General features: G+C 43.0%; 11 protein-coding genes and 1 long non-coding RNA gene across 38 annotated transcripts; 7 read left to right on the forward strand and 5 right to left on the reverse strand.

Annotated features, from left to right (window-relative positions):
• Positions 1–71,623: 71,623 nt before the first annotated feature.
• LOC122411494 (transcription factor hamlet-like) lies at positions 71,624–152,038 on the forward strand. Of its 2 annotated transcripts, none has more exons than XM_043420320.1 (8): positions 71,624–72,672; positions 118,172–118,615; positions 118,917–119,116; positions 134,719–134,850; positions 136,539–136,665; positions 145,346–145,436; positions 147,559–147,715; positions 147,806–152,038. In XM_043420320.1, exons 1-8 carry the CDS (start codon positions 72,636–72,638, stop codon positions 149,861–149,863), a joined length of 3,246 nt encoding a protein of 1,081 aa, XP_043276255.1. In that variant the 5' UTR covers positions 71,624–72,635; the 3' UTR covers positions 149,864–152,038. The 2 variants fall into 2 exon arrangements, with proteins under 2 accessions (XP_043276255.1, XP_043276256.1); XM_043420321.1 differs by having other exon boundaries at positions 147,821–152,038.
• Positions 119,840–136,938, reverse strand: LOC122411499 (uncharacterized). The gene is made up of 5 exons (XR_006261162.1): positions 136,844–136,938; positions 132,615–132,767; positions 126,294–126,514; positions 125,796–126,199; positions 119,840–120,218 (listed from the first exon to the last, which is right to left on the reverse strand). It is a non-coding gene; the product is annotated as an uncharacterized lncRNA (long non-coding RNA).
• Positions 152,039–152,595: 557 nt separating the features above from the next.
• Positions 152,596–158,755, forward strand: LOC122411495 (box C/D snoRNA protein 1). Of its 4 annotated transcripts, none has more exons than XM_043420324.1 (6): positions 152,596–152,633; positions 156,885–157,066; positions 157,326–157,417; positions 157,580–157,758; positions 157,833–158,155; positions 158,273–158,755. In XM_043420324.1, the coding sequence occupies exons 1-6, from the start codon at positions 152,611–152,613 to the stop codon at positions 158,509–158,511; spliced, it is 1,038 nt and encodes a 345-aa protein (XP_043276259.1). In that variant the 5' UTR covers positions 152,596–152,610; the 3' UTR covers positions 158,512–158,755. The 4 variants fall into 4 exon arrangements, with proteins under 4 accessions (XP_043276259.1, XP_043276258.1, XP_043276257.1 ...); XM_043420323.1 differs by having other exon boundaries at positions 152,622–152,695; XM_043420322.1 differs by lacking the exon at positions 152,596–152,633 and adding an exon at positions 153,630–153,801.
• LOC122411497 (uncharacterized) lies at positions 153,073–154,212 on the reverse strand. The gene is made up of 3 exons (XM_043420326.1): positions 153,936–154,212; positions 153,469–153,676; positions 153,073–153,340 (listed from the first exon to the last, which is right to left on the reverse strand). Exons 1-3 carry the CDS (start codon positions 154,008–154,010, stop codon positions 153,192–153,194), a joined length of 432 nt encoding a protein of 143 aa, XP_043276261.1. The 5' UTR covers positions 154,011–154,212; the 3' UTR covers positions 153,073–153,191.
• Positions 158,756–159,552: 797 nt separating the features above from the next.
• Positions 159,553–164,330, forward strand: LOC122411498 (box C/D snoRNA protein 1-like). 5 transcript variants are annotated; one of them, XR_006261157.1, is made up of 5 exons: positions 159,553–159,656; positions 159,733–160,238; positions 160,329–162,397; positions 163,183–163,966; positions 164,040–164,330. XR_006261157.1 is itself a non-coding variant. In XM_043420327.1 (3 exons), exons 1-3 carry the CDS (start codon positions 163,621–163,623, stop codon positions 164,221–164,223), a joined length of 408 nt encoding a protein of 135 aa, XP_043276262.1. In that variant the 5' UTR covers positions 163,032–163,620; the 3' UTR covers positions 164,224–164,330. The 5 variants fall into 5 exon arrangements, 1 of the variants encoding a protein (XP_043276262.1); XR_006261161.1 differs by lacking the exons at positions 159,553–159,656; positions 159,733–160,238 and having other exon boundaries at positions 162,303–162,350; XR_006261159.1 differs by lacking the exons at positions 159,553–159,656; positions 159,733–160,238; positions 160,329–162,397 and adding an exon at positions 162,826–163,003.
• A 31-nt stretch (positions 164,331–164,361) lies between these two features.
• Sec22 (vesicle-trafficking protein SEC22) lies at positions 164,362–166,741 on the reverse strand. The gene is made up of 4 exons (XM_043420348.1): positions 166,409–166,741; positions 165,958–166,067; positions 165,687–165,847; positions 164,362–165,460 (listed from the first exon to the last, which is right to left on the reverse strand). The coding sequence occupies exons 1-4, from the start codon at positions 166,481–166,483 to the stop codon at positions 165,165–165,167; spliced, it is 642 nt and encodes a 213-aa protein (XP_043276283.1). The 5' UTR covers positions 166,484–166,741; the 3' UTR covers positions 164,362–165,164.
• Positions 166,742–167,137: 396 nt separating this feature from the next.
• Positions 167,138–187,835, forward strand: Sec16 (Secretory 16). 13 transcript variants are annotated; one of them, XM_043420337.1, is made up of 21 exons: positions 167,143–167,462; positions 168,609–168,664; positions 168,756–169,099; positions 169,319–169,820; positions 169,981–171,844; positions 171,968–172,193; positions 172,278–172,724; positions 172,812–172,897; positions 173,125–173,338; positions 174,319–174,425; positions 174,571–174,727; positions 175,141–175,279; positions 175,391–175,634; positions 175,885–176,054; positions 176,397–177,446; positions 178,455–178,487; positions 180,362–180,604; positions 181,390–181,795; positions 181,948–182,036; positions 183,926–184,012; positions 185,093–187,835. In XM_043420337.1, exons 2-21 carry the CDS (start codon positions 168,659–168,661, stop codon positions 185,171–185,173), a joined length of 6,495 nt encoding a protein of 2,164 aa, XP_043276272.1. In that variant the 5' UTR covers positions 167,143–167,462; positions 168,609–168,658; the 3' UTR covers positions 185,174–187,835. The 13 variants fall into 13 exon arrangements, with proteins under 13 accessions (XP_043276275.1, XP_043276268.1, XP_043276273.1 ...); XM_043420330.1 differs by having other exon boundaries at positions 167,142–167,462; positions 168,756–169,820; positions 173,128–173,338; XM_043420335.1 differs by lacking the exon at positions 183,926–184,012 and adding an exon at positions 182,781–182,825 and having other exon boundaries at positions 168,756–169,820.
• A 670-nt stretch (positions 187,836–188,505) lies between these two features.
• Positions 188,506–192,311, reverse strand: LOC122411503 (uncharacterized). The gene is made up of 3 exons (XM_043420341.1): positions 191,839–192,311; positions 191,452–191,751; positions 188,506–191,326 (listed from the first exon to the last, which is right to left on the reverse strand). Exons 2-3 carry the CDS (start codon positions 191,630–191,632, stop codon positions 189,267–189,269), a joined length of 2,241 nt encoding a protein of 746 aa, XP_043276276.1. The 5' UTR covers positions 191,633–191,751; positions 191,839–192,311; the 3' UTR covers positions 188,506–189,266.
• On the forward strand, positions 190,663–201,476 carry LOC122411504 (putative gustatory receptor 28b). Of its 7 annotated transcripts, none has more exons than XM_043420343.1 (8): positions 190,663–190,694; positions 195,871–195,984; positions 198,117–198,451; positions 198,529–198,936; positions 199,024–199,296; positions 200,339–200,416; positions 200,568–200,657; positions 200,818–201,476. In XM_043420343.1, the coding sequence occupies exons 3-8, from the start codon at positions 198,128–198,130 to the stop codon at positions 200,869–200,871; spliced, it is 1,227 nt and encodes a 408-aa protein (XP_043276278.1). In that variant the 5' UTR covers positions 190,663–190,694; positions 195,871–195,984; positions 198,117–198,127; the 3' UTR covers positions 200,872–201,476. The 7 variants fall into 7 exon arrangements, 6 of the variants coding, with proteins under 6 accessions (XP_043276278.1, XP_043276279.1, XP_043276277.1 ...); XR_006261164.1 differs by lacking the exon at positions 190,663–190,694 and having other exon boundaries at positions 195,414–195,984; positions 200,818–201,187; positions 201,271–201,476; XM_043420344.1 differs by lacking the exon at positions 190,663–190,694 and adding an exon at positions 195,414–195,611.
• Positions 201,477–204,830: 3,354 nt separating this feature from the next.
• Positions 204,831–210,668, reverse strand: LOC122411124 (uncharacterized). Its single transcript, XM_043419675.1, has 3 exons — positions 210,466–210,668; positions 208,939–209,340; positions 204,831–208,202 (listed from the first exon to the last, which is right to left on the reverse strand). The coding sequence occupies exons 1-3, from the start codon at positions 210,526–210,528 to the stop codon at positions 206,580–206,582; spliced, it is 2,088 nt and encodes a 695-aa protein (XP_043275610.1). The 5' UTR covers positions 210,529–210,668; the 3' UTR covers positions 204,831–206,579.
• A 25,380-nt stretch (positions 210,669–236,048) lies between these two features.
• Positions 236,049–236,909, forward strand: LOC122411170 (uncharacterized). The gene is made up of 4 exons (XM_043419766.1): positions 236,049–236,127; positions 236,225–236,311; positions 236,513–236,629; positions 236,712–236,909. The coding sequence occupies exons 1-4, from the start codon at positions 236,059–236,061 to the stop codon at positions 236,796–236,798; spliced, it is 360 nt and encodes a 119-aa protein (XP_043275701.1). The 5' UTR covers positions 236,049–236,058; the 3' UTR covers positions 236,799–236,909.
• An 833-nt stretch (positions 236,910–237,742) lies between these two features.
• Positions 237,743–238,905, forward strand: LOC122411172 (uncharacterized). The gene is made up of 5 exons (XM_043419768.1): positions 237,743–237,834; positions 238,005–238,089; positions 238,187–238,273; positions 238,483–238,599; positions 238,689–238,905. Exons 2-5 carry the CDS (start codon positions 238,021–238,023, stop codon positions 238,773–238,775), a joined length of 360 nt encoding a protein of 119 aa, XP_043275703.1. The 5' UTR covers positions 237,743–237,834; positions 238,005–238,020; the 3' UTR covers positions 238,776–238,905.
• Positions 238,906–257,569: the final 18,664 nt, after the last annotated feature.

Raw genomic sequence — 257,569 nt, forward strand, 5'->3', positions numbered from 1 at the left:
GTAGAAGAAAATCTAGCGAGGATCGTGCGTTTTGTCGTGACGAGATTTTCATGCTTGAAAAATGGTAAATGTACGAGGAAATTTCAAAGTCGAAGGCAAAGAGAATTGCGCGCAATGAGTTGTTGAGAAGACGTTAAAGAATTGTTGAAAACGTTGAAGAAAGTAAAGGGCGTGGGAGCTGCTCGTGCGCGGTGTTATTCGCCGATCTGCAAGAGAGCCTTGACTGAAGTTGCAAAACGTTTTCACCTCGGGACGAGAGACACAGAAACAACAGAGGGCGAGGATGACGAAGACGACGGCGGGGACGACGACGCCGACGACGACGACGACGACGAAGGTACGAGAGAGTTGGGACGTTTGTGCCCAAGTACGTGAGAGGGCACAACGAAAGGATATTCAGCCTTGGAGCGAAAAAACGTAACGGTCATTCGCCCGCAAGGTGAAGAAAAGTTGGCCTGTACAAGCCCAGGCACTGACCGGAGCCAAGGAGACGACGCTTCGAGCGATCGGCGATTCCTGTCCGGTCCGACGAACCGGTCCCACTCTTTCTCTTTTCTTGCCTTTTTTTCTTTCTTTTTTCCATCTCTTTCCTCCCGTTCTCTTTCTCACTCGATGGCAGCTCCGAGTCTCGCTCACTCTTTCTCTTTGATGTGTTCTCTTCCATTCCTACTCATTGGGCCTCCTTTCTTCGCTCGCTCTTTCCTCCTCTCCCTCTCTCTCCGTCGTTTTTTCTTATTCCCTCTCTTTCCACCTTCCCCGCCCTTCCATCTTCGCACCAACATCCTTCGGGCCTTTCGAACCCGATCGCCGAGAGAAGACCGGTCCCGGAAAATTACTCTCCGCGAGCAACCGTGCTCTCTGGCCATGCGGGGCTCAACAGAAACCCGCAAACTCAACGCACACCTCGTTCCCGCAGAGATAGATATAACCAGCGACACAATACTCGTGCCGAAGCAGCGCCATTTATCAATGACAAATACATTTATTTACTATAAATCTGTGCAGCGTTAGGAGGCGAAAAATTTCGAAGAGCTGAGCACGAAAACTGTGAATTCGCGAGTTTAATTCTCGCTGGTTTTATCAGCGCCGAAAAAGCCTGCTGGATTGCGTATACGATCGATGAATTTTAATCCAATTAACTTGCTCTCTTTACTCCAATATTTATTCAGTCAATAAATCACGGAACTCAATTTTATTCTGTTTACCTTGCTGAATACATAACAATTAAATCGAGTCTTGCGCGTACTTTACGGAAAAACTATTTTTACTTTTAAATCTCAAGAGATTACCCAATATGGAGGCTCGCCGATGCTGAGAGGAGAGGAAAAAACGAAGGCGAATAACCGCCTCAACCTTTCCAACGAGATTATTCGAGAGATCTATAACACACGAGCGCACGGGCTCAATGCTCGTGCACATGCTTACACACACACTCGCATTCCTTCGTCTCTTCATTTGCTTGATGGAGATTGTCTCACCCTCAAGGGCACAATTTTGTAATTCTCTCATTGTGCTCTCTCCGTTGTTTCATCGAAGTTCGCGAAGACTCTCGGACACGAGCACGCGGAAACGTTTCTTGAATTGATGTACGAGTGAAAATAAAAGTTCCGATTCGAAGCAAATTATCGTCTGAACTTATGAAAATCTGACGAAAAAAAAGAGATTCCTGGCACACACAGCAACTTTATTTTCTCCCATTATTTTCCAATTCGCATGCCCGAGACATGCACGATTCAGCCTCAGCGCAATAAAGGTAAAGGGAAAATAATTAAGTTACACGCTCGCGACGAGATTTTAGAAAAAGCTCCGGGTTTCTGGGAGCGCGGAAAAAAAAGCTCCAATTAAGTTGCAGTTGCATGACGCGAGAAACCACTCGCTCACCGCCAGACTGTGAATTTTACGACGTGTTCTAATCCTTTCCCTCATTACCATTTCACCGTTTCTCGTCGCTCGCGCGCTCGCTGACACCGTAGACTGGTACGTGCACATGAATCCAAGTATATGGAGTATTTCATATCAAATGAAAATTCCTTTTCGCAGGTTGTTACATCTCTAAGAAACATCAACGAAGTCGACAAATTAATTAAGAATTTTATGAGCTCGTAAGGAGGCTCGGAGGGCTTCCAAAGTTGCACGATGTCGAAGTTCGCGTTATTAAATCGCACCGAGTTTTCCCTCCCATAATTCACGCTTCATCGAAACTATAAATGTGAGGATTCTCGGTCGATCCTTAATTTCGAACAATTTTACGGATAAACGTGTTAAAACTTCCGAGAAAAGCGAGTTGATGAAAAAACATCAGTAACTTGGCGGCACGAGAACAGAAACTTTGGTGCACCGCAATGGAATCGATCGAAAAGTTTCGTCACATCGTTGCCCACGAGCTTTGAGTTGCAGGAAAAATACTGAGGACCCTTCGTTCCCTAATTTGCACAGCTCTCAGCTGGAGCCCAAGGCACAACTTTTGGAACATCTTATACACGCTACGATTCTCGACGGAAGATTTCTCGTGAGTGCGTATAAGCTGAGGAAACGAACGTGTGGGTGCCATGTGGGCCGAGGGGACTTTTGTACCACAACGTATATCGCATATGGCACGTGAAGGCTATTTTTATTACCAAACGCGACGAGCCTTCGCGTGTGTGTGTGTGTGTGTATACACGTACAGGGGTGTGCAGAATGAAGAAAACGAGAGAAGCCCTTCCACAAAGCGTGTATAAATCTCGAGAAACCATCGGTTATTCTCTCTGGGAATTTTTCATTCGCAAGAATTGATGTACAAATCGAAAGTAAGACACATACGAGCTGCAGCGGATACGTCGTCGAGTTGGCAAATAAATTTTTCAACTACTGTGTGTGCGTGTGTGTTTGTGTGCAGAAGTCTGCGTCACCTTGAAAAATACGAACGTTTCCCAGCAACACAGATATAATTACTGTACAGCAGCCTCCCTGGGTATGCGATGCAGTTGTTATTATTTCATTATGATATAATCGTATGAGCCGTAGAGGTAAATAAAAAAGGATGCATGAAGAATATTCAATACGTCGAAGCCAATTATTTTCTTTCTGCACCGATTCTCAATAATTTCGAGTCGTGGATGATTTGGTCTCGAAAAAAATGAGATCCGACAAGATTTTTGGCTGGAGCGACGAGTCGTGCGGTGAACGAAACGAAATTTGTTGATCGCAGTCGATGCGTGTAGTGAGGAAAATTCGTTTGAGCCAGTGTTTGGAGCAGCGAAACTTTAGTTGACCAAACAAATTTCATTTGCTTCGTCACGATCTCTTGATCTAATAGAAATTAAGTTGAATCAACGAATGCTCTTTCTGGAATTGATGCTCGTCAAATGTGTAAATAAGTTTGACATTTTTTCGAGTTGGCATTAATCATTTCGCGAGTTTAATATAAGGAGGTATAGGTATGCGGGACGAAGCTTGGATTGCGAGATGTTGCAGAACGAAATCACGTAACTTTGGGTGAATACGTCGAGAGTGCCCGAAGTGAAACGGAGAAAGAGAGAGAGAGAGAGAGAGAGAGAGATTGTCCAGAGAGAAGTGAAACAATAGGTACAATGGGCACATTGAATTTTGCGTTTCTCTCCCGTGCAGTGGTGGACGCGACGATGTGAAGAACGAGAAGCGTCCACAAGGGCGGCGGAAAGGCTGATGAGGGCGAGGGGGGGGGGGGGGGGGGGGAGAGGGAGGAGAGAGAGAGCGAGGGTTGAGACGAGAGTTTCGCGATTCTCGTCCCTCACGGCTCGTTGGATCCAGGACGATTGTTCGTTTGTCTTTCCTCCACTGCTCGAGCTCGTCCATCTCTTTCTTTTTTCTTTCCTTCGTTGTTTTTTTCTGTCTTTTTCCATTCTCTCTTTTATTTTGCGCTTGCCTCCCCCGCATTCCCATTTGCGCTGATCTATCCTTTTTCTATTATCCTTGTCGTTTTCTCAAACTCTTTTATCTCGTCTTTCGTTTATTTATCGTTTTTTTTGTCCTCCTCCTCCTCCTCCTCCTCCTTTCGCCATTCTGGGCACATTAACTCGAACGAAAATCCTGTAAGAGGAAGGAACTTCTAACGTTCTTTTACTCGCGATAAATTCTTCTCAAATTCCGCACTTCTTCTCAAACCCACCCACAAAACTTCACGGCTGCGCGACAAAGAAACATTTCCATGGTGCTAATGCGCGGAATATCTCGAGAAACAATAGATGCCAACCCGTTCGGGTAATCCGGACTGAAAAGGACCTTGGGAGCTTCGATATTTCGTGAGAAAAGACATAGTTTTGTATTAGGAGCTGAAAACTGCACTTTCGTTGCAACAAACTCGACGTTTCTCTGGAAATGAATTCGTAAAGATGCTTGGAAAGTGAAAAAAGACGTTTTAAAAAATCAATGAACGCGATAATTTCGGGAAAATTCATTGCTCGGACCCACAAGCTCGAATCTTTATTTCTGAAATAAATTTGTAAAGTACGAATGTCTCATGAACGATCGTGGCTTTTGGAAATTTTCATCAATTAAATAAAAAATGAATATAATTAAAGTGCCTCATTTTCAACGTTCCCGTTCGAAACGATTTTCTAACGATGCTTTTTTTCGTCATTTTATCCTTTTGAAAGGCGGTATGACACAGATGCCGAGATGACTAAGAGGAGAGAAAAGCTTTAGGGGCCACGGAGGGTTGGCCAGATCTGTGGGGCACAGCGCTTAGATGCGCTTCGCTCGTCCCCCAGGGGGAAAGCCCCACAGCGAGAGGAAGAAGCTGGAGGAGAGATGGAAAAAGCGAGAGAGACTGGGAGAGGAATATCGAAGTTAGTGCTGGAAGCGCGTGTGATGCACGCACTCGTAGAACCCTCGCTTTTGTGCGATGCACGCAGTGGGGCCTGCTTCGAGTCTTTTTTCTGCCACCCCCTTAATCCGTCTCCCTCAGCCTCCCATAAACCCGGCGGGGTTATATTAATAATTGAATGCAGACGGGGCTGGCTTTTTTGTATCGAACATTTTTACGTAATCGAACATCGAAGCGTTGTAAAATTGACAATCGTACGAATTGGATTATCGCGATGAAGGACCGGTGAGTATAATTAATTAAGTTTAAATTGGGCAAAAAGTTTAATTAAATTGGGACCCGAGAGAGAGAGAGAGAGAGAGAGAGAGAGAGAGAGAGAGAGAGAGAGAGAGAGAGAGGGAGAGACGGGAAAAGGACGAAAAATGCGTCGCGTTAAATCTTTTCTTTCCTACTGATTTTAAAAGTATTTTTTTCCCTCTTTTACGACGCTTTTTTATCTCTATCTTGCGTACTCTTTTTCTTCCCATCTTTATTACGATTCGGACGGATTTTACGACGCTTGCGGATGGTCCCTTTTGTGCCGCCAAGTTATTACCCAGGACGCATTTATATACATATGTATACATAGAAATATATACACACACGTAATAAAACTACGTATCGTAATACAAAATGCAGATGACGTTTGCGAACAATGCAATTTCGCAAGTGCAGTTGCGTGTGACACGAAGTTCACGTCTCTGTACATCTATACGTATATATTTGTCTAAATACGTTATATAAATACAACGCGCCAGCACTTGAATACGAGAAATCTTTCGTTGGGGTTAAATGGACCACGAAAGAGGCGAAGCTTGTTTAGATTTGTTTGTACTTCAACATTGTAACCTCGAGATTAAGATCGATGTACATTTACTAATCCAATTTTCTTGAAATGGCTATTTTTATTTTTTTCAAATAAATCCTCGCTGTTTTAAGGTTGATTTTAGTATGCAACTGTAATGGAGATGCCTCAAGTTCTTATATTCAACTGAAATTGTTCTGTTCAGCATTGATCGAAGCGATAAAAGTAAAGTTCAAACAGTTCAATGGCCCATTTTTTCATGGACATTCATTCACTCGAGTCGAAGCTCGAATTCTGTGACACTTGAAAATCTTTTTTTATATTCGTATTATTCGAATTACCGTTAATTCAAGAGCTCATGACGTTCCGAGGCGGCTTTTGTAATGTTGACTTAACCTTCGAAGGATCTGAAATGATGCGAGAGTTTCGAGAAAAGTGTGAGTAAAGCGATGAAATTTTTTTTTTTTCTCAAATCGTTGCAAAAGTTCGTAAAAAAGTTCGTAAAAAATGTTTGCTGATGTCATAAAAGTGGTGACGAAACGTTGCCTAAAAAGTTGCACCGCCTGTAATTGCTTGCCAAACAAACCTAATAAAGCACGATAACCAAAAGTACAGTCAACAACGAACAAAAATGAAAGGGAAAAAATGAGAGGGAAAAAAGTGTGCGGATCGCTGAAAAGGGTCGTTGGCAAAGTAGCTGGTGAGCGTGGAGCTCTGCAGCTGTCCGGGGCTCTACTATCATGGAAGGTCGATAACACCTCGCTCAGCGTTGGCGACCAGTGGGATCCCCACGTGGGCTGGCGCCATCGAGCAGGTACGCGACGAATTTCGTTCTCCTCGATCTCCGTCATCTTCTCACCCAGCAGTCGGTAATGAATCATCCTCGAGATAGTTTCGTCGTGGGAAAAGACTCGAAAATGCTTCGCAGAAATGGGAAAAAATGTGTTCGAATAAAGCGAAACGTTATCGAGCGACTGCACTCACATAACTTTGTGCTCACGAAAGCAATTATTTTCTCAAAGTCACCGATCAGAACAAAGGCCTTTCACCCATTTTGTGGGATTCCTCAACAAAGTTATGCCGCGTTGAAAATAACACGAGAATCAAGCAAGCGAATGAACAACTTACAATTCCGAGGGATCAATTAACGTTACCTTTATCGTGCGCGGGCGAGGGAGGAAAGAGAGAGGCGCCACCGTCGCCATTAGTCGGAGCAACGTGCCCCATAGGTATTAATTTCTTGCTGGCTTTTAACCCTTACCTGCAACAAGAGAAAACTGTAATTAGCTCGCACACCCGCGGCACATGCGGGGGGCCATAAACGGAGGAGGATCGTACCGTTGTTACGTGGTTAATTGATCAAGAGGCTGAGAGGATACGAGCCAGCGCGATGTATGCTCGGCCTCGAGAGGGAAGTCTCGAGATCCTTCAATTCTCACGTTCGGAGAAAGTTGCGGGTGTGCAGAGCCGGCAAAGCAGAGCTCTCCGGAACGAGTTACGTGACGATACGTGCTCGCAGCTATTTTACCAACTCCGAAATTGATTTTTAGCGGATGAAAAAAAGGACAAGAATAAAACAACAACGCACACCTTCCCAACGGTCATTCACCTTACCAACGGAACAAGCTTCCAGTCGTCGTGCTTTTATCGACCGCTGTTGATCCACTAAAATCTTCAGTTACGATTGTCAAGCTAAAATTAGGTTGTCGAATTGAATCCGTGATTGGTAAACGTGCTTTCTGATGACGTTTAGCCAAATTTCGAGGTGATCGAAATCCAGCAACTTTCGGGGCTTTCAAATTATCGCCAACTCTACCAAATCGATGTTTTATTCACTGTAATCGTTCCTCAGCCAGCAATATCTTGTGTGCAAGATAATTAACGTACCCCAGACGAGACACTGAGCGAAGTGACATCGCCGCGACTTTATTTCGATGCCGGGGTTCAACGGGTTGGAGTATGGGAGCTAACGCTAAGCGAAAAAGCCCCGGAAGGCGAGTGACATTTAGATAAAATGAGCTGCTCTCGTACAGAGCAGTACGTGAGGTAGGAAATTATGGTTGGAGGTTCAACACGTCACTGCAATATTCAAAAGTCTCATGATTGCCTGACATTTCCACGAGGCTTCTGAATTCGTGGCAGCATCGCCTTATGAAGTCAGCTGAATTTTACGAGTCTGATCTTCACACTCGATGTTTACAGAACATATTCCAGAATCGTGCCATTTGATTTTCTACGCTCGAACAAATACGTGGACGTAAATTCTGGAAAAAAAAGTTATGAAAAGAATTGGGAAGATTCCTATTAATTCCATGACAAAAGGTCAAAATTCCAGAATCTCCATCGCCCATACAGCTCACTGGAGCTGCTTGTAAAGGAGACATAAAAACAGCTACTTTCGGCGACGATCCTAATTCGTATGCAGGGATTTTCGAGTGGAATTCTCACTCCCAACATTCAACGGAGACGCATCCAAAGATTTTCTCGTTAAACGTCCGCCGAGATTGAGAGCTTATCGTAAGAGTGTAATCCATGCGCGATTTAGCTCGAGTTATATCGAGCTACGGGCGCTGCTTCTATTCGCTTAATAGGTCGCTCTGAATAAAATAACGGCTCCTGGGCGCAACAACGCGAGCGAGCATCAAACGTCCTTCATTCGTCTTCTTTCAACGCAGAAATATTCCATGCCTTTAAAAAGTTCGGAAAATCTCACGGGGAGTACCGTCGGTCGGTAACGCAGGGTTTGCCGCCCCGCCGAGTTGACAAAGGCCAGTGAATCGTTGCCGAAAAGGATGTGCGGGCTCATTTTCGCAGGCACTTTAAGCGAGCTTAAGAGAGGTTAGGTGTGCTCGCGAGTGTGGAATAAAACGAATTGGGAAAGGGGAGAGACAAAGAGTGTTGGGAATACAAAAGAAAAAGGAAAAATAAAATAACAAATGCCAGGCAAACAGGATGTGGCGACAACGTGAGCCAACTTACGATGAATTCGTACGTCGCGCTAGCCTCTCCGCTGTGGATATAACTACGCTGTTACGATGTCGTTTTATAATAGTGCTCGCCTTTGTAGCTACAGTAAAATACGTGTGAGAGGGTCATTCTTCTAGGTTTGCCAATGGATAAAATAGGAGGAGTTTGAGGAAGAAGTTTGCCGGAGTAACTTAAAGCCGCACGGGTCATTAATCCCACGAGTATCCTTCCTCGAGGTCGCGTCCCGGGCGTGTATATTAATTAAGCCTGCAAAGAGGATAGCCAGGCGAGGAGCGAGTTCATTTTCACTGCGTGATTCGTAAACGGGACGTAAATCCTCAAAAGTTTACGTTTCCACCGGTAGTTGAGGGCAAGTGTTGGAAGTTTCTTCGCGTGTGACTGAAAGGACAGTTTTACTGATAGGAGACGAATCGAAGTTGGACGCAACGGGGAAGCGAGCTGAGAAGTCTGATAAGGAAATTAATTAGAAGAAAAACTCGTGAAGAAGCTTTGGTAACGTCGAGGAAAGTCCTGCAATGCCAATACGATTGCGAAACGAACGATAAGAAATAAAAATAGCGAGAAAGAATTGTCAGGAGGCCACACAGCGATACGAGCACTGGCGCTACAGTGAAAACAACAAGGCGCGAAACCTCGCTGCGTTTCACGTATCTCACCCCTTTGCATTCTTATCTTGATAACCACCTGGCACTTTTCCAGCCTCTCGGCGAGGCTGCGCTCTTCTTTACTCTACCAGGAGAAGGCGAACAAGTTGAGAAGAACAAGAGCGAGGAGAAGAGAAGATGAGAAGGAGGAAGAGAAGCAGCAGACGCTGCTGTCTCGAGTGTCTTGCCCCCGGCGGAATACAAGTTTTTCGTCTGGCTATCGCGCTTAGAAAGAGCCTTGCCGCGCGATATTCCCTCGTTGTATCACCAGACAGTTCGCATCGATGTCTCCAATTGATCAGACTAAGGACTCGCGTTAAAGTAGTTCGCCGGTTCGATAAAGTACGGTGAAGATCCACTTTTTGTGGCGGTAAATGATAGTTTAAGGTCCCCTGATAACGATAAGCACGGTTCCGGGGCCTCTTACGGGCCAAAATTTTCAATTATTCCATTCACAATTTTGAGTTTTCAACACGGTGCCAATAATATCAATTGTGAAAAAATTTTAGAGTGTTGGCGGCTTCGGAAAAGTTTATATCGTCAAGAAAGTTCTTCAGATTTCGTTCCTTTAAAAAAACATTATTTTACGGGACTTTTGAGAAAGAAAAGTTGAAAAAACTTTAATTTTTGACGCGTCGAAAGCGGATGTCAGTCGTTACGTTGCACTGCTGGTAACAGTTGAATGAAATTCGGGCTATTTTTCGGGAATCGCGAGAATTCCATCGAATTTATTTTTCAGACCGACTCACGTGCTTTCATCCAGCTTTGCTTTTTTTTCATGAATCAACCATTCCACAAATGGTCCGGGTTATGTGTATTTCAATTGTCACCGGTATCGACTCAATCATTAACTAGTCAAGTTGAATTAAAATAAATATTATCTTTTATGACATTGTTAAAGCGTTTTATTTAAAGCGAATGTTTTCTTATTTCAGGTCTCTTTTTCGAGACAAAAACCGCAAAAGTTTGTCAGCCAGCAGCTCAAACTGAGCGAAAATCCAGTGATGATTCGGGTCCGGAAACACCGTCGCGGAGATGTTCGGAGCATCACAATTGTCGTTCTTAGGATCTCTAATCTTGAAAACTAGATGTCGTCAGTAGGAATAAGTAAGAAAAAAATGGTGAATTCGTCCAAGTCGTAGGAGGTGGAGGAAATGTACGGATAGCGCGATTTCAAGGGGAGCCGTTGTCACGAATTGCGTCATTACCTCGCGCGCACGTTCATCTCGCCAACGTGAAATATGAGAGAAAGAGAAAAAAGCGATAAGCCCTGCTACTGAGGGACGGTAACCGCCCGCGGAATAACTCCGCGTGTGTCAGTAATTCATACGGAAACTCGTACACATGGCTGAAGCGTCTAGGTAGCGATAAATGTGACGGAGTAGGCCCTCGACAACGTCCGCGCGGTCGTTTGTCAATGGGAATCAAGTGCGGGACTCGACAGTTTCCTGACACTTTTTTCGTCTGTTTTCTCAAATTGATGTACTGCCAAACGTTATAGCAAGAGCCAATTCTCGCGAAATGAAAGAAACAGCTAGTGAAACAATCACGAAACGTCGAGGGAGTCGTTTTGTCTCTAATGTCTGGAGTAAATGGACAGAGCAAATTCAAAGGGCATCAAACCCTCCGTCCAGTATTTAGCGGATCAAAGCAATTCGTTTCCGTATCGGCGAAACTGTCTCCTGTCGACACTCTTCGAGGCTGCGTTCTCCTGCTCAGCAAACTTTGCAATCAGAAATTGGAGGAGCGATGAGTCGATTTAAAAAAAAAACAATTTTCAATCGTCGCCAGTCCCCAAGTGCACGCATACCGTTGGGTGACTCGAAAGACTCTTAAAAACAACGACGGATATGTAGTCGCTGAAAATATTCACGATGACAGTTTTAAAATGCAAATGCGCGCTTTAAATTGGGGTTATATTTTAACGCACGTACGACGCGCGCGTGCGTTTATAGAGAGTCAAGACAGGACGTATGAACGTACGTGTCCATCTCAAGGGAGAAACTTGCGCAATTATGAAAGCAAGGTTGACTCTCGGGAACGAGTGACTCAATGAAGCGCCTAATACTTCATCAATGACTATCCGCACCGAGGCAATGCATAAGCTCTCTTCTCCCCCGTGTGATCCTATTCGATATTTTCAAATGTCAGTAAGCGGACGGCTAAAGTAAGTAAGTGTAATAATGGCAAGAATCATTAAATGATAACGTGCATGTACATCGATGGAAGGAGTGTGAGATGGACAATACACGCCGACACCTTTCGTACGTTGGTAGCGAGACGGACTCGCTTAAGGAGAGCGAAAAGGTCCTTCACTCATTCTCGGAATCTCTATTCATCGCGCGGGGCGCACGTACATTTGCATTCAGTTTTTAACGCTATTTATCTACGCGTGTGATTATTTTCCCTCGCGTATCTCGGGCCGCGATACCGCGACGGGTGTTGGGAACGAGAAAAGAGATTTGAGAAATCGATATAATCGAGGAGAGTGGACGTCAAGATGCGTTTGATTATCGCCTTGTATAGGCGCAACGAGGTTATCGATTATTTATCGCTCTCCTGCTTTCCCCCCGACTTTTTCATATTATTTTCCAACTTTCCGAACGCTGCAGGCCACGAAAGAGAGGCTTTATTCTGTGATTTTGTCCTCCGAGAAAGCACTTCCAGCTTTTCACGAATTTACGCAAAAATATTTTTGCAGTCGATCTTCTTTTTGGGAACAGCCTCAATTTAATTAGTTTCAGGATTTCGGAACAACTGGCCTATATAAAAAATTCACGAATCCAGCGTCGTATCGAACTAGAGAGATCTTCGTACGTTCGCAAATACGCATTCAGATGGACGCCGGGATCAGGAAGAAACGGCTCCGTTTGTGTCGGTGGGATAACGCGATTATGGAGGATTGAGCGCGAATAATTAATGCGAGCTACGGTGTGTCGATCGTTACGATCCCGGGTTTGCTGCCGAACGTAAATGCGAAGTCCGCGGGAGAGAATGAGAGAGAAGGGAGTACGCAGAGAGAGAGAGAGAGGTGCGTATATAATTGCGTAGTGACATAATCGTTCGGACTGCCGCATGGGAACGGTAATTATTCGAGGCCATCACAGCCACGAGAGCTGAATTACATGGCTGGAGTTGAGAATCTGCTGCACGAGCGTTTAACATGAGCAGAGTCAATTCGCGCTCAATATGCACATGTTTCTATAAATTATTTTATAGTCTGTATACGATAAGGGTGATGGTGGGTCGCGGAGGTGCGGGAGAAGTCCTTGAAGCTTGTGAGATCATATTTGGAAAGTTATCGATATTGGCAACAGCGATAAAACGAGAAAATGCCGAAGGAACGTTGTCCTTCGCAGTGTGTGAAGTGCAGCAAGCTCATTTTATCCGAGGGAGAAAAAATCCTCATTTTCATCTGCGACTCGTGAGACAACGAGCCCTTTCATAGCCTCAGCGTCGATTCCTCCTGGCAGATGAGAGAAAACACGAAAACTTTACCGCATCGATTCACTCGGTCTTTCCATCAAGTTCTTCTCTTCGCAGGAGCGCACCTACGAGTTTCGCCGGCTCTCCAACGAGGTGGGAAACATAAAGGAATAAAGGGAAAGAAGAATAATGACGCTCGAAAAAGAAAAACGCTCGCGGTGCAGTGAGATTAAGTAGATTTGCATTATTCATCCGATGAAAAATCTTCTTCAACTAGACCGCACCGTGATAATTATGCGTGTATATATAGTGCGCCTCAATAGTTGCTGCGTCCAAGGCTATGCAATTTTTATACCACGAACTCCTCGAGTGAGAAATCATTGTGTCCTCCGAGCCCTGAGGCCCGAAAAATCGAGTATTCACTGATTCAGGAGCAATAAAATACTTGGAAAAGCAACTGAACAGGATGCTCGTCGATTGCTGCCAACGAGAGCAGTAGACGAGATATAAATCACCGCAGAAACGGTCGATCCCAGCATTGAAAATTCAAGGAGAACTTTTCTGCTCAAGATTTCGAACTTTCGAGCTGCTGGATTCAAATCCCCGAGAACCCTCTCTGTGTGCACACGAACATATGAAGAAAAACGGGAGAAAAAAACACGAGCAACATCTAAGACCACGCGAATTACGTTTTTTTTTCGTTGCTCGCGAATAAGTGCATGTCAGAGGTCGCGTTTCTTTGACCAAAGCAGAGAGCACTTCCTAGCGAATGCCTCTTTACTCTCGTTTATTTCAATCTTGGGTCAAAAGGTGAGGTCGCGAACGTCTGAAAGAGAAATGAACGAATGGGGGGGCTTGACCCCCCCCCCTTCTCTGCCCCTCTCTCTCTCTCTCTCTTCTCCTCCCTATCGTTCGTCTCTCTTCAAACGGACGGTGAGGAGGGAAACTCATCGAACGAGTTCTAACCACGCGAATTCATTTTTTATTCGAACTCGAGATTTTGTCTCTGCAGTCTCCTCATCTCGCTATAGAGAGCTCATATTTCCGTTATTCTGCTTCAGCGGGCCAAGAACTTCATTAATTGAGAGACAACTCCTCGAATATTAGGTTTTTTTATTTATTCATGCCAGTAATCACTGTGGAATTGACTGATCGATTCTAAAATTGATTTGCTACAGGGAGAGACTTTTATAGCAAAATTTACTATGTTTTTATAGTAACGTCGGACCACATCGATATTATAATAATAATCGATACAGAATGTGTCAAATAATGCAAAAGTTTGGGGAACCATTACCACCGTTCATAGTAAATAACGCGCTGTACTATATAAAAAATGAACACCGAGCGAATTTTCATCAAAAAACATAGTAAATAACGAAATGATTTGATGAAAATTTAGGAGATAACGTAGCAGTAGTTTCTCTGTGCTATACGAAAAATTGCATAGTTTTGTATTTTCTCTTTTACCGCATTGAATTTTGCTCAATAACATAGTAAAATTCATGCGCCCACCAATTATAGGAGGCGTTGCGAGTATAAACGAGAAAATTAACCAGTGGCACATAGTAAAATTTCACGAAGCTGAAGTTTCCAACGTTGGAGTCCAACGAAATGAACGAAAAAAACGTTTGAAATTCACCAATTTTTTATTTCACGAATCGTTGGGTGCAGCTTGAAAAACAACGAATCGCAAATTTGGCAGGGAACAAAATAGGAGAATTACTGGAATTATTGGAGAATTTTTTTCGATCATTTCGTTGGACTCCAACGTCGGAAACTTCAGCGTCATAAAATTTCGAGCAATTTGTCCACTCCAATTCACCAATAATTTTTAACATATTTCGCCAAAGACACGAGTGACATTCGGATATCGATACATCGTTCGATGTGAGAATGTCGCAGACCTAAATTTCGCATGTCGTAAATAGTAAAATCTGTGAGAACTGCTTTCGGCATCAAAATTACTATGCACTTTGGTGAAATGTAATAGAATGGCGATATAGAACAGCGCTGTTACAAAACATAGCAAATTTTTCAAGCAAATTCATTGGAAATATATTCGTACAAAAGTCTCTCCGTGTAATGTTTGGCTTTATAAAATTCAATAAAAATTGATGAAAAAATGTTTCTAGCATTTCAAGGATTCGTCGTACTCAACAAAACGATCAGATTTTTGAATAATCTTTATTTTCAGCGAACATTTATTTGTTGAAGACGCAGAGACTGTCACTGATGCTTAGGCCTCTCAGCACTTGGCCTGTGGGAAAAAATTCGTCTTGGGAGAATTTCCTCGCGTTATCCAACTGCCACGATATCGATGTGAACGAGCGAACGATATTTACAAAAGTGTAACTCATCAACTCAGAACTTTGGTCGAATGAAATAAAGTTAATACTTGACTGAATATTCACGACTTCAATCAAAGCAATCACGTAAATGCACTTATTATTCAATCGACGAATGCCGTATTACAGAAGCCATAATGACGCCGGTGCGGCGGGGGCACGTAAACACGTGCATATTTATACAGGCTCAACGAATTTTACCGAATAATCTCATACGCAGAGGCGGTTGTATTCGCGGCACACGATGTTGGGATCGGGCAAGATAATTGCAAATTCATCAGGAGCGTTAATCAAACGATCGCTCTGCTGCGTACGCAGCATCGCAGAGTGAGCTTTTAACCGTCCAATTTCCACACGCGTGTAAATGTGATCCATGCATGAATGAACAAAAGCTAGAAATATATTGGAATCCCTGCACCTATGTCACGTACATATTCGGCTCGCGTAATAGCTTCGTCGAGAGTACTAAAAACTCTCTCGGCCTCTTGTGTGTCAATAATTCCATGTGTGCGCGTGCGTTCAACGATGTATTAAAACTTTCGAGCCTCGCGCCGAGCGGAGGCCGAGGATAAGTAAACGAGTCCGAGGATTGCGGGCAGGGAGAAAAAAAAACTTGGAGGGACACCGAACATGGCTTGGGGAGGCAGTTGCAGCAGCCCAATAGAAGAATTTCCAAAAAATTCATTTCCGAAGGCGCTGTTACGAAATCGCCGCTCTCGACGTGTCAGGTGCATCGCCTCCGTTCGATTCTTGAGTATAGAAAACAAAAAGATATTTGGATGTCGCACATGCGTCTGTGGAATTAGCTTATTGTAAGAAGCAACTCTTAGATGGGCGGCAGTTTTTTTTAAACAGGAAAAAAACGTCCGCCAACCCAAATTGCCAGACTACCTGAAATACATTCTTTCTGCTCGGCGCACCGTGGAGTGGGGAGAAGCTTCTTCCAAGTTGAAGTCGCCGCGAGTCAAAAATGACTCTTTCACCTTTCTAGGAAGAGGCCAATCAGCCGTTCCATTTAGCGCGGTATGGCACAACCGTTGAAAGACAGGAGAGTAAAAAAACGCAGTGGAAGGTTCGTCGATTACGTCAAAGTGAAACCAGTAGCGAAAAACTGTATAGTTAAGCTTATGTCATCGCGTTACGATCGTGACGTGATCGTGGTAGTGTACCCTGCGTCCGAAGATGTTTCGTTAGCTCATTCAGATTTGATAAACTGCTGTAATTTAATGTTTCAATAACGAGTAACTCAATTCGTTTATGTATTAAAAGTCATTCCGTTTCATTCCGGAAAGTTACAAATTTTTTCCCACGTAACTGACTGCCAAGTGACTTGGACATTGAGAGTCAATGGAAAGAGTGATAAAGAGTCAACAGCACGCAAAACACGTGCTCTCTTGGGCTTTCACTATCCTTGGCAATTGCTATTGCCGTAACAGCAGCGCAGTAGCGCGAGGGAGCCTTGATAAACCATCGGGGAAACCTTGAATACGAATTTAGAGTGCGCCTCGAGCGAGCCGTATTCTCGCGTGATCCGAGGCTGCGACTTCCGATTAGGAAATATTCTTATCACAAAAATATATTCTCTCACCCCGGAGACACGTCATTTTTATACCGCTTTTATCAACATTCGTTTCTTTTTGAGCATGCAAAGCGTTGCTTTCCCATCGATCGATATGGGAATAAGCTCTCGACGATAATAACCCGACAACGGCCTTAAATACCGAAGAGTTCTCTCGACGCGCTTGCAAGAATTTCACGCGAGGCGTTGCCGCTTCGTTTTATAAGCCTCGTTCGAGGGCGCTGCTTTGTTAATATACGAGTGTGCATAAGAAAAATTCTATCAACAAAGATCCCCTCGAAAAACTCGTTTTGTCCCGACTTCATGCTCCTCTTTCGCGTCAGAATGTAAAAGAAAGAAAACAAATATAAAAAAAAAATAAATAAATAAATAAATAAATAACAAGTAATCGCGAAAGTTTCCTGCGGAATCTTCCTGCATCTAGCGCATAATAAGCAATCCACTCCGGGCAATTTTCGAGTCAGAATGCTTCGCAGCTTGTACGAGCAACGGTGCGAAAGGAGTCAACGACTCTCAAACTTTTCCTCCTTGCCATTCAGTGAGAAACGGACGGACATGCACGCTCGGGCTATCTCAACGACGAAAAGGGATAACAAAAACTTGCACGAATATACCAAGTGAAAATACACCGAGGACAAGAACGCTCCTCTCTCGAGGTCAAAGGACGAGAACGGATAAAAAACAAGTTCACTCGTTTCGTGAGCAAATACTGGAACGCAATATTTCCCTGAGTTTCATACGCGCCACGATTCATGAGACAATAAAACTGACAAATTAATCGCATAAACTTGCATTCAACCGATGCGAAACTCTTTCATCGCCCATAATTTGTTATCTCGTGATTTTTATCACTTTGCTCGCCAACAAAATTGAATTTGTACGATTCTTAAGAAGGAGTGTCTCGATTTTAGCGACGCGGGGATGACGCGTCATCGCGAGGACAGCCCCGCCGCTTCTACGAAGCGGGCGAGCAGAATCCTCTGGAGTTGTTGAAAGGATCGTGACTGTGCTGAGAGTTGTAACGCTTCGAGGGACCCCGTAAAGAGACTTTTCTACGCGGAGAACTGGGAGCAGCGGAGGAGCGAGAGTGAGAGAAATGCTGTGCAATAGACGTTCGTATTTCGTGGAAGGCCCTGCGCGATCATTTTCATAGGCCGACGATCCTCGTGCACGAAATAAGTACACGCGCGAGAGAATCACGTCTGTTTGAGGTTGGCTCACAAATCTTGGCGGCGCAGTAGGTTGCGAAGCACATGCAAAAGCTCAGAGAAAAAGATGCGAGGAGGGGGAGGCGAGCTTGGGACACAAGGAGGAAGTCCCCGGAGCTTAAAAACGGCGGGAGACGTGCATAAACAACGCCGTCTTAAAGGCATCACGGGAGGTCGCGCGCACAGAAAACGTACTTCCAACGAAGGGAAACTTCTCAAAGACCTTATTCTGACCCTTTCACCGTTACATCGAGTGACGCGAACCTTTTAGAAAATTTTATCCTTCTTCTTACCGTACAAAGAGGAAAATAAATAACTCGCTGGAGTTTACCGTGCATGGCAAATCACGCTCGGGCTCAAGAGAGCACGTGTAATCCATGAAACAGATCTGAATGTCGAGGAGAAATGTCGTCAAGCCTCTATCCACCTTAGTCAACCCAAAAGTGCATCAAATCCTCGTCGACTGCGCAACAAAGAACAGATCGAAGAATTGTGAGAGTCTGGACTTTTGTCAGACTCCTTTGGAACCGTTTTCACTGCAGCTCCAATCGATTTATCAACCGTGATTGGGAGAAAAATCCGGTGGACATTTTGTTACCAAGACTACACGAAAAATGAGGTTCGAGATTGTAAGACTGACTAAATCTCGCCTCGAATGTGAATTTTGAAAGATTTTCAGAGAATTTTCAAAATCTACCAACTTCAGCCCTATTTTTCCAGCAGGTCCCCAATTTTTCTAGGGTTTCCTCCGCGCGTCCGGGTACTGCACAAAGACAAATGCCACTCAATATTGGATCTCGAAGAGAATTGACGTCGATCCCGAATTACAGGGGCTGGAAACTTGGTAGGTAATCTCCATAACTCTGCAGAACACTCAGTGTCTCATTGGCCATGCCAGTCTGTATTTATCATTGAGGAAGTTCGACGTCGCGATTACAACCGTGGCCGTGGCGAGTGGCGAAGCGCTCGAGAGTTTCCCATACCAAAGAAGAAACTCCGTTCTTGCTTGCTTCAAAAGAGAATTTAGATCAATAGAAATTTTACCGTTGGCACATAATAGCAACGATAATTGAATGAGCATAATTCGCTGAGAATACGCGCTAGAATGTTACGGGTGAAAAAGCGAGAGCATGCGGTTGTTAAAAAAGAGAAGTTCAGTTTAATGCATTTCGAAGTATAAAATCCGCTCGCGAAGTCATTTCGTTCGCACGAGAGACTGTGACTCGAGCATCAAAAAGACTCGGAGCTGCGCTCGCTCGTACGAGACGTGTTTACGCGAGGAAAGCGCAATAAACGCAACGTATGCTCGAAGGGGTGTTACCCGGAAAAGAGACCCGGGAGAGAAGCCCGTGCGCCACACTTATCCGGCAAGTGCCCCCTCGCAGTATCGGCACCAGAAAGGAGATTGCACCGCGCAAGCCTCATGAAAATAACGATTCGCATAACTGTCTAATTCAAGAGGAATAAGCCCGAAGACCAAGAGAGGGAAGCATTTAACGAGTGTTTCCCCGTTAGCGGTAAGACGCGCGCAGTTAACGCCGGTCCAGTCTCGGAGCTCGGCGGCCGGTAACTTGCCTCGGAGATATCACAGTCGAGTTTCTCACGTTGATTGTAGTCCCCCTAAGTGTCCGATTCCATGCGAAGCTTTCATTAATGTATCGCCAGTTACTGAGAAAACGATTCTCATCAACATACAAAAAACGCTTTTTTTCTGATAAGCACTAATCGACGACGCTGAAGTTTCCAACGTTGGAGTCCAACGAAATGAATGAAAACAAAATGATACATCCGTCAGTTTTTTATTTCACGAATCGTAATTGTGTAGATTGAAAAAATACAAAGTACAAATTCGACTGGAGATAAATTGGAGAATTACTGAAATTATTGGACAGTTTTTTAGATCATTTCGTTGGACTCCAACGTTGGAAACTTCAGCATCGTACTAATCGCCTCTCGCGGAAACCACTTGCGGGATGGGAACCTGGCCTTACAATGGCTAATGTTACTCAAGCTACCGAAATCCCGAGCCAATGAGGCCTCGGATCGAGAATCGATTGCAGGCGACGTCAAGAGGATTCTATACGGAGTCTACGAAGTTTCTACTACACGCAAAATCGTCGAGCGATTCTGCATCGACTATCGAGCGAGATCGATCGAATGACAAGCTTTTCCGTCCGGAAGGCATTATCGGTTTTTTGGACTTTGGGACAGGCAGGAAAATGAGGGAGGTTGTTGAGAGGGATTTGCACATGCGGAGAGGCAGCCTCGCATTCTTTTTTCCATCGGCGATATCCTCGTTCATACTTGCTTGGGCGCGAATACACTGAGAAACACGTATTCAGATTTGTAGATACGGCGGGGAGGCTGGAAATCAAGTGTACATCTTGGAGATACATAAAAGAGAAAAATTGCTAGTGCGATGTACACAGCATGCGCGTACGATATGTGGACTTTGGTGTTCACGGAGTCGACGAGCAAGGGTTGCATTTGAGGGAGAAGGTTCAAGCGGGTTTCCAGGGATTTGGGACGAACCTACTGCTGCGTCAGATTTTCTGGCTCGGAGGAGAGCGCGCGAGGCCGAGGGAGCAGCGGGAGGTAAACCGGAGGTGATCTCCAAGTCAGCCGAAGCCCCGGAAGAGCTTCCAGGGTCGATGAAAATTTTCGGCTACAGGGATAGCAGCTCTCGCCAAAAGGGGCTGCTGTTGCCGGTAGAAAAGGACGAGAAGATCCTCCGATGCAATATCCCGCGCAGAGACGAAAAGCCCGAGTGAGATGGACCCCGGCCTCCGAGAGGATGTGGAATTCACTGCAGAGAGGATCTTCTTATACGACCCGGAAACGTACTTCGACCTACATGAGAGATATCTCGTATAGGCAAACACATAATTTCATGTGTGCTTCGAATTCTAAACGAAAGAGTGGATTCTCCTTAAAGTATGTGAATTAAACGAAAAACCGCTGTTCGACGAGATACTTGGAACTGCACAACACGTTATTTCTTTTTGTTTGTCCACTAAATTTATCAATGGCATAGTCACACTCGTCAAATGGCCGAAGGGCAACTTCTTATTTTCAGTCATTTCGTCTTTTTTTTATCGTCTTGAAATTCACAGTTTGGTTGGAATCCGAGGATCCGAGAATCCGAAGAAACACACGTTGTTGTATCATCTTTTCTGTTCGAATGTTGATTAAAGGTAAAAGATGTATTAAATATGATTTCGTCGTGTCCAATTTTTATCCTGACATATTCCTGCATGTAGAACAACCTTAAGCGACATCAGAGAATTGACTTTTCTGATGGATTTAATAAATCGAGATTCCTCGATTCGATGTTTTTGGAAAAATATTTGAGGGGCAACAAATTTACTGGCCCAGAGGGTTTGTTTCTATTCTGCTATGTTGCGAAGCTACTTTTCCCACAGTTTTCACCACATTTATATAAAATTTGAAAGAATCAACACATTTTTTTGCTTCGAAAATTTGACTATTGGTTGAAGGCCTCGTCATCCAAAATGAAAACTCAAAGCGTGGAAAATTGGTGCAAAATATTCTGCCAACAAATTGATCGTCACGATTTGTTGGTAGTCCATGAACGAGAAAATTTTTGATGAGGTTGTCTGTCGATTCAATAACTTTGTAGCTCCAAGGAGACCAAGAACGTAAATCCAAATGTTGAGAAAGCTTCTGCCATGAAAAATTCCATTCGGCAGATTTGTTTTCCCGAGCGATCCCCGTCCGTGCACCGAGCGTTTTCTGAGGACGCGAGAGTAAGATTGGCACCCAAGTAGGTTTACAACGAGGCCGCGGGCGATTTGGTACGTGCGACTTAACGAAAGCATTGTGAATACCAAGAGAGTTGGATGATACGAAATAGCAGTCGGATTGAGCAAAAGTGTGCCCGCGCCGTTTGTAGCGCAGTGTATAAAGTTTTAGATAGAACGGAAAAAAAAGAGAACGCGGTTGCGAGAGAGATAAAACGCGGCGGGTACAGAGAAATGAAGGGTAAAGAAGATGAAGAGAGGATAGAGAGCATGAATATATTCCAAGCGGGAATCGCAAAGAAACGCGAAAGGGAAAGATACATCGCGTATCATTTTAAAATGTGGCACACGCTCCACTCTGTCTCGTGTTCATAAAACTGGAGGAAAAAACAGAGCAGGATAAATCAAAAGAATCATTCTTAGCTACATTCTGAAGTTTGTAGCTTCCCACACATATTTCGTAACCAAATATATTCACTTTAACTTTTAAGAAGAATATCTCAAATTACTCAATCATTTGTCTCAACAATAACGATCGAATGCAGAACGAATAAAGTGAGGGTTTGCTCAACAAATCAATTTTGTGGGGAGCAGCCCAATATTCGATTGCAAAGCTAACAATAAAATGCGAGGGTTCAATTTCTATTGAAACTAAATCCACTTGAGAGTTCCATACTTTTTGCAGTGTCCAATGAAACTTTTGGACCCTCCAACAACTTTGTTCTGACAGAGCAAAAGTACGATGACAACTGAGGCAGAACTGAGGCAAAGGGGCCGAAGCAATAGCCGTTCCTTTGATAAACCAAATATCCATACATCGACACAGTTTCAAGAACACTCCAGCTTCACATTCTTGTGATGGAGATCGTGAATGAACGAACCGCAATAACGAATTCCTTTGTTTTGAAATTTGTTTCCTAAAGGCCTACTGCGAGGCCCGGTTGATGTTTCCGACACCAAATTTTGCATTAGCTCTCTTGTCTTTCATATTTTTTGAAAAGCTGAACCGTTGTTTGGTACAATCCAAAGTTTATGTAACTTGGAAGGCATTTGTAAAGAAGTTCATGGGGCCTGTTATTAGGCTCGTATAATCCTCAGCGAAGTGCCATAACGTTAATCGATTTTCTACTTGCAAGTTGACGTTCTCTCACCATCGCATTCGTTGGGCGGCAAAAGCTCCGACATCGCGTATGCATATATTCGTGAATAGCTGTGTATATACGTCTGTAACCACCTGGAGGGGTGGAATGAGAGAAGCAGCACAGAAGAGAGACCGTGTCGCTAATGGAACGCTTCGAAGCTTGTCGATAACTGAATTATTCCAAAGTGGATGGGAACGCATCAGACCGCCAAGGCAAACGATCGCTACCGTTGCCCTGGCTGGTGAAGACCAGTCTGGTAACGACCGTGAATTACCGCTCCTATAACTTTTATTATTCAATGTGTTCCAACGTGGAAAAGTCGATCAGAGAGACGCGGGAAAAAAGCCAATAAATCGGGGGAACAAGAGGCCAATATCCGGAACGTGACAGCACAATTTTCATCTGAGCTCCAAAATTATGACGGCTCAACCAAAAGCTTCGGAAATTCATTAGCCCCTGAATTTAATCGGTGCCATTCGAGGGTGCTTTGCACGCTCGTCGTTACAATGAAATTTGCAACTTTTTCGTTTTCACCTTCCTCGCATACCAAATAGAGCGGGAGCGCATCGGGTACATTATCAACATTGCGAAATGCGAAACCAACATTCCGCGCCCAGTTCGCAATAAATTCATACTCCACGCTGCTGCTCACAAACGTCCATGCTCAACGTGGAGTTCACTAATCTGAAGAGCCTTCGGTGTACAGTAAACGACAAATAACGCAATTACATACCCACGTACATAGCAGTGACCACGTTATAATTTAATCACGAAAGGTAGAAGCTCTGCATTCGTGCCAGTGAGAGAACCTCCCAGTACAATACTCGAATAATCGAAAAAGGCAACCAGCATTAAATGGATAATGCTGAAAGTAACGTTTCATCGTACTAATTCGCAGCAAATTAAATAGTTACTTTCCAGTTGGAACGAACGAGCAGAGCTTTACTGGATTCTGTCAATTTAATGTGCAATCGTTTTTGCTCGATACAAAAATCCTTAGTCCTGACCAACATGAAATTCGAATGCTTCTGAGCACACAATTCAATGAATCAACGATCATAAATTCCAGGTGAAAGCCTCGCGTGAAACTTTGCCAAATTCACGAGTCGACGGAGCCCAAAATCGTCGCAAAAAGTGGAGAGTTCGTTCGTATTGGAGCGAGTCCCCTGCAGAAGATTGCCAGGGCAACCTTATTATTAATCGGGGCCTTACAGGGCCTGGATGTGCATGCGAATTACCATAGCATTGCCGCATTAGGACCCGAATGGCGGCCTAAGGCATTTAGATATGATACTTTCAAGGTTTAGTTGGATTTTTCAGGAACCCAGAATTGCCCTGACCAAGTAACTAAATTCCTATTGATATTGAAAAAGAAAAAATTTGCATTAACGTTTGAATGAAAATGGTACATACATTAGAAACTTGAGCGTTTTTTCTTCATACTGATATCTTCCAGTAATTATTCTTCAATGAACCATAATAATTATTCACTCATAATATATTGAAGCATAACTTCAAAGAAATATCAGTATGAAGGATAAAAACGTTAAAATTTCTAGTGTGTCTACCAATTTATAGAAATGTCCGTACATTATTATTATTATTATCAGTATTATTAACCCTACACCTCATGTGCCTTTTTTCATACCCTCAACCTCATGACCGGGGTTTGAACGCACCCCACTATTCTTTTGTTTATAAATCCGGTCCTACGATGCTAAACTGACTTTATCCTACACCATTTTCTTCGTTTTTTCATAACGAAAAGAATGATGTACGATAAAACTAATTTCAATTGAATTTATATATCAAAAAATCCGTCGATAATCAGTCCATAATGTGACTTGTTAGGACGGGAGCGTAGTTTGAAGTTCGCGTCCTACGGTCCTAAATCCGGTCCTACGATGCTAAACTGACTTTATCCTACACCATTTTCTTCGTTTTTTCATAACGAAAAGAATGATGTACGATAAAACTAATTTCAATTGAATTTATATATCAAAAAATCCGTCGATAATCAGTCGATAATGTGACTTGTTAGGACGGGAGCGTAGTTTGAAGTTCGCGTGGGGTGTGCTCACACCCCAGTCATGCGTTCTAGGGTTAATATACTTTATTTTATAAAGGAATTTCTTTTTTTATGTACATGTTGTTCAATTTTTGTAACTTAATTCACCGTACAGGGATTACGATTTACTTGTATATGGAGACTCTAAAATGCTGAGTATATTGCTATTCTTGTAAAATTATTTAAATACAACGATAGCCTATAGTGGTAGTGTGCTCATGCAGGTAAGAAGATGAGAAGTTCGAATCCCGGTGAGGATCGAATTTTTCTGCATAAATTAATATTAGGAAGATCGGAAATCAATTTTTAATAAATAATTCAATATTTTTTAAATTATTGAAATCTTGACATGGCTCCAACGGGGCTACCCGAGGAGGCCCTGACTTATTTGTCCCACGAGGCCCTGGTAAAAAACAGTGTGACGTCCCTTTCGGAGGCCCGATCGGGGTCCAGAATAAGGCCCTAACCGTGTTAAAGAAAACTAATCAGGGCCTCATCGCAACTTCAATAAAATTTCCATACGAGCGTGTCGATAACAAGAAAAACGACGTTTGTCGTGTACATTTTTGAGTGTAAGGGAAATATTGAGACTCGATATCGAGGACAGTGACATGTAATTCGTCCAGACGTTGAAAGGAATTTTGGAGCGAGGATTTTGCGAAGAAAAGGGAAAATTATGAGCTCGAGTGAGGGATGCTGGAGACATTTTCTCCACTGCGATGGCAAGGGCCTAAAGAAACACTCTTCGATATAACTTCCGCTCGAGTTTAACGTCGAATACCGAAGTCTTACACTTGGAAATATAACGAAAGCAACCCCCTCTTCGCCATTCTATGCCCTCCCTCTTGCCCCCATTCTCACTTCGTCTATACTTATATCATAACACTTGAATTTCCGCTCTTATGACAGGATAGAAAAGACCCTCTCTCGCCTCACTGCCATTATACACAACCTGTACCACTTCGCAAACATCGCCAAGGCTATAACATATTTACAGTTCTCTTAAACTTTATTACCCTCGCTATTTTATCATAACGTTTTATCAAGAAAATTCAACAACACCAGCAACAAGAGTGACGACGTTCGTAGTTCCCGTGGAAATAAATTTCTCGTGAATTCAAAATGTTTCAATTTTTCGATTGAATTTCGGTTAAGGGAGAATATCAGCGTGCGGGACTGAAAAATAAGGTTTTTTTGGGAATTTCTTTTTTGAAAAAACGGCTCGAAAAAATTATCAGAAATGTTGTGTATGAAAAATTCAAAAACATTATTAAATTGCAATAGTGCAGCTATCACAGCATCGTAAGAAATTTGATTAGAAAAAAAATTGCGGCTATTTGAAGAAAAAAATCTAATTTTATACAAAAATTTTGCAGTAAATTGTTAATAAAAAAAAAGTAAACAATTTTTAAAGAAACTCAACGATGCGACGATAGCCAAAATTGACAGAGTCATGCGCCAAATTTGTCAGAGTTATGCTGCCGATGTAACTTAAATATTAATGTAAAACAAGTTCTTACCGATTAGCCTGCTATCTCTGGACCATAAAGAAGCTCTTTTTCGCCCAAGCTCTTTTTGCACACTGATATTCCCCCTTAATGCGTATCTTACTTTTCCAAATATATTTTTTTATATTTATTGCTTAAGAGGGTGCTTTTTGCAGGCGCTTTTGAATGCAACTCCGACCAGTGAAGCCTCAAAGTTTGTATGGCTTTTTCCACGAACGCACGTAAAACTTTTGGAGCCGTACGTCGACTCCCGTTGTGCTTCTACGGTGCATTATCCTGCGTAACGGAAAATTTGTCGAGAAAATATAAATTTCGGAGGAATTGAATCCTCCGGAGTCTTGCGGAGGCAGGCAAAGAGCATTGCAATGTGCACAAAGTTCTGTCAAGGAAAAGTCCCTTGGGAGTCGCGAGGAAGAAGCAATGTTTTCTGGATATTCTCATGGAAATGGACGCGACCGCGAAGAACAAAGAAGATTTGCGAAGTGAGACGTTGGCAGAAGAGAAATATCAGTGGCCGGATCAGTCGAACGGGATCATGATAAAATCCGCAGTAGAAAAATGAGTAACGAGTCGAGTGATTTTCAGGAATCTTCGAAAATGTCGAATCTTGAAATTTACGTAAAAAAAGAAACTTTCGAAAATCCTGGTATATCCATGCCAGCATGCGATTCTCAGTTGAAGGATAAAAAACAAAAACATTTGGCCAATTATGTTTGGAATGATGAGTTATTACGACCGCCTCGCAGGCCCATTATTTCTAATGACTCAATAATTATGTCCAATTGACTCGTCGCTAAATAACATTCGATTTATCTTTATCGTGCGTATTTTCCGTGACGGAAAAATTGTATTTCCACTGCGTTTAAAACCGTTCGAATGCGCTCTGAAGATGGAAAAATCGCTTTTCTGACGCCGCATTCATACCGCGCAAAAGAGCTCACGAATAACTCATTTTTCTGCCACTAATACAGGCGCGTGCCGCGCATTTACACGCGGAAGTTAACAGCACGACTCTCGCTTTATCTTTGCCTCGAGGGGATCTCTTTTAAAGCTTTACCAAATTGAGAGATAAAAGCACGACGGAGGAAAAGAAGCTGGAGAACTTCTTTGATCCAGCAATATCCCGCTCCTCGCGAACACGCAAATTAAGTATTCTCTCGCAGGCAATGAGAAGAAGCAGGAACAATGGCCATTGTCATTAAGTCAAACTTATACATGGAGTCTCAAAAGGTCTTATAATATACGAATGTAGCATGACCCATTTCGAAAAGCGTCGTGATCGTGCTGTGTCAAACATTCGAGTTTTCTCGATTAACCAGATAAACTCACGACGCTGAAGTTTCCAACGTTGGAGTCCAACGAAATGAATGAAGACAAAATGATACATCCATCAGTTTTTTATTTCACGAATCGTAATTGTGTAGATTGAAAAACTACGAAGTATTAATTCGGCAGGAAATAAATTAGAGAATTGCTGGAATTATTGAACAATTTTTTAGATAATTTCGTTGGACTCCAACGTTGGAAACTTCAGCATCATATAAACTCCATCAAAGTTATCCACGTTCATTGGCAAATCTTTTTGGTTTCTCAACCGAGACTTTTTTCAAGGCGTTTTCATTCGATTTGAATGATGCTGAAGCAGTTCGCAACGTTGGGGTCCGACGAAATTAAGGAAAATAATATTTGTAATTGAGCAATTTTTTATTTAACGAATCATTGATGCAGACTGAAAAACTACGAATTGCAAATTAGGCAGGTTACAGGATTGAAGAATTACTGGAATTGTTGGAGAGTTTTTTCAGATCATTTCGTTGGACCCCAACGTTGGAAACTTCACTGTCATTCGACTCGAAGGCATCATTCGATCACGTTCACTGACCAATAAACTGGAACTTGATACAAACTAAATTACTCATGTTTCGAATCTCGAACTCCGGGCACGTAACTTTCCGGGGAGAATCTCATTCGCAATCGTTCGAATCTCAGCTTAATTGGTGAAAATTCAAATTTCGTCGGGGTATCCAGGAACTCAATCGGAAGCGAAAGCCAGTGACTCGAAGTTTTTCGCGCTTCACGAATTGGCAGAGCCTCCGAAGGTGTTTGAAATTTAATTAAAATTACTTACCCTCGCAGCCAGATTTCCCGGAGCATTAAAAAATCCGAAAATGCACAGCAAGGATTTTGCGGCGCGCGCGCGCACCGTTCACTGAGCAGCAATTCAATTCGAATTGAGCCCCAAGCACCAAGTGTCGATTTTTCTGTGGGCAACGAGCTTCCAAGTTATGAACTTAAGGAACCGGTTGAGCGCACGTGCTCGTCGGTGAAGTTGTTGCTCACGCACGAACAAGAATCGCGATTGAAGCGGAGCGTTCCGCGATGTATGGACATTTTAACACGTGCACGAACGTACATAAATATTTGGAAGAAGCGAGCAGAAAAGAAAGATAAAAAGAGTGGACGAAAGCGATGTCAGAGTTGAGAACGAGCTAGACGAACTGAATTCTTGCGGAGGCTCGAAGAGCCGGGAGTTGTATCAACCCGCAAAATTCTGAGGCAAACCGTGCGCGTGGCATGGTACGCGTCTCTACAGGGCGTGCCAAATTGAATCTACAGTTTGAGGCACAAATTGGAAAGCGAATTCAACGAAAAAGGCGATTCCGATGGAATTTCGCTTCAATCCACTCCTACGAAATATTCAAAACCTTTAAATAGCTCATTTCGAGTGTTCTATACAAAGCGAGATCAATATATCGAGAAAACTCCTTCAATGACCCAGAACCCTCCAACATTTCAGTACGCCGAGGCAGCGAACAAAATGAAAAATTTCTCCCAGTTCTCCAACCTAAATGACCCCGCGGCTTCGCAACATTTTTAATTCCAGCCCCGAGGACACCAAAAACGAATGTTAATCCTGAAAATACCTTTTCAATTCGGTTAATCGATGTACATTTATCAATAATACTCCATTCGAAGTCAAACTCAGCAGCGATTGAAACACTGCTGGGAAATATTGCTCTGGGTGATGGTGCAACAGCTGTGCAACCGAGCACTCGATGCTACGCGCTTACACATAAATCTATGGGGTTCGTTAACCGCTAACAATGTACTCATTCATATGCCCATCGGACTTGACCAGGGAGGAGAGGCGAAACAGTCCCGGAGGATCGTCATTAATGATTTGATATTTAAATTAATGTACCGAATTCTATGCATAAGTAAATACAACTGTAATTGTTGGCTGTTGAGTATTCAGTTGTAACCTATAAAGTGGAACAATTCAAGATTTTTTAATAGACGGAGACGTGGGAGGAGGTCCGCTGGGGCCGGAAGCGAAAACTCGTAATTATTTTATTCGAATTTAATCTGAATGGAAATCACATTTGCTCTGCGCTTATGGAAATTCTTATAGAAACATTCTCGATTGTTGGAATATTATTTATAGCTCCTTCGATATCAGCAAATCCGAAGCAAATCGAGATGAAGGTTTTCCAGTGGGTGACGAGGGATTTGATAGGGAAACTTGGTCGATTGGAATACCGAAAAAAATGACGCTGAAGTTTGACCGGAAGTGGCACGAAGTGTGACGAAAAGGAAAGGTGAAGAAACCTCTAGAAAAGTCAAGTTTTTTGGGTACTCTCGAATTCTCGGTTCGAATTAGTCGTTAGCAGACTCGTAACAAAATTCCAAAGATGGAAATTTGGGCTCTAATCACTGAAGCAAACGATACAGCGAACGTGGATTTCATACTTTACGAACCTGAAGTAGTTTTAGGTCCGCAGGGACTGGAAAATTGAGTTGAAAAAATATTTATGAGATTTGGGGAATGCACGAGTTCGACGAACGTACGGAAAAGAGAATTATATAAAAATGATGATCAACTGCAGCTGAGAGTAGTAGCAGGAACAATGCACTCCGGATATTAACGTCCTTCACGTCCGAGCCAGGCCCTCGCAAACTATTCTGTTTTACTCCTATCTCCCTCTTATCTCTGATTTTCCATCGGTCATCTAGCTCTGCTTTTGGCACTGCGACTAAACTGATGGTCTGTTACATCGAGTTGGAAACTTGCTGTTTAAATTATCGACAATGTGACACGATATTTGACGTGTGAGGAAATCAAAAGTCTCGTGCAATGCGATTGTGGGAAAATTATGAAAAAATCAGTACTTAGAATAGCTCTAAATGAAATTTATGAGCGTTGAAAATTCAGCGATGGAAGAATGAAAATTTATTTTCAAATTTTTTTCATTTTCAATGAAAATTTATTTTCATTATTGACTCGAAATTCTTAGTAATTCTCGCTAAAAAAATCCCGTTTTTTTAACGATTTTGAGCAACTGATTCGAATCAATTGATTTTCATACGAAAAATATATGGATCAGGAAACATTTGTGGAGATTTTAGTGTTTGTGAACAATTCTGTTAGTATTTTAATGAAATCGGGAAATTAGTATCTGCAAACAAATCCGTGAATGATCTCGTCGGAACTCTTCTCATCCATTTGGAAACATTTTTCTACGTTTTTGTCGTTTATGATACTGCGATGATAACTTTTTTTTCAAGTTTCAAAGTTCGCTCTGACAAAAATACTTGCAGAACAGAGTTTTCGAGTTGGAAGCATCATAAAAATGAATGGGTACAGGAAAGATTTTCGGAAAAAACAGAAGGTCAAAAGACCTCATTATTTCTCTCGAGAATACATGAAATCACGAGTTCATAAAAGAACTTTTAAAAACAACGAAGCGAGTGAGAAAAGTCATCGAGAAAGGGAGTGATAGCTTAAGAAAAAGGGAAATAAACCTGTAAGAAGTTTTCGTACTTCGCAAGGAACGGGGACGCGCTCAAGGAAACCGGTTCACGCGAGCTTTATCGGATTATTCTTATTTTCATTGGATAAACCTGTTGAACGAACGGTAGATTTCACCAACTTTTGCAAATCTCGTTTGTCAAGCTTCCAAGCCCTAATTTCAACGAGGCCACGGCGTATTTGTCCGTTGGACGATTCGCTAGGTGAAATAAACGTTCGAACCTCGCGCGGTATGCCAAAAGATTCGAGCACTGCTAGGAAAAAATTTCCTCCCGAAAAATATCGAGCTACCAACGTACTTTTTTCCCCGCAAATTTACACGTCCGTTTAGCCAGCCCTTTAAAGAGAGCAAAGATCGATTCAACCACTCGAATCACTTAATTTGTAACCCGGAGGAAGCAAATATAAAATAATAGGAAGCGTGTCAGCAAAGGCAGTAAAAGGAGAGTGAGCAGGAGCGAGGGAATAGCGATGAACTCGAAGGTGTGGTCGATTGGATTTACAGAGCAGATTCCCAGTTTTCGTAAATCAAATCGAAACTCGACTGAGCTACGCAAATGCGATTTCCATCGTCGTCGCGCGGCACGGCCGCCTCCGATAGGACGAAAGTTATATCACCAGTTTCTAGGTCGCCTTCCGTGCGCTCCGCGGTGATAGAAAAAAGTATCGATACAATATAGTCACGAACTGACGTTAGTTCCAATTTCCTGTCCCGCACTACATCGCGCGCGCGCGCGCGCGCTCGATACCTAAAAAACACGGACTTTCATCTCTCGACTGGCCACACAAGCAAATGTCGAAACTTTCCTGGAGTTAAACTCTGATTTTGACCACGTTTTTCGAGCGGAATGGCCGCAGTAAAGATACAAAATTGCAGATCACGATGTGCAAACTATTTTCTGTTTCTACTTGACGTGCTTCCCATAAAAACAGCAAGATTTTGAGCTCGTTACTCGTGGACTGAGAGACGGAAAACTCGATAGAATCTCGATAGAAAACTCGATAGAAAACTTCAATAGAATCGAAGATCCACGACGCTGAAGTTTCCAAAGTTGGAGTCCAACGAAATGAAGGAAACAAACAATTGTGATTCGTCATTTTTTTATTTCACGAATCGTTGATGTGGGTTGAAAAATGTGCAAATTCGGCAGGGAACAAGTCACGACGCTGAAGTTTCCAACGTTGGGGTTCAACGAAATGAATGAAAACAAAATGATACATCCATCAGTTTATTATTTCACGAATCATAATTGTGTAGATTGAAAAACTACGAAGTATAAATTCGGCAGGAAATAAATTAGATAATTGCTGGAATTATTGAACAATTTTTTAGATCATTTCGTTGGACTCCAACGTTGGAAACTTCAGCATCATAACAAGTCGTAGTTTTCTTAGATCATTTTGTTGAACTCCAACGAGAGTCCAAGTGTGGAAGCGAAATTTAGTGCCTGAGAAAATTTTGAGTAGGCGCCACTGGAGCGTGTCCCCAATTTTCATTTATTTTTCATCTCGTCCCGATTCCCATATACGCAAGAATGTTTGTGCCATTGAGTTTTTCGCGAGATTCTTAAGCACGAGAGGCCTGGAATGAAAGAATCAAGGATGCGAGGAGTTCGAGGCTTTTCGTTGACGTCAAAATACGTGGGGAATTTGTATAAATTAATAGTTGATGTTATAACGAGGACTGCTGTGCGGAAGGTCACGTGACGAAATTGATACCGGCTTGTGGCTCTCGTTTCGAAATTCTTTCGCTGTATTAAATGTCTCCCAAGAGAATGTGCATTTTACCCTCCAGCGGAATGAATAAATGCGCGGAAAGCTCGTCGAATAATTCCCGAAGTAGGTTCAAGTATTCGAGCAAATATTTGTTACGAATCAACGAGTCCCTCGGTCGTTTTCATTCATTCAAAATCTTACGAATCAGTCTGCAAATAATCCTCGAAACTTAGCAGACCGCCAACGAGCTTGCAACAATGTGAATTCCTCAATAACCTGGCAGGTTGGATAAAACTATTATACGAAATAAAACAACCATCAAAAACGATTCGATCGAACAGTTGACGCTCGAGGTTCTGCACTCAGGTATGGCGAACAATTTCAATTTGTTTACGAGCCCTCTGTTTTTCATCTTCCGCCGCATTTGATAGCCAGCAAACTTGGAATAATCGTGGCAACTTTTACGTAAACTTAACCCAAACTCGCGTAACCTTTAGACCGAAGTTGGCGAAGTTTATTCTCCGCAGTGTTTACCGTGGATAACGATTTGTTCGTCGGTTGCGCAGTTTAACTCGGAAACGAGCGAGCACGAAACCCAATCTTGAGATTTATGATGTTAGAATGGGACTGAAATTGAGATAATCTGAAAGTTTGAAGAGAGAAAATGGGTGAAGCGGCAGCATTAAAAAGCGAAAGATTGTATATTTATAGATGTCGAGGAGGCTCGTACGAATGAAATCATTTGTATTTGGACGTGCAGCTGGAGACTGCGATCGGCTGCCTCTCAGATTGCAATATTAGCATTGCTCTGTCGCATGTCACGTCTGTACGGACTAAAAATGCTGCACGTAGTATCGCTTGCGTAAGTATATGTTGGTCAAGGCAATTGGGTTACGAGCAAGCAAATCTTACAACAAGAGCGGAGAACCCGGAGCCCGATCCTCGGTGGAAGCGAGCGAAGCTCTTTTTTTCTTCTCCTTTTCGGATGTGTTTCGTGTGTGCACGCAAACGTGTCGATCCCACGATGTTTTTCTGAGCTCTCTCGCTTTTAATTCCAATTTCACCGAAGAAGTTTTTCCAATCGTCGTTATCGGAGCGACGATCGATGCCCGATGAACGTGGAACGGGTGCGCGGGGAGGGAAAGAAGAAAAACAAAGAGACGAGACACACTCGGCAGCAACTAAAGTCGCATTCAAATATATAACTTTTTATCGAGCGAACGTGTTTCCAGGCGTAAAAACAAGCCTGCATTATTCGAAGCATATAAAAGTTCTGATTAGTCCGCTAATCGGAGTGCAGCCTTGGATCAATCTTAACAGCAGGTGTTTTGCAAAACAATCTCTGTCCGAGAGCGGCGAGTGTGATTTTGTTCGGAGAGTGCCCGACGACAATGAAATTTGTAAATAATAAAATTTGATCGAATCGGCCTTCGATTTCGCTCTTAAAACGAAACGGTCATCAGGGCTGCGAATCTCGCTGCATAAATTTTATTCGCGAGCATGCGGATCGATCGAAATTCAACGAATGGAGGAAAAGAGAGAAAAGGGGGGGAGGGGGGGTCAGGATTTTTCTTAGCAAGAGGCGATATAAACACGTGTTATCAGCAACGACGGAGAGAAACTACGAGAAAAGCTATGGAAACTGGGAGTCGAGTCGGAGACTCGTCGTAAAGCGAGAGATCCATTCTCCCAGCATCCACAGAACGGATCCAGAACGTACGAGCGAAGGAAGATACGAATGGATTGATAGGAAGTTGGTCGAGGTTGGCTCGGGACGAAGGATAGCGAGGGGCGAAAATACTATCCTGTCCGGTAAGCTTTATCGCTAAACGCTCCTATTCAAATTCCAGAAGAGGCGTTAAATCTTCTAGTTCTTGCGGTGGAGAGAATGGTCATCGAATTTCTCTTGCTACTTTTATCTCCTGCGAGGAAATCGATCAAGGAAACTCGGCTCCGCGGTGAACGCGAATTGATGCGAACGAAAACGTGAGAACGCAGCTGCGAAAAAGATGGGAAATACTGCAGGGATAAAAGATCGATGGGGATTGAAAAGAAAATGAATCGAAGGAGGAAGGAACGAGGGATTTCTAAAGACTTCGAATTCGTTCGTCGGGCCACGGACGATCCTGCATCCTCGGCGAACACAGCGAAGACGGTTTTGAATTTCCTTCATTTCCAGCTTCGAAAAAGTTGGTCCAACGATCGTGACTAAACGCCGGGGACTGGGTTCGCGAATCAATCGTTTTCCGGTAAGCCCTGAAGGAGAATCGGAAAGAAAATTCCGAACGATCTCACCAGGAAAAATATTGACCAGGGAATTGGAAAATCAGGAAATAAGAGACAAATTCGGAAAATTGCACGAAGCATCCATCACGAGAGAAGAAAACGTGGGAGGGGCGATGACGAGCGAAATATCTCATCACGAGACAAGTGTCTAAGCCACTGACCCGGGCTACCCCGCTGCACGGTCAACTATTCTCAGGATCGTGCATGACGACCCTCGCACACGTGTAGCGATGCCAGTCTTATGTTAATGGATTTCTATAATGCGTTAAATTTGAAGCAACGCCAAGACGCGAGGCCACAACTGTTTGACCCGAATCCCAAGCCATTGTCGCTTTTTCCCACCCAATTAATGCCAAGAATATTGGCAATGAATGGCTTTTTACGTGTAAACAATCTTCATTAGTTCGAAGCACGAATAAAATGGGGCGAATTAGTTTTTAAATCGGTCGATCCCGCTGTGATAACCGTTTGCTCAATGAATTGGATTTCGATCGTTTTTTGATCGTTCATTTAATCCATAATCGGGCATTTCTTTCAGGCTTCGATGAAACAAAGAAAAAATATGATGCGGTTCATAGAAATGAGATCGTCGGTTCTCAGAATGGAGTTAAATACGAGAGAGGATTGTGAAAACCGAGAATACGTCGGGAGGAAAAAGGACGCTCGTAAATTTCACACCTTAAGGAGAACTCCGACGGTCTGAGAAGCGCCGTGACGCAATTAGCGTGAAAACGAACGTAAAACCAAAAAATGACTAGTGACTTGAGGCGAAACAGTAACTTCGTATTCGTGACAAAATGGCCTTTCCTCACGCGGGTGCGAAACGCACGCTCGCGAGGCCGTTAATATTTGTTGACGGTGCACCTAAGTGCTGCACACATGAAAGGCAACACACCTGGCGATGTATTACAAATTGTGAGACCGACTGCGCCGCGCAAGAACCGCTCAACCGCACGACGTTATTTGACGTCATGTGCCTTCGTTGCAATCACTTGAAAGATTTTACACTCCGAAAACGCTCGAGCTCTGCTGCGGTTTTCTTGTTGTCATTTATTCAAGTTTTTATACCATGAAAATTTTCCACATTGACTTCAGAGCGAGCTATTTTTTTCTGTTATTTTCAGTCGATTCTCTCAGGATTGGATGTCATTGAAAAACAATCTTTTTCAATGTTTTACCTCCATCAGGGAAAATGATCGTGTCGAATTGACTTTGACGTTTTACAAATCGCTGAACGATCACCCAACCAAGTATTGGTTCCTCTCGGGTCTGCTTAACTCCGGAGAACCCCGACCGGCAGCCAGTCACTGATCACTGCCGTTATGTAAATTCCAGAATCATTTCGGTTGCAGCAAAAAAACTTCATTCGATGTCAGAAAAATTGATGAGAACGGACGAAAATTTTTTCTAGAATATTTCGATGGTTTGAGTGACTTGAAAAATTAAAAATTCCCGTTTTATCGCAATTTTAATTTGGCTTTAAGGTAATTCATACACGACACAATATTCTTAAGAAAGTCTTAAAATTTGTAGAGTTTAATTGCGTAGTCAACTCACACGCATATCAAATTTTAAAGGGTTCGTCTCGTTGGGTATTGAGTCAAACGTGTTTGAATATGAAGAAAAATACACATGGTTATAGGAACTATGCGTAAAATATCGTTTCTCTTTCCATACAACGAATGAACGCTGTTTACGAAGTTTATGAAAAAGTACACAATCAATGAGGTATAACGACGTTGAAGTTTGCAACGTTGGAGTTCAACGAAATGAACGAAAAAAAAGATTTATAATAAATTATTTTTTTATTTCACGAATTATTGATGTGGCTTAAAAAATAACGAATTGGAAATTCGGCAGGGAAGAAAATTTTGGAGATTTATTGGAATTATTGGAGAGTTTTTTTAGAATGACGCTGAAGTTTCCAACGTTGGAGTCCAACGAAATAATCGAAAAAAACTCTCCAATAATTCCAGTAATTCTCCTATTTTGTTCCCTGCCAAATTTGCGATTCGTAGTTTTTCAAGCTGCACCAACGATTCGTGAAATAAAAAATTGGTGAATTAATAACGTTTTTTTCGTTCATTTCGTTGGAGTCCAACGTTGGAAACTTCAGCGTCGTTTTTTAGATCATTTCGTTGGACTCCAACGTTGCAAACTTCAGCGTCGTGAAGCATATAATGAAGGTTTGGGAAAAACTTCGAGACGATTGTCTTACTAGTAACAAAGACATGATACGTTAAAGATTGAACTTTTTGATTGAATCAGTATTGATTTCTTTTTGCCTTGGCTCATTCCTCTCTTAGCCTTCTGTCTTTTTATCAATACTTTTTTCTTTATCCATTTCTCGTTGTGCTTTCCCTTTGCGCTCTCTAATGCGATTTTTAACATAAAAAACTGTAGTATTTTCGCTCGGGGCGAATGAAATTTCGGGTTCGGTCATTGATGGACCCCCGATTAGTTGATGGCTTGTAATTTTATTGGCCAAAAGATGAGTTGAAAAAATTCATTTACAATTTCGAATTAATAACTCTGACGTTAATTTAAAATGATTATATCTTCAATTAGGGAGTTAAAATAGATTCAATTTAGACATCGATAAAATACGATCCTTCGGGCCTTAAGCAGAATTTCCCTGGAGAAATATTGATTTATTGACGACAGAATATTAATGACTGACCATTAAAAAATGTCGTTTCAATCGAAATTTTCAAAATAATAATAAACAACGCTGTTTTGTCATAAATATCGTTCGAGGTAATCGAACATCAAGTAATAAACGAATTTCCTACCATAAATCATTTAACTTCGGGTAAAATACAGTCGAGTTATTACACGAAACTATGGAGGGCCCCATAAAGATTGAGCCGAATAATGAATGGAATAGAAACGTGAATATGTGGCTCCTGGGAGCAGCAAGAACGACCGAAACAGGAGGCGCAGCGAGTTCTTGAACAATGCGCTTAATTGAGAAATACTTCCGGTCGTGGTTGAGTCGCTTGGTCATATATTGTGGTGGCACGATCGCCGGGACTTTCGTTCCTCTGTTTTAACGTAAAAACACACAAATATCTACGAGCTTAAAAGAAAAATGAAAAAGAGCACAAAAATATTAACAGGGCAATGGTTCGATAAAATCTGCAATTTAAAAAATTCGATATTTCAATAAATCCCCCAAAATCCATTTTACAGGAGGTTTTATATCGCCGGAAGAAAAGTCTGTAGAATTTTGAGCAAATCGAAGGTAACAGCTTTCCGGAAATTTCGCTCTCAATTGCGCAATTTTTTTTTTTCAATTGTCTGCATTTAGTGGTCTCAAGTTTTCTGACGAAATTTCACGATGTAAAAGTTCTTCGCCATTTCTTTTTGCACGACCTTAAAATACGGGTAGAAAACGGTTCAATTTCAGGCCCGAAACTTTCAGGAAAATCTTAATTTTACCGAAATTTGGTTTTTTGTACTCTACAAAAACGATTATTTATTCAACAACAGTCCATTTAATAAATAAATGCCAATCTAACAATGCGAATATCAGTATTGTTCGTTGAGCCACAAAAATTCTTCCGATTTATTAAAAAATGCGGAAAACATTAATTTTTCTGAGCAAATGATTCCGAAGCTTTCTCTTACGTTGACGGTATTGAGCATCGAACCTGAAAATCTCGAGTGTGTCAAGATCTTTATCTTTCACCGAGTAATTTGATAAATGGCGAAGGCTGGTTCGAGTAGTGCGAAAAAAGATTGCGCCAGCAAACGGTAAATAGTGAATAGAGCGAGTGTGTGCGGAGCTCACACACGTGCGTATTACGTACGAAACTGTACAGACACCGTGGGGCCTTTTAAATTTATCCAACGTTCCGCTCTCGTCTCACCCACGCGGGTGAATACGTCTACGTTGCATAAAAAACACCGCGAGAGGCCGAGTGGGAGAAGATTAAATAAAGACCGAGCGAGGAAGTTGGAAGAGAGGGAGGAAGTGCATTTTCATTACGAGGCGGATTGAACGAGTGCGTGGAAGATGCGTTTTGTAAGGCTCTGTGCACGTGTGTCGATCGCTCACTCGACACGTTTTCCATCAAAATTACTTGTCCGCCGAAGTACGACAAACATTCGGTGAAGAAATCAAATAGTCATTGATTCGTTCCAAAAAGACTCGTTGAGATAAGCGCGATAATAGTTTTGTCAAAAATTCAGAGGATTTGGTTATCGGTCAATGAATTTTTCGGATTCATCGTTTTCTTACTTTGTCCTCAATATTTGTGGATAGTAAAAAAAAATGAACATTCGACGGTTTTTCAGGACTCGAAAGAATTTTGAGTCTCTTAAAATAATCCGTGGGGAGAGCGTCGGAGAATGCAGTTGAAAAGGAAAAAAAAAATTGTTAATTTGATATGAAAACTATGAAAAAATTGGCCCCATCGGAATGATGGAAACGTCAACAGTGCCATTTATCGTGGACAGTTATTCGAGGCAGTTGAGTATTAGCGAGAGATGAACTCATGCAGAATCAGCTGATTCGTGACAAGACGGGTCCGAGCCTGTCGAGAAAGATTCTTGTGGCATTGCGAATGTACGGTATTCGACAGAAGATTAATGAATTTCGTTGGAAGAAACGGGATGGATTGATACCAGTTCGACGAGCTTCCGTCTTTGCCGTTTACATTTACATTTACAAAAAATAATACAATGTCGAAGTTCTCTTCGCCGAACGCGTCGAATGTTTTCGTTGGACGAAAAAATTCTTGGATTTTCGCAGTGACGCAAACAGCTCGTTCGAACTCAAAATAATAATTGGAAATACTCTTGGATATTCTTCGGCGTTATAAATGATTTTGAAGAGAAAGGAATCGACGAATGAAGAAAAAACTTTACAACGTTGCAACGATTCGCGCACAATGGAATGGAAAAAATGAATAGAATTGTAATAAAAATAGAACAACACGCGATGTTGAATAGAGTGCGAAAATGTGAAGGTATCCGATAAAAAGCTGCATCAGTTATTGCATTGCGCAGCATACGTGCGAAGGCGAGTATCGACGTGCGAAGGGGAGAAAAAAAAGGACAGAAATAAGGAAGAGAATAAAAATGTTTCTAACCTTGTTCGGCGGTCCAGTTTCAAACGTGAGGTCCCGCGTCGTGCGAATTTTCCGGCAGGCACGATTCACGTTGTCCCAAGTCTTGTTTGACACTCGAACTCTCGTAGCAACGCGTTGTCTCGATACGAGCGATAGTCTCTCGCGGTAAACCCGATAAAAAGATGAAAACAATAACACTCGCGAGTCCGAGGAGTTGACGAATTTGCGAAATAAAACTTCTGCTTCGAATCTCCCCCAGCAGCAGCACCAACACAAACACGCTCGAATCACGCCTCGGTTCAACACGCACATACACACACAAAGAAGAAAACACGATTGTATAAAAAGAACTAAATAACAGCGCGCACACACGGTCACATGGGAGACGTACGAGAAGCTGGCACACTGGAAAATGGCAGCCGCAATGCACTTCGGGCCGCCAACGGTTGCCAACCCGCGCGCACTCGCTCGCAGTCTTTTTTTTCTCACTCACTCGGCTCTATCTCTCCCTTTTTTCCGTTGTCACTCGGAGCACTGAGACATTTTACTAACAGCTTAGAAAACTCAAGTTTCCTTATTCTCTTTATTTCCTCCTGTTTTAATTAAATATCTTTGATAAAAATTTATTTATTTTTTGTCCCCCACCCTCCGCCCGCACACCGCACGTAGATAGTTTCGTTATCGTCTTCAATGTCAAACGAAAAAAAAAATCCTTTGCAGTCATTTATACACGAGTGTCGATGAACATTGCTCTTAAAAATATCTCAAAATCCTTTTCATTCGGCCTGTTATATTTCTTTTTTTCGCGTATGCCAAACGTTCACTCCTCTGTCTATATGGGCTTTTCTAATTCCTTTTTGACGTCTTGTCACCGTTCAGAAACAGAAAAAGGGAAAGATAGAGAGGGAAGAATTAAAATAAACGACGATCCACGATTCTGTCCCCACGACTAAAATACACAAATTGTCGAACGACCAGGCACGATCGGGTTCGACTGACACACCGAGTGTGTTTACACGAAGCGGCCGCGATTAGCTGTTGCCCGGGCTGGTATCACTCTCGATGTGTTGTTGGCACCACTGCCGCTCTTCTGCGCTCTGACGTACACCAACACAACTATAGCATGTTTACATTCGCGCCACCTCTCCGCTACTAACCAAACCCCCGGAAATGATATTTTTTGTTGTTGTTCGTCGCCAAAGTAGAGAACACACCGTAACGTTAGAGATCGAAAATAATTCATCGTTTTTCAACAGTGGGTTGAACCAATAGCAATTTATCTCACGCCGAATTGATTCTGTAAAAAAGCCGATTGCAGGGTACTTTTTTTTTTAGAAATTTCTCAAACTTCTGATGATTGGAATAAAATTATTTCCCTTTTCGCTTTCGATTTATTTTCGATTTTCGTTCGTTGAATTCTTTATCAAGAGACGCGGTAGCGGCTCGACGCCAAGTATTAAAAAAAAAACGAAAGTGTAAAAGAAAAGTCAGCGCGAGCCCTGCCGCACTCTTATATACGCGAATATGTCGATTTTCTTATACGTACTCGGTAATGAAAAATGACATCAGAAAATTTTTTAATTTTTTCGTTTTACCTTTTTTCCTACCAGTTAATTGATAACTTTTCTCCCATTTTGTACCAATCGGGCGTCATGAAAAATCCGTTTCCCGAGATGCTTTTTTTTACTGACGGTCGGTAAGTAAGATTTTTCATTGCATTAGTTGATCAGAATGTCCGACCGATGATAACTCCATTGAAAATAAAGTAGAAAAATTCGGATGCCACGAATGGTAAGCCGTTGCAAGTCGCTCGCAGTCGTACGACGTCGTTTATCGACTCTGAATAAAGTTTATAAATTCGCGTCATAATTTCCAGTACTTAACCTCCAAAAGTGACTTTTCCAACAAAAAGAAAGTAAAAATCCAGCAAAAATTTTTCATCCGATTTAAATTTGAAAACTTTTCAAAAAAGAAGCACTTAAATTGTTTTTATTCATTGATTCCAAGGTTTTTAGTAATCGCGCATCCGAGCCACCGTTTTACTCAAAATACGAAAAATGTTGCCCATCATTTTCAATGATACTCGAATTCAAAGAATTTTGGCACTCGAGTCCAGAATTTTTTTCAAATATTTTTCTGTAAAAAAAATGTTTTTTTTCTCCACCAAAATTGCACAAATATTTACCAAAATGAACAAAACTACGATTCAAAGATTCGTCCCGTCACGAAAAGCAGTGTAATCGATCCCTCCCCACCGCGATATTGAGCAGCAAACAACCAACTGTAAACGAGAGACGATCGTGTCGCGTTAGCGTTATTTTATTCTTCTCGCACTCTCCCTAAATGCAATTCAATAGTTATTTTCGTTGTCTCGACACATCAAAATTCTGCCGAGGAGCGCGTGACCGAATTGGCTTCTGTGTATTATATCTACTGCACGTGAGTATATGCGAGAAGGATTTCTCGCGCTTGTTTATGCGATTTGATGCAAAATCGAACCGGAGAACCTCCGCGGAGCCCTTCACAGACAAAACAATATTCAGTTCGCTCGAGCGAGAGTCTCGAGACGTTGGCGCCCTCTCCAACAATTTTTCCCCATTTTCGCACTTTATTCTCCTTTTTTGACTTTGACGATCTCTCAAGATTTTTCTAATCACGGATTCCTCTAATTTTCTCAGACAATTTCGACAAGAAATTGAGCTCAGAAGTTCATTCGAGTTACGAATCTCGTGAGAATTAAATAATGAAGCTGAAGTAACTCGTGAAAATTAATTTGAACATGGGTCGTGACGATCGCTGGCAACATAAAACGAGAGGAGCCTGATACGACAATAAAGTTTCAACGCGCCGTTCCTATCGTCCTGACATTTCAGTGGTGTCGAATTTCTCACGAGGAAGCACGACGGTTAATTTCGGCCGGTCAATTATTTCGTTGTAATTTTTGTTTTATCGTCGAGGCGAGGAGTGTCGGGAGGCTTGTGTTTTCTCAGTAAGCAAACGCAGTACAATTACGTCATGTGTTTTCGAACGGGCGCGACGAAACGTCGGCGAGCGTATCAGCATTCAGCATCTCTGGCAATCATTATTTTGCGAGTCTGGAGCATTCGATCGGTTCGAATCGATCGGGGGGGTTCGTTTGTCCAAGAAACTGTTTTCGTGACAAAGCTTCGTCGAGGTTCAGCCGATCGTCCCTGCGAAATGAAACCCCCGGAGACGAGGCGATCGAAAAAATGGATTTTTTCAACGCTTTTCCCATTTTCATGGCCGATTTCAATATATTTTTAAAGGCATCTGATTCCGTAGCTACGAAACTCCGAATTAGGTCGAAATAAGATGTCCGGAGAGCAGCTCGCACACGAATCACTGCGTAGTCGCTTCGCAGCTCGGTCTGCGGTGCACACCGACACGCATCGGTGCACGAGCTCCGTATAAACTCGATACAAACTGCATCACAGCTTGATATCAATTGCGGGCAGGGAACTGATGTTGTTTAACCAAGTATCGCGTGCCAAGTGGCCAGAGTTCAAGGGGAGAAATTTCCTAATGGTCTGAAAAGCACGACATCTGAAATCCACTCGAGTTCCTTATTTTTTAAGCGCAGGGAATACAGTCGTGGGGCTTTGTCAGTCGTTGGATGTGGTTCCAGCAGGAAGTGTGAGCAGAATGAGCAGAAATGGCTAAAAGTTTGCAAAAATTGATGCTTATTGCGTCTGAACGTTTGGGAGGAAGGAAAAGAAACGTTGAAACTGCCCCGAGATTTTGTCAGATTAGAAACTTTAGTGGATTCATCGAGGAGTGGGAGGGTGCGATGATTATTGAACGAAATACTGTCGCGTTGCCGAGTCCGTCGTGTTATTTCGTTCTGTGTTTTTTGCTCCGAACATAGCAGAACCGTAAGTACAATAAATTCGTTTATCTTTTCATCTAAGGTGGCGTGGCGCTCCGTGGAAGATATGAAGTCGAGGCTATTGCGAAGTCCGTGTCCGAGGTTGAACGGGAAGCGGTGGGGTGAGAAAGAAAAGGGCTGGATTACGAAGCGGCGTGTGTCGGTGCGGTAAAACCGTGCGTTGCAGGGGCGGAGGGGATTGTCGATGGTCATTTGTGGGACCGAGTGACTCCTGGGGGACGAAATGTCTCCCGCGATCCCTGGACGAGATACCGGACACGCTACTCGTTCCAAGCCCCATTTCGTCCTCTTCCGCTCCTCCGTCTTCTTCTTCTCTTTAGAAGGAGAAAGCTCGCTTTTTCTTTATTCGTTTTTCTTCTCTGTTTTCTCTCTTTCACGCTGGCACTTCGAGTGATGTGCCTCGCAACATAAACGCGACACGCCAACATGACAAAACTCCCCCGCGAACGAATAAGCCACGTGATTGTCTTAGAGGGTCGTACAAATCCGAGCAGCGTTATTTTTTTTCGATCCCACGCTTCCACTCTCTCTCTCTCTCTCCTCCGCTTTCTTTCCGCCGAGCTTTGCACCCTCGAGCTCTGTTAACCGTAGAGAAAAATCACGTGCGCACGAACTCGAGCCACGAGCGGTGAAAGGCGCAGGGAAAGCCGGAGAACCGAGTCGCCCAGTATGCGCTTTTCTCGCTCTCCATCATTCATCATTTCACCCGTCATTAATTACTCCGAAGACTAGAATATCTTCATTTTTATCAGCCGAGGAAACGCGCCTCTCCATTCCAGTTGCCTCTCAGCTCGCGTGTGCGTGCTCGGTCTCTGACGGCACGCCAAGAAGCGTGAACGTTCGAATTTCTGTCGCTCGTTCCACTCGCCAATGGCAAATCTCCTCGACCCCAACTTTTTCATTTCTTAACAACAATTTGTCACGATTGTGGCCTGCCGAGCTTGACGTTCCGAGGATGCTGCGTTCCCTTTGACACAGAAAAACTCATTTTTATGAAAAACACGATCTCGAGGATCGACGCTTTTAGGCTAAATAAATTTTCCCCTCGACCAATTAATTTCGATAAAATCTCCTGTCCAATTAATTCCGTAACTCGAGACGCCTCGAGTCTTCTCAAAACAGTGTACGATCAAAGGCAACTCTCAACCCGATGATAACCCCGAATCCGTTTTATCCGCGGGATCTTCTGAACCGAGGGAAGACGCGAGGTTAATCGGCTCGTTGGTTCGCTCGCTCGTAGAGGGCGTGCCAGAGATCGAGAGCTTCGCGCGTAACTGCGATCTTTCACGAAGCTTGAAGTGCCTTCGTAGTGTTCGTCATATCGCGGGGCTCCTCGACTTTCAAGGGTTGTGTATCGCTGTGGGCATATTATACCTTTGCTACATCGTCGTATAGAAAACGCTCGCGCGTATAGATATGAGCCCGTACACCATTATTCGAAGCTACGAAATCAGAGCTCCGTCTACAGGCTGCCGCAAAAACTTTAAACGCGACTCCCTCAGCGTGCTGGGAATTATTTCGACAGGGAAAGCAGCTTCGCCTCGCTCCATCTGAAATCGTCAATAAGCCTGTTTGCTGGATCGTCACTGACCACGAAAAGTTTTCTCCTCGAAGCTCGTCGTTCTCTTCGTCTGATCGAGGCACCAGAGATCGACTTCCACCCATTTCTTAACTTTCCTCGAAGAAGTTATCAGAATTCAAAGTACTCGACGAGTCCTCTGCTCCGAAATGATGTTACGAATTCTAGTTCGTATAAGGCTCTGGACTCTCGACTGTTGGAACCCCCTGTAGACACATGTACATCGGGAATGATCGCATAAAGAGCAGGAAGACCATACACAGCTTCGAGGGGTGCAGTCGAGGCAACTATATGATAAGCTCCGGGCGCATACTTGACGTGCGAGTATACTTTGAGTGAGCAGAATCGTATGCATGTATATAAGAATGGCAAGTAACGGCTTGCGAACTCCGGCTTTACTTTATATAACGTGCTCTGCGGTATCACACGAGACACGACACAGCGAGCAGCAACGCAGCAAGCAGCCAGCGAACGACAACAGTGGACATGCCACCAGATCCTCAACGAGATATCCCACCGGCCCATATTTATGACCGTCGAGATTTCGCATTATTAGAGCCATTTACCGTTTTCGCCCTATAATATCATGCCCCCCGTCCTTCCCCTCGGCCTATCCTCTTCCTGCTCTCTTTCGTTTACACTCTACTTTACCCTCACCTTTTTTCCCCTCCCTCGCTCTTCTTATCCGGCTGACATTTTTGCTTTTCTCCTCAATCGAGGAATAACGATCCCCTCCGGTGAGCAACTCCGAGCCTTTTTTTGCCGCACCGATTCTACCTTTATCATTCGATGAGCACTGGGCTCGATGTCGCCGTCAGCGAGAAGCTTTGGGACTACACATTCCGACTGATTTCGACCAATAATATCTCCGGGGGCGGTATATACGTGCTGGATTGCAGCATTAATTCGAAGAGCAGTAATAAGAATTGTTTTAACCACCATGAAGAAAAGAATATCTTTTATTCAAAAGACTCGAGAGTCTTTTTCTCAATAAGCATCGTCAAAAATCTTTTCAGTCACTTCAAATGTTTATATTGTAAATAATGCTTCGGGCGGCAACCCTGAAAAAAACTGTAATTATGGCAAAATGTCACACGAATTCGGTTTATATTTACAATGCACTTCGACTCATCGGTAAATGCTAGTCTGACGCGACGAATAAGACTCGAAAACATAACGAAATATAGTTCTGACCTGCATCACTTTTTGCTATCCACATAAAGTTGTTTAGAATTCAAAGGACGATAAATAATAAAATTCAAAAAATACTATGCAGTTTGTAATCGGTGCCTAAACGCTTTGAAAATTCTTGAAAAATAATATATTCCTGACAATACACAAAACTAATCCGTTTTCTCCGTTCACCGTGCCCTCTGTGTCAACTTCTGATTTGGAGTAGCGAAGTTTATTCGTTGGAACGATGATTACATCGTTTTGTACTCGACGGGGTTGTTTTTAGGTTCCTCTTCCAAGTTGAGGCTCTTCATGGCCGGTTCAACGCGAAGCTGAGAATATCGAATCGTCTGGTGATGGACATTTAATCATAGGACCTTCGATCCTGCTTAAAATAACGTGTCAATACAGCCTTTGGAGACACGCGTCGGGAGGAAGACCGGAAAACAAAATAAAAGCCACGAACGATTGAGTTTCCGGTGCTTAGGGATGAGACTCGAAGAAGAAACGTATCATTAGAGGTTCGTCCACTCGTCCCAGGATCAACAGTCGTATATTAACGAGGCCAAACAGCAGTGGGCGTTCCTCGTTGTGGACTAGGTTCACTTGTACCATCTCTTGAGTATTATCACGAATGACTCACGACCAAGAGCTCCGTCGTAATTGTTGATTAGCACTTGAAAAAATGGAGGCAAACAGTTTTCCTAAAAGTTTCGAAATTGCCTGTTTTTGGAGGATTACTTCGAGAACGTAATGATACATTCTGAATTTGAATTTTTAACGTGCCTTCAGGGCCACTCTTCGGAACAATGTCAAGAAAATTCTTCCTGCTCTGAAAGCTGAATTGATTTTCCAAATGGTCTCGCAGTCGAAAAGAGGCTTTCGTTAAAAACTTGACGGGAAAGGATTCTGGATCGATTGTACACAGAATCGAGCATTTTTTTAACCTGACAGCCACCTCAGGCCTCTGTAGATAAGAGAATCCTTCCAAGGATCAATATATTCGCAGAGTTTTACAGGAGACCTCTCGAACCAAGTCCGTAAGAGCGGTTAACATTCGTCTTTCGTTGTCTCTCTCTCGCTCCTTCTCCACCGCATTGTCCGAGTATCCCAGTCAGAGCAAGTTCCTCATCCGTCTCCCATTCACAAAGTGGAGAACGACATTTCCGAGTCTTCGAAGCCGGCTCTATTGTTCAACCCTGTTGCGGCGTTGTCGTCAGCCTGCTCTCTCTCTCTCCCTCGTTCGTTCCTTCTCCTCCACCCTTTTCGGGAGGAGGCGAAGAATACTCCCGAGAGAGGCTGACGTCCTCGCTCGCCGCCTCGGTCCCCTCGCGTCGTCGACCGATTCCCGTGAAGTTCAACTCCCTGAAGGCTTTTTTCGGCCCGTTTCTATCCCCGTTGACTGGCTTACCGCTTCTGCTCACTTTTACTCGTAGTCGATGAAGCGCACTCACCTTCCAGAGTATTATTGTCAACTGCAACGTTACACGGAGTACGTGGGAAATAAATAATTCGAATTCGATCGGTGGGTGGAAGGACCCGGGTGCGAATAGTCAGCTAAAATGTCCATCGGGCTGTGAAAACCTCTGGAGAAAGTGATTTTCGAGCTACGCCACGACCATTCCGATCCAGTGCTCTCAACACTCGTTCCTCAATCGCCAAAGCGTTGTTTCAATCACCGTCTCAACTTTTCGAATCGATTAGGTTTTTTGTCCGGTGAATTGAAGCGTCAGGGACTTGGAAAATTGAGGACAACATTTCCGCCGACGAAGCCTGAAACAAAAAATGATTCCGAAGCGACAAACAGTCCGATGGAGCTGGGGCGCGTGCACAAGGCAGACATGCGTCTTATCAAATTTAATAAACGGTGGGCGCACCTCTCGTAAAGCGATTAATGAAAGTTCCACGAAGATTTGTCGGTTGCTGAGCCTCGCGAAGAAGGGGAAGCATGGCCACTCAGAGCTTCTGCGTGTCGTCGCACGAGTGACGATCGAATCCGTGCTGGCTTTCGCCAATCGAACTTAGGTCTCTCGATTTTCGAGGGAAAGAGCGAGGCGAGGAAGCAAAAGAGGAAAATAAGAGGGAGGGAGAGGAGTGCAAGATTGTGTAGCGTCACGTATCGAAATGGCCGAAAACCCACAAAGCGCAATAACCCGACAATAAATCCATCGTCGCGAGGAAAGAGAGGAGGGAGCAGGGAGCTGATCAGCGGACTCTCGGAATCCCATGCACGTACACACTTTTCTTACTGGTAAGAGTGAAGCGTCGAAGATCGAGTTTTTCGCCTCTCGCTCCTTCCTTGGTCCCCGGAGTCGACGGTGGAATCGCGGGGTGACCCGAGGACTCTCTCCTAGCATTTCGTAAGGGTCGCGGGGAGATTCTTTATTGTTTCAATAAGCACAGCACGGTCCGGTCTTATTAGCGAAATAAACCTCTTTAACGGTCTCTGCGTGTGAACATTTTCCTCGTCCGTTGTGCTCGCTCGAGTTTCTCGTGCGCGCGAGACTCTCGCACAGGGATGGTGAACGATCTTGGAGGTTCTTTTTCTTCGATGTGTTTCCCGCCGCGATCGAAGACAAGGAACAAAGTTCGTTGGAAAAATGGCCTGCTTGGGTGGCTCGAACTTTGTAGAGGAGTCGCTGCTTATCACTGAACAAGTAAACGAGCTAGAAATCTAAGTAAACAACAAAGTAGTGAATGCTTCTCGCAATCTCTTCGACAGAGGCCTGCTGCACCACGCGAACCGTACATATCGATGGAAGAATGAGGACCAAGGATAAAAAGGGCTTGCCGAGTGTTACGAGACTCCCGAACGAGTTCTCTCACTCGCTCTGTCCCTCTCCCATTTTCAGCTCACAGCTCCAAGTAAACGGGCCAATCTTTAAGAAGAGGAAAGAAAGAAAATGCCAGGGGCCAAAGGGAGAATCGATAGGTTTTTCCCCGAGGGTTACCATGGTGACCGCGAAGCGAATCGGACTACAAGCGAGATAAGTGACAGCGTTATATATGTATTTGTATATATGTATATGCACGCTCTCATATACACGTATGTATAATGCTCGACGGGCTGGGTAAGAGCATCGCGGAATCGACGAATGCCTCTTGCCAGTACGACACTCGCTATTTTTTCTTACTCTACTTTTGCCTCATCTCACCTGCTCATTCAAAACGTTGGGATTTTATCATTCGCCACGTTTGCTCAGCCCAACGGATGGGCCTTGAGGCCATGGAGCGATTCCACTGTTCAATAATTTCCTCGTTGTTCGAGGCTCTCTTGAAAATATCAGGAAACTATGGTCGATTTATTTGTTGAATTGATTTTCGCGTTTCTGTTGACTCACGTAATTTGGCGTCGTGCGGAAGGACTCCACTTTTTTCGTTATAAAGGTTTGTTAAACTGTGAGAAACTTGTGGGGAAAAATACTCAAAGTAAACGATGAGAAAAAGCATTTATGATGGTTTTTCCAGTGAAAATCACTGCTTTGGAAATATCCTGCACAATCATGGCTAAACATTACTTCGTCGAGGTTTCTCTTCAAGCTTGAAGTGATAAAAACTCATTAGCTTTGTGACAAAGTTTAAAGTAGTGTACAAAGGCGGAGTCTGATATTTCTGGTGAATTTCGTTGAGGTCAGAACTTTAGTGTGTGTTACTTGAGAAGTGCCAGCACCACAGAGCAGCCGGGTTCGGGGCTCAAAATGTTTTCATCGTGGCTTCGAGCGGGAAATGATCGATAAAATTTTTTCATATTCCACGAGACGCCAGCTTTGCGGTTTTATATTGGAGAGTAGCAGATCTATAACGCAGGATTGGGGAAGTGATCGCGGAACTGGGTTACTAATCTGGAAATCACAAGTCGATGCAATACTCCAGTTTCACAGCTGCAGCTCGAAAGTCTTCGAAATAGTGCAGGAGTCCCTCAGCCGTCGTACTGCACCAGACGGAACTTGGAGTTCTCTTCAAAATGGAGGCTTCCAGGTGGAATGGCAAGAATTTTTGTTTCTTGATATTTGTGTGTATGAAAAATAGAAACTTCCGAATTGTGTCGATTCTCTTAAAGGCGTTTTTGACCCTCGAGTAGCTCCAGTCAAAACAGAATAAAAAATTGATTTAAAACACCAGCGAATCTTGATTTCTTCAATCGAATTTTTACATTTGGAATTGGGCATTGGGCATGCAAATAATATTTGAAGAAAACGTGACATTTCTATGGCACAAATTTTGGTTCTTCTGAGCTTACGCCCTTGAGTTGCTGGACAGAAAATGGTTCTTCTCGAGGACTCGTCGTTGTGGGAGATCCAATGGGAGGAGTGGCTGAGAGAACGAAATGAGAAAAAAAGGGAGAAAAACAGTATCGAAAGCAAAAGAACCGGGAAGAAGAAAGACGAGAGGAGCCTGAGTGGCCCACGTATACCTGGACGTCCCTCCCACTCTATCCTGGCTGGTCAGTCAAAACTGTCTGCTCTTACACCGCCCGTATCTACTCGGTGGCTTTGTTTCGTCGACTCCTTCCTCCGTGCATCGATCTCCATTGTAACTTTTTGTTCCCTTCTCCTCTCGAGTGCGTTGTTCCTTCTCGAAATGTTTTCGTCTCTCTTTAAAATCGTTAAAATAACGAAGAATGGCGCCTCGACTTCTGCAGAAGTCTCGACCTAAAAAACACTTTTCTTTTGAGCTCTAAGGTTGTTTGAAAAGATTGTAATTGCTTTGTCTTTTAACCTCTGCATGGACTGACGTTTCAAAATGTAAAATATATCATTTATCGATTTGATGATTCGAAAATCAAGTGACCTGGATCGTTCCGATTCATCTGAATGTCCGCGAGCCCGATAAATCGATCGGCAATCGTAATTCATTTTAGAAGTGAATGTGATTTATCAAAAGGCAATCTAAAGTCGAACGTCTTTTAAATCTTAATTCCCATTGGATTCGCCACTCAAAATGATGGGCGATTGCGAGCGGTCTTTCGTGCACAAACGCGGCTTGTAAGCAGCGTAGCATCGATGCCTTCGAAGCGCTCCGGTCGACTCAATGATGCAGACGAGTGGGAGAGCAATGTTTTATCACACTGCTAGCACGAAACATATTCACTGTGGAGTGCTTCAACAAGTTTTATGTGAAAAAGTAAGCGGCTTTCATAAGCACTCAACCGAAATATTGTTCCTTGCAATTCGTCATATTGAAAGATTGCCGCGAGCGGATTGGATGCTGCGAGTTCAAGCCGCGAATTCGAACGTTCATCTTGCTGCAGAGTCGTTTCCATGATAGATATTTTACGAGCAGGCGGACTTGACTCTCGGAGGATTAACTTTGAGTTTAACCACAAGCGTGTCCGAGAGGAAGGTTCGCTCTTCCCGTCCCGGTCTCCGCGTCTCTCTCTCTCTCTCCACCTTCGAGAAAAGCATGGTTCGAGTTTCAAGTTTCTAATGCCCCCTCTCACTTTTGTCCGGTCTCCCGGTCCCGGGGTTTTCGCTCGTGTCCAACAATTTAATGTCGCACGTTTATTTTCGGAAGCCTTAATTTAATTCTCGTCGTTGCGGTGCGGTGCAGGAGCGTTGTCGCTGGAGGGACGAGCGAACAAGACGGACGGACGGGCGGGCGGATGGTCTGGTAACTATGCACAGGGAAAAGAAACACGGAGCGATAAAGAGGGCAGCGAAGTGGACGGGAGGAGAGCAGTCGGGAGGAAGAACGTGAGCTGAGAAGAGAGAAGAAAAATGAACGAGAAAAGCGAGTGACGGGGCAAGTTAAAGCGTTCGAAATCTTTTGTTTTGTCGAGCCGACACTCGCTCTGCGGCGACGTTCACATATGCGTGGCCCTCTCTCTCTCTCTCCCGCTCCGTGCCCGTTGCCTCTGTCTCCCTCCGCACGGGCAGCCTCGCGATGCTCTTTTTCCGTCACGAACTCGCTACTCTCGTCGTCCTCGCGATGAGGAACGCCGTATGTAGAGAGTGCGATAGATTTTTAATAATATTATACGAGTCCAGGTGCATGCGGCCTGCATGAACATATTAAACCATGATACACCGCGAGGTCCATTATAGTCTCAACAATAATCAGTCTAGCAGCCTTTCACAAGCGGCTATCGGCTCTCTCACGCGTTCAACAACCACCCAACGAGCACTCTCCGAGACTTATCTTATCACGGGTTAAAAATCCGAAGAGAGAGAGAGAGAGAGAGAGGCCGAGAGAGAGGAGGAGAAACTTGAGGTATGTACGAGTACGAGAACTCAAGATTACACTCGATCAAATGCTCGATTCTTACTCTTCTTACGTTCCTGCGAGACGTCACCTGCGTGCACGATAATTGCTTCTGCTGTTATTGTTCCTTCGCCCATTGTTATTATCAGAAACCTTGAACGCTCGATACGTTGGATTTGCTCGAAGGAATTTCTCATTTTCTTCTTCGAATCGTCTTAAACTTAACGTCAACGAGCTCATTTCTTCGTTGGCCGAGTGAATTTCAGGAGCTGGAAGAACCAGCGAGCGGATTTCCTCATTTCCAATGTTAAGATGAAACGCGAGTTCAGGAAAAACATTGGACGTAAGAAGAGTCTTTCTGGATCATCCCGAAGCGAGATTCGCAAGGGTTTGGAGGCATCCTAGATGACTCGATTGCAGTGTAAAAATGCTTGTACCAAAGGCGGAAAGAGTTGCACGCGCAGCTCAGGTCGCTTTCCATGTGCTTAATGGCATGCACGTAGGCTCGTGTTTCAAGGTGCAACTCTCGCACTGACTTTTTCCCTCTGTGCGCTTTTAGTTTTCTTGTTTTCTTTGGGCAATGTACACACAAGCGCACATGCAGCAGAGGGATTGCGAGGGTCTACAGTTTCTTCAGAGCTCTCTCCGAGGAGCACATACGTACAGAATATAATATGGGAGAGGCTGACAGCACACGGAGTTGCAGTTGGTAGAGAGCGAGAGCAAAAAGACTGCGCGATGTTCGGAGCGTGGTGAGGGCTCTGGTAGCGAGTATATATCCAGGAGTCAGTGACACCTCTCGCATCGTCGGCGTCGACGTCGGTCCAAAGCTTCGTGCTGGAGAGCAGAGAGGCTGCCTGCGGTTTCTCGTAACCATGGTAACCACGTTTCTGTCCGTCTCGCTCTCTCTCTCTCTCCTTCTTTCCCTCTTTTTCTCTCCCTCTCGCCTCTTCCTCGGTTTGCTCTCCGTCGCCATCTCCGCGCCTGCCACCCCTTTGCCCACTACAAGCATCCCGAGACCTCCACCTCCACACCGCCTACACAAGCGCTTCTACCCGCCGGCAGCACCTTCTCTCCTCCTTCCGCCTTCAATTATCATACCATCTCGCTCGAGCTCACCCACCCCTCTCGCTCCTCGAGGCAACTTTGCCGGTGGGCTGTGTGGTAGCTCTCTGCTGCTGGCTCTTGCTCCGGTGAACACTGCTCTGCACGAGGAACCCAGTCATCCAGAGAGAACCGTCAGTTAGAGACCAGCGAAGAGAGAAAAAGACAGAGGCCAGAGCAGAGATGAAGCTGGGGGAAAGAGTCCGCGGAGACGGGAAAGCAATGGGGAGCAGAGAGAGAGAGAGAGAGAGAGAGAGAAAGGGAAAGAAAAAAAAGAGGAAGAGAGACTATAAAGAGTCGAGAAGAGGCCACTGTTGCCAAGCTCAGAGTCTTGCAACTTCGCTCCTTCGCCATTTCGCCCTTTTATTTATTTATCCCCATAAATTCAATTCATTTCGTTAGTTTTTTTGCTCTTCCTCCAGCCCCCTGATGGGAGGCAAATCGATGGCAAGAGGGATCGACGCCGTTCGTTCGAAAGCGAATTATTTGTCGCGGCATTTCGGTGGGGGGGGGTCGGTTTTTATCTCTGGAAATGAACGAGCAAGGATTACAAAGCTCGTGGTCTGCAGGGGAACGCGATTTTTCCGGCTCTATTTTGTCTCCCTGCGCGTCCATTCCTCCTGCTCCGTTTTATTCGCTTGCTCCCTCTCCCGTTTGCTCTCCTGGCGCGGTCAAGCGTCGATTTTCTCATCTCAAGCGGCGTTCTCTCTCCTCCATCTGTCCTCCGCGGGGCAGCTTGAGGACCTCGTACGTGTACGAGCGAAGCCTCGGGTTACACTTTCTCGTTTCGCGTTATTCTCCGCTTCTTCATCGCAGCGACGTACGAGCACGTACTCCGCGGCTTTCACCGTCGCTCGCGCATTGTATTTTTCGTTCTCTCCCACTCGCCTTCGCCTTCGCCTTCGTCCGATCGCGCGTACGCGCGAGCCCCGAGACTATACATGAAATTTGTGAGGTACGCGTATATCTCGGAGCGCACAACAGAGTCGCCCCTCGTTCTTCAACTCTTTCCTCTCCTCTCTACGTGTCTCTGCTATAATGGAGTTTCTTGCGTGGCGTCGTAACCAGGAGTCCGCTTATAGCACGCGATGTACGACAGGATGTATGACTAACAGCGGTTCACGCTATTCTCGGAGACACAGACCGAGGAGAGGAACAAAAAGCGAGAGAGGGAGAGAAAAAAATGCAAACGGAGCAAAGAGCAAAGAGAGAGAGAGAGAGAGAATCACAAAAGTTATGCACGTCCGAGAGGATGTCGATGTTGCATTTTACTCTGGACGTTATACGAGAGCGCGATTCCGTAAACGCCAACACTCACCGGCCGATTTAATGCTCCGAAATATGACTTATTTTTGGCCCCTCGCACAAACGACTCTCCCTCATTGCCTCTGTCACTTTCCGCTCGTCAAGATGGAAGAAAATGTTCTAGCGAGCCTTCGAGCTCTTAAGAAATTGCAGGAAAGTACAGAGCCGGGTCTTTCGTCTTTTTCCCATTGGTTTTGATCACGCGGGACGGTCCGGCTCCGCATCATCGAGCTTCTGCACCCGCAGCTCCGAGCCCATGGCCCCTGCGCTGCATCGCCATTTTGGAGGACGCTTACAGCGAGCCGAAAGAGACTCTGTCGTTGAAATCATCGTTTGGTAAAAGCGCAGACGCCGTTCGCGAGGGGGGACGAGGAGGGATGAGCAGAGAGATTGTCGGCAGGTTGTTCAGCCAACGGGATCGCGATGATGCTCCCCCTCGGACCAATCACGAGTCGGGGATGCCACTCGACACGCACACCAGCCGAGAGGATCGCGCGCGGCGAGCTCCGTTCGAATAGAAACGAAGGGAGAGATACGGGCCACGCATTGGCAAGGATACACACGATTTTATGGCTGTGTAGGCATGCTCCACGCATGCATGAACCGTAGCGCTGTGTGCTACACGCGAGAGAGATCGTGCGACGGTTTCGATGCGGGATCCCAGGAGGGAGAAAGACGAGCCGATTTGCCTGGTGAGAAGATGATTCGACCAATGAAACGATCCCGTTCTCTGGCGGATGAGTGACAGGAGCGGTCAACTGGCGGGCGCGGAGGCCAGAACGAGAGATTCCGTGAGCGGAACGCTCAATTCTCGCTAAGATCCCAAGAGTAAATACTGAATTCATAATAATCGATCGAAGGAAATCACGAAGCTAAAGCAGCCCACCGATGCGAGCAGTTTAACTACCGAACACAATCGGTCGTTATTGAAGCCATAAAGTGCCGGCCGATGCTTGAATAAGAAAAAGAAAAAGGTGCTCGTAATTGATAACGCACTGAGATTGATATACGAGGCGAAACAGGCGGTGCTGGATTCGTTGCCTCCAAATGACACATACGCTGCGCGCCTGTATCGCTGCCAGAAAAACGACGCACAATTCTTCGTCATTCCGAGATCTTTTTCCGAGCCTGCTCGACGTAAGTAAATAAGTAATATTCGAACGGACCTGAGCAATTTTTCCATTGCATCGGCAGGTGGATTGTCGGCTGAGAAAACATTTGGCAGTCCAAAAGTCCTGTGACGATCTGCAGCTTTTGCTCCTTCATTTTCCGTATCCTGGAACAGCGGAGACTCGGTATCTAAAGCGGTTTCGAGAACGATGAGATTCTGAGGAAGAAGGTTCGGAGGAGGAGAAGGTGAGCTGCGTAATAGAGAACGTCGACGGCGTGGAATATGCTGGGAAAGAGTGTGGTTCAGCCAGGCGAAAGCTTTCGCATATACTCGCTGTTGGATGCTGCTGCGGGGAGGGAAAAGTACGTGTATATATACGGAGCTACGCAGACATTGAGTACAGTCATAGAACGGCGGTGAGAGAAGGAGACGAGGAGTGCGAGAGCCAAAAGTCGGAGATGGAGTCTCTCGTTCTCTTTGTCCCACTTGAAAGCTTCCCCCAACTTGCTCCTCATCGCGGAGCCATCCAGGGCCAAAGAAGAGAGGCAGAGAGAGCAAGCAAATGTTGGGTATGAGGATGAGGATATGGCAGTGATGGTGGATGCTGTGGACGCGCGGGATGGAAGACGGGCTGCGCGCGGCTCCTCCGGAGGAGAGGATCAATAGAGACACGGAGACGAGACCTCTTTCCCTCTCTTCCTCGCCTCTCGCTCTCTTTCTCTGTGCACCCTCCACCTCGTCTCATCTCGACGTTGGTAGCGTTTACTGCTTCGAGCCAGCCTCTCTTTTTATCTCTCTCTCTCTCTCTCTCTCCCTCTGCCTCTTCCTCTCTTCTCGTCTCCCTCACCCCCCGGGGGGATCGCTGGGAGGGCGAAGCTTCCACCCCCGCCAAGAGTTTCACTCGAGAACGGAGGTAACAGCAGCGCGAATCAACCCGCAGCAGCACCATCACAGACCCTCGACAGCAACCCTCCACTCTTCCTCCTACTCCTCATTCCAAACATCCCTTTTGCTTGCTCTCTTACTCTCTGCGGGCATCCCGACTCTCGCATCATCACTTGCCTGCCGCCACACGGATCCTCCTTCGACTTTTCCCTCCTCTCTTCACTCGCTCGCGCTCGCTCTCTCTCTCTCTCTCTCTCTCTGTAGGAGAAAGCACAATAATGGTTACGCTGCACAATGCAGCGCAGTATTGCAGCCCGTTTGAAATACTCCAGCAACGGCAACGATGCTGGAGAGAAATCGTTACAAAACTTCTTTGCAGTCATCTCGGCCCGCTTCGTTTGGGGAAGATTCCGAGGAGACGGAATTCATTACGGAGTAGTTTGTTGGCAGCTTCCAAGGCAATGGAACGCCCCGCTTGCGAGCTTCGAATTCCAAACTCTCGCCATATTCCTCTCCCGCTTTCTTTACACACGTAACGAACCTCCAGCATCCTGGTCCACTGTCAATGGAATTTTTATGGAGAACTCCCACTTTCAGTCCCTCCTTATATACAAAGCCCCGTGCTTACGAGTCACCAGAACTCCGCATGATGGAATATCCTCCAACGAGAATAAGGAGAGGAAAACATTCACCGAGTAGGCTTAATGTTGCGTGCAGCGGTGCGGAGCTGCGGAGACCATCATACCAGAAGATCCTAGAAAAAGGGGTGTGCTCCGGTGCCTGGGGTAGCTGACTGCTGGCCCTCGCCAGGCTCCGAGAGAATTTGCGGCTGGAAATATAGATGTTTACGCTTTCTTGTTCGAGATTCGTTCGAGGCTGTGGTCTCGCAAAACCACGAGCATTGGCGGCTTCGCCTTTTTTGTTGTGAGCTAAGAAGAAAAGAGAGAAAATGAGAGCGCGCGAGAGCAGCGCTGCTGGGGTAATGTTCCATGATGAGACGCCTCGCAGATTCGTGGAGGAGAGACGAATAGCGCTGGGTCGTCTGATGGCAAGAGGCCATCGCCGAAAGAACCACAGGGAGAGAAGCAGAAGTTTAAAGCTTTTGGAAGATCGAGAAAGAAAGGGGCGAACGAAAAAAATGGCTGAAGTTAAACGTTTGAGGAGGACGAAAATCAAGTTCTTCTTCTCGCGTTGCTCTAATTCTGAAGAGCACTTTTGCCGATTCCCTTACTTTTCTCCTTCTTTCCCTTCTACTTATTCGACTTTCGTCATTTCTGCCCACAAACCCACTGTGTCTCCACACTTTTTGCCAGTGGAACAAAGCTCTTCTCTCAACGAAAGTATTTTCGCTTGCCTCCGTCTCCCCAAAGCCCGACTCCGGCCGACGAGGGCGATGAAAAACGCATTTCATTTGGTTCCTCAGGGAGAATTTGCTCGAGCCTCGCATCCACACTTACTCGCAATCGCTGCGAATGAAACAAAGACTTCCTCCAATTTTCATACCCCGAAATATCGGTGGCAATAAACTGTCAAGTCCCACAGATTTTCTCAAAACGTTGCGAGCATAAACGCAGTTTCGTGTACTACGGAATGAAGATCGAACGAACCCCGAGTGACGATGAAACCTCCCAATTTTCCAACCCTCAATAAACCGCTCCGGAAAATCTTTCGTGTCAAAGAATTTTCAATTTTGTTCACTAAGCAGACCCAGAATACTGACTGTCAAAATGAATCACTAAAATTGAAAATAATATTTTCACACCTCAATGAACTCACCTTCGACTTTCAATGATCAAATAGAGCAATGGAGTCTACGCAATTTAGAGCAGTTTCCGTCTCTCTCCTTTATCTCGCCCCACGAAGTCAGCGAAGCCGATCCATCTGACGACACGATCCCTCGACGTCTCCTACGTGTAGCTGTGATTAATTTGATTCAGTGAATAGACCTTCGGAGGTTATACTGGCTGCGAATCTCTCAATCCACACAAACTTGTATTCCTCGAGTTCGCTCGCTTGCTTATTTCATTCTCACTCTGATTTTCCGTCCGCCATTGTGCACGTCCTTGCGTCACTCACCGGGTATTCACGTGAGATGTTGATATACGAACAGGATGTCGAGGGTTCGAAATATTCGGTGTTCGAGCTCATCTTCGCTTGAGATTTTCCAGGCCAAGTGCTCGCCGCGACGTTCCGTCAATCCGATCATCTGCGTATGCCCTGTGCACATAAAAATCCTCTGAAAAAAAAAGTCTCCGCATTTCTGTAAGAAAAATTTGCTTAAAAGCAAATGATCATCCCACATAAAGATGGAATCAAAGCTTCAATATAGAATCAACAATGCCAAGGTCAACGAGTCTGTGCGACGAAACGAAAGTGCCTCCCCCGCATCTGCACTTAATATAGTATAATAGAGCATGATTCTCGTGGTAAAGAAAAGGAGGGTTTTGCTACCACGACGATTACCGTGGAACCGGAAGGGGAGCAAAGTTGTGGGGTGTGCGAGGGACCCCATCTTAAATCACTTGGTTCTATCTACAACCCCCGCATCAAGTTCGCCCTCGCGCAGCTCTGCCGTCGTATGTGCGACTGCATCGCACTGCCTCCTGGCGAGAACGGAAACGAAGAAAATTTCTTCTCGACGTTTCAGTGTAGCGCACAAACACGATTGTGTGACTGACACAAATCGAACGCTAAGAATTTATGTGGACGCGATAAATTATCGGGAATAACGAGAAGTCACTTGTGTGTATTAATGCACAAAATATGTTCGATTTCTCGACGGGGGATGCGAATGAAAGGAAGTCGCGTGACAAGGGACCGCCACAATTAGTAGGAGAGAAAAAATGTTTAAAAAATTCGGTCCCGAGTCCAAGTTTTCTGGCATTTCTCAAAAACTAGTTTGCTCTCTCGAAGTGGTGGCGTGATAAGTCGACGGTTGAGCGAAGATTCTGGAGCGCGGTCAGATCATTCGAAGGGAGCGAGCTTTTACGATGCCTCGTTCAGCTTCGCCGTCGACGATCTTCGGGTCCATCGAATAACGAAACCGTCTCGACTCATAGTCGTTAAGTTCAGAAAACTCTTTTAGTTTTTAAGGCATAAGATTTCAGTGAAATGTGAGATTTTATGGTGAAACACATTCACATTTTTTTATTCGACTTTCCACTCCCCCCCGTGACGGAATAAAGCATCGAATAAATGAATTCGGTTGACACGGAGAGAGTTGTCGAGCGTCAATGAGCAGCAATAAAAATGTAAAATTTTGTTTTAAGCGCGTGAATATATATCCAGCAGGAAACGCGTCCCGCAGGATATTCATTGAGGCGAAATACCGCAACCGAGATTCGAGCAGAAAACGGAAAATTGGAAAGCAAAAACCGTGGAAAGCTTCGAAATTGCAGGCGCGTCGACGAGCGAAAATTGTTGATGAGTAATAAACCTGCAATTTGCTACTCCCACGCGTTGTCACACTTTCCATCGATTTGTCAAATGCCACCGAAAATGAGTGAATTCATCCCCGAGTTAAAATGCCGCACGTAAAGCGGATTACGCCCTTCCGCTTATGAGGTGACGTCAGGCACAAAAAGGAGGGCTGCGACGGGGGGGTGCGGGAGGGCGTAAAGTAGAGCGCGGGTGGCGAAGCGTGCGAGGAAACGAAACTTGCAATTTCGAATTCCCTCAGTCTCCTCGCTTCGCAAAATGTTCATTTTATTTACTCACTTTTCCTTCCTTTTTTAATCCCCATAATGAGAACCGAACGAGAAGAGTTTCTCGCGCTCTCTTTCCCCCTCGGCAGGGCAGCATCCAGGGTTCACTTGAAAATAGCAAAAAAGCGAGATTTGCAACGTGCTTAAAAATGACGAATTTCAGCGGCTGGAATGAAATAGTCCCAAGCGATATTCGTCCCTGTGTGATGTTTACACGAACCGTGGCCAGGGGTGGGCGGCTCGGTCGGGGGATGGCTCAGAATGCGGTCGCATATCGCGCGGATTGCTCTCTCTGTTGCTCTCCCGCGCCGGGAATTAGTGCGAGGTGAATGAGAGCCGAGTTTATCCCCCCGCCCCTTGCCTTCTTCCCTTTAGAGGCCATCCAATTACTCGCGTTTAGTTGCGTTTTTCCACCCGAATGCCCGCTGTATGATACACTCGCTCGGCGCACTCGAGCCGCGCGGGAGATTGCGGCTTTTAGTTACCCGCCAAACCCACTTAAAGGCGTACAATCGCATACGGCGATAACTGACATTCGGAGAGGCGCGATATCCCCGCTCTTTCACATGCAAAACTGTCCCGTCGGAGGCTTTTTCACACTGAGGCTTTGACACGTGAACACACACGGCGATATCGCTCGTCCGTGTGCACGCGTGTGCGAGCACCTGTGACCCAAACCCGCTCCCCACACTCGCGAACCTTCGTCCTCGTGTGCTTCAACTTGTTCGCGTATTTCCTCCACATATGAGCAGCATCATGAAACTCAACCGCTTCCGATGCCAAAAGAGAGAAAGAGAAGGAACGAGCGAGCGAGACAAAATTCAGAAGTGTACACTCCGCGGTGGCAAAGGGGTAGCGCGATTGACGGGGTGCCATGCCAAGGATTGCCAATCAAATTCTACCTTCAAAGCTCATTTCACTTACCACCTACATTCAACGCCCGACGACCCCGCACCCCCTCGCAAGTTAAACTCTCTTGATTAATGCGATTTACACCGATTACATCGATATCGTGCAGCTCACACGTCCCCAGGCGAAAGCTTTCCTAAAGTTTTCACTCAATCGACAGCAACCCGATGACAAATTCATTTTACCGCGTGAAGGATGGTCAGAGCACAAAGCCGAGAGTTCGAATGAGTTTTCTCAAGTACCAGGGTGTTTGTGTACGAAAGGTAGCTGAGCCTGTGGCTTCACTTTGAGCAGACTCGAAAATTTGATACTCTCGCGTCGTTCTAATCTTTTGACTCCCGAGTAGGCGAGGGCGCGGTTCAACGTTTTTTTCAAAATACATTTTCCATGAGATTCGACTACTTTTTGAGCTTCGAATAAATAATTGTGTACCAAGCTCCACAGGGTGGGGGATTTTTCAAATTTCGTTCGCCGTCACGCAAAGATATGCGACTTCCGTCGCGCAGGACTCTCGCGGGGCCTGCTGCACGTGGCGTTTCTTCCTGGTGACAGATGCGGGGTGAATCTCTGTAAAATCGATGTCTCGCTGACATACGTCGACTTTTTTGGATTCACGGGACTTTCCTCTCGCTGGAAAGGCGAGAGGATTTTTTGAGGGGGAGGTAAGAATTTTTCCGAACTAATATGAGCTCGACGGAGCATCGTATTTTGTGCATATTCATTTGCGACCCAGCGAGATTCTAGAATCTGGTGTGCCAGCTCGGTTAGAACGAACGTGCGTCTCAGCAGGGATAAAAAAAATTATACCACTTGTATTACTGTCGTAATAAGAAAATATATCGTTCTGACCTGAAACATTCGAGTCACGCTAAGCGAGACTTTCTGTCCCTTCAACTCTCACGAGACATGCATATCTTGTGGGAAGAAAAACGTATGAAATCCTCACACAAGTACGAGACTCTCTACCACGAACGATTGCAATTACTGGAGCATTTAAATATCAATTGGGGAGTGCGAAAAACTGATCGCGGACTTCACTCGCCTGCAGCCAATTGTTACTTTCTTAATTAGTAGTAATTGTTGTCGTTAATTGTATGCACGTTTTCTGTAAACGAGCAAACTCACATTTGTGCGAGGATTGAGAAATCGGTGTGCAAATTTTCATGTCGCCGATTACACGTTTTTAGTGCGACATTTGAATTTATTTTTATTATTATTTCGTCGTTTTCATGTTATTTTGGGTCTTCGTGCTTCAACGAATACAATAAAATTTGTATGAAATATTTGAAAGCTTTGATCGATGAGGCTTTCAATTATACGAACTCAAATTAATCGAATGACGAAAAAGTGACGAATTTTTCAAAAAAACACTCGAAAAAAGACTTTTTCTTTGGAACTACACAAAAAGCACACAGAAAATCTCTAATTTGTGAGAAATGCTCGTCAAACGCTCGTTCCTCAAGCCTCATCAGTGCGGAGTTTCGTTTCAGTAAAATATAAAAAAACAAACAGAAAGTAAAACCTTCGAAAAACGAAGAAAAGATTTTTATTGGCTCCCGAGTTCGAGGTCCGATCAATCCGAAATCATCCTCCGGTGGTTCGTGATCCAGGGAGAGAGAAAATATGAGGAGGGAGAAATGGAGTGCGAAAGAGAAAAATAAAGAGAGGGATGGAGGAGCAGGCCTCTTGGGCGATAATACTTGCGGTTGTAGTAGCTACTTGGTTCTCGCATGTTTCGACGAGGCGGTCTCCGTGGTCGCACATCAGTCTCAGCATGCGAGCCCGTGATGCTAAATCCCGCGAATGTACACACGCGGCTTTCTCGCATAACACACATGGACGGAGACTCGAGCCCAGGCACATAAAGAGGTTAATATAACAGGCACATTTATATCTGTACGTGCGGGTGGACGTGTGCGTTAATACAGAGAAAGTTGGCGTTGACTATCGGGGCAGAATAATACAGGCGGGGACATACCTATATCCATCGAGGACGATGATTGCTGATATGACATGCGACCGTCTTGAGCGATATAGAGCTGCACGACATACCCGCCTTATCATTTTCCTCTATGCCTGTATGTGGCCATTTCTGTAGTCGTCCTCGTGCGAGCAGCTCCTTCTTTTCCACGACAAACCATTTTCCTACACGTTGAGGAAAAAAAAAGGGAGCAAAAGAAAAAAATACGAGCGTTAACATCGTGCGAATGTCCATTTTGCCGCTTCGTATTTCTCGGCGCACAGACGCTGGGTTTTTTTCAACATGATTTTTACCTCGAGAAATAATGTAAGGAGACCCGTAAAATAAATAATGAGTTATTGAGCCACTGGGGCGAGTACGCTCGCTGTAATTGCGGGAATAATTCGCTTGTCTAATTACGCTCTGTGCCTCGCACCTGATCCTCGTACTCTCGTACTTTTCCAAGCGAATGTGCGTATTCGAGGGGGAAGAAAAAGCCTTGGCCAGCAGGTTGAGAAGACTTGAGAAAACTTAGTCACTCCACGGAGGTCTCGAGAAACGATTACTGCCGCCCTCGATGATCATTGGGGATTTGAGAACTTTGGAAATTTTAAAATAGCAGGGACAGCGAACCGCGAATGTGCGAAATGAGAGTTATCCAGAAAAACGAGGAGAACGAAACGAGGCTGTTCTCGTGGACTATCTCCATTATGCGAAAAGGTGAAGTCACGAGTGCTCTTTGCACTCCAGGAAACTCTTATCATTCGATCTCTAGTCATGGAGAAATAGTACGAGCAAAGACGAAGGAAAAGTCGTAACGAACTTCGTGTCTGAGAGATCGAACGTTCGCACGTACACGAGCATAGGTGAGCGCATGAAAAAGAAGCAGTCGGAGCGATGAGCAGTCGGTAATCACAGTGGCATGTGCCCCGCGAGCAGCCTCGTCGATTTGACGTTTCCTCGAAGTCGTTCAAGGCCGGAAAACCGAGGGATGTAGGGGGGACGAAAAATCATAAAAAAGAAAAACAGAGAGAGAGGCGATTGTAAAAGCATAGGCCGAGTAAAAAGCGAGCTGGGCAAGCTGTACTTAGAATTCAGTATGCATATGAGCTTAAAACGTTACATTCAGTTTCAGTCTTAACAGTTTACGAGAAAACCTCCTGAGCATTGCTACGTTTTTTTTCCAACATTTTTTTTTCGGTCTACATTTTTTAAGCTCTTTCTTCTCTCTCTCTCTCTTTCTCACATGCTTTGCTTTGACTCCCAAGATGATTGTCAGATCCATGTATGCAGTATCGTAATCGTTATCTGATGCTGACCACGCGCTTTTTCTCCACCATATTCCGAGGTCGTGCTCACAAGTGTAACAGCTAATTAATCACGACGCTGCCACGTAATGCACTCTTTTCTCCCTCGTATTAGCAACAAGACTTGGACCTTGAATTGTAACTCGCTGGAAATTTGCTTCGTGGGACTCGCGATACGACAGACGTTTTAATAACGATGCCGTCTTCGTACACGTCTACGAACTTTACACTTTTGCACTTTTTTTACACTTTCGCTAATTTTTGGTTACCTTTTAAGATTTTTTCGATGATTCAGAAGCTTTTGGTGCAAATTTTCAGGCTTCGAGTTCAATGAGCTCGTGTTTGTTACGTTTTCGGATAAGCTGTTGAATCTCGTTTGACACCCTCGTTCGGAGGTTTCGGGATCGATTGAAAAAATCGAGAAAATTTTTCCTCCAGGAATGATTTTCGCCAGAAAATAATTCGAGCAGATATCACGACGTTTGTCGGACTCGCGAGCAATAAAAAGGGGCTGTGAGATCGGAGTTCTTTGATTGTGCGATTTTCTTGCGGTGGTCGAAGCAAATGAAAATTCTTTTTTACCTCGGCCCAGCCTACTGCTCTCGCCGCAAGAAATATTTGAAATCCGTACGATCGCATCTGCGCACATGCAATCGTCTCGCTCTTTCTTTAAAAATTGCGAGCTTTCGTGCACTTTCAGTCCTTTATTCCAATTTGTAACATATTCCGAGGGCTTGTGTTTAGCTAAAAAAATTCATAGAAAAGCCCAAGTCCCTTGATCAAGATCCTTTCCTTCCGGATACTGCAAAATTGTACGATTAATTGCGTGCAGCTCGTCCGAGCCTTAATTAAGTAAAAAGCTCGAGCAGAAAAAACGCAAATTAGATTAAAAAGATAAAACATCGACAGAAATTTACTGCTCTGAGAATTTCATCAAATTTTTGCCCCCTTTTAAGCAAATTTTCCAAAAACAAAAATAGAACTCAAATTTCGATTTCATCAATCCACTCGCATTATCGAGTTTCAAAACTCAGTGAAGAAAGCGCTTTTTGCAGGCCAGGCTCAAAAAAATTGGATGAGACTATAATCGAGGCGAGAAATGTGTGAGTTTCGCTTGAGATAACGCGCAAGAATAATTGAACTGATTGTGGCACGTGATGGGAGGATAATATTCGCAGGGCGCTGCTCGGGCTGGAAAAAAGCTGATGAAATGTGGGCTCAAAGAAACGATCGTAATTAAAGGGGTTAAAAGTGAAAAAGCGAGAAAAGTTGTTTGAACGAAAGATGGGAACGACTGGCTTGGATTAGGTCAACCTCATGCATGCCTATATACGTAGAATTTGGCTCGATATAGACTCGCGACAAAATGCAATTGTATAACTATACGAAGCGAAGGAGAGTAAAAAAGTAACCGTTTCCATTTCACTCGTTTCCTGCCTCACTGGACGTGCTTCTTTTTTTCGGGATCGATATGACGGAGGGGCAGGGGGGCTTAAGGAGTGGGGACGATTGGCCTTTTGGCTAAGGGTCGAGGAGGAAAGCGAGTGGTTTTTATAGGCAGTAAAGGGACCGGGAGGGTCTCTCGTTCGGAGCCGCCTGCCCAACGCTATCGTCATTTCTAAGGTACCCTACTCGACCGGAGTATCCCTAATATACGTCATCGGTTAACGGAGCCCTCTCTCCCTCCTTTTTCTACACGATCGCACTCTTCCACGTAACCTTCTATCCCGAACCCGACAACTCTAAATTCTTCTGTCCCTTTCACCCACACTCTCGTACGTTTTCGAACTTTCGTTGATTCATCAGCATATATACAGACAGAGGAGCAGGAAGAGGAGGGGGAATGCGGGCCACCTCGATGGCAAGAATGAAAATAAATGTATCAACTTCAATTAAATCCAGCAAACAACCTGAAATTTGGTGCTCCAACATTTTTGTCGTTTCAACAATTCTTGGGGAGAACAAAATTAAATTGATGGAGCACAAAAATGTTGTGTTTCCAACATTCGATTTGTGGGCTGAAATGAATTTTTCTGACTGCGACAAAAACGTTGTTTGTACGACGAAACATTTTGTTAAGTTTCGAAATTTGTAAGTATTCGTTGAAATGATCGATTTCTCGGATTTGAATGTTTCACATTCTTCGTTGAAAAAAAAAACCAAGAATTATCAGTTGTCGATAAAATATGAATCGGATCGAAGGATGTTATTTCAGTTGTTCAACTCGTCGTTGTAACCGCAGGGAGATTGTTGATGGCAATAATAATGAAACGAGACTCGGAAAATAAGCTGTTTCGCAATTGAATCGGCAGAGCTCGATTTCGAGTTAGAAAACGATGAAATTTTGATGTACGATTTGGTAACGCGATCCCCGGGATTCTGACACGATATAATTTTCTCTCCGTTTATTTTCCATCGTAGTAATCGCAACGCATTGCGGAGAATGGACAAAATAATATTCGCGTGTTGGTCGGGCGGCGGGTGGCCGAGCGCGATCCGTCGCGAATCATTGATCGAAGATCTAAGACGAGAACAGTGAGTCCTCGAGAGAGACGAGGTGCAATAAATATCATTGGTTTCGCTCCTTGCTTTGGCACGCGGCTACAAAAGAGAGAGAGAGAGAGAGAGAAAAGGGAGAAGAGAACGACAATTCTCTGCTCATTCGCCTCGTTCGAGTGTCTCCAGGCCTTTTTTCAGATCGCAAATTCGAACGGTTTTCCAACATTTTTTCCGCGTTGAATATATCTTTGCGTACGATTTCTGTCAGAGTCGAAAATGATAAAGATTCGAAGACGATGAGCGAAAAACCTTCGGAGATCGTGGAAGCGTCACGGTTCGAAAATCCACGGACCGGGCGCCCCTCCCCGCGCCTTTTTCAACGCGCACAAACGAATGCGAATTTACGATTAACCTTACAGATGAAAATAAACGCGTGGCTGTTTGGGCCGCGAGTCAAGAACGAAGTCTCAAGTACAATTGCAATATTTCCGTGTGGTTACTCGCTCTCGTTTTGGCGCACACATAATCATCAACACATTCGCAGATTATATGGATTCCACGCGAGTGGAACGAGTGTATACCTGTAATACGCTCGCGTCGATGTGTGCAACGAGCTCTCGTTAAAATAACGGCTACTTAAGATTTGAGAGGCTCGTACACTCGTGAATGTGTATATCCTAATTATGGTCCCTGTAACGATAAAGCGAACTCGATCCACACTCATTTTACGGATTTCGGGCCTCTCGAAATAATTAACAAGCAAATCTTCGCGCCGCGTCCCTTTCGTTCGCGTCGAATCCTCTCGGATTGAAGATTGTTTTGGAAAACGGGCCATTTCGAGGGTGACACACTCACGGTTTGAATGGTGAAAAATTTACGAGCGTTATGGGCTCGGGAGCCCCGTGAATCGCGTGCTTAATTTCGTATTTATGAGGTTTTTGTAATTGCTGCGTTTCAGTGATTCGGCGTAGCCGTTTTTTGTTGAGCATTAAAAAAAGGCTTCTGAAAATACACTTTCGAAGAGCCACTGATTCGAAGGTAAATGGTTGCAATGTTTTTTCGCAAAAATTGATATATATTTTAAGTTTTCTCGTCCCATCCGGAACTGAAATAATGGCAGACGGGATGGGCGAGAATACTACTTGAGCGAATAACGACGAGTAGGCGGACTTTCCTCTCGTCTTTATTCTTCTCCCTCGTTCTCGGTTCGCCTTTGCCCAGGGTAAAGGATAAAAATAGCGAAACGTAGTCTCGTTGTCGCGGTGCTCGTAGCCGTATGCCGGTGCAAGCAGCACCTGCACCTCTGGCTGCGTCGCAGCATAACGCGATATTATTCTGGAGCTTTGGCCTCGCAATGCTGCCCTCCAGTCCCTTTCGAGGAGCGACTCGAGGGCGGGCTCGAGGGACGCTTGCGAAAAAATAATCAAAGAGAACATTTAACCTACCGTTAATGTTTACCGCGCTTGCATGATTCTTCGCTCATTTGAATTCGCAACAGCATGAAATGCGCGACTGCGCGCGCGCGCGCTGGCATCGCTAAAAGCATCGCGCGCCATTCTCAAACGGTCGTTTCATCGTATGACTTTTCGTTTGAAATTCATTTTCTTTCAACAATTTATTCGATTTTACAGCTTTTCGTTACGTTCTCTGATCACAGAGGGATCGAAATTGAAATGGGAGAGGAAAAAATCTTTCCATTATTGCTGCCTTCGTCGCCAACTTTGATCACGATTTTTTATAAATTCCTTTGCTCAACGATTCTTCCGGAAAAAGGGAATTTTATTCCACAAATATCTGCTCCAATTCACCATTGTCTGGAAAAAATTGCAGGTGAGCAGAGTGCACCCCGAGTCTCACTCCGAACGAAGAAAATGTCAAGCCATCCGAATTAATTGGACACTCGAGCGGAGGAATTGCTTCAATTTAAATACAATTGAAAGAGGCAGAGGGAAAAGCAATTGAGAAGTCGTCCGGATTTTCGGTATCCCTGAAAATGAAGAAACGCGCGGGAATGGGGGACGGAAACCGCAGGGGGGTTGGAGAGAAGCAGACAAGAGTCAGAAGAGCAGGGCGGAGCTGGAGCTGCGCTCGAAAGGGTGCGCGATTATGTACCGGGGAGAGAGAACAGCGTGAGCCGGGAAACGAGAGCGTGGTAGCCGATCGTGTGTACCTACGTCGTCCTCCCAGCACAGCTCGTTCTCGTTGTCGTCGAGGAAATCCAACGAGTTCAGGGGCCTCGATCAGGTGTGCTACGAACGAGGCTTTAAATACGAGGCTGCTCAGACGGTTGAATAAATTATGTTTTTAGATAACGAAACTCCCATTCCTACTACAAATTCGTTTCGTTGTGTCGATCCAACGACGTTTGTGAGCCAGAAGATAAATTTTCATCGACACATCGCATCGTTCCATGCATTTTGTCCGTTGAATTACTGTATTTTGTGACAGAAATTAAACGACTCTTGCACCTTCTTTCGATGGAGTTTCGAAAAAAATGTATTTTGCAACTAAACCTTGTCAAATTCTATGAATTTTTATCCCACGATTAATCATATCCGAGCAGTTCATTTTTATGAGGACGACGAATTCGTGGAAGAAATACCTCAAGCGCAGTTTCTTATGGAAAAACTCACGGGCGAGCGATCATTCGATTATTATAGAATGTAAAAATTTTAACGAAATTTTGGGAATTATAAAAATGCAGAAACTGTTATCGTGGAAATAATCACGTGATAAAAACCGTAGCTCGCAGTCGTAAAAGTAACGAACGAAAGTAAGCTGCTTGAGGGGAATTGCTTGAGAAAAATGTGAAAGGGATGAAGCACACGTGGGCTGCCGGACTGATTATATAGAGAATGGGCACGAGGAAAACACACTCAGTTTTCCGGTATTAAGAGTGGGGGAGTCTCGAGGTCGTGACCACCAAGTCAGGTAACGAAACCGAAGGAGGGTTGCTACGACGACGACCTACAATATCGCGAGAACTACGCAACTCACCTATATATCTATATGTGGACCAAACTCGCTTGAAAAGTGTATTAGGCCTTCGGGTAATCCATTCATGAGGCGTCGATTCGTACAACGATGCCAACGACTCTGTTTTGGAATCTCCAGAAACATTTAAGTCTGCACACTGCATTCGATTTATGCGCCCAATCGATTAAATCCTCCTGCAAGGAGGTGTGAGCAGCTCGAAAGTCTGGTCCGACCATGAAAATTGTAATCGAGGGTTCCCCTCTCGAGGACGAAGAAAAAGGAGTCGTAGCGAGAAAAGCTTCCCGAGGCGGCTCCATGGAGAAGAGTCGGAAAAAAGAGAGTTGCAGTGGGAAAAATTTCGAAAATGAGAAAAACCAGAAGGCGAGGACGAGCAGGAAGATTGCGCTCCGGAAATGGGGCAAGTAGATGAACAGAACTGGAGGAAAAGTGGAATAAGAACCCGGAGAAAAGAGGAGAACAACGAAGCAGCTCGAGAAGAATGAAGAATCTGCTAAAAAGGAGGAAAGCAAAGGGAGGAGGGAGAGAAGAGCGGAAGAGGGCGAAGACGAAGTACGCACGTAAAAAAGCGGCGTTGAATTGACGCGGAGAGGGGCGGGCGAGGAGGAGGCGAACGAGAGGAACGAAGAAGAGGTGGCGGTGGAAACACGTAGATTCGTACTATATAGAATGACAAGTGTGGAAGGGGCGGAAGGGGAGGTTAAGCAAAGCCGGCAGTGGTGGTGGTCGCTGATGGCGCTGGTGGTGGTGGAGGAGACGAGCGCGGCTACCACCGACGCCGTGCGTCGTTCCCGCGTCGTCGTCGTCGAGGCGAGACGACTCAGAACCTACAGAGTACATAACAGCAACTGACACACACTCGCACGCACACACACACACACACACTCGCTCACTCACACTCACGCCAGGTCAGCACTCACCGGGGTACACATGGGCAGGAGAGAAAAGTGAGATAGAGGGAGTTGCGAGTGTCGCGGCAGGCTCCCCGAGGGTGGCTAAGAATCGCCGCGAGAGCGAACGCAGCGCAAGAGAGAAAGAGAGAAAGAGGAGGGAACCGCGAGAAGGTGGAGAACGCGACGACGAGGTGGAGAAGAAGGTTATCTGGCTCTTGGCTGCTCCGACTCCGTCGACATTGTGACACAGGGTGGTGAAACAATTAACCGATGGAGCAGCGTCATCGCTCTTATCCTATTCGCCGACACCGCCAGGATTAATATCGACTAATCGCGGCCCCTTAAAATCGCATCGTACGCGTCGAAACGAAAATTTTCATCCCTCAAATATCCGGACAGTGACAGTGCGAGGTTTTGAGACGTCGGCTCAACTTTGCGGATTAGAATTACGAATTGGCGCGAAATCGATCGCTCGAGCTTCGAGCTCAATCGTACGAGGGAAAATGTGCTGAGGAAGATCCAAACTGACTGATTCTCCTGCACCGGAACACACGATTCTCGACGTGATCGTTTCTCGTGATTAACATTCGGCGACGATTACGTGCCTTCGATCACAGCTGTTTGACGTGCTCCTCATTTGTGTGATCCCAGTGTGCGACCGGCTCGGGTGACGTACCTTTAAAGAGACGAGCTAGAACGATTTTTCTCGGTAACAAGTTCCTTGCCAACGCCGCGCGTCCAACCTAAAGTCGACGAATTATCTTGGAAATATCTACTTGAAATTAACATAAATCAAATCATCTACGATTCAGTGCAGATGCAGAGATAAATCGGCGGTCGCATGGCTCCAAGTTTCCCCACTCGGATTGTTAGTGTTGCACTGTCAACGAACCGATCGGCCAGCGGCGTGCAGCGATGAGATCGAAACCGGTTGCGAGGAGATTGGCACAGGGTGAGTGGGCTTTTTTTCCAACATTCTTTTGTCCTTCCCCAAAATCTCTTTGCTTCCGTTTATAAGAATCTTTAAAAATTCCTCAATTGTCCGTTCAATCTTTCGATTCGAACACTTTTCTCAACGCCCCCGCTCGTTTTATGTGGCGCGACGGATATTTTCGCGAATCCATGTCGCTCAAAATGAGCCGATAAAATCGATTAACGACTCGGGTTAGACGCGATAATTAATCGATATAAATTAATGACCTTCCTTGGAGAAAAAATAAAAATGATGCTCGACCCGGGGGCACGACATACGTGCAATATCGATCCGTCGAAACGAATGAAGAAACTAAAATTGATCTGTGCTCGTACGCGCCCGTGTGTCCCCGTGTGCGTGGCTCTCAACTCCGCTCTGTATCGCCTCCTACACGCTCGATAAAACGATCTGTGACACACGAGAGTTTTATAACGATATGAAAACGGGGTGCGCGCGCGTATAAGATTTTTGATGGGGCGACAAATGGATTATGCCAAACGCTCGCCGCCCGAGACTCGACGCCTTCTCGATCTTTATATTCTTATCTATTTCAATTTCATTGTTTCGACGTTTCGCTTCTCTTTGAAGACTAAGACTTATTGCTCTAACGTACTCCTCGATACGATACGACACTCTTTGTAATTGATCATTACGAGTCGGTGCGAACCCCTCTTGCCCGTTATCCGAGCACATTTTTCTTTGCTCCGATACCACTTCGGGCTCGTTTCTTCATTTATTTTTTCGTTTCCTATCAGCCTCGGTGCTTTCGCGACGTTTGATTCGCGAGCGATTAGAAAAACACGATCACTTTCGTTTTTGAGTCGGTTTCGTTAGGCTTCGATGCGCCGAAGGTTCTTTTGTACTGGAACATCTGATCGAATCATTTCCGAACTTTGCTGATTGGGAGGGTCGAGGTCAAACGTTGTCAAATAAGGTAAGAAAACGGAATCTCTAATCCGGGATACGCCATTTGTATTTTCAATTTCATTTTATTTTTTCAATTTCGAAAAAAATATCACATAAACGAATGATTGCACGAGTGACAAATTGTGGAAGCAAGAACTAGTAAACGGCGGAGATAACGTTTCGCGTTAGCGAATAATGAGAAAAGATACGAATTCTGAGCGTCAATATTCAACGTTTTCTATTGTTTATAACAAAGGTAAAAAGGATATTTTAGAAGACAATACAATCCTGCGGGGTGATGAAAAGATCGCACGTGTCAGTTCGCCGGGAAGTCTCGCAAAGATGATAGAAAACAAAGTATGGACGCTCACGGTCCCGAGTGATCAGCACGTTTTCCAGAAGGTCGTTCAGCAGGTTTTTATCATTCTCGGAGCTTCTCTCGTGTGATAAGCGGCTATAAATAATAGATGACTAGCTTCACCTGTCGCTGAGTTAAAAAAACCATGTAGAAATACAAAATTACATTTACAGTCGGAACGAAGACTGTTGAAAATTGAACAATGCGCTCTGGGAATTCTCGTCGCTCCGTGTTCGAATTAATCGTGAATAAATGAAAGTCATTATTCAATCATTTCTCGACGTTCCCCCGCACAGAATTTCGTTCGCATTTCATTTTCAGTGAAATCAAAAAGATTACAAAATACAAAATCTTCGTGAATAATTAAGTGGTACATTGTCCATAAATAAAAATCCGTTGAAAATGCGAAATTTTTAAACGCGCTCATCGAAGCCCTTAATAAATTGACGGCCTTCCAATTCCATTTTCCGTCGATGAATTCCGCACAGAATTTTAAGTCTTCCTCGCCCATGTGAACGTGCACGCGTCCCGGGGGCACGAGATAATTTGATCGAGGCGACAAAAAGTAGGCGGAGCATCGCAACGCGCACATATCCGATGAGCCACGCATCCGCATACGTTCGTACGTAGATATCCACAAATGTACGTCTTGTCTAGTCATTCGAGTGCGCATCCGTCGCGGTTTGTATCGTTTTACGAGGCCAAGTCCCGCCTCCGCGCATGGAATCCGCGGATAGCACGAAGCAGCGTGGGTTATCACGCAAAGAGGATCGTGAAAAGTGGGATATGACAGAGACTCGGAACCCCCACCTCGGGGGGGGGGGGGGGGGGATGATTCAAAGCTATTTTTCTAGCGTCCATTGTCGCGCCATCCTGGGTAATAAAAGCCTTAATTAAAAAACGAAAGGAAGTTTCGTGAGGGGAATGGGGATCGGATTTTCGCTGCATTTCGATTTTAAGATTAGCGTCAATTTATTTATCGCTTATCGTAAGCTGAATCGAGGCGAGACTGCGCGTGAGAAAGGAGTAAGAAACTTAAACACACGTGCGCGTGCGAATGGAGAAACAACGAGAATCTCGTTCAATGCACTCCGTTGGCTGGGTTCTCGCAATACTACAAAATTTCAATGGCAACAAAAAGCTCGGAAGACTGTTGAGCGCAGGTTTTGTGGCTCACTCTTCTTCTGACAAAACCCTCGAGACTCGAGTCGACAACCCTCGCTCGCTCGTATATATGCGTCTCGGTAACAACGGGCCTCGTAACACACGTAAGACAAAATCCGTTAATGCTTGACTCTCTATCGCTCGGCTCGCGAAATACAATAAAATTCTTACGCATTGAGTACGCATGTTAAGTAGAGCGATATATCCGCATGGCGATCTCATCGCTCTCTCTCTCTCCTCGAGCACGTCTGAAAGGGTCTCGTCGAAGCCGAAAGAGTTAACTGGAAAGAGCGAACCATCGGGGCAGGGCGAGGGCGCGTGTGAGTTGGACAAAACGAGTGACAGACTCGAGGCTGACGATTCGTACTCAAAGTTATTCCGAGTAATAAACTAATAACTCTGTTCAAGTTCGAGATCAGGCGAAACTCGAACTCGTTGTTTCCTAGGACAGATAGAGCAGGAAGCAGAATCGACGGAGGGCGAAGCGCATCATTTGGGAAGAACCGCGAGAAACAATAGTTCGAAAAGATGCTTCGTGTGTGTGTGTGTGTGAAGACAGAAAAATTGGAGCCTCTTCCGAAGCTCGTAGCGATCAAGCGCAGAAACATAATCGCCTCCTAAACACACGTTTTTGTATATCAATTTGAACACAAGAAAAAATTTCACATGGATCTCTGTGTGTGTATATAATTCTTGAGGTTATCCGCTCCGTTGCTTTCAATGGGGCATATCATCCCATTGAGATCGCACGGACGTCTAGCTCGGTACCGGAAGTCGGATCTGTCGAGAGGAGACAAAAGCCAGTGAAACAACGCACGAGTACATGCTCGTATGCGTATAAATACATGGATTTTTTTACGTCCAGGACTAAACGAGGGGAACGAAGCGGGGGAGGTCCTGTTTCATCGTGGCTTTTGTCTCGCATCCTGAGGGACGCATATATCTCTGTATAATGGACCAACTGAGGAGAGCCAGCAACGTGAATAGATCTCGGATGATCCTTCGCAAAGGTGTAGCTCGCGGAGAGCACTCCTCGCACGCGTTTTATTCCTCGTACGTTTTCGTATTTTACTCGCTATTTATCGAGAATCACGCCACTGAGAAACCCAACGAACATCTTCGATCGCAGCTTCCTTGACATTCACCAAAGTTTCTTTACCGATTCGTCTGGTTTCTTGTGCTTCGGCCAACAGCATCCGTTTATTCAATTTATCATTTTTGAACGAGAATCTCGCGAATTCGACGATTTTTTTCTTTTGAAATGAATCATTCGGTATTGCAAAAAAATGCACTTGAATTCGTCACATTCTTGTCTAATTAAACGAGATTTTGTTGGTTGATCAAAATCTTTTTTTTATTGCGGATTCTGGGACGTTGAAATGCAATAAATTTGCTTTCATTCTTTTCTTAATTTGATACTTTAAATTGCTGATTTTTTTATGTCACAATTCTTCGTTTTAGCCAAAATAAAATTAGACTCTGCGAGTAAAAATAAATTTTCCTCCGTTGTCCGATTCGATATTCAAAACAGTTTTAAAGTGAGTTTTATTTTTCGTGTGGAGAACTGGAATTCGGTATGGAAAATTTGTCTATTCGAGCTGTGTCTTTAAGATCGTAAACGAAGCTCGATTTGGTGACGATGAAAAATAACAAAACAGATAAATAATGGGTTTGTAATAGAAATTGGAAGAAAAAAGGGAATGGAATTTTCGGAACGTGCGAATACTTAATGAGGAGATAGTTCGTGGGGTTGGAATCGATCGGCCATCGATGAATTGGTAGTGTCGTTGAATGCGAGCGGAAGGCGAGGTAGACTTGATCGATTTGAGCTCGGTGCGGTGAATTAATAAATAAAAGCGTACCGACAATTGCACAATACATTTTGCCGAATAGCTGCAAGCCCGGCCATGCAAATTCACTAACAAAACAGCGAAACAATCGTTCGTGCTTCTCTTTCTGTGAGGGGTCGGGCATTTTATTGTCTGGCTCTTCATTTGAAGGTTTTGTACGTCAGTGCAGCCAAAAACACAGGAAAACGCGATAGTACGCGACCATCTCAAACCCCCTCGTTTACCTTTTCGCTCTTTGTACAATTTTGGAATAATAATTCCGCGTTATTCTTCTCTTCCACGTTCCTCCCTTAACTATACTCTTTTCTCATTCCTTCAGACCTCTGGGAAGGGAGAATAAGAAACGACGCTCGAAAAGTTGGAGCTGGCCATGATTCTTTTTCACCCCGATTATCATTTGTTTGCTCGTAAATCGGCTCTCGCGAGAGAGAGCAAAAAATCGTTCCTTTTCGTAGCCGAATTCAGCGGCGTTCCTCGCTCCTCTGTCCGCGTTTACAAACATTTTTAGCGGTTCAGCCATATCGGCGCTTGTTCGAAGCCACACGAGCCCTTTATTTCTTCACAATCTTTAGCAAAACGATTGAAACGATCGAGGCTCCAAAACTCTACGAAAAATCCTGTTTTCTGGCATATTCGCTAATGACAGAAATAAAATCTTCGACAAAAAAACCGAAAACGATGAATCAAAAATAACTTGGTTCGCATTTTTTTCAAAAAATATTTCCAAACTCTCGAACTGGGTCCCACATAGACCAAAGTCTTTTCGGTCCCATGATCCTCAGCAAAAGCCACGAGTATTTTTTGTTGCACGGATCGAACAGCCGTGAAACACAAGAGAAAATGTTTCCATTGAGGTTTAGGAGTGGTGCACGAGACGAGTTTTGTTTCGGTTTGAGCGCAAGGCGTAATCGATAAGCCTAAAAACTCCATCGTTCGCTGTTACCTCCGGCGAGAGTCTCTAATCAATTACACAATTAATCATCTAATTAAGGCTCTTGGTTCGATCGTTTTGTTCTCGTCTCTTTCGCCTGCACACTCTGTACGATCGGTGCGCACGCGGCGCAGCATCGCATTCGATAACTCAAGGCCCACTAGCAACGATTTATTTACCAAATAATCTCGCGAGTGCTCTGATTTCTCGAGATCGAGATTCCAGTACCAGGCTCGATCGAACCTTCCAACATCGCCCGCCACGAACTTTGCTTTTCAAATCTATTGTATCAGAGAGGCAAAAGCATTTGAAAAAGCCATGCTGTTGTTCATCGATAACGAGAGAGAGAGAGAGAGAGAGTTGACTAGAAGTGCTAATTCAGGGACTATAATCGTTCAGCACAACACACTTGAGTCTCGCTGTGTGATCGTAATCTTTGTGTCTTTTATACAAAGAGTGGAGCACAGACATTTTCCTTTTCTCCCCGATAAATACATTAACTGATTTTTCAATGAGGTTAATGAATAGATTAGCCTTAGTAATTGCCTTTTCGCATGAATGTGTGTATGTACACGCTCGTATTATAGTAATTCCTCGAGCAATTTATCACTGTAATCTGCGCGGATTTTTATGCTAAACGTTGCCGGGACTCGCAGCAGGAAACACCATTTTTATCGACTTCAAAGTAGCTTGAATTTTCAACAAATTCAATTATAACGACAAAACTGAAAACATGTTTCCATGTTGAGGGTGCTCATCGTACGAGAGTCTTTAAACTTATCGATCGTAAATAAATCGACGTGCAGTAAGTAAAAGTGGGTCGTTGTTGAACAATTTTTACACACTTTTTCTACCGTTCATGAGTCAGGAAGGAGGAAATTTCCAAATTGACAGTGAATCGATGAAAAGACATTGTGAGAGAGTTTTGCGAATATTTCTGACACATTCGGAGCTTCTTCGAGGCTTCCATTAGACGTGTACACCCATCACGGAGGTCTGTCAGGAATGCAGTATGGAGAGAGAAAGGGACATAGATGCATGTGCACAGAGAGACGTACATCCTAAAGTCGTCAGGATTATGACAGCCACGTGCGTTGAGCAAGTACAGAGAATTGGTGTTTCTCGTGCATAAGTATCGTCGGCGACGGTGGTCGCTAAAGTTATAGCCGTGGCTTATTAAATCTTGGAATCCCTCTTTATCTCCGTGGTGTCGAGGTTTCTCGGTATGCGGCAGCGCGAAAAGGGCTCATTGCAGGTCTGTTGCAACGACAGGTCGCCGGCTGAGCGCGTTGAACGTCGAGCGTCTGCTCGTCGTCTGCAGGGGGAGAACGGAGATGGTAAATCGAGAGGAAGAGGAAGGGAGGGACGGGAGAGGGAGGTGAAAAGATGCTGCGAAGACGATTGAGACTCCGTGGAGAAAGAGCACCGAAGAATCTGCGTGACGGATGAGTACGCGTGTCCATGCATGATTCCACCTTTTAAGTACTCTCTCCTCGCATTTTTTTCTCCCATCCCTCTGTGCGGAGTGTGCGAAGAATCTTTTTGTAAGGGATGTTGGATCGGATGCTTCGTATCGGCGGTGCCGCACGAAGGGACTTGGACGCAAAATCTTGGCAGTCGACGAAAGCTTGTTCCCTCGAGAAATAGAGAAATTGTGATATTCAAATGTTCAGTTTGCATAATTCATGGTACTAATGTGACGAGAAATCGATGTAATTGGTAGCACTAACGACGATTCATTCTCGATGATAAATCATGCCAAGTTTTTATTCCGATATGCAAATTCAATCGGCATGATTGTGCGAAGATGACACGTCAAATCCAACGATGACGGGTGCGCGTGCACGTGCCGAGAAAGTGTGCTGCACTCGCTGCGTCTCGTATGCGGTGTGCTGCTGCTGCTTTTGGAAAGGAGTGGAAAGGAGAGAGAAAGAGTTTGTCTCCGGCAAGGAAAACCCTTGACACGGCTCGAGCCAAGAACACACCGAAAGACACGTTCGCGCAGGGAAACACGACGAGGAATCGGAGCGTTGTGCACGTGTGTGTGTGTGCCGCCTGCTCTTTCTAAGCCGCCTCACAGTCGTGTACGAAATTCTAGCTCGAGCTTGCGTGCCCGGCATTGTGCTTTACGATTCTCATTTCCCGCAACGTCATTCCGCGAGGCAGCGACGTCCCACTGCTTTCCTCATGCGCTCTTTGCCACTCGGGCTTTCTATCTTTCTTTCTTTCCTGTGTCGTGTCCTCTCGACGTTCAACCCCTTTAGTCCTTTCCCGCTCCCCGCCGCTCGGCCGGGCTGGAGTCAAACTCTGCGGAAATTTCAAAGTGCCCTTCTTTCTCCTCCTCCTGCAATATTCCAATCGAAGTGCAACAGTCCGCGGCTCCGAGGCCGAACAAACTCGACGCGAGCTCTTTCCTGCTCGCTCTTCCTCCCCCGGAATCAACGTATTGGGACAGATTTAAAAAACTCACGAAGCTCCATCCTCTAAAGTAAAAACGACGAATGAGCATCGAAATCGAAATTCTTATCAAGATCGGTGCGACGCGAAGCGACCGATGAAAATCCAACGAACGTGTTCGAGGATGAAAAACATTTGAATATCATTTCATGCAATCGTTGCTGCGAGAATTTTTTCCACTGATTCTCCATCCGACTTTATCGCTGCGGGGAGAAAATATCAATGCGGCCATAAAAAAATGTATTGTTTCCTCCTCACGTGAGGAGCAATTATCATGCAGGACGAATATACCAGCGAAAAAAGACCGAGTCGAAAGGAAACAGAAGAAAAAGAAGAAGAAGAAGGAGAGAGAGCGAAGCAGAGAAAGTGGCTACTCGAGGGGCTCGAGCCAGCTCGTCGCAGAGAAGTGCCCTGTAGATGTAGGAATGACACGAGTGGTTATCTCAGTGGCCACGCGATATTGTCATCAGAGAGGCGAGAGACGTGAGGCGAGGAGGTCGTATACACACTTATTGTTAAGCAGTGAACGTTACGTTGGGGGATCTTACGAGAGAGGGAGAAAGCCAGCAGAGGGACAGGGCGGCTTCGTATATAGGGAATAACCTGGTCCCAGATAAGATCTCCTTGGACGCTCGAGGACGTGTTTCCACAGTGCGCGGGAGCTTTCGCATGCTCGAGAGAAGCGACGAAGCAAAACGGGACAGAGAAGCAGCGCAAGTCCGACAGAGTGTGGCCTTTCCCTGCCTGATATCACCTGCCCGCGGTCGACCTCTCGCCACGACTGCTTCAACCCCCTGCTTGTCCACCGCGTGACTCGACGTTGCTGCGCACCCTGCGACCATTTCCAGTGATAAACACACCCCCGCCGTACAGAAGCCTTGCCGGTCTTCCTCCCGCCCCCGCGCGAGCCGAGGAGGGTTAGCACCGTCGCCCGTTATCTCGCACGCGAATTAGTTCTACAGATTTTTCTTCTCTCTTTTCCTTTTCTTTGACGCTGTTCTTATTATTATGGGCTCGCTGTGATTATTTTCGTGTGACGTTCTCGGATCTTTTTTTCCTATTGCTTCGATTTTGGCTGCGAAGTCGCAGGATCGAGGCGTTTGGAAGTCGCTCGGGATCTTTCGCTGATCCGAGCCTTTTGGGCGATTTTCAGCCATTTCGCTACTCATCCGAACGCTTATTGGACCACTAAACGAGCGAATCCTACGAACTAGCGTCGGCGTTGACGTGAAATTGTTTTTTTTTTTGGAACCGCAACGATTGCACGCTCACCGGACGTCGATCGGTTGGGATGTTAGAAATTTTTGAACGAACGAACCCAAGAACGGGAACTACTCTCGGAAAGTGCGGGTGATGCAACTGCTCGTTGTGTTATTAGAATGGAGATTGGTGTTTGGACAGGACGTCGGAAGATTTATCGATACGATGGCGAACTGCTGCAACTGGCCGTCTCCGCTACTTTACGATCGGTTATTCCCTCCCCCTTCGTCGCTACTCTCTCTCTCTCACTCCCCCTCCCTTTTGCACTCTTTCTCTCATTCTTGTTCTCCCTGTAATGCAGTCACTGGCAGACGTGACAGCGCTCGAACCGGGCAACTTGAAATGATTATTCTCGCACGATATTTCCAATCTTCTCATCGTACGGGCGGCAGAATCAAGCTCGATATCTTGCTCCGTTGTGCAATGCTCGGCGAAGAAAATTTATACGGAGTTGAAAATATGGAGGAGAATCGAGCACGGCGAACGGAGACCTCGCGAGAAATTATGTTTTCGTCTTGAGGCACGTACATTCTACGCTGTTGCGTCTATGTTTTGTCCAACTGCGAGCGGGGAAGAAGAACGCGAAGGTTTGAGTGGACAAGGGACGAGGGCCGAGCCTTAAAAGTCGTTCAAAAAGGTCGTTAACATCCGACATTACGTCACTGAAAGAATCCTTAAAATCTCAAAATATTTTAACTCCCGATACTTTTCTACCGTGGTGATTCAACTTTTTACGTTATTTTCAAATTTGCGGCTCGATTTTCTGTGTCCGAAGACGCTCTCCTGGCACGGAATCACGAGAGAGCAATCAAAATAGTCTCGAACTTATGCACACATGAACATACACACGCGAGAAATAACTATCGTCGCACGTGCTAGTTCTGCTTCTTGCCGGCCATAAAGATACTCGATATGCTGTCTCGGTTTTATAGTTCAGGGCCCCACCAACCTCTCAATACTTAAACGCCATTCAATTGTCTCGATTCATAAAACAAATGACTCCAACGCGAGTGCACCTGTTTCATCTCGCTCTCTCCTTTTTCCCTTTTGTTTTCTGTGGAATATCGTGGACTGGAAATTATGGCAGGACCGACGCTGCGGATTAGTGACGAACTCAATCGGTACGATCGAAGGTTCAATCCAATAAATATCTCAGGAGCTTGTCCCAGATTCCCAAGACTGCGAGGCCCCTTAATAGAATTTTTCGATCGACCAATCAGCGATTTCGAGGGTTGACAGCTCCATTGAATCTTAACACTATAATGAGGATCAATGCCGATTTCGAGTTGCTTCTTCAAGACACTAATTTTCATTCTTATTTGATGAAAATTTCATGAGAATCGTCCAACATGGATTTATCTCCAACAGCAAAAATTGCTTAATTTCCTCGAGAAAGTTTCGTTTCGACCACGACGTGGGTCAATGGGTCCTTATGGCGTAGTGACGAAAAAGAAGAGAAAAGATAATCTTTTGGCGAATTGGTCGTTGGCTAATTCGCGTCTCGGATGTCTTTTGCTTTGAGTGAATCGAGGTCCGGGCCTTCTCTCGATTCGAGCCTGTACGTTTTGCGTTTTTTCTCATTCCCAGTGCACGGCTTCTTTCCCGGTTTGGTTCCCAGCCACGCTGCTGTTCTGGGTTGGTGTAAGTGTACACTGAGGAACCGCCACCGCGAGACACTCGGGGCACAATGGCTTATCTGCTCGAGAGATTCGCGGCGCACACATTCAGGCTCCTCGTCCTCGCCTGGGAAACGTTCGGCTGCGCTCCCTCTACACGTCTGAACAAACGATATAGATGTGCGCGTAAAAAACAAAGGTAGTGGGGGTGGTGGCCGCGGATTCGTGCGGACAGTTCTCGCACAATATTCGTTTCCTTTGCGTCCCTCTTCTCTTCTTTTATCTCTATCCGTAGCTCGCCCCCCGTTTGTTCTTGGCTTGGGAACGAGAGACGAGACAAAAAGCCAAGGGAGGACATACGAGGCTAAATAAGGAATGAAAGAAAGAAGGAAAAAGAAATATAAAATAAGACGAAAACGGGAAGAAAGATGTAGAAGAATTAAAGGCCTGGACGATGAGCATATGGGGATGCTGCGTGTATGTGCGTGACGCGAATTGGGTTTAGGACTGTGTCAAATGACAGTGAAGAGCGGGGGGAGGGGCGAGGGGGAAAGCGAAGAGAACTCTCGACTCGACTCTCGAAGCTTCTCTTCTTCTTATTTTTCTTGTTCTGCCTCTTTTAGTGTTTTATCCTTCTTGACGAGCGTTGAAAACCGCTCCTCTCGAGTCTTCGGCTCTCACATCACTAAATAGATAAATATATTTATATATATTTGAAAGCTAGTTGGTGTCGTGAAAGGATAAAGCGAAGGAGGTCGTAGGTCGCTCGTGAGAACATCTCTCCTCCCCCCCTTCGTAGGAGCAGGCTGAAAGAGGATCCTGAACCCGAAGGAAGAAGATACGCTTAAGCATGTCATCATCAACGTCATTTTTCGATGAGCTCGACATTTTTACATTCTTCTTATTTTTACGACTCTCCCTTCCACGAGCTCCAATGTGGAGGAGCGAATGAACGTGAAATTCGTGAGTTACGACCAGAATACTCGCTACAAAAATCTCGTAAAATCTCCGACGAGAAACAAACCTCGCCGAGCCAACTTTTTGGAAATAGCCATCAATCCTATTTTTCCTTCTCACTCAATCAACGAAAATCAGCCGAATGAAAGAGGAAATATCGTGGCCCAGGGCCAGATTCACTTCGTCACTCTTGTAATATTCGCCGCATGATTTCCCCAGCATTCGTTGAATCATCCCAGCAATACTTTTCTCTTTTTTGGCCCAATATTGACTCTCTTGACTTTTCATAAACGCTGGAATAATTCTTCAGCCTCACTAAAAACTTAGGCGTCCAAATCAGCGGTACGAAACAATTGAAAATAATTTTTTTTTTTACAAGAAACAATGTTTTCAGCTTTTGCTTACAAAATCGTCGACTCCGCGTCTATTCAAACGAATATTAAAATGCTTACGTTTTAGTTACGTGACGAATATTTGAAAGGGAACAGCAACGTACCTCCCACATTGTTCTCGGAAAAGAATTCGACAAAGTTTGCACGCCTTTGCTCCACTGTCTTTATAATGCATCTGCGACATAAAAACTCGCATGCTAACTATACATGCTCGAGGATGGGAGTAGGGTAACTCTCGGAGCGAGCGTGTTGGTCGCAGGGGGGTTGAAAACCGCTCGGACCAAGGACATGTGCGCGTTCATCTTTTCTCGCGGCTTCTCTCTCTCTCTCGAAGTATTTCGTCCGTGACACATGCGGAACATTGCGTAATTGTAAACCTCGAAGGATGTGGGCGGGTTCTCGAGCCAGGAGAGCAGCGAAAGTACAGAAACTTTGGTATACGCGTATGTAAGCACAGCGGAGGAGCACCCTCGACCGAAATCGACTAATCGAGCGGTACGCGTACGAGCAGATGTTATCTCGAAGCTTGACAAACGAAAGGGCGTAATTTCACGTCGCTAAGGAACTCGGAAGACTCGAAGTCTGACCTTTTGTTTTCCCGAGATACGCATCGCTCCGGCTCGCTCGCTCTTCTCCCTCCTTTTGCGAAGACCCGGACTCGTCGGTTTTTCAGATCCCCGCTTCGCGCTCCAGTTTCTCTTCTTTTCGCTCTCTTTATGTCCGCGCGTTATCTCGCAGCTACAGATCGTTACTAGCTTCCGGAAAAAAAATTGTCTCCACGCCCTCTCGTAAAAAGACACCTTTCCTTCGGAACAAACGTTTGTGTCTGAAAATCGAAACGCTCAGTTGTACTTCGAAGTCAATATTTTTCTACGATCTGGAAAAAAGTTGTTTTCTCCCACGTCGTTGAAGCGCACATCAAAATACGTGAATAAAAACAACAATTAAATAAACAAACTTTTGCTAAACTTCTAAGAATATGACGAAAGTTTTCGTGGCTACGAAATTAGTTTTTACGAAAATTTGCAATTTTTACTCCAATAAAAACTATGCACGCGCAGCGTCATCGCGAGCCTTTGAAAAAGTCTACTAAACTCTGTCATTTTTCATGAAACATCGATCCTCCGAAACAAAAATCCCCTGCGAACAGAAGAAATCGTGCGATGTCAGAATCGATAAAACGTGAACGAGTTTCGAGTGAACCAGTTAAGTAGTTTACTAGTCACAGATCAGAATTTGGGCCTAACGGGTTTAAGGCCTCTGTAATAGTCCCTCGAGCGATCCCCCACCCCCCAGCTCTAAAATCTCCAGTCCGGAGATAATCTGTTCGGTATCGTGCGTACCTGAAATCCCTGTATTCTGCTCGAATGAATAGAGAAAAATGGTGGATGTAAAAAGTTATGATGAATTTGAGACCGTGCTGTCACAGTTTCGTGTGTCAATGCACGTGGCAACTAAGGCGCACACCAGAGATCCCGCGTTATAACCGAGTTCGTGTAAATATGTCGATGCGGTGTATGTGTTTCGTGACGGTGAAGTGGGAATGGGTGAATGGGCCGAGAAGCGTGAGGACATGTGTGAAATTAGCTTAATCTTACGGGCTCGGATGACAATGGGTGATACAACGGTAGTTCGTGTACGACACGCATCGCATGTAGGTTCGTTCCCGGGCGTGTATGTACACTAATATAACACGAGTGACAAATCTCACCCCGAGTAATATGTGCAGCGGACGCGCCACCTCCCCCAGCCGAGCACCCTCCCTAGAGCGCGTCTCTCGCTGTCTCCCGACCCCCTCGTGTAAATACATTAGAGGATGATCTCTCCATTGGCCCGGGAAACAAACCTGGACTGACGGGATTCATCATATTCCACAAGGCACGACGATAGATTCATATGCCACCCTTCGAAAATCCCCCGCCGGGTATTAACAACAACAATAATCTCGTGCCTTAACCTCTCGTCGAGTAGGAACACGATCGAGGAGACGCACGAGGCTTCTGAAAAATCACGCGGAAAAGTTATTGCTGTTGCTTGGGAGGGGGCGACGGGTTGAATCGCCTCAGGGGCCCTGGCTGGGGTTATCGGTGCTGTGGAGCAGCGATGGGTTGGACATCGCGCAGGGAAGATTCGTCGAGTTTTCGAGCAACGAGGTCAATTGGACCTGAGGAATCTACGGAATCACCGTCGGCCTTAAAATATTCGCGAATTCTCTCAAGACGATGGGAGAGCAAAGGAAAGAGATGTCGGTTGTGGAGTTATTTAACAATGAGCCAGCTGGCGCGTGCTGCGATCAGGGAAGCAACCCTCGACGTAGATTTACACAGGGAGATAAACTCACGTACGCAGGCAGCAACGCAAAGGTTTCCTTATTTTCAAGCAAGGAAAGTTTCAATTATTCTAGTCATGTCTAGGGCTAATATTCAGGCTTTTTTGTTTGTTAGAAAAATCGTGAATTGGCTCGAGGCATGAGGAACGTTCGTGGAGGTTTTTGGCTTCTTTTTACGACTTTTTATCTTGGACGCGTCCGTGAATAATTGTAGTTTGAAAAAACACGCAAACATGCACCACTTACAAGCTGATTTGTCCTAAACTTCGTGAACGCGTCGGCTACGAAACGTGCATCATATGCACAGCCTCGTGGCTCCCTAAAATGTTCATTTACCCCTGGATGTAGTAGCCAAAAACGTAACCCCCCTGTCAACAATAAACGGGGATGCCTCAGCCCTTTTGTTACGGTGGTTCTCGCGTCAATGCGCCCGGAATCTCTTCCGTGCCTACTATTTTTTCCCTGCGCCATTGACGCACACAATTTTATGCGCGCAGACGTCTCTCCCTGTGCGCTTTCAAACAACCCTCACGGATCCTCGCAGTGTCTCTCCATTTTCAGCGACGCGTATACAGAGCTAACTAACCGCACCATCCGGACGATTCACACCCTCGATCCCCCATTCATCTTCCCTCGGGTCCATCCGATCGGCTAATTGAGTCACTGCCGCTTTACGCGCGGCAACTTTACACGTGATTTTTAACACTTTGACTCTTGATGCACGAAAAAAAGCAAGGAAACTGAATCTATCTAGCGATCCGTTAATTACGAAGGCTCCACAAATGAAAACGTCTCAAGAGCAGGCAGAACTTCCGAGAGCTTCGCTGAACTTCCGGTTTAGTGTTATCGACATTTTTTTCCAACTGCGCTCGTCGACCGAGGTTTTCGTCTGCACTTTCGATCACCTTCCTTCCTAACTCGTCGCAATCTCACACACCAGAACCGATCCGTCGTTCGATTCACGTGCAAGATCATCGCTTATGAATAATTTGAATCTCCCGAGTAAATAAATTACGTTGAAGGCTATTCGGACAGAGGGACGCCCATTTTGGGACAGTCGCAAAGTTATTTCGTCTGTATTCGCTCCTGGTCCCATATGTGCAGTTGATATCTATACGCATTGGTACACGTGTAGTGAGCGAGGGTGCGGTTATGATTAAGTAATAAAACATTTAGGTCCCAGCAGGAGCCCCAATGAAAAAAATCTTGTCCCTCGAGCAGCGAGCGCTCTTTTCGTCCGTGTTAAAAAAGCTCGAATGTGCTTGTGTTCGCGCCTGCGTTTGTCTGCGGATCTCACTCGTATGTGACTTTGACTCGGCGCGCACGGACTTCAAACTCGTGCCCACTGTCGCTGTATTTCTGTGTGTGACGTACCGCTCGTATTTATGTGTGTATTCCGACACAAAAGGGCGTGAGGACAGATGCAACGTATCTACCCTCACAGTCGATCGATCCTGGGCGTTTCGGAAAGATTTCACTGATTTTTTTCCTCCCTGTTATTTCCGATCGGAGATAGAGCGAGCCTCAAGCGCCTATTCGTTTACGGTTTCTCGACGCTCGTATAATAGTGCCAAAGCTTTGTTCATGCCACACAAATAGCGTATCCACGTATCGATCGCTTTACGCGATTTATTATACGGCTACTTCGCTTCTGTCGTACACAACGCGCCATCGAATCCACCCTTCGAAATATCTAACAGCGAAATTAAAACTTTGTTTTCTCGTAATTACACGTTCCATTGTTCCTTGAGAGCAATCGTGTCTGTTTCCCCTTTCCTCGGTTTTCTGAACGTTCTCCTCGGGCTTGATGCGAACGTTCGATTGCAGTGAGGCGCACAAAAACGAATGGAGTTCGATGGAATTTTTGCGTCCTCGGTGAAGATGTCTTCACCAAGGAAAATCGAGTTAATTGACTGGAAATTTATTGGAAAACGATAGCTCATAAATGGGGTTGAGCAAATTTGAAATTTTTCTGGTACGTCTCTTACTGTAATTCTGCTTTCTTTGGGAAGGAAAACATTTATTGAAGTATGTTATTTAGCCTCGAAAGCTCTCGTATGCAAGTATAACGTGCAGGTTAAATGGATCGTACGAACGCGAGACTCGCGTGACAATTTCGCTATACCGAAGCCCGATTGTTTTGATATTTTTTTTCTCTCTTCCTCTTTTTTCCCTCGAGCTGTTCAATTAGAAGGGACAATTTAATCTTGTCTCGGAGCCCGATCTCTTGGCTCTCGACAAGAAAAGTTCGGAGTTGCGTGCATCGGAGTCGGTGGCCAAGAAAAGTAACACACACGGCGGTGGAAATGTTCCTGGCACATCAATCGACCACGACACCATCCTCACGGAGGCTCACGTGTGCTTTCTTTCGAGGCTTTGATTTATCGTCTTTCGTTTCGAAGCTCGCGGATTGTTCCTAATTCTAGTTATTTCGTGATCGTTAATGCCATCGCCACAGTCTTCGTGCCCAACGATCCTGTCTTTTATCCAAGATATGTAAGAATCGCCTGATATTAGGAAAAAGCTCCTCGATGACAAGCTTTTTTCTGCAACAACTCAATCACTTTCGTATCGACGTTCTCGTAAAGAAAGAATTCCGGCGTTGCTAACTCGACTAATATTTTTGTCAGCGTTTTTCTGAACGTTGTTCCCAGTCCAAGTGACCAAGTGAAGTTTCATAAAAGTGCTAGAAACGAGGTCGAGATCTGATGAACTTCGAAGTAAGCTGATGAAGGAACTTTCGTGTCGTTACAAATTTCCCTGCTCCTCGAACCTCCGGTTCGTTTTGTATTTGAATTAATGGATCGATACGCCGTTGTAAATAAAATAAATTGCCATCGTGAATGCATAATCGTTAACCAGGGGAAAAGGGAAAAGGACAGAAGAAACGGAAGGGAGAGAAGAGGCGAGCGTATGTTTTGGCATACAGTCGTCCAACGTCTGACACGTGCCAGCTATAGACATACGCGATCATAGACAAACCCGCAGGACTCCCCTCGATGGGAAAAATGTAATGAGAAGTTTTCGGTGCACAGAATCTAACACGCTCGTAGCGCAGTGGAAAAGATTTTCCTATTAAAATGCCATCACCGAAAACTGCACTTTGCTCTAACGAGCATTTCGTGAAAAAAATTCGTGCATTCAAACGTTATTAAAAAAACATCACGAAACGTTACCGAATTCTCAACATTTTTCGATCTCCCAAAACCGGAATTATTCCAATCAACGCGGCAATAAGAAACTCGGAGAGCTTCGACAAAAACAGACGAAAAAATCGATCAGGTTGCAGGTACGAAAAAATCGTATTTTCTCCATCGCGATCCCTCGTCACTGGAATTCCTCGTTCTTAATTCATCCCCTGCCATAAAATCGAGTCTCGAAAATGTGAAAAATAAATAATTGACAAAACGATTGAAAAAGCAGGTGACTCCGTGAACGACTTCAAGAAAGTCGTCGAGCTTCTGTCGCATCGTTCTTGAAGTTGTAACGGAGCAGGGAGCGAGTGAAATCGTTTAGAATACAGACTTTCTTTGAACGAGAGTACCGCAGTGGGTAGCAGTTCAATCTGATTTTAAGAGATGATCTTTCGGGGGCGTATCCTCAGACTCGCACCCCCGATATTTCTTACCGTTACGCGTTTCAGCCCCCGTACAGTTACAATACGTCTTTCAATGTGTGTGTGTGTGTATAAAGTTGATATAATGCGCTGTAAGTACAACGGATGGCTACGCGAAGCACAATGGAGTACGGTTACCGTGGCATCTGACCTCGTCTAGAATGTCGCATTATAATACGAATGCACGAACGCGCGATGCTGCACTTCGTTATACTCTCTCATATTATTAACTGTGGGTGTATGCATAGGAAACGTGATATGTGGCACGCGACGAAAGTGCAGCGCTTATAAATGCAACCAGTGAAAAGTCGATTCCCGATTTCTTAATCCATTTAAAGAACAACTGGAAATAATCGCTCGACTTGAAATCTTCGAGTCATTTTTCGTTCGTCCGTGTACTCGCCCCGTTCGCTAAAATTATGCAAATTATTGGATCGCTGATAGGTCGATTCTTCAGAGGAATTCGATGAAAATCGACGAGTGGGTTCTCGTGATCGTTGAACGAATCCTTGGGGTCGATAACTATTTCGGCTTCGAGTAAGCAATATTTGGGAAAACATTTGAGCTTTTTGGAATCTTGCTTTTCCGGTGGTTCTTTGCTTTCTGGTTCTTCTGCTCCTTTCCTCTTTTCTTTCATCCGCCTTCTGCTGGCCCTATGAAGTGTGCGAGGGGTACGAGGATCACGCGAGCTTCCGCAGAGGGCGACCAAACACGCGTAATTGCCAAGCCATAGGGTCGTTGCTGCCAACGTTTTTCCCTGCGAATGGACTAGTTGCTAATTTTTTTCTCACGATTGTGCGTTTTATTAAGGCTTTTTATTTATTTATTTTTTTAACTACTGTGGGGAGAAAATTCGGAATCCGAATAACCGAAAAGTTCCATTCGCATTTGAATTATTGTCAAGAAAAAAAATTAATTTTCGTTCAAATTCCGAATCTCCATTTAAAAATACAACCAAAAAAGTTGACTTAAATATTAAGATTCGAATCTGGGAAGCGATGAAGCATTTTTTCACTTCCAGTTCGTTAGCACAAACATTGAATGAAATTGATTTTCAATTACTTCTGACGTGCCTCGTTTCGAGTTCGAATTCAGCTAATTGGGGGGGAGGGGTGAAGAAGGTTTGAGGATCACGACATATTGGTGAAACAAGAGCAGTGCAGTCGTCAAATTCACAAATTGGTACTACTCGCGACCAGTGTATTTATAGATACTTACAAAAGAGATAATGGCGTGATCAGACGAGTAGAGGCGCCATGGCTCGTCATTTCCGGCACGGAGATAGGCTGACGCATAATTTCCGGTTGTACGAAATAAGGAGAGGATCTCCGCATCGATCAAACACTCTCTTGTCTTAGCCGAAGAGGCTCCAAAACAGACAGATAGAAAGCGTGCCCCGAGGTACTTTTCAGCTCGAGTTCGTGCCATTTAAAAAGCACTCGAGACCAAAAGAAAGACTGTCAATAATTTGCATCCTTCGCCAAACCTGTGTGGAAGCCGGTGGTAATCGTTGGGTCGTAAAAAAAGATGTTCCTTCAGCCTCGAATTCCTCGTCCTGTGAATCATCAGTATGAGGAAAAATTACGCAATCACGAAATTGTAAAAATCGATCATGGACGAGCCCAAAAAATTCGTTTTTAAGCGAACCACAAACAAAAATCAAGACTCAAAACGAAACGGTGATATATTAAAATTTAAAATATTTTGTTGCGTTTTTAGAAAGGATTTTCATTCAGTCGAAAAATGTCAAATATTACAAGAAAGTTTTTTGTACAAAACAACAATTTTTTCAATGGATCACCCATGAGAAAAGCGATTGTTTTAAAACTTTTCGACGCCGTTTACAGCAACTCACCCTCCGAAGTGCGGTATTTATTGGGAACCCTTTGATGGCCGTCCTTCGAAAGTGGACGTTCGTCTTACCAGGATCGTGTTGCCCCATAAAGAATCGTCGGGGAAGACGCTCGTATATACACGTATAGAAAGCTGCGGTGCAGGGGACTCGAGGCCGAGCAATTTCACGCCTCTGCCAGAGCTCCACACAATCATACATCAAAAATTTATGAGATTCCCTTGCATCTTTGGACAACCGCAGTTCCGACCTAGTTTGAGACCGATCGCTCCTCGCAGTCTAAATCACAAACGAGATGCAAACCGAGGCTCTGAAAAGCTCAAAACACCTAGGAAAACGGAAAATTGAAATTCTACTTTGAAAATATCATTTCGTCGAAGAGCGAAAATTTCAAAAATTTCCATAACTATTTGGCACAGTTGAACACAATTTTGGTAAAACGATCGAAATTTCGTTACATTTTTCTTCAAAATATTCAGCAAAATGTACATTTTACTAATAAATTCAACGATAATTAACTTCCAAACAATCTCGAATGAGAGGCTTCCTGAAAAATACACACTTTTTCACGTGAAACTTTGAAAAACACGATCAGCCTGGTGTTTATAATTAGCTTCTGAGCAGGAGATTTTGACAGCGTGAGAAAGTAATGATTGTGCCGACTGTTTACATGTTTTATCACAATATCCGAAGCCTAATTAGCGTCTTTCTATCGCTGCCCGCAAAACATATTCAAACCTCATCCACAACTGGCAAAGATAAAAAGTGTTCTCTCCATCTCCGTCCCTTTCTGTCGTTCTTTCCATCTCTTTTTCGCTCGAGGGACTCGGGATTCCCACTCGAAATTATATTCTCATCAAATTCGGCTCCGTTTATCGGACTGAGCATCGCGTATTTATTTGTCTTCGCGTCCTGTCTCGTGTGTACAGTGTGAAACTACGAACTAAGTATCTTGCGAGTATCACTGATAGCTGCTCTGCCCAAAATTCCGATAACCTGACTCGGCGAATCTCACCGGATATTGATTTCGTTCGAAAGCTCAAGAGCTCTCATTACACAATACAAAGTATATACGATGACACATGATTTACAAGAAGGCTCATCATTTTCGGTGCTGTGACGAGAGCTGATAGCGCGGAGTTCGCTGGCTCGCATCGACTTGACTGAGTCAATCATATTTCGTTGGAAAGTTTACAGCGACTCGGTTCTCGATGACTTTTTATCTGAGCTGTAAAAATTACTAAAATTCGTTTGTAAAAATGTTTTTAAATCTGTAAAAGTTTTGTTGCGGAGCGAACTTTGGTGTGTGAGAAAAATGTGAGTGTGCAGAGCCCTTCGTTGAGTTTCGCTCTACAAACAACTTTTCTGCTCGCGTGGTTCATCCCATTAAATCACTAATTCGAGGGCCTCTTGGACACCGCATTTCCGAAACAGTGGCAGCGCTTTGCCGCGGCTCCCAAGAAAAATGAAAATGAAGAAGCAGCCGAGAAGTAAGTACGCACGCTCCAAAGACGTGGCGTGTTTAGCCCGCGTTTATCTAACAAGTGCTCCGAATTTTGATAAGCCACAGGGAAAAAGCTCGTCGTAAAATCCCAACATTGCCAGCTCTCATCGCTGCTCATAATTTCTCACAGTAATCGGTGACGAACAGTACAAAAAAAAAAACATTCAAAGTACATTGTCATGAGAAGAGAAAACGCCTTTTAATGACTAAAAATAGAGTGCGCTCTTTACCACTTTATCGATGAGTTGATTCAACTCTAATGCTAAATTTCAATTAGTTTCTCTAACCTCCAATCAAAGTTTTAACATCCCAGAAAATAAATGCACCGCGTTATTTCATTTTATAATCGAAACAATCCGAGTTGAAAAATCCTGTTTTTTATTATTTCTAAAAGCCTCAAACTTTTGTAACTGTTTTCACAATCGTGGATGAGAGTGCAAAATTTCGTCGACTGATTAGGAAGACGTACAAATTGGAAATAAGCTTGAAAATTGGAGTAGGGAAAACAGGGGATCCCCGAAATAACGCGATCGCCAATCGCTGAGGTCTTCCCCAGTTATCTAGTGCCACGACTCGTCGTTGATACGATTCTTTGATCATTGGTGATTAAACGAGTGAGTCTGGAGTGAGAGGGGGCGCGGGAGAGCGAATGGAAGACAACGACACGGAAATGAATAGGCTCGAAATGCCTGAAGTTCGATAGGGGCGTATCTCTCGAAGCTGCCAACGGTGAAGAGGCTTTTTTCATTCCGAAGACAAAATACGTAACACGTCGTTGGTTTATTTCGTTATCTCTATCGATCCCGGTGATCGCGACACATCCGACAGGAGAGTCATTAAGATACGGTCCGCACACGTACACACTTTTCGGACGAAAGTCGCGTCAAAGATAAGAAATTTGATGCCACCATATACACAAACTGCTTACTCGATCTGTCACTGAGACAAGCGGAAGTGTATTATCTCACATAAATTGATTACAATGTAATGCTGATTTCGAAAACAAGCGATTGCGCGTATTTATCGAAAATTCAAGACACGGAGCATCACCACTGTTGGACTCAAAATCACAGACTCTCAAAAAAGTGACAGAAAAGAGTAAAATCGTTTTCTATTCCTTATAAAAACAGAATTTTCCTGAGGGGTGACAATTCAATTTCAATAACAAATTTTCCATCAGAATTCGAACTTGAACGAACGAGAAATTGGACACAAAAAATAGAACATTTTCTCTTTTTTAATATTATAATTGAATACTAAAAAAAATACCCCAAATACACTTTTTCTGAGTGACGACAATTTTCATATCATCAATTTCCTCATCCGGACATAGACTCGATAGAATGAAAAATTGGGGACCGTGGCTATGTTTCTCGAATCTCAAAACATTCGTTCGCACCCTGATCGTGTATTCTGCATGCCAATACGAACATTTGTCCCATCCGAGTGATTTGCTGTCGATTATTATAAAATATGTTTTTTTTCCACCGAGTTTCTTGTGCACGGCTCCCAAGGATTCCTGTTTTTTAGGACGTTGCTTCGACGTGTAGGCTCGCATATACATGCACGGGCGCGAAAGATGTGGAGGCACATTGGGGTGTCGGTCGCGGGATGTCAGAGGGAGAAAAATGAGTGAAATCCATTAGGGGGATGCAGTAGCCGCCACACTTCTCGATGCTGCTTTGACCTGCGTCGATCTACGATTTTCTGTATGGGCTTTTCCAGTCTGACGCGTCCCTGGTAGCGAACGGACTGCTCGTAATTTTGAAGCAACGTTAATGATCAGCGAATTGGAAACGGGATACGAGAGCTCCAAAGTCTCTGTAATCAGAGACGAAAAAGAACGAAAGTTTTCAGTAAACAACCAAGAAAATCATATTTTTTGAAAATTTGTTGCTTTCGCATTGAAAGTTGCCGACGCTGAGGCTCTCGGCGAGTTTCGTGCACCCCGCCAGGCCTCGAGGAGGGCAAGAGCACTCGCGTCCTCGACTACACACGTGCTGCACTCGCGATACGACACTTTATCCACACGAACCAGCGGATATTAATGTGAAATGCACAAGTGAATGAGAGTAATAACAAACTTGGAAAAGCATGGGGCGATGTGTTTTCGGACTTCAGTCATCGACTGCGAGTTTCATCGTTAAAATTCTAAATGAAATAAACCATCGTTGAGCCTGGAACGTGATTATCCTTCGGGTTTGTGGCAAGGGGAAAGCCGTCTGTCTCCAGGGACGTAAACACTGAAGAACAACTTTTCAAACTAAACAATTAAAGAAGCGAATGAAGCGTGAGCCGGCCACGCGTCAATGAGCTAGATCTCTTCGCATTATTTGAAGACTCACACGCAACTATGAGTGTTCGAATGAAGCAGAGACCGACTATTCAGACTCCTAGGAAAGCTCGTAAAAGCGAGGAACAAAGAGACTGTCTGTTCGCTCCTCGAACCCTCAGTCGATGAGTTTACGGAGTAGAATTCCGAAGGAGTATTCGTGGCCCTCTTTGCTCGCGAGACATCGGCCCCGTCGCGTTCAACGCCCAAGCATTTGCGCCCTTTTGTGCGGTGACTCTCAAAAATAGTAAGAACGTGACGAATCGCTCGAGCTGTAACGCTGCGCTCACGAAAGCTCCGCGGTCGCGTGAAAAAAGTACTTTTACTTTTTTCGAGTTGTCGCATCCCAGGATTGCTCGAAACCGTCTAATTACTGGGCGCTTCGATGTTCCGATGGACTCAAAGGCCTCCACAAGCGCTGCCAAGAGGGAGGATGTTTCTGGGACAATGTAAAACAATTTTACAATTACAAATAATCCGGAAGGACCGAAAGGACTGTTCGCTGGGAACGCGGGCTGGAAGTAACCCCCCGAGCGTACACACGCATGCATAAAAATACCCTCGATCGTTGGTCACGGTGCCTCGATCGAAGCTTCATAGAAAAAAAAAAAAAATACACGAATTCAGCCCAACATATGCGTTTCTAGCGTGCGCCGTGGACACTGAAACAATCGGTTGCGATTACGCGCTCGCTCCGCAAAGACAATTGGCTCTCAATTTTTATTCCGGGAGAGGTTCCTAGCCTCGCTTTTTTCGTGCCCCTCTCGCGAGCCTGATTTTGTTTTATTTGACGCTCGGAATGGGTCAGCTATTAAATCGAGATTTACTTGCAACAATCGTTCACATTCATAGCGCGTTTCTCCGCTTGTATACAATCACAATCGTCCGATTGTTTCGAGCCTTGCTCTCTCTCACTCGGTTCAAACGATCCTGGTGGTTCACGCGCTCGTTGTGAAGGGAAGAATGCGCCAAGGATCGGTACGAAATCGCTGGTGTTTGGACATGTGGCCACGCTCGTACATACATGAATATTTCGACGTATAGATATACGAATAAACGCACATAAACCGCAATTCTCGAGTGTCGATTGTCGATTCGTTTGTTCTCGTTAATGCGACGATTGCGTGGCTCGAGTCTCGAAACAAAAACTCGCTCTCGCTTCACGAGGCCATCTGCTCTCACTCTCAATGCACTCCTCCGCGTACGTATGTCCTCGCGGGCACATTATATGTCCGAGGGTCTCTGTAACCTGCACAAAGTTGTAGCAGCGCGCTCTCTCCGGATGAGAGGATAAAAAAGAGAGAGAGAGTGAGAGAGTGAGAGAGAGTGAAACGGGGAGAATGAAAAAGAGCATCCGCGGTACGAAAATGAAAAAAGGGGATGATTTTTTCCAGTGGCTGGGTCATTTAACCCCTTCAACGCGCCCTCCGACCCACCTCAACTTACTTATACATACGCAAAGGGTGCGTTTCGTACGAGGGTAGATGAGCTATCGCAACGGGGGTGGCCTTACGAGATTCCGCTACGATTCACTTTTTCACCCCGTTAACACCGATTCTCTTATTGAAATAAAGCTTTTAGGAGCATTAGGAACTTTTAAGACCGAACAGGAGAGAGCGAGTCATTGATTTTTTCAGAGTCGAGTCAGTTTCGAAGGAGATTTTCGAGCGAGCGCCCATCTATTTTGGTTCACTACGGGCCCTTGATCGTTAAAAACTATAACAAAGTAGCGTCGAAACGCTTTTTTTTTTGAAAATCAATTTTTACACTCGCGACGAAGCAATCCTCCGATTTCAGTCCTTTTGTTTCGACGTTCGGCCTCGTCCCCCTCCACGCATTCTCCGACTGGCAAAATAATGCGTAAACCATGAAGCAGCCTGTATCGGTAAATTTGCCTCATATATGTATGCTCATGATGCCCGCACGCACCCTGAATAACACACGCGTTTGTGGTACAGTACAGCAGGCTCGTTCGCAGAGATCCTAGCAATTACACACCCTCAAGTGCCCTCTTTTAGGGGCGGAGAGAGAGAAGGAGAGTGAGCGAGAGCGAGAGCGAGCGCACGAGACGAGTCCCCATTAGGATGAGAGCTCCGAGGGATCTTTCGGCTTCGTAATGGTGAATGAAGAGGGTAGTTTGATTTTCGGAATTGCGGTCTTTGTCTTTATCGTATTACAGCACACGAGGATACACGTAAACGTGAGCGAGGAAACGGGCCTTTGTGTGCTGTCATTCCCCCGTGAAATCATCACCGAGGACAGGACGTGGGCCTGACCTTCCAGTCCGCGATCACCGCGCACTCTTTTTACGAAGTAAACAAAAACGTAGCTATGGATGAGCGTCGCTGCATTTCTCGAATATTTTTATCGCAAATCTTGCCCTGGCTTCTCCCCGCCGAAACTATTAATCCACTTCGCGAAAACGTCACCTCCACTCCTCCTCGAGTCTGCTCGAGACAAACGATTTCTCGGGAGATGAGAAAAAGATGAAACTCCCCGCAGTCGAGCCATTCGTACGGAAGTATCGAATCCGGGCACGAACGACGCGATCTGACGTCACTTCTTTCTGCGGAGATACAAAAAATTGTTTATTTTTCACAAACTTGTGAGCTGCAACTCATCTCGAGTGCTTCTATCCATGAACGTTGATAGAGTCGAGTTATGACTCCGCTCCAGGCCAGAGTATACGTCCAGCATAAGATGCGTTTATGTTTCGAGATAAAAGACTCAAAAAATAGCTCACGTGTCACGTAATCGTTCCGAACACTCGCTTCAAACGTCTCTCACTGCGCAGCAAGCGGTAAACTGGACTCTCGCTCGGTGGTCTGCACTATCTTGCTCGCTGCGGACTCGAACTACGAAGTTCCAAGACGCTCGGGCATTCTGTTGACCTCCAATTTTAGCACGGCGAGATCTCATTCGACACAGACTGGTTCATGAGAGCTGAAAAACTCGGGTTTCGAACTCTCTTTCGGCAGCAACGAATTTTGGCGACTTTGCTGATCATTGTTGACGCCTCATGCCCGCGAAGGTTCGTGTGCGGAAAGAATAAAGTGAGTTTGAGCAGGCCAAAATACAGTGTTTAGGACATTTGTACCGCGAAGTAGAAGCAAAAAAATACTCGCTGGGCTTTGAGGTCTCTGAGCAATAGCAAACGCCTGGTTGACAGAATCTATTCAATGTTAACACGACTATTTAGTCCTGATATTAACCAAAAACGTGATTTGCATTCGTGCACGGATTCGAGGATCGAAACGCGATCAAACTAGCCTGCGCAGGATGTCACAGAGGTTCAGAGTCGCTCTTCCGACGTTAACCCCCCGCACGAACCACACTGCCATCACCAAACACCCCCGATGCATGAATCGTTCGCTCCTGGTGCGACAAGAGTCATCTGAATGACATAACTTGATCAAAGGCCCTCGACGACCGTTTGATGTCTGATGCATGCGGTAAACGCTTGCACGTTTCCCGCCAAAGTCAGAGAATTCAATCCACACATGTTCCAATCCCGTGCGCAGGATTCAAGGCTTCCATCGGATCGTCAATTGCGAGTTCGATTCTCTAATTCTCCGCTTTCGAATAACCATTCTTTTCACTCTAAATTCGTTGAGAGCGAGTTTGTACTTTAGTTGCTGAGTTCAGGGCTCAATTTCAGCATATGAGATTCTCCAAAAATCAATAATTTTCTCGCAATCACATTTTTTTGGAGATAATAACGATTTGTGACAAACGAGCGCTTCCAGACGTTCGATGGATTCGCAGACTGCGATTTTTCAAACTTACAAACGTCCTGAATAAATTTCGTCTCATTATTTGCTCGTCGGGCGAAAAATGTCTGTCGCGGGACCGTCCCTCGACGTGCTGGCATCGTCATTTTTTTATTTACATTTCCCCTCGAAGTAGCTGGCATTTTTAGCTCGGAGGTGCCGAAATTATTGTTCGTCTTTTTGCGACCCTCTTTCGTCTCGTGCTGCTCCAAGAATCCACATTTGATACGCACTCGTATTGAATCGTCGTCGATATTGAAATGCCGTGTTGTTTCGCGTTCGATGAAACGAAATTGTGACCTTCGTTTTTCCTACTTTATTCAAGGCCTGAGAATGATTCATTTGTAGAATCCCAAAAAAAACTTTCAACGCCTCTGATTCATGCAAATATTTTCTAGAATCGAATGAAAAAAATATCAATTTGAGCAGCCCCGGGCTGTTAAAAAATTGGCAATTTTTGAAGAGCTGAAAAAGTGCGTGAATTTCTCCGGATATTTATTCGAGCCAATTGAGTTTCCATCAGTTATTTATGGCTTTCATTATTCTTCTAGCAATATGCTGTCGCGAGTGTCTCTGCCGAGGGTTGTTCTTCTTCCTGGCGATATCGGGGAGCGTGTCAGGCTTATCAAAGGCGAATTATAAGAGGAGCAACAGAGAGCAGGGTCGTAATATCGAAAGCAGGAATAAAAAAAACTCGACAAACTCGCAGCCAGTTTTGAAGCGACTTTCTCCTTTCTACCCTCGCTTCTTAACTTTTCGCCTTGTCGTAGTTCTCATCATTCTTTTCTCGCGTACGACCCTTGCAATTACGATAGTGAATTATAGATCCTCGGGGTTATTGACGATTCGCCATCCTCGTATCCATTCTTCTTGAGAAAGCTGCTGCGAGGACGTGCGAGTGTTGTTCGTTCGATCGTTTTGTTCCTCTTTCATAGGTGCGGCGTGTCTGTTTTACCAGGATTTCTCACGCCTCTAGAATCCAACATCGAAGCATAATTCGACGATTGTCCCTTAATTTTGGATGGTCGAGGGAAAGAAAGCGGCGACGGGTTAACCGCAGACAATGGCTCGCTTTTTCTCGTTCCATCGCTCGCTCTCTTTCTCCGCACGCTTAAATTCCCCGGGCGAACCCTTGCCGGGTAACACGTCGTCGGGAGTCAGACCAGACCAGGGCGGATGACCTTCTCAATCCGTCGAGCAATCGAATAGAAACTACCCTTCTCACCTCTTCTTACCGTCTAGTTATTCCTCCCTTAGGTAGCCCGTTTTTTTCCCATTTTTTCGTTCATCCGAAAATAGAAAAGGGTGCGATTTTTATTTCCTCTTGTACTCGTACATCGGAGAGCTCGCCCCAGCGAAATCGCTGTCTTCCGAGCACGCTCCTCCGCAGCCTGTTTTCACAAGAGTGATGATACATTCGCTCGCTTTATTTTCATTTTTCCTCCACTTTCGTTATTTTCTTTCATCAATCGAAAAGTCTCTCGATCACGCGCGTATCGGTTGACTTCTCCGATCTCGGAATCGAGAACGTCTCCATCGAAAACTCATCGAGACACCCTTTCGCACCCTTCCCAAACCTTCCTCTCTCTTTCTTCTCTGCACGCTTTTATCCAAAGCCGTCTAACGTCCGTCGTGCCCGCGTGTAACAGCTCGAAGATCACAACTTCAAAGGGTGCACAAATTCCGGTTAGTTTTCGATCCAACCTTCCTTTCGACGTCCCCTTCGCTCCACTGTCCATCAATTACACCGAACGATTCCACTATTTCGGATGTATGAGGCGACTCCGCACATTCCAATCAACGAATCAATCTTTGATCCAACTCTCATGCACAGGCCGAAAAGCGTTCATTCTCTCATTGCGATCTTCGAAAATACTTTGCTCCCAAGTATCGTTCTCGTCGAATCGATTTCCGAGTTAAAATAACGCGAGTCGTTCGTGTTAACAAACCGAGTTCATGAAAAATCGATATTTTTGTCTTCTCGAAAAAAAAACAGCGAAAAAAGCTCCTCGGAAACCTCTAAAACCACGCAAATAATTTCACGAAAGCATCCAATGACGAAACTGCGTTAAAATCATTCGAGTTTTGTGAAGTGCGAGAATTGAAATTGTCATCGACGAGGATCTCGGAATACAATAAAATTTATAAACTCCCGTGACTTTCTTACCCCACACAGTTCTTCCATTAACTCTGAACAGGCATGTGCGATAGATCGAAGATCTTATTTTTCATTTTCCAGATGCCACGATTTACGTCGTGATCGTTGTGCCGACTGTTTTTTTTCCTCTTTCCCAAGGCAGCAGCGCTGTACGTTCGCGTCACGAATTCACCCCCTCTCACGAGTCCATGCAGAGAATGCCTACCCCTGTGCTCACTGATTCTTTCTGTGACTCGCCAATGCCCAAATTCGCGTCTCTAGTTCATATACACACACGTGTTTTGCTTTTCTGAATAGAATCACGAGGTCTATTCTTCGGGGAGTATATTCTCTCCCTCGAATCACTCGAGGACGCGTCTCTAGACTCGCGTCCATATAACTGGATATGCGCGTCTCCGCACACGCAAGTGTTGTGTTTGGAGTTCGGATATCGGAGTTCTTATCTCGAGGCTTCGACTCTCGATCGCATCGGACGATTATTGTCGATTGTCCGAATGAGGGACGTTCGCGACGATTCACACTCTCCCTGTCACAGCTTTTCTTTCCCTGTCCTCGCTGCGATTGAAAAGAAATGGAAATTTCTACTGTTTGGTCATTTCCCTCGACGGAATCGCCTCGGAGATTCTCGTGTGAGCATTCGAATGATTCATTGCGTCCGGGAGACATTGCGGATCGTCACTGCTGACGAAAATCTCCTTATTTCCACAACGAAAATGTGCTGCTCCCTGAAATTGCAAGAAGATTCTTGGGATATGGTTTCGTTTGGGCGAAGATTTACAACGTTTGGATTTCCAGCTGAAGTAGCTTTCGAAAGCGAATGTTCTATCGACTTGTTTTTTATAAATCTCCTCCTTTTTTACCATAAAAATCCTTCTGAGTTTCGATTCTTCGTTCGCCCCCTCGCCCCCCCCCCCCCCCCCCCCGCTGGGGGAGAAGAGGAAACGGGCAGATCGTATCGCGTCGTTGAGAGAACCATCTATAGCGGAAAAGTACAGTGGTCGCCCCGAAAAAAAGGAAGAAAAAAACGAGAAACATTGCCTCGAATAAGAGAGCGAGAGAGGGAGCAACCCCTTTTGGCCTCGATTTAAACTTTAAATTCTCTTTATCTCGCGGTGAAAGCTTCGATCCTGAGAAGTAGCCCGAAGGGATAACCCCGGAGAGAAGGTTAGCCCCGAGTAAGGTTAGAGAGGTGCCCTCCGCAGGACGGTCAGTCCTGCTAGTCAACCCTCTTTTGTTGCCACTTGTTTACGAGCCAAGCGTGAGATTCGAGAACTTTGATTTCATTCTTTCTTCTCCCGCGCGCGTATATAAACTCTCGCAGATAAACTTGGCACATTTATATAAATGCACGCCGGGACCCACCCTTTTATTCATGGATATCTATCGACGCGGGAGAATCCATCTGGATGATCGCTCCGATTAAGGAGCCTGTGTGAATCGAATACGTAAGGAGGTTCGCGCAAGCCGGGTTCGCGGTAGCTCGGAATCTTACTCCCAATAATAAACGATCGTAAAATGATATTAAAACGTTTGTAAAACGCCTAGAAAATACGTTTTTCGATGATCGACCACTGCGCGAGAAAGTGGATGAAAATCCAATCTGGTGCTGCTGACTCCGGGAAATTTTCTCTTCGTATCTCCATCGTATGAACGTCGTTCCATATCCGGAGACGGTTCTTCGCCCCTCGATCGTTCTCACACGTTTCTAATACCGTTGACTCGAATCCGCGAGCAAGAAGCCGGAAGCTCGGGCCTGAAAGACACGTGAAACTCTCGATTAATAATCCAAGTACTTGCAACCAGGGATCTTTCAGTTGCAGGCAATAAAACGATGAAAAAGTAGATTCGATGACAAATTGATGTAGCGACGAGGAGAGTTCACGAGAGATCGGAGAATCTCGCGATCGCTCCGCGGCCAAAGGGGTGCCTTTCGACGTGTACATTTATACATGGAAGTATATACACCCACCACTGCGAGGGAGTAAGCTCAGAGAAGTTCCATTTTTTCTTAATTACGATGTTACGGAACATAGATTACGATGTTGGCTGTTCGCGCGTTCAAAAACATCTGTTCCCCTTCTTTCCTCCGATGAGTTTCTCGCGCCGTGCCGCCTCACTTTTGCGATCTCACTTTCGCTCCCGCGCGCGATCCGGAGCAGAGTATACGCTGCTCCCGCATCGAGGTGACGGCGCATCGAGGGGTGTGAGCTCCGCATGGGGTTTTGCACCCTCTTATACCCTCGTTCCTATACAGATATATACGCACGAATGTACACATGCGAATGACTTTCGCATAGGCGCGTATTCTCCGCACGGTAACGCGAGGATCCATACATAGCTCATGTAACCCGGCGGCTGGAGCTCGTCCGCCGAGAGATCGAGAGGGTGGTGAATGAGAAGCTCTCTTTACTCTTCGATACAAACAGCCTCGGGGACTGGCGTAATGAAAATCAAATTTGACTGTGTATGTTCTCCTGTACATAAGTGACGACGCGCCCAACGATCCCGCGTTGTCTGCCGTCCCTTGACCTTTTTTCAGGCCCGTGCCTCAGGAAAACCCCTCGCTTCCGAGTCTTTACAGACCGCGGTTGTGCTCGGGTTTGAGCAAAATTAGGAAACGCTGCGGTGAATCTCGGCTGGACTAAAAAATAACAAAAAAAAAAAAAAAATGTATTTATTCAACAGCAATTGATGTTGTTCGGAGAGTTTTCTTCGTTCGACTGCAATATTTTCGGAGATAATGAATCTGCGGTTTTATCTAAAACTATTTCATTCGTTCAATCATGTTTAACCTTGAGATCGATGATATCCGGTGAATGCCACATTCCGTTGTTCCAATGTTTTTTTTCCCATTGCGCGATTCGAACTCCGCAAGACCTGCGAACACAACTCGCGCGAAGATTTGTGACGTAGGAGTCACGATCCCGTTTACAGCACGAAAGTTGGCAGAAAACAATTCAATTTGGTGCTTCGTGCAGCATCAACGAGAGCGCATTTCCCAAAAGTTTTTTCCCAACGCAGTCGCAACGGATCGAAAAAAGTAATACGACTCTCCTGGCTGCATTTAACGATCGCTTCTCCGAGCGATACGCTACGGAAAGCGAGCTCGGAGTGGCCGTGGCCAGTGGATCGTGAATATTCGAGCAGTTTCCTCGCGACTGTGGAGCAGGCAGCTTGCTGAGGAAAAGGGTGTAACCGAGAAGATTTAGACCGTTAATCAACATTGGTTACATAGTTTTGTAGGCTCATAGGGCCTCCACATTTATGTATACGTTTTGCGGTCCGGAGGGCGGCCGCACGGAGAGCGTAAGCAGCAGCATGGCGGCCGGCGCCGTGAGATATTCAAAATTAATGGGAGCACGAGATAAAATTAATTTAACGGCGAGTGCGCGCCCGGGGCCCGGAGGGCTGTGTACCAAAGCCCCAAATCACAATGGCGCTCTCCGACTCTCTCTCTCTCTCTCTCTATCATTCGTTTCCCCGGCTCTCTTGTACTCGCGGTTCTCCCTCCCTCTCGGCTGGCCCTTCTGTGATTTCCGCGTGCCCTTCTACCTACATTTGTACACATGGATATATGTATCTCGATGTACATGACTATAGAGATATTGGTGTTTAGGGAAGCCACGCGCGTATACGTAACAAAACATAATTAGCCTCAATTGTTAATGCACCAATATTTGTACGCTGTCCTACCAACCAGGAGCTCGCTGCACACGTACAATCGGCGGAGTTCGTCCGATCCCACTCGTTCGTTCGCCTCAGCCCCCCGCACAATTTCCAATAACGGCGCGGGACGCACTTTGTTCTCCAAACGATAGCCGCAGCGCTGCAACTTGGATTTCTCTATCCTCGCGCAGCACGTTGTTGATTTTCGAGCGAGATTTTAGCATCGCTCTCTCGTTATTATTTTCCGCGTGTTTTTTTCTCTCAACTTCCGTATACTCTCGACTTCGTAAACACGCATGTGCGATGCGTTGCCATTTCGCCGACCTGAATGTTGAATGATTACACAGCTATCAAAATCAAACGGGGCAATGCTCTGTTCGGAGGCGGCGGCTCTGCCGAGCGTCATTGTAACGGTTTTTATGAAAAGCGCTCGCGCGCGAAACATCGGAATGAAACCAGCCCCGTTTCATTCTCTCGACTCTATTTTCTTAGTGGATTCAGCTCGAGGTTAAATCCTGGACGAATTTTTCGTTTCGTGGATTTTTTCTGATGAAAATATTTTCGAATTTTGAGGTCTCGATGCGCTCGATCGTGCAACGTCGAGTCGGAATCCTCGACGGTATTCGTGACTGAGCTTTGCGATCGCGGACGCGTCAGCGAGGACCGAAGGTGGAGTGTCGCCAGGGGAGCAGACACCCCCGGCGACCTAAATAGAGATAGGGTGAGAGAGAGGAGAGAAAAATGGAAATGGAGAGTTGTTGAACACGCGACATCCAGCCGCCTGGAAGCAGGATCGGCTCGAGGAACGAGACACCGCGCGTGGAGGATCGTTATAAAAGTCGGGAGTAGAAAACGAAAGGCAAAAAATCGTACACTCGGAGCGCGTACGCGGAGCCGCATAAAACACGGACGCGAGGATTAATAGAGGAATTTTCGTATGTGTGAGGATGGAAACGGAGCGAAAGACAAGCTGCTGGGTACCGCTGCCGTTGTCTCGGTGAGTCTTCTGACATGAGGGCGTGTTTCAATCGAGCACAGAGAGGTGTACAAGGCCCCCAGGCTCCTCCGTTAGTTCATCGTCTTCCGGTGACTTCCGGTGGGCACGACGCTGGAATCCGGCACAATGCCAACAACTCTCTCTCTCTCTCTCTCTCGCTCGCTGTCACTCTCGCTCTCTTTCTCTTCATCCCGACGAGAGAAGAACGCACGCGGTGCGCACAACAATCGCGTCTCAAGTTCCTCTAGGCGGGGTGCGCGAAACGTCGTCGGTTCCTCTCACTCTATTAAACGCAGGCATGCTGCGTGATGTGCGCGCGCGCATGAAATCTCATTCGTCCTCCATACATCCCTGTCCTGCAATCTCTTCTTATCCCCTTTTGTGGTACACGTATTTCTCACCCCCTCCTGCCCGCCGCGCGCAGATATACATGCGTGCGAGCGCACCTATGTGTGCGTTACGTGACTGAATGAATGCGCGATACGTGCGTACCGCATTAGCGAAGCACTTTCGAATCACTGCGGTATGAAGTGTGTATGCGCGTAGAATGATGAAAATGCCCTTATTTTCGTCCCTCTCCCTCTCCCCCTCTTTTTACTATCTCCCTCTCTCTCCCCCTTTCTTCGTGGCTCGAAGTGACTGGTGAACAAATTATAGACTCCGCTCAGCCGTTAACGGCAGTCATCTGCTTACAAATGAGAGCAGCAGTCTCGAGGGATGAGAAAAAACGAAGCTGTGAGAAGGTGGGCTGTGCACGAGCAAGAGAAAAAGGAGGAGGAAGAGAGAACGAAGAATAAGGAGCACACGTCAACGTGTGTGTGTGTGTGTGTGTGTGTGTGTGTGTGTGTGTGTGTGTTTTCACGGACCAAGAATTGTTCGTTAAGGGCAATACGAGCTATTGAAAAGTACATTGAATTTTTAATGTCTCGTGAATCTGCGCGCACGTATACCGGGCCCTGCAGCCAAGGCTGAAAGTACTTTCCATACTCTCCTTCAGCTTCGGTCCATCTGACACTCGACTTCTTCGCCTTCGTGCCTCGGATATGCACAAAAGGCAATATATCGTAATCGCTCGAAACCGAGGGGACGGCGCTCTTAAGCCCTTCTTACTATTAGCCGCTAGACGCCGCAAACGTGTATTACTCGGGAAGGCACACACTCATCCGCCAATCGCTTAGGGCAGATCAAGGAGTCGGGGGCACTCGACACCGAGAGCACGGAGATTTGTTTAGTGCCTTCGAGTGATATTGTTTTCTCTTTTTTCTCGTCTTTTATTGTTCAACGAAAGAGAAAAGAGAGAGAAGCAACGATTATTTTGTACTTATTTTGTGTCTTGGTCCTCGCTCTTTTTCTCCCTTTCTCTCTCGTTCGCGCACCCTCGTAAGCGATGTTCTGAATAAACCGGTGAGAGAGTGAGAGCGAGCGAGAGACCGGGGAATATAAGGATTCGATCGAACGAACGAGAAGAGGTTAACGGTCGAACGAATTGTCAGGCCTGCACTAGAAAAAAAACATTCGATGAACGCATACACACCCTCGAAGCTTCTGCTCTACGAGAGCACCCAAATTTTCAGCGGAATCTCGATACCGATCGTTGTTTTTTCATTTCTTTTATATCCTCGTTGTACACGGCAGAGTTGAGCTAGCTCGAGAACAAAATTTGCCTGTATCGCGATACTCGACAAACTCTCCAGACGAGATTTTTGTTCGCGCTGTGATTATACACCGATTGGGCCATTCAGGACTTCAGATACAATCTTGATTTTATGTTTTATGATGTTTCACGAGAGTTTTTCAACTGTAAGTGTCCCGGATCCTAATTTCAGGTGATTTGCCTAAAATTTATTTCTTTCGACGCATTTTCATCAGCCAATGAATTCACTATTTTTTCATAATTTGGTACGAATGTTTGAAATTTTGTCGAATATTTGACAATTCTTCGGAAACCTTCGACTGGCCATTTTTCAAGCTCGAAAATTCTGCCCGCCGGAGATGCTTTCACGTCGTTTATATCCTCCGACCACGACGGTCGGGAGCACGCCTTTGAAATTGCTTCGCATTCCCGCACATGGGGAGATCCACACGAAGCGAGACTTTCCTAGCTTGGAAAAAAATCTCCAAAGTACGAGTATTTTTCATGATTCTGATCACAGCGTGCCATCGAAATCGGCCCGAGCGAATGAAGAATCAAATCCAAACAAAAAATGTTTACTCCAACATTTTCAGTGGAGTCGAATAACTCCGGAATAAAATCGATCCTATATCCGGTCTGATAAATTTTCATTGACAATCAGAAATGCGACGTAAAACAGTGCAACCTTCGCCCCGAAGGTTCCTCAGCGTCTCAGAACTTTGGTTCGACTCCACGTGGCATATATTTTCAACCCAATCTTCACAGAATGATGAGCCCCGCAGAGATATTTACTTCACAACAGATGAGTCGATGCAGAGAGCTGCACGTTGGGATCGCGAGAGAGCGCGCGGGAGACAATTTGGGGTGTGAAAAATATATTAATAACGGTGTTGGCAGTAAGGGAAAGCAAAGGGGCTGCTGAACGGGTGGCGGAGGAAGAGCGTTCGGGGGGAGTCCCGGTGTTAAGGGACGGCGATGAGAAGCGCTCGAAACGGCGTTTGCGAAAAGTGGAGAACGCTCGAATGGGACGCTTGGCCTCGATGGAGGGGCGGCAGGATTGCGGGGGTGGCAAGTGTTTCTGTCAGTTTAATAGCTTCGCGCGAGCTCACCCCCTCAGCCCACTCTTTCCTTTCTCTCTTCCTTCCTCTCCCTCCCGCCTCTCTTCTCTCTTCTCTCTTATCGTTCGTTCCTTCCACCTTCGCAACAGTAGTACTTCTCACCCTCTGACGTTACGACATCGTCACTTTACGTGTCAGAAGTTGAAGCCAGCTTTTATCCTCGTATATCTATATCCACAGCACGTTGGAATCACTCGAGGGTGGACCTCGAACGCGCGACCCCCGCCGCAACAATCTCCTCGTCCTTCCTTGCTTACGTGTGATAACCCTTTGATATTTCCATGGGTCATTGTTGATCACGTGCTGCACAAACACATTCATATTTCAGCTTCAAACCATACATGTACGTGAATCCTGACCAAGCTGCGCGAGCTCTTCCGGCCTTTCGAACTTTCTCCTTCGTCCGTGCAGGGAGTTTCCAAATTCTCTTGACACCGATCGATTCCTTTCGGAGATTTGACGTTCGCATCGAATTCTTCGAATCAAGTTTGGCCGCTCGTGAGACGACAGTCGAACGAATCCGTCTCCGAAACGATCATTATTTATTGGGAGATCGAACATTCGTCGGCTGAGAATCATTCCCGGGTCATCGGTGCCGTTTCCAGTGGCCGGAAGTAAGATTCAGTTCCAAATCGACGTTGACGAAGCGTATGAAAACGGGGCAGAAATTTCGATCCCCCTTGTTACGACTCCGAAAAATGTACCGCCATCGAAACAATGTTTTCTGCAAATAATTCTCCTGCGACAAACCGCGTCTGGGAATGTCGAGTAAAGAAAACCGTGAAGAGTGCTCCAAGGGGTGGCCGAAGGCCGAAAAATCTCGTGCTCGTGCTCAAAATTGACATATTTATGTCCGTAGTTAAAAGCCCTGCGCGTCGTCCATAAACTTAATAAATATTTCCCTTATTGAAAAAAAAAACGCGTGTGAATTGTGCGAGCAATATAATAGACGTCGTAATGTGATATGAGAGACACCAGGGCCAGACTCCACCTTCCGAAACGGTCACCCTTTTTACGAGTCCGTTGTAAATCAAATAAAAAAAAAACAAGCTCCGAAAAAATATCATCGTGTGTATACACAAGAATCAGAGACGAATCCAATGTTATAACGGAGAAAAACGAGAAAGAGGATTACACACACGCGCGTCTCTCGCTTGGGTTTGACTCGTCATAAAAAGTGATATAAGTGTTCACACCGCGACACATGTCTTCGGCGTGTAAAATACACCCTCGCACAACCACCAACCCTCTTCCCCAACCAGCACGAGCCCTTTCTTCTTTCCTTTTTCTTACTTCCATTAAATATGTGCGATATGAAGATTTGTACGAATAAGCCGCCATGCATATGAAATGCTGGTATCGCTCGTATGAGAAATATCCTGAAGCCTTTAAGGGATTCGTGGAGAAAAACACCTCGCGTCACCGCGCCACCCTTATTTATTCCGGATGACGAAGATAAATCTTTAAACTGTTGGAATTCAAATGGAAACAAGTACAATATCGCTGTTCGTTTTTAGCATTCGCTCCGAACGATCAGTGCCGATGTTGCTTGCTGACTGTTTTTACAATATTCTGAAAAAGTTAAATTGTTCAAATTCTCCAAAGTGTGAACGTGAATCGGATGAGAGTGTGACTCGAAACGTGTGCAGACAAGCGAAGGATCGTTCTGAGATTATTCTCGATGAATTTTCCGCTCGACGAACGAGCTTGGAATGCTCGAGAATATTTCGACTCCTACAAATTGGAGAATCGATCGTGAAAAACCGAATTTCAATATTTCCTTTGGGTTTTAGTTGCACGAGAAACTTTTGTGGAACCGCATTTGACCGCGTTTCCATTAAATTATGAAATTTCGTAGTTTCCGTCACAGAGTGTGTTGTCTGCAAAAATGTAGGTTTTGTGGTTACGTTTGAAATACTTTTCGCGGGATAAAATAAAATCTCAAGGTGCGAGCAAGCGGCGTTATGATCGCTGCTAACACTCGCTTTTACTTATGACTTCCGAGCGTTTGCGCATATCGCGAAGCAGCGAGGACAAGGGAAGTGTTCAGAGGTCCGCTCGTTGTCGCTGATTCTGAAATATAACATAGTGGCGTGAGCGTTCTCTTGCGCTCTTTTCCGCTCTCCTTCTCCCTCGTTCTTTTCATTTTTTCTTTTCTCACACAACTCGCACGATTGAAAGCACAATGCACGCGTGAGAGGTCGAGACGTCGCTGCACAGGACAACGGGCATTTCGTGTGATAAAAACGCTCCGTTTTTCTTCGACTCTTCGGTCGCACTCGACGGCACATCAACATCAGCGAATCATTGTACCAACATTCGTATATACTCGTTGATGCCAGAGTGACGTTGATTTTGGGAAGGATGCTTGACGGATCACGCGGAAATTCGATGCCGAGCGAGGCGAAATTGCGGCTATTTTTATTCAATTTTTCTGGACATGCTCGTCAAGTCGCCCGCGAACAAAAAAGTCTCGATACTCCGGCGGCGGTGCTCTTGACATGGATTTCAAAGAAGTTGAGCTAAAAAAGAAGAAGAAGAAGAAAAAAAAACAAAGTAGGAGCGAGGCTTTTTTTGGCTACTCGTCCAATAAAGTTAGCCGAGAGTGCAAAAGTCCCGGGTTCGCCATATCGACTGACCGAGAGAGTCTCCTCAGCCTCCCTTCTCGACGTGGGGTCCCTCAGCACGTTTTCAACTTCCAAATCTCGTTGAAAAGCCACTTTTCCCTCGAGGGGTCGACACACAATCGTATAGCTTTCTTCGAGCCACGATGGCGAATGAGCGAGATCCCGCGATGAAGATGGAAAAAAACGTGTCTGTGTGCGAGCGTGTATTTCGGTTACCGCTGATTTCTGACCGCAGCACGTCCGCATTGACTCGTCGAGCGAGCGATACTTTTTTTCATCAGCCAAGAGATTTTTTTTCACTCCGCACAACGGCTGGCCTGCAACGTTGAGAGAATTTGATGCAGCATTTTTAAAAAACTAGTCCCCCGAGAGTCGACGACAGTTTCGAGAATCACCAAAGAATCGCGCCGCCTTTGCATCTCTCATTTGTAATGATCGCTTCACCGCAACACTCTCACTTCCTCCTCCCTCTGTTTACTGCTCCGATCCATTCAAACTCTTTCTCTTTCTGTCCATTAAAACTCTCTGCGCGATCCATCATTCGAACCTGACTTCCCTACAATGAAACGCGTTTCTCCCGAGACAACAAGTGTGCCAGCGCCGTAACGTTCTCCCCGCGTATGCAAGTGCGTCTCCGAGGCTTGAATGAGCTGTGAAAACGTCGATGCAAAACGCCGCAACCCCACGGCATACCTGGGGGATTATTACGGCGGCCGAAAGCCTCCCTTTTTCGTCTCTCGATCTATATTCCCGGCACGATTATCGTAAATTGATCTCATCGCGAGTTGGTCACTGCGAGCACGAAAGGCTGCGTCGTGAAAAGTCAATTTTGATTGGCGGCAACTGTTGAATTTTGTCGGAAAATCGATCGTGATCGCAGGACTTTTTGATCATTGCGGCGCCGACGCGAGCCTGATAAAAAGTCTAAAAAAGCAAAGAAACGGGACGGGGCTGGAGGAAAACAGCGGAAAAGTAAAAGAGCGAGGAAAATTATTGCAATTTCCTCGGACTCTTGCTCCGAGCGCGATTTTCCCTTTTCCGGGGAACGCGACCGGGAGCGCTGTGACGTCGAAGGGTCGTCGGAGGATGCTGTGTGCGAGATGTCAGAGATCTCGGTGTGCGTGAGATAGCGCGAGAGGAGAGAGGAGCAGGCGAGAAAGGGAGAAGAGGGGGCTCAGTCCGGCTGTTGCGATAGGGGTTGCTCCGCCTGCGAGCCAACCAGCGTCAGGGAACAAACGCTCTCGCCACACCCCGGCTATAGAGCGTGTACCACGGGGGTTTCCCATCCGCGTTGTAACCACCGCATGTCCCGCATCCTCTTCTCCGAAGATTTCGAGCGATCCTCTAGTCCGCCAAGAGCCAGCTGACACGGCGCAGCTCTTGCCAAACCGGCGCATATGCATAGATGGGTACAGTAACACATACGGGCGGCGATAATTACGCGGGCGTTTGAGGAAAAGAAAAGAAAAAGGGAAGGCCTCGACGTCGGCGCGAGTGGGTGATAATTACTAAAAATCAAGGTGTCGTGACTCCCGCAAATTATCGCGAGCCTCCCGCCTCCTGCACTCGCCCTTTCGCGCCCTCTTTTCCGCCTTATGTTTGTTTTGAGTGTAAAGAAATAAAAAACGAACTCGGAGTCCAACGGGAAAACCGGTCGCGTGCCGTTTTTTCCTGGGTTTTCTCGAACGAGGAAAATCTCGAATCTTTTCCAGTTCAGTTAAACCCTTCGCGTAACCGTTCGATCGTTTCGATGAGGGCTGGCTCTTCCTCCTGTCATCGGGTTTTCTCGCTCCCCCAAGGAGCCTCGCCTCGGACAAGTTGCTTCGGAACTGTGATAATGTGTGCTTGAACGTGTTGGTTTTCCTCGTCGACGATTTAAGTGCGATTCTCTTGCGTCCTCGCATTATCTTCATTTCTCATTTATGAGTCCCGTCGTTCCAGCCGAGTTTCAACAATGGACTGCCTTGATCTGACGAAAGCGAACGTCGACTACGAAAGTAGTGGTGAGTCTATCAACGAAAACGACCAATTATTTCGAGCACTCGCTATTGAGACTTGAAAAAGCGGGGAAGACGACGATTCATCGATCAACCGGGTCGTCGAAAACGTTGCATGTTAAAGCAGGGAGCGTGAGAAACATCGTGACGAACAATTACGAATGAAAATTTGTTTACAACTATCGCGAAAGCCGAGCTCGATCGAAGGATGCCATTGCGATAAGATTATTGTCGCAGAATTTGAATACGATTCATGCGCGAATGGTAGTGACATTTTTATTTTTAACGCATGGTACAGAGCCGTCAAATTGCTTCCTTGCACAGGATCTCTCAACCGCACATTTATCTTTTTGCAAGAACCAGCAATTAAGGCATCCAGGATGACGCGGTCAGACTAAAGACGCCGAGCTTTATCGATATAAATAACAATGCAACGTGCCAGATACACGAAGCTGATATTTCGAGGCGATCGTTATTTTAAGGAACTCGCAGTGATGCATCCTGGTCCGATAAAAATGCGGGAAAAAACGCTAAACCCTCGGGGAACTCAAGCTTCATTTCTTCTCTGGATGCTTTAAAAACGAATGAAAATATTTACGATTACTTATTGAGCGCGTTCAATAATTTCTTGAATTTATTTTGTTTTCGAAATTCTACAAATTTGTCTCCGCTCGTGCTCAAAGTATCGCTTCTTCTGATTTCGTAGGACAGTTTTTCCATGCAAACGCGACAAATTACAGGAATGTCAATACTGCAATAATCGTGGTCTTACTAAATTACTGAGAAAGTTTGATCACGAGGTCATATCTGTAGGAACATTTAATAGAAACTCGGTATCGTCCAGGACGTCCTGTGTGCGGTCAGCAGAGTGCGGTCTCGTTTTTGGCATGCGAGCGCACACAGAGACGTGATCATTAACGTGGAAAGACCCTTGCAATCATCGCAGTCTCCCGACAGTTTCGTCCTTCGCTGATTTCTCCATTTTGTCTCCATTTTTTTCTCCCCTTTTCTCTCTCTCTCCCTCGATTTTTTTATTGGACAGATAATCAGCGAATAACGAAGCATTTTTCTTGTTAACTTTTGTTTACTAAAATAATACCTCGAAAGCGAGTGAGAGCGACGACTCGGAACGATTTCCCATTCACACGAAAAGCACGCGGTGACGCATGCTCCACATACTATAACGCGCTCCATATTTTTTTGTCTCTATTAATCTTTCAAGCAGACGCGACGAGCAGAGAGATAAAGCCCGGAGAATATCGTGTTTCAGATACTTTCGAGTGTTGTTATGTGCCATGGAGCTATTTGTGTGTATATCTGTACACATCCCCTTAAAGGCATCCTTTTCAACTCGTCCGCGTGAAATCGTTTGTTTTATATACACCGAAACTTATCGAGAAAAATTTCACTCGTACGTTTACGCATGAACATTAGTCAGAGTTTGTTTCAATTAACGGAAGGGATTTTACGATCCTACGTCGACGCGATGGAGAATCGTTTTTTGTCTTTAGCCCAATCAATAAGCTCGATTCTTCGTCGCCATTTTCTTACACTTTCAATCATTTTTTACATTTTTACGACTAGCGAAAAATATCTCAAAGTCCAATGACACTTTGATGTACTTGCGGACATGGAAACGTGATTTTGGACGTTCCGCGGCTTTCATAATTTGTATAATAAGTTTTTATTTATATTTCAATGCATTATTGAGCACTAAAGTTCGAGTAGTTTCAGCACCGAGGTTCTGTGCCGAATACGAATACAAATGCGAAGCTTCCCACGCACGAAAAAAGAACATAGTTCTCACACACGGGCAGCAACTCTTTCAGAGCCACTTCAAGGTATCTAATCATGAACCGAATCATTTTGGAGGCTCTCGACTGCCTCGCATCGCCTCGCATTTATGAACACGTGTGAAAAGATGCTCTCCTAATTTTTCTAACGACACTCATCGAATTTCCCCGATTACATCATCGCGGTATTTTGTCTTCGGGGACCAATGACACTCGACTCGTTTAAAGAGAAAGGAGCTCAGCAACGTTCTACATATCGCGTGCCTTAAAATTTTCTTCTTTTTCTTGCCAAGTTCTGCGACTTATTAGCAAGAAAAATGTGTATCGTTACTGTAAATATTGGTGCTCGAGTTCATGTCCAATGACACGATCGCGCGGATCAGCTCCTCTTCTTTACGATCATCCCTTAATACTGCCGGGACCCCATCTCCGCGAGGAAGGGATCCGAGCGCAGATTTATTTGTTTAATCGATTAACGATCGACTCTTCACGAGCGATGGGTTCGAGGGTTTGGAGTGGTGAAAAAAAAACTACTCTTTCAGCACAAGTAACCTCGAGGCTCCTGAGCGGAAGTTCGTTTGCGCGATTCGAGAACAGAGATCCCGAAAATCCAGGTTTGATGCTTCCCAAGCCCCGCATCGACCGTGGAAGATTTGTCTTCGAAATTGTGTTTGACGGAAAGTGGAATCTCACGAAAGCTCGACAGCGTTGGCGCACGATTTTTTCAAGGTGCGTACAAACTAGGAAAACAGACGGAGAAAGGAAGACATTTGTACATAGATTTATTTTGATATCTATAAATACGGATGCATGAGGAGGTAAAAAACCGACAAACGTGTCCAATAAAAGTCGGTCGCGCGAGCGCTCTCTTATCGCTCTAAACATTCTTCCCCGGTGCTCAACGGGACTAACTCTCGTCGTCGTTTTTATATTGCCGGCGTGACGAGAGGGCTCGAGAGAGGCTCTCGTGATGCACCGACAACCGGAGGAGAGCCCTGCGCAACACCGTAAGCACGTGAGAAAACTTCATAGAAAATTTCGTGATAGCGGCGCAGCAACGATTTCCTTCCTTCTTCTCGATCTTCTTTGGATTGCACTCCGTGTGTACCTAGGATCTTGCCTCGAGTCGTAAAGGCGCGGAGAGCCGGCGAAACCCAAACACAAACCCGGTGCCCCGAGATAAAGGGACTATCCGCGATTTTCTTGCTTTTTCAGACCTTTCCGCTAACGAAATCTTTATCACGAAATCTTTCATCGAGCGGTGTCCCTTTCGGGGGGTCGCAATCGTGACAGCACGATTACAGTCGAAATGATAAAGTCGTGGAAACGCTGTTTCGCGCATTTGAAACTCTGCCGAAGCGTTGCGGGCCGGATAATTGTGAGAAAATTTTGAATTTCAATGAGGAAACTCGTCCCGTGCAGAATCGACGATTTAAGGAAGTTGAGGCTGTACAGTCACTTTTTTTACCCAAAAGTGATGACCTGTACCTTTCAAAAGTTAGGCCAGTTTACAGTTTGGCAATGTTGCATACACTTTAAAGAAAAGTTGGGGAAAAAAAGACGAAAAACTGATGAAAGCTCAGTCGAAAACACGAACGGTGACGATCCTAGCCTCAAAAAACTGCACGGAAAACAGATTATTATTAATATAATCTCAGCAAATCTCCTAATAAATCTGAAAAAAATTGACATTATTCGGCAAGCCTTGCTCATGTTGCCCAAAAAATTTCATATTTTTAGCATCATTTTTAACGGAGATATCACCGAATGTGTCTTGACTTCCACAAGATTACATGTTATTTGGCCCAAATTGTTATTGATTTTTCTCAGCAACGACGCTCCTAAACTGTCTGAAAATTCAACTGATTTTTTTTTACCCTTCACTTTATAAGATGCAATCGGTTTAAAAGCGGTGACATCATTTTCATTCTAATGCCTCAACTTCCTTAACGAAAATATATTTGCCGATGAAACGTCTCGAATTCTCGTTTTTATCGAACTTGGAACGAACGTGTGCTTTCCCTGCTGTTCATTATAATTTCCAAAGCTCCATTTCTTACTGACACGAACGAGGGGGAATGACAACGTCTTAAAAAAATGATATTTCACCGTTCATACTCGCTCCGCGCCCGTTACAATTATTCGCCGAAGCATTTTGTAACGAACAGTTTGAACATTGGATCTCGCTGTTTCAGGAAGTAGCGACGAAGCTGAAGCGACAAGCGTTATGGGAGGTGGGGAAGAAACGGGAGAAGGAGGCAGCAACGTCGGCGGAGGCACGGCTGAGAATGACAGCGCCTCTGGCGGTGGCGTCTTGAACGAAAGTGCGGAAATGGAGGACAATTCAAGCCGTTCGTTCAGCACAAATAATGCGACTTATAGAGACGTCAATCCACTCTTACATGGTGGCTCGCTCCACGAGGCGAGCTTACAACGCCAAGAATTTCAACGTAGAACCAATGAACCCGGTGTTTTTCTCGATCTTACACCATCCACCGAACGACAAGCCAGTCACGAGACTGTCAGACTTACTCCTTCTGGCTCGGTCGTCAGTCACACCAGAGAACGAGACGATGAAAAAAGAGCGTGGGACTTTAGCGAAAATCAAATATGCACACCCTCGTACAGAATCGATTATCGTAAGTTTTTCCATTTCAGTGACAAGTTCTCTATTTTTTCGTGGGATTATCGAAAAAAAAATTTTCAGGAATGGCGGTCAGAAACGGTGGAAAATTTGGTTGTCAATTTTTCAGACATTTTTCTCCAAAATTGTATTCGACGAGTCAAAAATGAATTTCGCATTCCATTGGTTCTCTGACCACGTTCCGAAACACCCTGAAATGCCAGTTGAAAGTTCCGCACCCCCTCGGTGCGAAATTGGCAAAAATGTTGAAACCCCTCGTCAATAATTGTGTTCGCGATGCGCATAATTGATTGCAGAAGAATCGTTGAAACCGAGGGAAACGAAAGAGCATTCGAGCCGCGAGTGGATATCGCCCGTGCCGGAAGTCGAGGTCGGTGATTTATCGCCAGGAGGCCCTCAGGTTCGAGCCAGGAAGGACATACCGCGAGGTGCTAGGCTGGGATCTTTCGTCGGCAAATGGGCGAGCGAGCCGTTCAACCCTCGATATGCGTGGGAGGTAAGTGCAGCTCGGACGATGAAAATTGTCTGGTTTTATTCCCTCGTTACTTCTAATTACCGTTCGACGAGTTGATCGATTTTCCCCGACCGATTGCCATTGAACGCTCGTGAGATCGAAGCCAAACGGAAACTCGTCGCGCATGCGCAGAGGCACTCACTTTTTTGGGAGTCTACTCGGTGGATTCACACGCGAATCTTATCCGATATCATCTCCGTGTGCGCGCGGTTACTTGTCGAACCGTTTGAAAAATGATCGATCTGTTTATAACGAGGGAGATGCCAGGAAGGGCGCAGGTTAATACTTCGGAAATCCTCGGTCCGTATCGTTTTTTCATGCTGCCTCTTCCTCTCTCGATTCCGTTTCTCCCGATCTCTTGGTCGATGGAAAAGCGTACGTATCTCGTGTCCTGCATTGTCGCTCTGCCATCCCGGCGGTAGCTTTTAATCCTGCGGTATTATCCGGCAGATGCCAACCTCGGCGACGACAGACTCGTCTCGCAGCCTCCGATTCGACATCATGCCAATATTGCAGACAGCCAAACAGAAAGATTCACAGAATGATGAGGACACGAGGAGAGAAATAAAGAGAGAGAGCAAAATCAGCGAGCACCTGGCCACGAGTTTCGGCCCGGCGAGGTGTCATCCGCACTGACAGATCCGTCATTTCGCTCTCTCCTCACTTTTTCGCCTCTCGGACAATTTTCCTCACCCGTCCATTCGCCCGTACCTAAACGTAACAAAAAAATACTTTCTCTACAAAAACTACCGACGCTCGCACCACCGTATCTCACGCGTCAGCGATCCGGATGAGTTTCGAATAAACCCGAACATTTTTCGACTCTTCCGCTTTCGGCTTTGTACTTCTCCACACACTCACGTGCCGCTGGTCTCATTTTCCAAGGTGTCCAAAGCATCCCCCGATACGTGACTCCACTCGGCACTCGGAACTTTTTCGTTGTTTTATTTAATCAGCTTTTCTTTCTACGGTAGTTTCAACCATTTTATTTCTCCGATTTCCTCGGAAATTCACATTCCGCACCAAAGCGTCATCCACGTTCCATAAAAATAGCGAGACGAAACTGAGGCAAACGAAGAAATTTCTAGAACAGAAAGAAAATGAAATTTTCATTATTTCAAATTATTTCGGGTGCGCCGTACAAAGCAGAAAAAACACATCGCAATGCCACTGTACCATGAAAACTTGGAGGTAAAAAAACTGAATTCCACACTAAATTTCATCAATTTTTGTCAATCCAATAATTGACTAATCAAATTAAAAAAACAATTTAATCAAAAAAAAATCAAAGTTCTTCATCAACTTTTCTTGATCCGCGAGAATTTTGATTTTTACCTTTTTTACCTCGATCTCGTTCTCTCAAATTAAGAGCAAAATAAACTTAAAATTTTCAATAATAAATTAGATCATTAGGCAAATAACCCCAATTTGGGACATGGGCCTGTTAGAAGCCCGAAAATGATTGTGCCCCGGCGACTTTTACGGAACGACGCGTGAGCGTATAAAAGAGAGAAAATTGGAAGCGAGTGGATAAATATTCGCGAAGATTGGAGCGCGCGCGCGGTACGGAAAGAGAAGGAAAGTTCTGGGTTCGGTCAGCGCGCGGGGCTTGATAGATATGATAGCGCGGGTGAGCGAAGTAGCTCCGCACGTGGGCGCATGTCGCACTGACAAAATGTAAATGGCACCATCCATCTAAGCCCGGACAAAAAGGCCCGTCGGACCAACTGTCGACCGGCGATTACAGGATCGATTAAAGCAAACTACCCCCTTCGTTTCGTCGACCGATCTATCAAAGCTTGTATAGTAGCCGAGTGGACGAACGAGAAACGAGTTCGAACGTTGCCCACCGGCTCGAGCCGAGCAGAGAAAGAGAGAAAGAGAAAGGAAAACGCTAACACAATTCGCGTCATGATTTCCGCTCCTGTCGGAACGCTCACGCGAGATACAAAGCGTGGGATAGAGATGTTCAGTGTGCTGGAATTCTCTTAATCGCTGGTAAATCGGCGCAACAAAATCGCATCGTTTCGAATCCCATAAAACTATTTTTATAAACTATTCTCAATATTTCGTTCATTTTTTCACAAAAAAGCACAGAAAACGGTGGGAAGGGAAAAAAGAAAGAATTACTCAACATTTTTACTGCGTTTGAAGCGATTTTTCTTTCCTTCTGATCCTCGAATGCGGAACATATTCATCTGAGAACTGAATAAACACTTTGAAAGTTTTCAACTCGTTCGATTGTGTTTCCTCTTTTATTGTTCACTCTCATTATTTATTGTTGAGCTATTCGAATGCAGCTTAAACTTTACTCGTCGATTGACGTTTTTCAAGGAACGAAGGATCGAGAATTCGATAAAAAATGCTCCTTACAATCACTCGTTTGGAGGTGATACTCGATTATTCAATCGGATAGTTGAAAAAAAAAAATAGAAAAACACAATTTCTTGTGAAATTCCAGGTATAAAAATGTTCACAAGAGAGTTATCTGAAGATGCCGGATTTCTATTGGACTCGATTCATTTCTCACGACGCCGTTAATTTAGGGTGATTGAAAAAAAAACGCCCGATTTCGAGTATCAAGATATCTCGGAAAGGGCAGAGGCCCAAATTGGCTGGTATTGAATCGAAGGGGTGAAGGATTCGGGGTTCGTTCGCGGTGGATCTTGGCAGTTTAATCCTTTTCTCGAATTTCATGGAAAAAAAAATTTCCCCAAACAGGAAAGAAGCGACCCGGTAACGGGGCATAAAAAATGATCGAACCCTTGGATCCAGCAAGAATTCCATCACCCTTTGCTCCTTCTAATCCTTTTCTCGCATTGCGAAAAAAATGTCGAGCCTCCCGGTTAGTTATGGAAAAAAAACGTCTCGCTTCGTCCGCCAGCATCCCTCGCCCCGGAATCGCATCGTTGTTTATTCATAGATCGTACGATCGTGGCAAAAAAAGAGTGAAAATGAAGGGCAGAAAGTTGGGGAAATGTCGAGAACCGAAATCGGGGGAAAATGATGATTTTCCCTTGGAATGAAGATCGCGAACTCGTCTAGCCGCCCGTGTATCGATGTTACACCCCACCTGCCGTGATTCTAACTCTCATTTTTTGGATACTATCTCGTGGGGTTAGCGATGAGAGACATAAATGCTCGAGGAAGGGAGAGCTTTATGTTATGCGAGAGGGACGATGAGAAGGGTCTGAAGGACGTGCGGGCATGTTTTTCCGGATATCGCTCGTATATACATTTATACGGACGTATAAATCCACATAAATATATCTATAGACCTATAAACGTCGATCTTTTGATGGTGCAGTCTCTGCGGCTCGGTGACGCGTAATGGAACTATGTGGCGTGCCTTCGTGGCAACTAAACCAATCTTTGGCTTAGCCAGCTCGTCCGTAAATTTGCTGTTCCCTTCACCGTAACCGGCCTGTTTTCTCTCTCTCTCTCTCTCTCTCTCTCTCTCTCTCTCTCTCTCTCGCCCATTTCTTTTCCTCCAGCCCTCGAATCGTCATTTCTCTGATGTTTTGCTCGCGAGCATTTAACGCCAATTTTTGGCTGCCTAATTGACCGAATAATTTAAATACGGTGTAATAAAAAAATGATCAAAAGGGAGCGTGGCTTTTCTAACCCTGGAAATTGCTAGCAATTTTCTTACCCTCATCGAGAAACACTTGGAATTGGATCTCCCTAAGAACGGCACGATATTAATTTCGATTAATTTGACACGAAGTTATTCAGATTTGAAAGAATCGACAAAATATGATTGAAACACGATATGCTCGATAAAAATGTGTCGAAGCTGAAACTTTGGTTGACGAGTACAATTTTCCTTCGAAAACGATGTGCTCACCCGAAAATCGTCTTTCGTCATCGTTCTATTTAGGGCACTAAAGAAGACACGAAGCTTCAGAGATTTTGACCTGCTCCGGATGGTTTTTATGGTCCCCGTGTATTCCCATGCACCCCCGCATAATTTGGCCAAGTCGTGGGGCTTTGTTCATTTTTTTTCCAACTGACATATTGGAAACCGCCGTTTTTTCCAATCGAATTGCCGCTCGCCCCCCCTCCCTACCTTGACCAACGTTACATGTAAAAGTGATCCGCGCACGTTTGAAGGAGAAAAAAAACGAATGAAAGAACCGCTTCACCGCGTGTGCCCACTCATGTTTGCTGCCTTTTTTCTACTGCTCGAAAAGAAAGTAGTAAAAAGAAGAGAGAGAGAAAAAAATAAGCGGGAGGATGCTTGTTTTTCATCTCTGAAACCGACGATCGCACGCGCGTCGGTAGTACTTTTTTGTCAAATCGTGTGGAAAACCGCGGAGGGTATTATTGGCGGCGCGCATGCCACTGACAAATTATATTAATGGCGAAATCTGACAAAGCGTTATACGAAACTCCACATATGTGGCGGTGCCGACCCAACTTATGTTGGATTATGTAACTATGACGAAATTCATGCTCAACCACCGCATACTACTTTCCAGTATTTCTTTTCACCCCCGAAAAGGAGCACGGACCTTATACGTTGCATCCTGATTTTTCCGGTTGACAGATCGCGCGATGTCTCGGTCGAAAATTCTTGCTCGTTATCCTCGAAAGAAAATCCATCAACAATCGGATTGTTTTCAATTCTTCAATCCTCACAAACGAAATTTTGAATGAAAGTTACGACAGTTATCCAGAGTTTGTTTCCTGGACGAAAGCAACGTCGATCTGAATGAATCAAGATTTTTTCCTGAATTTTTTTGAAAAATTAACTGAAATTCCGGAGTTCCTCTATCGAATCGTAGGAGCTCCGATGTCTGACTTGAGCTTGTATTGCGAGGGGACGTTGCGTCGTGGTTCGGTCGAAACGTGTCGCCTCACTGACGTTACGTATCCGGGGATTTTCTTGGAAAAATAGCCAAACTGAAAGTTCCTGACAGCGAGATTGCTGAGAGATGATTTTGCTAACGGGATCGTCGTTTCTGGGGAGAAAATATTGAAGGAGGAGTTTTTGGGCGATCGAGCTCCGGAAGCGATTGTACAATGCCGCAAGGTAATCGTAGCTGAGGCTGGTGGTTGTGAAAAGTGAAAAAATTCCGGGCGAATTGGAGCCTCGCGGTTTGTCAATGAATTGGTCATTCTCATCGACACATCGGAGGCCAGAAGCCGGAGGTTCTCAAGGAGTAGGGTTACGAACGGCCTCGACGACCTTCCGGCGATTCGGCCCATAACAATACTGCAAAAGGAGGCACCACGAGGATGGAAGAGGTTGGCGAGAATTAAGGCAGGAAACAAGTGACAATCAGAGTCGTGGCGAGTGGGAATAGTGGCACGTTATTGTCGACTCGTCATACGTCGACGAGAGCACCATTTTGCATTGAGGATTGAAGGGCTTGTCAAAGAGGAAGCCTGTTGAACGGTATGTTGAAGAATCAACCGGTCAAGACTGACCTGTCGGTGTGTGACGGGGGGAATAAAGCGGCGTTGGGAGAGAAAAAGCTCTCTGGGTACTTCCAACGATGCAGCTCATATTTCTCTTCGCCTCGCTGGAAAAATAATTCTCCAAGCGAAATTTACAAGTTGAGATATTCGTTGGAACGTTTTTTTCCGATCGACAGCGGAGCCTCGGCTCGCGAGTATCCTCGGAAGAGACAAAGATGAAAAACTCGTCCTTCGGCATTGTCAGTACGGGGCGAACGGAAGTTCTATCGAAAGACCTGCATACAAGATCGTGTTTTCAATTCATTAGTAAGCCAAAAATTCATAGGTACATAATAATGCTCATAAATATCTTTGTGCCTCGAAGAGGATCCGAATATCGACCTGGCTCTCACCTTAATACAATAACACATGTTTCGAGCGTGCAGGCGAGTGTGTTCGCGACAAAACGTTACATGCACCGGCACGCATATCATTTGATCCGAGGAGCTCGCAGGCCTCCGGTTGAACGCAAAGGAAACGAGAATCGATACGCGACCGGCCCGACCTCCCTAACTAACCCTTTCTTGGGATCAAGTTTTTTCGCACTTTCTCTCGCTCTGTATGATTGACAGTTATTCGGGACACTCCGTATCTATGTCTCATGAACTCCTCGCTCTCCTCGCTTTATGCTAATAATTACATGATACGACTTTTGTGCAATACCGAGCGGAGATCTATTTTGACATTTAAATTTATCTCTGTCTCCATTCCAGTTCTGGGTGTCGAAGAATCACTCGGGGCAACCCTTTCTCCGTCGGGAAGTCGCGCGAGAATATGACGAACCGACAGACAACCCCTCAAATCTTCGCTCGCGATGAATAATAAATCGCTTTTGGATTCGATAATAACAGAGTATCCCTCGATCCGTTTTCATCGTCTCTCGATTCTCAGCTGTCACTCTCCGAATTGCTCCCATTATATTCCCAATCGAATTTGCATCAGCAATAAATTGGAGATTCATCGATGTACTGGATCTCTTGTGAGAGGCCAAATGGAGTTCGATTTCTGTACGAAAATGCTATAAATTTCGAGATTCAGATCCGTTAACGCGCCGCGTCTAATTAGCGAATGTTTAAAGCCCTTAACGCTCGGCCAGGCGGTGAAGAAGATTCGACGATAACGATTCACTATTTAAGGGCTCAAAGAAATTTGTACAAAGTGGCAATTCTTTGATAACCAAGAGGGCGATAAATCTTACGGATTCTCTCATTATTTTGCCCTTTCTGACGACCCAGTCGTAATAGACACGTGTTACACAATCTGTGCAGGGGTCGTATGGCTTCGCTGGTTATGTTCACGTGGGTCGTCCCCGAAGCTCTGCGTTTGAGGCTGTCTTCATCCTCATTGTCATCGCCATAGTTCTCTTGATCGGTCAGCTGTGGATCCTCGTTTTCAAATCCACCCTTATGCTGGCCTCTGCTTGCACATAGATTTATCCTCAGTCCTGACTCTCGTGTTCGTTTTCCTTTGCATGTGCTCTTCTGCGCTTTCCCCATTCGGATCCGAGCTCGTCTGATCCGAGGACCTGGGTCTTTTCTATTTCTTTCACATCGTCATTCACGAGGCCCCTGACGATTTTATGCCACGATACTTCGATTGGAGCTGCAAAAGTAAGTTTGGAAGCAAATTGAGTTTTTTTTTATGGTTTTTGACTGGTTCAAAGTCAATTTAAATGCAAATTGAGTTTTTTTCTTACTTTTTTTAAATAAAAATTTCGTTAAATGTGGCCCTAAAAGTTGGTTGAGGTTCAGCTCACTCGCAGTTATGAACAAACCCTGGAACATCCTCAGAAATCCAATGAATCTCGATCGAGAAACGCGTGCCTGGTGCTTTCGTTGGAGAATTTCATAATCCACGGAGTTTCTGAGAGTTCTGCGTTGATTGTTGGACAGCTTGTGCAATGAATGGGGACATCACCTGGACGTATTCGCACGGACTCAACATTAGTGAGATATATTGAAAACATATAAAGGGGGGAGCGTGTGGAGGAAGCCGTTTGTGGCTGGGAGTGAAACGTTTGTGTGACGGGCGCGGGTTTTCTCGCTTTGGCGCTGGCCCTTCGTAGACTTAATTGAACTTTGTTGGCAACTCATAACGAGAAGTCGAGTAAGTGCCGAGGCGTCTTTTCCCTCCGATTTCTCTTTATGCGCTCTCCCGGTCATAATTTATAGAAAACAATGGTAGCCTTTGATGTTGCGGAACGATTGTCTGACGATTGAACGACGTTGCTGGGCGACCGTTTTCACTTGTCGCAGCAGAGTCTTTTTCCCGGAGTTTCATCCCCGTGACGAAAGATCGACAAGATTCTACCAGCCTCGGAGCTCAGCAACGTGGAATGTGATGGAACGTCAAATCCCTCGGAGTTTCCCATTGGAGAATCTGGCCAATTGTCTTGTCAACACTGTGTGTACGTGCGCATGTGTGCGCGTCGAGAATTTACTCAGGATCGTATGCACAATCGTATATGGCTTATGACCGAGGGAGCGAGAGAAAGGGACAATGGCCGAACTAATCTTGTTGTGTTGTACAGTTAACGGGCAAGTTCAATATAGGAGAGGAATACACGCGCAGCCCGAGGCGGGCTGCCCGGACGCTGGTGTACATTTGAGAACGTTCTAGCCTCGCTCCATATCTGTGTGTACACGCTTTCGAGTATTGCTTTGCATTAATCAGAGAGCGAGTTTGGAGCGAGAGGAGAGTACCTGCGATTGGGCTTCCTTCTCTATATATACAGATACATTATGAATATGAACCAAGTTAATCGTCGTCGTCGTCGTGGAGTTCCTGGGAGATTTCAGGCCCTTTGGGGCTGACGCGCAACGATTCGGCTCATTTAAAATGGTGCTGGATTAACACAACATCTTGAATGATTTAAATCCGTCATTACATATTGCTGCCTATGCTCGAGAGCCAGTTGCCAATCTTTTGCGGAGAGACTCTTGCGCTCTATTCCACAAAGGGTACAAACCGGTGGAGTCGAACAATCGAATATTTCTGGTAAATAGGCCTCTAATGATGGATCATATCACATCGTAGGAAGTTGGCCTTGCGTATGACGCCCCCGTTTCGTCGAATATAATTTATACCGTCGAAGATAGGATCTCGAGGGTGCCTCCCCCCACTAGTCTCTCCATGCTCGGGACTAATACGTTGTACAGTAGAAAAATATAGTTAGTAGCGTGAATACGAGTCGGGAATAGGCGTCAGAAGCGAAAAGTTTTCCGGACAAGCGTCATTCCAGCCAAAAGCGGAGGGAGCCGGGCAGAGGGCAGGCGTAGCATCTGCTACGCGTTAGACACGGGTCGAAGGGCATCACGCCGTTATGATTCTTCGTCATATTTTTCCATGCCAGAGTCAAGTGCGGGTCAAGAGTGGCTCGCGCGCGCGCGCGCGCGCGTATCAACGTCGTTTGGGGTAAGCTCAGGGGCTGCGCTTACGCGAACGGTTTTCCCGATGGGACTAGACACTCGATAACTCTTAACGATTCATCATCCTCTCTCGAGGACGATCTCTCACAGGCTCAGGAAACTCGTCGACTCCTTCACGGAGCAGGGGCCCGGGCAACGGCTCGAGAATCGTAATTGAATGCGGGGACGTCGATGAATTTAATATTCCACTCGCACTGAGTAAACGATCTTCTAAACTCCATTTAATAAAGGAGAAACAGGAGGAATCACATAAATTTAGTAAATCGACGTACGTGCTCGCTGCCACATTCTCATGGCTGCACGTTAAGTGCTCATAAACACGGTCACACACACTCCGATGTAGAGAGTGTATAAAGCATCACAACCGCCGGGTGCGAATCACCATCGTCATCCCTCGCTGCCTGCCTGCTGCGGCAACTATGATTTCGCTGGGATTAATTAAGCATCAATTAAGACGGTTCGCGAGAATGAAAGCATCCCTCGCGCCAACATCGTCTCTCGTGCTTAGACCAACACCCAAGAGAAGGGGCGCGATAGAAACTCGAGAATTAAGCAAAGATGTCGCCAGTCCCGATGCAGCCGCGACTACAATCGCGAATATACGTATATACACGTAAGAAAACGTTACGAGAAAGTACACGACGACGACCCCTCGTCTTGCAGTGCCACACTGCCATGCCTCGCTGATCATCCAGTTTGCAATGGCTCCCGCCGATTGGAGCCTGTCCCGTAATCGAAGTTGGCGAATGAACGAGTAGTGCCAGCGACTCGAGAGGGCATCGTAAACTCCCCGCGTTATTTAGGGGATGATAATTGACGTCCCTTCTCTCTGCTTGTGTAATTTCAATTCGTTTCTTGTTCTCGCCTCGCCTCGTTCGATCTCTCACTCTTTATTTGGGTCTTGCGGTTTGTGCGTGAAAAAATTCTGATGCGTTGTTAAGGTGCGGGGTCAAGCGACTAACTGCAATGGCCAATGGGAGACGAGCTTCAATTTTTTTCCTCGAATGAAAGATCGAAGGTGATTTTTTAGTTTGAATTCACGAGAGTTTTACAAGAACCTCAAAGATCCTACGGGCAAACTTCTCATCGGGAGGGCAGCTCGTCGCCTGCGCGATCGGCGCGATCACAGTCCCCGGAAGCTCAATCGAATCCGTTCTTTTTCAATAAAATAAAAATGTAACTTATTCGATGCTCAGGGTGTGGCTGGAGGAAAAGCAACGTCCCGGGTCTCCACGAGTTCGCAAAGAATCGCGAAGCAGACACGAAATCGCTTGGCAATCTGGGCGAGAAGGAAAAAATGGAAAATTCGAGCAAGAGGGATCGAATAAAAAATGGGAGATGAAAAAATACGACGAATGGGATGACTGGAAATTTTGCGGCGAAGAGAAACCAGAGACGAGCCATTTCCGAGGGCGTGGGTCCCCCTCGAACTCTATCACTGTACATTTGTCCGTACACGACTTGGATGCACGTATGCTTTCCAGCACGGGGACACGCTGGGCTGGCTAAAAGCATTTTTGCGTCGAGCATCAGCCCAGCTATCATTCCCCATCGATCGTTTTTATTCATAACTTCCTCTCCCGGTCTCGCTCCCATGAGCCAACCTCCCGTTTCGTATTTTCGGTGCGCCGAGTCCAGCGCGCCCACCCCGATTTATACGAGATTCGGCCGACGCCAAGCCTGTGTATCCAAAAACATTAATACGCACACTGGTGAACGAAAACACTTGAAAATACTAAAAAAGGACTGAACATTTTTGGCTTTCGTTCTCTCGTTTTCTCTCGTCGCGGATCGCCCGACGCCGGCTTTTTCTTGTCACGCAACGACTGGGGAGCTTTGCGATTTCGGATCAACGCGAAGTGGCCAGATTTTTTTTTTTTAAGGACTTGGAAAATCGTGACCGAAATTCGAAGCTCTTCAGGCCTCTATTAACGGCCGGAGCGTCTCCGGCTCGTAGAGATGCATTTTTTTATATTTCCGTTGGAAGAATCGCCGGTGACGAGGACACGTCCAATGCTGCAGCATTAGACAATGTTATTCCGTGACTAGACAAGACGATCGCAGGATTTTCATCGTTATGAGAAACACGCTTTGTCGGAGTTTCGGTAAATCGATGCTTTTTAAGGAGCATTTACCAGTGCGAAATACTCCCTCCGGGGAGGGGGGCAGATGAGAAACGTTTCGAAGAGATGAATGAAGAAGTTGTGAAGCAGCAGCATTATTCATGCTCGTGTTAGATCGAGAGCATTTTTGTAAATTCCTCAGCTCGTTCCACGCATTGGACAATGCTGATGCGCCGTGAAACGTTTTGACGATTATGAGGGACCATTCCGGTCTCTCTCTCTCTCTCTCTCTCTCTCGTTCGTGCCCCTGCCTCTCGGCTTTTTCCGAAGAAGTGCAACTCTGAGCCCCCGGCTCGGACACGGAAAACCTTTCGAAGATCATCTCGGATCACTACGGGCTTTGTTGGAGGTGTGAGGTTACAAAGGAAGCGATCATGTGTTTTGTCCTCTGGCTTTGGATAAAGCTACTGCTGCAGCTCCTCCCCAAACTCGCACGCGTTTCGATCTCCCTTCTCCGTCTCTCTCTCTCTCTCTCTGCCGTTCTTCTTCGCCAAGACGTCATGCCGGGACGACCAGAATCGCTCAACCGCATGTCCTCGTTTCTCTGATGGCCATCTCAAAATCTTTCCTCCTCCCTAAAAATCAACGATTTCCGAACTCCATTTTTCTCCCATCTTGTCTCTCTGGTTATCCACAGATTTCAACATTTTTTCGCTTCCTGATCATTCCCTAACGGAGTTAAGTTCATTGGAACAAATTTGCGATCCCAAAGTCCTTTTTTTTGGAGGGTTAAATATTTTCCGACTACTTTTAACTGCCAAGTGCGTTAAAACTGAGTCACAATTTAGTAACCCACTTTTTTTGAGGTTCGCAACATTATTTGACATAATTTTACGATTTTCCATAGTTTTTCCCAAGTTCTCACTTCATCGGACTCGTTTGTCAGTGTTCGAAGCAACAATTCTGCTTTCTCGTTGATCGATGATCTATTTTCTTACGACTTAGAATCAAGATCGTCGCCTGTGCATCTGAATCTGTGGAGGGATGTTTTTGAAAGCATTTTTCCTGTTGTCCAGCAAAGCTTCGAGTCCCATTGTCCATTGCACTGTTGCTACTCAAAACGGGCCGTAGATCGTAAGAACATCTCGGGGGCTCAGCTCCGAAAAATGGTCGAGAATGAGCGATTTTTCATTGGTGAAGTACTCCGTGTATTTGCCAACAATAGAGGCGTTAGGGTGCAGATAACACGCTTTATTTCTCGGTCTCCTCGCTCCTCGGAGATTCTTCGAGGCTTTTCTTCGTTGCTGCGGAAGCCCCCGGACGGGATATTTCGTAAGATTTTTGCCCGCACGAAGGAAATTTTTCTCGTAAGCGCGTCAATCGGCTGGGAGCTCGATTGGAACATCGATTTGCATAAACATCGACGCGCAGCTCGGATGAGAACGGGGGAAGGAAAAACTTTACAGTTTACTTTGGAGTGCGCGCGAACGTAATTAAAGTTGTCGCAGTTTATGGCAATTTTAGCAATTCCGCACTCACCTCTCGCCCTCGGAATCCAGTAGCGGAAATAGTTGTTTTTTAAATATAATTTAGTTTTACGGGACGCCTGAAGGCAACGAAGTAATTATAATTTATCCAACCGTGAAAGCTTAGCCTCGTTTCCACTCCCGTTTCAATTAGTCTCCATTTTTTTCCCGTATCACCACGATTTTTTGCGACCTCTTCGTACTCGCGTAATTTGTCTTTCGACATTTTTTTTCACCCATGTTTTCCCCCGGAGCAACCAGACAGCTTTGTTCTCTCGAAAGCCCGTGTCCTTTATAATCATTGAAAACCGTCGATTTCTTCGTTGTGTCGTTCATTCTTTCGTGAGAAAAACTCGAGGAGCGTCCTCTGAAATGATTTATTGGGCGGTGCCGACGACCGCGAGAAAATGGGAAGAAATGATTTCTTCAGTTTCGTAGTTTCGCTCATCAAGACACGTGCTTCTCAGTGAATCCCTCGCCCCGCAGGTTCCTTTTCCTCTTCTGTGTTAAAGCTCGCGCCCTATAATCGTGCGCATGTATGACACCAGTCGTTTTGGTCGTTTTGAGGCATAGAAAAATATGAGGAAGAATAGTGGGCGCGCGTTTATAGGAAGACGAGAGTGAGAGATCATGCCCGTAGACAAATCTGTCCCACGAATTGTCCGCACATGCCCGCGCGCTCCCTTTTTGCCGACAAAGCGGAAAAAAGGGAGAAAAGAAATGTCCCGCTGCGTTCTCGAGACCTTCTTCTTCTACTTTTTCGTCCTCTTCGCACCGATGCTCCGATATTTGTGTCCTTTCGACGCGAAAGTCCTCGAGAAAATCGTGCAGAGTTTCCCGAGCGAGATGCCCGATCGGAAGATTTGGGACACGAAAAATTCTTCGTGGCTTCGAAGTTATGCCGAGCCAATGAGCCCCGAGTTAACGCATCATTGTCGAAAGGTGTGACAGACCTGCGGATCCTAATCTCCCGCTCAACATTCGTTGAGCTCTCACTTACTCGTGCTCTCTTTCTCTCTCATCCTCTTCCCGCGCGTCCCATTGTCCAGTGCCTGGAGGCTCAATTCGTGACCATTTTTTCAAAAGACTCCTCAAATCCTGCATTCTCCGTTATTGTACACGACGAACATCCAATTTCAGTGTTTTACGACTCCTGCGAACAATCAATTTCGAAATGTCAATCGATACCAAATAAATTGTCGTGGAACATTCATCGATAGGAATCTCGATCGAATAGTATCGTTACAAACATTTATTTGCAACAATTATTATTCTAAAAATTCAGTTCGTTGTAAACATTATTGGAATGGGGAAAAAATTGCAATTTGGATGGATTTCAATTTTTCAATCATTTCACTCAATCTTTCAATAAAAATTGAGTCAGCATTGAGATCAATTTACATTCCAACTCCTTTCGAAGTTGGCGAAAATTGCGTATTTATTAACATTACAGCTGCTTTCTCAGTGAACACTTTTCGAACAAACAAAGCGGAAAAACCTATTGGGGACGAAGTGTCGAAGCGTTGTTAAGCAGGAAAGGCTCATCCGATGATTTTACCAAGTTTACACACTTTTGGTCTACCACTGGTTTCAAAACGCTTGGATTATCCTGAGCTTCTGCTTTTGGTCACAGCCGCGAGTGGGATTGAGTAAAAAAGGATGCGGAAAAATGGTTTTTTCGAAAGGTTTCGAAAATGTAAAAACTGGCAAAAAAATTATGATTTTCAACCAGGTTTTGTTCGCTTCATTAATTTCCTGTTTTTCGTAACGATTGCAAATCGTCTGAATTTTTGGTTCTCGGAAATAGTTCATAAACTCCTCGTCAGGTAAACGAAAATATTACTTTACCCGCTGCCTAAAACGAGTGAGTTACTTAGCCACTTGCCCGGCAGTTTTATTGATTTTTGTACCGGCTCGTTCTGTTGCGCGCCATGTCCGACAGGTGGGGCTTCCGGAAAACCACAAATTTAAATGCACCAACGAACATTGAAGTATCCCAAAAAGTAAGCGTATGTTGGAACTTAAATTTCGTTACAATTGCTCCCTGACCTGAGAGGTTTTCTTCTATTTTTATACTCGCCTGAAAGTATCATTTTAAATTGCTAAAAACACTTAAAAATAGCATTTTTATACTCGTATAAAAACAGCACCTTAACAATGATCGATAAACTTCTCAAAATTGTCCTAATTAGTGTCTAAAAATCGTGTTTTTTTAAACGTTTCATCCAGTTTTTGAATGCATTGAAAATCAATTTTAAATAGTTTAGTTATGCTTGTATTAACGAATTAAAAAATTGGCAGAATCAACTCGTCTTCGAGTCGTTTCAATGATGAACCAGGAAGGAAATTTCGATTCAAATAATGACAAAACGAAAGCGTACTTGGAGAGCAATCCTCTAAGACTGCGCCACGTTTCTAATGATCATCGTCTTCTTCGTTGGTTCATCGTAAAAGTTGAATGACGTGAATGAAGCTTTTGCTCAACGGTAACATCTCTCAAGGGGGTCGAAGTCGAGGGTAATTTTCATGACGCAACATCGAATGGTCCGGCGAAGAAAAATAGGAAGGGATTTTCTCACGCAAAGTGTCGTACGCAATAGCGTGTTTTTCGGGGGCTCCAGCACATGACTGTGAAAATCGTGGATACGGTAATGTGAGCGGGGAAGAAATGAGGGAACGACAAGTGCGCGGGAAAACGCGTAATCTATAGATGAGGTGCGTGGCTGACGATAAAATTTCGACGATGTCGAACTTCAGAGCTCTCGGAGTATCCGGGGATGTTGGCCGTGCGCCTTCGTACCCTCTCCGTGTCGCCTCTCTTCGGGGTGAGACGCTTGGCCAGCCAAGCGCGAAGCGTGCGAGAGCCCACGAGGACCGCAACGGGAGACAATTGAAAAAGAAAAAAAATCACTTGTCTCGCCCTAAAAGCACTGTGACGTCTCGAGAGGGTGGAAGCTGCGACTTTCGCGGCACGGAAACGCAGCTTTATGGGGCCATCAAAACAGAGCGAAGATCGAGCGCCACTTTGCCCATGCGAGTGCTGAATTTATAGAAAAATTGAAATCATTTGCAAGCAACCAATTCCAATGCTTTTGCTGTTCCAGGTCCGCATAGCCGGAAGTGGCGTCAGAGGATGGCTGGACGCTTCGCACGAGGCCGGCAATTGGCTGAAGTTCATCAGGAGCACGGCGAATCCACATGCCATCAATATTCGCCACGTGCTCATCAATGGACAGGTAATTTATGCGCTGAATTATCGAAATTCGGAAACGGCGTTTCGGCAGACTGGCAATCATCGAGCAACTGGCTTCTCGCTCCGTGTTGCCTTTTTTTTATCGTTTTTCGGGAAAGTCACGATGCATCCTGTAATGAGAACAACTGACAGCAAAAGTCGAAGCTGTCCACGAGCAGCTCCATTTTTTCATGCTCCTTCTATGAACCATCGAACAGCTGTCAATTTTCTAATAACTCAATGAGCAGGCACGTGCTCGTGGTGCGAATAAAAACCCAATTTTTTTATTATTTGTCGCTTAGCAACAAACACTCGGGTACAAACTGACTCCACCACATATGGCTCGACACGAGCATCGAGGAACAATTATCTGCTGCTTGTAACCGGCGATGACCGTGAATTATCGACTCTCGAAAACTCACGAGCCAATCTGAACTCGAACGGATTGAAGTCCTGACATTTTTTTAATCGATTAAAGTATTTTTTGCTTTCGAATCTTCCATTGGAATTTATTCTTTCTCACTCAAAACGCTTTCGCGTCGAAGGGAGATTCACTTGTGTTGTCTCTCATGAGATTCCCTGACAATGGCTCTTGGGATCGTGATTGATGATCAACCAATGAAACGGACTCGAATAAACGTGTTTGGAAAGAAAGAAACGACCATTAAATTCACCAAATTTGCAGTAATCGTGTGAAGAATCAAGTGTTCATAAGCAACGTCAAAAAGGGGGTTTTCAGGATGTTCAATAGAGTGCATCATTCTTGCGAAGGTCGGGGGTGAAGCTAGGGGTTGACTGGAGAAACGACCTCGAGCATATCAAACGTGACAAAAGGAATACGCGAGAAAGAAGAATGGAAAAGAGAGAGAGAAAGAGAAACGGAAAGATCAACGATGGGAATTTAGTGTGAATCAGGCCATACGCTCTATATATGTCGAGCTGGGAGACGTACACATCAAATTCGAAGCGTGTTATTCGTGGGGGCGAGTGGCTCAGGGTAGGGGGTGACTCCCTAAGCTTTAGCTAACGTGTATACAGGCTGTTTAGTTATTAAGTCACCCCGGGGGTCTCCAGGGGTTGTTGCGAAGCTCGCTCTCTCTCCCTCTCTCTCTCTCGCTTTCTGTTCCTGCCCGGATTTCCTTTTGCACCCCATGCCACAAAGTCTGCCGACAAACATTACATCAGAGGTCCAAAAATATGCAATTATATAGACCGTTTGTGCACGCCTTACTAACTTTCATCATTGACATCGTGTGATCGAGACAATGGTTTTGCACCTCGTTTTTCGATTCAACAAACTTTCTGAATTTTTTTCTCAAAAGAGGAATTATCGTAACTCGCGATATCGTATGTAAAAAATCATTTTTATTGAAGAACGTTGAAGGTTTTTGCGACCTGGTTCCACTCTGTAAATAAACTTTTCAAGTTTCACTTGAGCCCTTAAAAACTGCCCACAAAAGTTCTTTCCCGATGCACAATCGTAGCGGTAAATTGAAACGTGGTGGATTCAGTATTGTTTGAAAAAGTATTTTCGTTGAGTTAAAAACTCGAACCGTGATTCCAGTGAAAAAGAACCATAAATCCTAACACATTGAGATCCCGAGATGCCGCTCGGCAACATCAGAACTCAGAGGGCATAAAAACAATAAAAAATCAAAAGAATTTCGTACTGAAAGAAAAAAAACGTTGCAGGTCGTGTACGAGTCGATCAGAGACATAGCCGTGGGTGAAGAATTGCTTCTGGGCCTCCGGGAGCCTCTCCAGCTCCAAGACATGTTAGGAGAGAACACGACCGAGGACAGGAGTGATCGAGAGACCGGTAAGTGTTTGAAACAGCTTGAAGAAAAGGCTTGGCCGGGTGCTCGCGCGGTAGCGTTGGAAGGACACACGAGTGGAAATACATTAGCACGTGCGGGGCCCGGCAACCCTTGTACCGCTACCCTCCTCTTCATCATCTTTCTCCCTCTTTCCCTTTTGCCATCGCGTATGTGACTTACCTCAGGATGCGATACGCATCGAATCCGTACGTTCGAGTGTGTGCGTCGTGCGGTGGCTCGTGTGCATACGATTAGCAATTGGGGTGAAACGGGCAGGTGACTCTCGGCGTTGCCCCTTCTCCGCACGGCTCCGATCTATAAATACACAAATATATGAATATACGTATACGTAAAGCATGCATAGATGAGATGGGGAACAGCGATGAACGTGGTCGTCGGAGGGTTAATCGTAGGAATCGTGAAAGTTGAATTATCCACCCCGTGGCCACGCTGCTACGGGCTTCTCTATATCTATGTACACGGACTTTACGCATTACCGAGTGCAAGCAGAGCTCACGGACTCGTGATTCCGGCGTGATTCACCTGGCCCCGTCCGTTGACTATTTTTTTTCACCCCACGACGTTAACTCCCAGCGGGTGGAACGCGTGCTCGCACTGATTATCTATCGAAGTTAACGTACGAGACTGCGGACTAGATCCGTGCGCTCTGGACGCCTTCCGACTCGAAGACTCGCATCGACTCGAGGCTACGCGTCATTCAAAATGGCCGTGTGCCCGTTGTTCCATCGAAGCTTCTCGCGACACCAGTCATCAACGCGTCGAGGATTATCTTCCGGTCACCCCACATTATTAGCCGAACTCGAAACGTATTTTAAAATGCTCCGCAACCCGGAACCATCAGATATGCGGGGCTATTAATGCCGACGAGGAAACCCGGCTCACAACGATCCGAGGGCCGCTTCCAGATTGCTTTCGAATCGGTCGGGAAATCGCTTGGCCTCTCTTGCACAGACAATCGAACTCTTGACCTCGGCTTGGGGTCGCGTTTACTCGGGAATCGCCGATCGCAAGTCGCGTGGATCGCGACGCCACGAACTCTGCAGATGAATACGTGCGGTTTTTCGCTCAACTCGCCATTTTATTGGGAGAGAAAAACTTTTCGACCTGCGAATCGGTTGAAAACGTGAATAAAAATTATTGTCAAAAAGGAAACATAAAATTCGAATAATTACAATGAATTTATTCGATCAATTTGGATTCAATTGCGTTTGATTTGCGATTTTTGTAGAAAAGAAATTAAAGTCGGTGGGAAAAATGTCGGAGATATGCGAACTGAAAGATGTTTTACGACGCTTTTTCACCGAGTCAACTTGCCTTGACAGTTGTCTCGCAATTCCCGAATATCTGTATCCATGTAAGGTGTACTTTAGTTGAAGAAACTTTGCGAATTGTCCGCGACGTTAAATAGAATAGGTTTGAGTGGAGGGGGGCGTTGTATAAACGCGACGGCCAGATGACGCGGTAATTAAAACGGAGATTATCGTCGAAGTTGCGAATCTCGCCTCGAGCCAGTTTCGTCCTTCTCGGCGTCATCGTTTCGAGCCTCTTTCGGCACGAGCAGCGTGTCCGATTGGGATTTTTAATCTGTTCCTCTCTCAACGTTATTACAACGTTCGAGTACCAATCTCGACAAACTGCTGCGATCCGTTTTTTTTCTACGCCTCTGAAAAAGGGCCTGAGCGAAGCGAGTCGTTGCAAAAGGAAGTAAAATCTTCCTGGTTTTTCCATCCGGTTCATTTGATTTCAAAGCGATCGACCAACGTCATTCCTCCGCACCGCACCGTTTCGTTCTGCAAATAAAAAGAATTTTGAGGAGATTCATCGAAAAATTGTCTTTTCGAGTTTGATGGCATCGAGAATTTGTGAAAAAAGGACGGAAAACAATCGCAGCGTTTCTCCGACTGCCACAAAAATTTATAATCGTCCTTGTTCCCTTATTCAGTGAAGTTCGATGTTCAAATACGCAGCACATGCGCGACACTCGTAGCAGCCATGGAAGGAAACCATCGAAACTATCTGGCGAACGGTGTCCCCGCACATATATAGTTCGTATCGTATGTTCGAGTCAACTTATACGCGCGACGTTCCAGTCACGTGAGAGAGAAAACGAGAGGGAGTCAAGCTGTTCCGGAAATGCTGTGCCCGAGCAGTTCCGGTTAAATGTTTACGCGTAATTATACGTCGAAGGCCCTTCTGATGGTCCCCGCGTACACATACTCTGGATTTTATTCACTCGAAAATTCTCAAACTTCGACTCTTCTGTCTGAGCAAACGAATATTTAATCGAACATCAAAAGAAAAACGGAAACTTGAAATTTTTTTAATTGCTGTTCCAACGAACGGTGATCGAAGTCTTTGATGCACTCGCTGCATCGTTTTTCAAAGTCGTTTGAATATTTGAAAAAAAAACGAACGTAATTTGCTTCCAAAATCTCAAATTTCGCTCTTTCGAACACAATATAATGGAAAAAAACTTTGAAAATTCGTTTTTTTTTTTGTTTAATAAATGAAACTTTAAAATGAAAACTCAATTGAATATTTCATTGAACGGTCTTCCGCTGGTGGGTTTCGCGGAAGTTGAGTTTTTCAATATTTTCTTGAATTATTTGATAAAGGGCTGAAAAAAACGCCCTGGAGGATTCTTCAGTAAATCCGCGACGACGACGACGAGGCTGGAAGCCCTTTCGACCTCGATTATAAGGGCTGAGCACACGGATATAGTGGGAGACTCGTGCTCGGCATACTTTCTCGTCGTCGGGTCGAGAGAAGCCTGAGAGTTCGTGATTCTCACAGGGCAACGGGGCCAAAATGAAGTAGCACTTTTATGGGGCACTTTTAGTGGCGAAACTTACCGTAGCAATTAAGTCGGTCCTATACTATTTATTATGTATACGCTATGACCGAGGGTAATGTTAATTTCTCAAAATTAATTAAGAGAGCAAGTTCCCGGTGAAAATCGCGTTGCGGCTATATTCACGAATGGCAAAGAGGAAAGAGGCTTTTCGACCTGGCGTTATACGATGGAGCAGTGGAGTTGAGCTACTGAAAGACCGCTCCGCGTTTGAAATTTTAAGCGTTTCATATTTTTCATTTATTTTATTATATCAAGTCCATTGAAAACTGATACTTTATCCTTGCTTCTGCCTTTGTGTGCCTTCTCATTCACCTTTTCAGAGGTTTTAAGTCCTTCATGAGCGTCTTGTAAACAATTATTCTGTTTTTGTCTTCATACATGAATATCAATTTTGTATTGAACTAGGAAATCAATCTCTGCCGCATGAACCATGGAGACTGAGGGGAAAGGATTCGAAGGATAAATTTTTAGTCATTAGAAACGGGAACTCCCTTTGTTGGACACATTTTTAGGTAATCTGCAGGAAATCACCGAAAGTCGTAAAATTTGAATGTAATTGAAGACAAAAAGGAACGTTCAGCTGTTAGAAATTTCCCATCGATATCCCACGAATTTTAATCTTTAAAAACTTTAAGCTTCGCCAAGATTTTTCGAGAACCTTTCGAACGTTGATTGCAAATCAAAGTTTTTTAAAGTAACAGCAAATTGGATCGAAGTAGATGCGAGACACGTTTCCGACTTCCATTGGATTGTTATATGAATTTTGACGAGGTGAAACGTTTTTAGAAATTTTAACAAAGATCGACGGAAAGGAGATTGGACCGGAGAGGGTGCGAGGCAGACTCGATTTAAAATTCTTCATATTTGCATTATTTGGACGTGACATATGAAGATGTCAAAGCAGAACGCAAAGCGAGAGCGAGCGGGATGCTGAAAGAATCATATCACGCCTGTGGATTTTTTCTAACCCTTTGCAATGCAGGGGCGGCGCATCTGCGCCTCTCCCGTCGTTCGTCCGATCATTTTTTTAACCGGACGCCCGTTGCAGTGCGAAGCGAGGGAGAGGAGAGAAAGATGTACTTAATAAAGTACACGCCTACGTGGGGTGTACGAAAAACGCGGTCGGCTCCGCACCAGCGACATTAAAATGCTGTGACACAGCTATTTCAATCGTACATAAATGCACGTTGTATCGCGAATAATACATTCGAACAATGCTGTCGAAGATTCGAACGAACGATTGCGATACAAAAGAAATAATTCACATCAATCCTCTCGACCAGCCAATCCGATGCAGCTCGAGCCTGAAAACCGAGAAAAATTTTGAATAGAAAACCAAAAATTTATCAGATTACGAATTCAAAATGAAAATATTTCAAAGGATTACGATTCGCTCGTCAAAAAGTCGTGGGAATTTCAAACAATTCGTGAAAATCGATATTCCAAGTGAACGCTTCGAAGGCAATAAAAATTTTGCATTCGCTGCGTCAATTTTCTTCAATCGAGCTTTCATGTCCGACAAAAAGCGTCAACTCATAAATAAAGCGAATACGAGTGGATGCAAATGAAAACCAAACTTTCGGAGCGTCTCGATCCCGTGCTTCGCCACCGCGAAACTGCTGCGATTCCCGATATTGTCAATTTTTCGAAACGTCGTCGAACACTGGGTCAGAAAAACTGAGATAAATTGGGATCCCAGTGCGGTGAATATCGGGCAAACCGCACGCGACAATTGTTGTAAAAAAGGAAGGGCGTACGTGCAACTGGCAGGAGGGTAGTTAGTGTGAATTATGACCGTGATTTTCCGCAGTGTCACATTTTTTTCGACTTTTCTTTTAACTCCTTTTTTTATCTATTCGAGCCCTTTCCCCGCCGACACATCTCTATTAGGGTTTCGATAATTTATGGCTCGCATTGTCGATTAACACGCGCGTAACACGGGCTCAAATTGAGGGAAAAGAAAACTTATGTATATGCGTACAGGACGAAAAGGGGTACAGCACAAAAGGGCACGCGACACTTTTTCTGGGGGGAGGAGCACCGCTCGCTCGTGCTTACGTACGCGTTTTACTAGCTCGGTGTATTAGTCCGATCGGACGACCCTAGACCTTCGACTATACTCATGTATATGCGAGCACAACCCTATCTGATTTATCGCGTATCTCGAGCTAATGATCCGTTCGTGTATATGCGCGCTTTGGGTAGGATCGCAAACGCGATCCTCCAGCGTCAGGCCTCGGGTTCTATTAATATTGCCATAAATATATCTATTTATACAGTCTGCGCTCGGAGACCGAGAAGAACGCTTCTACTTGTGGGAGTGTCGGGAACGAGGCCTTGGAACGATGATGCAGCATGGGAACTAAAATCGAATAAAAATCGTTTTGCAAAGAAAAAAAAATCATTTGAATGGAACTTTTGTGAATTTTGTTTCGTTCGATTATTTGAATTTATGGAAAAGTGATGAAGCTGCTGTTGCTGAAATGTGAATGAAAAGTATCTGAAAAAAGGGTCGATATAAAGAAAATGAAACGAAAAATTTGAGCAATTTAGCAGGATTCAAATCGATGGGGGGAAAAATCTTTTCTTTATTTTTTGTCATTGATGATTTTTCTCTCGAATTTGTGTTTGCCATTTATTTCGATTAGTGAAACAGCGTTCGATAATTTGATTTTTTTTATGGGTTTTTGGTGGTTTTTCAGTGGGAGCAAACGAATTTTGAAAGTAAAATGATCAAAGTATTTGAAAATCGAGTTTTGGGGATAAAAAATCGACACTTTGGAATTCGATTCACGAAAAGTTCAACCGTAAAAATGTTTCAAGTGAAATAAAACGAGCGGCGATACTTCTCAGACGCAAAGCTTAACACACGTCACGGAAACATTGATTTCCGTTACTTTTTCCCATGCCAACCGCCAACTGACTTGGCAGGGGGTGTCGAGAGTCGACGGTGTGGATCCCACCTGTTGACTTTCCGCAACGTGACTCCGCGGCGGACGTATGTGTGTGCGTCAAAAGAAGGGGGGATCTCACTTTTGGACCTCTTATTAGGAGCTCGATTAGCATAATACCACCAGCAGACTTTCTACGACTGTTATAAATGCATTCTCCTTCGGAGAAACCTATTCATCGCATTTACATCCAACAACATTCAGTTCTCCGTCATATTTATTCATAACTTGAATGTTTACTTTCGGTTTGTTCTCATGAACGCTTTTCACTCGACGAATGGCCTGACTAACGAATATCCGGTATAAAAGTAACGGAATTTCAACAATTTTTCAGTAAAATCGTCGAAAATTTAAACTTTGAACTAATAAATTTGTCTCATCGAAGATTACAAATTCATTGGAATACGAAAAAACGTTTTTTTTTCTTCAAAATCGGCCGAAATTTGTTTAGAAAAAGAAAAAAAATGTTTGTATTAATCGATAAAATCACAATTTCAAGGCGTTCGCAGCCGTAAAATGATCATTTCGAACCAACCGTTAAAAAATAGGCATTTTTCAACGAGTGAGAAATTTCGACGAATATAATCATTGATGGGAAAACGAATCGAATGAATTCAGTGGTTCAAAGTCTTGTAAAAATGTTTAACGTATTTTCACACGCTCCTGGAGGAGGGATGGAAGAGTTTGATGAATCGCGGAAGTAGTTGGAACAGAATGTGGAGGTATGCGAGCCAAGAGCGAAGAACTCGACCGCATCCTTATTGTCTAAATGTCAGACGTACGGTCACGAATTAGTCGTGGAGCAACCCTTAACGGATGCATAGCTGCTACGCAGGGGGTTACGAAGAGAGTCAAAGAGTGAACGGAGCGACGAGGTTACGGAGAGGGGGCGTCGCTGGTGGTAGCGCGGAGCGTCCGAGGGAGTACTTCGTGCCCGGTTCCCATGAAGCTTCGTTGGGGGTGCACATCGTACGGGACCAAGCCATATGGCTCCGACAAGTGTACAGCACACACAAGATTTAAATAACCGTTGAAAGATCTACCCCGTTTTAAATGCTCCGTTCAAATCCCCTCCACAAGCCCTCAGCTTGCTGCCTGGAAATTTATAGAAATTTTTATAAACAACGAACTCGCAATTTTGCTGCGATTCTACCAAAACTCATAACGAAATTCATAATTTCCCATTAATTTGATCAAAGGACTGAACGCCTTACAATCAGCTCAAATCAATTTCTCTGTGCAATGAAAATTTGTAAATAGAATCGATAAAAATCCGAATTTTGAGCCTTTTGCTATTTGCTACCACGAATTTTTATCAATAAACGAGTGACTGATGGAAAAAAATGTTTGAACCAAAGATAATATTCAATCCATTCTAAAAATGTTATTCAACATGACACTGAATTTCGGATACAGATTCAAGACTCACTCAAACCTGCTTTCTTTGCTCTCCTTTGATGAATTCGCATCCAAAGTTAACCGAGGCCCTGTGATCGAAGTAGTGATTCAATGGAGTCACGATACTTTGTAACTTTTGTTGCATTTCTCCCGAATAAACTCGAAAAAGTATGCGCATCTGATTTCGAGAATGCGATCATCCTCGGTATTGCTCAGACTGGCTTACAGTTATTCCGTTATCTGAAAAACAAATTCGTGAACGACGGTGATTATGAAAACGGTCGCGAATTCACTGGTACTAAGGGGAGGATCGCTGCGAAAATCATCAGACAGAATTGAGAATAAATAAAGTGTTATTCTGGTGTTATTAACCCATTTGGCAAAATATCGGGCACTCGGGCGTGAACTCGTAAATATTCGTGACAAACTTGAGAAACACACAGTTGGTATAAACGTTTGCAAGGCGTCAAGGCTAAATGATGTATAGTTAGCGAAGTGAGTGCGATAGGCTGGTAAAACGGCGAGTGCTGTCATCGTTTCGGCCTGGATATGAAGAGGGTTGAAGTGGGAGGAGAGGGTGGTTCGGGATGCATGTACAATAAATCGCGTTTTGCTGCTTCAAGCCCCTTCGTCCTGGCCCCCTCCCCGTTCCCCGTTCGTAGTATCTCCGAGGGTAGGGGTTTCCCGCTGATTTTACCTGCAACAACGCGGTCTCTCGTGACATTTCGGATGACTATCCCTCTGCGGGGGTGAATCGGTAAGCCGAGAAGGGGCTCGCTCGCTCACCCGCCATTGGCCGAGTCAACATCGCGCTTTTACCAATAGCAAGCACTTCCGGTCACTCGCTACGTTTCTCTGATGCACTCTTTGTCCCGTTAAACAACTAACTGGATCATCACTTTCGTTACCATTGTTCCACCGGATCTCTTCTCTGTCGGGTCGTCCTCTTTCTAGTGATAAACATTACGAAACTCGGCTCGATTCGATTCTAGTGGTGCTTCGTATCGTGATCGCTCAGTGTCATCAAGTTCACGCCCTCGATTGACGGTCGTTCAGGTACTTCAATCCCGATCATATTTTTTTATACTCCCGATCATTCGTTTTTACCAAAATTCCTTCAATTTTGGAGGCGAATGGCAATTTAGCTGTGAAAACAAAATAAAGGGTGCGGGTCATAAATAAAGATCATCAACGGCGAGTCGATTATCCTCTGGCCAGGGATGTCGAATAGAAACAACATTTTTTCACGGCGGTTAACTAGAGAAGGGTTGAAAATGTGCAAAACTTTTTTTCAACGGCATTGTCTTACCTGAAAATAAGACAGCAAAATCATTGCTTAGATTTGGTCAAACTTCACGTACAATAAATCAGAAGTTGATGACTCAGCTCGTTGTACGTTCGATCGAATTCCAAGTTTTGTCCCCCATTTGTGACGTTTTCGGTTCCTTTTTGTTGCAGCTTCCCAACACAGCGGTACAGTCGAAGAAGAAGAAACCGAGACAGAAATCCGATGCACCGTCTGCGACAGGCCCTTCAAGGACATTGAATTGTGAGTACACATTTTGAAATGAACTTTTCAACCACCCAAAAAGCAATCAAAAGCAGATTTCAGTAAATATTCGACCACTCGACGAAATCTGCAAAAAAAAAATGTTGACAATTGAATTAAACTGGAACGTTCTCAAAATAAAATTAAACGAATAAATAAAAACTCGACAACGATTCGCATTCATCGCTCGTTCTCGTAAGGCTATAAATGATTCATGCAGGCGTACTGTCCATGCATTTTGCAATCTGATAGTTGAACGATTACGTGCACTCGAGTGGAGTTGATTGCGCTTTAGCTCGATGCAACATTTCCCCCTTTCGGACTTGATACGGCGTTGACGAGTCATAATTTTTTTCCTCCTTCCCTATACACATATAAGCATCAACATGTATAATCCAGGAGGCGTATTATGGGGCAAGATGAGGAAGATATTAGGGCTCGCGATTCTCCGAGCTCGATTATTATTAATTCACTCGCTTTTGAATCCATCAAAGCAATATCGTTTTGCCTGCACCGTGCGCATATTTGTGAATATAAAATCTTTCCGCATATTCCACACATTCGTGCACCAGTTTCATTCTCAAACGGATCGAACTCGATTTTCTGATCGCTTCCTAACGATTGCCAGAGCATTCCCTTGAAACTGGAACACTCGCCAGTGACATTGTTCCGGGGTTTCGTGACTTTGGTAAATCCCGCGGACGAACGGAGACCAAGAATTTTTTGGAACTCCGTGCGATTAATCGGATGAATTCGCGCATCGATCGAGCCTCCGGAGCCTAAAAATAGCGTCTAATTCGACGGTAGAGACAAAGGAAAAAGTTGGTTTTAGCGCCGAGGGCAGTTCGAGTGAGCGCGTATGTATTCGTTGATAGGTAAACGAGACTCGAGCCACTTGAAAACAGTGAATGGTAGGCGAAACGGACGACGGGGGTGCGACGAGGACTCGGGCGCGCGCGAGCCCAGCGCGTCGATCACGCAATCTCTTTAGCCAGTTGCTTATTTTTTGCTCCTTTCCACCCAAGTCGAGTACGTTGCGTGGCACGTGTTTCGGCTCGATTTTGAGTGGTCACGTGCAATTTGTTCGAATTGGAGTGCGCAAGAGATTGATTTGAACGATGCTCACTCTTGGCGCGGTAAGTGAAAGCAGATTCGCCGCGCAGATGATTGGAGCCTTCTCCGCGCGAGCTCTTTTCCGGCCCCCACTATTTTTGTGTATCTTGGCTGTCGCACGAAATCGAGCGTAATAACTCGAATTATTGAATGGAGAGCTGCTATTAAGCGTCGAAACGCTCGGATGAAACGTGATCATCGAACCGTTGACGATTCCGCTGGTGCTTTCAACTCTTCCGAGAATAATAGATTCGCTTCGAAAAAGCTTTCCGGTGCAGCGAGCCAGATCGTTTTTGGCACCGGTCCGCGCCTCCGAAATACCGATCTTCCGAGAAACTCACTCAGCGATTATTTGCTCCGGAATCCTATTATTTTTCAACAAATAACACAAAGTCACAGTGTCGTTCGAAGCTTCAAGCATCGATGGGATTGAGGGCAAAAGAATTGAGCGGTCCCCCGAAGCGCGCGAGGTCACTTCGCTCCATATAATTCTTCCCCTAATCAATTTTCCTGGGAGATTCTGAAAAAAGCGACAAAACTCGTGAGCTCAAAGAAATCGGTAAATGGTCGATCGCCAATAATTGCAATTTAGTCGAATCACCTGTTGTCGTCAAGGGTGAGGATAGGACAGAGGACTAATGCCGAAAAAGTGTAGGGAAGCGGCGAGGTTTTCGCACACGAGCCATTAAGGCTGCCTCTCCCTTTACATGACAGAGGAAGTCGCGTGCTCGAAGCTCATCTGGCGCGAAAACCCGTCACAGCGGCGGCAGTATATCAGCTCGAATAGCGGCTTTCACGCGACACGTTAAAGGGATGCAAAATCAATGCTGGCCACACCGTATCATATCCTGTAGGCATATTAGCCGTGGCTGGGAGCCACAAAATAGCAGCCCTTGGAGAGAGCGCGACTGAAACCTGTTCCTTTGGTGTTCCCTTCGAGGGGCAATAGGCTGAGGAATAACCCGCATCGTCCCGAGGCGTTTCAAGCAATTTTCCGTACTTTTTTCAGGCTGGACAATCACCTGGTAACGAGTCATCGTTATCCATCGAATCAGCATCGCTGTGAGACTTGTCCGAGCGGTTATTCTTGGCGTCCATTATTAGTCCGTCATCGGGCAGTGAAGCACGGGGACCTGCGAAAATATTCGTGTGAGAATTGTCCAAAGGTAAGAACACAATCGATTTGTTCGGGTGATCCGGGGGGGGAAAAAATATCATTTCAAAAAACAATGACCATTTCGAAGTATCGCTAATAGTCGGACCCTCCGCAGGTCTTTACGGACCCGTCGAATCTCCAGCGTCACATAAGAGACCGTCACGTCGGTGCTCGCAGTCACGCCTGCACCGAATGCGGTAAAACATTTGGCACGAGCTCCGGGCTGAAGCAGCACACGCACATCCACAGCAGCGTGAAGCCATTCCAGTGCGAGGTTTGCTTCAAGTCGTACACCCAATTTTCAAACTTGTGTCGTCACAAGCGCATGCATTCGGACTGTCGTATGCAAATAAAGTGCGTAAAATGTAGCCAATTGTTTAGCACCGTAACATCGTTGACGAAGCACAAAAGATTCTGCGACTCTTCGAGCGGTGCGCGACCCTCGGCCGGAGCGATGCCGCAGCTACCAGCTTCGGGGCCGAGCCCCTTCCTCGTGTTCCAGCGACCGCCGGTCTCCTTGCCCGGTTGCTTGCCCTTCTACCCACCTTACCCTGGCATCTTTCCCAACGGTCCGAGTTTCCTCAACGCCCCTTTGCTCTTCCCTCCCAAAGTCCAGCACCACCAGCCGCAGCAGCAATCCCAACAGACGAAGCAGCAGTCCCAGCACCAGCATTCCGAGCATCCGGAGAAGAGGAGCGAAAGTCCCAAGAAGGAGCGATTCACGCCCCCGAGGTCGCTCTCTCAGCACAACAAAGTGTCGCCCTCGACCGGGGAGGAGGCAACCTCGACCTTCCGACCGTCGCCAGCGAGGCCGGCGATCCCAACGCTCGTGGAAACGGAGGACGAATCGTCGAGGCGACGGGACCAGCAGCCGCCCCGGGACGCCAAGAGGAAGCGAATCTCCTCGACGGAGTGCGCGACCTCCTCGTCGAACGAGGAGACCGAGCAGCCCCTCGATCTCCGAGTTGAGACCAAGAGATTCAAGCAGGATTCGGAGGTCCTCGAGCCCAGGAACCCGGAGCCCAGTCCAAGCAACTCGCCGGCGACTCCCCTCATGGAAGAATCGACGGTAGAGACTTCGAAGCACTCGGAGGAGGAGGACAACGGGATGCGGCTCAGCGAGGCCAAAGAGATCTCGAGTCCCCACCTCCGGACCGCGTCACAGGAGCAAAACCCCCCGGGGACGCCCCCGTACATGGCCTACCCGAGGCCCATTCATCCCCAAACGCCGGCGATGTTTCTCGAAGCCATGTACCGCAACAGCAGTCCGGGGTTTCCAGGTTTCCCCGGTGGGCCGACGCCGCCCGGTTGTTCCCCGGAGTCCCGACTGCTCCCTCCTCTGCCGCCCTTCGGACCGCCCCGCGGGCTCCCTTTTTTAGGCAACATCATGAACGGCCTCAGCGGCGCCAGGCCCGGTGGTAGCTTCGACCTTCTCACGAGACCTCCGATGAGCTCGTTTCCTGGTGTCAAGCCCTTCCAGGACGCCGTAATGTCCCACCACCATCACCATCAGCACCACCATCACCCTGGAAAAATGAAAGATCGTTACACCTGCAAATATTGCGGCAAAATATTTCCCCGCTCGGCAAACCTGACTCGGCATCTTCGTACGCACACCGGCGAGCAGCCCTACAAATGCAAATACTGCGATCGCTCCTTCAGCATATCCAGCAACCTCCAGCGACACGTCAGAAACATCCACGACAAGCAAAGGCCCTTCAAGTGTCCACTTTGCGAGCGCTGCTTCGGCCAGCAAACCAACCTCGACCGACACCTTAAGAAACACGAGGCCGACGACGGCAGCGGCGTCGTCGCCGTCGCCGACTCGCCCGGCAGCAGCAACGAGAACGAACGCGAAGACGCTTATTTCGATGAAATCAGATCTTTCATGGGCAAAGTCACCTACACCGGGGACCCCGTCTACGCTCTCGACCGCCACACTCGACCCACCTACTGCACCATCCCCGAGCGCCTCAGAATCGGCGAAGAATCCGACGTCAGCGAGGAGGACATTTCCCCTCTCGAAGAAACCGACCCGATGTCTCCTCTCGGGACCAAAGAATCCCCGCCACCCTCTCAGTACGAACTCGAATTCAGGGACAAACCCGAGTTACTCAACAACAATACCGCCTCACCGGTCATCGAGATCTCAACATAGTCCCCGCGACTCAAAACACTTTTCGACGATTATTCACTCCCCTTCGAGCCGCCTCAATTTTGTTCGTCGATTAGCTCGAAACATTTTCTTTCGATAATCCAAAAGGAATGACCGTCGGAATTACTACAAGCATGTCAACGGTACTGAGAAAAAAAAACGACTTTTCGTCGAGTAGTTTTCTTTGTTTGGGGTCGCGGGCAACTTTTGCCATTACACGAAAAAAATGTGTGTTCGGTTATCGGGAATCCGAAACAAAATTCGTCGTTCCTCATTGCAGTTTTTTCGAGTTTTTCTTTAAAAAAGAAAAAAGTCCAATGCTACATTTGAAAATTGCATGTTTCGGGTGTTCTTTTTGGGGTAATCAAATTTTCCGTGTAACGAGACAAAGTTGCAACGATCGAAAATGCCTGGCACATTGATATAGTTTTCTGAAGTTCCATTTGAAGGGATAACAGTTCTGTAAAGTAAAAAAAAAAAACACATTCGAAAGGTCCGATCGTACGTTTATTAAAAGGGAGCTCGAAACTTTGCTGGACACGACGGCGATCCGAGGCGAATCTCTGTTCGTTAGTTTTCGTTAAGTTAATAATAAATCGAAGCGTGATAAACGGTAAAACCGAAAAAAAATATGAAAACAAAAAAAACGAAGAAAAAAAGCCAACAGAAGTCGAGAACGATAGAATCGAACATTCTGAAAAAAAAGTCGTGAGTTTTCAGGCTCATGACAATAACGTAAGGAAAAAAAAATATCTCGAGGCACGTCGAAGTGTGGACACGAGCGATTGAACCCCCCCTCCACGTAAGAAAGACTCTTTTATGCTATAGCTAGTTCCTAAATACAACGTTGAGACACTCGTGCACGTAAACAAAAAGAAATTCCCCCCCCCCCCCCCCCCCCGACCGTCGCGTCTTTCCAGGAAGCTTCGCGTGGCCTCGAAATAAAGTAAACACACAAAAAATCGTGATCGTTTCGTGCTGCGTCGATGACAAGTGCGTGCGACAGCATTATTTATTGTATCTTTGGTATTTTCATTGTTATATGGTTGTTACGAAACGGTGAGAATTTGAGAGGATGAAAAAAAAAGATATAAAAACCAAAAAAAAAAGTAGCCTCGGTCAGTGAGAGGAATAAATCGAATGTTATCGCACATGCTGTACAGCGAAGCCCGGCATCGTTCGATAATACAAAAATTATATATATATATATATATATATAAATTAAATCAATTGAAAAACGAAGAATGAGGAAAAAATGGGAAGAAGTAGAAAAAAAATGAGAGTGTATGTGTTTGCACAACGAAGAAAGTAAAGTTTTTTTTTCGGAATAAATGGCACTTGGAAGCGTCAAAATTTCTATAGTCGAGAAGCCAAAGCGTGCGGATGATAAACGATATAAAAGTGTAAAACGTAACGAGTCGATGAAACGATCTTAATTATTAAGATAAACAAATTATATCAAGCTGTGTACAAATTTTCACTAGCTCATAGTGTTTGTAAAAAAGAAGAAAAAAAAAGTACGACGAAAAACATAAGGCGAAGATAAAACGACGAAAGCAGGAGACAATGGTATAGAAGGTAGAGAAAAAAAAACAATTGCGATAGAGTGAAAAAGAGGAGTAAGACCCCGAAAATATCAGCCATTTTTATCGATATGCCAGCAAGCAAACGAAAAAGTGGATGGAACATCAAATAATTCAAAAATAAAGCCACACCCTGTAGAAAATTATCGTAGCACATGAGACGCTATTCGCATCTTATTACATGGGATATTATAATCATTATTTACGGTCTCACTGTACTCGATAGAGAATTATAACGAATTAACGAAGTATATATACATCGATATATACACAGTTATAATTGTATATATACACATACCATGTCACAACACCGATATAAAGTTGGGGGCTTCACTTCTTTTTTCATATAAAAACGATATAAATGTTCTACATATCTGTAACTATCTCTCCCTCTCTCTTTCTCTTTCTCTTCGCAACTACTGCTCCGTAGGCGATAATAACATTATGAATTGATTTAGCATAAGTATATTGATCAAATATTAAGGAAAATTGAAAAAAAATCACTATATTACGACCATGTCTATCTATACATACTGTATAAAAGCATCTGTACTTCATTATTATTACTATTAAAATATTACACTTCAATTCGTTATACATACGTATTCGCTCAATTCCCTTCGAAATTCGAGTGGATTTTTTTTCAACAATAAAACACTTCTATATATGTTGCTGGAAATGCTTCAGAGTGCGACAGCCGTGTATACAGAGTATCGGACACAAAAATCGAGTAAAAATTCGGATTGTCAACTTGAACTGATGTTAGAAAAAAGCGAAAGTGTGTTAAATTACAAATTTTTATTTCAATTTTTCACCGATAATACTTCATAAGAGATTCGAGATCAGTTATCTGGTTATCTTATGCAGCCGTTGAGGAATTACAAATTATTCGTAAAAAACGTGCGCCATCTACTTTGGAATTTAGTGCATGGAAATATCAAACTCTGTCGGTAAGAGAACCACACAATCGTTATTTTTCTTATCGATTGTTGGTAACGTTCTGTTACAGATTTCGTCTACAGTAGCTAGGTTATTATTTTTCATTCAATTTCACTCGTTACTCGGGCAAAGGTTCCGAGCTTCGAGTTCCGATCCCACTCACAGCAGAACGATTGGAAATAGTCGACAGCCTTGGCATATGATTCCCTCCATTTTCTATAAAGGCGAATGGCGAAATTGGCACCTAATACGTAATGTTGTTACAAAGGAAAAAGGACAAAAAATATCGAACGCTCTCTCTATACAAGGGCAGGTAGGAAGAAGTTTCGTCGCCTGCCTGGCCTGGCAGGACAACCCCGTGGTCGGAAGGAGCGAGGTTAGCTTTAGCTCCACTCTGCCACAATTTTCCATCGTCGAAGAGGTTCCACGCGTTAAATTTTTTCTCGTGTTCGAATGCAGCAAATAAAGTGATTTTGTCCAAACCTTCATCGTGGTTGCTGTTGATTTTACGACTTACGAATAATGGTCCTTTGAATTCGCGAATATTAAACGTATTTTTGTTATAATTCGAGAAGTGAAAATTTCGGTGAAACTATTATTGATGATACTTGCGGGATCATTGTGGTTATTAGTGCGAGTTTCATGAGTGATCTCCAGGTATGAGGGAGACTGACAATAAACAGGCCGAAATCGATATAAAACTTAGTTATTCTTTAATTCAGCGAAAAGGTCGCAGTCCAGAGAACAAATTTTTTCCATTCATATTTTCTCGTCATGAAAACAATGAACATTCGAAGAAATACATTTTTTTAATGTTTCACATCAGCAACAGTTTCTCCTGTTTCCTTATTGCGGTTAATAACTAAGAGCATTGTGGGAGTATCAGCTATATAACCGTTGCCCAGGAAGCCTGGGTAGATGGGGTTGGTCTCCCGTTCGGCATACCCTCCATAAAATTCTACATGCAAAAAAAAAAATACAAAAATTAAAAATTTACTCATTCTGATGCGGTGAGTGGCATTTTTTGACAGTGACAATTTGCTGAGATCGAATAAATTTCTGTAATTTATTCATAACGTTTTCTACCTGGGCATTCGGCAATGAGGTACTTGCGACCGCAGTACTTGTGACGTAGGTCAAATCCTGTACCCGGAGCACAGTCTCTTATCCATACACGTCCAGAGACACCGTCACATTCTATGAACTTAGTGCAATCCCTAGGAAACGCCACTAGTCCGGTATACCCGGGAGGACATTGGGAATGGAACCCTGCCTCGCGTGATGGTAGAGACATCTAGTGACAAAGGGAAATAAAAAATTGTGCTTTTTTCGACCGATTATGTTCGGTGTTAGTGACTCGTTCGCGTATCATTTCAACTGGAATCTAATGCAACGATTACATCGAAATAACGTCGCTAAGTATGAAAATTTATTCGTTTAATAAAAAGAGACTCAAAAATGGTGTTTGTCAAAAGCCATTCGCTGTTGGAATACATTTTTTCAGGGTGTTTGTCATTTTTAGAGAAAAGAATAAAAAAATCGACCAAACTTACCGCATTAGCAACCGCAACGAATAAAAGGCACGCGAAGATGCACAATGGAACTTTGCTTCCGGTGGAGAGTTTCATTTTTGATACTCGGTATAATTGGTTTTCGACAACCACGCTTCAAGTCAATTCGATGAATGTACTGTAGATCCGAGAGCAAAGAGCTTGCATATTTATAGTCCAAAGAAACGCGTTATTCCCGGCCCAAAAAGTGTGTGCGTAAGCAATTTTTTTATCACTGTTTTATCTCAAATTCAGTAGCAGAATCCAAAAAAGAGATGCTCAATTATCGCATTGAATTGAGGTCTGAGATGAGAAACTGAAATTTCTTTATCGTTCAGCTGATCTCCAAACTGTATTTTTATTTTGAAAAATTTAAGGAGTTTCGGTACAGGCGATACAATGTTGCCATGCTAAACCATGCTAAAAACATAAAAAATTTCAAAAAGTTTAGAGTTTTATAAAATTTGGTGAACATATTCTTTAGTGCCAAATTTGACAATACAAATTTTTCTTCTACACAGTTATCGAGTAATTGATCACTAAAGTTTACGTGTATAAGCATAGCGTTTCCATATATATAGGTATACATTCCGGGCATAAGAAATCTGCTTTAATGCGTAATTACTCGATAACTAAGTAGAAGAAAATTTTGAAAAAATTTGTGTTTTCGCACTTGACGTTGAAGAACATTATCACCAAATTTGATCAATTTCTTAATATTTTGACTTCTGTACCGAAACTCCTTAATTTACCATGCTAACCCTCGGAATGAATTTGCGATTTATTACAATACACGTTCTCACTTTTAAGATTGAGTCAACAAATCCGTTTTTCTAGCTTTTACCGTTTAAGCAGAATCCGTTCGATGTGTCCGTCAAAGATTTATTTAAGAATTTGAATACTTTGGAATAGAGGCGTTTTGGAATAATTTGGATTACTGTTATTCTGTCAAGCCTTGGATGTTTATCCCGCGTGTGTGTATAACGAAACATTCAAAAGTCGAAAAAATGTATTTTTTTCTGATTTTTCGTTTATTCCGCGATTTTTAATAACATTTCAAATAGTAACCTCCAAGCGACAATAGTAATCACGCTTCAGTGCAACAATGTAAATTTTGACACTTTAGATCAAAACAAAGTCCATTCTTTTCGTTCCTGCAAAATTGTAGAAATTGTTGACGTTTTTAGGACATTTCTTTTTCATCCATTATCGCAGTAAATTCGCGGCATTCATGAATAGATGGCAAAAATTGTAATGAAATTTCAAGGAATCGCTAAACGGAGCTTTAACAAGAACGCTGATGAACATATCTGTTTTATGTGAATCTTCGAATTTTTCCTCCAGATCAATAAATGGAATATTTTTTGAGGTAATAAAAGACAACAAACTTTTTGCTCGCATCTACGTCACTTATCATTATCATATATTATCATAATCATGGAATTCCCGAATTCCGAATAATTAATGAGTTGATCACTTATATAATTCGTAATCACTTGAGTGTCAAAATTTGAGCGATAGCGAAAGTGGGACATTCCGCCAGTTATGGGGTGAAACAGAGTTCATAAGTAGGGTTATATCGCCTAACAATCCCGAAGACAGTGATGGGTACGCTGTCTGCGTTGTCTCTGCCATTGCGAATCATTTTTCAAATTTTTGAGGTTAAGACACTAACGTGTTTTTCCATATTCGGTATGTGACGGATCGCAATTTTATGTTATTAAAAGTTTTATCACGGAGCAAATGATGAAACAGATTTATCTAAATAATAAAGTTTTATCATAGTTTTCGGCGTTTTATGGATGAAGCGCCTCTTCCGGGAGATTAAGGATATATTGTACAGGCGATACAATGTTGCCATGCTAAACCATGCTAAAAACATAAAAAAATTCAAAATGATCAGAATTTTATAAAATTTGGTGAACATATTCTTTAGTGCCAAATTTGACAATACAAATTTTTTAAGATTTTTCTTCTGTACAGTTATCGAGTAATTGATCACTAAAGTTCACGTGTATAAGCATATAGCGTTTCCATATATATATAGGTATACATTCCGGGCATAAGAAATCTGCTTTAATGCGTAATTACTCGATAACTAAACAGAAGAAAATTTTGAAAAAATTTGTGTTTTTGCACTTGATGTTGAAGAACATTATCACCAAATTTGATCAATTTCTAATTATTTCGACTTTTGTATCATTCACCCTTAAACTATCATGGTTGTTTCGACTGCTCTAATATAAACATGAAAATGTTTGAATATTATTTCATACGCAAATGTTTTACACAATATTCTGACTATCTTTTATTTCGAATAATTTAACGCTGCTTTATAGTGAATTGTCATTTGACTGATAATGCAACGACTGTAAGAATCTGCAATAGTCGGTTGCATGTGATGGACTAATTAATTTGTAACGAAAAATATTTATGTTGCGATTTGCGATACCGTATTCTCTTTGAGAACAGATCGATTTGTAGGATTTTTTGCATTGGCATAGAAATTTTTCTTCCCGATCCCCAAAATTATTTGAGAGCTTTCCAAATGAGCTAACACTGCGACTACGCGGTAGATTTCTTCTTTTATATATAACAGTATCCGACTCGGCAGAGTTTCAGTAGGATATCTGGCGATTCTCCATCGTGTCATTTGCCCCTAATATATAAATATACCGTTGACGACTAAACAACGGCGGGTATATCTATATTTTAGGGGCAAATGACATGATGGAGAATCGTCGGTTCCTACTGAAACCCTGCCGCTATCCGCTGTTCTGAATGCGTTGAGTTTGAAAAGTCGAGTTTTTTAAGATGGCGACATCCAGTGTAAAGTATGGGAGAAGCACATTGTTTCGTGAATAATTTTGCTTTTGAAGACAAGCTTCGACAATGAAGCATTTCATTCCAACATAAATGAGAAATCGCTCACGGAGGTTATCATTATTTCAGATTAGAAGAATGCGAGGTGTGTGCGGCACAAAAAGCCAAATATACTTGTCCAAAATGTGAGGTTAGAACGTGCAGTCTCACATGTGTAAACATACATAAAAAAGAACTTAAGTGCGATGGGATCAGGGACAAGACGAAATTTATACCTCTCAATAATTTCTCTGACCTCGACCTCCTCAGTGGTGAGTACTAATTAACAATTGTTTATTGCTAATAACAACAGTCCACTAGATCTTAGAAATCATAGAATCAGAGATTCACGTAGAATTTTTTTTACCAAAAGTTGCAAAATCGTGGCTAAAATAAAGTCATCTATGTTCTCACTATTTATATTCTATAAAACTATTATAGTAAAAATGAACTTGAGAGTATTGAGTGGATATTCATTCCAACATTCATTGATTATGATTATGAACAAATGAAAATAATTGTTCCTTATAGATTACAGGTTACTGGAAGAAGTTGGTCGATCCGTTGACCAACTTCAAAGGGATCCTTCCAAAAAATGCACTCGAACGAACAATCTCTCAGTGGTATGAATATAAAAATTGCTAATTGTATCGCAATATGAACATATTTGTCACAGTACTGTTAACATTTCAATGAGTCTATGCGACTTTAGTTTACGGGTGTTTCCTCCTGAAAACATTAACAATTGTTTTTCGAGGCATTCAAAAACTTTTATTTCCTTCAAGCCCTTACAAAAGTTAAGAGGAGCTGCACATCGAAGTGGAGTCAGATTAGAGTTTATGCCACAAAACTTCAGCAGACACAAAGACAACACAACGTTTTTCAACTGGAAGACAAATGAATTATTTTGGAGAATAGAATGGATATTTCCACAAGCAGAAAATGCAAAATGGATCACCAAAAGGTACTGAGCAATTCTTACTGTGATTTCGACCAAATGAAACTTTTATCTTAATCATTTATTTGCTGTTTTTTCAGAGTTCACGAATCAACCAGACTCTCCGACGTCATTCAGACTATCTTAGATCCTGTTAATTCAGACCATGAGAGTTTTAAAGACGAAGATCTAAACACTCGAGAAATCCTCCAAAACCGACTGCAATTTTATCGCGCTGCCGAATTAACGGGTATAAAAGTTTTGATGAAAGCTGAAAAAGTTAAAAAATCTGGTTCGAGATTCTACGAGCTCGACTTGACGCTTTCTCTGAAAGAAAATTTCGCAAAGAAAACAATAATCGAATTTCCTGTTATTCACGTTATCCTGAAGGATCATTTTGACATGTACGAAATTATCGATTCTGGTAAGTTTCTTTTCATTTTAATTCAAAGATATTCATCAAAATTGAATTTGAGTATTCAATTTGAAATGGACGTAGATCATGGACGTTGATAAATCAATTTGGAAACTGTATTAACAGATGAAGAAGAGACAATGCCTGAGGAACGGTTCAGAAACGGTGACAGAAGAAAACGCAGAGAGAATCATATGAATCGAAGAGAAAAACAAAGTGTCAAGAAAGAGCCTCTGAATTATTTCTTCAATGGCGAATGTACCGATTCAGAAGACGAAGAGAGCAAAGACAGAAAACTAGTTAAATCAAAATTTCCGGAAACCGGAATACCTCAGTATGACGAACTCGTGAGAATGGAACTTTAAACGAATGCTGTTTTTTACAAACGTGTACATAAATCTTTGGTTATCGAAGATAAGTGAAAAATCTAGTAAACAATTGAAAATTGTTATATATTTCTAGGTTTGAAATTGTACTTTTTATCATCGACGTACAGTTATTTATATACGACGAAAAGTGAACTATTCTTTCGATCTTTTTACACAAAATTGATTATCCCATTCAATGAGCGCAATAAATATACTAATATTCTTTTATCTCCATCCAAAATTACGCGTCACCATCTCTGACGATTTCCCATTTTTCTGAAAATGCAACTCGCGAGTAAAAAACCATGATCAGTGGAAAAACATTACAGACTCAACCTTTTTTTTTCACTATCTTTGAAGGTCCACAGTTACATTTTAGTGTTGAAACTCGGGGGAAAAAACTGCTCACTTGACAATAAATACATATTTATTTTGTCTTTAAAACTGTTTACAAAGAGCAGATTGGCACAGCAGTTCGGATCCGGAAAAACTTTGGTCACAAGCTCCGTCGCTCCACCTCGTATCACCTTCCATTTTTATAAAGATGGCCGGCATAATAGTTTTGAGCTTGAGCTCCTGGACCTTTCTGTGACGCACGGATCTAAAATTTCGGCACCCACGCAATGTTGATATAGAGGAGCGGGAAAACGACGAACGCTCTACAAGACCCGGGAGCAAGAAGTATCGTAGCCTGCCAGGGCAACCTCGTGGTCGTGTCGAGAGAAATTAGCTAATCAGTTCCACTCTCTTTACAAACTTTGTTGAAAAAGTTGCACTTAATTTTTTCTCGTTTTCCAATGTTGCGAATAGAGTAATTTTCTTCAAGTTTTCATCGTGGTTGCTGTTGGTCTTAATTCTTACAAATAGTGAATTCTCCAAATTCACGAATATTGAAGAATAAACGTAATATTGTTCTGATTCAAGAAATTTGGTGAAACAAATTTGTTACTAGTATTTGAGAAATGAAGATTGAAGAGTCCTTGCAATCATCCGTAGAAGCAAAATTTACTGTTCTATATTTATTCCTTCTCTGGATAACGCGAGTGTGTGCGAGGTTTACAACTCGGTGAATAACTCGAAAAAATGTCATTTTATTTCAGCGAAAGATTCGCAGGCCAGAATACAACGTTTTTTAATCTCTAGTATGAAAAAAATATTGATTATTACATATTATTCATAATCAAAGTCATGCAAATTTTGAGATGAATATTTTTTTAGTGCTTTTCAGCAGCAGAGCTCGGTGCATTGGTTTCGCTATTGTGCCCACTGCGAGTGTAAATATCCACGCTAATCGGGCCATGGGAATGGTGCTCGTGTTCGTGTCCAAAGTGGTGATGATGACTGTGCTGTTGTCCGCCGACAATCATCATATTTATACCATTCCATATTAGACGCATTCCTCCGTCAACAAGATGTACTCCGCCGCTTGAACCACCAGTCAATCGGGCGATCATGTCTGCACCCAAAGAATACAAAAGTCGTGCATTTACTCGTTGGAATATCGTGAGCGGGATTACTTGACAATTTGAGTTTTCTGACAACGCGTACGTACCTTGGCATCCAGGAATGAGGTGCAGGAAACCACACGCGTTTATTCTCGAATCCCAACCGGTTCCAGGACCACAGTCTCTTACCCATAAGCGTCCATGGTCACATTGGACGTACTTTCTGCAATCCAAATAATACGGCCCCAATCCGGTATGACCAGCAGGACATCGGGGCATGTAAGTTTCCGGATGATACCACATTGTCGCCATTGGTATAGTGATCGTCTAGTAACAGAAGCAGGAAATGAAAATAGTTTTTTCTCCCAGGTATTAGTCGCTGCTCGATGCTTACTCCTTCGCATTTCGTTGTGACTAAAATCTAAGAGAATCGTCACACATCGAAATACATTGTGGAGTACATGAACATTCATTCGTTCTATTCCATTTGATAAAGAGACACAAAAAGAGTTTATTGCAAACGGGAATTTTTCAGTACCCGAGGCTTCTTGACATTAAAAAATTGAGTAACCCCACCCCTATTTGGAGCATTAAGTGTCAGTATGACTCTCAACGTTTATAAGTTCTTAACAAAACCGTCAAAGAATAAATTAAGTATGAAAAAAAAATTTTTTTCTCAAGTTTCGTTTCAATGTATAAAAAGAAAGAAAATAAAATAGAAAATCGAGGCAACTTACCGCGTCAGTAACCGCGACGAATAAGAGGCATGCGAAGATGCATAGTGGAAGTCTGCTTCCGTCGGAAATTTTCATTTTTAATGCTCGGTGTACGAGGGAACAGGAAAAACGAAAGCAAATTGAAGCTTTGAAAAATTGTACTCGTCGATCAACTTCAGTAGCTTTCGGACAATCTCTTTACAGCTCGATGCTGGATGTACTGCAGATCCGACATTGAGCTCGCGTATTTATAGTCCGGAGGAGCGTTGTTTTCGATCGTAGGCAAATTTTATCAGCATTTTATCTCCAATTCGATTCCGTCTCCGTGTACCAAAGATGGATTTAAGAATGAAAAGAGGGGGGACCGGAGCAAAACGGAATATCTGAAAAATTCGTGATATTTTTTTCAACCTGTATATTCATCCGAAAATGAACGGAAAAACATATTTTTTCCAAACCTCGTGTTTTCTTTTTAATTTTGGATAAAAAATAAATATATTCGTTTTTTCAATATTTTTTTTTTTCAAAAATTCTCTTTTTTATGTCATTTTCAAAGTGAAAAATTATTTGTACCGAAATTTATGTATTTTCATTACTGTCACTGAAAGTTAAATATTTGCTTCCGTTTTGCCCCGGCCTCCCCTAATTTAGTCAATATATGAAACAATCATTTTTTCCCGTATTTCTAACTATTCTTCGGTTTTTATTAACAATAGACTAATACTTTTGCCGGAGCTGGAATTTTTCTGATTTTTTGAATAAAAGCATTGAAAAAATCTGAAAACTGGACTGGTCTCCAAAAGGACGAGAGTTCACAGTCTGTGTAATTCGGTAAACTCATTTCCCCACAATACATCGATGTAAATTTGAGCATTTTTTATTCCTTCAAAATTTCTTGAGATATTGTTGACGTGATTTTAGTTTTTTTGTCATCCATTATACATCACAAAGAAATTCGTCATCTTGTCAACTCTGTCGTCCATGATTTCACGTAAAAATTGCGATGAAATTTCAAGAAATGGGCTAAACGGAGCTTCAGCAAAGAATATTTTATGAGAAAATAAAAAATCACGGAACTCTTTGCTCGCACGTAATTTCGAAGTTGCGTAATCATGGTATTCTCGAATTCCGCATAATTCATGTGTTGATAATTCAATTCGTAATCATTTTTGTGCCATAATTTGAGAGATAGCGAAAAAGAAGAACGTTCCGCCAACTGGGGTGAAACAATGTTCACAAGTAAGGTTATCGCCTAATAATATCGGGGATAATGAAGGGTTTTTTGTCTATGTTGACTTCGCCATTTCGAAGCGTTTTCAAATATTTGGGGTCAAGAAACTGCTAGGTCTCTAGATATTCGGTTTGTAGCTGAGCGCAATTTTTAATCGTCATCAGCGTTATCAAAACTTGTATAATAGCGCCAGATAAAACGGATTTTTAATGTGCTTTTATTTCAAGTTTTCGTCACAATCCACGGTATGGGTGAAGTGCCTCTTCCGGGAGATTAAATTTTAGTACCCTCGCTTGAGCCAGTGTTGCCAAAAAATGTTTAACACTAGAAAAAAAATTGCGCTGATGAGCGCTGTTTCCGCGCTAGCGATTCTTTTCATTCGTTCGTCAGAGTTCTGCCGTTACTTACGTTACAGCATTTGAGATGCGGAGGAACTATTCTCAGGTTGTATTTTGCACCCCTTTTTCGCCATCAAATTGTAACTATTCGAGGTCAGTTACGACAGTCGTAAGGAGTTTTTCAACTCTAATACACATGAAAATTTTTGAGCATTTCACACGTGAACGTAAAATGTTTTACGCCACACTCTGACTATCTTTTGTTTATTTCGAATGATTCAATAACTGCTTTAGCGAATTGTCAATTATCTGATAAAATATATGCAACGATTGTAAGACTGCAATATAGTTGTTGAATCTTGCCCAACCAGCTTTTCTCCTGATCAAATCCCTATTATTATATATTATATAGTTATAACATGTTCACGTTTAGCTACAACTATACGCTACATATGTAGCGTATTAATTAATTTGTAACGAAAATATTTATGTTGCGATCGATATCTATTGTTTTTGCGAAGCAGTCGCGCTCTATATTTTTTTATATTGATATAGAAACTTTTCTTGCCGACCTCCGAATTACTGAGCCTTTAATTCTAAGGGCGGGTTGTTCCAACGTCTTAGGTAAAAGCCTACAAGTCAATGCTTTTACCCGCCTGATAAGCTACCTAGAAGTTGGAACAACCTGCCCTAAATTAGCTATAATATAATAACACAGTGATTACGCGGACGGCAATGCACCGACTCAGGGCTCAGACGGTTATTCTCAATGTTTGCGTTTAAAAACTTCAAGTTTGAATATGGCGACGTCCAGTGTCAAGTTTGAGAGAAGCTCATTCTTTCGTGATTAGTTTTGCTTTTGAAGACAAGTTTCAGAAATTAAGCATTTCACTCCAACATAAATGAGAAATCACTCACAGAGGTTATCATTATTTCAGGTTAGAAGAATGTGAGGTGTGTGCGGCACAAAAAGCCAAATATGCTTGTCCAAAATGTGAGGTTAGAACGTGCATAGTCTCACGTGTGTAAACATAGATGAAAAAGAACTTGAGTGCGATGGGATTAGTGACAAGGCAAGACGAAATTTACGTAGCATTTTTTTACCAAAAGTAGCAAAATCAATGACTCAAATACAGCCAACTATATCTTCACTATATTCCAAGAATAACGAATGATTGTAAACTACTGTAGAAATAATGAACTTGAGAACAGATAATATTAATGGAAAATTGGATGAATATTCAATTTAATATGAACTGAGGATTGTAATTCGGAAATTATTGTTTCTCTCAGATTACATTGTTGAAAGATTGTTGAAAGAAGTTGGTCGATTCGTTGACTGATTTCAAAGGGATCTTTCCAAAAAATGCACTAGAATGAACAATCTCTCAGTGGTATGAATAAAACAAATTGAATATGAACATATTTGTCACAGTACTGTTAATATTTCAATGAGTCTATGCGACTTTGGTTTACGAGTGTTTCCTCCTGAAAACATTAACAATTGTTTTTCGAGGCATACAAAAACTTTTATTTCCTTCGAGCCCTACAAAAGTTAAGAGGAGCTGCACATCGAAGTGGAGTCAGATTAGAGTTTATGCCACAAAACTTCAGCAGACACAAAGACAACACAACGTTTTTCAACTGGAAGACAAATGAATTATTTTGGAAAATAGAATGGATATTTCCACAAGCAGAAAATGCAAAATGGATCACAAAAAGGTACTGAGCAATTCTTACTGTGATTCGACCAAATGAAACTTTTATCTTAATCATTTATTTACTGTTTTTTTAGAGTTCACGAATCAACCAGACTCTTCGACGTCATTCAGACTATCTTAGATCCTGTTAATTCAGACCATGAGAGTTTTAAAGACGAAGATCTAAACACTCGAGAAATCCTCCAAGACCGACTGCAATTTTATCATACCGCCGAATTAACGGGTATAAAAGTTAATGATGAAATCTGGAAAAGTTAAATAATCCAGTTTGAGATTTTGTGCTTGGTGTAGGATATACTAAACCTTAATTGATTTTTCACGATCTTTGAAGATTCATAGCGACATTGTAGTATTGAAACTCGGGCGGGGAGGGGGGGGGGGGGGAATAACTGTTCCTTTGACAATAAATATATATTTATTTTGTCCTTAAAACTGTTTACAAAGAGCAGACTGGAACGAACGGTCGTTCGGATCCGGAAAAAACTTCGGTTACAAACTCCGCTGTTCCACCTCGTATCGCCTTAGACCCATAGTTCTCGAAATCAGACGAACAAAATCTCGGAACATTGAAAGAGGTAACAAAAAAAAACAAAACAAAACGAAACAAAAAAGTGTACACGACAAAAAGAAATTTGCCAGTGAAAAATATCTTTCGTAGGTAATATTATCTCAGGAATGGACGAAGGAAGTGTCCCACGAAAACTTTCGCATTATTATCATGCAACCTTGCATTTTTATAAACTTGATCTACCTTTCACCATGTTTATTTTGTCGACGCGACATAAAAGTCCCATTTTCACATAATTCTATTCAAATTTACATCGTTGAAATTCCACGAATTAACTCGATCCCCATTGTGTTACTAATTTTACTCCGAGTAACATAAATTCTGCTCGAGAATTCTGAGAGATATTCCGGAAGCGACATTCCTTGAATTCCACCGACGCAACCTCCCAAATTCATCCCATATATCATTTCTGGAATCTAAATAACGACAATTCTTCCTTATCACGTGCTTATTGAATTTTTCTCCCTCGCCAAAAGGATCTGATACTCGCAAGTAACTTTGCAAAGAACGGGTGGGGAAAAAGTGAATGATGTACGAAGCTCGATCGAAATGACACAATATATACGCTGCGCGAATAAAACACACGCAATTATTGCCCTTTTATCGGCCTGTGGTGAAGTTCTTCGTGAGACTAGAGGATGAAGAAATAAAGGAGGAAGACGAGAAACGCGACGAGACCGGCGACTGCTTTGACGTACATCGATTTGCTGTTCAAATGACTCGCATCTTTGCGATATTTCTGTGATAACATCGACAAATTTTGCGTTTTCGTGTCGAGCTCTGAAAGTACCGTTCCTCTTTGAAGTACGTCATCAATATTCTGGACCATTATTCTTTGGACATCTTGCAATTGATTGTTTAGAGCATTCATGTTTCTTCTCGATCGTCCATCCGAAAAGGCTTTCTTTGCTTTCTGAATGTATGTGTCTAGAAAGAAAAGTTTATTCACTTGAATTCGTTAGGTTTTTAATCCATTTATTCACTTCAAGTTCTCATATTTTTCATTGTTTATACAGTCACTGTATTTCTTGCCAATTTAATAATTGGAACTTAAATATTATGGCATTTTGAAAATGTATTGTTAGCTGTTTATTCTTAGTTTGGTTATTTCAATCTAAAAACATTTTTTGTTTAAAGAAATTAGATGACTCACCGAATTCGATAAAAGTGTATGGTCTTGTGACTGTGTTGACGCGTCTTCCATATTGTGCATGAAATTCCTGTGCTATGTCCTCCAGATAACTATAGGCAAGTCGTTTGCTCCAGTTCCTTTCACAAAGTACTAGGTAGCAGACTTCATTTTCGATCAAATAACTGAACAAAAAGTATTTGCGATATAAGTAAAATGATGAGTTGTACAAGAAATCATATGATCACATATTTATGGAATATGTATGAATTTTTTTCTTAAAAGCTTAACTTACTGAAAGAGAAATGGACCAGTTTCTATGGTACACCTTGCAGGAGACTCTGGTCTGAGCTTTTTGAATAACATCTTGGCTTGATTCTGATACTCAAGAATATTTTTACCAGTCTGTGTGAATAAGAAAAACAAATGAGCATAAAACATCGGAGTAATAAACGATCCTTGTGATATTGCATCATCGATCGTTGTTATCCGTTAGAATAAGAAAAAATATTGAAATATCAAAGTTCGGAGGTCCAAACTGTCAATTATATGAGAGGAAAATTTCGAATCTGTCAATTAGGATCCAACTGTCATTTCTTCTGATAGATTCGAACGTGTCGTTAGAAAACCTGATTTACCGCATTTTTAACGGTATAGAACCAATTGTTCTATATCGTGTGTCAAAATCATGAAATGTGGAAATGAAGTTCACGGCGACGTTTAGTATAAAAAGACGAAAAATTAACCTGCTCATCTTCCTGCATTGTGGCCGCGAGTGGCAACCCATCAGGGATCCTCGCGATCATCGTGAACAATACCATTGTCACAAATTATTTTGTTGGGAACAGTAAAAACACAACGATCGATGTATATTTGTGGAAAGAATAAAGAAATTTTGAGGATTTCGCTAGACGAAGCTCGTGTTGAGCTTATACACTTAATTTCACCAAAATTTCATTTATGCACTGACAAAAAGTTCAGGTGATTCGCGGTCAATCGCCACTGTGGGCTAACCACGTCAGTCAATTTGAGACACTCTTGTTATTCCTTTGCGAGCTTCCAACTCATCGCAATGGGGCGCGCGGCTTATGGTTGCGTGCGCATCCGAGCGCGCCTGGGGCGCTGCAGCCCCAGTTTTGTAACGTATGTGTAATTCATTGGACTTATACACTTTTTGATATTACACCAATTACACTGATTAATAAATCAAGAAAAATCGATGCATGCAGATTTTCCTGTTCGAAGCGTTCGAGTTTCAAAATTTTTTTTAAATTACTTAGTCAATAAGGACAGTTTCTTCTATCCTGACCTCCGAGCGTCCCATTTCTTTGATACCGGACGTCGATAAAAACTCAAATTTTCTCTGTATTGCACTTTTTTTTAAATCGTAGTGGCGTACAAGTGGAATTCCAATACTGTCAGTACCGCGTTTCAGACACCGACGTATACACGAGTAAAAAAACGTCTCCGGAGGAAAATTCGTGACGTGCTTATAACCCACATCTACCTCCTTTCTCTCTTCTCTCTCTTTCTTCTCAATCTCTCCCTCTCTTCGTCGCAAATATGTCCGCGTTCTTGTGAAAATCTTTCGTTCGACAGGCCAGTTCGTCGCGATTTCCTCACTAAATTAATCTTTTTGTGAAATTCAAAGCGGTGAAAAGTTTCGACCGGGAAGTAACCTTTTCGGATTGTGAGTTCAACGGCGTGATTTTTTTTTCACGCAGAACATTATTGAGTAGTGCCCTGAGAATATAATGCGATATCGCGCGTATGGACGCGTACACCGGACACGATAGCTGGGTGAGTGGAAAGTCATTTCGATCGCGTAGACAAGTGCGTACATGTGTGGGTGAGGGAGCGAGAAAGAAAAGAGGTAAAAGGTCTGGTTATTGCCAGACGAAGTATACGTCTCGATAGAACGTCTTTGCCAGCTGGTACAAAAAAACCGAGACATTTTTCAGTCGTGCGACAAGTCCGGCCTCGTTAACTCACTTTTACGACAATCTATCAGTGTTTTTCTTGAAAATTGCTTTATCACCTTTTTTCATCAGTTATATAACATTTAAATGTGGTTTTCCACGGATTTTATCACAAAAACCAAATGCTAATTTCCACGTAGCACCGTAAGCATGTGTGTTACTGCCTATAGACGTTTTATCGTGTTATTTAGTTTGGTGCATATATCTATGTATTTTCTTGCTACTCTTCACCCCTCGTCATCATTTACCGTGACTTTTTAATGAGTTTTTCGGAACTCTAAACTACGATAAGCAATTTGGCACACTCGATTTTTCATGTCCATCAATCGTCAAGATTTTATAATCAAATCTGTATCATTGCAATAAATCAATGTGACTTGCAAATTTTCTGTTATTCCATGTTCAACATATTCTTTTCTTCATTGATTTTTCACTGACATATGTTATTGTTTGTGGATCTTGTGGTTCATCAATTTCAGTATTCTCATAGTTCAATAGGTTGTATTTTACTATTGAATTATTTTTTGATAATGTAAACAATTTTTTGTTTTATCATGAATTTCACTCACCGCAATATTTCCCAAAAATATTGCTTAAAGAATTCACTACTTTGGATTCAAAATATTTCCTATCGAATAATCCACAGTTTCATCCAACCGTCTTGGAAGAAGTGTTTGGAAACTTAGTACAGTTTGCATTAGTGTTAAAATTCTGTTCCAGAATTTCCATTCCCACATCCTTAATCATGAAGAATGAATAATATGTCACAAAATGTGGCAAAAAGAAACTGAGATTTCAACTATACAAGTTGAGTCTCAAAGATGCAGTTATACAAAGTAGAAAATCAGAAAAAAACTATTGGACGTATCTGTAGCGAAACAAATAGGTCAAACTATTGAACTATTATAAATAAACAAGAATTACTTGGGAATGATGTTTATTATCCTTTTTTTATGAATTATTTCAGGTTGAAGATACACACTAGTACAAGCGAATAAGTTCAGCTGCTGTTTTAGTATGAATGTGAGTTTACCATTCATGAGTTTGGATTCTTTATAAGGTATGCAAATATCAAGAATTAGAAATAAATTTCAATGATTGTGCCTGTTTGTAGAATCCGTACAGAGCACGTCCAAGCAGATCAAGACCAGATCCGGCCGCAGTACTGAATTATGGAGTACAGAATCAAAATTCATGGGGTTCAGTGCCGGTCACAGGGCCACAATCGATCCCAGCGCAGGGTGGTTTTCAAGGACAGCATCAGATAGGGAATCAGCCAAAGCAAAGCGCAGGCGATCCTTGGGACTGGGGGACAGATAATGCGGACAATGGAAACGATTCGTGGAATTGGAGCGTCGATCAGCAGGCTGAGACACAGCAGCAGTTACCGCAGCAACAACAATTGCCGCAACAACAGCAACTGTCCCAACAACAACCATTGCAGCAACATTCGCAGCAGTTTGTGCCTTCCTATTCCAGCAACATGCAAACTCCACCAAAACCTACGCAAGATAATTATTATCAGAATTTAAATGGGAATAACAGGCAAATGCCTATGAGTCAAACTCACCAAATTGATGGAAACATTGCACAAAATATTCCCAGTCGAGAGCCAACACCCCAACAGCAACAGCAGCCTAAACAGCCAGATAATTATTCGATTTATTCGAATTACAGTGCGAATCAGCAACAACCGATTCCAGGACGTCTCGGTGCAACCAAAGTGAGCAATCCTCCGAGCGGAAATGAGCATTCCCAATGGTTAACAACTCAACAGCCTCAAAACCAGGTCACCGATAATTCCGACCGTCAAATTCCGCCTTTCAATCCCTACTTCCAAACAAACCCACCGAATTTCGATTCGAAACAGCTGGCAACCTCTGTTCCACCGCAACAGCCAATTCCCAACAATTACAACTGGAATCCTGAGCCCACCCGCACTCCTCAACCATCGACCAATTGGCAAAATCATACTGAAGTCCCTAACACCGGATACTGGAACGAGAATCCGAGCAACGAACCGGACAATCGTTTTAAAAGTCCACCAGACACGCAGTGGCAGCCTCGTAACTCGCAAAATTCACAACCCTATGCTCCTAACCCACCGACTAATCAATGGCCACAGCAGAACGTGAACCACGACCCCGAACCGATTAACCAGAGACAACTGTCCAGAGATGTAAGTCACGACATAAAAGTTGGAGTTATAACATAATTGGTGATACGATGATAGAATGATTCAGTGCAGTGTTTTATCGTTTGACTTTATTTTATAATAGAAAGATTGAATTCTTTTCTCATTTAAAAAAATAGTTGACAATTTTTTTAATTGGTTGCAGTCATCGATAAATAACACGCCTCCTGGACCAAACATGTGGAATCAAGCCAAAGGTTTGACGAGCTCACAATCTTGGCAGCAAATGCCTGTTCAGTCGGAGGTTTCGTCAGGACAATGGTCGCAGCAGCACAGCGTTGATTCAACCGGGAATACGACGGACGCAGTATCGGAGGAGGACATGATACCCGGTCGAATGTCTTCGAAAGAATGGTCGCAGGTGAAGCCGCCGCTTGCGCATTTTGCATCGTCGACAGCGTCGACGACTTCCGGTTCGATACCGAATTTGTCAAGCAGCGCCGATCCGACGGACGAGCGAAAAAAATCTTTAGCCACTTCGGTGGCGAGTTCGACCTCGTTGAACGACTCGCCGACCGAGGGCAAAGCACCGATTTCTTATCAGTCACCGAGTACCAATTGGATCAGGGCCTCTGAGACTAATTCGACGTCTGACAACTCTGAGAACGTGCTTTCTCGAAACAAGAATCATCATGAGAACGTGGATTGGAACACGGATTCCGATTGGGGAAATTCAAGACCAATTACCGATTTGTCTGCGAGCGTCAGCCAATTGAGTCTCGGAAGTGATAAATCTTCTCAGCAACAACATGAAATTCTTCATCCAGATACCACCCCGAGTCAATCCTTGGCCCCAGAAGAAATGGGACCGAGTGCTCAAGCAATGGGAAGGACTGGTCAAGATAATGTGCCAGCTCAAACACCTTTCGAAACAACGCCGTCAGAGATCCCGGCACATCCGCCCTATCCAAGCAACCCTAGTGCTAGTATGCCGGAAAGTGCAATTCCGCAGACAAGTTACGATCAATGGTACAATCAAAATGCATCGCAGTCTCAGCAACAAATGGGGAGCAGTTGGTACGTCAACGATCGTTCCCGGCTACCGGTACAAGCTCAACCCCAACAACAATGGAATCCTGATCAGAACGTCGAGAACTACGAAAACATTCAACAATCCACGGAGTTTGTTAATCTCGAAGTCGTAACGCCGGTTACGCAAGAGCGTGATATTTACGGTTCGAGGGATTCGATAAATCGGGAAACCCTAGAAAACGATCAGAAACCCGTGGTGAATATGCCGAAAGACAATTCGACGAGCTTACGCGACACACGACAGGAAGCTAACAACGTTGAAATTCCACTGATTATTCAACAGAGCGAACAGCAGCCACCGGAAAATTATGAATTCGCCTCCAACGATAGAAACACTTTTCTCGAGACCGGCGAACTCACCGATTCCCATAAGGAACACGAGTCAACTCCGCCGAGTCAGGACGACGAGAACGATGAAGTGCCCAGTGATATACCATTCTTACGGGAAGTTCCTGGCCAATCGAGCTCCGGAGATGCTCGTAGAAATCGCGACGATCCCACTGGACAGGAACAGCAAATTCAATCCAGTCCGCGAGTCGCTCCCGATCCAAGAAGGAATGATCCCACCGGACAAGCCCAAATCTTGCCCCCGAGAAATATCCCCGAACGCACCGAACGCCGCGACGTTCCACCTGGGCAGGAAAGAAACTCCAGCGGTCTGCCTAGATCCGACAACGACACCCTCGAACGTCGCAACGATCCTTCTGGCCGCGAACGATCTTTGCCTCCTTCCCAATCTCGCAACGATCCCTCCGGCGAAGAACGCGTCCAATCGACACAATCCGTCGCACTCGAAACTAGCGAACTCCGAGAAGTCCCAGGAAGCGGTACCGCCCCCGAAGAATCATCCATTCCTATCGATAGCACCGTCAGACAAATTCCTGGTGGCGCATCCCCTAATGATACTACCCAAATCTCCGACGAAAGAAACAACGCCCGAGTCGTCACTGGCTCCACCGAAGTTGGGTTGCCCGTTCGTGAGTATTCTTTCTCAAATCGCTGAGTCATTTTCGATCATTTGAAATTTATAATCATGAAATTTTCATTTTCAATTAACATTTTTCCAATTTTGTGAGAATGTTGTGTTTTTTGTGCACCAGTTTCGACGAGCCATCAAGAGCAATCTACCGAGTCGAGAAGCAAACGCGAGGAGGCTGTGGGTGCCTCGGTTGGGGAAACTCCGGTTGGGCAACCGAATCGTCGCGATTCTTATGAGGATGGCGATGACGAGGGCTCGGGAAACAGTAGAGACGGAAGTCGAGAACGACGACGCGACGCTAGCCCGACCGAGCGACGACGTTACGATTATGATAGGAAAGGACCTTAGTGAGTTATCGCAAAAATAAATAACCATGGAAAAAAATTGTATCGATTCCAATTGTAATGAAAATTTTATCGAATGTTTTACAGTTACGATCGAGATCGTGAATACGACGATGATTACTACTACGATCGTCGTCGTGGTGCGGATTACGATCGTGCGTACAATTCCCGTGAAGATTTAGATCGCCGGGATGCTTCGTACAGGGAAGGCGATCGTAGACAAAACAGTAGAGACGATCTTGATCGTCACGCACGAGACGAGCCTGAGAGACGTGGCAGGTCGAAGGAAGATTTGGACGAAAGTGACGGAAGGCGAAGAGCCGATGATCGAAGACGAGGCGATCGACTAGACGATCCACGGAGGCGGGATCGCGAACCTCGTGATTTTGATTCCCGCTACTCGAGAATGGATCCACGCGATCGCGAGTACTCCGAGCGTAGGAGAGATGAACGTCGACCGCGACGATACGACGATTATGATCCGCGAGACCCTCCATCGCGAAGAGATTATTACGAAGATCCTTACGCACGAAGGTAAGTTTGCTTGAAAAAAGCTCATCTTGTCAGTCTAATATTTATCTTAAGGTCCAGAATTTTAATGATTACTCCTCATTTTGTTAGTTCCAGACCTTCGAGTAGATCGTCTTACAACGATCGAGATCGAGATTATTATATGCGAGCACGAGATCCTTATTACGGTTATCCTGGTTAGTACAAGGAAATTAAATTTAATTTAAAATTGAGGGATACATGAACGGTTATTTCTTATAAAGAAAATTGGCTTCTCAATGTCAAATTCTCGAAAGAGGAAAGTAAATTTTTTTTATTACATTAAAATATTTGTCTGCTTTTGGATTAAATGCTACAAGAACGTAAGTGGAGACTGGAAGTTAATTTCGGTGTTAACTCATTGATTTTCATTTTTAATATCCAGCAGGATACAATGGATACGATTACGGAGCGAATTACAACGCAAATTACTTTTCGTACCTCGAAAATTTACGACGCACCAATCCCGCGGCGTATTCGGAATGGTATCACAAGTACTATGCAAATCAACACCAGCCACCGGTTGCCAGAACAGTTGGATCGACATATCAGGAAGACCGTGCGAGTGTCCATTCGGGACGGAGTTCCTGCGAAGATAGGTGAGCAGTCCCTCGGCCATCGATACGAAATATTCGCTTCTTTCTTTATTTTCTTCAACAAAATGTACTTTCTCTTCTCTAACAGAATTCACTTTCTCTCTTTGTATTTTTTCTAACTTCAATTGCACTTCAAATCATCTTGTCAATTGCATGACCAGATTGTTCGCGAATCCAAGCTTTTGCTTCCACACACCGAACAAGTCACTGTACGTCTCGTATTTCGGATATCCCGGATACCTCGGGAGTCCCCTGCGTCGAAGACGCTCGAGTTGTCGATGCTTGGATAGGTGAGAGCCCGAGATATGCTTGTAGCTCGGCTCGACCAATAAATATTTTAAAATGTGACGTCAAACATATGAATTTTAATTGGTAGACGAGAATTAGTTTTTACTCACTTTTGATATGTCAAACCGCTTCGAAATTTTGACCAAAAATATTTTTTTTATTATCCATTTGTAAAACTAAATATTCTGACTTGAGATCTGAGCGCTTGTAAGCGCAACGACGATAAATCCTCGAATAAATTGAAACTTTTGACTTTTGAAATGTGGAAGTACTCGAGGTTACTGCTTTGGGGTCGCGAATATTCCTCGAAAATATTTAATGAAACGTTCGATGAAACGTCACAAGCACAGCTTTTAAGTAAAATCAAAATTGGCTCTTGCTTCAATATAGTGTCATTTTTCCTAATGGGTAGCGTGTAGCATATGTTCGTAGATTGAAAACACTACCTTGCTAAAAGCTCCAGAGTGGTAAGCATAGATCCAAAAAAACAGTAGCGTAGATATGAGCGATTTACTCTTTCGTCTTGAATCAATAGAATGGTATTGATCACTTCGCTGAATTTCTTATATTCTGGGATTTTTATTTTCGTTACTGGAAATCACCAACCCCTAATGAAAATTTATCTGCTTTATGAATGTTCGCTATCGTATATTGCATTGAAGTATAAAGGAATATTTTGAATTTGATTGATCCAGGACAACGACAAGCGAGAAAAGGACTCTTGGCGATTTGTCCATCCTGGAAGACTCGAGAATCGCGTCTCGGCTGACGCCTACGAAGTTCTCGACCTCTCACGTTATAGGTGAGAAAAAATCCATGTTTTTCAAGAATCAATCTTAAAAAAGATCATATTTCTAAAAAATGTTCAACGAAGCAGAAAAAACATGAAAATTCTGGTTCAAACGAAAGTTTCAAAATCAATGAAAAATAATAAATCTTTCGTGCAGGTTCTCTTTCGATTGGATCGTTGCTTCACGTACATGCCTGCTATCCGGCTGACGGGGACCGGGCCAAAGTGGACGTTCTGCGATTGGATTACCATCTCATGCACGATCCGATCGCACGCGAGCTTCGAGCGTACCCAGGACCTCTTATCAAGCAAGTGTAATTGAGAGAACACTGATTTTAAGCATGGTAGTTCGAAATATCTAGACTTTGGATTAGAATTTCTCAGAAGTATTCTGATCGAGTGAAATTACGTACAAATATTAAAAATCATATTGTTTTATTTATTTATCGATTTCATTCTAATGTTGATAGATAATTTTTGCTGTAGTAGTTTAGTCCGTAATCATCCTGTTGTAAGATAAAAGAGATTTTAGGTGAAATGAATCGATCGTTTTAAAAAGTGACACAAAAAATGTCCACACGATACTATTGAAAAATAGGTTAAAGGGAAACATCTCACATTTTTTTATTTGAACTCTTTGAACCATGCCATACTAGTAGAAATCTTAGATAAATACGAATACAGATAATTTCACAATTCAATAACATAACAAATTTTCACTTCACAGGGGTGTTACTCACAAGAAAACAATCATCGATTATTGCGAATCGAAGATCAAGAAAGCAGCCATTAGTGACGAGCCCTTCGACAAAGCATCGTACATTCTTCTCTATGAGCTCATGATCATGTTGATTCAACAAAATGGGGTATTGAACAAGTTTTTTTAACAAACTCTTATTTTTTTCTAAACACGAATTTTGTTTTGAAAAAAAAATTTGAAATCTCAAATCATGAACAAGTTACAATTTTTTGTGCAGAACGTCGTCGGAGTCGATATCGCTGAGCTTTTGCTCCAAAACAAAAAGGAATATCCGTATAGCGTAACCAAGGAATCAGTGCGACGAGAGTCGACTATATCGCAAAGGTCAGGAGGCACTGGTGGTGATGAAGGATCGCCGGGACAGGAAATCGTGGAAACTGTTAAACAACGAAAAACAGTTGAGCAAACAACTGAAGAATTTAGAGATACGCTTTTGTATGGATTGGTTCAAGAAGCTTTGGGTACGTATTTCGATGCACCTTTTTTCGTTAACACTATTACCATCAATTTTGATGGTAGTCTAAAATAGATAGAAACAATTTGAAAATCAATTTTTTTTCACCTGCCTATTTTGAATCTCAATAAAAATATCGAAAATTGAATAAGAATCGAAATATGTTATGGAATAGTTTGTGGTAGTTCAACATTTCACTATTTTTTCATCATTTGTTTTGTTCTCGTTTACTCATACAAACGGTCTCTTATCCACAGAATACGCAATGGCCGAAGGTCTCTGGGGTCACGCATTGTTCCTCGCGAGTAAATTGGACAAACGTACTCACGCTTTGGTAATGACACGTTTTGCAAATAGTCTTCCAGCTCAAGATCCTCTGCAAACGCTTTACCAGCTCCATTCGGGTCGTGTACCGGCCAGTGTTACAGTAAGTTGAGCTACATTCACCTCATCAGTGAGGTGTTCAATATTTACTCATTTTCATTGCTCATTAAAAATGGCTCGGTGCCAGAGTTTTTGTTCTTGTGAGTAAAAAGTCTTCAAATTGCCTCATACAAATACGACGCAAAACTTATTAGTTGCGAATTGAACAAAACAGTTGCGTGTTGAAAATAGAAAAAAATTCTGCAAAGTTGAATTATACAAAAACCAAATTTAATAGCGCAATCCCCTTTTCACAGTAAAATTCAAGTAAACCATAGCAAAACAAATAAATAATTTCTTTTGCTATTATAAGTCACAACTAAATGAAAATTCTCTAAAATTTCAGTGCGTTTCCGATCCAAAGTGGGACGATTGGCGGCCACATTTGGCAATGATAATATCAAACACATCAGTGAATCCGGAAATAAATCGTCGTTCGATAACGACTTTGGGTGACACACTTGCGGCTCGTGGCGACATTCATGCTGCCCACTTTTGTTACATATTAGCACAATTAGATTTTGGTCCTTACGGTTCACCAGGTGTGAAGCTGGTATTGATAGGTTCGAATCACCAACGACCGTACGAGGAATTTGTAACGCCTGAAGCGATAATGTTGACAGAGATTTACGAGTACGCGCGTAATTTGAGCGAGGCAGGATTCACCATTGTGGATCTCCAGACGTTCAAATTCGAATCAGCCCGAAAGATGGTCGACTATGGTTTAATGGAAAAAGCGTTGTTGTATCTCGAGCAAATAGCTGTTAACATCGTCAACGATCCTTCCAAATACAAAGCGTCGTTCATAAGCGACGTTTACACGCTCGGAGACCGAATCAAATATCACGATCCCGTGTTCAAAGATTCTCTCGACGATGCTGCCAATCTCGTGTGGTTGAACAATCTCGCTGAAGTTTTGGATCGTTACCAAACCGGAGAGATTGTTCAGCAGGATTACAAAAATCTTCGCGTTCCCGATACTCTTGAAAATTATTCTTCTGTCGAGCAAGAATTCCGCGAAACTGTTGCACAGCCACGGGGTATCGGACGCATCGATACCAACAATTACAACGAAGGACCAACGTCTTTGATGGAAGTGCCGAATTCTGAGGATCAACAAGCCATTTGGCAGCCTCTTTCCTTACCCTCAAACGTTCAAGACCAGTACACTACGGTTGACCAAACATCTAATTATCCTCTCAGCAACGTTGACACTCGCTACAATCAACCCCAACAGTCAGATTATTGGAATCAACAAAATTATGGGCATCAGGATTATCAAGCCCAGGATTACAACACCGATTGGCAACAACAACCCACCAATCAGTCGCAATTTCAGAACGAACAAACGGACATTGACTCGTCTCAACAACAACAACCAACTTGGAATTACGAGGTGAGATAACGACGATATTTTATTCACTTACTAATACTACAGTCAAATGTTAATCCTCATTTCAGCTTTTTTGGGCAGAGTCCAAATTCGACAGTTTCCAAATACCTGGTGTCTACCCACTGTGCACAAATATTCTGCGCCATCGTACGATGGCAAATGAAATCTCGAAGTATTGGTGGACAGTTGAGAGACCCTGGGCATATGGCTGGTGTCGAATCAGGACCCTGCATTTTTTGTGTTTTTATCTTCATTCCCCAAAAATGTATGTGATTCTGTTGGTTCATTTTTGACTGTTTCTCACTTATATTTTTCCTGTTTCTAATTTTGTGCCATCAACCCCACGTTTTTTCATCGAAATTGACAACTAATCATTTCCATATCCTTTTGACAGTTTTTATAAACCGCAGTTTATATTTTCGTTCAGCATGATCCTGTAGGTTTTACCTTCAAAGGCAATAAAATTCTACAGCTTAGGTTCATCCAACTTTTCCTTACGCTTCAGCTCTTGATTAAAATTTATCTGAGGTCAAACTTTTTGTGGGCATTCGTTAGAGACTGAATATACATTTTTAAAGGAATGAATAACAATTTTAATACCTGTAACATTGGATATTGAAAATAAAAAAAATTCATTGCATTCCAGCGATTTCGCGATGTTGAAATTTTACACGCGCGCATCACAAACAGGCTTTTTATTGCACGTTGAGTATACACCGCGATTTTATTTTTTATGTAAAACTTTTCCGTCGAAATTACGGTCAAGGAAGATTCGGTCTCACAGGCACGGGAATTGAGCGTTGCATTTTAATTTGAAATACCTTTTGAATGAAAAAGTTGAATAGAAATTTAATTGTTGAGATTAAAATGAAAGCATGTGAGAGTTGGAGGGAGGAAAGACTCAATTACCGTGACCCGAATTTTCTCGAGGAAGAGACGACGTTTTAGGGTCTTTCTGAAATAAAATTAACGACTTTCGCTTATTTATTCATGCTCGCAAATCCGTGGCAGTCGGAAAAGGAGGAAAGCCCGACAACGCCCGAAGTAAGTAATCCAAAAGGCGAAACGATGGTTGAGAAAGAGCCGGTGTTGAGCGAGGATGAGAGGGGCGTAGGGACATTGCGTCGTCGAAAGCTTCGTCAATGCCAGGAAAATTTGGAGCACACGAAAGCGATTTCGACGAGTACAAATTCGAATTGTCCGAGCACGGAATCCTCGGTCTCGGAGACGTCGAGATTGTTGGAAAAATCAGAACAGTCGTCGAAAGCAATGAGATACCCAAAAATCGCAGGAGCTTATCCAAAAATCGTAGCTCGTACGAAAGACAAATCACCGACGATTCCGAGATCGAGGAAAATCGATGCCAAGTTTACGAAACCACCATCATCCAAACCGCCGATTTTCCTAAAGTGTAAACCAAAGTCCAAGCGCAGTTCGAGCGACGATACCGACGAGGAAATCGCACAAATCCCAAAAAATCTTGAAAACCCAACCACCGATTTGGACATTCAATTCAGAAACATGAGTTTCGATTCAATCGCTTCATCCTCAATCTCCACTTTCGTTAATCCTCACAAAGATCCTAAAACAATTAACGATACGAGAGATAGCAAGAGTTTCAAACAATATTGCAATTTTGATGAAAAAAAAGTTGTCAGAGTCGCACCGCACATGCGACGGAAGGACGTCATTTGTGATACCGTTGATGCTTGGTCCTCCGTCAACGACGCAAAATCGAATTCTGAAACCTCTTATTACAAGCCTCTCATTTTTGGAGGAACTTTTCCCATTGACGCTCCTTATGGCTCCAAAGCAGCGATTAAATCGATTACGATGCATCAAAACCACACGATTAAAAAGCACATATCCAAAACCTTCGACATCGATTGTCCCATCGACAACGAGTAAAAGACTATCGATCTTGGTTGAATTTTAAATTCCTCTCGATCCTTCCGCTTGTTATTCAAATGATTAATGAAATTAATCGAGTTTATCTTCGATATACGATCAGAAGAGATTCCATTTTTATTATCAAATCCGAAAACGTTGAAGAATTATACAATATTGAAGCGCAGTTTTAAAGTTATTACCGTTTTACATGTTAAATCGTGTTTTTTACCAAACCCTTGAACAGAGTCATTTCTTAATTCCCACCGATGGGATTCAGTCAAAAGAAATGCAATCCTGCAATAAACCTGTGAATAGTCGGTCTCGAAAATAGAGAAAATTACGAATGCTCATTAATCTAGCAATATTATTACAATACGAATGATTAAAAGCTTTTATTTTGTATAGAACCCGAACTGAAATCAACATCATCGTGTTTTCTCTTAATTTCTACTGTTGTTATTGAAACTACTTTAATTTGTGTTGTGATTTTATTGATCAAATCGTCGATAATGTACATAATATGTTACTTATCACAAGTTCAAATGAAAACGTTTGAAATAAACCATGAAAGTGTTCCACAGCGAGTTTACAATGTTTGAAATAGAAATGTTAATGCTGCGATAAAGCATCGTTGTAAAATGTTTGCTCCCATGCTTTGTGTGGGAACAGTATTTCAATATTTGGGTGAATAAAAATCATTTATTCGTACATAAAAAATGAGGGCTCAAAACAAACTTCATTTTTTTATTGCTTTCCATCACTCATTCGAAACTGCTAAAGACGGTGCACATCTATGGATTGCATAATTTCGATCATTTTATTTGTATGATGAATTTACTCAATATTTTATTTTCTTTAAACGTTAGTAACAAGGAAAGAGCAAAGTTTGTCATTGCTCACTGTAATTGATTGTGAAATAAACGCGAAGTACGAATGCGTAAAATAAAGACTCGTCAGTACGTTACAGTGGTCATTGACGAACTTTGCCTGAACAAATTTGCGATGATGAATTGTATTTTTAATTTTAGCCAGCTCCGACTATCTCGATGATTCCGTCGTCCGGAAAGCAGTACGATCCTTTGAAGGAGCTTGAGGCATTGGACGGGCCGATAGAACCGGCGAAAACTAGTTCGGACAACAATCAAACTGTGAACAAATCGAGTGAGAAGAAAAATACGAACGCTGGTGGTTCGTGGTTTGGTGGACTCTTCAGCAAGCTCACGCCTAAACCAAAAAATCAAATGATCTTGCCGGACGACAACAATCCAACGGTAAGCCCGTTTGTACGGACCCAATGATGAATATCGCGATTTTGGAAATATTGATTGGGAAAATTGATTTCTTACATCCCTCGCGAAAGCTGTTTTTGTTATCGATGAAAATACTACTAAGATTTTTCGGAAATTCATTTTTTATGTCACTAAGGCAACGTCGTGGTTCTCTTGGTAATTGCGATCGACTATGTTCTTTAAGAAGCAGCGAATCGGCAGGCCAGTATTTTTCCTAATTTTTCGTTTCGAATCCGATCAGTAACGAACTCCGGCTTACGTTTACTAACTACGATTTCATTCTTCTCCATTTTCTCATACGAGGAAGCATCAGCGGTTCTTCCGAGGTTTCAAAAAAATCTACACACTGTTTCTCCAATTCATAGTTACCAATGAAATTTCAAAATTCAATTGCCCAAATATTCTCAACTGAATCCCTTTCTGAAGATTCCAAAAAGCCCATTAAGACTTGAATATCCGTTACTGTGTGCTCACAAAAAATAAATTTTACTTTTTCTTCTTTATTCTTTCATTAGTTCTCAAGACATCCTGATAACCGAACTCACTGAAAATTCCCTCTGTCCTGGCAGCATCGCTGAAGCCTCCTTAATGAACGGTCGACCGCTTTTTTATTTCGAATTTTAATTAGCGAGTCCATTGGAAAAAGTGTTTTGGTGTTGCATATTTTGGGCGAATTTTTCAAAATCATTGAATTTTCCTTAGTACCATTAGCACGAAGACACGTAGTTTTTTCAAACTGTTCTTAATAATTTCTGTCCAAAATGCAGATCGTTTGGGATCCGGTAGCCAAAAAATGGACGAACAAGAATGAGAATGGTAACGACGCCGGCTCGACGAGTCTCGCACCGCCACCCAAAGCGACCGACATGGGTTTTAGACCATCACAGCCCGAGGCCCAAATTGCACCACCGCAACAACAGCCACAGGAGCAACAGCAAATGCCACATCTCAATACCACCCTCGATCAGACAACTCCGAATACCACGAAAATGGTAACTGGAAGTAACATGTTCAAACTACCGAAAGGGCGAAACATGCGAGCTAATTATATCGACGTAATGAACCCTGGGGGTACGAAACCAACCGTGACGAACGCCAGTATGCCTACGCCTGCTACTTCCCCGATTGTACCTATGGCCACTTCATCACCGCAACTATTTATTCCAGCTCCAGGTAAATCCTACTACGATTATTTTATTGAAATGAAATACTTTATTTAATCGAAACCGATGTCGAGCCGAATGTCGAAATTCATTACTCGAATCACCGAATCATGACATGGTAAAAACGTTTTTTAAAATTCGTTATTCTCTTCTGCTCCACAGTTAACGATCCGGCTGCACCAGTGGATTTCCTGACGCCAGCCCCAGTCCCTGGAGTTCCTGGAAACCAGGGCGAAAACAACTCTCAAGGGGTGAGTTGATCGTCACTCTTTCAAAAACACACAATCCGATTGTAAATTTACAAGGAAACAAAAGAAAAAAGACACAACAGACACAATATTATACTGCAGTTGTAAAAATATGTTTTATAGATTGTTATATTTATGAGCAATCTTTCAACTATTATTCACAATATTTTTATAGTTTCTTTCAAATGGCCGTTCTTCTCACTTTGATTATCTTGGCTCTGTAGCTGAAGAATGTTATCTAGAGCTTCATTTATTTTCAATTCTCGTTCCCCTTTCCTCGTCTACTACTTTGTAAATCTGGAAGGTCGTTACTGAATTTCCTACTTCCAATTCTGTGTCTAAAATTACGTTCTCGTTCCGTCTCGCGACTTCCTGAATCTCTTTGTCATTAACAATCCATTCTCATGCAAATTAACTGAAAATATCGTAACCGCCAATATTCCATGTTTGATTGATTTGGGTCTGATTTACACCATCCCAGGACTTTCTGTATTCGAAATGAATTCTTAAGCAGGGAACTTCAAGCGAAACGCTCCAAAAGTGTAACTTTTTTCAATTTTTTCTGGTTTGTCATTTTTCATGTTCAAATATATCGGAATATGAAAATTCTCAGATTAGTAATTCAGAGCCAATTTGTGTTTAGATATGTGTCGTAAAAATAATCATTTTTTTTTTCATATTCACGATATTCCTCATTAACTCAAAGTTTTATTCATTTTTCTCTGTTTCCTTTTTTCCTGCAAGCAGTCGGAGATGCAGAATGACGTAGCCAAATAACAATTGTTGCCGATAGTAAGAAGATTTATTTATTCACTCTATTACGTGTTTGAATATAATTTTATTTTGTTTTATTATGCACAATATGCACTTTCTTTGCGTACATGCGAAATCGTCAATTTCGCTTCGTTTTAGCTTTTTTGTATTTTTTTTTCTCATTCGGTCATGTTTGATGCTTAGGCAATATTTAGCCTTCTGGTGTAGGGAATTCGGTCGCTCTGTTTAGTAGCCTTACGGCGACGTCCCTTTAGGAATTGTACAGCCATAAAATTACACCAACGGGGCACATCCGTGGGCGTCTGTTTACTTTTGATATTAATTTTTCATCTCACAATGCTTAACGACGCTGTTTATTTCGTTTTATATTTAGGCTTGTTTCCTCTGGATCGTAGTGGTTTGTACGATTTTTTTAATTCCTGAAGGCTATAAAATAATTCCTCCAACTCCATCCTCAATTTTTTTTATTCAACTTTCCATTCATTGTGCAGTGAAATTCATGAAGGAAAAATTCAATGAATTTATAATTTTATGTTATTTCTTATCCGCTACTTCTGTAGATTTATGAGATTTGTATTACAATATGTAAATGAAAAATCAGGCGGGGTCATATATTTTTTGTATGTCATTAACGAGTAATATTGTGGTGGCAATTTGGTTCGCGTTTGGTGATAAGAGAAATGCTGTTTCATTTACAAGCTTTGAAAAATGGTTTTGTGCATGAAAAACTGTTGCGCAAGGTTGTTGCTTTTTTCTTTTGTAGCTTGTATTTTTCGATTTCTTTATTCCTCTACGCTGTATGGCATCAATACAAATTTTACACGCTTCATTATCGAACAGTCTTAATTTAGAACCTTTTCTTTTCATTATGAAATTTATCCCGAGCTTCGCAATACTGATTTTATCGTCACCTCGGAGAAAATGCCCACGAAGTGGATTTTTTTTCTTACCAAAAGACTCTCGAGTCAAGAAAATTGAGCGAAATCAAATTTTTCTCAATTTTCTTTATAATGCTAAAAATGTCCTACATTATGAAGCGGTTTTGCGAAGTTCGAGCTTAGCTTCGGTCCTTGTATCAGTCTTTGAGACCACAATATTGTGTTATATATGCGGTTTAGCTCTCTCGTTGGAGCTCGACCAGCTCACTTTCGCGAGAGGTACAAAGTTACACAATGAGGGATCCGCGACTCCTCCAACGTACGAAGGTAACGAAATTTCCAGTCTCTCCTATGTATACTATTCTCGTATAAAGCAAAAATTATAACGTTCGAAATCGTAACTCGTTCAACTCTTCAAATGGTAAAATAACGAATAATATAATTTTATAACTTTCAGTGTTTGCGAAGACTAAAAAAGACTAAATGTCAATAGAAAACGAATTATGAATTTGTCACAAAAATTCTTAATCGCTATTTTCATGAGGAATACACAAACAAGTTTTTTTTAGTGAAAATTGAAGGTTCCATTAAGCCATTACAATCTCTGCAAGCCGCCTTTTCATAAAAGTTTCATTACAATCCATTTCATTCATAGCTTACACAACTGCGATGGCTGAAATAGTGATTTAAGATTTGAATTATGAAAAAAAAAATCAAGTTCGATGAAGCTCCCATCGCACACTTCGATTTTATTCATATTTAATTGAAAAAGAATTAAATTGATTTGCAGTTATAAGAACACCTGTAAGGGCTTGAAAAATTAATCTCGTTTATATAACTTAATTGGAAAAAGAAATATCTGCTAAAATGTACTTTTTATTGTTGCTAATTCGTTATTCGTCGAATTTTTTTATGATCAAATAATGCTTAAAGTTCAATGTCTATTAATACGACAAATTATCGTCATTTTTGCTTTGAACAACTATCAATGCAAAAATTGTATAAAATGAAGTTGATTTGTCATGACTTTTGGAATTATTCCATAAACTGATAAAATCCAGAATCAGCTCGTGATTGGATCATTTGTATTTCATAATTCGCCAGTGTAAATCTAATTTTCGACTGTGATGCAACGACGTCAATGATTCAACGATACGAATCTACGAATGAGCTTTTTTCACCACAGCAACGCGTCTTTGGTTATGGGCTTTTGTTTGCTTTTATATCATTTTATACTTTGCTTCTATAAATACTGATTAGGTCCATCTCGTAATTTTTATATTTCCAAAGAAGTTCCTGTACAACATAGCAATTGACTGAACTATGAAAAAAGAACTTTGCTACCGATCGTTCTCGCTCGACTCGACTGATGACTTAATCGTGTGTTTTTTTTTCCAATTTCTTCAGGGACCAATGATGTACAACCCGACGGATGTCAAGGATGGATCATTGAAAAACGCTGCTAGGAGTAGATACCCACCACGATAATCGATGATCTAAACGCGCTCTTTAAGTTCTCGATCTTAAAAAGAAAAAAAAAAGGAGGAAAAACCGCTTCTCAGCGGCTTACGTAATAGTGTGGATATTCATTCTTATCCGCGAATGATATTTCTGGAATAATCAATCGTGCAATTTCGGTGCGCTTTTGTGATGTGGAATGGAGGATATCGAAAGGAAAAACGACTTTCTATGTTTGAACCGATTTCTCTTGATCTTCGAGAAATTTTTTTCTCCAAGTGTTAAGCAAGTCGAGAAACGATAGAAAAATGCTGCTCGTTAAATTGAGCAGATCTTTAAAACTTTCGTACGAAAATTGTCGAGGCCCTATCGAGACGAGTCTATAGTCATAGATAAAAATTTCTAAATACATAAGGGTTCGTAAGTAGTTGCATACGACGAAAAGCCCCTTTTGGGGGTAGCTTACTCGTGTCATTATTTATACGGATGGAAAAAGAGGGAAAAAATGTGTGTCGACAATGTGGCCTCGCGATTATACGTTCAAGAACTGAAAAAGTCTGATTTTATAAAGTGACCGAACTACCGTTTACGATAAACCCTTGGGCCGGTGCGATAAAAATGTGGAATATTCCCGTTTTACTATGCGGTGACGGTACGTTTCGGTTGAATTCAAGTTCTCTTTTCTTTTTCGCTAGTTATTTATCAGTGATAATATGAAGTAGTGAAAAATGAGCGAAGAGAAATGGGAATGAATAACGTTTTGTACAGCGACGAATAAGGTCGCTCGCGTTGCCTACGTTTTTTTTACAATTCCAAATCGAATCTGTTAAATCAACGTTTTCAGTCTTTACGAGGGAGGAATGGATTTCCAAATATCAAAATATCACAAATGGAAAACATTGCTCAGTTTGTTTTTCGTTTCGTTTTCCGTCTACCGAAACGATGCATCGACAAAAATGTTTTAAACGCGAAGAATAAGAATATGCGGACACACCCGACTTGTGTCGTGCGAGATAGGGTGCTGCAAGGGATCGCAATAATTTTCGAACGAATGATAATTATCGTGAGGCAAAATAGAACGGACTACGTGCGTATGCCAAAGGGCGAGCATTACGATTTCGAGTCGTTCGCAAAAGCTTTGCTGAAAAAAAACGTTACATTCCGTTAGAGATATTGGGAAAATAAAATCGACCATTCTGTTTCGTCTTTTTTTTTTATTGTTATCAATCCGTGAACGACAATGCCCAAACGATTTATAATTTGTAAATAAATATAAAGCCTCATCATTTTCCTGAATTTCAGACAAATCTGTGGTGATAACCGTTTGAGAGGAATATTTAGCGTCAACTTTTTTGTCCAGTCTATATCAGTCTTGTGCAGTCCACTTATTTCTATTATTACTTGTATTAAATTATCACTGGTGAATCGGAAATTGTTACTTTGACTCTTTCTGTCTTTATGTCTTGAAAATCTTCCCTTTTTTCTTTACAATTACGAATCTGTTAATTCACATGGTACACCGAACGTGATATAACGAAACAACCGAAAGATGACAAGTGTCATAGGACAGCAATGAAATATGTATGAGCAATCATCGTCCGTTTATACATACATCTATATTTATGACTACATCAATGAGGCACTCCACGGTGATCGAATTGATTTCTTGAAACCGATCACAATTTTCTCCATTATTTTGACCCAAAATTTTCGCTCCATCCTGTGAAAAATGAAATTTTATGCCGAATCTTTCCTGTGCAACCTTTGAAATTGACCGTTTATCGAACGTTTCCAAAATTTCGTGGAAATTTCCGAATCGTTTTTGAAAGGATTTGAATCCGTAACGTGAAACTCGTTTCCGTTGCGTACACATGTACCAATAGCTGTTATTTACCAACGAAAATTTCGGTCTTTTCATGATTTGATGAAATAAATGTTGCAGTACCCTCGGGTGATTGATAATCGAAAAATTCCAAAAGTCCTTCGATTTATTTGTTGTGTGGCAATAGCTTCAGGTAAAGGTTAAATCGAACCTTTTCGGGAATTTATCGATCGCTTCGCCCGTTATTTCAATTACTTCCTTCCTGGAAATGCTTTCGGTTTCAATTTACTTTCCAGATTCATCGACACTGTTGTAATTTCAAAAAATTAATCAGAAACGGTTAAATGAAACAATACGAGAACAATTCCTATTGTAGATGCTAAAATGACATAAAAATCACGAAAAAATTCGAAAAACGCGGTCTCGTCCAATCCCGGTTGACCGGGAGTGCCTCACACATGTATATAACGAAATAAATGTATATTCAAGTGCGATGAAAAGCAATGGAAAAAGCGTGAAGCGTGCTGAACGTTTGAAGAGCGTAACAAGAGTCGGGCTAGTGTTAAAGTTGAACAGAAGTATTAATTGAGCTGTATGTTATGTATGTATAGAATGGTTTATATGAACGATGTGATTGAGCTTGAAGACGATGTAAAAATATTATAAACAAGCGAACAACTAAATGAAGGTAAAAATTGAAATATTCACGCAATTTCACGTTTTGGAGTTGATGTACGCGCGTTAAATGGGAATCATGGATAACGAATATATCGAGTAATGTATATTATTACTATTACGATACGATTGCTACACTAATAAAGGAACAATTGAATAAAGAAAAATAAAATATATGTTGATGAACTGATATAATTATTCGTTTTTCTCTACGGTTTTTATTTCCGTAAGATTTGTACCCAACAAAGTTTCGACGAGTTCCATTTTTTGAGTGGTTCGTTCAAGAGTTAATAGGAAATTTGTGAGCTGTTTTGAAATCCAATTTTGGAAATTTCATTGGTGCGAGTTCACAACATTTCCTATGAATGCTTTGCGGTTTCGCATGAGTTTCTTACGGAGAGGACACGAAACTTTTTTGCATCTCATCATAGATTTGAAACTTGGGAACAAATTTTTTTTTTTCACACACTTCCCAATCGTGAAACTCGATCCTGGAAAACGGTGGAAAGAAACTGACCAAACTTTCTTCGTAAATCGAAATAACGATATTTCCCATTTTTTTATCCTTGCTCTTCAACGGTTTCGACTCAGAGCATTGAAATTCTCATTTACATGAAACTTTTTTTCTAGTTGAAAGCGAATAAGTGGAAAAAAATGTGGATATAAAATGAAGTTTTAAGCTGAGGGATCGAACGGTAGCTGTTGGCGACGAAGGTTCGTGCTGAATTGACAGGCAAGATTAATCACTCGTCGGAGCCAAAGTGCTCAAGTTTCTATGATAAATTTACGATGGATGGTAAAAGACGATCTTGAGGAAATTGCATCGGCCTGGGCCGAGTCAAAGATTGCTATAGATGTATATTAAATCTCGACTTTTCGAGGAACAGTGGAATCTTCCTTTGCTGTGAAATTTCTTACGGATATTGGCGCTCTGACGATAAGTTACTCTCGTTCGAGAGCACGCCACGAGCCAAACGATAAATTAGATTGTGATGAATCGAGGAAAACTATAAAACCTTGAACATTCAGAAAGAAACTTGACAAAATGTTGCAACTGTTTCCGGAAAACCCACCGGTTTCTGGAGTACCGGATGACAAAAATTATTCGAAATTAACGACTTTCCTGAGAGTTAACAGAGAAATAAAAATTGGCTGCAACTGAATCAGAGAAATCGATGTTTTTTGAAAAACTCAAGTGACAAATTTACTGTTGAACGATACAGAACCAGGCTCAGTGTGTCTCTTGATCCTTCGAAGCGATGAAAATTCTTTTTCTTTCGTTAGCAAGACCAGCGAGTCGATATTATAAAATCCGCCTGAAGCTCCGTTCACAGAAAAAAGTATAAAAAATCTATGATCGGATTGCCAAACGTCTTTTCATTCCGGTATCAATGAATCTTCAATAAAAGAATGTACAAACGCAGCAATCTTGTTTTTTTTGACAATTTAGTTTTGTTTGGTTGGGGGAAAAACATCGGCATGACAGTTGGCCGACGATCGTCGAAGATTGAAGTCCACCGGGCAGGTCGTAGGTCCCCATGGTGGAAGATTGTTCTCGGTCCGCATTGATCGGTGTGAAACTTGTTCGAGAGCTTAACTATTTGCAAAGTTTCGAAACGAGGAGAATTAATCTTTCGTGTTTGAATAAGGTTCGTTGGCCAAACTCGTGCAATCGTCCACCGTGAACCTGCACCTTTTGTCCACTTCTTCACTTCCGGTTTGATTGATCAACGATTTATTAGTCGTGGATGATTCCTGGTTACTAGGATTCTCGTTCGGTGGCGATCGAGCTAAATTTTCGTCGAGATTCACGCGGATTTCTGGCCCGAATGCAAAATTGGTCTCGTACCGTTTGGACCAATGGGCATCTGTTCTGGCCACTTTGTTCGGCGGCTCGTCGTCATCCTCTAAATTGTCTTCATACACACTGGAAGAGACTCTCGATCGTTTGGACCTTCCGGAAATGGGGTCGCTCGTTTCCTCTTGCCTGCTGCGCCCTTCCAGCTCTTCGCAGATTTGTATGGCGGTCAAGATCTTCAGTCTCAACTCTCCATCGTCCCGAGCTCCTGCCTCGTCGCCCCGAGCCTCTTCCTCGTCCTCCGATTCCAAAGGACCCTCAACATTCGCATCTCCCAAGAGCAGCCCGGACTCCCGACACTCTTTTCCACTCGGTCCAGCCTCCCCTGGCAAATTTTCTGCCTTTTTTTTCTGCAGACTCACGCCCTCGCCTAAATCGTCTCCCGGGGCTAAATTTCCCTCGAATTGATCAAATTTCTCGACAGCTTTCGGAATCACCTCGCTCCGCAAATCCGAACTCGCCAAGTTCACTCCCCGCAAACAACGATCCATGAGAATTTTTCTCTTTTCAGGATTTTCGTAAATTTTTCTCCCCGACGAATTCGCGGTTTCTGGATACTCGCACGAGTCCGTCGTCGCTCCCGCGCCGACCGTTTCGATGCCGAGTGCATCGTTCGGAACCCCGGGGATCTTGTTCGCGCCAGGAAATCCCGAAAACTGTACGATCCTCGAGTTGGTAAACTGATTTTTGCCCCGAGGTTCTGGAGTTTTCCTCGTTCTCGTAGAGAGTTGATCGTCGGAGGGTGCTTCATCGGGACGAGCATTCCTGACCATCTCCGCATCGCGTTTCTTCCCATCTCGAGCTTTCTTGCTTTCCTCAATTGGAGTTTCATCGGAGTCGTCGCTGAGCTCAACCGTTTCTCGACAACTTTTACGAAGATTGTATCCGTGCTCGTTGTTATTAAAATTCGGGAGAGTCGATTGCTCGTTTCCCCGGTGATCGGGCGTGTCGCACAGCCCATCGTCGAATGTGACGTACTCGCGGAAGCTCATGCCGGTCTCGCAGCTGTCCCATTCGGGGCATTGAATCTTCAGGAAAGATTGGTCCTCGCGAAACTTGGTTCGCTGGAAGCTCGCGACGATGAGATTTTCGGAGACTTCTTGCCACGCTTGAAATACGCTCTGGACGATCTCCTTGGTGCTCCAGTCTTTCGTCAGCGGTTCTCGACGGCGCATCGATTCAACGTAACGACGACGGTACGTCATTTTAACGGAGTGAAATACGTCCCCGCGGAGGGGGCGCAGTTGCGCGGGAAAATCTTTCGGAAGGAAGAGCAATTTGACGTTGCTCAAGCTCTGGAAATTGTGCAGGGAACGAATTCTCTCGCGGCTGAGCAGCAGGAGAACATTCCGTTGTGAATTTGACATTTGCGTGTTCAACTTGTCGAGCCAAGCGGCGAAATTATTGTCGCTGATGCCGGAAACGTGGCGACGCTTCTGACGCGCTCCGTCCGCCCCTTTTTTCAATATGTAAGGATTGCTTATGAGCGGCTCGAGCTTTTCCGTGCCGGAGGAATTGCAGCACAATAGAATCGCGATTCTTTTCGACTCCGACGAGGTGTGAAACCTCTCGTGGTTCTCTAGAACATTCTCATCATCCTTCTGTAATGGTACATTCATTCCTTTTCTCGATGGCAAGTAATTCGAGTACATTATCAACTCGTCCACGTTGAAAAGGTCCTTGTACCTGTACTGGGTTATCAACGATCTCAAAAGATCTATCCACGTTCTGTAGTCGGTGAACGTCGGCCCATTGCAGTTTGTCAGAGTCGGTGAAAAACCGTATTTCTTCAAAAACACCGTGAGAAAGGCCCCCGGACATTTGTAGCCTTGGAGACGAAAGGAAAATTCGATGTTCGGTTTCATTAGTATTTCGAATGAAAAAAAATGGAAAAATTAAGCTAATTTATACCTCGTCGAGCTGGGAAATGACATTAACACTTTCGGTACTAACCAATGAGGCCGAAAGAATCCGCAATTTCCATAGCTTTTTCCCGAAGAAGTTTTCTGTCGAGTGGTCCGTTAGTCGCGTGTCTCTCACAAATCCATTTGAGCAGTTCAGTCTTGAGTTCCAACTTGGACGTCCTGCTCGTTTTAGTCCCGAGTGCTTTCGTTGAAACTTTTTTCACAGACATTGTTATCCTTTCTCTCGCATCGAGCTTAATTTTGAGACTTCTAAGAGCTGCTTGATTATCGAGTTACGAATTTCGCGAGTTTTGACGTTTCCTCATTCCTCTCCCGATAGCATTTGTCACTAGAAAACAAAACAAAAAGACTGAAGAGATTTCGCTGAGCAGAAATCAGAAATGGAACGAGTGAGGAAGTCGATCGATTTTTCCACCTTCTCCCGACGAGTCCATCAACTAATTTTGCAGTCCAATAAGTTCCCTGACACATTTTCATCCTTCAAATCCTCGATTACGTTTTTGTCCTATTCGAAATATTCTCTGACGGAAGTAACTCGCGAGGAAAACGTGGGCGTAGTTCTCCAAAGTTCGTTCAACCTTCCGTAGGAGTTTGGAGTTAAATATTCCAAAGAATTCGCGTATTGTTGGCCCGAGGAAAAGAGGGCAGTTCGAAGACACGTGGACGGTTATCTCCAAAGTGATTTAGTCATTCCTCGGATTGGCGTCAAAGACCTGCTTCGAGTCAGAAGCCCGATGTCTGCCCTCGAAGTCTCGTCACGTAAAAGTTATATTAAAAAATACCAGAACGCTAAATGGTCCATAAGCACACAAACTTATAGCTTCATATTTGCGTTAAATGAAGAGGAAATAAGTAAACCGTCTGAAAGTCCCATTTTCGAGTCCTCCATTTATTCATTTACTCGCATTCGCTGTTCATTCATTTTCTCGAAAATGTATTCTTTCGCTTCAGTTTGCTTTTTTATGAAAAATGTGAAAATACATCATTCACGGTGTTCGCATGCGTTGAGCGAAACCGCTTCGAATTTCCACTTCATGGATTTTTAAGGACACGTACGTACGTTTATTTACTCCATTTTTTCCATCGAGTATTTACAAGCGTTTCCAAACATTGAAAAATCGCTTAATCGAGAAATACATTTTTCAAAACCGTTTACAAAGAGAGAATTAAACGGCAATATTTAACGCGAAATTCACTGTTGAATTCACCGGATATATTTGACTGCGGGGACAAGCACGGTAAAATTTCAAAGATTTTGCCGAATTTTCAGTTTTGTAACAGTAAATATTGCGGATAGGACGTCAAAATTGACTAAATATTTCGGTAAAAGTTCCTACTTGGAACAATAAATATTATTTAATTTATAGGAAAATTCAATTTTTCTCCCATAATGATATCACGAACTGCAGCTCGTCATGACACTATCGTTACTCACCGTAATTTTTTAAACTTATTTCTCTCGATGTGCTATCTCTGTAAATAAAAGAAAGGTTTTGTCAGTACACAACAGTTTTATTGTTGCAATAGAGCTATGAAAGCTCCTCTTTCCTGACATATTTCCCAAACGGGGCGGAGTTATGCGTATTTTTCCGTGTCACAGCCCCAACACCCTGCTAGTGACGCTAACCATCCCACAGTTCCAATATGCATGTCCTCATTTAGCTTGCACTGCCTTCATGCATATATATCGAAGCATTGCTGGGAACATCCACGGCTCTGGTAAACTGCCTGGATTTTTATATCGATTTGAAATTTTTAAGTTGAAGATAAAACGTCGATAACAGCGGTGAGTTCATTCGACGTATAAACCCGATTCTAGAAAAAAAAATTTCTCGTTTGTTCTAAAATAAATTTAATTTATTCATGCAAAGTTTGCTTTTGTGATAGTTATAATAATAATACTCATTATCATGGTTTCATAAGAATTTTAATAAACTTTAATACATTCAAAAATACCCCGGGACAAAAGTGGGGTTCTTACATTCACACAGCGTCTCAAGATGGCACTCGAGTGATGAACAACGATCAGGCGTTTTGTACAAACAGAGAACATAGATTTACATGGAACAACAGGTCCGAGGTCATTTTTGAATGATTTTCTACTTTTTTGTGAGCTAGTTCGATAGTTAAAATAAATCAAAATAATATGCATTTATATTTGTATGGTTTTATTCGATGCTGATGTTTGCAACGTTGGAGTCCAACGAAATTAACGAAAATAACATTCGTAATTAACCAGTTTTTTTATTTCACGAATCATTGAATTGCAAATTAGGCAGGTACAACAGAATTGGACAATTACTGTAATTGGAGAGTTTTTTCAGATCATTTCGTTGGACTCTGCCACGAAATCACTGATTTTCAAAAATATCGTAAACCTTCGCCTGGATACAAGAGCAAACTGTTTCATGCCATGTCATTTTTTTCGTTCAAATATCATCCAATCTACCAAAACTTCATACTCGAATGTCAATGTCAAATTTTGTGTTGATCCGCGTAATTCAGCGGGTCTTAAAATGCAGATTCGAATCAGCCTTCAAATGTTTCCTCGAATTTTCACAATCACCAATGTTCGCCGGAGCTGACAATATTTTTCTTCGTAACTCCAAAATTTACCTCCAACGTTTTCCACCCATTTCACGTCCCGATGCCGCAATTTCTCTTCATTTCTCCCCTGGAATAACGAGAGAAGAATCAACAAAGACAAAGTTAAAAAAATGTTGTCATTTTCGTCAAACGCGACGCGTTCTGCTGGAAATTACACAAATACTGGCGAGTTTCCGTCCGCGTCCAAACATATTCGTAATTTCAAGAGTTCCACTTAATCCCAGCGTTCCCTTCTTGGAACGCTCGACACATATTTATGCAAAGAGAGAAATGTGTACTCGCGTATTTATCCACGTTCCGCTTAATATTGGACAAAACTACCCTTCGGATAATGCGCAGTTGATATTCATACCTGCTGGAGGGATGAGCGAATAACCGGTTTTTGCAGCGTCACAGAAACCTTCGATCGATTTGTAAGCTGTTGGGACTTGCACGCAACGATCGTCATCGGAACTCGATCGTTCCTCGTATGCAGAAGGATAATAGACGAAAGCAGCGCCGCAGGCTGCTATTATCTTAGTGAGAATGGCTTGATACACGTGTTGATGCAACTACGTAATAAGTTTACTGCGTGTAAATACAGCAATGTTGATTTTGCACCCTGCTCTCGAAACTCACGATTGCACGAATTATCGAAAGCTAGAATTTCCCGGAATTGAGAGCTTTTCGAATGGAAACTTGATGTATTGGAAGAAAAATGATTGATGAGTGTTCGCAATCTGTTTTGAGATTTCTACGAAACGTAGAAATCCTCAAAAAATATATTTTCAAAATGTGCGTTCTCTGACTCAAACCACAATCTTGAAATACAGTTTGGATTAAAACTTTTGGGGCAAACTCTAGCCTGTGATCGTGTCGAAGAATTTGATCCAGCATTTACTTTGAACTTGAAAAAAATATAATCTTCGAATCAACACTCAAAAACTTAGTGGCTTTGTTTCGATTCTGAATAAACTAGCAAGTGAGACGAAAATAGATTCTTGTTTCGTTAAATCTTTTGAGGAAGGAAATAAAACCGTTTTGAGGGATTCAGCGACTTTTTTCGTTCTTTCTGAAACTGCCCAAATTTTTTCTCATCTTTGCCGACTCCGTAGGTCAAAAAAACGTTATAAATCACTGCGTTTTTCTGCTTAAATAAAGTTTCGAATCAACAATAACAAGCCATAATAGACTGCGCAAACAGTGAATCAGTTGCTCGTTGATTTTTCCCCTTTTATCAGTCCAACCCCTGCGTTTCCGTACGCCTCGCATCAAAGGCTTCGTGATACGTTATCAAGCGTTCGTACGAGCATAACAACACTCCGTATGTAAAACGTTGCCTCCCTCCGTGCAGCTCAATCGTGTTTACATCAGTGTATTTTGCTTGTCGCTTTGAAGCAGCAACATCGCGGCAGTAGTGACGCTCTGTTTATGGACGGGCCCATCAAAGAATGTTCGCATTTTCCACTTTGCGGTGTTCGCCTCGTTCCATAATTCACTGCTTTGCTAACATGGAATAATATTTAGTGAGAGGTTTTCCGCGTGGATCGAGGGAGTGAAAGGAGTGGAGAAGCATCCGAGGGAAAGTAACACACAGCTCAGGTTTGCCTCGCTTTTTTTATCTCGCTCGATCTTTCCTTAAAATTTTATCTACGCGCGAAGACGTTCATGCGGTGCTCCACGGAAATAAGTGTTGCGAGGAGATCTGTAAGCGAGAGAGAGGATAAAGAAACCCAGGAAAAAAGGATGAAAGCGAAAGAGAACTCCGCAGGAAAGTTACACGAGGAAAAGAACTTGCGACAAAAAGTCTTGGGTACGCTGCTGCTCCATCCACTTACGTTTTTCCTCCTTTTGTGATCAGGAATAAAGATACTGACGCTTTCTTCTTGAGGCACTACGAGTGTATCGACTGGAATACTTTCCGCATCGCAGGCTGTAAACGAGAAAAAGTTTTCGCGTCTGGAAGAACGAGCAGGTGAGTCTTGTTCAGCTCATAGTCCTAATCCGTTCCTCTCACTTTTCTGTTTGTCATTACAATTTGTTCGATGTAATTCGTCGGTTCGTTCGCAGTCTACTTTGCCATTTTTCTTCTACAAATTCGTCCTCGGTCTTCACTCCCGACGCTTTTCGAGCGCCGTCGATTTGCGGGCTCATTTATTCCCGAAAAAAGCTCAGTAACAGCGACGCACCACAATCGCACGAAAACCTCTCATTTTATCCATTAAAATCCACTCAATGGTCCTGTTTCGAGGGAAACAAGAGTCCATCCTTCAACGAGGCGATTCGACAATTATCACGTCACTTTTCATACTTTTTGCTGAATCAAGGGGAGAAAGCCTGCGGCATCGTGCTGGCGAGATGACTAACGACCCTTCGAGAACGGCCCTCGGCACTCGCTCTGCTCCCTCGGACGTGGGGGAACGGGGCGAGTCGCCTCACTCCATTTCCCTCGAGCGATTCAAACGCATCCCCTGCAACTCATCGTACGACGAGTACAATCGCCGCGGAGTTCCTTTATCTTTTTCGCTGTGGTAGCCGGCAGCACGTACGGGTCATTTCGCGCCGCAGTCGCCTGACAATTTTCCTTCGTTTATCGTCAAGCTCTTCGGACGCTCGGCGAAACGATGCGACGACAAAATCTTACGCGAACGTTTTGAAAGTCCGTGGCGCACATTTCAGCTACGAAAATCGCGCTTGAAACAAGAAAAAAACCTTCGAAACTTCCAAACGCGAATCTCCCCTCGATGAAACCAATTCGTGCTCACATCGAACGTCACGTGCACCGATGTTACGAGAGGTTTTTAAATTACCCGAGCTCCTCTCGGTTAGACTCCGCATCTTCAGAGAACGACCCCGCTCCGTTACTCCTCAGAGATACCGTGGAAACGATTCATCTTCGACTTCTTTATCCGCGTGTATATGCAGCTATATAATGCTGTTGAAACTCCTGAAAAGGCGGGACGACGCTTTCGCGATAAATTCATACAAAAGCATAGTGAATGCATTTTTATCTAGTGGACAGCGTACAATAGACAGTTGCGGTATTGAAAAATCGTTTGCACACACCGCGCATACAACTTCGAATGAAATCGAGTGGTTTTAGTGTGGAAGTCACTTAAAAAATAAGAAATCTATGGATTTTAGCTTGAGGCTTTATATACACTTGGAGCAAACGGTAAAACGTGATTTTCTTGATTTTTTTTCTACAAGAACATGAATGTTTATTGAAAAACTGTGAACGGTGTTCGTTAGTACTTATGTTCATGTACTTGTATAATTTTTTTTATCAAAAAATTTCTCGAAATGGCGCAACTCCAGCTGTATTTTTTTGAGCATCAGTTGCGGTGGGCGTGATAACTAAAAAACTATTAATCCGATGCATGCCAAATTTATACCACTTATTTATTGTATTGATAGCTTGAGCCTGGAGGAGGGGTTTGTAAAAATTTGGATTTAAAAACAATAGTGACAGTTTTAACAAAAAAATCGTTTTTTGAGGTGCTACATTTTCGGTTTTTTTGTTACAATTTTTTCCAACAAAATGTGAAATCCTTCGTCCAGGCCCTAGCTACTATTACAACAAATAAATTTTGGTATAAATTTGGTATGGATCGGTTTAATAGTTTTTCAGTCCACCATAAAGGTATATTTTTCATAAAAGACGATTCTGAGATGATCGCGTTCAAATACCCATAGCTACGAATCTAATGCTCCGATCTTTATCAAATTTCGTGAGAATATTCTTCAGACACTGACTTAAAGAATATTTAAAAAAAAATTTCGATTTTTCCGCCCACAACAAGTGTATATAAGGTCTCCGCAGTTTCAGCGTACTCGATTGAACCGTATCCGATTGTAAAAAGCATTTTTTGTGAGTCATCTCTTCCCTTTGGAAGAATTGAGAGAAAAAATCGTCGATTTACTTCGAAAAATCCAAAAACCATTTCCGATTCCTTGATCCCAGTTCTTTAGTAGAAAATCATCGTACTTTCGACTTTTTTCCCCCTCCCTGACGCTATACGTGAAGTTTGATGGCAAAAGTGACTTCATCCAAACACAGTTCATTGGAATATCATGCTCTCGTTCTGATTATCGTTGTTTTTCAAGGTCAGATCACAATGGACATTGAATTGAGTCGCCTCCGAGTTTATCCGAGAGGATCGGAGGAGCTTCCTGTCGGAAGGAAAGTGATAGATACGAAAAAAGTGAAGGGGCCTGATTCGCAGCTGTACACGTCGATATGCCCGATGGTTTATGCGATAAGAGTGTTCGGTCTCGCGCCTTACGAGTTCCACAACGATATGCTTGTACCGTCGAACATAAATTGCATTTTTTCCTACGTGTGTGCTTGCATCTACACGTACATAATATATACGATCCTGGCGCGTTTCACAGGGATAACGCGAGAGCAGCCGCTTCTCGATTACACCGAAACTGGAAAGGTTTGTTGACAAAATAGGGCGTAAAAGTTTATACAAGCAGCGACAAGCGAGTCTGTAACGTTGACGAAACTTTGCAGACGATCTGCAACTACTGCATGGCAATGTGCAACATCATCGTGACGTTATTCTCGAGAGAAAAATTCGCAAAGGTCTGGAACACGATCCAGGACTACGACGAGACCGTGAAAAACTTTGGCTACACAAGGAACGAGAACAGAGCATTTTTATGGTCGTGGATCATACTGATCGGCAGTGTTATCTTATGGAGCACCATAAGCCTGTCTGGTATCGATGCATTCGCACAGCCTTGGACTGAAAACGTCGCTTACATGAGCATTTACGCTGGTACTTCACTCTCGGTAATAAAGTTCTCCGGGATCACGATGCTGCTCGGTCAACGCTTCAAGCATCTCAATGAAATCGCTAAAAAAAGCAACCCTGCTGGAACTCGACGGTGGCTGGGTAATCCCGTGGTTGCTACGAAGGTAAACGACGGTTCAGAAAACTCTTGGCAAAGCGTGTGTCCACATATCTTTTCGTAATCGTAATCTAAAGTGGAAAATTCTTGAAAGGACGTCGAGCAACTTCACAACACTCTGATGAACGCGAGCGAATCCTTAAACACCCTGTACTCGGGCTCGCTCCTACTCTGGCTGGGAACCCTCACTTACTACGTCATCAGCGCAATTTTCTTCCTGCTTCAACGAGCGCTGTACTTCAAATGGGAGCATTTCACTTGGGAACACGCGGAAAGGAAAATATTGACTTGTCTGATATTGTGGACGTTGGCCTACCTCGCTCAGATAATTTTCCTCCTCTACGCCTGCCATTTCACATCTGATGAGGCAAGTTTATAGTTTTTGGATTCACTGGTGTAAACACTCGTCACGAGCACCCTTTCCGTCAAGTCATTGCGTTTATTAACTGAGAAAAGAAATTTTCTGGTTGAACAAACTTCCTCGGTGGCTCAACGAAACTGTTGTTCATTCAACGATGTTTTAGTCGCGGTAAAAGAGCAATCATTTGAGCCAAACATTGACAAGTTTCGTTTCCTTCCCAACGGTTTGCTGATCCATCTTGCTTGGATTGGAAACCTTCTTTGCTCAATTGTATCGATTCAGATAGAAACAAGGACAAAAAATCCATCTCCGAAGCGTCAAACGAGGGCGCTGAAAGAATTGAAAAATTGAAGAATTTCAAGGGTCCGATGTGTCGATGGATCTTTGCTAAAAAGAAACATCGCGGATGGCCAAAACTTTTATTTCGTTTCTATAACAAAGCAATGTTCCCTCATCGAGTAATTTACCTTCCCTCCCCCCACGAGTCTGCATTCGTACATTATTTTTGTGCCGACGCGTATATTCGTACGTTTTATTTCCATCGGGGTGCCATCAGAGCATTCCGCATCTTTTGTCCCTTTATATACGGTCTTAATGATTGCGTCGAGTGTTTCTCTCGCCCGAATATCGCACGATTCAGAGGCCCCTGAAATCTTTTCACAGTGAAAAGAAAGAGGAATAAGTGGGCGAGAGAAAAACTGAAAACCCACTTCTTCAATCCAGCCGCGAGTTAATGTCAGCCTTGGATGGATCGAGCCCGACCCAGATTTTAACTCGTTTGCAAACAGAGACAGTTCACCTTTTATTCAAATTTTCCATCACCTCGTGCCGCGCTTCTTACCCCATGGGGGTGCACATTTTTCTCTCGAAAAAGTGCTGTATTCTGCTCCAGGCTTTTTCCGACCTAAGTAAATCGATTAACCTGCAGAGAAAGGAGGAGGAAAAACAGAAAAAATTATCGTCCCTCGCAGCTTCGGGAACGAAATTTCGAACCGCGCTCTTGCTCGATAAACAATCATCCTTTTATTTTTTTAAATTTTTTACACAGGCAAATAGCACCGCTTATATTTTGATGGCCTGGAAACGGTGGTTCAACACTTCAGGGTTCTCACGAGGTCGATACGAGGCGAGTTGTAATGTTGAATTTACTTTTTTTTTGCTCGCTCGTTTTCTTCGCAACGAAGTCAAAATTTCGTTGCAAGAATCGATTTTGTATCGGTGATTCGGTGCTCGTTGAATATAATTATTGCAAAAATTCATTTCATTTAATTCTCAAGCGTGTGGAAACGTCGATGCACCTGATGAATCGAAGACTAAACTTCGCTGCCGGAGGCTGTTTCTACGTGAATTTACCGCTGTTGAGATCGGTGAGGATAAAATAGGTTAAGGTTTGAAAAATCTCCTGTGTCGAATCTACCTTCAGAAAATCCACCTCAAAATTAGTTGTGGAAACAAATTAGCTGCACTATACGTTTCACGATCGTCTACTGGGAAAAACTCATTTTTCTTGCCATTTTTTAATTTCAGATCACAACTCTGCTGGCAACGTATTTGGTGATACTCCTCCAATTCCCAGATTGAGCCACGAGCCCGATAAAAGAGAGTTTGAAATAAATATTTGTACACAAAATTTTCAGGTCACTCAATAAATCGTGAAAAATTGACGAATGAAACGGAGGAACGTTGATAAATATTTCACTGCTATTTTTTCATAATTATTTCGCTTTCACAATATTTTTCAAAAAAAAAAACAAAATTTCGTTGTATTCAATTAAAATCTTGCAAATTCGCTTTGTCCTTGAGGAAGTAAATTATCGGATCGCGATGATGGAACTTTTGCGCTATCAAAGGGAACACGAGTTTCTTCAGTATCCAAATGAGTGATTATGATAAACACGTAAATATATATGCCCTGTAGCGTTCCCTCATGATCCCACGTAATTCCTTCCTGATTGGTATTGCGCTCTGCATGGTCTCCAGGTTTAACGGCAAGGTAATATAGTTCGGAGTGAAAGGGAGTGAGGGCTGCGCGTGCACGAGACGTCTAGGATCAAGACTGGATTTACGATCTTTGTGGAGATGAAGGAGAAAAAGCTGCAACGACCCAGAGAGATACGGAGAATTTCGCTTCAACTCGTGGCGGCTCTACGCGTTTTCAAATTAATCTGAAAAATACACGTGCATAATCACTGTTCTTACGATATGCTATCGAATAAACTAGGAAAACGGAACGAAGGAAAGTTGCGTGAAACCCTCATTTGGGATAAAATCTCATCAATCTTTTTTCGTAGCTTTGCTCACATCGATTTGAGATCGTTTTAAGTCGGAATCAGAATTTTCGTCAAAAAATTGCTTCTCCGCACTCGTGGATCGAAATTTATAAAAGAACGATGAAAAACGGTTGTTAAAAATCGAATATTCGTTGAGAAACGAAGAAGTAAATAATTTTGTATCAATTCGACGGTTACTAACGGTGTTTGAAGCCAGATTTTTGCATGTGGGAAATATTCTGACGTGGAAAACGGCAAGGGAGTTGGAATTGCATATAAATCTTTTCGCTCCAACGTCTTTTTTTCTCTATCTTTTTCGAGGGTCAATTTTTTTGATCTCATATTTATTTCTCATCGTCACATATGTATACTATATCGTAGAAATCTTGGTGCTCTGACGCAGCGAGGCTGGGAGAAGGAATTTTTATTTGAAGATAGAGAGACGAAGAGAGTACAAGTAGTACGAAAGAAAAATAACTGAAATTTAAGTCTCATGGGAAATTATTGATATTGCTGGCTCGGTCTGAAGCTCTGCAGTGTAAAAAAAAATCTCAGCAGGTTCGTTTCACTCGAGTGCGTCTTTTGATATTGGAAAAGTGTTGTTTTCAGGGGCTTCGCATCCGGTGAAGATGACTCGTAATCATTCGATGATTTTCAAAAGCAAAATTAAGGCATTTCTATCGCTCCAGTGTAATCATACTACTGCTTGAGACTCGTAGTGATCAATATTATTGACATATGTCAATAATATTGTCACTGTTTAACCTCTTTTCCGTCGATCTGTCAAATTGAGGTTAGGACTACACTCAGCGTAGTCCTAGGGTCGTAGGAAATTCAATGCCGGAAGTTCAAATTAAGCTTGATATTCCATAAAAATTAGACCGATAAGTGCAACTTTTTTTGGGAGTATTAGATTTTTTGGGATTATTACTGCAAGTGTTGAGTTATGAATTGCAGATTTTTTCTAGGATTTCATGGATTTCTATGCAACCCCTTTTACAGCAACCGGAAGTTGGGTTTTTGTATGCCGTTTTGAAGTTCCTTCACGAAAACCACCCAGTTTTAATAATTAATTTCTCTGAAATCAGGTCGATAACCGACCCTGAAATTTTACACAGCCCTTTATTAAAACAGTCGAAGTACAGCATGCAAAATTTTTGTTCAAATCGATAGAATTACCTCAATGCTGCATGAGCTCGAAACGTTGGAGAAAATACGAAAAGTTTCATGGGCAGAGAATGGACGTACAAAAAAGCAGAAATTCGACGTTGAACAAGGTGAAAATAACGCCCATTTACTCACGAAAAGGACGAGCAACCATCAACCCAAAGCAACCGTTCGAAAGAGCTTTCCTCGGAAAGTCCGAATTTTGGTAGACTTGCTTTATGGAAGTGGTTTCGGAGGACCTCAGGTCTTGTAAAATTGTCACGCGAGGTAGGCTCGTTTCCTGGCACAATGATCAAGGACATTCGTTTGGTCGAAGCCATTTCCTAGTTGAATTGTTCTCCGGAGAGCTGCTTCCGAGAGAGTTGTAAATGTGCCTCACATTTAACAGAGAGCTCAAGTCCTGTAGCTCGCATCTGAAAAGACAAACAGCCCCATTCGACGACGTGGTTTGTACTGGAAACCGCAGCAAAGTAAAGAGCCAGTGTCTGTGTGCACCGAGTGTCCCCCCCGCTCGAAAGATAAATAGGGTGAAATTAATTTGAGAATAACATTAAATGCCGAAGAGGATGTCAAAGATTTCCTTTGCCAGGGAGGATCTTTGATGAACTTTCAAACATTCGAGTACAAAATTGCTCCTGCAAGTCGAGTGAATTCGATGTTAATTGAGGCAAAGCGCTTCAGTTCTGCATTATTCTAAACAATTTGGATTTCGTGTTTGCGCAGACGCAGTCTTCGAAATAAAAAAAAACGATGCCAACACTCGGCAAAGCGAAGATCGTGCGAATCGCTGTGAAATGAAGATAGAAAAAGTGAGGGAGAGTGAAGAAAAAGAATAAAGCGAAACGAAAGAGACGACGAAATCGTCGACGTCGTCGCCGTCGTTTTGCGGCCACGGCCGATGGACCAACCACATCAATTTTCTACGCCATCGCCCTGGAAAATTGCCTTCTCTCGTGGAAAACACTCCTTTTTTCTACCAACTAACATCATCTCGAGTTGCATACGAATCCGTCCCTGAACCCAGCCTCTCAACGACGAGCCACGAAACCATAAGTTCCACCTGAGAGCGAAAAAAGTTTCTCAGGTACTCGAAACCATCCAATCTACACGAGCTATTCCATTTCCATTCACCGACATTATCATTTTCAACGTTCCTGTTTCCTTCCATTTCAGATAATCTCAAATGCTCTAACTGCTGATGATTTAAACAAATCTTTATCCGTTTATCGTGAAAAAATTTTTCCCTCCTGCATCGTAACTTGTCATCAAAAGTAAGGAAAGTGCCTGTCGAATTTTGTCGAACCATCCTAAAAAACTGAAGCCTCAAAAAAAGAATTTCTCATCGTGATTGACTGACGTAGAAAAAAAAACATTTTTTGTTACAAAATAAACAAAAACTTGCTATTCACTTCATCTTCGAAATGTCTCCCCCGAATCGCAAACAAACTAAGTGCTTAAATGAGCATCCGTTTCAAGTACGTAGGTTACGACGCAAGAGGGCAATTCAAATTCTCCTCCTCGCTTCATATCAAGCAGTTTTTAACGCGTTATCTCTGATCTCCCCCCGGCGTCACGAGCCTCGATTGAACGCCGATTTTATCGATTTCTTCCTCCCTTATTTCGCATTTCTTTTTGAAAGTTTTTTGGCGAGATGCATCACTGTCAACAACACCGGATCGGTCGCAGGAGCTTCTTTGGAGTTCCACTTTCATTCGGTTTGAATGAACGACGAACGTACATCGACGGAACAAAATCCGTTGTTGTTGCTTGAGCGAATCGCTGAGCGACCCTTCACAGCACTTTCAAATTTGCCTTTTATTGGGTCACCGGCTCGCGATGAATATATACAGCAAGGAGACTCCACTATTAACTGATATTAACGACTGCGGGAACCGTTATAATCTCATAAACGAGGATATTGAAGTTTATTGCGACTCAAGTACGACGCAAGATATTCGAAAGTCAATTTGAATCTCGAGGGGCGATCGTCGCCGCGTATACGTAGGCCAATCTTACCTTTTGTTCACAGCCAAAATGCTGATTCGGATCAAATACTGGGGATGGAAAAACGGACCGAATAATTTAAGGGGAAAATCAACAGGATTTATAAAAAAAGGGGCGATTTATTATTAATTTTTCTTCTTTTTACAACGTTACATAAGTATTATAAATTCTAGTCAATATCACATGCTGTAAAAAAAACTACTGCGCACTTTTCCCACACACATGCCATCACGACTAACGATCGAATAGATAAATCGATTGTACGACTTTATTTACAATCCGGAACACATCGCATTATCATAAATTTTCTATCTTTTCCTTGTGCTTTATTTAACCGAGTAAATTTTTAAGGCGCAACGAATATCTCGTTGTATCGTTTCTTTTGTAATAACAAAAGTTTGCAGCTTCGGCTTAAGGCACCGTTCGGACTTTGAACCAGCCTGGAAATCTAGAGACATGTAAATATATGGCGAATGTAATCGTGCTTGAATCATTTAAATCACACGATTAACGAACTTTCCAGGAGAAGTCACACTGGTTTGCCAACATCTTCGATTATTTTCGAAATGAACTTACTCAATTCGGTATTTCTCAACTTATTGATCACAATCTTTTTCTTGATTCGGTCATCAATAAAATGTGTGCCTCGTGTGCGATACGAATTAATTTCATTTGCGTTTTTCGTCGACTGCAAACTTGCATCCGCATATATGTACATGCTGAAGATTCGAGGCAGATTGTGAGTCGCGCACGGTTCTTAGTTTTTTCTTCTCAAAGATATCAAGCTTATTCTCCTTTGAACAATTCATTTTTCATCTCTGATTCCCTGAACACACGTCTCGTGCTCAATATTTCTTCACGAAACATACGAGAGTTTTCTTGCATCCTGCTTCAACGCATTTTCCAAATAACCCATTTTCTCGATCTTTTTTCCCCCTCTTCAAGAAAATCCTCGTTCGAGCTCTTGCTGAAACATTTCTCAGGGAAATATGCAGAAGACTCCCGGACAATTTACTCGAAGCGCTTCGTTTATTTTGAACCTCCCAGCAAAATGGCACTCTTCGTCTCAAATATTTCTTCACGAAATATACGAAAGTCTCTTATTTGCATCTTCTTTCCTCACACTGCCCAAATGACTCGTAAATTCGTCCCCTCGAGCTCTCGTTATCACATTTCTCACTGAAATGGAAGAGACTCTTTCGGACAGTGCGAACGTTCCCCTGCCAATCGATCTCATAAAATAGTCTTCGAAAGATTTCGAGTGTACAATCAACCTTAAATGACTTGGCTAGAGCGCGATCTATTTTTAAACTTACAAGAAACATTTTCGCGAAGCCGAGCGCGGTTTCTGAGCGCCCAGGCGAGATCTCGGTCGAACGATGTTTCCGGAGAAACACACGAGACTCCGGCGCGCGTTGTGACGACTCTCCAATAAAATAATCAAGCACCTGTCGTACGCCCGACAAGCCCGATATTCATGAAAGCAGAAAGTCGTGATTAATTCCTCTCGATTAACAATACAAATGGATTTTTGTGAATCTTGAAGATTTGCTGTGACTCGGCCTGAGAACTCGATAATTCTTCGAAGCTCTATTTATCATAAAAATAAGTAATATTAGTTTTGATTTAAAAAAGTGACTAGTTATACCAGAAACTCGATCGTGGCAAGCTTTTTTCCGATTCTGATGCAGCCAGCCGTCCGAAGATGATGCCAAAATCAGTATTTTTGTGCTAATTACATACATTTACGTAAAATTCATTTGTTTTCGTAGTCGTTACGTATACGTATAAAATTCGACGATATAACCAATCACTCGAATCAAACTTATTCGGATAAATGATATTGGATTAGACGATGATTCCATTTCTGGGAGAATCACCGTAATAATTAGCATAGAGAGGATTATTGCAGTTGAGGTCGCCGATGGACCTGAGAAATTGTCGGCCCTGAATCATTCTCATGTTCCTGGGTTTGATGGTGGCGTAATGGGGTTCCTGGGTGGTGGGAAACCCGTAAAATTCGCTGGACAAAGGGGGCCGGTGACTCGTGAAATTGTCGTTGCGTCTTTTCAGCGAGAGAGCATCATCGTAAATACTGGATCTCGGTCTCCTCGGGATTTTTGGTTTAGGCACGTCGTAGACGATCTCGCTCGGCAGTTTTCCGATGTTTCGTAGTTTATCAAGGCTCAGGAGGCCGGGCTCTGACTTGGAGAGGTATCTTCTCGGTGTATCGTAGTGGCAATCTTCCCCGGGGAATGTCCAAGTTTGAAGTTTTTTCCGGAGTTCGACGTTGTCGAAATCTGAGAAGCTCATGTCGATTTGACTCCCGATTTTGTCCGATGAGCCGTTCGATCCACCGTCGCAATCGTCGACGGGCATTTTTCTCGCGGAAATGAAAGGATGCTTGGGCAAAGGTGGGGCGATGGGTTCGATCTCGTCCAGGAAAGTCCAATTATTTTTCGCGTTTTTGGGATTCGCTTTGCGACCCAAGGAGCAAACTACTTTGGCTCCGGGGGCGCAGGGAAACGCTGGGCCGAGTGAGAGCCTCAGTTCGGATCGCGAGACTTCCTCGAGTAGGATTCTCTTCGAGGAAATGCTCGAGGTGTCCGAGGCTTCGTCGCTCGTCGAGGAGAAATCATCGTCCGGGAAATTGTCGTCGTTCTCGTTGATGCTGACGTGCTCGAGGTTGGATGCCGGAGGCTTCTGGAACGTGGTCATGTTGTACGCTCTCCGGTCGTCCTCGAGGGGTGCGGGCTGTCCAAACTTCTGTTGGAGCATGAGATCGCCGATGGAAACGAGCGAGACGAGGGACGACGAAGAGCCCGATTTCTCGTCGTAGCCCGAATCTTGGAGCAATTCTTTCGTCGTTTCCTCCTGAAGATTTATCTCGGAGCAATACAATTTGGAGGTTTTGACCGATGATTTTTTACCGGTCAGCATCGACAGCAGTTTCTTGAAGGACCTTTTTCGAGGTAGCTTTTGATCTCTTATCGGGATCCAGTCGATCGACGTGTCTTCGACCTCAACCGGCTCCTTCAAATAAGCACCCACGATTTTTGGCTGCCTTTCTCGTCTCAGCGACGAATCTCTTCTGACGAGATTCCTCGACGATTGCATCGCTTCATCCTTGGCCATTGGTCTCATCAATATCGTATCGGATTTCGGACGCGACATTACCTTTTTTTGTGACATATTTTTCTTCGGGAAATGCAATTCCTCGTCCATCGTGAGACAACTTTTGCCGAGATCGAGACTCCCTTCGCTCTCGCTCGGTGATTCTTCTTCGCGGAATGATGATGACGCGATGTACGAGTTCAGGTACCGAGAGAGACGACTCTCCAGACTCTCGATCACGTACGTGTCGCTCAATATTGCCATACTCTCCTCCATCATGTCCACAATTGTTGCCTCATCTCTGAACGAACCGTCGTCGCTCGATTCGGATTCCCTTGAGATTTGCTTCGCCTCCGTCTGGGCAAAAAAAATCAAAGAAAATACATGAAACGAGGAATATTCGAGAACCACGATGTCAAATTTGAATTACAAGAAAAAGTTGAAACGTGCAAATTTCGTTAAGGCAGTCGATAGTCCGATCGATAAAACAGATCGCTGAACAAACTTCATTTCCAGTGATCGATCGCTAAAGGAAAATTGAGCGGATAAAATCAGTGAATCGATTCAGCAGACAAATTCAATACAGATCGAGGAATCGAATAAAACAAATCGGTGAAGTTCAGATCACGACAAATCTGTAAGATTAAAACTAAAAAAATGACTTCGCGAATTATTTGATTAAAAAAAGGGTTTTTTCAAAAATTTGAAAACGCTTTATCAACTGTGCTTCGACGATGTAAAACTATTTTACAATACGAAAATATTGACTTTATGTTCGTGATAAATTTGAATATTGAAATGTTAGTGATGCTCGTTTAAAATGAGAAAACAAAGCTTTTATTTTCATTGTTGACTTTCGATTGAAATAAATTTACGTGGCAAAATGAATTGAGCTATTTTATGCCAGCACGCAAAAGAGGAAAAAATGGTTCTCCGTAGTCGAAAATTCAAGTTTCTTTACAAATTTTCGACCATTTTTCATTAGCTCTCGAAGAATATTTATTGAAGAAAAATTCGAATACGAATGCACGAGTAAAAACGTCGATATTGGCTCCACGTGAAAATTGTTTAATCCTTTTAAAATGATACTCACTTTGACTTCATTGAATGTTTTGTTGTATTTTTCTTCGAAAGCTGCAACGAGTTTTTTGACGAAACGTCCCGACCTCGTGGCAACTTCCTTGTTTTCCCGTTTCGTCGGTGACAAGAATCCCATTTCGAATTCGCGCCTGATTTTCTCAATTTTTGGGATGTCTTCAGTGTCGCTTGTATTTTCCGGCGTCCTCAGGCCGGGCATGCTATTCCTTTGATAATTTTTCTGATATCCTTCGGTTCTCAAAGTGATTGGCCTCGAAGGGCTTCTCGGAATGGGCGGCGAGTTAGTCTCGTTGAGTGAGCACGTACTCCGATTTCTTACCCGATTCGGCGTCTCGCAGTGTGGAAAATTTTCGACCTTGAGACTCGTACGGCCGAGAATTAATTTTTCACCATCCAACTATAGATAATAGTGATCAAACGGTCATTTATTTTCGCGACACAAAAACGTGCGTTAAACATTTTCAAAATATCAAATTAATGGGAAATCGTTGTGAGCTCGTAATTTTTTTTTCAATATTTTGTCTGCCGTACATCGCTGTATAGCAACAAAAATGAGGCGATTTTATTACGACTTTTCGTAAAAATGATTTTCGACTCTAACAAGCGTTTCTCTTTCGTTCGCCTTCCAAATATATTCCCGATATTTTATATAAGAGAGAATCGATCACAACTTCAAATTTCCCGACTCTTTGCATGGACTTCGAAATACTGGCTGTTCAACGGCAATCCAAATTTCATACCGTTACGGCGACACGTACTGAGACAAAAGAGGGGAAAATCGCTAAGGAAAAAAGGGTAAACACTTTGGTCTCGGACTCTTGAATACCTCGCTGCTGGCATATAATTCTAAATGACCAGGATTATGTTTTCAAATACGATTCTAAGAATATTGACCCTCTTTCCTTCGGTGTGCGAGTCGCTACACACGTAGTATGAGAAAAAGCGTGCTCTCGGTACGTGAAAACTCCAAATTTTCATATCTCAATTTGCCAAGCTTGATGCACTAAATTTACGCACAACTTTTGCAATATTTTTTTTAAGCGAGTGAACAAATTTGGGTTTTTCGAGTTTTCGGAAAACGCAACGCTTTAAAAAACATTGATTTTTTCGAGTCGGTTAAAAATGATTAATTGAATATTCAAAATTAATGATATTCATTTATAAAATTGAATTAATCAACGAAAATAGAAAAATCAACGATTAATAACAATTGAATAGTGCAACCATGAATCATCATCGTTTGAATTATAAAATTCATTGAAAAATGCAATAAACTTTTCAATATTTGATGAATAAAGTAAATGAAGAAACATTGAAAGTGGAAGAGCAACGTTAATTTTGTATGTTTGCGAGTGAAGTGAATCGTGCGTTGAGTAAATAAAAAATATAAAATTGTTAACTAAAAGTATAAAAAATCATGAGAATCGTACATTCAATTCACTCGTACATACTTCGAGATGAACAAAATGTGTGAAAAACTCAGCGAGCACCGAATGATGAAAAAAAAAACGTTGGCACTCACCTCGTCTTCGCTCTTTTTGAGCATTCGTTGTAAAAAATTGTTCATTTTCATAGAACCGTTCATCACGTAAACTTGTGAAAAAGAACAGATAAAAACTAAAAACTGATGCTTCTAGCCGGCATGGGGGTTGCTCGAGATACTGAAAAATCACTTTGCCATCGATGTGGCCACTCCGGTAAAGTTTGATCGATGCTCACCGTTCGATATTCAAAATCGCACTAATGAGAAAGAGACGAACGCGAGGTGAATCCGCAGAAAATTAGTGGCGAAATGCATCGGCCAATCAGAGCGATTTGCTTGGCGTGGGGTGAGTGGTGCGGTGCTCGAGGCCCTGGACAATCGAGAGAGTTGCAGGTCAGGGAATTAGCACGAAATCGGCTTCAATTGGTTTTTGACCTGGACCTTCGATCGTCCCTTTGTGTAGCAACGATTTACCGTTTTATTTAATCCTCCAGGTTTTCCTTGAAACAGCAAAATGAAGAGACATCGTTAAATCGCACCCAAGCTTCACCAAAACCATTCAATTTTAGCTGCCAAACGAAATGAACTCGCTCCGATGAATTCCCCCATTAAAAATTCGAATATTTACGCCCTTTTGCTGCGGAGAATCTTCATTTTATTGGTAACTACGAAATTTCAGTACATTGTCAATTGCTCTGGCTAACACGCATTGCCGAAATTACTAGAGACCGTAATAAAACGATTTTAGAGCCTCTGACCATTGTTCGGCCGCTCATCGCCGTCAGACTTATCCCTCGCAGCCGCAGGTGTGGAAGACGCGCGGGATGCAAATTTTCCAAACTTTTTTAACCTCCTTCAAATATAAATTTGCAGTGTTGCACGGAGAGAATTAAACGGTAATATTTAGCGTGAAATTCACTGTTAAATTTGCCGGATATATTTGACTGCGAGGACGAGTTAACGAAAATTATTCATTCCTGTATAACGCACGTCAAAATTAATTAAATACTTCGATAAAAGTTCCTACTTGCAACAATAAATATCATTTAATTCATAGGAAAATTCAATTTTTCTCTCATAATAATATCATGAACTGTTGCTCGTGATCGCACTATCGTTACTCACCGGAATTTTTGAAAATGAATTCTCTGCTTGTGGAGCGAGGTATATTAACGAAGACCGGAACAAATCGCAGCGTATTAAAGTCGAATTAAAATCGATCAATGACATTCGAGTCAAGTACCAAAAAAAGTTGAAACCACTGCTTTTCCCTTTTATTGCAAATTGCGTACACTTTTTTCTCCACAATCCCCTGGATTTCAATATTTTCGTTCCATATAAACGATCCATTTCGACGAGGATCGTCCGCTTGCTTTTCTCATCAGCCCACGTGTACACAGTAGAGAGAATAAGGCGGATTTGAGTGAATTAATTGAATGGCAATGCTCCGGTACTTCGCCCTTTCCCGGATTCGGTGTTTCTATGCGCACAAATTGAGTTTCGAATTAACGTTTCGCCTGGCGAAATTCTTTTCAAATTCGATTAAAAGTATAAGAGAAACGAAATTTTGTTGTCATTCTATCCCCAGAAAACTCCGAGATTGTTTCCAATTCATCTGAAGAGAGTTAACTTCAGAAAACTTCGAATCTTTCGCAAACTAAATTTCAATTACTCACAATTTCCTTACTGGCTCATCGCAGCGTTGCCAATCATCCTGAATAATATAATTATTTCATGCACTGCACAAAAACATGAAAATTTCACAAACACGCAACTAATTTTAGTGAAAATGTTGTTCGTTGATAAAAACCCCATTTAGTTGGACCACAATATGGCAGATTGCACTACATTTTCGTTGAATCGTCACACAATTCACTTCATACAAAAAAAACAGTCGAATTCACCAAATTTTCGTCCAATTCGATGAGATTTCGATCGACGAACAAAATCTCCGTTTCAGTGCCTAGCGAAATTCTCAAATGAATTGATTTTGAATGAATCGAAAAATGTGAAGATTTTGTAGTGAATTTGAACACACCGATGGACATTTATTGCCTCGCATCGTTCGAAAACGTCTAATAAATTCGTTTTCACCGGATTAATAAATTCGTTATTTATCGAATGCTGTAATGAAGAAATAACGAAAATCCACTGTGGCATGCTTTTCATATAATAATAATGAAAAATAATTCAAACCGTAATATTCGAAAGTCGGGAAAAAAGAGTGCGAATATTTATAGCACGAATGAACGGAAGAGTGCAGTTAAACAAAAGTTTCGAGGCGGCTCGGAGCTGCCGGAGCCAATATGGGGGTGTCGTGTTTCTGTTGAATTAGGGAAACGTGTGTATAGCTAGGCAGGGGCGACGGCTTCGGCAGACGATTTGTGTGCCGAAGCCACAATACAGGCGAGTCAGGGAAGCGAGCGCTGGAAGTGATACGTGTCGCCGGTTGGGTCAGACAGCAACAGGCTTCGGAGGGGTGTATACTAAGCAGTGAAATTTATGATTCGACGATCGAGCTGGACAGGGGCTGTTTATTCGCTCCGCTTTGCCACCGATCGAACCGCCAAAATTTTGTTATTTATTCAACGATCTCCGTTTCGTGTAACTCACTCTCTTCTTCGAAATAAAACATTCAATTAAACGGTTCAAAAGCGTCGATGCTGTCGATTCGATCAATTTCCTCGCCATGCAATTAGCTACAATCGAAGTATTTCTATGAAAATGTAATTGATTCGAAGCTCTGTTGAGCGTTCTAGGAAAATCGTCGACGCGACGATTGTTCAAAAATTACGAACGGCTAATTGACATTCCCCGTAGCTCGTGACCTTTTCATCGTAATTCACGATCGTTCGATTATTTTCTCATCGTTCTCATTGAGATGAAAGTCCGGAAAAAATCAAACGGAATTGAATAAAAATGAAGAAAATACATCAAACGGAAATGAGAATGTGTTTTTTAGCACCGGGATAAATTACGCTCAATAATACATGTTTTATAGTGTCAAGCTGATCCGCATCCAAGGTAGTGTGAAGTTTGCACGTACGAGGCTAAATTTAATTATCCCTTCTACAGTCTCGGAAATCCAGATGCGAGATTGAAATTTCGTGAATTCTCGAGCTCACACTTCGGAAATGGTGGGCCATTAAATCTCCCACCGAAATTGCTTTCTCTCTCCCTCTTTGATTCTCCTCCTCCTGCTTTTTCTCTATCAATTAGAATAATGTGCAAAGCTTCAGTCAGGGTCCGATTCAAACAGCGGTATTTCTTGTCAAGTTCAATTATCTCGAGTGCACGACAATCCTCGTACAGATTTTGGGCGATTTTTTGTTGGACTGACCTGAATTATCTTGTAATTACTAAAAATTCGAAGTGCTAACTCCATCGTTTAATCAACACACGAATTTTGCAAAAATTCGTTAATTTCGATTTTTGGAGGCTTTTAAATCGATAGTTTGACTCCGACGATTTGACAGTCACCAATTGTTGATTGTAGTGACAACGAAAATGGGCAATCAAAAACTCATTTACCAAAACCAGAAAAATTTCATAACGGATAAAACGACAATGTCTCAATTAATGAATGAAATGAACACGATTTCTTTCCTCCCATGAAACTGGTGAATGAAAAAAGTATTTGATCGACATAAAATTTTTTTTAAATAAGTTCGTTAGTTTCGAGGCTCGAGCTACAAGTTGGAGAAAGCCTTATTAAAAAAGTTTTGATGAGACTGCATTCCGGAATTTGATTAATAGGAAGCACAAGCGGTTGGAAGACAGGAAAAAACGTTGACAAAGCCAGTGAGCGTCGTTCATTAAGTGGACAGTTTTCTTTCAGCTTTTATTTTTCCTCTTTCTCTCCCACAGGAATAAACGATAAATTAGCATCCCAACCGCTAGGTGTGGCACGAGGTTGAGAGTGAAGTTCAATCACGTTTTATGCACTTGCTGCAGACTGTTCTACAAAAGCGATAAAAAATCATCCGTACGAGATAGCCGGAACTGCATGCGTGCTTGCCAGAGAACTCGATCATTAGAGATTCCCGATATAAATGAAACACACACGTGTACGAGACTTTCAACGATGAATTCATCAAGCCATTTGTCACTTTTTGAAATCCAAGAGAATATTGACGAGTTCGAATTCCTTCACCTACATTCGGTTAATCCAAATAGAATTTGAATAAAGTTTGTTTCTATTCCTGTCAGAATTACATTCTTCTTTCAATCGCACTCGAGTCTCGCCAATTGTATTATTTTCTCGCACGGGATTGAGGCTTTCTAAAAACTTTCAAGTTTTTAAAAAATCCTTCGAGTTTCCATTTTGTCAGTTTTTGTTCGATTTTTTTTCTCATCCGAGCCAGGTTTATCGAGAAATGTATCGCTGGGATCGGACTCAGGATGATGGGACGAGAAAAATAACGAGCTACATCTGAAGCTCCGAGTGGACGTGGTAGGTTTCATATAAATAGTTTATAAGCTCACTCGAAGGTACATTCGTTCGCTGCTCGCTGTTCGTGACAGAGTTCTCTCAGGCTTCCGCCGATGTATACATATATCGATTACTCATATCGTTTGCGAGATGCGACGACGACGGAAACGGCGTGGGGTAGGTCAGCCAACGTATATGTGGGTTTGGAAAGTCGTGCGTATACAGAGCGATGCAGATCTCATTCATATTCAGCCTTTCGCGTTTAATTTATGCAGGGAAATAACTTTCGTCCCACATTCGTCTCCGATTAGATCGAGAATAACGATTTTCTTTAAACGGTACGAATTTCGTGATTTTGTCGTTGAATCGTGAATAAAAAATCGTAAAACTGTTGACTTTCGTATTCGAAGTAATTGTTTTTCGAATTTAATGCTTTTTTTTTGTTATTCTCGAATCAGAGTAAGTTCGAGTCCGCGTTTATTAGATTTTTAATAAAGTTGAGAAAAAAAATTGAAGTCGTTTCACTTCTGAATCGACGACTATGGACGGTATAGACTTTTAAAATGACACGCTCGTCCTTGTATGAATATTTATACGTGTCTGTGTATCAGTGAATTACGCATCGGCCAGTGCACACGTATTCGACTTTGACACGCTTATTGGTGTTTGGTATGACATAATTATGGCTTTTGAAACGCGATACTTCACGTATGTCGCGGGGACTCTCGCTATCAGAACCGTTGTTTCAACTATAAAATTTAATCGCACATTACTTCGTGCTTAAAAGCAGTATGTTTTCTCAACCCTTGAACGATGCATTGTCACGAAATTGCAATTTGCAGTTGTTTATGTTGTAAGAAAGTGTGGCGAGGCAAGGAGGACACGCAGGTTAGCAAATATTGCCTTCGTCGTTGTGGATTTCATTCAAACATTCACCAGGGATCGATCAGCGAGTTGAATGATAACAGAAAAATGGAGATCGATTAGCTTGTTTTATCCAATCATGCGATTCGACTAATCAAATATTATTCGTTTTTATTTAACGAGGAATCCGGAAATGAAGCTTTTGAGGGAATCGGAATATTGCAGAGTTGGAATAATTATTCCAACTCGCTATCAATCTAATTGATATTTTTTCAGTGTATTTACAGATCCATCTGATTCCTGTTTTGAAAAAAGCAAAAAAATGCGTTCTCGAGGCACTCGAGAACGCATTTTTATTTGAATTCTTGACCGTAGTGAATTTTATCGTATAAATAATTGTTGGTTTAGTTTATATGAAATAATAAATGTGTTTACGGAACTAAAATTAGAGTCGTTTCATCATTGAGGAACAGTCATCGAAGCTGTGGATTTCGTGTTTCGTTTCCTTTTCGTGACTATCGTAATTTTTAATTTCATTTTGGACATAATAACAGAGCCGCAGGGGAGTTTCTTCTGTCGTAGATATCTTACCACAAGACATGCAGGTGTGATTTTCGGTCTGCCCGAGTCACGATAATGCTACACGAATTCTTCAAACGTTACTTCCGCGTGTTGAGAGATGCCACCTGCAAAATACTGAGCCTTCGCTTCACTCAACGGCCAGTTTATTGGCGTTGTTTTCATTCGTTATAATCTTCGGACACAATGGGGACCCGGTTTTCGGGTGAGTGCGTGCGTTTCTCGGCTCGAATGAATGCCAGCCCGGCGTGAAATTCTCTACCGATTGTTCGTCCGAACAAAATTTTCTCGGCAAAATAAACTTTATTCGCGCGTATGCAATTTACTCGTCGCTCACATCGTGTTCAATGTAAATCATTAAAAAACAAGGAAGATTCAAAGTTCCGAGGCAATTGTGCGCCTGAAAAAATACCAATTTTCAGCTTTTTCTAAATTCATTCTCCATTTACCTTTCATCACTTTATCAACGCTGAGCGAGCAGGAAATGTTGGCAGTTCATCGAAATGAAATTTCATCATCGAGCCAAATCCACCAACGCACGTACCATTTCTTCGTTATTTATTTTGAACATTTGAAATCATTGCGCGCCATGCAAACTTTCCAGTAATCGTTGGTCTCTGGTTCGTTTATTTTCCTGCGAAAACATCGAAACTCAAATTCTATATTTAAGGTAGATCATGCCCGAAGAATCGTATTTTATGGGTGACTAAATTCGACCGATTTTTACATCCTTATTAAAGATATTATCGCTTTAAATTCATGTCAGAGTTATCATTTAAAATTTTGAATAATTTTTTTTAACTTATCTTTTGGCGAATGAAATTACAAGCCATTACTTAATCGGGGATCCTTCACTGACCGAACCCCAAATTTCATTCGTCCCTGGCTAAAATACTATAGTCTTTTATGTATAAAAAATCGCTTTAGAGAGCGCAAAGGGAAATGGATGAAGAAAAAAAGTGTTAATAAAAAGACAGAAGGCTATGACAGGAATGGCCCAAAAGTCAAGAATAAACAAAATGCTGAAATAAGCAAATGTGAGGTTATACGAGTGCTCATTACCAATTTCGTTCAATCATTTTTACTTACATACTTCATTTTGTTATCATGTATTTTTTCATAAACATCGTGACCCTGTGTATTTTTCTTCATGTTTAAGCATGTTTATCTCAATAGCCGATAAGACGAACCCTTAAAAATTTGAAATGCGTGTGAGTCGACTGCCCATTTAAACTCTGTGTAAATTTCAAGACTTTCTTAAGAAAATCTTTTCGTGCATAAACTACCTTAACTGCCCCGGATGAAAATATTTGAACTCGTAAATACAGAAAACTACGGAAACAAATGAAATGGAATTTGGACGAGTATTCTGCAAAAGAATTCGAAAAATATTTATGTGTTTTGGTGATTTGAGGGCAAAAATAGAAGCCGCACGCAGGAGTTTTCATCGACGAAGAATGTGGGCGACAACTGCTTGTCGCTGTAGAATTCCCCAACGCAGTCAACCATTTCTGTAATTACTTTTCATCTCAATTAAAATTCGCTTCCATTCATCTGGGCCTGAAGCCATATACCTAGGAATTTCGAAACTTTTTGGCCAACGTATCGAAACTCATGGTCCAGTTGACCCACATGCCTTTTTTTTCTTTGGCGTACACATTTTATTAACTGAACCGTAGATCAGGAATGGCATAGTTGCAGGATCCAAGCCACCTATATATTTCTGTCCTCGAGCATGAATATTGGGCAGATAGAGAAGGAGATAAGCGGAAAATAAGCGAAAAGGAGAAAGCGAGAGAAATGTTTCCTCGCCGAGGAAGCCAGTCCTCCTGGCGCCTGCTCTCATCGATTGACCAGAATTCCCAAGGACCTTCGCACCGATCCCAACACTCTCAAGGGCTCACATTTGTTTTGCATACATGCTCAACGATACAACAGCACACTTGATTCCGCTTTGAAAAATTCATTAATTTTTACATTTATCGAGGTTTTTGAACCGAGTGACGACGATTCGTGGATTTTTAATATCATTTTCTCCACGTCCAATCGCGTTTTGCCAAACGTCTGTCGAATTCTCATCAGCCAATCGAACGGCGACGAATGATTGTATTTTCGTAGCAATGAAATGCTACGAAAAAATTATATTTCGTCAGCATCGAGCTCGCGCATATTCTCCCACTTTGAAGTGCGCTGCGATTTCGACTTAAGCCCCAGCTATTGGACCAGTCACTGCGCTCTGATTCGCCATGCGGCTTGAGCCGAAGTCATCGTGGCCAATCGTTTATGCTCTATGCCCAAAATGAAGGATATCTATTAACGATATTGAATGGGGTATTGTACGAAAATGAAAAGTAGATAATGGTAGCGGATTTGACTCGATATTTTCGCAGTCGGAACTCCGCATTGTTGATGCGACACACTGGAATTATGCGTTGGTCGCATGGGATCGTTAGAGTTAGGACAAAAGTTTTATGACCCCTCGTCATGGCTGAAAGGAAAATAAAATCCTTTAATAATGCGGAATATTTAACAAAATTCGAGCCTGGGAGGTTCTCCCTCTCGAAACGAAATCCCTCAAAAGTCGGAGATTTTGTTGTAGCTGATCCAGAATTGCAAAGTGTCTCCACCGAGAAGCATTGATCCGGATTGTGACGAGGCTCATCGCTAAGACTTTTGACTTCAGGAAAGTGTTTTTCGTTCATCGGTGTCCAGTGAAAAGTGTTTTGTTTTTGCTGCTCTTCAGAAGTGTCGAAAAATCAAGTTTTTGCATAATGAATCGCGAGAAACTTTCAAACTGGCTCGGCAAAGTGAAGCCTCGTCGGAAAGGCGCGTACGATATTTCAAAAAACCGAACTTTTTCGTCGTTCGGAGCGTGCAACGAGCGATTCCGCAAGTTCTCCAAATCGGAGTCCTCTCTCCCGGGCTTCATTGAAATAAATTTATTCGAAGACTCTCAATCGAACGACGCAGCTGAATGGAAGGTGAACATTTCGCAGTCGAGGGAAAAGATTTTCCAAAAACTCGGGAAAAAGATCAAGAACAAATTAGACTCGGTGCAGGCGATCGAAAAAACCCGAATTTTCGCGTTGAGCATGAAAAATACTCCGACGAAGAATCGCGAAGGTAGTCCAAGGAAAATGGATTTTTCGACCTACAAACGAGCACTGAAAAAGTTGATTTCATCGCCCTCGAGGAAACGCGGTGCATTCAATTTGTCAAGTAGCATAGAAATGAATTTCTGCAGACAGAAGAAAGTGAGTGACAATAAAATTTGTAAATCGCCCATGTTTTTCGACAGCGGCGACAAGAAATTGTCATCAATGACCGGTTTGTCGGCGTCATTGGCCAGCATACCGAACGATTGCCACGATTTTTCGACGTCCACGCCCACGCACAATCGAGTGAACGAAGAAATTCCAATTTCGGCCTTAAAAAGTTCAATCGACAATAGCCCTATTCTGCGAGAGCACGATCCGGGGGTTTCGAGTCAACGAGCAATAATAAGAAGGGCCTTAAATTTCGCCAATCAAGAAAACGAGACTTCGGGAGAGGTTTTCGAGAGCTTCTGCTCAATGGGGCAGAGCAACAAATATCCACAAAAAAATTCGGACTCTGACATGTTCGTTGACCCAGGATTGAACGAGCAAAGTTTAATCAAAAAGGATTATCCGAAAAACAACATCGACGTTGACAGTGCGGTGGATTTACGATTAAAAAGGCTCGACTTGCTCGCTGATTTCGGGGCTGATCGAAATATCGATGAGGTCGATAAGCGAAGCTGCAATTTTCAGTGTACGAACGTCGAAATGGAAGCAAACCCGAATCCGATTAAGAGATATTCCGCAGGAAGATCCCTCGTGCGTGGAACCTGCATTTTCAAATCGATGGGAGCGTCCAAATTGAATGGTGAATCCAATCGGCATCCAACATCGGAAACAATTTACGCGAGTGAGAAAACGTCAATTAGAGCCTGGAACAAAGCGTCGTCCGATCATAGCGGATCTGACGTTCCGACCAGCTGGGTTTTCATCGAGCCCGTGAAAAGCGACCACCAGCGCAACAATCCTCCCCATTTCGGTGAATTTGTTAAGGGCAGTGTTTGGGACGGCGTCGATTTTCATTGCCCCGAATGCAACAAATTAAATCCCGTTTCTAATCTTGCCCCACAACCGAACGACCATCAATGGAGCAGCGAATTCCATTCCCGCTCTTACGAGCAGCGTCACTGGAGTCTCGAAAATCTACGATGCGAGGCTTGGGATTACGATAGAATCGAAGAGCCACAAAACAGCGAGATTCTACCGGTTGAAAAACGTGCGGAAGACAACGATCCATTTTCCCGCAGCTACTCCTGCCTCGAGAACGATTTCACCTTCGATTCAACCAATTCTTCATACGTGATTACAATGTACATTTAATCGAACACTCTCTTCTACGAATCTAATTCATTTACAGAATCAATATTTTTCATACATTAAATTTTCGCGATGAATTATTACGGAGCAAGAAGAAAATCGTTTTGTGCAATCTTCGACCGTTTTCCTCACTCGTCGAGACTCTTGTCGTAAAATCGAAACTGTGATCATTGTGATTGAACGAAAACGAGATGAAAAATGTCGCGTCGCTCGTATCGACGAGCCTTATTTTTGTACCTTCCAAAGCATGAACGCAACCTATTTTTTTTCTTTCAAATTTCAAATCGTACTTTAATATAAATAACAAAACTGTACTAAGGGCCGTTCAGAAACAATGTAAAGTCCGAATTACCAGTTATAACTGCAATTGAATAAAGTCAAGATTTTATTATCAAAATAAGTGTTTCAACCACATTTTATTCACTCTAACCACCGAGATGTTCCATAAAAATTTGTTTTATTACGAAACTGCAGCTTCCAGCTTCCACGATCAAAGTTGTATCTCGAAATGAAAATTCGAACAAAATACCTTGATAATGAAGAGTTTATCGAGTGGAGAGCCACCGAGGCTTTATAAATTCAGCAAGCCAAGTCCTATATCGTGTGCTGCAAGGAGCTGTCACTCCTCTCGAGTTTGCAGCACGTACAGACGTTTACTTCTATTTGTAACTGTCCACCTCGCCCGGAGGACCTGTCGGCCTCGTCCTTTATACCATCACCTCACTCGAGTAGAACGAGAGTATTCCACGAGCTCGAGGATCTCTTCAGCTTCCGTTATGTAGCCAGAACATTCCGCCTTGTGACCTCTCATTATCTACTCTAATTTTTCAACGCGACACCAAGAGAGAAAGGGAGAAGGAAGAGAGTTGAGGGTTGGCGAGGTGAGGGAAGCAGGGTGAGGGGTGGGTGGGGGTGGGGGGGGGGGGGGGGGGGGGTGATCGGCGTAAGCAACTCGCCCTCGTACCACAGCCAGAAGTCAAGTGAGATATATCTTTCAGAGGGTAGAAAGTTACACTAGAAGGACATGGAAAATGAAGCTAAAAGAGGAGAAAAAATTCAAGAGTCGACAAATTCGGTTTGAAAAAATGTGTATTCGGCTGTTCGTGGGTATTTATTTCGTGAAAATATCTAATACTGAAGCAAAACTGTGAAACGTCATTCAAGTTTCAACATCAATTTGACATTTAGTAGGAAAAAAAAAATTCTGGAAAAATGCATTCTCACTTCGTTGAAGTAAGTTCTATTCAGAACTGGATTCACTCCATTGTTCGCAGCCTCTTCATTTAATTCAATACAGAACAGTGCGTGACCTCTCGAGCTGGATTCGCGAGTGTGTGCGTACACGAGTACACACACATGCGCGAGATTTCCATCATATAATCCCCTGGGATTCCTGAACAGTTGCATTATACCATCGGTACAGCTTTGGGGCTTGAGGAAAGCCCCAGCACGACTCATCCTTGGATTAAGCCCTGCACGAAGTTCGAGACGTTTAACACACAAGACCGAGCTGATTCCGCTGCTTGGTGCCCTTTGTTAGTTCCTAGTGTGCGCATTCATTAATGTTTAAATGAAAAAATGTTCATAGCCTGGTTGTAGTTACATGGAAAATATTTTACGAAATCTATCATCGAAATTTCTCGAAAAAAATCTTATTCAATGTCCAGAATATCTTTGCTGTAGTCCACGATTCAAAAATTGTCGAGCTTTTTTTATGACACCTCTCTATGGAGATGGATCATGCTGCGGAACAAATTGCAAGCTTCCAGTGACAGAGGTAAGTTGAGAAATTTATTCAAAGCGGAAACACACTTTGCTACATTTCATTGAAAACACAAGCCAATGGTGAGTTAATGGGAGCACAGTTTAACTTGTTTTACGTTTTCTTGAAAAATTTCGAAAAGAATTCAAACTTTTTATCAAAAACTGTTTTCTATTCAATCTATTCTGAATTAAAATGATTTTCGTTCAACGGATTGCTTGTTCAAATCGAAGCAATTTTTCCAATGTCAGTTGCCTTTGGATATTCACTCATGATTAAAAAACCAAGAAAAAGTATCAATTTCAGGTAGTCATTGAGCGAGTTTGGGTTTGCTTGATTCCATCGATATTATTTTACGATAATTCGAGTTCGTTTCAAGCGAAAATGATTAACGAAGTTCCTCTCAATATTCTAATGGGAAATCATGCAATATCGACGTGAAAAGGGGAAAAAATATGGGGGAGGCCAAAATGGTAAACGTCATACGTATGAAGAAACCGAGAAAATGATTAAACACTAAAGCGAGCTATCGCTTAACCGATTTCGCATATCGAGAGAGAATCAGATTGACTCTGTATGCCGAGGAGGAGCAATGTCGAGGTAATGACAAGGGGGCGAGGGTTGGTGGTAAAAGTAAACACACTCTGTGGAGACCAGACCGAGTCTCTTGCCTTATCATCCATTTTCTGTCAGGGGAATGAGAAAACCGATGGCAAGTACAATTTTTTTTCTCCATTTCTATAGCGACGCTTTAGCGCACTCCTTTATTCGAGCTTGTCGATAACACTTTTGCTATGATAGATTGGGAACTCTCCTTAAATCTACTGCCTCCGGTTATTATTCCTGAACATGTTCAAATGATATTAAAATCTTATCTACAGCTCGACGTTCAGAGAAAATTAATCGAAAAATTCATACTTTTTTTACTGTTAAAGTGAGGTAAAATCCGATGGTAATTCATCCGGTGAGAGCCTTTCAATGCCAAGATTAGTGCCTACTTGGGAAATATGGAATTTTCGAATGCTCGTGATTAAATATTTTTAATTTGTGTAGATTTTTAATTTAAGGTAGATCATGCTCGAAGGATCGTATTTTATGGGTATCTAAATTACATCGATTTTTACTTCTTGATTGAAGATATAATCACTTTGAATTATAACGTTTGAGTTATTAATACGAAATTGTAAATAAATTTTTTCAACTTATCTTTTGGCGAATGAAATTACAAGCCGTTAATTAATCGGGGATCCATCACTGACCGAACCCCAAATTTCATTCGTCCCTGGCTAAAATACTATAGTCTTTCATGTTAAAAATCGCTTTAGAGAGCGGAAAGAGAAATGGATCAAGAAAAAAAGTGTTAATAAAAAGGCAGAAGGCTATGACAGAAATGGCCCAAGTCAAGAAGAAACAAAATGCCGAAATAAGTAAATGTGACGTTATACGAGTGCTCACTACCAATTTCGTTCGATCTTCAACGTAATATGTATCTCTATCACTAGTAAGACAATCGTCTCTAATTTTTTTTCAAACCTTCGTTATATACTTCATTGTTATTATGTACGTTTTTAATAAACCTCGTAAGAAAGCGTTTTTCGTTATATGGAAAGATAAACGATTTTTTACGCATAGATAACCCTGTGTATTTTTCTTCGCATTTAAACACGTTTATCTCAATAACCAATAAGACGAATCCTTCAAAATTTAATTGTCGTGCGTATTTGATAATCTATCTTAACTTAATTCGCTTCTTGTTATTTCTATTTTTTTTTTTTATTTTATTTTAATTTATGTAGAATTTATATTTAATATTTGTATTTGCATAAATAATACATTGTAAATAATAATAACTTAATCGAGGCATTGACGAAACATTTTCAAGTTTTCGAAGATAGTGGCATACTGCACGGAAAATAATCTCCTTTGAATATAAGCTGCCGGCTCTCTCTTTTGCGCCACGAGCAACGAGGCGGGAGAAGTAAAAGTTTAAATTCGACAATAAATCTCGTTTCGCGTCAATCAATCATGAAGATAGTCACCGGAATGGTATATTAAGCAACATCGTTTGAAGAAGGAATAGAGGCGAAAAACTTTTGTTTATCTCGTGGACTAGCCAAGGGCAGATGTGGAAGTTGAGGAGAAAAAAAACATGAATACATATGAGATTCTCAGCCCTTGATTCAACGTTCTTTATATATCTCGGGCATTAATCTCTCGCTTGCAAACCTCGATTTTCGACAATGGTCCTTCAGGGAAACTACAACTTTTTTTCCCTCCATCTCTCTGCGAAATACGATAATACACTTTAGTGAAGCACACGAGGTTACAGGATCGGGACTCAACCCAGGATGGGACTCTCGTCTCATTTTTTTATGCGATGCTCACCAACGTTTCGAAAATCTGTTCAATACACTGAGAATCTTCGAATGGACTTGGACTTTGTGTCATTTTAAACGGAAACGACGAAATCATTCGTCAAATCATCAAAATACGTTTAAAAATCCCGATATTTATTCCATTCGAATGTCAAATTAATTCATGCACATACTGATCGATAAATAAAAAGAAGTTGCTCGAGATAAAAATATTACCCGGAAACAATCAAAGCAATTTATTCTGATAGCCCATCCTAAGAGGGAAAAGCTTTATCACAAAAGCCATAAATTTCTACAATGTATGTCCGGGTAATTCGGCAGAGTCGTGAGAGGCTAAGAGCGAGAGAGGAAAAGGGAGGAAGCAGAAAAAGGAAATTTCATAAGTATAAAATTGGATTGGGGCAGGTTGTCCGCGAAAGTGAGAGTGGGAACCGCGGATGCGCGTATCTCTCGGGGCGTTAAACTGCAGATTGGGGATTCTACGGGTTACCGTTCAATTTCGTTTGCCCTTTCCCCCCGCCATTCTAGCCAGAGTACCTTCCTTCTTTTTATGCGATATTCGTTTCTTTCATTCCCTCATCTCCTCGTTACAGTTTAACCTTCGAAACTTGCTCTTTTCGACTTTATCTCACTCTCTCAATTCCTCTTTGCTGCTTACATTCGATTTCCTCAAATTTTCGATTATTTCGGAGAATAGCGTGTACTTTTTACAACGACGAAATTAATCTGTAAAGGGGAAATCCAGGGAGTGAAAAAATATGGCAGATTTCAAGATTTCTTTCGCAAACTCGCATCACGCTTTGCGAAAGCTGCTGCGATTATTTTCCTGGGATCGTCGCAGAAACGCTCCGGAATTGCGGAACCGCACATATTCATCCGCGTAATTGCTCTTTCCGTCCCGTGAAATTAGACGCGCGAGCGTACGGAGAGACGTTAAAGTCCGATTTCCTCGGGGATGCTACGAGGAGAAAAGCAGAGCGCGATGAGAAACCAGTCGCGAAAAACTGGAGAAAAGATATCTCGAGGAGAAAGAAGCGTGAGAGACACAATTGAAAAGAAAAGCTCGTCTCCGCACTCGAGTTGGAGAAAAAGGCGAAAAAGTCTGGCCGAGCAGGGGGTGCGAAAAAGATGGGGCATATGGGAAGCGTTTTCTCTGCACTTGGGCTCCGTGCACTGCTCAAGTTAATTACACCTTTAGATGTTTTCTTATTGAATGCAATCCCCGATTGTTCGGTCCGAAATTCTTCGATTTTCAGCCGAGTTTCACGTACGAAACGAATGGGAGTTTCGCGACTGGGACTCAAAATTACCTTTTAAAGCGGATACGTTTTCTTTCCATTTTCTCGTATCCCTTCGAGAATTTTCCCAAGCATGAGAAACAATCTTGATCGAGGGAATTCGAAGAAAGAAAATCCCATCGGATATTAAAAGCTTTTTATATTCTTGCGACCAAAATAGCTGAGGATAAAAAAAGCGTTTTGATTCCATACGCTGATGTGATGAAAGATGGATCAATCCGGAGATATTTTCCGTCGCTAAGTTTATCGCTGGAGATAAATATATTACTCACTTCTCGTAAAGCGCCTTCTCTTCTCTTATTTATCTTCGTCCTTCTCGCTCTCTTTCTCTCTGTGTTCTCAAATTCCTTTTTATTTTGTACGCCACTAACTCTTCCATTCTCGAGGGGGCACTCGCGATTTTCTTCGCTCCGGTTCATTACGTCCATGTACTTTTTCCCCGCACGTACGTACATAGGTGTGTGTGTGTGTGGGGGGAGCGAAAATTTATCGGTATCAGAGAGTAAGCATCGTTGAATAGCGTTGCCCGAGGGCTTTCGAGTGGATAAATTATTGATTTTCGTTATGAAAGCACGTACAATCTTATCTCGGCTTCAGGTGGTCGATCATCCGAGCTTTTGTTCTTTATTTGCCGTCGTTTCATTGGGCAAACGTATAAAAAATAGTAAATGAACTCATTGAGCTGATGTGCAAACGTTTTCATCCGTTTCGCGAGGGCTTTTTGTTGAAATGATTCGGGGCTTTTCGTTCGCGGCAGCTATGGATTTTCAGGTTCTTTCGTTTCCTCTCGTTAGTCGATAATTGATATGGCGCGAGGGTAGGCTCGTTACACTCTCAAATTGAGGCTAAAAATCGAGGCTTTGCAAGAACGATTTTTTTCATAGTTTTACTGCTACTTTATAACGCAGATTCGATTCTGCGTTATCACAAATCTTCGATAAAAACTTCTTTTGTAGAACCTAAATTCTGCTGCCTCACCATTGTCGCCCGTCTCGTGACAGGCGCGTTGACTCCATAAACAGGACTTTCGACATATTCGCAGTCGACGAATAAGGGACCCTCATGAATCAGGATTCGAAGAAATCAGTCAACGTGTTTATGGATTTTTTTTTCGCGAGGCTCCAGAAAAAGATTGGCTTTGAAATGGAAGCCGACTTTCATTGATGGCTCCTTTGCACTTTTTCAAATAGTTGCCGGACCAATTCAACTTTAACAGCGGACAAGGAAGGATTTTTCTCCTCCATTTTGCGGGAGTAAAAATTCAACGAATGAGCGCGAAGATTTTCTTTGTAAGAAAGTACGCTCCATTTTTGCTTTATTATGAACAAGGGCACGTTCAGATTTTCAAAGGCAGGTCGCATCCACATCGAATCTTGAGTTATTTCCTTTTGCTGTTTCCGGAGTAACGTCAAAGCGAATGCACCAAGAAATCGTGAGGATGGAAACGATTTTTATTGTCCTTATTTGCTCGCAGATTGAAAGTATCGTGCTCGTAGATATTTCGAGCCCTTTTTCTCCAAGCGTAGAACGTTTTATTATTGGTTCGCAGTTGCATCGAACTCGTTACTCCGATCTCCCAGGAGTCGTAAATCGGCAGAGAGAAGTTGCACTGTCCGTATTTTCTGCGTCAGTGAATATATTATGCATGGAAATAGACTTCTGTCAGCCATATTTGAGGGGCAATTTTCGCCAAGATCCTCGGGAATGGCCGATTTTATGAAGTTTCAATTTTTCTTCCTCCCTCCGTGAAAATTTCGTCGGGAAAAAACCCATCCAGCTGGAAGGATGCATAAAATCTATAAATTTTTATGATTACCAGTAGAAGAAGTAAAAATATTTTTTTATTAATTTATGACGCAAATTTATTCCATCAAAATCCTCGGAATTCTTCCATCCTAAGCTTTTACCAACTATGCGTGCACTCACCGAAATTTGACACTTTTTCATTACGTGCGAGAAGAACGAAAAAACCTCACGGAGCTGCGCACATATGAAGTATTTTTTTGCTGTCTCATAACTAAAGCATTCTGTCCACGTCGATCGTGTCACCTCACTGAACAATACACGTTTTTTCTCCCCTGGTCAATACTCAATTCCAATTCATTTGACCCTATGGCGACCGTGTGTTCGCTCGCAGGGCGTATTGAAGCTTTTTTTCATGAGAGGCGCGAAGAATGAACTTTGGATATCCTTTTGAATTGGGAAAATACGAGTGCTTTTCAATCCGACGATTTGAAGTTATTTTTTCTGTACTTTCTGTCATATTCTGATCAGAAAAGTTCAATTTTATGGGGGGGGGGGGGGGGGGGGGAAGAATATTTGCTTAAAATAAGTCAAAACAGTTGGAAATAAAGATTGTGTTCCTGAATAATTTAGTTTATAATAAATGTGGAAGCCTCCCACACCGTCGTCACATCTCATCGTTCCATTTCGATACCATTTCATTCGACGCTCGATCCAACTTCTCGGAAATACGACAGTGGAAAAAAGGACGTAAAAAAACTGAGAATAACCCAGAAACGTCAAAATAGGATCGCCGAGGAAAGCACCTGGAAGACGCGAGTCCACCGTGAGCAAACAAAGGGGTTCGATCGAGCTTTTCCCTCGTGGGATTAGGAACAACGGTCAAGGCTTGACTTTCGTCACGAAACCGTCAATTTGAGGCACTCTGAAACCGATTAATACGACCGTTCGATTTCACGCAATTTTTCTAATGTATCCTCACGGAAAAATAAAACAAAAATAAAGCTTTTAGAGCTCGGGAATAATGGAGCTGCAAAAACACAGTAAATATTCTGGATTGTGGGGGGGAGATCATTAGCATTCACTTTGCATCTTACCCCCGTACAGAAAATCTTTTTATCCCATTGCATACTCGATTTTTATTAGCCGATTGCTCGACTGGAAGTCTAGATTTTTCATAAACTTAGTATGTCTATATTTACGCGTTTTTCTCCACTGTTTATCCGTGTATTTGTTGTACAGATGTGTGGGGCCCTTGTATATATAAATATACGAGAAAAGAGATAAACGTGGCCTAGATTCTGGGCAGATATTGTCCCGGTACAAATGGGTTCGTGGAAAGTTTGCAGGATACCGATTCTCCTCTCTCTTTCTCTCGCTTTTTCTCTTATTATCGTCTCCCAGCTACCTCATTCGCCTTCATTTCTATACAGACGCGAGAAAGACATTTTGGTCCTGCGTCTTCTCTCTTCTCTTTCTGTCCATTTCTCCTTCGTCCTCTTTTATATTAACTCCAGTCTGCGAAATATTCCATTCCTTCAGACATATTTTTATCAACGAGTCTGAAAAAGGACGCAGCCTATAGAAAAGTTGAAGTGTTATGGGCCGTGCTTCGCGTCCTTTTATTCGCTAACAGTTGATACATTTAAATAAAGCTCCGGGACGATAGTTTTCCTTTTATCGTTCGTTGTGGCCGAGCTCTCGCGCTCTTTTCTTTTATCGCGTCCAAAGACAAAAGTTCTTGCTACATTTGGCTCTTTCCTCCTCATTTGTATACATTCAAACGGTATTCATTTTAGCGAAAAAACAATGCGAAGATTCAAATGGGCAGGGTTTTACTCCGCGAAATCTCGCGGCTCCTCGCTGTCGCGATTATCAAAAAAATTACTCGCGAGAGCCCAGCCCCGAATCCCTCAAACTCAGAAACGGATTGTTTGCTCGCGACGCTTGCATCGACCCACATTTTTTCAGAGCCTCCTGAGCCCTTAAATACGGATTTACCTCCGAGCGCCCTAATCCCAACGAGACAGTTGCAACAAACAATTTCTCAAAATGAATTATTCACGTATTCCGGAGAATTTCAACGCCCAAAATGTTGGAGCGACGAGAACTTTTTATTATGCATGCTTAAAGTGATCGCGCCCAGATCAGATTCGCTTCGCAGAGACTTTGCCGGCGTCTGCAGCCCCGTCTCGAAGTTCCGCGACGCTCTCGTCGGCCGCCATTCATTAATAAATTCATCATCAATGGAATGTCAACAGACGGTGCAACTCGAGGAAACCGAGAATGTCGGAGGACTCTTAATAGACGAAAAAATCGTCGCCGACTCTTGTTCTAAGTGGCTCCACTAGTCGATTATAAAAACATTAGCGTCTAGGCGTCCGTAAGAATTGAGTCATAAAATCAAGAGTATTTTTATGATTAGCATCCCAGAAAATCGGGAACGACGAGGGCACAGCAGGAGTCATTAGTCTTCCGTGCGAATAAAATAATGAAAGAAGAATAAAGTTAATGGACAAAGGATTTTTTAAGGGAGAAATTAATCCATAAACGAGCATTGGAATGGCTCAAGTTTCAGAAAACGGCACTTCGTCGAGAACAGGCACGGACGGCCGGATATCAGAGCTTAACAGGCGGGTCAGACCAATTGACCTGTTTGTCTGAAAACTCGTCGGTTGTCTGCAAACAGAATCTCTTCCTCTTTTCGCTTGCTCAATGAGGGACTCGGAGCCCAATAATACGATATTTTTCCGTCCGTTGCCCTTTTTTCTCGACTGTTTATTTCCCTCTTTCATTTCTGGCTCAATATTCATCGCGTTTTTTTATAGATATCGCATTACCAGAATTTAGCTCATTTTTTCCCATCATTTATCGCGAGGGGAAGCAAATATTTGATTCAAACGATCACGTTTATTGATAATCGAAGCCAGAAATCGGAAGCAGTCGCTGTACGCTATCAGAGGCAACGGACAGCGAAGGATTTTCCTCAAAATGTTAAATTCCGCTACTGGAGTCCGGCCCAAAAACACCACGGAATCTCTCACCCTCCAATGGATTCGCAAAGATTTTTTTATCGCCCGGTTCTAGTAAAATACCAGCACGAAAAGTTGTGCGGAAAGATTAATGATGAAAGGGCGAACGAGCCCTCGACAGATTTAGGACGTCTCATCGGTTTGACACTCCAATGCTGATCCATGAACATCAAGCAGTCTCAATGGAAGAGATGAATGTTCCAGAATCCGTAAATCGCTCGTCCAAAACTCGTCTCTCCTTGTTTTTATAAATAAACCTATTTGTCCCATCAGGCTGCTTTCTCTATTGATTAACGATCAAAACAGGTCCGCAGCGAACGACTGGAAAGTACGTTGCGTCGATGGCTTCCTCACTCATGTTTGTTCAGAGGGCTTGAACCTCGTAAATAACTTGGAGCAAAATATTTTTTCTCATAGAATATCGCACGCGTTTCTTAGCTCCGAACGACCGGGGGTGTTACATCTTGACCACTGACCTTCGACATAGTCCATTAAAACGCAAGAGAAAAAATAGCAAACCCAAAAGTAAGGCTCTTACGAAAGTGATAAAGCATTGGAAATGGATTTATAAAAACTCTGTGCAGTAAACGATTTCGACGCAATTTACGATTAAGGAGTTTCGGTACAAAAGTCAAAATATTAAGAAATTGATCAAATTTGGTGATAATGTTCTTCAACATCAAGTGCGAAAACACAAATTTTTTCAAAATTTTCTTCTACTTATTTATCGAGTAATTACGCATTAAAGCAGATTTCTTATGCCCGGAATGTATACCTATATATATGGAAACGCTATGCTTATACACGTAAACTTTAGTGATCAATTACTCGATAACTGTGTAGAAGAAAAATCTTAAAAAATTTGTATTGTCAAATTTGGCACTAAAGAATATATTCACCAAATTTTATAAAATTCTAAACTTTTTGAAATTTTTTATGTTTTTAGCATGGTTTAGCATGGCAACATTGTATCGCCTGTACCGAAACTCCTTAAAAAAACAGCAGAATAATAACCGTCGACTTTACGACTATACTCAAAAACAACGCTGCTCCAAAGCAGCCGTACTCTCGAGTTTTCAAAATCAATACAATGCAATATGTCTGCTCTTTTGTCATTAATAATCTGTGTTATCCGCCTGGACATGTTATTATCGAGTAAATTTATAAGAGTCGAGTTCTGTTGCAGCAAATCAACAATTTTACTCTCAGTAAATGTATTCGACAACAGTTCTCTTCTTTTAATTTGAGGAGCGGAGTTTTGTTATCGAGTAGAGCTGTGACGAATGCAAAGCTGTTATTTGACAGCTCTATCGATGCCAACGAGCTGCACGAATATTTCGATTCGCATTTTGTCGTTGGACCGAAGCGTGGGATCTCCAAAATTATGCAAATTAACTTTCGAGTATGCACGCGAGGGAAACGAGGAAAGCGGAGAGCTGCGTGTACCAAATTTCAAATTGTTCTTTCCGGTTCTGGTGTTCTGCGGGATGAGTTTTGAAACAAAATGGTCAATCTCGCCTCGCCCGCATTGTCCGTATTTATAAATTTACAGAAAATTTTTCCTCAACTCCCTCGTTGTCGAGTTTACAACGCTTCAGCAACTGCAGAGTTTGACTGCGACGGAACTGTGCGGCGAGACCTCGAGCTCACAAGAGGCCGAGGGACACACGGACGTGGGACGCGTCCGACTTTTCCAGGACAACGTAAAGGCCCCTCAACTAACCCACCGTGTCGCGTGCAAACTGCAAAAAATAACGATAAAGAACTGAGTCTCGGAATGAAAGCCTACGAGGAGCAGCGAGCTCGAGACGATTTTGAGAAAGCGAGAGTTCCATTCTTAACTCACCATTAAAATTTGTTCATCTTAAAAAAAAAAATGACTCGAGCTTTCACTGTACATTTGAGCTCGAAACTCTGCTTCGTCTTCAGCCGCCCTTTTTCGAGCTTTTACTCACGACTATGGGATTATACTTACATCTGCCATTCCCAAGCTTCTTCGCTCTTACCTCCGTATAATCTCACTCGAGTAAATAGCTACACTTTACTTCACTGAGATCGAAAAGCTCGCGCATATCCAGCGGGTGGGAGGGTCTCACGATGCGAGGAGCTTTCGTTGTTTACCAGCGACCAGAAATACCAGCTTTGAATTTACTTTCTCCAAGATTCTTACTTTTCCTTCGAGCTTTTTTTACCGGGATATCGAACGTGAGATTTTCCGCGTAAAATCTCGGGAACTCCAGACCGCGCTGATAGAATTCACAAAAAACAAAGACGCTTCGAGATAAAATTGAACAGCGCAGAGACAATAAGAAATATGAGAAAATCGTACGGAGCTTATCACCGCGGAGCACTAAAGCTTGCAAATAAAAAAACTCGACTTATCCTACGTATACGCACCGGCATGACGCAGCCGAAAAAACGGTTATAAAAACTGCCGCGTGTTATGCGATACCGTAATGAGGATTAATGGACAATCCGTTCATCTCGGTATCGGGATTGCTTGCTCGGATCCTCTTACTCCATTGGATCCAAAAAGCAAAGAACCTCAAAAAAGTGCTCGTTCTTACTTGGGGGAACGAACGCGTCCATAAATTATGAGCGAGCAAAAAAATCTTCAGCTATTTCGTAAAGCTTCGAGGAATTAGTTAGGAGTTGATTAGAGTAAAATGTGTTAAATCGATAGCGAAAGAAACGATTGAATGAGACACTTTACAAATATAAATAATTCGCAGTGGAGAAGACTGGAAATAAATTTCATTTCTATTAACCCTAAGAAGAATAAAAAAGTATTATCTTCCTAAAATTCCTTCGTTTCCTCCGGTTCGTAATTTAAATTTAATGAAATTAGGAATAAATTCATTGGCGGTCGAGGGTTGAGACTGTGGAAAAAATCAGGAGACATGAAAAATGATTATTGCCTCGGTCCATCATTTGTCTGAGTGGCAGATTGTTCGGAGCGCGGAGAAAAACATCGGTGGAAAATAAAGTTGAGATATTAATTTGGAAGCTGTGTCTGAGAGATGAGGAGAAATTCTGGTTTTTCTTTCCCGCGGATTGCGTCGCCGTATCGCACAGAGCGAGACTGAGTGTAGTTGCGCCCCCGAGTGTAGACAGCGAGGAGCCAGAAATGCCGCAGCATACGCGGAAGATATTTCTGCCCCTCACTTCCTCCGGGGAACTTTGAGCCGCGTACAGCCAAAACTTGGTGTATGGAAACGTCGTGAGAAGTTCAAGTGTATGAATTCACATTAGTTGCTGGCTTGAAGAAAGAACGGCGGAGAGGCGCAGCCGCGTGGGTTCGTCCTTAAGGCACCGTCCTCTCCTTTCTCCCTTTCCACACCCTCCTGCCCCTTAATTCGAGCCCCTTTTCCCGAGGGCTCTGCGCACCAAGATTCTATTTCCTCGTTAGTTATATCCACCCCTAAATACTGCCTTAAGCGGTAACGTTCTCACGTCTTAGCTCGCGCGAGTACATTCGAATTGATTTCATTATAAATTACAACCGAGCGAGGTTCGCTTTCATTTTCCTTCCCCCTTCTTTTTCATTTGTTTCTGTTTATTGTGAGAAAATTTGACTTGTCGCGCGTGACGTCCCGTCCAATTCCGTCGCAAATACTTTTTCTGCTTAGAAATTCCTCGCGAGTCATTGACATTGTCACACGAACAACTTGCGTCATCAGAGTTCCCAAGATCACCGCATTCGCTCGAAATTATTGCGCGATGTTCGAGTCACGCGAAGCCCCTCCGAGCACAGCTAATCAAATACACAACATCTGGATCACAACACGTGAAATACACGAAATTTCGGGTCTCTCGCGCTCGTAGATACTGGAAATACCAGAGGGCAATGGAAAATTAAAGCGAACTTGGTTACAATTAAACTCGAGGCTAGAAATTCGAAAGCAGCGTTTCAGTAGGATCCAAGAATGTTACGAAGAAAATTGACAAGCATCAGGAATGTGGGAGACGAAAAATACGAGCATTAAAATGCTGCGCTCTAGTGTGCGCTTTCATCGATCGAGTTTCGGGGAACATAGAACTACGAAATGTTTATCAGCATATTTTTATATATTGTTGAATTAGCAAATAAGACATAATTTTTTATAAGAATAATATAAACAGAAATAAATATCAAATCGTAACGAGCTTTGTCGACAGATACCAGCGAACCTTGGTGGAGCTAACCTTGATGGATTTTGGCCAAGTTAAGTTTATCGTGTCACTAGGTCGAATGTTCCCTCAACCGGATCGACGAGCACTGAGCTCAAATGATGGGAAGAAACATTGATCGTACGAGACAGGAAGAAAAACATTAGGATGACTTTTCTTTTCATTCTTCTGCCCACTGAGAAGTGGCTTTGCAAATTATTCATAATAATAATGAAAATAAAAATTATTATTATTATCATTGGTACAAAAAAAGAAAATCTTAATTTTCTTCTTCTCAATTCTCAAAAAAAGAAAATTTTCAGAAAAAAATCTTCATATTCTTTTTTTTATTTTCAGTATTTGAAGAATTATTTATGAGAGTCGCTTCACTTTTTTCTTGTCCATGAATCCTCGATCCAGCAAATTTTTTTTTTATTTCGACAATTTTTCTCGCATTATTTTTTACCTTGTCAAACATATTCATGTGTGAGCTCGTAAATGTGATTTTTCAAATCGCAAATAGAGATCGGTGATTTATTAGACGGTCTGTAAAAAATGGACGCATTACTCTTCTGTTATCGATTGACAATGATCGTAATAAATTAGACAATAAATGATGCATGACTGTGAAAAGCATTAAATTATGGCCCCCACTCTAGCAGAAATAGAGTTCCTTTTGCACAAACACAATATATAAAAAGTCACGAAATTTGAATTCACAACATAGTTTCTGACAAACATTGGTGAGTTACCAAAATCTAACGAGACTTTTATTTTTTCAGTTAAAAACAGAATCATAACGAGCACATTTTCCCGAAGGCTTCTTCATTCCCTAAGTCGATATTATCTTATTTGTTTGGGTTTGTTTCTTCTTTTCCAAAAGCTGAAATAACAGGATAGAAAAGTCCAATTTTAATTTAAAAATGATTGATAAAACTTTACAATCGACTCGTTTCCTTTCCTCACAGTAAATTCAGCACGACATGTCTCGCTGCATCCTCGTTGTTTGTGCACTGGTTTTGATGGTGGCAGCTTCCTCGTATTGTGCGAATGTAAGAAAAGCACGATTTTCCTAAGTAAATTCTCGAATTTTCCTCATTTTAAGTGCAATCTATCGTAATACTTGATTATGTTTATGCACTATGACAGATCGGAGAGTCATTGCTGCCAGGTCCAGTTTCTCCTATGCAACAATGTCGTGACCGCGAGCCTGGTAATTACGTTGGAGTTTGCGAAGTAAGTAATCACAAGCATATGTCAGAATGATTGCAGCCAAACATTTTTTTTTTTTTTGAGGCAATTCGAAAATACTTTTTTTCAATTTGAACTCAATTTTCAAGTTCGTTAAAATCTCGAATTCCTGCTGTTTAAATATGTTGAGAAAACACGAAAAGTCTCCTGTTATGGATCTCTTTAAAGTCCAATTCACTCTCTCAGCCCGAAAGTCCAGCGGACATGTGCAGCGACCTAAAGTGTGCTCCGAACCGAGGAGATATTCCATTCGGCGTAGGGACAGGACCGGCTCTCGATGGCACATGGTGTGGACCAAAGAAGGTAACTTTGTTGCTGCTTAATCTCCTAAAAATGCAAAGCATCTCAATAACTCAAGGGATTCGTCTGTAAATTAACATTTCAGATGTGCTCCATGGGATCTTGCGTCGACGATCCAGAAGAGCGACGAAATCCCTTCGACGCAGAGAAAGCTCGTTACTGCCAGCAGTAGCGTTCGCGAAAGAGCAGCGTCCAATCGGTTGATGCAATTCAAAATTTTTGCTCAAGCTTTTATCACGATTGTTGCTAGTTTTTGCAACGCTGGTCTCAATAAATTTGAACTTATCGCTACGTAATTCGACGACGCTGTAGCCGAGTTGTGAGTTTCATTTTCTAATCGACTGTTCCACAAAAAAACGTCCCTTTCGTTTCTGCGCGTGTTGCGGTTTGCCTCGACTCAATTATTCCAGCAGACTCATCTCATGATAAACGAGCTTCAGAGTGTGACGTGAGGCGTGCGTGAAGCTAGAGAAGCTCGAGTAAATGATTTTTGCGCGATCGCGCGTACACGTGCGTTTTATTACAAGGTTCGTTCAACCCTCCAACACCCCGAAATGAAGCGTGTTCTTGATGATTGAAAAAAACTGTAGATTTTCGAGAGACCGAAACACGTGTGAAAAACGGCACGAGAAATCCATCGTTCGATCATGGCGCCAGAACACGCACTCGGAGTGTGTGTAAACTCCGCAACGCGAGCTTGCTTTTCAGCGAAATTAATTGCGCAGGTGAAGAAGCGGAGGACACGACGTGTCGACAGTTACGATTCGAGAGATAAGCGCTCTTCGTCATTTTCGAGTAACCGATAATAATCGGAATGATCAAAGCGACGAGAGGATTCTTCGTTCGATTTCGCGCATAGCCTTGCCAAAGATCCCTCGTCTCCTAAATGTCATTATTGAAACGGTAAACAAATATCGGTAATTCGTCACGCCTGACTGTTTATGAGAAAGGCCATCATCGCTCTGTCTTATGATTCGTTAATAATATGCAAATAAACAGGGAAAATACGACTTGAAAACGGCTCAGATCGAAGCCCCCTCCTGCTGGCAGGCTTTAATACCTCGAATCAGGAGGTATTAAAGGCGACGAATGCTCGATTTGTCGTACAGTTACAATCAAACTTTCATGGATTACTGAAACTTTGAGAGATTTTTTTGCCTCTAAAATAGTGACGAAGAATTTTTTCTACAAGTCATTTTCTTTTTTCTGTAAGTTTATCGTCAAATGACTTTCGAAGGTTTTACGAAACCGTGCGTTCCTGCGTCTGGTTGAAAATTATATTGAGCTTGTATTGATTTTTCAAAAATTCATCGTAATAGAAGGTCAATTAATTAAATGACTATTAACTTCAGAACTGATTCGCTTCGATTTCTTACAGCACACTCAACGCAAACATGTCACGCTGCATCTTCGTAATCAGTGCACTGGTTTTGATGGCGGCAACTTCCTCGTATTGCATGAATGTAAGGAAAGAACTACTTTTCCAAATCAATTCTCAAATCCCCCTCATTTTTTATTCAAAATATTGTAATACTCAATTATGTTTGTGCTCAACGACAGGTTCTGAAAGTTTTGCCAGAAAATCGAGTATCTCCCATGCAACAATGTCGTGATCGCAAGCTTGGATATTTCGTTGGAGTTTGCCAGGTACGAAATCGCGAGCAGTGTAGGCATATTTTGAAAAAATTCAAGCCAAATTGCCCATATTTTACTCAGCATCTCAAAAAATCTCCTCTTCAACTTCAACCCAATTTTCAAGTTCATTTGAATCTTGATTTCATTCCGTCTCAATGTATTTAGAAAACACGAAAGTTCTTTTTTCCACTGTAATGTTGAAATCTGATCCGCTCTCTTAGCCCGAGAATCCAGCAGATATGTGCGAGAGCCTGAAGTGTGGTTCGAACCGAGGAGATATTCCGGATGCAGAAGACATTGGAAAGGCGTTCGCTGGTACCTGGTGCGGACCGAAAAAGGTACAGAAAGTCAATCATACTTTACTTCAACAACCAGCCAACAAAAAATCGATTTACTCAAATGGTTTGTTTGTTAACGAACATTTCAGATGTGCTTCATGGGATCTTGCATTGAAGATACAAAAGAGCGAGAAAACCCTTTCGACAAGGAGGAAGGTCTGGCATGCATGGAGTGACGTTTACGATAAAACGCGCCACTTCGAAATTTTATTATTTATTTAGCGAACTTAGTCGTCGATACACGGAGAAAACGGATTCGTTTTGTATAGTGAGGAATATATTATTTTTCAAGAATTTTAAAAGTATTTAGGCACCGATTACAAACAGCATAGTATTTTTTGAATTTTCATATTTCTCATCCCTTCAATTCTAAACAGCTTTACGTGCATAGCAAAAAGTGATGCACGTGCGAGAACTATATTTCGTTTTGTTTTCGAGTGTTATTCATCACGTCAAACTGTATTGTAAATCACAAATTTTTATTGTCAGCATAGTAAATTCTATGATAAATACACGAATATAAATCGAATACGTGCATATAATTTTTTGTTTTCGGGGTTGCCCGAGCATACTTTACAATATAAACATTTGAAGTGACTGAAAAGATTTTTTACTATGCTTATAGAAAAAAAGCACTCTTAAGTCTTTTGAATATGAGGAATGAGTATTGGTCTTTTTATTATGATGGATAATTGTACTAAAAAAGGTGTGTGATGCCAATGAAACGAACAACTGCGAGAAGTTGTTCACGATGACAACGATGAGTTATTTCTAAAGCTGTTGAAATAGGTGTCTCGAATGATCTCCATCGTGATAAAGAAAATAAAGGAATGACTGATAATGAAAACAGGTAAATTGACTTTTATTCTCCATTTCCCAGGTATTCCTCCACGTACGTAGCCTTCACGTATAGGCTCTTCAAAATCCCTCGGGCCATCTAATAATCTCCGAAAATTTACGTCGAACCAGAAAATGTTTGTAATACAGATTTCATGGTTTTCAAAGACGAGCTTAATGCCAGTACGTTATGCGGGGAAAAGAAGCAACTTTGGAATTCCAATTGCGTGCCCGTAGCCTTTGTTCCATATTTTACGGTGACGTCAGCTTGAAAACAAAAAACTTTTGTTACAAACTCAAGCAAATGAAAAAGCCCTCCGGTGCTTGGATCCTCAATTACCTCATTCGTGAAAAAGTTACAAGCCGCATCTTCAAACTTTTATGGCCGAAAAGCCACGATTCATCATGGGAAACTGAAATATGCAAAAAAAGATTCTCACGTCAAATTGTCGTGTTTGATCTCTTCTTCTCGAGAGCAGTCGACGGATGGAGCTAAATTTTCTGCCTTTTGATGAATTTTTCGAAACCGTAAAACTCGAAGCTCTTTTTGATCACTCTGCACGGCGTCAGAGTGATGGAAAAAATCGAAATTTTTGGGCTCCGGAGTGGCTTGAAGGTCGATGAAAAAGTACTTTTCCCAAAACTTCAATTTTATTCTACAATTCAATGAAAATTTCGAAAAAAATATTTCCAGCGTTTCAGAAAAATCACTCGACCAACAAAAAGTTTTTGGAAAACATCAATTTTCTTTGCACCGCCGTAAACGTTCATACGGCAAAGTGTATGTATACGGATGCGATGCTGGGAGGAGCATGCGGAAAGGAGAAAGAAAGGAAGCAGAGGCGAAGAAATATATTTTTATGTTTACGAGCCAGACGCGACCGGGTTATTTATTCGTGATATTCTTCAGGAGCGATTTTTATCGATGCCTTCAGTGTTCTGGGACTTTTTTTTCTACAGCCTCTTTATCGGTCTCGTCGTCGCAGAGAGATCACACGTTTCGCTGTGCAATACTTTACTACGCCGATTGCCAATTTCTTTTCCCTTCTGCCGTATTTCCTTGTTCCCACGCGGTCTTATGGAGCCCGCACTTTCTTCCGTCGTTCGCCACGAATGAATAAGCCTCGCGAGCCGCAGTTTTGGCCTCTCGCAAGTAATTTTTTTTTCCGTATTTTAACACGACCACTATTTTTTCCATGAAACTACTTTTCCCCGGGTGCCAAAAAGCTTCATTCCAATAAACGGTTTGGCTGCGCTCTCGCCGTCGCAGCGAAAGCATAGAAGAGAAATGTGATATTACATTTGGGTCGCGAGCATAAAGTTAACAACAGAAATTCGATTTCCTCGTGTATTTTATGTACAAATGGCACGGCTAATACAGTACGGAGCTCTATCGATAAACGCGTTTTACTGGAAAGAGAAAAGCGAGCATCAACGCTAAGTTACGTCGGGTTATTCCCGTTTTGTACGTACTACGTGTCCATATGTACGCGAATGAAAATGCGCGCGGTATCGAGTGGAAAGAGAGCGACCGAGGTTGAGCCGATGTGCGGGGAGAACGAACTTCGCTACTCCGACCGCATTTCGACATGTCTTTAGAAAAACATCGATGTATAGAAATAATTGAATAAAAAAATATTCATTCGAACGTGAATATATGAAGAGCATTTATCGAAGTATCGCGTGATCGTGATTATTCAGCCAGAATGATTCACACTCGTAGGCTATTTGTCAAAGTATCACAGGAAAAAAAACGCCACAGGAAAAGTTTTACTTTATTTCGTCATTGTTTGAATAGAGCAAACTTGTACGAGCGATAAATTTTCTTTATTTACTCAATACAGAGGCGAGCAGCGCGATGCGACAGCACGAGGAAAATTCTCCTCGCGGTGGAAGTATTTGCGTAAACACATCCGACGAGAGAAGTTCTGATAAGAGAATTTCGAGCGAGCGAAGCTCCAACAGCGATTTTTACCGGATTTTACTTGTACGACAAAATCGGATACATCGACTCGAATTTCAGGAGCTCGTTGTACGCGCGGTGTGCCAGAGAGCTGCTGGATTCCCGAGTGGAGAGTGGTCAACAACAGCGTCGAGTACGCTCCTCCGGGTCGGAAGCTCCGGCTCGTTTATCATCTCCACTCTCGCGCCACGGCCTCATCCTCTTGCTCTCTTGAAGGGAACGCCATGTTCAGAGGTAGCCAAACCTTGTTCCGGCATTCTGCTACAACAACTCAAACAAAAGCCTCTAAATATCGACCCGGCACGACTCCATGCGGCAACTGTTCGCTGGCAAAGAGGAATCGCCGAGTTGCAGTTTCCAGTTAACGATCCGAATCGGCACGACTATTGGAATCGTCGGGTTATAAAGCACAGAAGTTATTTCGCTTTGAAGAGCTTTTTGATATTTCAGACCGCGTTGTTTTGGACAACGCTTTATATTCGATCACCGATTCAATGAAAATATTTGAAAACCGAAGAGAAGAAAAATTTTGGGGAAAATTTTACAAAAATCAGGCAACTGGAGTTCTGGATCATTCATAAATCGAGTAAAAACTCTCGATGCGAAGACAGCTCGAGGAGCCACCACTCCTCGGGGCCGTAACAAAAAATGTTCCCACTCAATTCCAGCATCAGGAAACGACTGCTAAATAATTTTCATAAAATTTACGCCCAACGAGTGAATTTATTTCGAAACACTGCGCATCCACTCGACCACTTTGAAAAACAGCAGCCCAGCGAGCCCCCAAGCTTCAGGGCCAGCGACGAGCACATACACGCGTAGCCGTAGTTCAAACAAGAGTACACAAAAGTTCGCATAGATAATAACCGCACTCGTAGTGTGAGAAGGGTCCGCTGTTCGAGCTAATTTCATCTGCATGCGAATGAATTGGCCAAGGACCATCGCCTCTTTGGGTATTCCCTGATACGCCTGCAAACTTTATACAGTCTCCGCACCAAACTCAAACTCTCGACCCTTCTGTTTGCGGAAATTTAACACATAGAACACGAACTTCCTCTGTGCGTGGCCCAGGGTCTGTACGTGGTCCGCCGAAGCTCGATAGAAAATATAAGAACTCGCGTTCCGTTCCATTTGCACTGGGAGGAGCAAGCGATATCCAAAGGGTGGCTTCCACTTTGCAGACGATTTTCAACGAGCAAATATAACCCCGGACTCGCTCGTTTTCCTTCTTGATGCTCCGCTCCAATTCGATGACAACCAATTGAGGTCACTTCTCCAAGTAAAAAAAGTTGCTTTTTTAATCTTCTTCTCGAAGAGCATTTTTAACACACTCGGTATAAGGAAGCAACTTTGCCTGGGCACGTGTGACAGAGGAATGAAAGGCCCGCGTGTACTCCGCCTCGTGAGAGTGTTATGGCTGTTTTCCGGCCCGCTGCATATACTTGCAGCGAGCAAGGGACCGCTTGCTCACATACGAAATAATTCGAGAACTTGCTCTCCTGTTGAACGGTATCATTCCGTGCGTGCATAACGAGAACGAGAAACATTTTCCACGTTGTTTCGTGTCCCGAAGCACGTATTATTATAATTATCACACAGGAAATTCAGGAGAGAAGATAGCCTGCGTGTTAACTCACGATTTATGTAACGTGTACGGATCATTCCAATCGAGGAACGTTGCGACTGCAGTAATGAAGGATTTTAAGGAAATTAATTGTGACTGATTTTGAGAAAAACGAAAAAATTGGGGGACGAGGAGAAATGAAATTCGATGACTTAACAAAATATTCGAATGGATGTGGCGAACGCAACGTTTCTGATGCAGTGAGCAGAATTTATTCGAAGCAGAATGCACACTGCCAAGAATTTGTCGACGATCAATCCTTTCCGGATTGAGGGGTCTACCCTAATCAGAATTTTCAAAAAATCGATTTTTTTTATTGCATTTTTTAAAATGATTTTTCTCAAAATTACGCTTACCAAAATTACCAAAATTTTGTCGCATGTTCTTTGTGACTGTAGCCTGTAGCTGTAGCGAACTATTTTTTATCTGTAATGGAAAAAGACGTGCTTTTTCGTCATTTTTTGGAAAAATGCTCGCCGTTTTGTCATTTTTGTAAAAATCTAAAATCCTATGATATGCGCTCTAGCCATTTACCTATTTAATCTAAAACCATTTTTATTTTTTTTCTCCGATCATCCATTCCAGAGATTTTATCAACAGCGCACACCCATCTTTTTTTTCGACCTGTCTTCTCCTCCATTTTTCTGTACGAAAACTGAGTAAAATAAGTATAAAGAAATTTTTTTGTGTATTTTAAGAGTGTATTCTTCATGCCTAACACTTTTTGTATCCACATTTATAATTTATACCGACCAAAAAAAATCGTGAAAATAGTCTTTCATTTGCGCGTCCAATTACGGTAGACACCTTAATATAAATCACTAGAGAACGAATCCAGAAATTGTTGTCAGAGATGCCAATCAACGCTTCACCAATCATACTCGCACTGATTCGATGTACAAACAAAATTCATGAAATCAGAAGGCCAAAATAAGTCGCAGAAGGACTCTGATGCAGAGGGGATGTCCTGAGTCGAGATAAAGCTTTCCTTGGAACCAAGGGCAATGGGACTGGACTGCTGACTGTTTGGAGATTAGTGGTAAAGGATATTAGGTTAAGCGAAAAGGAAGATTGAGTTTTGCCGGGACGTTGCGAATGTACTGTTTTGTTGATGGTGCAAATACAATGTGGAACTGCGTCGTGTCAAGATAGATGGCGAGCTTTATTTAAAAAAAGCTCTGACAACAGTTGCGGTTGACGGGTCAATTGCTGAATAATCGCACATTGAACAAACGATTTCGAGCACGAGTCGAATCCTCGGATTACGCTTATTGAAGTAAGAGAAAAAAAACGTGTCCATGTTGAAAGGGATCGAATAATACACCTTTCATAAAAGAAGAGTTGTTGTCACGAAATCTCGAAGTGCGAGTTATTTTTGAAGCTGCTATTGGGAACTCACAAGTGTCACTCTGACCTCTGGTGGTCAAATATTCAACTGCTGAAAACCAGTCGCTGCCTGGGTGTTTCTATAACTACGTATATCAAAAATGGACGCTCATTTCTCAGTCAATTTGCTAAACCACGCCCCCATGATGTCTCTCAATAGACGTACTTTGATTGGTTGTCGATGCTGTGCTCGGACTTCGTTCATGATTTCAGATCGTAGAAAAAAGGAGGAAACAATTGCAACACATTCGATCGCGATCGTGTCAGATAAATTTATTTAGCGACATAGGAGTGAAGTGATGGAGTTATTTTAGTAAAAGTGATCTTGCGCAATTACTATTCGACCATAGGTACCGTGATTTTTGCAACGAACTATTCGAAACAATAGTCCTGAGTTATATTTTTATTTAAAAAATGTTAAAACAATTAAAGACAAGTGCGGGCTTGTGCATTAAAAAGCTCGAATATCAAAACCATAATATTTTGAATTTTAACCAACTTCTGTACGAGGGTGCGAAGCGTTTGGGAGGATAAAAAGCGAAGAGAGATTCTTTTTCTAAATGTCAAGATGTCGAGAGGGGTTGTGCCAGGCTGGTACACTCCCTGCTGAGAGTGAGCCTGTCTTAAAGTTCTCCGATTTTGAGGGATCGCTATTTTATCATTATGGAAATTTATTAGAAAAGCTCAACGTATTAACATATTGAAATAAATAAGCCGAGTCTATAGAAACTGGGAATAATGCGCAGCTGCGCAAGTTCGTTGTAGAAAAAGAGACGCAATCCATCACTGAGAGAAGTAGCACGTACTTGTTTCTGAAAAGTTGTGAGAGAAAAAATGTATTAATCAATTTGAGCGAAAGAGCGGAGGTTCAAAACGAGTCGTATGGAAAAGAGAAAAACTGTGGAAAAAAAGAACGCGGTAAACGTGATTAATTTACGGAAGCTCTGGCACTCAGTTCTTTTTGTATTATTCTCGCTCGATGAAAGTCCAGTTCCTCCGTGCTCGTGCTCCTATAATTAATGTTTATCGCTCCCACTCAGAATGTTGCATGTTCCCAAGATTTAATAGTTCAATTCGAGCCAAGTACAAATGGAAAAACATCATCGCTGGGAAGTGAATTAAACGGAAAGGAAGCTAACTTTAACGAAAGTTATTCCCATCGACCCACACCAGCGACACACCGGAACAGTGAAATCCTCCATGACCATTTTCTGCGTCCAGAATTTCGAAATTGCTGAGAAAATCGTCAAAGTGCTGAGCAGCCGAAGCAACGATAAGAAAAATGGTATTTTTGACTTCGGCGACATCGAGTGGATCGCTTGCAATCATCAAATTTTAATCTCGTCGCTGCCAACAAAGGCTCGGGCAACATAAAAGGACAAATAGATTATTCTGTACGAGTTCTCCCTCTAATAATGGCGTTAGTGATCCACACAAGGATTCTGTATACACAGAACTACCTTAAATGCGCTAAGAGCAGCCACTTACAGTGAGAAAATACAATGTCCGTTGGCTGTACATGAAACTCAATAGAGACGGAGCAGAGCAGCCAGTAAGAAAAAGCCTTAGAACTTTTCATTGTCTAGGATCTCCCCGGTTAGAGGAAAAACGAAAGCTCGAGAAAGAGAGGAAGAAAGATGGATGAATGGAGATATAGAGAAAGCGAGCGAGGTCAGCCCTGCTGTCGCCCTTCTCGCCTCCTCGCCAAACTTAAAGCCGATGGGAAACGAGCTTTTTGCTTTTGCGATGTTCTTCCAGTCACACGGCGATAACGAAAGTATCATTATTGTTTTCTCGTGGATTTGGATTAAGACAGAATTTCCAACGTTGTTCCATCCACTTTTGAGGCTAATGTAACCCAAACATTTCACCAATTTACAGAGAATTTATTTTAACCAAGTTTTAGGCAAACTGGCGAAATTCTTATTACAACTTTGCCCTTAAGGACATCTAATTACTTGTTTATTTTATCATTCTGTTCACTTACCGTGAAAACCATTTGAGAATAAACTTTGATTCATCATTTGTTTTTCGATTCATTCATATTTTCAGCGAGTTTGAAAAAAACGCTTCTCAAGAAGAAGAACATCACTTCAACGTGCTGTAAATATAGAATTTCGCAATTTTCTCGGGGTTCTATAGGTTCGTATGGAAGGAAAATGTATGAAAGTGGAAAAAAAATGTTGAATTTTTGTTCCAGTCAATAATCACGAACTCCACATTGTACGCAGCTGAGAACCTTCGGCAATCAGACTTGACGCCATAAACCATGTACAAATTAGTATTTCTCACATTAAATAAAATGTTTTTGTACTTTTTAAATGTCCGTGAAACTCTATCGAATAGTTCGCTATGGTGAGTTATTTCCGTCGATCCTAAAAACGTTCCCGAAAACAATCGATTTTTTTGACTTTCTGAAGCAGGACCCCCACTTAACGGGAGACTTTCTCCGTAGATCAATCGTTCCAAGTACAATCGTCACTCTCGTTTCAGTTGGGAATCACTCGAAGTGTAAATTGCTTTTTCATACGGTCGGTATTACAGGAGGCGAGATAAAAACGACCGCATGGAACATCAATATTCATGGCGCGTAACATTCCACCCTTTTTTCGTCATTCAATTTTGCGGGTAAACAACATTTCTTTCTCACCCTTGAGGCTGTACATGGAAAACGACAGCGGAGCAATTGAAACCCACGACAATATCTCGCTCGTTCTGACCTTTCGACTCTTCCAGGACACTCTGGAATCCAGACGTTCGCTTTTTTCGTCACTGGCGATCGTCCTCCATCCCCTCGTTCTTCCATCTTTTCAGGCACCCCGCTCTTTGACCTTGTTTTCGAAATATCTATTCATTCATATTCGTCGTGCCGGAGTTACGTGCGCTTTCAAACTTTTCGAAAATTTTATAAACATTTTTATTCGTAAAATATTATGAAATGCTCAAAACGAGCGAAGCATTAGTGATTTTCACTGGGAGAATCAGGCGACGAAAATGGTTCGTGTAAATTCAACGTTTCGTTTTTAGGAGGTAAAAGTCTTTCGAAGCTTTTTGTGTCGTAGCAAAAAGCGTCTGCTCTGACACTCGTGGCAGCTCTTGAATTCTACATGTGTTGAAGAAACGACGCGGAAAATTAAATAAAATTCAAAATCCACGCCTGATTTTCTATGTTAACTGCTCGACGCAGAATCTACTCCAGCGGAAAATCGATCGTTGTATCACGTAAGATTGACGTTCGGATTTGCAGCGATACCGTTGCGAGTTCTCGGCGATCATTCGTTCCCAGCGAACGCAGAAAGTCAGAAATGGGTTGTCCCGGTAAGCTACTCAAAGCTCGACGGTGAAAAATCACAACAAATTCTAGAGAATAAAATTGCACCAGACGGCACATACGTTTCAACATCGCATTTCATTGGTTTACTCTGAAAGAGTGTACGGGACTATTCGTGACGTTGAGATCAGTCGAAAGGGAAAAAAACGAGGATGAAAACGCTAACGAACTTTTGAAAGAAAATTCGAAACGACGAAGCAATTACGAAAAACGTCGCGAGCACTTTTCGCAGAAATGCCTCGATACCAGAATCTATACCAAAACAAGAAATTGTGAGCTGCAAAGCATTTCCAATAAAAGTGTCATGAATATTTTTCACAGAAATAAACGACCCAGAAATCCAAAGCTGGAAACGAAATTTCGATGTTTTTGAAAGCGCTGGCTTCAATAGGACTTTGTACCAAATTTTTGTATACTCCAAACGATCCCTCTTGAAGCCCCACTAGCGAGATTCTCATTCGAGGGAGACGCTGCTCGTGAGCCAACGATGCAGCTCCTCCCCGATGAATTAAAGGCTTTTAGGCTCCGTTGTGACGTCAACCGATAGCGTCGTAGCGTCGTGGAAGATAGCGATCTCATTGGTAGGAAAAACTACCCCGGGAAGGATATTTTTCTCAGCAATCTAGCGATCTCTCTTCAGCTGTATTTCGATCGATTAGATTCTTATTACTTCATGGAATCCCGCTCCTGCAGACATTGAGGAACAGTTTTAATCTGCAATGCACTGATCATCATCGATCCCGCATTTTCGCAGGTTTCGAATCTCCACCTCGTTATGCTGGTGAGATTTGCACACTCGACAATTACAATACACCCAAAAGTCACCGATCGAAAGATCCGAAGCTACGACTGCTCGATGGAATCACACGATAAGTTGCAAATCTCTCTCTCCCCCTTTAGATTAGTCCCTGATCTCGAGTTTTTTGGAATTGCTTTTTCCGAGAAGCATCAACGTTCTCGAAATTTATCGCATTTTGTATCCGCATTTCGCTTCGTTTTTTGTTGTTAGAAATTCGAGGATTTTTCCCTTGCAATGCTGACGTTTCTTTTAAATCAAGGACGAGGATTTCAATTCAATTTTCCGTTGCTTCATTTCATTGTGTTTGAAGTTAGAATAGGCACATTCGATCTCTTTTTTCCGTCCATTATTTCAGCGCAAACATTTCTTCCATCCCACGTCCTTTGCAAACAAGTTTAAATTAAACAGAAAACTCCATTTGTCCTCATGTATTTTTAATTAATAGAACTAACTTGTGGCTTTGTGATAAAAATCTGCAGTTATACTTGTTTCCAGAGAGCTGGGTATCCGACATGGTGTGTTGGAAAAGAGAAAAGATGAAACTGCGAAGTTTTCAGTGGCTTTCAACGACCAGACCAGAGGGAACGGGCTTTCCTAGAACTCTCTTCCGATACAACGAGAATTCGTTCTCCCTCTCGAAGTATTCCAGGGAATTCCGACATCTCTTTTCTATCTACGTATAATCTCTGGTTTTGCTCGTAAAACAAAGCTCGTATACGATAATTACTGATTTTTCGAGAACAAAGCAAGAGTCCAGAGGGAAATCATTTATATCCGCCCTTTGATCCCATCTCTGATGCATTCTTACAATGAAAATACGTGGAAATGGATACTACAATAATGAATTATTCTCAATGATGGCTATCCCGATTAATTTTTCCTTCAATACTAACAACTTTCCCTCTCGACGCATCACTGAAATATCAAATATTGAATTTCGTCAAAACAAAAGATTCTAGAGATTATTTTTGTGAATTCGTCGATCAACTGTATTTTTTTACGTCTACGAATGAATGGGTAAATGACAAATAAGATTCTGTGATCTTCGATCGAGGCTTTTGTTCTGTCGAGGCTCGATGCCAATTTCTCTATCTCATTACCGATGATGGCACCAACGGGATCAGCCGAAAGAGATTTTCGGTAGGAAGAAATGTCTCTTACGTCGTGAATGTGCGAGGAGGAAGCGGGTCCCGAGCACTGCGAGAAAAACTTTTATCTTCTTTTTCGTACGAGGAAAATGAAAGTTTTTTTGACTTGTATCTTTCTAATTTGATCAATGACTCGTCATTTGCTTCGAGCCCGGCTGTGTGACGAATCAGGTTGAGTGGCCGTTCTTCGTTATCAACTCCTTTTTTCGTCGAGACGTACAACGAATGAGGAGACATTGCTTCAACAGCGGAATTTCTCGGTGGTCTGATAAACAATTGAAACGACGAATGCCCAACAAAATTTACCCTGACGAAGATATGTTGACATAAAAATGAGACGCTCGCATCGTGATGAGTTCACATAAAAAATCCCATGCGCACAAATCTCGGTGTTCCGTCCTTGGGGTCTCTGCGGAAGTGATCAATCGAGCGATGGCCGCTGCGACTCGATTCCGGATTCATTTACTCGGTGATTTCGAAAGCGTAAAAGATGTTATTCGGTGTAAAAGGATCAGTGATTTTGGGGGAGGGATCCGGGCTTTTTCACACCAGACGAAATCAATTTGGTACGACGTGCTCGAACACAGCTTTTTTGCTTTCAATGCGAGGCTTGCCCCCTTTGGGATTGGCAACAAAGAGGAGCCGGGATATCTGTGCGGTAAATAGTTTTCGGGTGGACCATTTGGACGGGTCTTTCGCGCGCAGCACTCCCCGCGATATCTCTCTTCCTTTCTCGACCCTCCTTAACATTTTTTTGCCCTTTATTTTGTCTGGACCGCTGGACTTATCCTCGAGACTCTAAACCGATTATATTTTTGTAGTTCGGCTTGCCATGGCCCGTGAAACGTTTATGGAGATAGTAAAAAAATATTTGAAAGGGCTTAACGCCGTCCAAAAGCTGGAAGCTTCTTGCGAATAATCCCAAGAACTTCCGAGCCATTGGGCCGATGCGTTGTGAGCGATTGAAATTTTCATGAAAGACTATTAAATTATGCATGAAATTCCCTCCGCATGCGAAATCCTCGTTCAATGTAGTCACGAAAAATGAACCATTCCAGTTTCGAACGAGAGTCTGAGCTCGAGTAAGTCTTAAGAAAGTTAAAAAAACATCCGCGAGAATATGTAGGATACGAAGGGAAAAAAGAGAGTAAGAAAATACGTACAAACCCGTATAGTTGGCGCAAATCCCTCTTGTATTCACGAGGGAAAATGTTCTCGCTGCGAGTTCTAGATTTCGTTCACTCGCCCCACGGACACAGCGAAGGGGCTCCCGTTCGTCTGACTCCTGCTGACTCGAACTACTCGATGAGGGCGAATATGAGGCGTTCTATGAAAAGTGACCCAGGAACAAGGACGTCAATAATATCGAAAATGGAGCATTTCTCAAAAGATGAAATTACAGAATCTCGGAATCACTGCCGATTAAATTTCACCTTCGAGCCCAACATTTCTGTCGTTTTCTTCATTTCGGTACACCAAAAACGTAGCTCGGATTAGAGAATCCTAGTGAAATACCGAAAATGAAAAACCCGATTTACTCGGTTGTTTCGTAAATCAAGCCAAAATGAAAAATTCATCGGGAATCCTGGGATCTGGTGGTCCATCGTAAACGAAAATTCTTATACGCGTGAACTTGATTCATGCTCGAGGAAAAAGGGGAGCGGGGATCCAAGCAGCGAACTAGAAGTTGTGTCTGGCGAACCTAGACACCCACTTGGTTCTTTCGGAATTTTATGTGCTGTTTCTTATTCCCCTTTTCCGTTGTTGCTTCCTCTTTTTCGTCTGTGCTTTGTAGAATATCGGTTCGTTGACGCTGTGCATAAGACGTACGTTCGACGATTCTTGAGCACATAACTCTTGTCGAGAAAATCTGTATTTCTTCACCCAGTTATCCTGCGCGTTCCTTCGCAAAGGGATGTCGTCTCAAAAAATAGTAGAACCATTGCGCCTGGTTAAATGCCAGGCTCCTACGATCGTTAATGGGATTACCTGACATAATAACGCGAAGATGGATGAACGTAGACTCATTAATAAGGCGCCACCTTAATTTATAGTCACCCCCATAATCCCTGGTCTCATTGTTCGTCGGGTTTGCGCAACGAGAGGAATCAATGAATGTTGCTGCGAAATAGAATAACGACTTTGAAAAAAAATTACAAAATCAAATGAACGAATGATCATTTCAAAAGAAAATGAAAGCCGCGCAAGGAGGTTCATCTCGAACCTGATATCGAGCGAAGACGGTGTTATCCGGCGGGGTTTACGACTCACCGTCAACATCAACGATGACGACGTACCATTGAGAATCGCTCTTTTCGAGTGTAAGTGCAGAGAGCTGCACCGAAGAACATATTCGTTTGTTTATGTGTCCTCTCGACTACGGTGAAGGTTCGTTCATCACTCGTCTCGTTAAAGTATAACGCTCGGCATACCTGAGACACTTGGAGGCGCTCAGGGAAGTTGGCGATCGTTAATTCCTCCATTTTAACGATTGAAATGGAATTAAGACCGATGCTCGTGCGACTGAATGTTTTGTGTGTTCAGAGTTGACTCGCAAAAACTTGAGACACGAGACAAAAAACTAAACTACGAAAAAGGTCAAATGTTAAAAGATTTTGGAGCTTGCTCGCAGCTCTGGCGAGAGCATCTGACACTGACAATGAAAAGTTGAGACTCCAAAACAAAAATGCGTCAGTGGGAAATAAAAGGTACCCGTAGCAGAGTGCTTTGGCTCTTGTTTTCATGAATATGCAAATGGAACGTGTAATATACCGATCCCTCAGGGCAGACAGCGTGAACTGGTTGACATAAGGACATCAGCGACGCGTTACACGAGAGCAGGCTCTGTGGATCGAAGCTCGCGGCGCCAGAAGGGAATTAAGCATAACATGAAGGTACATGACGTAATATCACACGTATTCGTAGACGCACACAGGAGCTCGTACGAAATGCCGAGTTACTATAATTTTGGGGGAAGAATCTTCAAGACCTTTTTACTCTCTCGATCGTATAAATTCGACTCTGAAGGAGATTACGGTCGTGCAGAGTCGAGATTCGCCAATAAAAATGCGAATGTCTTTGCTCTCATTTCGTTGAGACCGCAAATGGCAACCGTGAACTTGGTTCACGGCAGGATTCAATGATCAAGGAAACCGATAGAAAGTCAAAGTTTCGATGACCCGTCAAGGTCCCCACACGCGTTTTTCAACTCGTGGAAAAACTTTGGCTGTTCCCCCTTTATTAAGGGTTTTGAGCGCCATTACTCTCCGCTTGGCTGATCCTGCACAGCTGAACAGTGCCCTCTGGCGAGCAAACTCGAACGTCAAACGCCCCATTAACCTAACGAGCCTCGGTTGTATCGACAATATTTTCTGCAGTTTCCTTCTGTTTCCAGCAAATGGAATCCCTACAGGGAAAGTAGCGAAAAGAAAAAATTGGAGGATTCGAGGGAAGTCAAAGGCTGGAGTCATGCTTTGTGATTATTGTAATAAGAATAATTCAATAATATGAAACGGAGGCCTTCCGTTTTTTATTATTTTATAAACGTTTTTATCTCCTCCATAAAGTAGATCTGACGAGGCATCAACGTCTCGAAGCCCAGTATTATAAAGAAAGAATGGTTTTTAAAGAGCAACGTCAAGAATTGTACGAATATTAATCTCCGTAGACAAGAGAATATAACAGAAGCCTTCTATACGATGATCTTCGACGGTTTGTAGAGACCGAGAGACCATTAAGTTCATGTCAATCCGGACAATTATGTCCACAGTGGCAGAAGATGTCTGGCAGTCCTACCGCCCACAGTCTCAGTGGTGCTATGGCTACGAATACGTGTCACTTTCAAGGACGCCTATTGTGTGAGACTCTCATTGGTATTATTATGTAGATTGTCCAACAAAGCAACCAAAAGCCATTTTCGTAATGTTGTGTGAGTGCTTATACGTCAGCGAAGAGATCTCCTTCGTGTCTCCGTCGACTGGAGGATATTATGGCCTCGGTAAGGGCGGCAGCATTTATGTGGCTTGAACATGAGAAGCCCAGCTTATTTCTGCGTATAACGAGAGAAGATCATGGACGTTTTGATGTGAAATTTGATGACTCATCGATATTATAATTACATTTGGATATCGCTTTCTCTCTCTTCTTCTCTTCCTTCCTATCCGAGGGCTCCTCTACTGCCATAATTTCATAAAATCGATATAATTTTTAACGACGGTCAATAATGAGCTGCGCCACGTTGGCGTGGCTTCAATCACAAGCTTCTATTCCTGCCTGAAGGCAACGTCCAGATCGTCCAAGTTTTAAAGGCTCGTCGATGCTCACTGCGTGCTAAGGGGAACGTCGAGCAAAGGCGCCTTTCACTCTGTCACGAGAGGTGGTGGAAGCTTGGAACAAGCTTCACGGAAATATTTACGATTCGCTCTCGAACCCACAGAGCAAAAAATAAGGAGAGTCACGCTTCGGGAACTCGTTTCAGGAATGAGACTTTTAACGTTATTGAAAATCGACCTCGCGTTCTTGGACCGTAACTTGGGGATTGCTTCCGATGACGACGTAACCTGGAGTTGTTTTTTTTTAATTTATTTCCTGTAAATATGGCAATTGAAAGCTTGTTCAACGCTCAAAATAAATAGCGGATCTCTCGAAAGCGCTCGAAACTCGCTTCTCGAAATTTCAAGAGAAAATCGCTCCAATTGGCGTAATTTTGACTTTGGGCGATGGTGCACTGGGGCTTTTCGACATCGATTCACACGGTCTCGTATTTCACCGTAAATAATCGCATTGCTACGAATATGCTCGTGCATTTGCGAAGCTCACGGATCAGCTGGTATTACATACTTACTAATACTGGTAATAGTATCTGATCGGATGGATTTCATCCCCTCAGTCAAAGCCGAATTCGCTCGCAATTCAGGGAACAGTCCCTCTCACGTTGATGCAGGAAAACGAAGTTCGATCAAGCTCTCAAACAAATTTCGATCCTACGATAATCAAGAGACGAGGTAGCGGCTCGACGCCGAGTATTAAAAAGAAAAAAACGAGAGTGTAAAAGAAAAGCCAACGCGAGCCCTGCTTATGTACGCAAATACGCCGATGACGTCACAGCGTTTTTCAAATCGCTGTCACGGATAAACTGTTGTAGTTAAAAATCTGAAAATGATGCATTTTTTTCGATTTTTCTCTTTCAATTAATCTTTGTTGCAAATAAATCCGTTCACTCAGTCCCGAGATATGATATGGGCGATTCGAGTGTTTCGGGACGTTTAAATTCACTTGAACGGAAGAACCATTTTGTTAGGAATTTAATCTCCACTCGCTCACTGCAGTCGAAGCAACAGTTTCACTTTTTTCTTTGCCTCGCACGCAATCTCGCTTTTCAACGAGCTTGGAAAACTGTGCTTCAAATACGAAGTCCCTCGGGAGGGTCGAGCGCTAATTCAGTGTTCAGACGGGACCGATTCTCGGCGTGTTCTACTCACGGAATCCCTCGTCTCCGTGTCAACCGCCGTTTAACACGTGACATAATTGTCTCTGTCGCAGGCTAACGCCAAATTTCACAGTTTCGTGACCCTCGCGAAGTTCTGACGTATAAAACCAAAATTATTGGACTGAGCGCGAAGACTGGGAGTGTTTTGACTTATTCGGGCACGTCCAAACGTCTGTCATCAGAAATTTCGTGCTCGTACTTCATGAAATCGATGGATTTAAACGATTTTGTTTAGTTGCCTCTGAGCTTCCAGGCTCTGCAACCAACCAACTTCTGCTATTGAATTTCACATGTGGACAATTCGTAGAAGGAAGAACAAGGGCTCGAGATAATTCTGGGAAATTTAATCTACGAAAGCCCGCAGGGCATTCGATGAAACTCGATTGAGGGTAACAGATGCTTAATCCAAGAAGCGAAGCTTGCTTCTCTGATATTGAGACATTGCAGAAAGCTGCAATTTATGAGAATATAAACGAGTTATAAAACTTTTCATTGAAATCGAATCAGGCTACGGGCAAATTTGAAGCTATCCAACAAAAAGTTGCAACCAAAAGTAAGCCTGGCTCCGGTAGCATCGATCGATTCGCACGTTTCAATCGACCTCGGAGTTTGACAGTTCGTATTCCGTGCAGCGTTTACTGTTTCCGGAAGCCATGCGTCAATTAACCTGGTTCTCGAGACTCGATCCAGGAATTCATCGTAGTTTTAAAAACTTGATTTTATTCAAATCCGAAGCTTTTGAAGTTTCAACTGACGAATCTCTCATTGCATACCTGCCTAAAGAGTTTCCACATAATATTGTAAGCGCAAATATTCATTATATCATGTGGAAGTAACCGTGTTTCGTTAGTTCCGTAACTTTTCCGAGGAATGAGCTTAAAATGATTTTCTGCGAATTTATCATTCGTGGGATTATGAATAATGATATTTAATCCGGCGAGTTTTTTGCGAAAGTCGCTACAGTCAATCATTACTGGAATAATAACAATCCTCGACTCAAAACTCGCTCGTCGTCGATGGGAACTGCCGTTGCGCATTGGATATGGAAATTCGATGGGTATCGTCAAACGAATTTCGTCTGTCCAGGCTGTATACGTCCAATCGTAATTTAATGCAGTTCAATAAATTCCGCACTTTCGAAACGTCACACGATATCCTTGGCTGTGATTCCGCGTTCTCCAGTACAGCCAATAAAGTTCGAGCTAAACAACGGAGCACGACGGAAGCTCACGCAACCCTAGCTCTAAACGCAGTGCGGGGATCGGAGCCATTTTAATTTGAACATACGAGAAGGTCGAACACGATGACCGCAGCGAGCGAGGAAGCGAGCATCCTTGATTTCTCACCCGAATCAAGTAAATGTACCAATTCAAACGGTTCCGTGTTGCTCGTCCGTGTTTATAGAGCACTCGGTGCTCTCAAACGTGCATTATCAGCTCGACCGGACGCAGCCAGCTGCGCACGTGTGCCACAGAGACTCACGAGCAATCAAAAACAGATAGAATCTAATCATAAGTGCAACACTGTTTCCTCAAACTCTATCGCGTGACCTTGCCGCGTCTGACGTATTCAAGGGCCCCGGTCAATGTGAAATGGCCGGGCCATCCCTCGGGCAATAATTGCAATCGCCTCGCGTGTCTCTCTAATCGATTCACCGGGCTCCGCTCCGCTCATTTTCTTCTATCGAACTAATTCCGATAATCAATCATCGGTTCGGTGCACAAGATTGAATGAATAATTTACGAAAGGAAGGTACTAGAGAATGGGATTTACAGTGAATTGAAGACCCCGGAAGAAGTTTATTGGCATCGCATCGTAGGACTCGATCGAGAGCAGGGCGAGGATAAAAAGAAATAATTTATTAATTAAATTTCGATCTCATCGAACGTTTCCTCTTCACTCGATTATCCAGTGGTCGGAAACCCCATTTATTTACAATGAAACAAAACCGAATGAAATTCCAGTGAAAAGCCAACAAAAATAGTCGGCTTGCATTTCGAATATCGGGCGGAAATCAAATGTATGAGTTCGTACGAGTGGATGAAAATGCTGGGAATGGAACGGAATAAAATCAGATATGATGATCGGCCTCGCACGCCAAGCTATTTTTAGCTGACGTACAATGAGCGTTGAAAATCGCTGCAGCCTGATAACGGTTCGATCGAAGCGATCTTGATTGGTTATTATAAATTTAGCAGATCCTCAGGATTCTATGAAAAAGCCTGTACAGTTCGGTCACCATTTGAAAGAATATTTGTATCGTGAAAATGTATTTTTAGTCAGTATAAGAGGAATTATAGAGAAGCGATGAGATTACCAGACAACTGTAACTGACCGTGACACCAAAGTCGTGGAGAAAAAACAAATATACATCGGACGGATTCCGGTCGCTAT

Source organism: Venturia canescens, chromosome 5, assembly GCF_019457755.1.
Source record: "Venturia canescens isolate UGA chromosome 5, ASM1945775v1, whole genome shotgun sequence".
Taxonomy (NCBI): domain Eukaryota; kingdom Metazoa; phylum Arthropoda; class Insecta; order Hymenoptera; family Ichneumonidae; genus Venturia; species Venturia canescens.

Excerpts from the sequence above, each read along its gene's own strand:
- LOC122411497 (XM_043420326.1), bottom strand. The coding sequence starts at position 154,010 with ATGAAACTCTCCACCGGAAGCAAAGTTCCATTGTGCATCTTCGCGTGC. Across the intron at positions 153,677-153,935 it reads TCGTTGCGGTTGCTAATGCG|ATGTCTCTACCATCACGCGA; the intron begins GTAAGTTTGGTC and ends CTTTGTCACTAG. Across the intron at positions 153,341-153,468 it reads CCTCATTGCCGAATGCCCAG|AATTTTATGGAGGGTATGCC; the intron begins GTAGAAAACGTT and ends TTTTGCATGTAG.
- LOC122411170 (XM_043419766.1), top strand. The coding sequence starts at position 236,059 with ATGTCTCGCTGCATCCTCGTTGTTTGTGCACTGGTTTTGATGGTGGCA. Across the intron at positions 236,128-236,224 it reads CTTCCTCGTATTGTGCGAAT|ATCGGAGAGTCATTGCTGCC; the intron begins GTAAGAAAAGCA and ends GCACTATGACAG. Across the intron at positions 236,312-236,512 it reads ATTACGTTGGAGTTTGCGAA|CCCGAAAGTCCAGCGGACAT; the intron begins GTAAGTAATCAC and ends TCACTCTCTCAG.
- Sec16 (XM_043420328.1), top strand. Across the intron at positions 178,488-180,361 it reads AAAGCCCGACAACGCCCGAA|CCAGCTCCGACTATCTCGAT; the intron begins GTAAGTAATCCA and ends TTTTAATTTTAG. Across the intron at positions 181,796-181,947 it reads ACTATTTATTCCAGCTCCAG|TTAACGATCCGGCTGCACCA; the intron begins GTAAATCCTACT and ends TCTGCTCCACAG.
- LOC122411124 (XM_043419675.1), bottom strand. The coding sequence starts at position 210,528 with ATGAACGGTTCTATGAAAATGAACAATTTTTTACAACGAATGCTCAAA. Across the intron at positions 209,341-210,465 it reads TCAAAAAGAGCGAAGACGAG|TTGGATGGTGAAAAATTAAT; the intron begins GTGAGTGCCAAC and ends TATTATCTATAG. Across the intron at positions 208,203-208,938 it reads AAACATTCAATGAAGTCAAA|ACGGAGGCGAAGCAAATCTC; the intron begins GTGAGTATCATT and ends TTTTTTGCCCAG.
- Sec22 (XM_043420348.1), bottom strand. The coding sequence starts at position 166,483 with ATGGTATTGTTCACGATGATCGCGAGGATCCCTGATGGGTTGCCACTC. Across the intron at positions 166,068-166,408 it reads CAATGCAGGAAGATGAGCAG|ACTGGTAAAAATATTCTTGA; the intron begins GTTAATTTTTCG and ends TTATTCACACAG. Across the intron at positions 165,848-165,957 it reads ACTGGTCCATTTCTCTTTCA|TTATTTGATCGAAAATGAAG; the intron begins GTAAGTTAAGCT and ends CTTTTTGTTCAG.
- LOC122411172 (XM_043419768.1), top strand. The coding sequence starts at position 238,021 with ATGTCACGCTGCATCTTCGTAATCAGTGCACTGGTTTTGATGGCGGCA. Across the intron at positions 238,274-238,482 it reads ATTTCGTTGGAGTTTGCCAG|CCCGAGAATCCAGCAGATAT; the intron begins GTACGAAATCGC and ends CCGCTCTCTTAG. Across the intron at positions 238,600-238,688 it reads CCTGGTGCGGACCGAAAAAG|ATGTGCTTCATGGGATCTTG; the intron begins GTACAGAAAGTC and ends CGAACATTTCAG.
- LOC122411498 (XM_043420327.1), top strand. Across the intron at positions 163,967-164,039 it reads GCAAAATGGATCACAAAAAG|AGTTCACGAATCAACCAGAC; the intron begins GTACTGAGCAAT and ends CTGTTTTTTTAG.
- LOC122411494 (XM_043420320.1), top strand. The coding sequence starts at position 72,636 with ATGAGATCGAAACCGGTTGCGAGGAGATTGGCACAGG. Across the intron at positions 72,673-118,171 it reads TGCGAGGAGATTGGCACAGG|GAAGTAGCGACGAAGCTGAA; the intron begins GTGAGTGGGCTT and ends TCGCTGTTTCAG. Across the intron at positions 134,851-136,538 it reads ACGTGCTCATCAATGGACAG|GTCGTGTACGAGTCGATCAG; the intron begins GTAATTTATGCG and ends AAAACGTTGCAG.
- LOC122411495 (XM_043420322.1), top strand. The coding sequence starts at position 153,722 with ATGTTCGGTGTTAGTGACTCGTTCGCGTATCATTTCAACTGGAATCTA. Across the intron at positions 157,067-157,325 it reads TGACCTCGACCTCCTCAGTG|ATTACAGGTTACTGGAAGAA; the intron begins GTGAGTACTAAT and ends TGTTCCTTATAG. Across the intron at positions 158,156-158,272 it reads GTACGAAATTATCGATTCTG|ATGAAGAAGAGACAATGCCT; the intron begins GTAAGTTTCTTT and ends CTGTATTAACAG.
- LOC122411504 (XM_043420343.1), top strand. The coding sequence starts at position 198,128 with ATGGACATTGAATTGAGTCGCCTCCGAGTTTATCCGAGAGGATCGGAG. Across the intron at positions 198,452-198,528 it reads ATTACACCGAAACTGGAAAG|ACGATCTGCAACTACTGCAT; the intron begins GTTTGTTGACAA and ends GAAACTTTGCAG. Across the intron at positions 200,417-200,567 it reads TCTCACGAGGTCGATACGAG|CGTGTGGAAACGTCGATGCA; the intron begins GCGAGTTGTAAT and ends TTAATTCTCAAG.
- LOC122411503 (XM_043420341.1), bottom strand. The coding sequence starts at position 191,632 with ATGTCTGTGAAAAAAGTTTCAACGAAAGCACTCGGGACTAAAACGAGC. Across the intron at positions 191,327-191,451 it reads GGATTCTTTCGGCCTCATTG|GCTACAAATGTCCGGGGGCC; the intron begins GTTAGTACCGAA and ends TTCGTCTCCAAG.